This window comes from Lithobates pipiens, unplaced genomic scaffold, assembly GCF_037356315.1.
Source record: "Lithobates pipiens isolate NorthernLeopardFrog02 unplaced genomic scaffold, aLitPip1_a1.2 Scaffold_8, whole genome shotgun sequence".
NCBI classification, from domain to species: domain Eukaryota; kingdom Metazoa; phylum Chordata; class Amphibia; order Anura; family Ranidae; genus Lithobates; species Lithobates pipiens.
In genome coordinates this window covers 507,208,727-507,497,084 of record NW_027507903.1, presented here as the reverse complement: position 1 = coordinate 507,497,084, position 288,358 = coordinate 507,208,727, and the positions used below count along the sequence as shown (strand labels likewise).

Sequence of the window (288,358 nt, the reverse complement as noted above, 5' to 3'; positions counted from 1 at the left end):
GAGTAATGGCAGGGTACTGCACTGCAGAGTAATGGCGGGGTACTGCAGAGTAATGGCGGGGTACTGCAGAGTAATGGCAGGGTACTGCACTGCAGAGTAATGGCGGGGTACTGCACTGCAGAGTAATGGCGGGGTACTGCACTGCAGAGTAATGGCGGGGTACTGCAGAGTAATGGCGGGGTACTGCAGAGTAATGGCAGGGTACTGCACTGCAGAGTAATGGCGGGGTACTGCACTGCAGAGTAATGGCGGGGTACTGCAGAGTAATGGCGGGGTACTGCAGAGTAATGGCAGGGTACTGCAGAGTATGCACTGGTATTGCAGAGTATTGGCAGGGAATTGAGGGGTTAAATTCGGTGAGCAGCGATGTGGGCACTGCAGATGCAGCCCACATCGCTGCTGACACCGATCTCTTTCCCCTCCGCTGTACCGATCGGTACAGAAAGGGGAGGGAGGAACAGGCGTCATAACATGACGCCGGTTTGTTTCCAAGTGATCACTCCGTCATTTGACGGAGCAATCACGTGGTAAACGGCCGCTATGAGCGGCCGTTTACCGTGATGCGCCGGGTCCTATGGACCCGGCGGTCACGGGTGCTCTCGAGTGCGCACACCTCGGGGCACGTGAGAGCAGAATTCTGGGAGGCCGTTAATTAACGGCCTCTCTGAGTTAAACAACCGCCCTGAAACCGTTAATCGGCAATGGGCAGTTGTTAAGTGGTTAAAGCTAGATCACTAGCTATATAGGTGAGGTGAATATAGTGGTGTATACTGCAGTCAGGGCACAGACAACAACCACTACACAGCAGCAAGATAGGAAATCAGCCAAAAACGATTGGTGTGTACTGTGTTGAAGTTACACAGAACACCCACTGCTTCAGATGCAAAGTAACACACTACAGGAGGCCGCCTTAAAGGCGGCCTTATATAGCGTGGGGCGTGCACTACACAGCCTAAGCTATGATTGGCCACAGGCAGGATGCCTGTGGCCAATCATGGCTCTCCTCGCTGCCGGCGCTGCGATTGGCCAAGCATGCGGGGTCACAGTGCATGCTTGGCCAATCATCGGGCAGCAATGCACTGCGCCAACGCAGTGCATTGTGGTCCGCGCGCGCGTCACTCGAATTTTGGCGCGAACGGCCAAAACGTTCGGAATTCGCCGAACGCACGAACAGCCAATGTTCGAGTCGAACGTACGTTCGACTCGAACACGAAGCTCATCCCTAATGCCCACACTGGACCACCAGGGACGCCACCAGACCACCAGGGATGCCCAGCAAAAGGTAATCCTCCCTAGACCACCAGGGATGCCAGTCAGCACAATGGATGCCAATCAGTGCCCATAATGGATGCCAATCAGTGCCCACAATGGGTATCACTGATTGGCATGCATTATTGTTTGGCACTGATTGGCATCCATTAGTACAGTATAACACCAATGCCGCCTATGAGTGCCCACCTGTGCCGCCTATGAGTGCCCACCTGTGCCGCCTATGAGTGCCCACCTGTGCCACCTATCAGTGCCCACCCGTGCCCATCTGTGCCGCCTATCCATGCCCATCTGTGACGCCTATCCATGCCCATCTGTGCCGCCTATCCATGCCCATCTGTGCCACCCATCCATGCCAATCCGTGCCAGCTATCAGTGCCAATTTGTGCCACTTATCAGTGTCCATCCGTGTCGCCCATCCGTGCCGCCTATCAGTGCCACATATCAGTGTCCATCAATGCCACCTCATCAGTGCCACTTCATTGGTGCCACATCATTGGTGCCCATCAGTGTCCATCAGTGTAGCCCCTTCAGTGCCCATCAGTGAAGGAGAAAACGTACTTATTTACAAAGTTTTGAAACTGAAAAAAAAAAAACAATTTTTTTTCAAAATTTTCGGTATTTTTTTATTTGTAGCGCAAAAAATAAAAACCGTAGAGGTGATCAAATACCACCAAAAGAAAGCTCTATTTGTGGGGAAAAAATGATAAAAATGTCATTTGGGTACAGTGTAGCATGACCGCGCAATTGTCATTCAAAGTGCGACAGCGCTGAAAGCTCAAAATTGGTCTGGGCAGGAATGTGTTTAAGTGCCCTGTATTGAAGTGGTTAAAGTGAAAGCATAAAAATGAAAAATTCCTTCCAATATAGTGCCTGGGGGGTCCCCTTAGACTACCTGTAGAGTGGCAGATCTGCACCATATCTAGAATCTGCTGCAGCAATGATTGTATTTATAAAGCCAAAAAAATGAAATTTTTCCTGCAAACTGCCTTTATTTTGCTCAGCAACAGCTGGGTAGCAACTGTGTATGATGAGGCCACAATGTAGCACACTGGGAACAAGATTAGAGATTTTTTGGATACATTCTGGTGTCACTTTGACTTTGGATAGAAGTAACGGGTGCGTAAAAATTGGTCTTTGGGTGTCGGTGGTGCCTTCCTACCGTAACCCTATGGGGGTACTCTTGATGAAAGCAAGAATTGGTCTTGCTGTAAAAAAAATTCAATGATATTCACCTGTCAAACAGGTGCTGAAAAATTACTCTTTGGTTGTCGAGGGTGCTTTCCCACCTTAACCCTATAGAGGTACTCTTGATAAAAGCAAGAATTGGCCTTGCTGTAAAAAAATTGCAATGATATGCACCTGTCAAACAGGTGCTGAAATATTACTCTTTGGTTGTAGGGGGTGCTTTCCCATCTTAACCCTATAGAGGTACTCTTGATGAAAGCAAAAATTGGCCTTGCTGTAAAAAATTGCAATGATATGAAAAATTGGTCTTTGGGTGTTAATTGTGCCCATGAAACCTATACCAAAAACATTCTTCCTGATGAAATGATTGAACACCCTCAAATTTAGGCAGCCTTGAAGTCCTGCATCCCAAAAAGACTTAATCAGTGACATCGGCATCAGGGGCTTCATAGCTGGTAATCCAGGACTGACTCATTTTTATAAAAGTCAAATGGTCCACAGAGTCTGTAGACAGACACGTTCTATGATCAGTAACGAAACCTCCTGCAGCACTAAATGCCCATTCTGAAAGCATGCTGAATGCAGGGCAGCCCAACAACTCAATAGCATACTGGGCAAGTTCTGGCCAGTGGTCTATTCTCATGACCCAGTAAGTCAGTAGATCGTCAGCTGGAAAGCTCTTCATCTGTTTTAGCCCCATGGTAATCCTCCACCATGTGATGCAGATGCTGCCGATGGAATGTGGAAACTGACAGCCCTGGGCGGTGAGGACTATTTCTGAGAATGCCTCACTCAGACGGACGCCTTCTCCAACACTCCCCTCTTGACCAACAGAAGACTCAAAACGACATTTTCCACCACACTGTAACCTACTGGAGTCAGGAAAAATATTCAATAAAATCCTCTTTAACGTGTCCTCAAGAAATGTTATCTTCTGCACTCTCTGTGAGGACAGGATAAGTTCTGAGACCTTCCCCTAATAACGGTGGTCAAGGAGGGTTGCCAACCAGTAATCATCCTTCTCTTTATGCCACGTATTCTTTCGCAGCCTTTGAAGCATGAGGTTGCCCATGCGTCTCAAATTTGCCGAGGCTTGAGACGGAGACTACTCAGAGTCACCCAGGATGACAGCATCTGGAACATCCTCCTCCCATCCACGTACTACTCCCTAGGGTCCGGGGATTGGAAAAGCATTGCTTACACTTTGACGCATGTCTTCCACTTCTTTGAAGCCTATGAAAGTGCCAGAATCCTCCTCCTCCCCTCTCTCCTCCTGTGTGTTCTGTGACATAGGAATGATGGTGTCTGGATAAAGTGGGCCTTGAGAGGAAAGGAAGTCCTCCGCTTCCTCCTGCTGCTCTGCCTCCAGTGCCCTGTCTATAATGCCACGCAGAGTCTTCTCCAGCAGGAACACAACAGGGATTGTGTCACTGAAGCATGCACTGTCACTGCTCACCATCCTTGTGGCCTCCTCAAATGGTGACAATACAGTGCATGCATCCTTAATGATCAGCCATTGATGTGGGAAACAAAGTTGAGGTGGCCTGAGCCTGTCGTTGTGCTGTACTGGCACAGGTATTCGTTGACGGCCCTCTGCTGCATGTATAGCTGCTGCAGCATTCCCAAAGTTGAATTCCACCTGGTGGGTATGTCACAAATCAGGCGCTTTATGGCAGGTGAAATTCCCGCTGAATTTCAGCCCACTGAGCACTGGCTGTGTATGACCGCCTGAAATGGCTACAGACTCTTCTGGCCTGCTTTAGTACATCTTGCAACCCTGGATATGTACTTAGGAAATGCTGCACCAACAAATTGAGGACATATGCCAGGCTTGATGTGCCTGAGACACAGTTTGCAGATAGCAACAGTGCGATCTGTTGTAGATGTGCTGAAAAAGGCCCAGACAGCTGAGCTTTAGGGAGTGGCCCGGGAGATAACAGCTGCAGAATGTGATGGCTGCTCTCTACTCTTTCTTGATGTCGGCCTTCTTGGGGTTGTGCCGCCTCACCTTCAGTTTCCTTCTCTGCTCTATCTGGCACCCAAGTCGCATCAGTGACCTCATCATCATCACCATCATCTCCATTTCCTCCATCTTCATAATTACCACTGGAGACAATTTGGCAATACACTGCGGTTTGGGGAACATGAATGCCAATTTGTCTACCAGTGTTCCTCCCTTTCTCTAGGCTCATGTTCCTGTCATCCTCTACCTCAGAACCAACATCTGAATCCAGTAATGGCTGGGCATCATCAAGGCACAAGTGGCTGACACTGTGGTCAAATAGCCCAGCTGACTCCTAAATAGCTGATGTTGGGGCTATGGCGGGAATAGATGTGGACAAGGAGGCAGGTTTATCCACTCTGGTATCTGCAGGGGACTGCACACTTGTCTCTGCTTGCATGACAGAGGACGAGGAGGCTGAGGAAGGTTTAGTAAGCCAGTCAACCACCTCGTCTGCATGCTGTGGCTGGATAGCACGGGCTAACTCACTAAACAGTGGAAATGATGCCCTGCTTGAGGACTGAACACCTCGTCCACCTTTGCCTGTGGATACATTTGTTGCTGGCCCCCTTAAAGTGCCAAGGGAAAGACTGGCTTTCCTTGTTGTCCTCCCAGATATTATTGGGAGGGAGGGGGCGGTGCTTATAAACAAATGTAAAGAAGAAATTGAAATCTGCACGTAGATGCACTTTAATCAATGTAAAGAGGTGTTTGGTGCACTTTAATTAGAGTACTCCCACTACACAGACACACTCCACGGATACACTACACTGTACAGAGATGCACAGAACTATATGACGTTAAATTGGCAGTAACACACCCAGAAGTAAATGGCGTTAAACTGGCAGTAGCGCACACAAAACTATATGGTGTTAAACTGGCAGCAACACACACAAAACTATATGGCGTTAAACTGGCAGCAATGCATGCAAAACGATATGCCGCTAAACTGGCAGTAATGCACATAGAAGTAAATGGCGTTAAACTGGCAGTAACGCACGCAAAATTATATGGCATTAAACTGGCAGTAACACACGCAAAACTATATGACGTTAAACTGGCAGTAACACACACAGAAGTAAATGGTGTTAAACTGGCAGTAACACATGCAAAACTATATGGCATTAAACTGGCAAATAGCGCACGCAAAACTATATGGCGTTAAACTGGCAGTAATGCACACAGAAGTAAATGGTGTTAAACTGGCAGTTACACGTGCAAAACTATATGGCATTAAACTGGCAGTAACACACACAGAAGCAAATGGCGTTAGACTGGCAGTAATGCACGCAAAACTATATGGTGCTAAATTGGCAGTAATGCACACAGATGTAAATGGCGTTAAACTAACAGTAATGTAATCAAATAGAGGGTGTTCAACCGTCACTACACTGAAACATCTAAACTGTCCCTTCTCTAACTATACACAAATGTAAAGATTACTGACATGGTCTCACTACACTACACTGAAACTATCTGAGCTGTTCCTACTCTAGCTGCACACTATGCAAAACTGAATGATGGTCCTCCTCACTACACTCACACTATCACTAGACTGACACTAAACTAATATTGACACTGACAATTGAAGCAAAATAGCACAGCATAGCACACTAACTAATAGCACTGAACAGTGCCCTGTTATATCTCTCTCCACGCCAAAATCACACTGAAATTGGCTGCCATTGAAAGAATACTTTTATACTGTGGGGTGGGAATGAGCCATGATTGGATAAAGTCATGATGACAGTGTCCAATCATGACTTTGGCAGTGCTCTGTGCTTTCACTGCTTCAGCCAATCAGGGCTTGCAATGCACTGTTCAGCACCGCAATGCATTGGGGTCGTTTGTTCAGCTGTTTGCCGAACGACTGAACAACAAAACAACACCAAACACAAAATTTCGGGCCGAACTTATGCTTGGGCCGAACCATTCACCCATCCCTATTAGTAGACTATACAGAGGATGCTAATATAGTCTCTGACCTTTGTTTATTTTAGATTTGTACAAGATAAGTCTATTGAATTTGGGCTTGGAAAGAACAAAATTATGATCAGGGACCTTAATGGGTAAGAGAACCCAAAGCAACAAAAATAGCGGAGGGCGTGCATGACTGGGGAAACGGGACAGAGTGTAGGGATGTTGGAGTGCACCTGATTGGGGCAGCTGGAGGAGGAGGGGTCATATGCAGTAAATAAAGTAGTTGGCCCCTCCCCAGCATTCAGTTTCAGCGTAAGGAGCGAGCTTGCAGACAGCATGTTGGTGGTGGACACATTGCTGGCCCAGCTGTGGGCAGAGACGGCATCCCGGGGTGAGGCGTGGCTGCAGGAGTGGCTGGCATCGGTGTTGGGCGAAGGATCCCCGGGAGCCAGCAAGCGGGGCAGGAGTCCACACAAGCTCAGTGGTCTCGGTGGCTGGAGCGCTTCTCTCGGACTCCTCCCCCAGAGCTTGACATCACATAGAGAGTCCCATACGGTCCCCTTCAGGGCCTCCTGCTAAGTTCTCAGCTGGGCCTGTAGCGGGGGGTCCTGGGAGGAATCCCCCTCAAGAATGGAGCTCGATGGGCGGGGCCTCCAGGAGTAATGGAGCCCCCACTAGGCCCACCACACAGCGGGAACAGGACCATGCGGGCTCCACCCCTGATGATGAGTCAACAGGGGCGGGGCTTCGGCGGGGGAATAGACCAGCGGTGGCCACTGGGCCTTCCCATGCTGCAGCCGACAGCTCTCCAGTGCATGATCTGCAACAGATGAGGTTGGATGGAAGATGTGAGACTGCAAGGCAGAGAGGGGCATGCAAAAAAGGCCCGGGGAAAGCGACCAGAAAATCGGTGGGCGGATCTGGCGTGAGGAGATGGGGCCAGCAACAGCACGGATCCTGGGCATCCAGGGACGGATCCCCTGGAGGGCTATTGGCAAGGGAGGAAGACAAGACGGTCAATCGATCAGAAGGTGAGCTGTCCTTGTCAGAAGAAGAGAAGCCTCGCAGACGCTCGACATCGATGGAGGCGGGAACTTCAGCTGGTGGGATCCTTCCTAGGCAGCCTGGTAAGTCCACTATTACCTCTGTCTGTGCAATTAGAACTGACAGGGATGTGGGGGTGGTTACATGGGGTGGGCCTAGGTCCTGGTGGAGTCTCCCCTGGGTTGGTCGACGAGCATGCCACGGTGGATATGGGTTTGAAGGGGTTCCTGGCGGGTTTGAAGGAATTGGTCCAGAGGTTTGAACCTGGGATGAGCAGGAAAGACACCCCGGCGGCGGCCTAGGCTACCTGGGGGGTACCCACCGGGGTTGCCCCCACAACCCCTACTGCGGTGGCGGCTCCCACCTTAGTGGACACTGCGGAGGCAGGAGAGGATGCGGCTAGCAAGGTGGCAGCAGGGGACAAGGCAGAGTTGTCTGGGAAGGTAGCTAAAAAACAGGGTGTAGTTAGGCTGGTTGACTCGGCAAAATGTGAAGTCTATGTGTGCTTTGACCTTAAACCGGAGGTTCGGTAGAATATTTGGAAAGGTGAGTATGTGGAGATATTTTTACTACTGCCACTGGAGAAGTTAAATTTAGATAGGGTGAAGCCAGAGGAGCACAAGGAGGAGGATGAGGAGAAGCGGCAATACAGACTCATCCTGCAAACTTTCCCTAACTGGCTGCAAGCTTTCGCCATTATGTTAAGTGTGATCGGCAAGAACCCTGAACACTGTTCAGCACTCTTCTGCTATTTGGACACAGTGGGAGAGGCATACAGAATCTACGGGTGAATGCGACTTATGACATGAGCAAGGGCTCCAAGTCAGATTTTTCAAGGGGGGGGGCTGTGGCTCATCCACCCCCTGACAATTGGGTGCAAAGAAAAGGGGAGTCTGTTGGCAATTTAATGAGGGTTCATGCAAGTTTGGGGGTCTTTCTGATACAAACATGAATGCTCCGGCTGCAGAGGGCACCTCTGTTCCGTTGTTTCAAGCAGGGAAAAGGGAGTGCCAGTATGTTGGCAAAAGGGACGACACCAGTGAGGGAGGAAAGGATGCAGCCTTTCCTCGATAAGTACCTGTACAGAGAGGCGGCGTGTTTGTTAGGCCTGGGGTTCTCGGAGTGATTTCGTATTCCTTCCACACTTGCTGAAGCATTACCTGTATCCAGGAACATTTGCCTTCGGCTTGGGAACATGCGAAAGTGGTTTAAGAGAAACTGCGGAAGGAAGTTGCATTAGGTCGCATGGGAGGCCCCTTCCCTTCTTTGCCTTTAGCAGATTTGGTTATCTCACCCTTGGGGGTTGTGCCTAAGAAGGAGCCCAATAAATTTAGGCTGATTCACCACCAGGGGAAAGAAGTCAGGTCAATGACACAATCTCGTACACTTCCTTAGATGTGGTTGTATTCTGGGTGCGACGTTACGGGCAAGGGGCTCTGATGGCCAAAAATATTGAGTCTGCATTAAGACTGCTTCCCATTCATCCGGATAGTTTCCGTCTGCTAGGTTGTCATTGGCAGGAGGAATTCTTATTCGTTTTGGCATTCCCTTGACCCCAGAAAAAATGGAATTGCCGATGACAGTGATTAGTTTCCTGGGCATTGTCTTGGACTCATACGCCATAGAGTGTCGACTGTCGGAGGATAAGCTGGTGGCGCTCAAGGCTGAGATTTGTATGCTCTTGGGATTACGAACTTTGCGTGTCACATCCTACCAATGGGGAGGGTATTTTGCTGATGGCTGTTGGCTGTCGGCAAGTACGGAGGGGTCAAGTCCCCCACTCCTTTTGTGTGACTGGTACAGAAGCACAGGGAGGATTTACGAGTCTGGCACTTGTTCCTTTAATGGTCCTTTAATAATGATTTTAATGGGAGGGCATTGTGGATGACAGGGCCGTTAAGCAACTTTGATTGGGAACTTTACACAAATGCTGCCGGTTTGAATTGGTTCGGGGCCTTTTTTCGGGGTAGGTGGCATGCAGGTTGTGGAAAGAGGTGGGTTTTCTCCAGAACATGGTATTACTGGAATTGTTTCTGGAGGTGCTGGCCGTGGAGCTGTGGGGAGAGTCCTTCAGGAACCTGAAAGCACACTTTCACAGGGATAACTTGGGGGTGGTGCAAGTCATCAACAACGTATCTGACCCACCCGTGGTACGGCTGCTCCAACACTTAGTGTTGTGCTGTCTACAGTTGACTGATTTTATTTATGCTGTACACCTCCCGGGAGTTGAGAACGTCATTGCTGGCGCTTTGTCTCGCTTTCAGTGGGATTAGTTCCAGGAGTTGGCACCGGCGGTGGAGCAACACGGGGTTCCTTGTCCCGAAGGGCTGTAGAGGATTGCCTTGGGATCATCTCCAGATGGATCAGACAGTCAGTAAGCGCCGCAAAGTGAGTTGCATATAATAGGGTATGGTGAGAATGGTTGTCTTTTTTACAACAGGTCGAGAGTGGGCAGGAGGGACAGGACCTACGGTTTATGGTTCTGTATTTTGTCTCACGAAACATCGAAGAAGGGGTCTCAGTGTCTGGGTTGGAGAAGAAACTGGCAGGGTTGACATTTTTGTTCAAGTTGCAGGGTTGCCAGGACTTCACAAAAGATTCAGATTCACAAAGAAATTTTCGTGTTCCAGAAATGCTTACAGGCTGTCAGAAACCATGAATCAGACTGAGACAGAAGTACAATTAAATCACACTTGTTTATTAATAAAAATAAAAAGGTAAAACATAGCCAGAGTCCAGTAACCGGATAGAGTAGTCAGCCAGGCCAGAGTTCAATAACCAGATTAGGTAGTCAGCCAGGCCAGAAGTCAGGGATCCAAGTAGAACAACAGCAAGCAGGATAAGGAGCCAGATGGGATGTCAGCAAGCCAGTCTTTAAACAGAACCGCAAGAGATGGTTTCTTGTGATATGACCAAGGCGAAGGCAGAGGTGAAGTGAGCTGGATGGCTTTAAGTAGGCAGGTCAGACGAGTATGATCAGGAACAGCTGGTAACTGTGGAGAGAGATGAGAGCTAGCAATTAGCCGAGAGCTGAACAGCCAGCACAGAGAAGGAAGGGCTAAGCCAGCCCTGACACAGGCGTTGGGTTTGGGGGACAAGGAATTTTCCTTGCATCCATTTTGAATCGGGGCGGCTACTGAGGCTGTCAGATGGGGGTTGGACGATGCAGTGGTAAAAAGCATTGGTAGGTGGGAATCACGGCGGTTCAAGGTGTATGTTCGTCCCCACCTGTTGTCAGAGTAATAGGGGTAGGGAAGCTCGGGGCCAGCATGGGGATGCGTGTTAGGGTGCATCTTGGTTGTTATTATTGTTGTTTTCTTCTCTTTCAGATGGGACACAGGGCCTGGTCTGGATATTGGGCCACTCATACTGTATGTTTTGTGGGGGGAAAAAGAGCAGATGTGAGGCCTGAGGGGAGACAGTTGGGCATTTCTAGGCAGGAAGCCTGTATACACTGGTTGGGAGTACCGAGTATGCTCTGGAGCAGGACAGTTCCAGAAGTGCATCGCTTTGCACATCTGGATAGGCCGTCAGATATTTTAGTGTTACATGTCGATGGCAGCGATTTGGACTTAAGGTCCATGTTGGACATTACACGGGATATTAAATTTGATTTCTTGCGGCTCCGCATGGCCTTTCCTGAGATGCTGATTGTATGGTCCAACATCATTGCTCGGACTACCTGGCGATTGGCTAGATCGGTGGAGCGGATTAATAAGCCTCATAAATAGGACCCATAAATAGCAGATTTGTAGTCAGGAACAAGGGGCTGGTTATCAGACATTTGGAGCTGGAAGTGGACATCTGGCGCTATCTCAGGAGTGATGGGGTACACCTCAATGCGGTGAGTATTGACATGTGGGCTTTAGGGCTGCAAAACGATATCCAGAGAGCGTTGGGGGCGTGGAGGTGCACACAAGGGAATGGTTTTCTCCTTGAGTGCTGTGGCGGCTGTTGGTCTTTGCGGGTGAAGGAAGAAACCTCGGATAAGGAAGCGTTTGGGACCCATTGGTGGTATGGGTCCCACTGGTGGTATTCCAGTTAACAGTGGTTTAGCTGGAATTTGGTTAACGGGTGCACTGCGGTCAGTGGTTTTGTCTCCTCGCTAGTATGTCAGCTGGGGGCCTATTTTGGTTTAAACATACCGCAGTGCATTATTAATATCATATGGTAATTTTGGGGTTTCCTGCAAAGACCAACGCCAGTATTGACTGATGGGTGGTGGTTTAACAGATGTTTTATACAGTTATGTTAATTTTAAGTTGAGTTGTTAATAAAGAGGCTGCTACAGCCAATATTTACTCCAACTTGGTGTGGTCTCCATTAATGTTGGTGGGTAAGGGGAATTGGAGTATGGGTTGGTCTGGCAGCTATGTGAGAAATATATCTGTTATACAATGATCAAGACCCGGAGAGGGAGGTTTTCAGTTGTCCAAGTCAGAAGAGAGCAGCCTAGGGGACAATGCTGCTCCCCTATAGATACAATACGGTAAGTGAGCTGTGTCAGCCCTAAGAAAGGAAGGATTTTACTGGCAAATTGCCAAGTAAAAATAAAGGAAAAAATTCTGAAAAAACTGAAAACAAATGCAGCCATCACATCTAAAGTCTTGTATGCTGCAATATATTACATTTTTGTTCTTGAGTTTAGGTACACTTTTGTTCACTACAGCTTTATAAAATTGCTCTTCAAAACATAAAGTAAGGCACAGGTCCCCTTAGTTTTGTTTTTGAGTTTCCTTAAAGCCCACAAAGCCTTATTGTTATACAAATACATTGTCTACATGTGTGAGGCCAGCAATATGGAACCATGCCAGTCGGGCCATAGTTGGAAAAAGTGGCTCATTTCAGAAGATACAGGACTGCCTAGAGAACATTGTGGAGAAAAGGAGGGAGGAAGGAGTTACACGTCAACACTGATTACTACAGAACAGGAGCCAATTATTTCCAGATACCAGGGCCATATGGGATTGCAGCCTTTTTGATGTCAGAGGCAAACACTAACATCAATACTATATTTACAGTTCATCAACCAATGTATACAACCTGACACCCACAATAAAATTCAAAATAATAGTAATACAAACAAAACACCACAGTTTATATATATGACTTTAAGAATTAAACTCAGCAAGATGATTGGGATGTGTCTGACAAGTTTCACCAAAGTACCTCATGGTGTGTTATGTACTGTAAATTAATTGAGAGTAGGCGTTTTCTTCTGTCCTCTCAGTCCTAGTACTGAGACATCTGAGACAACAGAACTTTACTCTCATGTGGTTGGCATGTATAAGGCCATCTACTACTGATCCTCTTTCTCTTTCTACTCATTGGTAACAACCAGCCACCCCTCAATCGCTTAATTTCACCCCAATATATAAACAACAGCCAATCTTTATTTTTCCCTCCACCATGATGATTTTCCCTTCTTCCCAGGCATGATCAACTTGAATTGTTTTCCTATTGTATCAATGGTCCACAATCTGTTTCCATTTAACCTTCTCTTTTCTCTGTCCACAACCAACTCCAGCTATCCCTCCTCTCTCACCCTGTAGTTCATAATCAGCTCCAGCTATTTATTCTCTCTTTTCCCATTGTCCCTGATTACCTGTAGTCCATACCCCCCCCCCCCCCCCCTTCCTCCCTGTTTCACATTCAGCTATGTCTCCTTTCTCTTCTCCTCTATTCTCCTCCTTTCTTTTCCATGCTTTACCCTCTCACTATCCAAGATCATCCACTGTTTTTTCTTAACTTTCTTCCCTGACAGCCCATAATCAGCTCTTGTCCTCTTTTGTTATTCCAACCCACTTGAACCATAGTCATGTCCTCCTGTGTCTCTTCACCCAGTGATGACCTGCTGATCCAAGGTAATCCCTATCAGCATTCAGCTCACATGCTGCCTTCCCAGTACCTCCCAACTTTTTGCGAAGGAGGGACAACTTTTAGCACAAACTACATAGGCAAATATCACACCCCTGTCACAGTCACAAGTTACACACATATAATATGAACAAATGATTAGTTAAACCAACAAGCCAGGGGCCCATGTGGATCCCCTGTACATCTGGACAGAAGGGGTAGTGGCCTATAGAGGAACCGATCCCTTTCATTTTTCTCCACTGAAAATCCTGCTTTGGGGGCTTTAGTGGTAGGGGACAAAAAAGACAGAACCTGAAACCTATGCTGTTCAAGTAGTAGTTCACAACTCATAATGGAGGCACAGTTTGACCTTTTCACCTTGAGTGTTAAAGAAGCTTGTCCTGGCAGTGTATACACACTAACCTTGCTCAAGAGGAAGCCCATATGAACAAGGCCAAAGTGGAAGCTTTAATTGAAAGTGGGTTTGGCTACATCACATGGGCTACTCACTATGATATAGAATTGGAGTGATACCTTTATTTTTATTTTTATTTAGATCTATTTTCATCATTACATATAAGAAAAAATTGCATACACATAAGAGACATTATCAAATCTGTAGGGTTATACAGTGACAACATAGTATACAAAGAAAAAAAAATCAAAAAATCAAAAAATCACATAGAAAAAATCTTGACACTTGTGGAGCAGTAGCAGGAGTTTCTTATTCCTACTCCATAGATCCTGTCTCATCCAAATATGGTTTTAACCTGTCTCTTAATACTTTAAACCTTAATTATTTTCCCTCTGTGTATTATGTGTCTAAGCTGTGCGTTTTCTACTTTTGTCCAACTTCCTCCCCATTCCCTCTTACCAGGTGGCAAAAGGTTGTTATCTTTTAAGTGTATCAGTGGTGAATTATATTCCCATTTTTTGTACTTGTGCATATCGTCCCATATCCTAATTGCATTAATTGTTAATATAAGTGTATTTCGCCCAAGTGCTCGATGTTGTGGTGGTAACCAAATGATTTTCCCCAAATTAATATCTGCCAAGTGATTTTCTATTCCCACCCACCTTTTTTTTACTGTTCTGCCTAGTCCACTCCACCACTCTAGTTAAGAATACAGCTTCATAGTATTTTTTGAAATCTGGCACACTTACTCCTCCCTGATCCTTATCCTTTTGTAACATTTTTAGAGAAATTCTAGATTTCTTATTTTTCCAAATGAACTTTGAAATTAGAGTTCTAATAATTCTGAAGTATACGGGGGGGATATAGACCGGGAGCATCTGGAACTTGTACAATATTCTGGGTAATATTACCATTTTTAGGGCCTTTATTTTACCAAACCAAGACATGGGCTTTATTGTCATCCTCCTTATTTCTTCTTTTAAATCATTTAACAACGGGATATAATTCTCCTTATAAATATCTCTGATAGATGGGGTAAGTTTTATTACTAGGTATTTAATTCCTGTATTCTTCCATAGGAAGGGGAACTCCACTTGAAGTTTCTGCATTTCTTTTTGGGGTATATTAATATTCAATATTTCTGACTTTGTTATATTTATGTTAAAATTAGATAACTCTCCGTATTCTTTTAGGTCTCTCAATAGGTTGGGCATAGAGATTCGGGGTTCTGAGACATAAAGTAATACGTCATCCACAAATGCGGATAACTTATGTATCTCCTCTCCTACCTTGACCCCTCCTATATCGGGGTTATTTCTTATTGTTGTCAATAACGGCTCTAATGTCAAAACAAATAGGAGAGGAGATAACGGGCATCCCTGCCTCGTTCCATTGAACAACTCAAAAGAAGAAGAAATACTCTATTTATTCTCACTGCTGCCGTTGGTCTTCTATACAGTACCTCAATCCATTCCAATACCCTGGAACCGAAACCCGTTGCCTCCAACGTGCCCATCATGAATCCCCAGTCTACTCGGTCGAACACTTTTTCTGTGTCTATCGACAGGAGTAGACTGGGGATTCTGCTCTCCCTCATTCTCTGGAGGAGAAGCAATGTTCTTATTCCATTATCCCTGCTTTCTCTCCCTTCCACAAAGCCGGACTGGTCAGGATGGACTAAGTTCGGCATTAATTTTTTAATTCTCATGGCTACTACTTTGGAAAACAGTTTCGTATCTATATTCATTAATGATATCGGTCTATAGTTAGAACAAATTGTATTCTCTTTACCTTATTTTAGAATTGTTGTAATTGTTGCTCTCGAGGTTTCTTCGCTCAGCCCGTATCCCTTTCCCAACCCATTGAAGTATAAGCAGAGTTTCGGAACTAGGATTTCCCTAATTTTTTTTAAATATTCTATTATAAAGCCATCCGGCCCTGGGCTTTTCTTTCCCACTGACCCCATTACTACTTGATTCACCTCTTGGATTGTAATCGGTTTCTCCAATTCCCCCGCTTCCTCCTCGGTCAAAGCAGGGATCTTAGCCTGCCTAAGATATTCTTTAATTTTCCATTTATTCCATTTTCTATTTAACTCTTTTTGGCCTATTTGTGATCCTTTCACTGAATATAGTTGTTTATAATATTTTCGAAATACTTCAGCTATATCTTTAGTTTTATGTACCAGGGTTCCTGTTCTATCTTGGATTTTCTCTATATAATTTATGGACCTTTTTTTCCTCAGAATTCTAGCTAGATTTTTACTGTTTTTATTCCCCCATTGATATCTTTCCTTCGCTATCTTGAAGTATATTTTCCTTGTTTCTAGTTCTATTAATTCTTTCAACTCTTCTCTTTTAGTAATTTGTTTACGTTGCAATTTACTATCTTGTCCACTACTATTCCTTTTCTTACTTTTGTGGGTTTGCTCTAGTCTAAAGATATCTTCTAATAGTTTGTCTCTTTTTTTTGATCTTTCTTTTTTTCTTCTGGCTCCCATGGAAATACAGATTCCCCGGATATAAGCTTTGTGGGACTCCCAGATTATGTTCTCTGCTACCTCCCCTGTATCATTTATCTGAAAGAAAGTTTCTAATTCCCGCTTTATTAATTCTTCTCCCCTTGAATACAATAGATCTTCATTGAGTTTCCAAGTAAATGGTTGTCTCTGAACTCCAGGAATCCTAATTTTCATTACCACTGGTGCGTGGTTGGATAGAGATCTTATTTCTATATTAGAAGATATCACCAAATCTAATGACCTATGCTCCACCAACCAGTAATCTATCCTTGTGTATGTCCCGTGTACAGGGGAATAATATGAATAGTCCTGTATTCTTGGATGTTGGATTCTCCATATATCCACTAGTTGAAGCTGGTGTAACAAACCTTTTATTGCTTTCATCTGTGTATTTCTTATCCCCTGTACACGGGACGTACTATCTTGTTCAGGGTCCATGCAAAAATTCAAGTCCCAGCTATAATGACAGTCCTCCTCTTAAACTCCCAAAGTTTATTAAGTGTTTCCCTCAAAAAAATTGTGGGTCCTCTATTGGGGCTATATATATATTGGCCAGAGTGTACTCCCCTCCCCATAATTTAATCCTTAAAAAGAGGTATCTTCCCTCCGGGTCACTCAACCTATCCTCCACGATGAAATGAATCTCCTTCCCCAGACCTATAGCTACCCCTTTTGCTTTATTTGACAGAGAGTCGGCATAATACCAATTTGGGTATCGTGGGGAATATAGTCTAATCCTAGACTCCTGACTCAGATGGGTCTCCTGTAAAAAAATAATCTCTGCCCCATACTGATGGATCTCATGTAATACCTTATGTCTCTTTGCTGGAGAATTAAGCCCTCTAACGTTATATGTCAAAAAATTAACAGTAGTCATACGTAACAAATTATTCCTTCCATCATTCTCCCCCTTTTTGTTCTTTCTCTCTTTGGGGTCTCTATTCTCGAGGTTCTGGATAGCAGGTACCCATTTCTCTCCCGCCTCCCCCCCCCCTCCTTCCTCTCCCTCCCTCGGCCGCCTCTCGGCTCCAGTACCGTGGAATGGAATGATTTCCCATCTCGTCCACGAACCTTACCCCTTGGGGTGTTGCTCCTACCGTGGCCCCTCCGTGTCGGTCATCTCCCCCCCTACCGAGGAGGGGTAGATGCCCGAGACAGGTGGTCCAGAGAGGCATCTGCCTCCGCCCACCAACCTTTTTTATTAGTGCAGTCGCAGCTTATCTATTTCTTGTATCTTCCCCCCTCTCCTCCCTCCCACTCCCACCCCCAACATCATTAAATTCTTTGCCATTCCCTCTCCCCAACAGTGACTCTATCTCCATCTTGCTGTCCGAGAGAAGGTGTTACCGGGATCTCTAATTGTTTACAAAAATCTTGCAGTCCATCTAAAAATTTTAGTCTCACTGTTCTTCCGTCTTTATACGCTACCAATTTTGCCGAGAACCCCCAGCTATATTTTATATTCAGCTCTCTTAATTGGACAAGTAGTGGTTTTAATTTTCTTCTCCGTGCTAAAGTTCCCCCCGAAAGGTCTGTAAAAGATTACTCCATATTTTGGCTTTGTCTTCTTATTGATGAAATTTTATAATAACATCCCTTGGGATTTCTTCCCTCAGACCCGGGGGTTTCCTAATCCGATGAACTCGGTCAATTTTTAGCTCCCCCTCCTCTTCTCGGCCCAGGAGGGGATTAAATATAGTTCGCATTATTTCAACTAAGTTTTCTCCATCTTGCTCTGGGAGGGCTTGCACTCTTAAATTCTGGCGCCTATTCTGGTTTTCGTGATTTTATAATTTATATGCAAAGTCTCTCTGATTGGACTGCAATCTTTTTACTTGTGTTTTTAATTCAACTATCTGTTTCGCCTGTTTTTCCATTTTTTCTTCAGCTTCCTCTACTCTCCTCAGCAGGTGACTCATATCCATTCTAACATTAGATATTTCAGTTTTTATTGCGTTTTCCAATTTCTCAAACATTTCAAACATCTCCAATTTAATAGACAATTGGGATAAGCTTCTCTGTTCTTCTCTTGCACTTATTTCCACTCTATCTCTTTCTACTTTCTCACTTTCCTTATCTTCCTGGGTCCCTTTTTGTTTATTTCTTAGTTCTTTCTTAGCTGATTTTGTCCCCTGGGAGTTTTTTTCCATTCCTGGACTTTTAGGGTTTCCCTCCATATTTGTCAGTTATTTCTGAATCGTACTTGGGCCTGCGCTTGTACTTAGGCTCTCCCTTGGGGTTTTTGGTTCAGTTGTTCTTTGGGAGCGCCCTCTCATGTTTTGCTCCTTCCCTCTATCCTCTAAGGGAAAACAGAAAAAAAAAAGGGAGGATTTGAATTTCCTAATCTCTCAACCAATGGTGAGTAATAGAAAGTTCATAAGCAGACCCTGAGCGTTTAATCAGTCCTTATCCCAGATCCCAGATCCAGCCCTTCTAATAAATATATATATCGTTTTCTCATCCGACATCGGTTTATAAACAGGGCTCACACCCTTAGACGGTTTAACAGTTCATATAACACTCAATGCTCTTCACGTGAATAGATTTCTCCTCCTAGTTACTTATAAAGTATAGCTTATGTTGTCCACATTTTGCCTGGGAATAGCCAGAAAGTCTCTCACACCAGAATATTAGCCAAAGTATTAACAGATATTAGCAGATATTAATAGAGGGGGTGTCGGGACTGGGGGTATCAACAACAACAAATCAAGCACTTCACCGCTTAGTCCCCCGTTAATACCGAGTAGATATTTTTTATCAAGCTTCAGTCAAGCTCATTAACTGCGTCCAGCTGCTCAAATATTACACCACTGACTCCTCAGCACCTTTCAGGGCTTCCTCATTCCCGAACCCAGGAGTCAGTCTTTCTCCTCAGCTTGTTGTTTTTTTTTTTTCCTTATCTGCAGCTTTGCTGTTGTGGTATTTTCTAACACTATCCCCCTCAATCCCTCATCACCTCTCGGGTACACCTCTAGGAGAGGGGGGGAGAGGGGGAGCCAAGCAGGAGAGAGAAGAGAGATTGGGAAACTTCCCAGTAGTTCAATCAGTCAATGTGATTGATCTCCGATCAACCAAGGGGATCTCAGGTCACCAAAGAGGTTCAGGTACAGTTCAGATACAGGTACTCTCACCTCCCTGCTTGTCACTTGCTGCTGCTGCTGCTTCAGCCCCTGTCAGCGTGGCGGCCCTTAATCTCTCCCCAGTCATCGGCGGCGGATAGGTGGGATGTGGCCGGGACTCAGGTGATCTTCCAGCGGGTACCGCAGTACCCGCAACGGTCTCTCCGGAAGCCTACATCGGCACATCGGACGCCTGCATTGGTTGGACGGGCATGCCGGCATCTCTCCCCTCTCCGGCTCCTGAACTTCCGGCTTCACTGCTGCTGCAGACACCGCCGATACCTCTCCGTGCGCTCTCACAGGTGCCACCTCAGGCTTCTGCCCCCATCACGTCCGCATCACCAGAAAAAGGATGGTCTTCCTGAAGTGATACCTTTTATACCCATTCTTATTACAAATATGTTACATTTTTACAATGGCGGATTTTAAGCTCTACTTTCTAAAATACTTGGCAGCACAGTGGCTAAGTGATTAACATTGGCAGCACTAGGGTTGTTGGTTCAAATCCCAATCATGGCGCTACCTGCCTGGAGTTTGCATGTTCTCACTGTGCCTGCATGGGTTTCCTCTGAGTACTCTGGTTTCCTCCCATGCTCCAAAGACATGCTAGGGAAGGGAATATCACCGCTACAGGAAGGTCAGCCAAAAAGTAAAACCTCTCCTCCAGTTTAGAAGCCACAGGTGCTGGCAATGCATATAGCAATGAAAATAGGAAGACGTTCTGGACAGCCGCACTCAAAAAATTGCCTTTTATCCAAAAAACAGGATCAAAAATACATGCCACAGGAGAACGGACAGAAGACTGACGCGTTTCACACTATTAAACAGTGCTTAATCATAGCTCATTGAACTGATGTGAATGTAAAATATATACGCGCAAGGCACTGTGTAAATTGACAGTGCTAAAAGTAATGAATAGTACTGATGTACTATAGTCCTGTACTTTTTCCATATTTGAATTTGACCCTTCACAACTTGTGAGAAACAGAAGAATTTAGCAAAATGAGAGGAGAATGTAATTTTAAAATACTGGTGACTCTGCATTCAAGCCCAGATATAATTGTGCAATGTGAATGCACCCTTTGCCAAGTGTGTGGAGTTTAAGTAATTAGAAGTCTTTCTGCAAGTTTAGTAATTAAAGCTTATTTGTCCCCCAGGGTCAATGCTGCAGAACTCTATAAGTAGCTTGTTAATTAAGTCCAGAACAAAGATAGACGTCAGCTGGTACCTGGGGCTTCCGCTTTCATCTTTCCCTACAGTCTGGGCTGAAGACAGACTATAGATGACAGAAGTGTCTCCTGACACCCCAGGGTGACCCAGCAGCTATAGGTAGAAGAGAGGGTCCTGCACAACATATGTGATGATTATGTAACATATACGTCTCAAAACAATGTTTGTGTATTAGCATGTTGATCGCTATGTTTTTAATTATGCCCCTTTCTATAAAGCCTGCGCATTTTGTAGCTTTTTACAAAACATGTTGAACCACTTACATCAATCCCTGAAGAGCTTACAATTTAATTAGCAACCACATTGCACTTTATGTAGAATCACTTAACTTTCCAGTATGTTTTAGGATTCTTTGAGGAAAACTCAAACAGAAATCCAAAAAGAACATAAAACAGTGTCTCACTGCTAAACTTGTCATAACTGCAAGAATTGCAATATTTCTCCATTGTAGGTGGTCTGCACTTTGATTACTGATTGAGCACCTAGGTATGGAATGTGGATTTTTACTCCGTCAGACTGATATAAGTTTTGATAGTGGGTGTAGCCAACTGCATGGCATACTATAGAATTTAAACATTCATTCTTAATGTGGACTGTTCAGCAATTTTACCCAGGATGCAGGAGAGAATTCTTGTGGGGTTTTAAAACCTTTCAGCTTTCCCGGGACACAGCAATAAGTCAGTGTGACATCAATCTTCTGTAGCGCTACTCCTGCAAAAGTCTCTGGTACTTTGCCAGGGTCTTTCCAACTTTTTGCTCCGCAGCCAGTCATAAGATATTTCTCACAGCCAGGTGCACACACACACTTCCGCTCATTACTCCAATAACCAGTGTAGCGGATTTGTTTTGTTGTTTTATTGGAGAACTTGACTAGGGAAAGAATATAGCAGGATACTCCAAATTGAACTATTTACATCAATTGAACTATTCACTTCCTGACACTTCAAAGGCACATGCAGATGTCTTCACAGTAGCACAGAGCAATGTCCCTTAGTAAACTAGTGGACAGGGCTGGCCCATCCATTAGGGGTGCCTGGGCGCCGCTCTCTCCCTCCTCGCCACCTCCCTATATGCAATGGATAGAATCATGCATAGCAGTTATGAGTTGCCGTGGGGGGTGGGAGGTTCGGTTGTCCCCCCCCCCCCCCCCCAAACTAAAAACCACCAACCACCACTGGTAGTGGACAATTCTGGACAAAGCTCTAAGAACATTAGCCAACATTCTTCCTTGTGTGGACTCTCAGCTGACTTGGAGAATAAGAGGATATAACTGTCTAAGTATCCTTAGGGTTTCTGTACTCACAATGCTCCTGAAGCACCACCAGCAGCCTTCTCTCTTTGTGATATCAGACCAGATGCACTGTAGACTCTCCTCTACAAGCTATTGTAGGACCAGGGTTGCCACACAGACTTCAGGCTCTCAGATCCCATCTCACACCTGAGGCCCCATGGAAGCAATTCAGCCTCTCAGGTCCCCCACCTGAGGCCACATGGCCACAAGTGCAGGGGAGACAAAGCCCGCCCTCAGCCTGGCGCAACCACCCTGAGAATGACCCAGAGCCCATGCGTACCTCAAACATAAATACAGGCACTCAGCATGCCTAGGGGAACCCCCCCCCCCCTTACAATTGGCTAGGGCTGTATGCATATTCATGCTGCTTATCTGCCTATTCTCCACCTCTAGCCCATAATCTTCCTAGTTTGTTGAGCACAGGGACTCTCAGACAGCACAAGCAGCACCAGCGCATACTAAGCAGCCTATACTAACCAATCAAAGCTCTCTGTTAGGCAGACAGCACATAAATGTACCTAGCTGTCTCCCTGGTAAGCAGGGAAACCAAAAACTATAATACACTCATATCTTGCACCTACCTAGGAAGGTGCTATACTTCAAAGAAATCTAACAGAGTCCTCTACCTACACTAAACAGCACAGATGGACAAATCTTCCAAACTGGCTATTGTATTCTTATGTTCGGGCAGTGGTTGTAAGAATACTCATACACTGGTTGCATCTGATTGGCTGCAGTTCTGTAGTGGCTGCAACTCAATGGTTGCATCTGTTCAGCTGACAGTTTCCTGCCCGTTTCCCTCAATTTCAGGATGTCAGGCAGAGTTGTACCAACAGGGACAACCACTGAAAACACAGGAAGGTGGCCACTACAAGAAAGCACCTTCTGAAGAGTTATACTCAGTCTGGGCTGAAAGGTCCACTGTTAGAGATGGCTGGTCTTGGCATAAAGGTCCATAACCAAACTGTCAGAAGGCTCAAGATATTTCAAGGTAGCCATCTGTCTGGCCTAAACAGTTTTACATTGACCAATGGCAGAGGCAAAGTATTTACAAACTACTGAATAGAGGACATGTTTGCGGCATGAGGATGCCGGTTATCCAGCTGATGTACACACAGGCCGAATGTCGGCTGGTTTCCATTGAACAACCCAATATTCAGCCCATGCGTACCAGGCTTAACCCTCTCTTCCCAGGACACTGTGCCAAGATATTTTGCAAAAGAGGATTGCTGGAGTGGATGTCTATCAATCAGATGCCACTGCTGCATCAGGGAATGGTTTTGGGCAGCTGCAGAAACACTAGGGGGTGGCTCATAAAATCTAGCAGCAACCAAAGGGGACACAAAGTTTTATCCTTGAGAAAGATGGTGGAAGCATTTCCTGAAGTACTAAGCTGCAACATTTTGTAGGGAACTGTAATTTTTAAAAACTGGGGAACAGCTGGAACCTCATTCCAATTACTTTAGGCTGCAAAAATTGCATGTAATCAAAAAAAAAAAAACATTTAGACTTGCCTGTCCTAAACCTGAGGCGTTTGATTAAGAGCTTAGCTGGAGCAAGGACTAATGTGACGGTCTCAATGTATTTTGAGAAGTGCTATGGGGTGTAGAATTTATTGGCACTGTATAAATTAATTTAAAAATTGAAGTGAAGCTCATTTTTTTTTCAGACAAAAGAATAATCGCATCTCCGTTATGGAATATTGTCACACCTGTCCCCGGTGAAATCACTGTGCTGTCGGACACATTGCCTAACACACAGGATTCCGTGTATTTGAGGCGTGAGGTGAGTGCACAGCCTGTGGTAGGTGTTCCTTGCTGCAGGCGGGTACACACCCAGATCTGTGAGCTCATTAGAAGCACTCATGACATGTCAGGACACAGCTGTATCGCCACTAATGGGCGTGCATGGTATATTTGTATTTTCTGGAGCTGTTCACACACCATGCACAGACATGTTTCCACTTCTGCGTTAAATATCCTGGCACGGGATATCACAATTTATTAGTTTCATTGCTGACTTAAAGGACTCCAGGGAAAATGTAAAAAAGAAGTAATGTTTTGTGAAAACCAATTTATAGGATTTAAAGCAGATATAAGACACAAATTAATGTTACTCTGTATCATGAACTGTATTTTTTAATTCAACCAGTGTAAGTATATAACCATTATACAAACAAAATCCTGAGCTTAGGTTGTGAGACTCTGTTAGTGCAAACTTGGTTATGTAAACAATATCAGCTAGTGTTAGAACCTACATTTGAGCTAGAATCAGCCTCCTGCAGTAGAGTTTAGACTGGAAGAGGTGAGGGAAGGACTGGGAGCCAATGCTGATAGGAAGAGAGATTAGCATAAGTAAGGAGATGACCTCACCAGTCTGCTGCTACTCTTTTACTGTCCAGTCTGCAGACTGGTAGTACAGAGATACCACCTTAATTGGTGGTACCCTCTGCCTGGCTGTGCTATGATGTGGCAGAGGTGTGTAAGGCTCCGTTCACACCTGAGCATACTTGAATCATGGGCAGAATCGTGCGATTCTATCCATGATTCCACAATCACAACAAAGCATGGGACGCGTTATCTCTTAATGGCAACTCAAACAAGGTGCAATTTTGCCTTGATTGTTGAGCGTCAAAACGTGCTACAATTGTGGCAAAAATCGCACCGCCAAATACTCCTGGCTTTCTGCCAAACGTCTTTCAGTTTTTTGTATTTTTTTCTAATTGGCCATTTTCTTTTATAAAACAAAAAAATTTAGGCATTACAAACAAATGACATTGTATATCAAGTGCTGACGAATTTTCAAGAAAAGCAAAGATCTAAGGGTGTTTATGACTTTTATCCACAAGTTAGCAGCAGATAACAGTTGCAGTATATTACATTAACCATTTAAAGAAGAACAGTCTAGCATTATGAATAGTATCCAATGGACCCAATCCCAAAAGGGCCGTTTATGCCGTCAGACATAACAAGGTTCAGGGATAAAGTTCAGTACCCAGAATGATGCCCTTGTATAGGAACCAGAAAACAACAGAGAGAAAGAGAGATGAGGAGAGAGAGAAAGTGGGGAAGGGGAAGACCTGAGCTCATCACTCCAGGAGGGTAGAGAGTGCTGGAACTACAATTATCAAGAGGTAGTAGAGCCTTATCAGGCATCTTCTCGTAAATGCCAGGGCTCCCATATCGCGTTATGACACTCTACCGTATCAGCAAGATGTGGGGGACTCCATAATCTCCACATAGCACATAGTTTGATGGAAATAGGAGGTGTCAAGATATGAGACATCAATTTTTTTAGCCAGGCTGAGTAACCTAGGAGGAAGTAGCCCCAACAAGAAAGTTTTGGGACAAGGGAAAGTCTACATCAAACTGCTGGTGGTGTAGATCATGCACCATCAGCCAATATGGTTGCAGAAGTGGGCAGTGCTAGTGAATATGAAGCAAAGTGCCGCGTGTCTCTATGGCAGCTCCAGCAGCAATGAGAGGCCGAGGGGTGTATGGTACTCAAGCTGGTAAGAGTCATATACCAAAATAATAACACGTGTTTTCCTTATAAAGAGTACAGAATGAGCTTTTAGCCTCTTGGGACCATATAATCTGCATTTTTCTATAGGTAGTTCTCTAATGGCTTGTTCTCATCCACTTATGTACCGGTGTTTACCTTGAGTATCTATCGAATACGAATTCAGTCATTTATTAATAACTGAGAGTAAATCTTTTTGTGGCGGGCCAGTGAGAACTAATCTCTCAATTGGGGTCAATTTAGAAAATTGGAGTTCAGGGGTGACGGATAAAGTATAATGGTGGATCTGAATATAGCCAAAGAAAGCTCTGCGAGGCAAATTGTGTTTTTCACAGAGTTCCTCAAAAGATAGTAAAGTTCTTGTTACATGGTTTACTAAATGACCAAAGTGAAATAGGTTTCTCAACAACCAGGGGGTCATCATTTGAGAGATGAGACTATCCAGCATCTTAGGGTTATAAAGGAAAGCTGTCAATAAAGAAGTCTTAGACAGAAGGGAGTGTGTCCAAATATTACGAAGCCATAGTGTGCAAAAGAGAGGCAGAAGGCATGTCTGCATCAACATTCCATAACAGATTATTCGGGTGAACCAAGGCCAGCCACAATTTGTCTATTTCAGTCCAGCGGTTATATGGCGGTAAGGTAACTCACAGGCAACGGCTCACAACTGGGCTGCGTAATAATAACTAACAATATTGGGGAATGCCAGACCCCTGTTACACTCAGAGGCAAAGAGAACTGAATTAGCCATTTGATGCTGTTTATAATTCCCTGTGAAATTCAGTAGGTCTGTCTGAGGACTTCAAAGATGCGCCATAGGGACAGGGATCGATAAGATTATGAATGCGTACAGAATCTTAAGTAGAATCTAATCTAGTAGTGATCTAATTGATGCCCCCAAGTATTTACTAGCAATAAATTTCCACGCATAAGGAAAAGACCCTGAGAGAAACTGTACTTCAGAGGGTGGACTATTTAGCGGCAAAGCTTCTGATTTAGAAGGTTTAACTTTATAACCAGACAAAGCACCAAATTTGTCAAGAAGCTTATGTAGATAAGAGAGTAATACCGGAGATTGCATCAAGGTAAGAAATTATTTTAAACTCCCGTCCCCTAACTGAGACCCCCATGAACATTTAGGTCATTCTGAATCTGGGCTGCAAGAGGCTCAATACACAGAGCGAACAGCAGAGGAGAAAGTGTGCCTTGTCCTGTTAGATATAGTGAAGCGAGAGAAACTGAAAGTAAAAGGAAATCCCAAATTTTGGGTTGTCCCCAGAAAAGCAATAGAGGGGACACGGGTTCTGGTTAACTTGCAGGGATTTCCTCTGACTCCCTGCTTGGCTATGGGACAGGAAGTGAAGGGAAATCTCCACACTGGAACACAGATGGCAAAAAAAAATTCAGAAAATGTGAATTCAGAAAATGTTTTTTAGTGTAAGAAGTAGACATGTACATGAGTAAAATATTTCGTTTTGGAATTTTGTTTTCGTCCGAAAAATAAATTTATTTAGATACTCCCGAAATTCGTTTTTATTTATTTAGTTTATCGTTCAAAAATTGCATCCACATGAATTACGGTCGAATCTGTCTTTGAAGGCTAAGGCCGCGTACACACAGGCGGATTGTCTGCCCAACTTAGTCCGCTGAACCATGTTTCAGCGGACAATCCGCTCGTGTGTGGGCTTCAGCGGACTTTTTCAGCGGACAGTCTGACGGACTTTGTCTTTCGGAATTTCCGTAATTTTGTCCGTCCAAACTTGGTTTTGTCCGTCCAAACTTGGTTTGAGCGGACAGTCCGCTCGTGTGTAGGCAAGTTGGACGGACTAAGTATGGCGCATGCTCAGAAAGGATTTACACGGCCGAAGGTTGCATTGCAGTGTATTGGACATCGTTTTTCTAGTCCCGTCGTACGTGCTGTACACGTCATCGCGCAAGTTTTCAGCGGACTGTCTGTTCATCGTGTGTGGTCAAGTCCGTCGCTGGATAGCGAGTGGATTACCACCACTGGAATCTTTTTTTTATTTTTTTTTATTTTTAATAAAGGAATTTTTCAAAAGTGTGTTTGTCTTATTTAACTATTTTTTACACTTTCTTTGTGAAATGGTAGGGGTATTTTTGTACCCCCTTACCATTTCAAACAGGGGGGGAGGGATCTGGGGGTCCCCTTGTTAAAGGGGGCTTCCAGATTCTGATAAGCCCCCCGCCCGCAGACCCCCACAACTACTGGCCAGGGTTGTGGGGATGAGGCCCTTCTCCACATCAACATGGGGACAAGGTGCTTTGAGGGGTCACAGACCCCCAAAGCATCCTCCCACTGTTGAGGGCATGTGGCCTGGTACGGTTCAGGAGGAAGGGGGGCCGCTCTCTAGACCCCCCTCTTTTCCTGCAGCCTGCCAGGTTGCGTGCTCGGATAAAGGGTCTGGTATGGATTTTTAGGGGGACCCCCACGTCAATTTTTTTTAAAAATTGATGCGGGGTTCCCCTTAATATCCATACCAGACCTGAAGGGTCTGGTATGGATATTTAGGGGGAACCCAACGTCAATTTTTTTTTTTTATTTGACGCAGGGTTCCCCTTAATATCCATACCAGACCTGAAGGGCCTGGTAATTGAATTTGGGGGACCCCCACGCTTTTTTTTTTATTCATTTTTTTTTTTTATCAATGACTTTCAATGAGTGTGCTCTGTATTACGGAGCCGACAATTCATAATAGCTGCGAGTGATTTTAAAGGACTTTTTTTCCTGCATAAATGACACTTTGTGCAGGGACAGTTCTAAGCACCAGAAACATGTGCCCCTTCACAGGCATACTATAGACACCTCCCAGCTACGAAATTTAAAGGAATATTACACTTTTATTGTTTCACTTTAATCATTATTAAAATCACTGCTCCCGAAAAAATGGCCGTTTTTAAAACTTTTTTTTGCATTGATACATGTCCCCTGGGGCAGGACCCGGGTCCCCAAACACTTTTTAGGACAGTAACTTGCAGAATCTTTTCTCTCTGTCAAACTAATAGAGGTAAGGTTAGGCACATTCGACCACAGGTTCTATAGACACAGATTGTTATTGTCAGAGTCACGTCGAATCTCCTATTCTATATCGAACTGTTTTAACAACGAAAACAAAAATAAAGCATTTATTTATGTCGGATCTTTCGTTTTTCAGATTCTGTGCTTTCGTTATCGTTTGTCAAAATGAAAATAGCTGAAATTCGGACGAAAATGCATTTGGACGAAAACGAATGCACATGTCTAGTAAGAAGTGTTGCTGGTTTGTCTGTATTTGTTTCTATATAAAATTGCAATAAAGTGTTAAGTATTGGACAGCAAAAGGAAATTGCAATTTATGCAATACAGCAAACTAGTGGTTGTAAACCTCATTCATGAAATCTAAGCAAAGCACATATATCTGCAGTGTTTACTTAACTCTCTCCAAAGCTCTAAGTGTCGTTTCTCTCTGGTGCTTTGTTCCACTGTTATTGGCATGTGTGACGTCTGAGACGTTTTCCCAACACATGAGATACATTTGTGGAGGGGGGAGCTCAGAACATTTCTTCTGCTGTGTGGGGGAGGGTATACCTGTCCTCCAATCAGCTCTCACACACTGTTGCTGCATTCTCTCCACCCCCTCCTCTGTGCTCCGGACAGATGAAGAAAGATTTTTAACACAATCTTCCCTTTTGAAGGGGTGTAGGGAGGAGAAGACTGCGGATAAAAAAATAAAACCTATATAGGAGGATTTGTTCAGCTCTGTGTATCACTTGAGGCTGTTCACATCACTGGGTATATATGAGGGTTTATAACAACTTTAAACTGTACTTTCACTTTTAAAGTCAAATGCCACTGCGGCTACTGATCAATGTATTCTGATAACCCGCCTCACTTGTGTGGATAGGGGAACCCCTTTTTTTTTTCTTTCGATCAGTCCACTGGTTAATGAAAAAAAAAAATGAACCATCTATATCCAGCCTTATACTGGCCATACATAGTTCAGAAAAACTGAACCAATTCCCTCATTCACACATTTGAGGTGGATGGGGGAATCCTCTCTGCTCTGCAGCTGTATTCTGATAGCAGGACTCCCCCGCCGTCAGACTACGCAAGCACTGATCCAATGGAAATTTTCCAGCAGGACCATGAGAAGTCAATCGACAGAATGGCCATAGATGGATTGAAATTTGACTGTTTCAGCAATTTCAATTCATGTATGGCTTTACAGTGCCTAGTCCCCACAACAGAGTGAGCTATAACCTTTGTTAGACAGACAGTGTTCAAACCTAGCTTACAGCTGATATCGAAGAACTGCAAACACAGTACAGACAGGGTATTTATATTAAACATTACTTCACACTCCCCTCCTAAACATTTTAAAACAGGGGGAGCATTAAGGATTTTTAAGCAAGTAAACCTTTACCTTAAAAGGGTAACCAGCAATTTTTAATTTTTGTTTTTAAATTCTGTAATGTTAATGGGAACATGTAACAAACATAAGGTAGATGTTATCCCAATTCGGTCGAAAAAGTGGAAACACACTTTAAGGCCCAATTCCCAACTTCGCATTGTGGTAACGTGTAAAATGCTAATCCTACCACACATTACTACAATGCACACTAACATACAAACTGCATTGCACCCTAACACAATACAAAGGACCTGCATGTTAGCACACCACAGATGTGTTTTGTTGGTGTGCTGTGTTGGAAAAATTTCCAGCATGCAGGTCCAACCATTATGCTTTGACTGGCTGCTCGTTGCATCTTGAGGCCTCAGTAGATGCTCCAGAAGTTACTCTGCTATTCTTCCTTAGACCTGTACCATGTGCAAAAATCCACTCTGAAAAATCTCTGTTCCATTCTCCACCATGCACAAATGGAAGTACCCAATAGACTGAGGAAGGCCCAGCTGCCTAAACCATGTTGTGTGGGATCAAGATGAAAATATACTTTACTATGTAGCACCTTCTAGTTTAGGAAGGTACTAGTAGTAGGATTTTTGTCAGTACAGGTACATTTAATCAAGCCCAGCTGTAAGCTAGGCCTGTTTGTTTTGATCTGTGTGGGCTGGGAATGGCCTAGAGTAGCAGCAGGTGACTCACATGCAGCATCACTTCTCCGTTACCTCCCTCTGGCTTTTAGAGGATTCTAGAAGAGGGGTGGAGATGCCTGGGGTGTTCTAAGGAGCCCTGACCAATCCCAACTGAGATTTGCAGTTTGCAGTTTAAATACCTAGAATCAGCCCTGCTGGGGAGGAATTATCGGTTGGAAGAACTGGGAGATGGGGTACAAGCTTTCATGGCCTTTGAGGAAGCTACCCAGTCTGGGGAATGGATGTCCTTGGGCCTAGAGCTCGGGAGTGCAAGGGACCCTCGGACAAACCACACGGGTGCCCTGACCAGGAGCCAGAGAGGACAGTGAAGAGTACTGCCGGGCAAGTCTCTGGGAGGGATCCACCAAGTGTCGTGGGTGATACACCGCCAGGAAAGCATGCCGGAGCAGATTGGGAGGATACACTCTAAGATGGATGTAGAGCCAGTGAGGACTGTGGTGTCATGGGCAGTGGAGACAGGTAGCTGCAGCCAGGAAGCCTGGCAGGGCCTGAAGAGGGCTGACTGAGATCAGTAGTCCACCTAGGACAGCTGGCACCAGAATTTTCCACTCTTTTTGCTACACCAAAAGGGGCCTGTGGTCCCTACCTGCAAAGGGTGGTTGCTAGGGCCTGGCTGAAACCAGTATCAGGTCTAACCACATGTTAGCTGTGCCTAAAGAATTGTGCTGGAGGAAGAGGAAGGAATAGTCTGCAGCAAGAGTTGTGCTGGAGGAAGAGGAGAGTTTATAATTTGTCCCAAGCTATGCAAAAAAATCTTTATGAGCATCCCGTGAATTCATTAACCCCATGCAAGTTATAATCCCTGAATAAAAATGAAAAACAAAGCTAAGGGACTGTTCATTATCTTAGAGTGTCTGGGAATTGAATGCCGGGCTGGGCAGAATGACAGGTGGACCACAATGTCCAGCAGCCCCTACCGGGGTACTGCTACACTATAAAGTGTTGGAAGTTGGGAAGGCTTGTCTTTTACCTAATTGTTGACACTAAAACATGTGATCTTTCTTAGCTCAGAAAGTTGTGAAGTACCGTTAACCATCACTGTGCTTAACAAAATTAAACTCCTGGGATATTGATCTGGTCAGTTAAGTAGCAGTGGGGGTTGTTAATCAGTTTGAGCTGCTTTGGTGTTAATGAATCTAACAACAGGTGAACTAGATGGACAATAATGAGATGACCTCTAAAACAGGAATGGTTTTACAGGTAGAGGCAAATACATTTTTTTTCCCCCTACTAATCTTTTCTGACTGTTTTTCACTAGTTTTGCATTTGGCTAGGGTCAGTGTCACTACTGGTAGCATGAGGCGATACCTGGACCCTATAGAGGTTGCACAGGTAGTCCATCTCCTCCAGGATGACACAGCAATATGTGCCATTAACAGAAGGTTTGCTGTGTCTCCCAGCATAGTCTCAAGAGCCTGGAGGAGATTCCAGGAGATGGGCATTTACTATAGCAGAGCTGGAGAGGGCTGTAGAATGTCCTTAATCCAGCAGCAGGACCTATATCTGCTCCTTTGTGCAAGGAGGAACAGGATAAGCACTACCAGAGACCTACAAAATGACCTTCAGCAGGTCACTGGTGTGAATGTCTCAGACCAAACAATCAGATACAGACTTCATGAGGGTCATCTGAGGGCCCGACATCCTCTAGTGGGCCCTGTGCTTACTGCCTAACACCATGGAAAACAATTGGCATTTGCCAATGGACACCAGAATTGCCAGGTCCGCCACGGGTGCCTTGTGCTTTTCACAGATGTGAGCAGGTTTACCCTGAGCACTTGTGGCAGTCATGAAAGGGTCTGAAGTGCATTGGAGAATGTTAGGGTGCCTGTAACATCGTTTAGCATGACGGGTTTGCTGATGGGTCAGTGATGGTCTGGGGAGGCATATCCATGGAGGGACGCACAGACCTCTACAGGCTAGACAATGGCACCATGACTGCCATTAGGTATCAGGATGAAGTCCTTGGACCCATTGTCAGACCCTATGCTGGTGCAGTGGTTCCTGGGTTCCTCCTGGTGCACAACAATGCCCATCCTCACGTGGCGAGAGTATGCAGGCAGTTCCTGGAGGATGAAGGAATTGATACCATTGAATAGCCTCCACCCTCTCCTGACCTAAATCCAATAGAACACCTCTGGGCAGGGGCGGGCTGGGCCGGGGGGCAGGGTGGCAATTTCCCCCTAGGCTGTCCTAACAATATACGTATAATGGCCGGCGGCCACCAGACACAATTTTTTTTCTTTTTGGGTCAGAGCAGGGGCTGTCAGCTGAGGCAGAGGAAACTCAAGAAGAGGCACTCGCTTATGTAGTGAGAGCCAACCTGTCAGCTCGTGTGAGGGATTCCCCCCCCCCCCCTCCTCCTCTCCTCCGAGACTGAGTCCGAACACTTCAGCATGTGTGAGTGGCCGCCCACTCTGTTCCCTCCCCTGCTTCCTCATTGGTAGAGGGAGGGAGCCCATCAGCCAAGCCTCCAGCAGCTGCAAAGCATCGTGGGACATGTAGTCCCTATTGCCGGTGGCCCAATAGCAATTCCTGGGCGCAAAAAATTCCCTAGCCTGTCCACAGAAAGAGGACAAACGAGGGACTGCGGGGGAGCAGACTGTCACCCCATGAGGCTGATCCTGAGGATAGAGCAGAGATAATGTAAGTTTTTTTGTGAATGTGTTTTTTTTTTTTTTTTATTAAAAGGTCTTACACTATGAAGATTTCTCACTTCTTTCCCATTGTTTCAAGCTGGGAGCTGATATTATTAACCCCTTCATGCCTAAACAACAAAATCTTTTGTTAGAAAATTGGTTAGCACCCCCAAACATTATATATATATATATATATATGTATATATATATATATATATATATATATATATATATATTTATTTTTATTTTTATTTTTTATTCTAGACCCTAGAGAATAAAATGGCAATTGTTGCAATATTTTATGTCACACTGTATTTATGTAGCTGTTTTTCAAATACAATTTTTTTGGAAGAAATGCACTTTCATTAATTTACCACTTCAATACCGGGCATTTTCATCCCTTTCTGCCCAGGTCAATTTTCATTGTGCGGTCATGCAACGTTGCACCCAAATTAATTTTTACCCACAAATAGAGCTTTCTTTTGGTGGTATTTGATCACTTTTGCGGTTTTTATTATTTGCGCTTTAAACAAAAAAAAAGAGTGCCAACTTTAACCACTTCAGCCCCGTCCCATTTTGCTGGCCAAAGACCAGACCACTTTTTGCGATTCGGCACTGCGTCGCTTTAACTGACAATTGCGCGGTCGTGCGACGTGGCTCCTAAACAAAATTGACGTCCTTTTTTTTTACCACAAATAGAGCTTTCTTTTGGTGGTATTTGATCACCCCTGCGGTTTTTATTTTTTGCGCTATAAACAAAAAAAGAGCGACAAGTTTGAAAAAAAACGCATTATTTTTTACTTTTTGTTACAATAAATATCCCCCAAAAATATATAAAAAAACTTTTTTTCCCTCAGTTTAGGCTGATACATATTCTTCTACATATTTTTGGTAAAAAAAAAAATCACAATAAGCGATTATTGATTGGTTTGCGCAAAACTTATAGCGTTTACAAATAGGGGATGGTTTTATGGCATTTTTATTAATAATTATTTTTTTTACTAGTAATGGCGGCGATCAGCAATCTTTATTGTGGCTGCGACATTATGGCGGACACATCGGACATTTTTGGCCAATGTGTAATTTTCGATATATTTTTTGTAAAAAAAATTGCGATAAGCAGCAATAAGTTATAGCGTCTACAAAATAGGTTATTGATTTATGGAATTTTTTTTTTCTTTTTACTAGTAATGCTGCAATTTTTATTGTGACTGTGACATTGCGGTGGACAGATCGGACACTTTTGACACTATTTTGGGACCAGTGAATTTTATACAGCGATCAGTGCTATAAAAATGCACTGATTACTGTATAAATATCACTGGCAGGGAAGGGGTTAATAGTAGGGGGTAATACAGGGGTTAAATGTGTTACCTAGGGAATGATTCTAACTGTGGGGGGGGTGGGACTGACTAGGGAGGAGACCGGTCCTATATACTAGGAACACACGATCTGTCTCCTCTCCCCTGACAGGACGTGGATCTGTGTATTTACACACACAGATCCACATTCCTGCCCTGTCATGAGTGATTGCGGGTGCCCGGCAGACATCGCAGCAACCGGGTACATGCATCGGCTCCTCGGTGACGTGTACCTCAGTGTACCGCCAGGAAGCCAAGGATGTCCTATGATAAAGAGCACACTGGTGACATCTATCATAGAACCTGGTCCAGGAGGCAGGACTTTGTATGACAGAAGCCGCACTGGGTAAGCGGGAGATCTCCGCTCTGTGTTATCCAGCAGCTTTTCTCTCTCTAATCCCCATGCACTGAACAGACTGCATTGATGGGCTATGGTGAGGCTGCATTGATGGGCACTGACAAGGCTGAGCTGATGGGCACTGGTGAGGCTGCATTGATGGGCACTGATGAGGCTGCATTGATAGACACTAGTGAGGCTGCATTGATGGGCATTGGTGAGGCTGCATTGATGGGCACTGGTGATGGTGAGCTGATTCGTGGATTAATGGGCCACTTGACTAGACTTGCCCCCCAGGCCTAAGGCTGCCAGCCCTCCCCTGCCTCTGGGGCATTATGTTTCTGTCCATCCAACGCCACCAGGTTGCACCTCAGTCTGTTCAGGAGCTCAGTGACGCCCTGGTCCAGATCTGGGAGGAAATACCCCACGACACCATCCGTTGTCTCATTAGGAGCATGCCCCGACATCAAGTCAGGTGTGCATACAAGCATGTGGGCGCCATACCAACTACCGAGTACCAATTTGAGTTGCTGCAATGAAATTTCAGCACAATGGACTAGCCTGCATCATTTTTGCACTTTGATTTTCGGGGTGTCTTTGAATTCAGCCCTCTGTAGGTTGATGCTTTTAATTTCCATCAAGCGATGTGGCATCCTTTCATTCCTAACACATTACCCAGTCCATATCGGTATAGATATCCAGCATGATATTTTTCCACATTGAGATCTGATGTATTTTCAAGTAGATTCAAGGTGATATGGGATAGTGGTGGGTACCATCATCCTTAAATATGGATATTAGAAAGAGGAAAAGTGCCTGGAGCTGCTCCAAACATACTCTATAGCAGTAGAGTGTCATGGACTATCTCGGTACCCAAGAATTTAACCAGTTAAAAGAAAAATTATACAATTTATTAGAAAATAGACATTATTAAAAACAGTTGGTACAAAAGTATATACACTGTGCACACAATACCGTGCATGGTAATGAGAACAAGTAATTGACACATAGGTCCTAATAAAGAAAGACTTAGATGTGTATTCTGATGAAATCCTCTACATGTTTCACAATATCCGCCGCTTCTTCAGGAGGGGTCAGTCAAAAACATCTACAAGAGTGAATATAAATTTCATAAATGAGCAGTTATAAACAGATTTCAAAGGTGAGTAAATTTAGGTTTAAGTGCAGTACCAAGAGAGGGCCCCCGCAAAGGGGTAGTTCCCCCGGGGTGGATACGGGAGACACTATAAGCACAGAAAACCATAGCTCATAGTGAGCAAGGTGATGTGTTTTCAAATTGTTCCTTTAATTTTTTTGAGCAGTGTATTTTAAAAGAAAAAATACAGTTCAATTATTATTCCACCAGAGGGCAGCAGAGCACATTTTATCAGTTCGGTATTTGAATGTCATACTTTCAATTTGAATGTCAGCCCAAATGTTCTTCACAAAATAACCAATATTGGAAGCACCGAAAACAGTTTCTGGTAAAATCCCACCTTCTTAGCTACACAGCACAATGAAGGAGATCTTTCCCTGGGGATATTAAAGCAAAATTAAACTGTACCTGAGCACAGGAAACTTTAAACGCTATTTATTTAATTTTTCATTTTCAAAGCAAACTCCCCCATCCATGCCTCCATGATTTATTTTGCTGAGAAATCACATTGAAAAACACTCCATTAGCATTTCTAACATGGACATCTTAAAGTGTTTGTAACCCTAAAAAAATAGACCCCTTAAACCATGTTTTACAGCACAGTGTTTGTGTAGTGTAATACACCTGAAATACCTGGCTGATCCTGCTAGTTTCTGCCCTCCCCTCTGTAAACTGACCACGGTTCATCATGGCTGCTGAGCCCTGACACTGTGGTCAGTTTACATGCCTCCATCATCCACAGTCCTGCTCTCATGTGTCTGTGCCCTCCCTGCCTGTCAGCTCTCACTAGCACCGCTCTGCTGCTCTCCTCGCTGCTACAAAACTATGTGATCTTTATATCTTTCTTATTGTTAGATAATCTGTATCCAAGTGCCCGTGCTTTATTTTAAAAAAAAAAGCAGATTTTTACCTGTTAACAGCATCTCCCAGCGATCGAGTCACTCCCGGCTCTCTTCTCCCCGCTTGACGTCAGCAGCGGAATCTTGGCCCTGCCGCTGGAGCTATCAGGCAGGGAGCTACAGCTTAGCTCCTAGTGCTGCAAGCCAGGTTTTCTCATCCGATGGATACAAATTCTTTTTAAAAGGCTTTTGCAGAAGAGTGGAAACTGTTATAGATACAAATAAGAGCCAATTCCATAATAATAGCCATGGCTTTGGTAATGGATGTTACTAGTGCAAAGTTTGCATTTTCATGTGTATTGGACCAGAAAGCAAAGTGGATGACTTGCTGCTCTGTGCATAGGTTACCCACATAACCATGTGTACATTCATAGTGTATATATTTCTATTACAGTGCGTGTTTTTGTGGATGTAGTTTTTAGCTGGCACAAAAGTGACAAACACTTTAAGTAAGTGTAAGGTAACGTGTAGGCGGTTTTATATTTGGATCCCAATGCTCTACAAATATGACACATGTCATTCAATCATTGAAAGCTGGTGGACCTACAAGTCAGCAATCACATGCAAACAGAAAACTTTTCCATGAACATCTGCAGGATGCATCTGTTATAGACATAGTCAGATGTATCATTTGCCATCTGTGTATCACATTAATTCAGCAATGTTTTTCTCACACAGAGGCACCTGTCATGCAGTTATAGCATATTACCATTGCAAACAGGTAATGCAAATGTTTCAATATTATCTATCTTTGAAGCTATGCAGGGTGTCACCAGCAGAGGGTGCTGCAAATCTTTTGATTATCCTCAGCACCCCGTTCCAGTAGCTGCCCTTTTTTCTCCTTCAAGAAATCAGAGTTTGATTGAAAGGTTATGAAGTTGTTTGGATGTACAGCTATCGGGGAACAACAGTAGCGCTTCATTGATTTGTACAGGTGACTATACAAACACCTGCCACTCCCGGGCACAAAGAAATTGTCCTTTTTCCCAGTGTATGGCTATCTGCGCCTGTGTGAATGAGCCCCAGTTCTTCAAAGCAGGGCTTTTTTTCCCCAAAGAATAGCTACAGGTACTCTCTATTCAAGTCACCCCTTGTCTCCACCCCCTACCCACCTCTGAGCACTTTGCCTTAGTTCCACCCCTTACACACATCTCAGTACCACTCTTTTTAGAGACTACAGAACCAAGTATAATTTTGTGGTGCTAAGTAATTTATTTTGAATGTGTTAATAAAAAAGAACAAAAAGCAGTAACATAGCTCCCCTGCAGCCAGCAACAATAGATGCCCACAACAATAAATCCATGCCAGCAACAATAGATCTCCCAGCAGCCAGCATAAAGAGACCCCATCCTCAACAGAAGATCCTGCCCAGAAACAATTGACCCCCTAGCAAAATAAGAACCCCTCAGCAACAATAGATCCCCCCAGTGACAATAGATCCCGTAGCAGCCAACATAAAAAAAACAGCACAGCCCATCACCTCTTGTCATTACATACATTCAGTGCTGGAGGTGCCAGAACTGCTTTCTCCCACGTTCCCGCTGAAAAAAAAGCCCTGCTTAAAAGTGACCTTGATAGAGGGCCAACAAAATCTCAAAAATTAACTCATAATAAAAAACAGCTTTATAAATACACATCTGCCGATCCATTTACTAAAACTGTACATAACAAAACTCCTGGCACAGATCTGATTCAATCGCTCAGGCTGGTCAAATAGCATGTCTGCCCCCCTCCCCGTTCCTCCTGTCAGGGATGCTTTTAGAGGAGTGTAGGTAGCCCTCATGTACTGGCCCAGGCCCCATCAGGTTAGCAGGGGCTGCTCACGTAGCTTACCCCCCACCCCCTGCTGCATACTGTGGTAGCCCTGTCTTTTGGGCATTTTATTTTACCAAAGACATGTAACAGAATACATTTTGGCCTCAATTTATGAAAAAATTTTTTTTTTTTTTTTTTTTATTGGATATGTTTTATAATAGAAATTATATATATAAAAAAATTTAATTATCAGTCTTTTTTGTTTATATAATAAAAAAAATATAGAAAACCCAGTGTAATTAAATACCACCAAAAGAAAGCTTTATTTGTATGGAAAAATATATAAAAATGTAATTTGTATACAGTGTTACATGACGGCGCAATTGAAAGTAGCACAGCGCTGAAGAACAAAAAAAGGTCTGGGCATGAAGCAGGTAAAACCTTCCGGAAGTCAGGTGGTTAATAACAGTACATACATCCAATGTACAAACAGGTATTATCAGAAAAGGGACTGATAGGAGTTCTGGTAAAATTGTGCACATATACCCGGGTATATATAGTTATTAATAGAGATATCTTTAGATAAATGTTTGCAGCAAAGTCCCATTGCAGAGGCCTCTGAGAATGATGCAGCGTCTGTCTTTGTGTTTGCGACCTGAAGACAAGATCTGCAGTAGTAAGGAGACATAAAAAAAAAAAAACGTCTCTTTTAAGCAATTAGCGGATAGAAATACTTGCATCATTGTCTATTCTGATATAGTATTAGTAGCATGCACAGAACATGTGGCTGAGACCTTCTCTCTCTCTCCTCTTCCTCCTTCCAGAATCTTTTCTCAACTATCCCAGAGTCAGGAAGTGACATAAATAATTTTACATTACAGTGTGCTACTAGCAGCTGACAGTAGAGGGCAGTGGATTCCTACATAGTCTACATAGTCATAGTCTATGCATCTTGTAGCACAGCAAGGGGATCTCTAGCTCACTGTCCCACTTGCTCTCAGTATGCAGTTAGCCACAGTCAGATGTGATCTAGTAGGCACTGGGCTTTGTTTGGGGTGCATGGTCAGTGATGGGTGGAGGGATCATGTGTAATACCGTGCCATATACAGCATTATAGATGGAGGGGGGGGGTTCTATATTATTGCTGGTGGAGGTACAGTAAATCAGGAATATTGGAATTAATGAGAGGCCAACAAGAGTCTTGCAGCACGTGAATTACCCACTCCTGACCCCGAAACTGTGTACATTATTATACTTCTGCTTACTGTACATGAGCAGAATTCCCTTCCACTTTACAATTTTACCACACCCACAATTTGCGGCAGTGCACTGCTCCTTTTCTCCTAGTTGTTGAAATTGAGGAGCTGCCAAATAGACAGTAAGGGGCCCCATGATTTCTAATGGCAGCCCTGCCTCCTGTTGTTCCCCAGTCACTGTTGGACACAATAGAGGTCATCGGGAGGAACCACAGCAGCTAGAGGGAGACACGCTTTTCCATACACCCAGAAGTGTGGAATCAGATCTGTTTTGGGAGCTCTGCTACAGTGAAAAGTTTCCACAAAAGGCTTGATGGACAGATGGAAAGGTATGTATAAAATTGTTTCCTTCACAGTTTAGTTCTTTTGTGATTCTGTCAACTTCCTGACAGGATCACTTTAAGTATATTCTAAAGTACAATATGGGCTGATTCACACCAATATATACATTATTGTATAGGTTGTTCTGTACTTTGGAGGTGCCTGGCATTAAGGCAACCCATGAAGAAATCTTTGGTTAATCAGTACTGTTTTTTGGCCAACATAGCTCAGCATAATGCACAGAGCATTTACATATTGCCATTGATGTGCATCATAGCACAGGTGCATTTGCTAACACCATACAGTATATGTGTTTTATAGTGTAATTCACATGTTAATGTTGTGGCAACACATATTAAGACATGGGTTTTAACATGCATTACTGCAAATGCATAGGTGTAAATCTGACCTTGAAGTTAAACTCTGGGCACAAAAACATTAATAAAATATTTTTTCTGAATAGGCATCAAGGTTATGAATCCACTTTGTGCTGTACATGTGCAGTGAGCAGAGCTGTGGAAGGAACCCAACAAGCCCCACCAACTAGACGCACTCTTCAGACAAATAATAATGGGGGGTGGACAGATACAATACTAGTCACGCTGCAAAAGGACTATAATCTGATACATTTTATACAGTATATTCTTTCCTTCAATCCAGGTTTGAAGGAAAGCAAATTGAAAAAAGGAATGGCCTGCTTAAGGCTAGGCATAGGGGATTATTGTCAAACTAAAAGAAAATCACTAGAATCCCAACACAGCATGGATGGAGGAATCTTCCCTATTGTATTCACACTTCCACAACACCCGCAGCTGTCAAATTACCCAAACAGTGACTGCATCTGTATAGAATTGAAAATCAAAATTTAGATCTAGATTTTAAAAATATCAGTAACTATAGATTTTATATATTTTGGTTTGATCATTTTCTTTTTTTATACACTGCATATTTAGTAAGTGTCTGTGTCATATTTTTAATGATTTACAAATTATATATTTGGCACAAAGCCTGTAGTACGATTAGTGTCTAGGGTACATAAACAGCTTTACTTGGCCACTGTATGGTATAAAATGTCTAACCTTGCAAACACAAAGCCACATACTTTTATATGAAGTGGAAATTTAAGAGCACAACCCGCTCTTTCCACTGTGGCCCCCCAAAAAGCTCTGTACTTGGGCCTCTTCTATTCCCTCTCTACATCTCTTCTCTGGGCCAGCTGATAACCTCCTACAGTTTCCTACTTATATCATCTCTATGCCAATGACACCCAAATCTATCTCTCTACCCCTCAGCTCACCCCTTCAATCTCCTCATGCATTACTAATTTACTGTCTGACATATTAATCTTTCAAAAACAGGGGAACATAATGTTTTCTCCTCCTGATCCCCCTTTCACAAATTTACCATTGAGAACAACTGAAAAACTATCATTCCATCCACTCATGCCAGAGTGCACACCCAATCAGTGACCAAATCTCGATGCCTTAACATTTCCAAAACATATCCATTCTTAACCTATAACATAGCAAAGCTAATTCTCTCCTTGGTTATCTCCTTGACTATTGCAACTCCATTCTTGATGGCATACCTTTACACAGGCTGTCCCCATTCAGTCTATCATGCATGGTGCTGCCAGGATCACTCAACATCTTAACCAATCTATGACTGCCGCCCCTCACTACCAATTCCCCCACTGACTTCCGCTTAGCCAAAAATAAAATTCTAAATACTAACAACATACAAAGCCCTCCCAAATTACATCTTCAACCTCATTTCAAATTGTCACCCAAACCATCCTCCCTGTTTCTCCCAGGACCTCCTACTCTCTAGCTTCCCTACCACCACCTCCCACGTTCACCTCCAAGACTTTTCCAGAGCCTTTCCCATCGTCTAGAAAGCCCCTCTACTCCGTCCGCCTTTAGGTGATCTCTGAAATCTCATCTGATCAGGGAAGCCTATCCTGCCTTCACCTAAAAACCATATTTCTACCTTCTCAATCAACTCACCCCCATTCCAGGTTAATTCATGGCACTCTGCACTCACAGAAAGTCAGTTGAATGCAGCCCAGCCCACAAGAGGACTGACAGATAGCTGTGGAGAAGGACATGGAGGACATCACTGGAGCATGGAGAGTCAATTACCCTTTTGGAAAAAAAGTGGCAATACACTTTAAATCAACTTTTCTAAACCTCTTCAACACAAAGGAACACTTACATTGATTTTGTAGGCCTTGAGACCCCCCTATGGATAATTATTATTTATTCAATCTCAAACACATTGATATAAAATAAAGAATAACAAATGTGGTGTACTTATGGTGATTGCATATGACAAATTATTTTCAGGGATAATTAAAAAAATTAAATAATAATAATAGACAGATATCTCCAATGGGATTTTGTTGCAGCAATAGAAATCACACAATTACAAATTGGTGTATACAAAGTAAAAAAAAAACTTTTATTGAACAATAGGTTTAAAATTGGCTGGTCTACACACTTCGCGTCCTAATCTTATGCCATTCCTACAATATACATATACTGCAGGTATACATGAAATTAGCCAAATAAATTGCATATCCACCAAGTCAACCAAACGCACTTCCACGTATATAAAAGTCTTCATCAGGGGATAAGGAAGTGGAAGCAATCCTACATACATCAAGCAAACAGAAGAGAATGTATAATGAAATTTATACTGAATTTTACCAGATTGTACATGATTTTACAATTTCCATATAACATTCAAAGCAAGCATAATGCACTTACACAGATATGAACGTGACTGGATGTCCAGACCAACAGGTAATGGCTCAGTGGTGCAGACCACACGGGTCTCAGCCCAACCCAGACCTCAAGCTCCACAGAAGATCAATGGGTATCAAGCAGAAGGCAACAGGGGTGGCTGGCTTGCATTCACTGAATTGAATAAAAGCATAGGGACACTCTTTAGCTGATCCATAAAACAGGTGAGAGGGATCAAGCAGGCAGGAAGACAAGAAGGGGGAGAGCTTGTCCATTGGAAAGACAGAAACCCCCCACGTACGCATTGGTGGACCCAAGAGACCAGATGAGCCACCACCGAGCAGCCGCACCAAATGTGCCATAAACCTGAGATCGCATAGATACTAACAATATTACATTTTGCAAGATTTATTGGATATTATTCAAAAAATTCACAATTCGAAAATCTTAAAACTGGCACAAAAGATATTTAAAAATAAAGGTGACAAAAGCAACAAAAAAAACCCACAAATCCAAGGATGATTAATCTGTTTTTACCTGATGCAAAACGCTTCAAAAAGGGCTTAAAGGTAATTGCGTAATTTAACCCCGGAGGGGAAGTGGCCCTTAATTTTTATATCCATCTCTGTTGTGTTTGCAAAAGTATCTTATTAAGTTTTGCAATAGAGGGATAGAGGGTTAAGGGTAGTTCAGGTACTTTGTAATTGCGGGTTAGAGGTATTTTCTTGATCCAGGGGACTAACAGCTTCCACAGGCTGGATCTAGCAATCACCGAATAGGCCTCGCTCCCTGACCTAGCAGCCGGTGGGATGCTTGAACAAAGACTCTGCCACAGACTCGTTAATTCAATGAAATCATTATGCAATCCTCTGCTACAGGAAAGCACAACCAGCAAGTTGTTGAGAAATGAAAGAGTTGTCACACTGTACCAGTTTCTTTCAGCCGATCCGGCGATACTGTGTGGTAGGTGACCTAGGATGCGTCTTGCAACTGAGTCTCCAGGCTCTTCCAGAGATACCAGCCTTGGTGCTTGGTCCTCTCCTAAAAAAGTCCTCCCCTAGATCCTCCAGTCGCTTGGCTTCTCCCTGCAGGCAAGACAGCACAGGTCCGCCCCTGGATCGGTAGGCCCCAAGACTTTTGGGCCCACCTTTTCAGTTACAAAGCCTTGGGCCAGCCAGCCCTGAGACTTAGAGACAGGCAGCACACACCTCAGGCTAGGATGCACAGGAGAACCAGAATGCAAAGCAGGTGAACCTCTCCCACTGGGCTATTTCTGAGTAAAAGGGGTACCCAATGCATTCAGCCTGTGGCATTTCCAACACTTACCGGTGGTGACAGCGACACCCACGGCCAAGTGGAAACTAGCACAACCCAGCTGAACTGGTACAGATACAGAAACCTTTAACCAGTTGCCGACCGCCGCACGCCGATGTACGTCGGTGCAATGGCATGGGCAGGCATAAGGACATACATGTACGTCCCTTGCCTCCCGCGGGTCGGGGGCCCGATCGGGCCCCCGCCCGGTGCCTGCGGCGGTCGGTATTCGTTCGGGAGCGATCCCGGACGAGGGGACGGCCATTCATTCATGGCCACCCCCTCGCGATCGCTCCCGACGAATAGAAATCCCCGGTGACATCACTTCCTCTCCTGTAATGTAAACACAGGAGAGGAAGTGATGTATTCTCTCCTCCGTGTCGGTATTTTTCGTTCCGACACGGAGGAGAGCGGATCAGTAAGTTGCACCAACACTCTACACACACAGTAGAACATGCCAGGCACACTCACACCCCCCCTTTACCCCCCGATCACCCCCCCAATTACCCCTGCCCCCCAGTCACAGTGACACCAATGTCATTTTTTTTTTTTTTTTTTTTTTTTTTTGCATTGGTGTCATTTGTGACTGTAATAACTGTTAGGGCAGTTAGAGTTAGCCCCCTTTAGTTCTAATGTACCCCCCTAACCCCCCCAATAAAGATTTAACCCCGTGATCACCCCCCGTCGCCAGTGTCACTAAGGCTGGGTTCACATTGCAGCGGTTTATGAGAACGAATGTGATTCGCACCGCACTGCAGTGCAAATCACATCCGATCTCTGTGCGATTCGAGTTCAGCCATTCGCCGCACCCGCCACACCCGCCGCACCCGCCGCAAATTCGCACGGGACCCTTTTTTTGGCCCGCAGCAGAATCGGATCGCATGGGTGTTCACACCATGCGATCCGAGTTTGCAGATCGCACTGCGATATGCGAACTGATCTGTGGGTGTCAGTAACATTTCACTGACACTCCCAGCAGTTCGCATAGGGCAGTGTGAACTGCCGCCGGGAGGCATGCGATGCGGGAACCCGCCGCGGATTCGCGGCGTTTCCGCATCGCTCCAGTGTGAACCCAGCCTAATAAGCGATCATTTTTCTGATCGCCGTATTAGTGTCACAGGTGACGCTAGTTAGGCAGGTAGGTATTTAGGTTCGCCGCAGCTTTTTATAGCGCCAGGGACCCCCATATACTACCGCATAAAGCCCCCTGATTGCCCCCTAGTTAACCCTTTCACCAGTGATCACCATATAACTGTTACAGGTGACGCTGGTTGGTTAGTTATTTTTTTATAGTTTCAGGGCACCCGCCATTTATTACCTAATAAAGGTTTAACCCCCTGATCACCCGGCGGGTGTCATTTGTGACTAATAACTGTTAGGGCAGTTAGGGTTAGCCCCCTTTAGTTCTAAGGTACCCCCCTAACCCCCCCAATAAAGGTTTAACCCCGTGATCACCCCCCGTCGCCAGTGTCACTAAGGCTGGGTTCACATTGCAGCGGTTTATGAGAACGGATGTGATTCGCACCGCACTGCAGTGCAAATCACATCCGATCTCTGTGCGATTCGAGTTCAGCCATTCGCCGCACCCGCCGCACCCGCCGCAAATTTGCACGGGACCCTTTTTTGGCCCGCAGCAGAATCGGATCGCATGGGTGTTCACACCATGCGATCTGAGTTTGCAGATCGCACTGCGATATGCGAACTGATCTGGGGGTGTCAGTAACATTTCACTGACACTCCGAGCAGTTCGCATAGGGCAGTGTGAACTGCCGCCGGGAGGCATGCGATGCGGGAACCCGCCGCGCATTCGTGGCGTTCCCGCATCGCTCCAGTGTGAACCCAGCCTAATAAGCGATCGTTTTTCTGATCGCTGTATTAGTGTCACAGGTGACGCTAGTTAGGCAGGTAGGTATTTAGGTTCGCTGCAGCTTTTTATAGCGCCAGGGACCCCCATATACTACCGCATAAAGCCCCCTAATTGCCCCCTAGTTAACCCTTTCACCAGTGATCACCATATAACTGTTACAGGTGACGCTGGTTGGTTAGTTATTTTTTTATAGTTTCAGGGAACCCGCCATTTATTACCTAGTCTCACTAGTGTACCCCTAAATTTAGGGGTGTCTACTTTCCAAAATGGGGTCATTTGGGGGGGGTTTGTGCCATCTTGGCATTTTATGGCCTTCAAACTGTAACGCCCTTAGAAAGCCTGAAGGCGGTGCTTGGTTTTCGGGGCCCCGTACGCGGCTAGGCTCCCAAAAAGTCCCACATATGTGGTATCCCCATACTCAGGAGAAGCAGCAGAATTTATTTTGGGGTGTCATTTCACATATGCCCATGGCATGCGTGAGCAATATATCATTTAGTGACAACTTTGTGAAAAAAAAAAAAAAAAAAAAAAGTTTGTAATTTTCCCGCAACTTGTGGCAAAATATAAAATATTCCATGGACTCAACATGCCTCTCAGCAAATAGCTTGGGGTGTCTAATTTCTAAAATGGGGTCATTTGTGGGGGTTTTGTGCCATCTTGGCATTTTATGGCCTTCAAAACTGTAATAGGTAGTGAGAAGTGAACTCAAAAATTTACGCCCTTAGAAAGCCTGAAGGCGGTGCTTGGTTTTCGGGGCCCCGTACGCGGCTAGGCTCCCAAAAAGTCCCACATATGTGGTATCCCCGTACTCAGGAGAAGCAGCAGAATTTATTTTGGGGTGTCATTTCACATATGCCCATGGCATGCATGAGCAATATATCATTTAGTGACAACTTTGTTAAAAAAAAAAAAAAAAAAGTTTGTAATTTTCCCGCAACTTGTGGCAAAATATAAAATATTCCATGAACTCAACATGCCTCTCAGCAAATAGCTTGGGGTGTCTACTTTCTAAAATGGGGTCATTTGTGGGGGTTTTGTGCCATCTTGGCATTTTATGGCCTTCAAAACTGTAATAGGTAGTGAGACGTGAACTCAAAAATTTACGCCCTTAGAAAGCCTGAAGGCGGTGCTTGGTTTTCGGGGCCCCGTACGCGGCTAGGCTCCCAAAAAGTCCCACATATGTGGTATCCCCATACTCAGGAGAAGCAGCAGAATTTATTTTGGGGTGTCATTTCACATACGCCCATAGCATGTGTGAGCAATATATCATTTAGTGACAACTTTGTGTAAAAAAAAAAAAAAATTTTTTTTTTTGTCATTATTCAATCGCTTGAGGCAAAAAAATAAAATATTCAATGGGCTCAACATGCCTCTTATCAATTTCCTTAGGGGGTCTACTTTCCAAAATGGGGTCATTTGGGGGGGTTTTGTACTGCCCTGCCATTTTAGCACCTCAAGAAATGAGATAGGCAGTCGTAAACTAAAAGCTGCGTAAATTCCAGAAAACGTACCTTAGTTTGTAGATGTGACAACTTTTGCGCAAACCAATAAATATACAATTATTGACTTTTTTTTTACCAAAGACATGTGGCTGAATACATTTTGGCCTAAATGTATGACTAAAATTGAGTTTATTGGATTTTTCTAATAACAAAAAGTAGAAAATATCATTTTTTTTCAAAATTTGCGGTCTTTTTACGTTTATATCGCAAAAAATAAAAATCGCAGAGGCAATCAAATACCATCAAAAGAAAGCTCTATTTGTGGGAAGAAAAGGACGCAAATTTTGTTTGGGTACAACATTGCATGACCGCGCAATTACCAGTTAAAGCAGCGCAGTGCCAAAGTGTAAAAAGACCTCGGGTCATTTACCAGCAAAATGGTCCGGTCTGAAAGTGGTTAATATAATTAGTCTGAGCCAAACTGTAGCTTCAGACAACTTAAATGTACCAAAAAATAGGGTCTGCTCAATAGGAGCAGGGCACTACAACTACATAGGGTTCTATTCCCCAACCCATTCTTGGGGGGGGGGACCTCTCCCCCAGATGGGGGGAAAAAACCCAAAGGTCTGAAAGTGTCAAGAGTGATAGTGCTAGAAGTGTCAGATAGCGAGGAATCAGAGTTACCCACAGGATATGGAAACCTTGCAAAAAGATGTGAACAACTTAATGGGGTGAGCAACTACATGACAAATGAGGTTCAATGTAGAAAAATATAAAATAATGCATTTGGGTGGCAAAAATATGAATGCAATCTATACAATGGGGGGAGAACCTCTGGGGGAATCTAGGATGGAAAAGGACCTGGGGGTCCTAATAGATGATAAGCTCAGCAATGGCATGCAATGCCAAGCTGCTGCTAACAAAGCAAACAGAATATTGGCATGCATTAAAAAGGGGATCAACTCCAGAGATAAAACGATAATTCTCCCGCTCTACAAGACTCTGGTCCAGCCGCACCTGGAATATGCTGTCCAGTTCTGGGCACCGATCCTCAGGAAGGATGTACTGGAAATGGCGCAAGTACAAAGAAGGGCAACAAAGCCAATAAAGGGTCTGGAGGATATTAGTTATGAGTAGTGATGGACGAACTTCCGACGGGACGTTTCGCGAACGCGAAACGCGAACGGGCACAAACGTTCGCGAAAACGACCGTTCGCCGCGGGCTCCATTGACTTCAATGGGAGGCGAATTTCGCAAACCTTTAGGTCGAATTTGCGGCCACGGGGTAATTATTAGGGGGTAGCACGTAGTCCCACCACCTGGACAATAGCATAATACATGTATGAGGTGAATTTGGGATCGATAACTACAAGCATTTTTTTTTTATTTGGGAAATTGTTCTGACAATTCAGGACTATGGAGCTAATGAAGGCAATGGAGGAGAGGGAAGGTCAGGGACCAGGGTAGGCAAACAAGAGGGTGCAGGAGATACAGAGCACTGACAGCAGCACCGTAATACAGAGCACTGACATCAGCACCGTGACATACAGCGCTGACAGCAGCTCCGTGACATACAGCGCTGACAGCAGCTCCGTGACATACAGCGCTGACAGCAGCTCCGTGACATACAGCGCTGACAGCAGCTCCGTGACATACAGCGCTGACAGCAGCTCCGTGACATACAGCGCTGACAGCAGCACCGTGACATACAGCGCTGACAGCAGCTCCGTGACATACAGCGCTGACAGCAGCTCCGTGACATACAGCGCTGACAGCAGCTCCGTGACATACAGCGCTGACAGCAGCTCCGTGACATACAGCGCTGACAGCAGCTCCGTGACATACAGCGCTGACAGCAGCACCGTGACATACAGCGCTGACAGCAGCTCCGTGACATACAGCGCTGACAGCAGCTCCGTGACATACAGCGCTGACAGCAGCTCCGTGACATACAGCGCTGACAGCAGCTCCGTGACATACAGCGCTGACAGCAGCTCCGTGACATACAGCGCTGACAGCAGCTCCGTGACATACAGCGCTGACAGCAGCTCCGTGACATACAGCGCTGACAGCAGCTCCGTGACATACAGCGCTGACAGCAGCTCCGTGACATACAGCGCTGACAGCAGCTCCGTGACATACAGCGCTGACAGCAGCTCCGTGACATACAGCGCTGACAGCAGCACCGTAAGCAGCCCCAGGAGGAAGTCAGCACAGCACAGGGATGGTGTGATCCCCTCATAATAAGAACCCCCAGGAGGAAGTCAGCACAGCACAGGGATGGTGGGAGCCCCTCATAATAAGAACACCCAGGAGGAAGTCAGCACAGCACAGGGATGGTGGGAACCCCTCATAATAAGCAGCCCCAGTAGAAATATGACACCGCTCAACCTCTTCAAAGAGGAGGGTAGGGGCATATAGTACGGTGTGCTTTTTTGGGTCAGGGAAGTGAGCCAAATGAATTAAGAAGGTCTGTGTGCTTGATTCCAAAAATTGTTTATAGACATATACATGGTCTACTGATCACATGTGTTGAATTCCTCCGAGATCCATGCCTCATTCATTTTTAGAAATGTGAGGTAGTTAACACTGTGGTGAGCTAGGCGAGTACGCTTATCGGTCACAATCCCCCCTGCTGCGCTGAACGTCCTTTCGGACAGGACACTGGATGAGGGGCAAGCCAACAGTTCGATTGCAAATTGGGCAAGCTCTGGCCAGAGGTCAAGCCTGCCCACCCAGTAGTCTAGGGGTTCATCACTCCTCAGAGCGTCCACATCGGCCGTTAACCCAATGTAGTCGGACACCTGACGGTCTAGGCGTTCCCTGATGCTGGATCCGGATGACACCTGTCGATGGGTCGGCTGAAAGAATGACCTCATATCCGAAGTCACCAACACATCTTCAAACCGGCCTCTTCTTGCAGGCGCTGTTGGATTGGTACCCGCAAATCCTTCTCTGGGAGTGGGAATTGCTCCTCTGCCAGCGCACGCAAAAGCAGAATGCAGCATTTCTCGAAGCAAGGCCTGGAAGTGCTGCATTCTGACAGCCCTCTGCGACGGCGGTAACATTTCCGCCATTTTGTGTTTGTACCGGGGGTCTAAGTACGTTGCCACCCAGTACTGGTCCTTGACCCTCATGCTTTTTATACGGGGGTCCCTATTAAAACACTGGAGCATGAAGGCCCCCATTTGCACTAAAGTGGAAGCGGTGTGGTGGCCTGGCTCCTGCTCATCATCCAGGATAATGTCGTCCTCTTCATTCTCCTCTCCCCATCCTCGCACAACAGGGATCCCAGAAAGGTTTAAAGCATGCTCTTCTTGCTCCTGCTCATCCGCCCCGGCACCATCCTCCTCTGACTCCTCATCAGACTCCTGTTGTTGACTTGTCTCAGATAGAGTAGCCCCCCCTGGGAATTCATCCAGCATTGCGACTTCCTCATCTTCCCGCTCCTGCTCCTCCACAGCCTGATCAATGACACGACGCAATGCACGCTCCAGAAAGAAGGCATAAGGTACCATGTCACTGATGGCGCCATGGCTGCGACTGACCAGTTTGGTGATCTCCTCAAATGGCCGCAGAAGTCTGCATGTGTCGCGCATGAGCAGCCACTGGCGCGGTGAAAAAAAACCCAGCTCCCCAGAACCGTTTCTTTCGCAGAGTTCATACAGGTAGACGTTAACTGCACGTTTCTGCTGGAGCAGCCTATCAAGCATATAGAAGGTTGAGTTCCATCGCGTCGGGCAATCGCAAATAAGACGTCTGACCGGCAGATGGTGTCGCCGCTGAATGTCAGCAAGGCGAGCCATGGCCGTGTAAGATCTTCTGAAATGGGCCGAGATTTTCCTTGCCTGCCGCAAGATGTCCTGGACCCCAGGGTATTTGACAAGGAATCGCTGCACGACCAAGTTTAAGACGTGTGCCATGCACGGCACGTGCGTGATTTTGCCCTGTTTCAATGCGCTAAGCAGATTGGCACCGTTGTCACACACCACTTTACCAACTGTCAAATTGAGCGGTGTTAGCCACTCATCTGCCTGTGAACGCAAAGCTGAAAGGAGTGCCGGGCCAGTGTGGCTCTTTGCTTCCAGGCACAACAGACGCAGCACGGCATGGCAACGTCTCACCTGGCATGTGGAATAGGTTCTGGGGAGCTTGGGCGGTGCAGTGGAAGAGACGCTAGCAGCGGAAAAGGAGGAGGCAGCTGAGGAGGAGAGGGAGGAGGATGGAGTAGGAGGAGGAGAAGAAGAGTCAGGCCTGCATGCAATCCGTGGCGGTAAAACCAAATCTACACGGGTGCCACGGGTTACATGCTTGACGGCCGTCAGAAGGTTCACCCAGTGGGCAGTAAAACTGATATACCTTCCCTGCCCGTGTTTGCTAGACCACGTGTCTGTGGTCAGATGTATCTTGGCACCGACACTGTGTGCCAGAGATACATTCACTTGCCGCTGAACATGGCCATATAGCTCTGGGATGCCCTTCTCTGAGAAATACTTCCTTCCTGGGACCTTCCATTGTGGTGTTCCAATGGCCACAAATTTGCGAAAGGCCTCCGAGTCCACCAGTTTATATGGCAGTAGTTGGCGGGCTATGAGTTCTGACAAGCCAGCCGCCAACCGTTGGGCAAGAGGGTTATCCGGCGTCATCATTTTTTTACGCTCAAACATTAGGCCCACGGAAGCCTGCCTTTTTGCAGAAAAATGTGAGCTTGGCGTGATGGAAGGTGGAGTGGAGGACAATTGTGAGGAGAGAGGAGAAGGAGAAGTAGAAGACGAGGCTGGACGGTGAGAGCCTGCAGTGTGGCTTTGTGTGTTCCGTTGCTCCCACTGGGCTCGGTGATGGCTGCTCATGTGCCTTCTTAAGGCGGTCGTCCCTAGGTGAGTATTGGGCTTACCGCGACTAACGCGTTGACTGCAAAGATTGCAGATGGCAACGCTATTGTCAGCAGCGGACACGTTAAAAAAAGCCCACACTGCGGAGCCATGTGCCGGTGTCCTGGGAGCGCCAGATGTGACCGTACATGGTCGATGACTCGCTCCTGATACATTTGCAGTCTGCTTTGTCCCTGCTGTGCAATGTAAGTCATTGCTGCTTCTCCTCCCTATCTGCTGGTCCATATCTCCCTCTGAACTCCCCTCCTCTTCCTCTCTTGTGGGCACCCACGTGACATCACTAGACACGTCATCATCAACGTCACCTTCCCCACCGCTATAAGTAGAGTAGGCAGCAACACCGGGGACCAACCTCCTCCTTGGGCTGATCTGGGTACTGGCGTCAGACTGCTGAGTAGCGCTTGTTGCTACCTCCTCTTCCTGATCCAATACCAAGAGTGGCTGCGCATCAGAAATGTCCTCTTGATATGGATCGGAAAATAATTCCAGTGACTCAAGCGGAAGGTATGTGGTGGTGGTGGTGGTGGTCGTGTTGTTGGTGGTAGTGTCTTTGGGGGTGCACATAGCAGAGAGTGAAGAAGAGGGTGCAGATCGAGAGGATGAGGAGGGTGCAGAAGAGTAAGGCTGAGCGAGCCACTCAACCAAGTCTGGTGCATCCTTTAAAGTAATTGAACGCACCTTCTGCAACTTCCCACTTTGGCTCAAGCCTGTTGCTCCTGCCCTACCCCTACCACCCCTGCGGAAGGGCCTGCCTCTTCCTCTGCCTGTCATTTTTTAAATGACCCTGTGACAAAACTCTTAGTCCCTATACCGATGAAGGACTGCTGCAGTATAGGGCAGCGGTCAGCAGTGGTGCACGTCAACCCTATCTATTGTGGACCGATAGCGGTCCTTACAGAACAGCAGACTGTACCGCACTCAAGCCTATGTACCGTAGCACCCTATACCAAGTTACCAGTCCTTATAAGAACTTTTGTGGAACAAGCAGGTTGTGTGTTAGTGATTAGCAGACTGTACGTCAGTCCCTATACCGCTGAAGGACTGCTGCAGTATAGGTGAGCGGTCAGCAGTGGTGCACGTCAACCCTATCTATTGTGGACCTATAGCGGTCCTTACAGAACAGCAGACTGTACCGCACTCAAGCCTATGTACCGTAGCACCCTATACCAAGTTACCAGTCCTTATAAGAACTTTTGTGGACCAAGCAGGTTGTGTATTAGTGTTTAGCAGACTGTACGTCAGTCCCTATACCGCTGAAGGACTGCTGCAGTATAGGGCAGCGGTCAGCAGTGGTGCACGTCAACCCTATCTATTGTGGACCGATAGCGGTCCTTACAGAACAGCAGACTGTACCGCACTCAAGCCTATGTACCGTAGCACCCTATACCAAGTTACCAGTCCTTATAAGAACTTTTGTGGAACAAGCAGGTTGTGTGTTAGTGATTAGCAGACTGTACGTCAGTCCCTATACCAATGAAGGACTGCTGCAGTATAGGGCAGCGGTCAGCAGTAGTGCACGGCAACCCTATGTATTGTGGACCGATAGCGGTCCTTACAGAACAGCAGACTGTAACGCACTCAGGCCTATGTACCGTAGCACCCTATACCAAGTTACCAGTCCTTATAAGAACTTTTGTGGACCAAGCAGGTTGTGTGTTAGTGATTAGCAGACTGTACGTCAGTCCCTATACCAATGAAGGACTGCTGCAGTATAGGGCAGCGGTCAGCAGTAGTGCACGGCAACCCTATGTATTGTGGACCGATAGCGGTCCTTACAGAACAGCAGACTGTACTGCACTCAGGCCTATGTACCGTAGCACCCTATACCAAGTTACCAGTCCTTATAAAAACTTTTGTGGACCAAGCAGGTTGTGTGTTAGTGTTTAGCAGACTGTGCGTCAGTCCCTATACCGCTGAAGGACTGCTGCAGTATAGGGCAGCGGTCAGCAGTAGTGCACGGCAACCCTATGTATTGTGGACCGATAGCGGTCCTTACAGAACAGCAGACTGTAACGCACTCAGGCCTATGTACCGTAGCACCCTATACCAAGTTACCAGTCCTTATAAGAACTTTTGTGGACCAAGCAGGTTGTGTGTTAGTGATTAGCAGACTGTACGTCAGTCCCTATACCAATGAAGGACTGCTGCAGTATAGGGCAGCGGTCAGCAGTAGTGCACGGCAACCCTATGTATTGTGGACCGATAGCGGTCCTTACAGAACAGCAGACTGTAACGCACTCAGGCCTATGTACCGTAGCACCCTATACCAAGTTACCAGTCCTTATAAGAACTTTTGTGGACCAAGCAGGTTGTGTGTTAGTGATTAGCAGACTGTACGTCAGTCCCTATACCAATGAAGGACTGCTGCAGTATAGGGCAGCGGTCAGCAGTAGTGCACGGCAACCCTATGTATTGTGGACCGATAGCGGTCCTTACAGAACAGCAGACTGTAACGCACTCAGGCCTATGTACCGTAGCACCCTATACCAAGTTACCAGTCCTTATAAGAACTTTTGTGGACCAAGCAGGTTGTGTGTTAGTGATTAGCAGACTGTACGTCAGTCCCTATACCAATGAAGGACTGCTGCAGTATAGGGCAGCGGTCAGCAGTAGTGCACGGCAACCCTATGTATTGTGGACCGATAGCGGTCCTTACAGAACAGCAGACTGTACTGCACTCAGGCCTATGTACCGTAGCACCCTATACCAAGTTACCAGTCCTTATAAAAACTTTTGTGGACCAAGCAGGTTGTGTGTTAGTGTTTAGCAGACTGTGCGTCAGTCCCTATACCGCTGAAGGACTGCTGCAGTATAGGGCAGCGGTCAGCAGTAGTGCACGGCAACCCTATGTATTGTGGACCGATAGCGGTCCTTACAGAACAGCAGACTGTAACGCACTCAGGCCTATGTACCGTAGCACCCTATACCAAGTTACCAGTCCTTATAAGAACTTTTGTGGACCAAGCAGGTTGTGTGTTAGTGATTAGCAGACTGTACGTCAGTCCCTATACCAATGAAGGACTGCTGCAGTATAGGGCAGCGGTCAGCAGTAGTGCACGGCAACCCTATGTATTGTGGACCGATAGCGGTCCTTACAGAACAGCAGACTGTAACGCACTCAGGCCTATGTACCGTAGCACCCTATACCAAGTTACCAGTCCTTATAAGAACTTTTGTGGACCAAGCAGGTTGTGTGTTAGTGATTAGCAGACTGTACGTCAGTCCCTATACCAATGAAGGACTGCTGCAGTATAGGGCAGCGGTCAGCAGTAGTGCACGGCAACCCTATGTATTGTGGACCGATAGCGGTCCTTACAGAACAGCAGACTGTAACGCACTCAGGCCTATGTACCGTAGCACCCTATACCAAGTTACCAGTCCTTATAAGAACTTTTGTGGACCAAGCAGGTTGTGTGTTAGTGATTAGCAGACTGTACGTCAGTCCCTATACCAATGAAGGACTGCTGCAGTATAGGGCAGCGGTCAGCAGTAGTGCACGGCAACCCTATGTATTGTGGACCGATAGCGGTCCTTACAGAACAGCAGACTGTACTGCACTCAGGCCTATGTACCGTAGCACCCTATACCAAGTTACCAGTCCTTATAAAAACTTTTGTGGACCAAGCAGGTTGTGTGTTAGTGTTTAGCAGACTGTGCGTCAGTCCCTATACCGCTGAAGGACTGCTGCAGTATAGGGCAGCGGTCAGCAGTAGTGCACGGCAACCCTATGTATTGTGGACCGATAGCGGTCCTTACAGAACAGCAGACTGTAACGCACTCAGGCCTATGTACCGTAGCACCCTATACCAAGTTACCAGTCCTTATAAGAACTTTTGTGGACCAAGCAGGTTGTGTGTTAGTGATTAGCAGACTGTACGTCAGTCCCTATACCAATGAAGGACTGCTGCAGTATAGGGCAGCGGTCAGCAGTAGTGCACGGCAACCCTATGTATTGTGGACCGATAGCGGTCCTTACAGAACAGCAGACTGTACTGCACTCAGGCCTATGTACCGTAGCACCCTATACCAAGTTACCAGTCCTTATAAGAACTTTTGTGGACCAAGCAGGTTGTGTGTTAGTGATTAGCAGACTGTACGTCAGTCCCTATACCAATGAAGGACTGCTGCAGTATAGGGCAGCGGTCAGCAGTAGTGCACGGCAACCCTATGTATTGTGGACCGATAGCGGTCCTTACAGAACAGCAGACTGTACTGCACTCAGGCCTATGTACCGTAGCACCCTATACCAAGTTACCAGTCCTTATAAGAACTTTTGTGGACCAAGCAGGTTGTGTATTAGTGTTTAGCAGACTGTGCGTCAGTCCCTATACCGCTGAAGGACTGCTGCAGTATAGGGCAGCGGTCAGCAGTAGTGCACGGCAACCCTATGTATTGTGGACCGATAGCGGTCCTTACAGAACAGCAGACTGTACCGCACCCAAGCCTATGTACCGTAGCACCCTAGACAGACCAAGTTACCAGTCCTGATAAAGAGCTTTGTGGAACAAGTGAGTTGTGAATGATTAGCAGACTGCAGCAGAAGGGCAGCAGTCAAGTATAATATTCTTTCTATATTTGGAAGAAAGAATATTATACGTGTACAAGCCTATTACCGTACCACTGATACCAGTCCTGAAAAGAACCTTTGTGGAACTAATAGTAACAGCAAGTCTTTAAAATTATCCTCACTGCCTGACACACTGCTTCCTGCCTGTCCCTATACAAATTGGCAAAAAAGAGTAGGCTGGAACGATTAGCTGGAACAGCTCTTTTGTGGACCTGATAGTAACAGCTAATGATGATGATGATGATGATGATGAAGAAAGACTAATCTGGCTGAGCTGTCCCTAAAATAGCAGCATACAGCGCTCTGTCCCTTTATCTAAACTGACAAAAGAAACTCAGGCTGCTGACCTAACACCTATACCAGTCCTGAAAAGAACTTTTGTGTACCAAATAGCTAGCGTTTTCTCTGTCCCTACTCCACACAGGATCCTTTCCCTACAGTGACAGAAGAAAGAATGTAAAATGGCCACCGGATCGGGTGTATTTATAGGTTAGGGGGAATGTCCAAGTGTCCATGAGCTGTCATGTCTCAATTGGTTGTCCTGTAACACATGATAAACGTGTCACGAAAGGTTAAAGTTCTTGTATACATTAAACACGTAAGTCCGCCGGGGCGAACGACGGAAAAAGGCGTTCGAACCCGCGGACGGCGAAAGTCGGAAATTCGCCGCGAAACGACCGCCGGGCGAACCGTTCGGCCATCACTAGTTATGAGGAAAGGTTGCGAGCACTGAACTTATTCTCTCTGGAGAAGAGACGCTTTAGAGGGGATATGATTTCAATATACAAATACCATACTGGTGACCCCACAATAGGCATAAAACTTTTTTGCAGAAGGGAGTATAACAAGACTTGTGGCCACTCATTAAAGTGAGAAGAAAAGAGGTTTAACCTTAGACGGTTCTTTACTGTAAGAGCGGCAAAGATGTGGAAATCCCTTCCACAGGCGGTGGTCTCAGTGGGGAGCATTGATAGTTTCAAGAAACTATTAGATAAGCACCTGAACGACCGAAACATATATACAATGTAATACTGACATATATTCACACACATGGGTTGGACTTAATGGACTTGTGTCATTTTTCAACCTCACCTACTATGTAACCCACCAACTCACCTTGTGTATAACCTGTTGGATAACCAGAAAGAGATTGTGACACTCCACCAGAAGTTTGGGGTATTCAAATTGTATGGAGAAATGATTTGTTTCTTCTGTTGTTGTTCAGGTATTGCATCACCATGATAATTTATTTTTGTGTGCGTGTTATTAGGTCTCACAGGACCTTTAACCTGTGTGAACTGTGGAGGAAAACCAGAAACATAATTGTGATTAGTCATTTGATGATGTGTAGTACATTTGAATCTACCTTGTGTTTTTTGTGAATTAATCCATTTATAAAAACCCTCCAAACCCAACAGGTAGACCTATAGTTTCTGACAATGATGGACTGACTGAGAATCTGAGTCAAGTCATTGATACATATCTTTAGCCACATGCTATTTCCTTAACTTCTTTCACAAAAGACAATTCATTTCCTTCAGGTTATTGATAATCTTTCAAATTCCAGCTAATGCCTACCTCGTCATAATTGACATGGAGGCATTGTTATAGTTCAATGCCACACAATCTTGGCTTAGCAGCTGTAAAAAAGATCCTGTCTCAGATAAGCATGCATGATTGGTCTCTAAATTAGTTCATACTTGCAGGACTGGAATTTATCCTGCATCACAATTTTTTTATGTTTGATGGCTCCCAGGTGCAGGCGTAGCGATGGGGACATGCTGTGCCCCATCATACATCAATCTGTACCTGGGGGAGTGAGAGCAATACTTTCTCTCAGATGAGGGGCTGTCCGTGTACACTTGCCATGTTTCTACATTGCAAAGTTACATAGACAACATATTCCTTGTTTGGGAGGGCCCAGAGGACATCCTATGCCAATGTTTTGATATTAGGGCTAACAATTAATTTACCTTAAAATTTACATTGACTTATGACCTGACCACTGTGACATTTTTGGATACGAGTATCACTAAAATTCCAGATGGACGTCTTGCTGGCGGCCTCTATCGCAAAGAGTACCGTTGGCAATATCATACTCCTTGCTTACAGCTCCCACCCTACCAGTCTTGTCAACGCAATACCTTTCAGTCAGTATCTGCGACTGAAAAGGAATTGTTCTTTGGACTCAACCTTCAAATTAGAAGATGATAAATTAAAGAATAGATTTTTGGAAAGAGGCTAGAGTAAAAGTTGCCTCTGAAAAGCCTAATAATAATTAATAAACTGAGTAGACTCCCTCGCAAGGAGTTACTCTTCAAACATAAAAAAAATTGTGATCTTCCACCTACACGTGTAATTTTGAGACATACTAATTAACAATCAGAAATTTAAAAAAAATTGTATAGACATTGGCCTTTTCTAGCTGAAGATACTGTAATTAAGCAGTTCATCAATGAAAGACCAGCCGTTACTTTTATAAAGGCTGCTTCATTGCGGGACAAGCTTGTAAGTAGCGAATTCTGGAATGGGAAAGGTGATCAATGAGCCCGATGTCCGGGTCGAAAGCAAGTTCGACTCGAACATCGGGTGTTTGCCGATCTATGTGATCTCAGGTTTATGGCCCATTTGGTGCAGCTGCTTGGTGGTGGCTCATCAGGTTTCTTGGATCCCCCAGTGCAGAGGGGGGTTTGTGTCTGTCCAATGGACGAGCTCTCCACCTCCTTGCCTTTCTGCCTGCTTGGAACATGTCCACACTGTTGATGTCCCCATTGTGTTTCCGCCAAGTTCCGCATGCGTGGTTACCATCTATTTTGGCTGCGCTGCTTAGAGCGCATGACATCAGCAGCAGCAGCCATCCACGCTTCCCAGGGGTGGTGGGGAGCTGATTGGGCACCAGGGGAGATCAATGTTAATGGCTTCAGCTGGGGGCAATAGAGCAGACTTGCATCACTATATATATTGAGCTCCCTCCCTTCCCAAATTCAGCCAGTGGAGTCCATGCTGTCAACCCAGTCTGCTGGATGTGAGTATGAAAAAGCCCTTTTTTCTCTCAAAAAATGTAAACTTTGAATGTCCCTCTACAGCTCTTCTCTTTTTCTCGTTTGACTATAGGGCTTCAGGAGATTTCTCTCCTTTTGCAGCGGTTATCTACCAGCCAGCTCTATACAAACAGTATATCTTGTGGCCTCTTACTCTTCCATTAGATATGTTTAATTTGTGCATTGTTAGGCCGCGTACACACAGGCGGATTGTCTGCCCAACTTAGTCCGCTGAACCATGTTTCAGCGGACAATCCGCTCGTGTGTGGGCTTCAGCGGACTTTTTCAGCAGACAGTCTGACGGACTTAGTCTTTCGGAATTTCCGTAATTTTGTCCGTCCAAACTTGGTTTCAGCAGACAATCCGCTCGTGAGTAGGCTAGTTCGACGGACTAAGTATGGCGCATGCTCAGAAAGGATTTACACGGCCGAAGGTTGCATTGCAGTGTATTGGACGTCGAATTTCTAGTCCCGTCGTACGTGCCGTACACGTCATCGCGCAAGCTTTCAGCGGACTGTCTGTTCATCGTGTGTGGTCAAGTCCGTTCATTCAAAAGTTGGACGGACTGTCTGTCGGATTGTCTGACGAACTTAGTTGGGCAGATAATCCGCCCGTGTGTACGCGGCCTTAGACTTGATACACTTTATTGGATGTTTGTTTAAAATTTATACAATACTACATTCATCCTGATTCATATAATTAATGTCTATAAGAATCTATAAATCATAATACCTTTTAAAAAAACATGTTATGGATCAGCTAAAGAGTTTCAATGCTTTGATTCAATTCAGTGAATGCAAGCAAGTGTCAGGGCTGGCTTAGCCCTTCCTTCTCTGGGCTGGCTACTCAGCTGTCAGCTAATCACCAGCTCTCATCTCTCTCCACAGTTACCAGCTGTTCCTGATCCTGCTCGTCTGACCTGCCTACTTAAAGCTGTCCAGCTCACTTCATCGCTACCTTCACCTTGGTCACATCACAAGAAACCATCTCCTGCGGTTCTGTTTAAAGACTGGCTTGCTGACATCCCTTCTGGCTCCTTATTCTGCTTGCTGTTGCTCCACTTGGATCCCTGACTTCTGGCCTGGCTGATTACCCTATCTGGTTATTGAACTCTGGACTGGCTGACTACTCGATCCGGTTACTGGACTGTGGCTATGCTTTGACTACGCTTACTCTATTTACCTTTTTATTTTTTATTAATAAACAAGTGTGATTTAATTGTACTTCTGTCTCGGTCTGGTTCATGGTTTCTGACAGCAAGCCACCTCTGTTGCCTTCTGCTTGATGGCTATTGATCTTCTGTCAGGCTTGTGGTCTGAGTTGGGCTGAGACCCATGTGGTCTGCATCACTTAAGCCATTACCTGTTGGTCTGGACATCAAGTCACCTTCATATCTTTGTAAATGCATTATACTTGCTTTGAATGTCATATGGAAATAGTAAAATCACTGAATATAAAATTCATTATGCATTCTCTTCTGTTTTCTTGACTTGAGTTGACTTGGTAGATATGCAATTTATTTTAATAATTTCATGTATCCCAGCAGTGTATGTATATTGTAGGAATGGTATAAGATAATGACGTGTCTAGACCAGCCAATTTTAAACCTGTTTTTCAATAAAAGTTAATTTTTTTACATTTTATATACCAATTTGTATGATTTCTGTTGCTGCAACAAAGTCCTATGGGAGATATCTTTTGTCTAGTGTATCAGCGATAGAGTGGCCTTCTTTCCATGATATAATTGCTACTCTCTGCATGAAATAATAATAATTGGCAGAGAAGGAACTGAAATTGTGGAAATTGTAGTGTTGCCTCACATTTGTGGTCAGTGGAAAAATGTTCCCTTAAGCTGGTCATAGAATGTGTGAATTTCAGCTGGTTCATGAGGAACAGGTTGAAATTTGCTCTGTGGCCCTGCCTCCAACCCAACGTCCGTCAACTAACAATAGAAGAAGGAGCTGGGTGGAAAGTTGTTGGACAAACACGTGCATCCAATAACAGTAGCTTATTTGGGTATTTTGACAGTTGGCAGTACAGGAGATCTGTCCATCTATGTTGTGAAGCATGGATGGAGGAATCTATATGTGTATGTCCAGCTTTTACATTGGTAGTCAGTGAAGTCCCAACTTACACTAGTGGTCAGCTAAGTGCTTTGTTACATTGGTCCTCAGTAGAGAAATGTCCCATTACGTTGGCGGTCAGTAGGGATGAGCTGAACACCCCCCTGTTCGGTTCACACCAGAACATGCGAACAGGCAAAAAATTTGTTCGAACACCGAACACCATTAAAGTCTATGGGACTCGAACATGAATAATCAAAAGTGCTCATTTTAAAGGCTTATATGTAAGTTATTGTCATAACAAATGTTTGGGGATCTGGGTCCTGCCCCAGGAGACATGTATCAATGCAAAAATAAGTTTTAAAAATGGCAGTTTTTTTCGGGAGCACTGATTTTAATAATGCTTAACGTGAAACAATAAAAGTGTAATATTCCTTTAAATTTCGTACCTGGGGGGTGTCTATAGTCTGCCTGTAAAGGGGTGCATGTTTCCCGTGTTTAGAACAATCTGACAGCAAAATTACATTTCTAAAGGAAAAAAACTAATTTAAAACTACTCGCGGCTACAATGAATTGTCGGGTCTGACAATACACATAAGGCCGCGTACACACGCGGGGACTGTTCGCCCAACTTTGTCCGTCAAACAGTTTCGGCAAACAGTCCGCTCAAAATTAGCATGGACGGACATGGCCACACACGACGGACGAACAGTTTGCTGAAACCGTGCGCGATGACGTGAACGGCACGTACGACGGGACGAAAAATACGACGTCCTATACACTGCATTATAACTTTCGGCGTGTAAATCCTTTCTGAGCATGCGCGGAACTTAGTTTGCCGAACAAGCCTACTCACGAGGGGACTGTTCGCTGAAACAAAGTTTCAGCGGACAGTTTTTCGGAATTTCCGAAAAACCTTGTTCAGCGGACTGTTTGCTGAAACTGTCCGCTGAAAGCCCACACACGGGCGGACTGTCCGCCGAAACACTGTTCAGCGGACAAAGTTGGGCGAACAGTCCCCGCGTGTGTACGCGGCCTAACAGTTCATTGATAAAAACGGCATGGGGATTTCTCTACAGGGGAACCCCCGAACCAAAATTAAGAAAAAAAAATGCGTGGGGGTCCCCCAAAATACCATACCAGGCCCTTCAGGTCTGGTATGGATATTAAAGTGGGAGTAGGAAGGGGAATATCTCCTAAACCATGCAGGTTTAGGAGATATTTTTTTTTACCTGCAGGCAAGCCACTGTTCAGTGCCTACAGTTCTACAAAGAAGGTGTCACTGCCCCGCCTCCTGTTGTTCACCTTTGACCTTTTGTCTACATTGCCACACTGGTGACAACCAACCCCAGCTCTCCATCCTGCATAGTAGGCTTATCTAATTACCACCCCCCCCCCATACACTTAAAGCGGAGGTCCACCCTAAAGTGGACCTTCCGCTCATCGGAACCCTCCCCCCCTCCGGTGCCACAATCGGCACCTTTCAGGGGGGAGGGGGGTGCAGTTACCTGGATAATCCAGGTAACTGCACCCACTTCCGGGATAGCTCTCTGCGGAAAGGGGCGTAACTTACGCCCCTTTCCGCAAGTGCCCGCCCCTTCCCGCAAGTGCCCCGCTGCCTGCTGGGAAACACACAGATCCCAGAGGCAGCGGGGAGCGTCCTTATTGCGCAGCGCGATTCGCGCATGCGCAGTAGGGAACCGGGAAATTAAGCCGAAAGGCTCCATTTCCTGATTCCCATACCCAAGATGGCGGCGGTAGGACCCGACAGACGACCTAGAGATCGGCTTCGGGTGCCGACATCGCGGGCGCGCTGGACAGGTAAGTGTCACTATTTTAAAAGTCAGCAGCTGCAGTATTTGTAGCTGCTGGCTTTAAAAAAAATAAAAAAACGCGGAGTCCTGGTGGACTCCCGCTTTAAGCCTGGTACACACTATGAGGTTTTTTTACGTTCAGGGTGAATGAAAAAAAACCTGTCAACTCCAGTCTGAGTCACTGTGCTAACTATGTGAAGTTAGCGACCCCCACCAGAACACTCCGATCAGCGTTCTCTGCCATTGGCTGAGAGTGCTTATCGGGAGCTGGTCAGCTGCTGGTCTTCCAGCATGCTCGTCTGACAAAAGCTGGCCAGACCGATCGACTTACACACGTGCCAAATATTGCCTGTTTTCTTTCTCCCGACATTCGGCCCGTGTGTACATGACTTAACAGAGCTGATGCTACAACTGCAAGCTTGATCTGAACTTTCAGCTGGTGTGAGACAGGTTAAAAAAATAACTGATTATTGGCTGAATTGAACAATGTTATTATTTTCAAAGAAAAAAAATCTATTATGGTTCTAGAGTAAAAGACAAATCTTTAAAAACAATCTTAAGTTGAAGTGAAGGCAACCAGCTAAATACACAAGACCAAATTCAGGAATGGGAGCGGTTTACCCGGCAAAGCATTTGTATTTCTTTCTCTCCAGTTCTGAGATTTAAACAGCTCTGTTGCAAAGCACAGCACAGCTCTGTCTGACAGGACAGGAGACCTTATTTTTCTTTTTCTGCAGTTCAGTAGCACTTACAGGTCTTGTTCCTTTCCCATCCTGTGACTGTACAGTGAAAGGAGAAGCAGTAGACTGATAAACTTACTCCTCTGTTATTCTGCACTTTCCTCCTATCAGCACGCTCACTGAAATGAAGCACAAGTGATAGGCTCTTTGTTTTGTGTCTCTACCTTCCCAAGTCTGAGCTCTGCTGTACAGAGACTGCAAGAGGCTGATATGAGGTCAAATGAAGGTACTTAATGCTGCTTGTATTTAAAAACAAAATGCATTTAATGATGTACTAATAAATACAGAGCTGCGTTATTTTGTGCCTTGTATATCTGCCTGGATATGCTTTAATTACCATTTATTTCTAATTCTATAAACACAATACATGGCCTCTCCTGAGGAGGTGAACGTGGCATTCTGGCTGGACGCTGAGCTGTTCTAGCAGATTAGGGACAAGCTTCTCTATCCAGAGTCGGGACAAGAATCCCACACGTGACACTTCTCCTCATCGTGTGCCAGGGAATGCAGCTCCTTAGTCTGTGTGGGTGTTCGTTGGGCAACATCCTGAATTTCCAGAACACTGATCATATTTTTCTGTACAGTGTCATCCAAACACACAAAACACTTTATTACATTATAAAACTATAAAAATGACTCACTTTAGAGCTGTCTGTGTTACCCACAGCAACCGGAGTCTTCTGTTCAATAATTCACTGATCGGCTATATCGGAAAGAATCATGTATTTATCAGTTCAGTTCACAAAAGATCCTTATTTTCACAAAAGTGACAGTTAATTTCAGATAAAGGGGAACTATGGGCATAAACAGGGCCGTTTTTTAAGGCAGGGCAAAAGGGGCAGCTGCCCTGGGCCCTGTGATTGTTGTGGGGCCCAAAGCAGCTGCCTCGTACTTGCCAACTATGCTGGTTTAAATTCCCTCGTCCCATGAGGTTATAGTCCTGTGCTGTGTCCTAATATCTCAGTGTGAAATGCTGCTACTAATGCTGCCCAGCTCTGCCCTATTGTTGTGTATAGATGATCCACCTGCAGACCCTGTGTTTACATGTAAATTACCGACATTCATATGTAAATAGCGACGGCTGGCGGCATTGATATGTATATCATGCCCCCTGAGGTCATATCCACAGTAATCTCTAGCAACCAATCAACAAGCAAAAAGCATGTGCTGTAACCTCAGCAACCAGTCCGTGAGCGGTAATGATACACTGTAGCCTCTGGCAACCAATCGCAATAGCTGCCTGATCTGATTCAGTAAACTCTGTGCAGGTGGAGAGCAAAACTGAATGGGGGGGCCCCAAGAAATGTTTTGCCCAGGGTCCAATCAATATTAAAGATGGCTCTGGGCATAAATGACATACTGTATATGAATAGGTCTGTCGGTAGCATTAACACAGCAAGTCCACTCTGCAGCCAAAAAGCAATAAAAATAGGAAGTCAAGCCGTGGTTTTACCAACTCAGAGAGTGACCAGCCCCAAGTGAATAGGCACCCGTCCATCTTAATACACACTGCTGATATCACAGTGAATGAGGCTACAACACAATAGCACACAGTTGAGGCGCAATGCTGTGGGCTTTTAATGGTGGTGAAGAGGCGACATATCACCTCTGGGCCCAGGGCCGCTAATAAGGCAGTACAGCCAGCCCTCCTGTACAGAGCCCAGGCCCCATCAGTTCAAAAGGGGCACCCGGGAACCTGATGAGCAGCAGGGCCAGCTGTACTGTCTTATTGCAGACACCAATCCTCTTCTGCTTCCCCCTGCAGCGCTGCCAGCTTCTTTTCCTCTTTCTCCCTCCAGCTTCACTGCAGGGGGATAGGTTCTAGCACATGTGTCCTTTTCATCTGCTGTCCGGGGTCCTCTGTGTGCCCCTTTCCCCCGCAGGGCTTCCGGCTTTCCTCCTCTCCTGCCAGAAGCTGCTGTGGGCACACACAGGGATGTTTCTGGATGAACACCAGAGCAAGGGGCCAGTAAATATATAATTTATTGGGCCATTTCTTTTCTGAATGCACACAGTGCGTAATCAGTACCAATCACTCTTGTGTCCATTCATCACCGAAGCATAGTAAACTGTGTGTACTATGCTTTCATTTGTTAATGAGCAAAAAGCCTCAGAGCGCTTCAAATTCATTCATCTGTGCAGCCGAGGCTGCAGAGAATGGGACTGATAAATCTATGTCCTCAGTCACTTCTGGCCGGGTGGGGGGCCCTGTCATGTAAGCTGTATGGGGCCCCATGATTTATACCAGCAGCATTGTTGGAGCCACCTGTGTGAAATGCCTGTAAAAAGTGCTTAACTGCAAATCGCTTTTCAAAGGGGTGGTAATAATGATGGCAAGTGTGTAAATGAGCCCCAAATCTGTTATTTTTCAACTTTAACAGGCCTGGTGTGCAGTGTGCAGGAAAAGCATTAGTCAGGGCTTATTAACACAAGCAGTCAGAGGGCAGAAAAATCCAGTGTGAGAGCCCTAGTGCTTTCACACTGGAGCTGTGCGCTTGCAGGACGTTAGAAAAAGTCCTGCAAGCAGCATCTTTCGGAGCGCTTTTCCACCGACCCTGCCATTGAGATAAATGGCCACTGCCGCCAAAGTGTCTGTAAAGCGATTTGGCAGCGGCACTTTGCGGGCGCTATTAACCCTTTATTCGCCCGCTAGCGGGGGTTAAAAGCACCCTGCTAGCCAGGGCTGTCTTTAATACTGATTGGACCCGGGCAAACATTTTCTTGCCCCCCCCCCCCCCCCATGCAATTTCACTCTCCACCTGCTCTGAGACATACAATAAATAGAAGCTATACTTAAAATCAGTTTACTGTATCAGATCAGGCAGCGATTGTGATTGGTTGCCAGCGGTTACCACATATCATTACTGCTTACTGACTGGTTGCTAGAAGTTACAGCACACATTGCAGTGCACTGATTAGTTGCTAGAGGGTACAGATAATTATTTCTGCTTGTTAGCCCCTGTACACACGGTCGGAGATTCTGCCAACCAAATCCGTCGGATTTTGTTCGTCGGATTTAGTCCCACGGATTGTGTCCGATACTGTTGCATACACACGGTCGGACCGAGTTGTCTGATTTAGCGGTTGCCAAGAACGCGGTGACGTAAGCCATGTACGGCGGGACTAGAAAAAGGAAGTTCAGCTCCACGTCCGGCACCCTTTGGGCTCCTTCTGCTGATCTCGTGTCTATCGCGTGTTTTAGTAGAAGTTTGGTGAGAGACGATTCACGCTTTTCAGATTAGTGATTCAGATCGCTACCGCTCTTCAGTTTGTGCTTGTCTTTGCGTATCTGATAATCAGTGCGTGCAGTCATTAAGTATTTGCTTCTCATTGTGGACTATATCTTGGTATAGTACGCTTTGAAAGGCATTTTTTATTGTCTGCTTGCTTCTGCTATTCAGGTCGTCCTTTCAGGCCTTGCTGTTTATCGGTGTTTTCTGGTGTCCGTTCTGACCAGCCGACCGTTTTCAAACCGTGTTTCGTCTACGTACTCGTCGTACAGTTTGTGCTGTGCAGGGGCTTCGTGTTGGGGTTCTTACTTTGACACAAGCCCGGTCCATGAACAGGGAGGGGAGGCGTTTGTGGACCAAGAATTGGTTGCGCCAGCGTCACCAGTTCTCCCACATGCCTTTGCTCCGTGAGATCCGCGAGAATAATCCTGATAATTTCTGGATTTTTCTCAGGGTGACGGACCCCGTTTTTCACCGTCTGCTGGCTTTGCTGAGCCCTTATATCACTAGGCAGGATACCTGCATGTGGCAAGCCATCAATCCGGAGCAGAGGCTCATTGCCACGTTGCGCTACTTGGCGACAGGGAGAAGCCTTCAGGACCTCAAGTTCTCTACAGGCATCTCCCCCCAGGCTCTGGGGATCATTATTCCAGAGACCTGTTCTGCCATCATTCAGCTCCTGCAGAAGGACTATATTATGCTAAGTTTTATCCTTAAACATCACATTCTATGTATTTCATGATTGCTAATATCTTGCATTTCTTTCCTCATTCCCTAATTACCATCATTGCAATATGCTCTAATTCATATACTCTGCCCCTTTGTCCTCAGGCATATTTGCCTCACTAACTTCCCCACCATGCTCTTCTTGGCCCATAAAACTATAGTCTAGTCACTTACCAATGTCTTTTGTCAGCTCCATAGTATTGCTTTCCCCTAAACACCCCCTAAAATCTCGACAAATGTAATGTGTGTGCTTCAATTCATGCAAAGTGACATTTTTTTTATTTTTGGAGTTGTGCCAAACTCATTAGTAACCCCCCTCCCCCCAACTGCTAGCTCAGCTGATAGCAATCCTCTATCTGATGACTTGACCCAACCCAATGCACACTATACCTACCTTTTTCATGATCACATTTATGGACGAATTCACCAAAGCATGTAGTGTAAGGGCCTGCCTCAATACTTTCAAATGCTCTTTTTATTTTTTTAACACATAAATTTTCTTGCTATGTACTAGCAGAATGTCAAAATGTGCTTCCATTTAGTTATTATGACACTTCTTACCTGTCCGGTGGGCTGCCAATAGTGTAACTAAGGAGGGGCTTCCCAAAGTATCACACATTATTTAGGCATTCAGCTCTCAATCAAGTGGAGAGGGTTACCTGTCCTAAACATCCCCCCTCATTTTTTAGCAAGGGCCCATCATATGGGGGGGATGGGGGGGGGGGGTGATGACTCTCATAAGGGGACCTTATACTTTAGGCTTTAAATACTCAGTTAAAAAAATGTTATACTAATTTTGTCAAAAAATGTGGGTGTCTAATCTGCTTGCAATGTTGATTTGTCAAATTACTAGTTTTTGTTCTTGTTTCACTACACAGTGTCCTTCAACGCCACAGGAATGGCAGACTGTGGCCTCCCACTTTGCCAGTTTTATTAAAGTTGTGCCTTTTTCACCAACAGTGCAAACCCAAGTTCAGAGCGAGATGAGGGGACAGTCTCTTCTTCAGATAATCTTATTATGTTGTGGGTCTGCTACACACACACCTTCTTTTTGTTAACGAATGTATGTAGTGCATTACTGACCAAAATCATGCTCATTTTCAGCACCGTGGCAGGAAAATGGCATGATTGTTCAAATTTACACATCACTGTGGGTGCTTTTTACTAAAGGCACATCCACTATGCACTACAAGTGCACTGCAAAAGTACACCTGAAACTGCACTTGGAGTGCAAAGTGGAGTTGCCTTTAGTAAATCACACTCCTTCTCAGCACAAACTCAAATTTGACTAAAAATACATTTTATGCCCAATGAAAAAGGAAGCCACACATTGTTGAGAATTGAACTTTTTAATACAAGCACATTCACATGTGCGTTTATTAAAGGTTTTTACAACAAACCAAGAGATTTTGTGTATCCAAAACAGAGTTTAATCAGATTTTTTTTTCCTTGTTGTTTTGGTGTAAACAGGCATGTATCAAACCGTAAAATACAGAACACAGGAACTTACAAAGTTCAACTTTGAAAAGTGAAGACAATATCAGACCTGAGTATGTACAAACTGGGCTGATATTGCCTTCATTACATGGGGTGTGACCCCTGAAAAAAACACATTTGGAAGATGCACACAGTGTGTCAACATGTGCTATCTTCCATCATGGGGGATCAATGTACATGCTTTGGGGCTGCAACCCCTTCATCTCAGACACTTTCCACAAAACATGTACATTGATCCCCCATGATGGGAGATAGCGCATGTTTACACACTCTGTGCATCTTCCAAATTTTTAATTTTGCAAAATACAACATTTTTTTGTTAAAAAGCAAAAATAAAACCCTATCTAGTTTTTTTGTTTTCACACTCTCCCCAAAACATCAATGATGTTCTTCATTTTATTTTTAACATCATTGATGTTTTGTTGTACAATTTCCAAATCCCGATTTATCTCCCCGATCAAGATCTGGGCACTTTCACTGGTAAAACGGGAATCTTCTTCCACATCACCTACAAAACAAAGCAAACAAACACACCATGTAATCCAAATATGGTGATATACATTGATGAGCTTACCGGAAGCTGTGTTCTCCGACACTCACCTGTTGTGGTGACAATTTGTCCAACCTCCACAATCTCTCCTTCCTCCTCCTGCTCCTGCTCCTGCTCCTCTGTTTCTGCTTTTGGAAGTTGCCCTTCTTTGGGAGGAGTGTGGTCACTGGTGTCCTCATACTTGCAGAGTCTTCTCTCCCCTATGAGAATGTAAACAAAGATTAATTAGCACACAGAGGGCAGAAATAGGAATATGAAACATTGCTTGGAAGTGTTGTACAATTGTGTTTTTGGGCCGAGTTACAAGGTGAGAACATTATTGGGGACACTTTGTTAAGCTGGAATACTTCCCTGCAGAACGATGTTTCATACGAACGAATGAAACCATGACCTTGAAAGTGGCCATTTTAAAATGCACAACATGAAATCAAAGCACATGGAGCATGTATGCAAGCAAGAATAATCATATGAACACACGACAACTACTTACTTTTTTTAAGAAAACATTTGATCCTTAGGTACTGCTCGTGCTCCCTCAGTTTCAGGTCTGACCAGTGTTTTCTCAGTTGATCCTTGTACCCCAAAATTCTTCAGAAGACTCTTCACAACTTTTTTCATGATCTTGGCCTTTCTGATATTTGGGTTTGGGTAAGGTACATACTTCCCATCATAGTCGGTCCTGTTCAATATGTCGATCATCTCCAACATCTCTCCAAAAGACATATTTGAGGCCTTAAATCTTGTCTTCCTGGATCGGGACGTTTCAGGCTCCGGGCTTTCCTCACCCTCCTCCTCGTTAGTGGAACTATTAGTGCGCACCTGCGTTCTCTCCGCCATGTGCTCTCCCCACTGCGTGGGAAGCAAAGGGGCGGGGAATAGTCTGGAAAGAACGTCAGGGGCGGGCAGAGTTTCACGCATGCGCACTGTATATAAAACGCAACACGTGTGTATCGTCCGTATGATCTGGGAGGAGAGTGTAAGGCACGGACGCAACGAACGTGGAAACGAAGGTAACATTTTTAACTTGGTGCTTCACTAGACTAGACTGCTTCTATCTAAGCCGATGTTGGGACAAGATTAGGAGGGATTTTAATTGCATTATTAGTATTTGAGGGTTTGTCTTGTGTTGTGTCTTGCAGACAATATGGATCCATTCACAAATGCAAACTTTATGGGGCTATTCATAGAACTGTACATGGAGATGCCCTGCCTGTGGCAGTTCTACAAAAAGTTTTATACTGACAGATCAAAGAGGAACGCAGCACCGGAGAAACTGCTTGCTTTGTTGCGGATCATGGTCCCCACGGCAGACATGGCCTATCTGAATCGCAAAATTGTGGCCATGAAGATGACATATCTCAGGGAGAGAAAGAAGCACCTGGAGTCCTTGAGAGCAGGAGATACAGATGCTGTTTATTACCCCAGGATGGTTCACTTTGACAGGCTGCATTTTCTGGTAGACCAAGGGGTACCCAGGCCACCACTCAGGCCACCACTCTCCAGGCTTCCTTCAAGGCATCCTTCACCCCCAGCTGAGGCTTCTGATGTACAACCTGGGCCTTCCAGGCAGCACCATGTGGTGGGGCCCAGATTGAGGCAGGTATTGCATTGTTGAATATATTTCTTGTGTTACATTTAATGATGTTAACTAGATGTTCTTATTGATCAGTAAGTTGTGATTTCTCAAAGTGGTTTACATATCAATAGACAGTAGTGACCAAAAATGATTAGGACGGGAAAGAAAAATGCTGGTGTCAGAATGATAGTCTGTTCTATTTGGTAACATTCAATTAGCAAAAGCCAGGAGCACAAAATGGTGTGATTGATGATCAAAAAACTAAAACTATGTCCCCTTTTCATACACAGGATGACCTCAGTCGGGGGCAGGCTGTGGCAAGTGGCAGCCAGGAGGTTGACCAACGCCCTCCTTCTCCTGCCCCAGCTACAGGAGCCCAGCCACAGCCTGGAAGGATGCCTGGTGGGAAGTCCCAAAGGAAGACGAGAGAGTGATGGCCTGGGTTGAGTCTGGTCTGCCAGAAGATGCAGCCTCTTGAAGATCCACATCCTGGGGACAGAAATGGCATCTGAATTTCCTGCTCTCTAGGACTTCGGGACCAGACTTCTCTCCCTGAGATATCTACTCCTCAGGCCACCAATTTTTTAAATTATAATTTAGTCATGTCTGCCCTGGGGGCCAAAGGCTGCACCAAAGTTAAGAAGTTTCTCCAGTGCTGCGTTCCTAGTTTCTAGCAAACAAAATAAAAAAATGTTTTTGTTTGATGAAATACTTGTGTAATGTGTCTTCCTTCCAAAAGTACAGTTTATTTGTGAGCAGGCAGGTACATTTCAAAAATACAAAGTGAACTAAATAACAAGGGCTACCAACACTAAACAACCTCCTGTAGATTTAAAAAGAAAATATAAAAAATACAATAATGTTGTTGTTGTAAGTTTACACACAAAAAAATAAAAAATAAATAAGGAGAAATTAGCAAACTGTCTTTAAAGGAGATTTTTAGGGAATTCCCCCCCCCCCCAAAAACATCCAAAAAAGAAAAAACCTAATCTAAAATTGTGTAGATGTGACGCAAACTAAAATTGTATTGCTGAAATGGTTAAAAAAGAGTAATGAAATCCGTTCGAGAGAAGTGTGTGTGACTATGAGCATCAAAAGAAGTTGGTTCTTGCAGCATTGTAAAGAACAAGAGAATGCGCTTGATGAAAGAATTTTTAACATTGCAGCGTGATGAATGTGCTATATCGCTTACGAGCAGTAGTTTTACCTGAACGAGCGCTTCTGTGTCGGAATTTGAATGTGAGCATGCGTGGCACTTGGTCTGATCAAAATTCTCTACACATGATCGGATTAGGTCCGACCGGCCCAGTTGGTCGGGAAATATTTCCAACATGTTGGAAAATTGGGTCCGACGGATATTCGGATGGAATCAGTCCGATGCATACCACACACAGTCTGATTATCCGACGACACGGTCCGATAGGACACATTCCAACGGATTCCCTGCAGTGAGAAGATGATGTGCTGTAACCTCTAGCAACCAATCAATGAGCAGTATTACTGTACAGTAATTTATAGCAACTAACTAAGCCCTTGTACACACACGCAGGATGCCTGTGGCCAATCATAGCTCAGGATGTGTAGTACACGCCCCACACTATATAAGGCCGCCAGCGCGGCGGCCTTGTGTAGTGTGTTGGCGTCTGAAGCAGTTAGTGGGTGTTCTGTGTGGCACTTCCGGTTTCTTTACAGAAAGATATTTAGCCTGAGGGAGTCTCGTGGCGGCTCTTCTCCTGGTGCTCATGCCGGGCATCATTGGGGGGGCGCCAGGCCACCCGCCCTCTTACTCCTCCCGGTTCTCATGCCGGGCATCAAGGGGGAGGGGTTAGCTGTTTAGTCCTGATAGGTACGGGCGCTTGCAGCACAGCAGAGAATATCTACAGATAATCCGAGTGTATATGGACAAGTCCAGGGCACTCTATGTACCTGAATGGCCAATGATCATAGGTCCGGTATAGCCCAGACACCATGGATCCCAGGACAGTCCCAGAAGTCAGCTGTCCCCCACTATTAGGTGTCCCCTGGCTGGGGCTGCTGATCACACACACCAGGCGATGTAGATATGTCCACTATCACTTCTTCCTGTGTAATGCGAGAGGGGGTTCTGCCACTCCATCCAATCAGCGAGCTGTCTCCGCCCTCTTGTCACGGTAACTCTTTCCTTACTGGTCCCTGTCATGGCAGTAAGAACACTTCCTAGTACAGCACTCCCCACCCAGGAACTCGTCCCCCCTCCTCCATCATCACAGGCTGTGGAGTTTCCACAGAACTGGGGAATGAAGCTTCCTGTTCGTATTGAGCATGCGCAGACACACTCCCAGCTGAGCTTGTTACCTGAGAGGAATGAGCTGCAATGGGGAACTTTCCTGTCAGCTCAATAATGTGATAACAGAGGGGTCACAAATCACAGGGGAGGGGTGCAGACCAGCAGGTTCATCGGTCATTGATTTGTGAGGTCTGTTGCGGTATCTCTCCCTGCAAGCTTCCGGAGGGTCACTGAGGGCAAGTACTGGGAAAGGGGGGCTGTTTGGTGGGGTAGCTCCACTTTCATGATCATTTCATGATTCATGCCTCACATCATTTCTGTCATTAGCGTGTTCTGTCATAGCGGGTGCTATCATACTAGGTACTGTATGTGTGGGTACCCTTCTCTTCTCTATCTACACCTCCTCCCTTGGTCACTTGATAACCGCCCACGGCTTCCAATACCATTTATACGCCGATGACACACAAATCTATCTGTCTACTCCTCACCTCACTCCTTCAGTCTCCTCTCACATTACTAACTTGCTAACTGACATATCAGCATGGATGTCACACCACTTCCTTAAACTAAACCTCTCTAAAACTGAGCTATTAATATTCCCCCCTGCACATGCCCACCTCCATGACTTTTCCATCAAAATCAACAATGCAACTATCAGGCCCTCCCCTCACACCAGGGTACTGGGTGTAATTCTAGACTCTGACTTGTCATTTCAGCCCCAAGTCCAATCGTTGTCAAAAGTTTGTAGAATTCACCTTCGTAACATCTCTAAAATTCGCCCCTTTTTAACAAATGAAACCACCAAGCTCCTCATTCACTCCCTCGTTATCTCTCACCTTGACTATTGCAACTCCCTTCTCATTAGCCTGCCTCTCCATAGGCTATCCCCTCTTCAAACTATCATGAATGCTGCTGCCAGACTTATCCACCTTACCAACCACTCAGTGTCTGCCAACCCTCTCCTCCAATCTCTACACTGGCTCCCAATCACCCAGCGAATTAAATTAAAAATACTAACCACAACATACAAAGCCATTCACAACTCTGCCCTGAGCTACATCACCAATCTTGTCTCCAAATATCACCCAAATCGTCCCCTCCGCTCTTCTCAAGACCTTCTACTCTCAAGCTCTCTCATCTCCTCCTCCCATGCTCATCTCCAGTATTTCTCCAGAGCCTCCCATCCTCTGGAACTTGCTACCTCCACTGGTCCGGCTATCCCCTACTCTTGCTACCTTCAGGCAATCCCATCAGGTTTATTCACACGCTGTGGTCTTCTAATTACTGCTTACGTCCTTAGACTCAGGTAGACACAGGGGGGGGGGGGGGTGTTCTCATGTCTGGTTGTCTGTTGTCACTTTCTCTAGTTTGTGAGTTTGTGTTTCCTTGGGTTGGGCATGCCGCACGTTTTGGAAGCAACTAATTCACGTGCATCCCTTCAACCCCATGTGGGGGTTCAGAGCATGGTAGCACACCGTCATCAAGGAGTTGGTCCTTAAGCACAGCGGAGCTTTATCACAGGGGTTTTCATTGCGTTTCCCCCAAACCTTCATATACTTATACACATCATACATTTTTCATATTCCTACATTCAGGGTATTCTCTCTTTTAGGCATGCTGACCAGCTGGGCCAAGGCACACCTCAGACCTAGCTAGTTATGGTATCGCATTTTTGTTATGTTTAGATACACTTTACTCTCCTGTGAGATTTCAAAATAACAGTCAAATTGAAACTTGAAGAAGGCATCCCAAAAGCTTGTATCTAAATGAAATTAGCCAATACAAAGGGTATTACTTAAACGCCAAATTTTCTGAAGTCAAATAACTGAAAAGAAAGATCCTTATCCTAGTGTTAAAGCTTTGTGAATGAAGCCTCATATGAATGAAGTCATCCTGCCGTGCTATTTACACCTTTAACACTGTCTGGTTTCTTTAATATTGTACCATAAAAAGGTAATGAGGTAAAATAAACAAATTGACTTCACAGCGATCACCTTTCATTGTTTCCAACTTTTATATATCAACTGCTGGGTCCTCCCTCTGTTCTGACAGTGCCCATCTATCAAATGATCTAATGATAAGATTTGAAAACTGAGCTCAAGGAAGGGCCAGCAGAAGGCTAAGATAACTTGTATCTCATTGAGAACTCATAGGTTAGCCTTTTTAAAGTGTAAAAATTAAAGAGACCTTGTCACCAACAAAAAAATGTAGGCAAAAGCACAAAAAAAACTAATATTTTAAATACTAACATACTGAGTTTTCCTTTTCAAAAATATTTTTTTCGCTCATTTATCTCTGAACCTGCTAGCAAATTTGATTACATCAGAGGCATAGGTGTGCGAAACCTATTGCATTTGGGAGTGTACCTCAAAGCTCAAATGCATATATATGTATATATTTATTCTAAAAAAAAATAATAAAAAAAAAACATTCACACACACAAATAAAGGTAAACAAACACGTTAAAATGTATTAAAAGGGTAGTATGTTTTTTTTTTTGCCTAATCATACTTACCTAGGTGGATGCAGCATCAGATCGATGCTACATTTGTCCCCCGCCACCTGTTCACTGAGAACCGAGCCACCAAACACCGCCGATGGCTCGGTTCTCTCAGCAATCTGAGAGGAGAGCTGCTGCCTGTCAGTCATTGGAGCGCTGAGCTGTGGAGGGGCAGGGAGCAGCTGTCTCAGCCTCTCAGCGGCTCAGCGGCTCGCTGAGACTGCCATCAGTCCAGGCAGATGGAGGATGCAGACTTCAAAAAGTCAGGATGACGTGCTGCCTCGACTGATCCTGGTGAAAAGGAGGCGAATCTCCGCTGAAAACGGGTCACAGGAATGCAAAACAAATTTCACTCCTGTGACCCATAAGAGCAGCCCAGACCAAAAAGCTCAGGCTGGACGTCTCCTATAAAACCTGGACAGTGTCAGTTGGGCAGTGGACAGTGTCAGGAGAGCATTGGATAGTGTCAGTCAGTAGGGCAGTGGAAGGTGCCAGTAGTTTATGTATTTTATTTATTTATTTCTTAAGAGCCCCATTGGGAGTCTTTGATGAAATATCAGGGATCTAAACAGATATCTCACTTTTGCGATAGAGAGAGAGCAGAAATTCCCCAGTCCCTTTCTCTGCAGCCTCAGCTGCACTGGACAGCGAATGAATGGGATGTGGCCAGTGCTGAGCAGCTTCCAGTTTATTCACAAACTGATGTGTAGTAAACAGTTTACTACATTTCAGTAATAAATTAACGTGGTGAGTGATTGGTATTGGAAAAAAAGAAGAGGAACAAGGCGCGGTGGGGATGGCATATACTGGTATCGATCCACTGTATTTTCCTCCTCCAGCCGCTGAATGCTGTTCAGATGGAGAGGAGGAGAAGCAGACTTTCATTGGCTGCAGGAGGAAAATACATATCAGATCCAGTAAACGCCTCCCCTCCAGTCCAGGTTCCGGGAGTCGGAGTATGGTCTATCCATTACCTGCCCATGATCGACAGGTAGATCGTGATCGATGGGTTGCCAACCCCTGGATTAGGGTGTGCCTAGACACACCGGGAACATACCCTGCGCACGCCTGTGAAGAGTTAATTCCCAAGCACAGCCCCCTCCCTCCTTGTACATTGTAGCCCTCTCCTCTTCTGGGAGTGTATTAATTGTCTGTGACCCAGCTTCTCCATCTCTCCTCTCACTCCTCTACATAAACTTATATGTAGCAGTCAGGGGAATAGTGAAGGGAAAAACTACACACTGTCATTTGAGTGAAAGCTCTGAGTCTGCATGAATGGAGGAATCTCCACACTGCCAACTGTATTCAGCAGTCAGTACACCTATGGCTAAAAGGATAGTTGTAAAGGGCATTAGCACCCTAAACATATCCAGGCACAAAAAAAGAGAGGTGGGAGCACTGGTGCAAATGCCAAAAAAAACAAACAAAACAAAGCTGCTGCCTGTTCACTTCCTGGATTTACACAGACACAGAGGCACACCTCTAGCTCTGCAGCTCTCATTGGCCCTCTTATGACTCATCCCCCTCCCTTTCTGGGAAACTCTCACAAGAGTGAGAGAGAGAGCTGTGCATGATGTCATAAGCCTAGGCTTTTTACCAGACAAGAAACAGTAAGTGGGCTGTATAAGGTATTTACTGTAAAAAAAAAAAGGTTTTACTATTCAAAGTTAAAACAACAGGGGCAAAAGATATAATAGATGGAAAGATGAAAAATGCAGGTGGTCGATGGTGAGCAAGCCCCTGTACTTGGATGTGATTTAAAGTGCTTGGATCCAGGAAGTTGACCAGGGGAGCACCAGGAAGAGTCAGCAGAAGCAGCAGACTGAGTGTGGAAATCACATAGATAAGAACCATTGTGGATAGCAGGGAAGATACTTCCTGCTGGAGACTTATCGATACGCATTTTTAATGTCTTTTAAATGTGAGTGCATTATTATTGTCTTTCATTTCACCAATATGTAAATGTTACACTTAAGTAGTGGCGTGTTTCTCGCCTTTTTATACATGGCACTGACACCCATGGCTGCCCATTTAGAGTGGCACTGCTTAACAGTGATGGCATTTGATAGGATATAGTCACTGTCTAGCCAATAATTTTCCAAGTCAACTTTTGTTGAGCAGGGTGGTGCTTGCACAGCCATCAGTGGCTTGAATTTTGGCCTACTCAGCAAAAAAGTCGGTCAAAATGTGAGCGTTCTATGGCCAAGCCAGGTTTAGACCTTGGTTATTTTATTACCCGTTTTAGAAAAAAACATTTTTAATTAGACCAGTTTTCTCCTTTAAAAGGCTGACTCAGTTCATTAGACAATACAGGAGGTGAGCTAAGTCTGGTGAAGTTATCTCTCAGTAGGGTGTGATCAGGTATGTCTGTGCCAAACGTGAATTGGGCTGCTACATGCAAGATGAGCTCCACCTCTTCTGTATAAAGTAATTTATTCATATTAATAAAAGCATTTTATATATTTGGCTTAAGGGAAAAGGTTGTCTTTCAGCTGAAAAAAAAAAGTTCCAACGTGACAGATTCCCAATAAATAAAACCTTTTGTTAGGCTAAACTGCTATTATAAATAAAACGTAAGTTTTAAAGGTACACACGATACGAAAATCGGATGGAATTTTTTTTACGACGAGCTGTCTGCCAATTTTTGTATCGTTAATACGGTGCTTTTCACAGTTCATTTTCACTTTTTTGCCAGACAAAACCTGGATGTGCAGGCTATAAAATTTAAATTTCATGAGAATGGTTTTTGTACGAAAAAAATTGTAAGAGCAAGACTACGCATGCTCAGAAACAAAAAGGATACATACAAAACTATTCAACACATTACATCACGTCTGATGTTGTATTCTGTCGTACGAAAATTTTCATATTCAAGTAACCTCTTCCCTTTCGACATAAGACTAGCATGCCACAAAAAACTAACGTTCGGTCGTCCGAAAATCTAAGCGTGTGTACGAGGCTTTAGAGGTTCCTTTCCAGGATCATTTATATTAATGTTGACTTGATCCTGAAAAACCAAGCCCTTGCATGTCTCCCTTGACTTCCTATTAATCAATGAGGGTGCCCATCACATTGGTGGGCCAATATTGAAGGTCAGGGGGCTGAACAAAGTGAGCCAGAAAGTCATTCTCCCTGTTTAGTTAAAACATTTTTTTTTTAAATGAAGGTTTTGATTTCCCAATATGCTTAGGAAGACATTTTAGGGCAAATTCACACTTAAGAGCAATGCTGTATTCTGGCCTAGGGCAGCACTTTGCAGGGGAGGGCAGCATGAAAAAAACAGCCTCCTCCTGACTCCCACATGAAAAGGCTTACGCTACACTTTTAGTGTACTTTTTTCGCTCATGGTTTTTGCAACTTGCTGATTTGTCTTAGGTTTTTCTCTATAGGAACATCTTTATGCCAGTTACTCCTGTTTTATTTAGCAAAATGTATTGCAATTAAACATACACAGGATAAAGATCTTTCAGACTGTGTGTTGACATATTTTGGGGTTATTTTTGGAATGATTGAGTCCTAATTCTTTGAACCGGTTTGTGAATTTAAGATCACCACCATCAAATGGAACATTATTGGGCAGGTCCCCATCCCCAGTGTTCCTCCTGGTATAAGTGGCACCGACAGCCAACAGAGGTACCTGTGTATGGTCAGATCACCATTGTATTTCCAATAATCCACAAATATGGATTTAGCCCAACCCTATCTGCTGGCCCGAAGTGATGTCATTTAGGGGTATTTTAACAGGTGAATATAAGCACTTCCAACACACAGTGCCTTTGTTAACACAGACCTGAGGTGTGCCCTGGTCAGCTTGTCAGTACGCTAGAAAAGGGGGCAAAGAGACCAGAATAGAGAATAAATGTTTTATTGCACATACAGTGCCTTGAAAAAGTACTCACACCCCTTAAAATTTTCCACATTTTTGCCATATTACAACCAAAAGCGTAAAAAAAAATTTGGGGGGGATTTTATGTGATAGACCAACACATAGTGGCACATAATTGTGAAGTGGAAGGAAAATGATACATGTATATAGAAGTATAAAGAGGATCTGTCTTGGCTCTATACATGTATTTAGGGGTAAGAAGAGAACCTATTATGGCTCTATACATGTGTATAGGAGTATAAAGAGGACATTGCGATTTACATGTATAGGTGTATAAAGAGGACCTGTCATGGCACTATACATGTATATAGGAGTATAAAGAGGACCTGTCATGGTTGTTTATATGTATAGGAGTATAAAAGAGGACCTGTCGTGGCTCTATACATGTATATAAGAGAATAAAGTGGACCTGACATGGCACTTTATGTGTATATATAAGTATAATGAGGACATGTCATGGCTCTATACATGTATATAGGGGTAGAAAGAGAACCTGTCATGGCTCTATACATGTAAAGGAATATAAAGGGGACCTGTCATGGCTCTACACACGTTTATAGAAGTATAAAGAGGACCTGTCATGGCTTTAAACAATGTATATAGGAGTATAAAGAGGACCTGTCATGGTTATATACATGTATAGGAGTATAAATAGAACATTTTATCGCTCTATACATGTATGTAGGAGTATGAAGAGGACCTGTCATGGCTCTATACATGTGTATAGGAGTGTAAAAGGACATGTCATGGCTCAATACATGTATGTAGGAATATAAAGAGGACATGTCATGGCTCAATACATGTAGGAGTATACAGAGGACCTGTCATGGCTCTATACATATATGTAGGAGTATAAAGAGGACCAGTTATGGCTCTATACATGTATATAGGAGTATTAAAGGACCTGTGCCTGGCCGGCGGCCTCGATGTCTGCCGGCCACCTGTGATCGCTCCACAGAGAGCCAGAACAGGGATCTGTCAATGTAAACAGACAGATCCCCATTCTGACAGAGGAGGAGAGACAGATCTGGTGTTCCTAGTGATTAGGTACAGTGATCTCTCTCCTCCTCCAGTCAGACCCATCCCCACACAGTTAGAAACACCTCCCAGGGAACACATTTAACCCATTCCCTGCCATTGACATGTATACAGTAATCAGTGCATTGTCAACAAGGGTTTCTCCACCAACTACTAAGTCATGTTTTGCTTGGGGATCAATACTTATTTTACTCACTGAACTGCAACTCAATTTATAACATTTGTATCCTGTTTTTTTCTGGATTTTTGGTTGATATTCTCTCTCTCTCTCATTTAAAGTGTAGGTAAACCCCCCTATCATTTTCAGCCAAGGAAGCTGCCATCTTTGCCTCTGTTTAATCTACAACTGCCATAATCCTGCACATGTGATCAGTTATCACACCAGCCATTGGATGGTTTGACAGTTTGGTTGAGAGCACAACCAATGGGCGTATTATATTTTCTGGCATGCCAGAAATGAAACTGTTTTATGGATGGGGTTACTTCCGCTTTAAAATACACCTATGGTAAAAATTATAGACCCTTCATTTCTTTTTAAGTGGGAAAACTTACAAAATACTACGGGGATCAAATAATTATTTTCCCCATTGTATATATAAAGTATTTCCTGAGAAAATATTTGTGAATTAATACTTGTCTTCTTGTGATCCACCCAATCTGCTGTGTCAAACCATTATACAGCATAAGAAGGGTATGTCTGCAGACTGTGTGTAACCCATCATTGGTGTCATTGAGAGGAACTGTGCCCCATCACTGGTGTTAGTGAGGGTAAACAATGTCCCATCTTTGGTATTAGCGGAGGAATAGTGCCTCATTGTTGGTGTCAGCAGGAGAAAGTGTGCCTCATCGTTGATGTCAGGGGGAGGAATAGTGCCCCATCATGGGTATCATTGGAAGGAATTGTACCCATTGTTTTTGTCAATGGGAGATGGCGTGCCCCATCATTGGTGTCAGTGGAAGGAAATGTGTACTATTGCTGGTTTCAGTGGGAGGAATTGTAATCCACGGTTGGTGACAGTGGGAGGAATTGTAATCCACGGTTAGTGACAGTGGGAGGAATTGTAATCCACTGTTGGTGTCAGTGGGAGAAATTGTAATCCACTGTTGGTGGCAGTGGGAGAAATTGTAATCCACTGTTGGTGACAGTGGGAGGAATTGTAATCCACTGTTGGTGACAGTGGGAGGAATTGTAATCCACTGTTGGTGGCAGTGGGAGAAATAGTGCCTCATTCTTGGTGTCATTGGGAAGAATTATGCCCTATCATTGGCATCAATGGTTGGAATTGTGTCCTATCATTGGTGTCAGAGGCAGAAATTATGCCCCATTGTTGGAGTCAGTGGATGGTATAGTGCCCCAAGGGTCGGATAAAGGCAAGCAAAGGGTCACATTCAGACCCCATGTCACAATTTGGAGACCACTGCTGTAGACTACTAGTGAACCCCACACTGGTGACAACAACCTTGAGCACTCTTTATCTTGTCTCGCCTATGCAGCCACCATAGCTCATCAGATTACAGAGCAGGTACTCCCACTACAAATCTGATTTCAACTTTCAGCTAGTGTCTGGCTGCTCTGCATAATAACATATTTCAGGGACCACTAGTCAGAATGAAGAAGCAGCCTAAAACTATACAAATGGATTTGTTTGAAATTGTTTCTTTAATTGAAGAATATAAAATTATAGTACACTAAAGAAATAAATAGTAATCCCTCGGGCAGATAATCTGTTACATAGATAGGTAATATAATTTCTCTTGGCAGATGCTAGGTTGCAGTGACGGATCACCTTGTGTGACCCATCCTAAACTGGGATTAGTGTATTAGACGCTGGAATATTTTTATATACTACACCTTTCCAAAATAAGACCTTTGCGGTATGTATTGGAACCTAATAGTGAGAACATGTTGTGTCTTAGCTGTCCAGATGATTTACAGGTGATTTGTCATCTGTGAATAACCACCTCGGAGCTGTGCTGACAAAAAAAACAAAAGTCTTATTTAATAAATGGAACTTGAGGCAGGTGATACAGCCTATCACAATACACACACTACACCTCCCAATAGAATAGGAATAGGCAGGGGAAATTGCAAAAATTGTTGATGCAGCAAAATTAACAATTTCAGCAACAAAACATAAGATGCTAAGGTAAAAGGTAAAAAAAATAAGAAATAAAAAAAATAAAAACTTGTATTTTGGGTTTTTGTTTTTCAGGGTGTATTTAGGGTAACTTAGTTTATTTATTCTATTGCTCCTTGTATATGTGTTTTTTTCCTTTAAACATGAGGTTGGGAGTCAGTAAAAAAAAAGTGTGGTTCAACCACATTTTTACCATCCCTCTTTAACTACTTAAAATGGAAGTAAACCCTTCCAAACAACTTTGACCTACAGGTAAGCCTAGATTAAGGCTTACCTGTAGGTCCAAGTAATATCTCCTAAACCTATATGGTTTAGGAGATATTTGCCCGAAAATGGGCACCGCTGTCTACGGCGCATGCGCCGTAGACAGCGGCGCGCATGCGCACTAAATGCGGCAAGTCCAAGAATGGATTTGCCAAATTTGTCGACTCCCGTGCGCATGCGCGGGAGTGACGTCATCGCGGCCTCGCCGTATGACAGCGGCGGAGCTGCGAGGCGCGACTCCCGTGCGCATGCGCGGGAGTGACGTCATCGCGGCTTCGCCGCTGTCATTGGTCGGAGCTGCGAGACGCCACCAGCAAGATGGACGCGGCGGACTACAGGGATCAGCGGCGACTTCGCTGGCTCCTGTGTCAGGTAAGTGACACATAATGAGCTACTATGCGATGCATAGTAGTCCATTATGCTTTACCTTTGCAGGGAAAAAAAGAGGAAGTAAACCCATCAGGGTTTACTTCCTCTTTAAGGACCAGCCACCGCAGTTGTACTGCGGCAATGTGGCTGCTTCCATCATTGTACTATCGGCTTGTACACAACGATTCTTGGGCAGTGCGCGCACCCACTGGCCAGCGTGAGAGCCAATCAGCGGGTGGGGCGGACTCGATGTGACCCGCGATCGTTCCCCACAGTGACAGAGCAGGGATCTGCCTGTGTAAACAAGTCAAATCTCGGTTCTAACAGGGGAGATCACAGAGATCCTGATGCAGGAAGATGGATCTGTGTATTTCCCTAGTCACACAGTCCCCCCATACAGTTAGTAAACACACTGAGGGAACACAATTAACCCCTTGATCGCCCCTGATGTTAACCCCTTCCCTGCCAGTGTCATTAGTAAAATAACAGGGCATATTTTAGCACTGATCACTGTAATAATGTCACTGGTTCCAAAAAAAGTGTCAAAAATGTCAGTTAAGTGTCCAATCTGTCCGTTGCAATGTCGCAGTCCCGCTAAAAATCACTGATCGCTACCATTACTAGTGAAAAATAAATAAATAATAAAAATGCCATAAATCTATCCCCTATTTTGTAAATGTGATAACTTTTGCGCAAACCAATTAATATACGCTTATTAAGATTTTTTTTTTAAACAAAAATATGTAAAAGAATAAATGTTGGCCTAAACTGACGAAGACTCTTTTTTTTTTTGGGGGGGGGGGGATATTTATTATAGCAAAAAGTAAAAAATATTATGTTTTTTTCAAAATTGTTGCTCTTTTTTTGTTTATAGCGCAAAAAATAAAAACCGCAGGAGGTGCTCAAATACCACCAGAAGAAAGTTCTATTTGTGGGAAAAAAATAACAACAATTTTGTTTGGGTACAGCGTTGCACCACCGTGCAATTGTCATTTAAAGCGACTCAGTGATGTATTGCAAAAAATGACCTGGTCATTAAGGGGGGAAATCTTCCAGTCCTTAAGTGGTTAAAGAGGTTCTTAAGTCCTACCTCCCCCAAAAAATGAAATGCCAGCAGCTGCAAATTCTCCCAGATATGGTCCCCGTGGCTACAATATGCCCACCCGTTACTGTCCATGGAGAGCTATAACTCTTTATAGTAGTTCAGAATTGGGATACTGGCTTTGGGCATTCCCAACGCTCACCGACCCCCCCCCCCCCCCCCACACACACACACACCCCACCTCTCTATCCACCTTACTACTGTGGATATCCTTCCCTTATTTTTCCTATTTCCTTGTTGCAGACATTACTGTTGATTCAGACTTGATTTCTTGATTTGCTTATTGTTTCATGGCCTATGGTAATATTAGCTGGCTCATCAATACCTTATATGACTCACAGGCTACAAATTCTGTTTACTATTGTGCAATTTATACCGTTAGATGTTTTTACATTCTCACTAGCTATATTCTAGCTGTCTACAATTTTTTTGCCAATTTCGCATATGCCTTTAAACTTTTTCGATAAAAATTATTGAAAGTGAAAAGTCAGAAGCTGCATATCCTGTAGCTGCTGACTTTTAATAAAAGGACACTTACCTGTCCAGGGATCCAGCGATGTCCTCACCTGAGCCAGGTCCTTGCCAGTCTTTGGGTCCCTGGCACCACCATGCTAACTGTGGGAAGGCAGCTGTGACCCCTTGCAGCTTCACAGCCGGCTCCCCACTGCACATGCACGAGCCGCACTGCATGCTGTTAATGGTCCCGCAGCCTCCTGGCACATGTGAAGTGTGACCCAAGAGGCTGCAAGTAGAGAGGGGGCCCAAACTTTCACTTGGATTGCTTAGGTTTTGACAGGTAACCATCAAAACCTTGTGCTGTGGCCCGGTAGACTTGCGTGGGTCATGTTCAGCGATGGTAACGTCTGCAGAATGCAACATGATGTTTAATCTTTTTTTTTCTAAACATAATGAAATGTTTAATTTTTGCCAGAGCCACAAAGTGTGTCATCATCATTTTATAAATGAATAAATATAATTTAAATTAATATATTTTTTTGGATCTCTTTTGTAATCAGCATGATATGATTCACAAGAAAAGAGAAAGAACCTTAGTAAAACGATGTCCGGTGGGTGTGGAGAAAGCGACTTGGTGTACATGTTGTGGCATGTACACGTTCCTTGATGATCGAGGGAGAATACTGTTGTGAAAAATGTAAGCACATTGTTTCCCTGGAAGCCTAGGTTCTGAATCTAGGGAAGCAACTGTCAAGAGAAGACCCTCCACACTAGAGGAGAGTTGTGATCGTAACCGGCAGGTGCCAGCACAAAGGAGGGTGGATATAAAGAGGGGCAGGCACCAAAGCAGAGTAGATGAGTGACAGTCAGGAAGGGGCGAGGGGAAAGTGCCAGGGGCTGGAACATCCCAATAACTACACCCCGTTGAGTGGCATTGGTGAAACCAGTGAGGAACCATTACTGCTGGAGCCGAGTGGCTCCCTTAGCTGCCAGGGGAATAACTCCTCCAGTGAGGATGGGAGTAAAGTCAAGGGAAAGGATAGACAGATTCTGGTGGTAAGGGACTCAATTCTTAGAAGGACAGATAGGGCAATCTGTCACAAAGACCTGAAGCACCGAACTGTATGTTGTCAACCGGGCGCTCGGGTTCGGCACATCACGGATCTGGTGGACAAATTACTGGGAGGGACCGAGGAAGATGGGGTGTCCTAAAAAACGATTTTAGGGACTTAGAAGCTAAATTAAGGAACAGCACCTCCAAGGTAGTATTCTATGATATACTACTGGCAAAATAGTGTAAAAAATTTCAGTTAGGTGTCCAATCTGTCCGTTGCAATGTCACAGTCCTGCTAAAAATCACTGATCGCCGCCATTACTAGTGAAAAATAAATAAATAATAAAAATGCCATAAATCTATCCCCTATTTTGTAGATGTGATAACTTTTGTTTCCCTGGAAGCCTAGGTTCTGAATCTAGGGAAGCAACTGTGATAACTTTTGTTTCCCTGGAAGCCTAGGTTCTGAATCTAGGGTAGCAACTGTCAACACTGAGAAGACCCTCATAAAAAAATGTGTATTATTTACTTATTTTTCACTAGTAATGGCGGCGATCACTGATTTTTAGCGGGACTGCGACATTGCAACGGACAGATTAGACACCTAACTGACATTTTTGACACTTTTTTTAGCAGTAGTATTTCTGAGAATACTACCTTGGAGGTCGAGCCACATCAGAAAGGCAGAGGGAGATTAGGGAAGTAAACAAGTGGCTGAGAAGCTGGTGTAATAAGGAGGGGTTTAAGTTTCTGGAGAACTGGGTCGGTCACCAGCTCTGTAGAAGGCACCTAAATGAGGAGGGTGCAGATCTGCTGGGAGTGAAGATGGCCGAAAAGTTAGAGGGGCTTTTAAACTAGGTGATGGGGGGGGGGGTCCAGAGGTAGAGATAGTCAGCGAGGAACATATTCCAGAGGGTAGTATTGGGGGCATTAGTGGTAGGTTGACTAAAACACCTAAACCCAAGGTAAGTATAGTAACAAGTCCTATTTGCAACCTCAGAACACCCAATAAGGAGACAGAATGCGACCGGTCTAAACTAAGTGGCATGTTCACCAATGCCAGGAGTCTGGTGGACAAGATGGGAGAACTAGAGCTACTGTTGTTTGAGGAGGATTTACATTTTGTAGGAATTTCAGAGACTTTGTTTAACAGCTTTCATGATTGGCTGGCAACCATTCCAGGGTATTCCCTATGTAGCAGGGATAGAGAGGGTAAAAAAAGAGGGGGGGGATGTATGTCTATATATATAAAAAATTATGTACAAGTGAATGTTAGAGATGACATCACTAAGGGAGCAAGGGAAGAGGTTGAAAGCCTATGCATAGAGCTGCAAAAGGGATGAAACTAATGGGGAAAGTAATACTGGGAGTATGCTATAGGCTCCCCAACCAGAGGGAGGAGGCGAATCTTCTATCACAATTTGGATTAGCAGCAAGGATGGGAAATGTCATCATAATGAGGGATTTTAATTATCCAGACATAGACTGAGTGGAGGGAATCGCGCATTCATCTAAGGCTCGCCAGTTCCAAAATGTCTTGCAGGACAATTTCATGGGTCAGATGGTAAACGCACCAACTAGAAACAAAGCGTTACTAGACCTACTAATTAACCACAATACAGACTTGATCACGGATGTAGAAATACGGGGCAATTTAAGAAATAGCGATCGCAGGCCAATTTGTTTCACTATAAATCAAACTAATAGGAAACATAAGGGAAATACAAAGACACTGAATTTCAAAAGAGCTAACTTCACTAAACTACGAGCGTTGCTAGAAGATACAAATTGGGATAATATCTTAGGAATAAAGAACATGGAGGAGAAATAGGTATGTTTTAAGAGTCAAATTAAATATGAGCATTAGCCAATGCAACCCAATGGGAAATAAATTTAAAAGAGCTAATAAAAGTCCTGGGTGCCTTAACTCCAACGTAAAAATGCATATAAAAGCAAAGGAGAAGGCCTTCAAAAAATACAAGGCTAAGGGATCATCATCAGCATTCCAATATTACAAAGAATGCAACAAAAATATGTAAGGGTGCAATCAAGGCGGCTAAGATAGAACACGAAAAGCACATAGCGGAGGAGAGTAAGAAAAATCTAAAGAAATTCTTTAAGTACATAAATAGTAAGAAAGGGAGGTCAGATTATATTGGTCCCATAAAGAATGATGAAGGGAATCTGGTTACTAAAGTTGGAGGGATGTCAAAGGTATTGAATTTATTCTTCTCCTCAGTCTTCATGAGGGAATTGGAGGGGCTTTAGTAACCAAAACTGCAATGTTTATCCTCATGACACGTCACAGGAAGCACCCTCATGGCTAACAGAGGACAGAATTAGAAATAGACTTGAAAAACGTAACATTAACCACTTAACAACCACCCACTGTATATATACGTCCACAATTTAAAGATGGATATCTTGGGAACAGCAGCAGCTGCTGCCACAACTGAGGTATCCATCTTTTCAGTGGGCGGTTCTGTTTATGATAATAGTGGTATACTTTCAGGTTGGCAGTCAACATGGGGTAGTGGATGCCAGGGCAGAGCTGTGGACAATTGTCTTCCATGGGAGCTAAGGCAGCAAAAACAATGGCAAAGCGATGGGAAATCCTGAAGGGTACTGGGGGAGTGAACCCCACCAAAGTCCATGTGTGTGCATGGGTGGCGTATAAAATCATCTGTGAATAAATGTAAAAAAGTGTATAAATATATAAACGGTGTTAAGATAATAATTAAATTGCTGGTGAAGCTGTGATCCGAATATAATGTGGGAAAGTGGTAGGAAGGGTGAAAAATGGACGTGAATGTGGGATGAAAGAGAGAAAAACCAAAAATAAATAAAAAGTTTGTGAAAGAAAGACCAAGTTTATTGATGTGCCTAAACTTGAATGAAATAGTGAAAACATTATTGCCAGACCATTGTTCCTAATTTTTATGAACTGACTGGAATGGTACCAGATGATTGGAGAAAAGCCAATGTACCACCAATATTTAAAAAAGGGCCAAGATACATCCCTGGGAATTACAGACCAGTTAGCCTAACATCAATTGTATGCAAGCTCTTGGAGGGGGTGATAATGGACTATATACAAGATTTTAGCATTGACAATGGTATCATTAGCAGTAATCAGCATGGATTCGTGAACAATCGTTCTTGACAAACCAATCTATTAACCTTCTATGAGGAGGTGAGTTGCCATTAGATAAAGGAAGGCCCAGTAGACGTAGTGTGTCTGGATTTTGCAAAAGCATTTGATACAGTTCCCCATAATTGTTTACTGTACAAAGTAAGGTCTGTTGGCATGGACCGTAGGGTGAGTACATGGACTGAAAACTGGCTACAAGGGCGAGTTCAGAGGGTGGTGATAAATGGGGAATACTCGGAAAGGTCAGGGGTGGAAAGTGGGGTCCCCCAGGGTTCTGTGCTGGGACCAATCCTATTTAATTTATTTATAAACAACCTGGAGGATGGGGTAAACAGTTCCATCTCTGTATTTGCAGACTATACTAAGCTAAGCAGGGCAATAACTTCTCCGCAGCATGTGGAAACCTTGCAAGAAGATCTGAACAAATTAATGGGGTGAGCAACTACATGGCAAATGAGCTTAAATGTAGACAAATGTAAAATAATGCATTTGGGTGGCAAAAATAGGAATGCAATCTATACACTGGGGGGAGAACCTCTGGGGGAGTCTAGGATGGAAAAGGACCTGGGGGTCCTAGTAGATGATAGGCTCAGCAATGGCATGCAATGCCAAGCTGCTGCCAACACAGCAAACACTATTAGACTACTAGACTATTGGCATGCATTAAAATGGGGATCAACTCCACAGATAAAACGATAATTCTCCTGCTCTACAAGACTCTGGTCCGGCCGCACCTGGAATTTGCTGTCCAGTTCTGGGAACCAGGCCTCAGGAAGGATGTACTGGAACTGGAGAGAGTCCAGAGAAGGGCAACTAAAACTAATAAAGGGACTGGAGTATATTAGTTATGAGTAAAGGTTATGAGCACTGAACTTGTTTTCTCTGGAGAAGAGACACTTGAGAGGGGATATGATTTCAATTTACACATACCATACTTGTGACCCCACAATAGAGATAAAACTTTTTCCGTGTAAGGGAATTTAATAAGACACGTGGTCATTCATTTAAATGAGAAGAAAAGCGGTTTAACCTTAAACTGTGTAGAGGGTTCTTTACTGTAAGAGCGAATAGGATGCGGTGCTTTCAGCGGGGGCAGCGATAATTTAAAAAAAAACTATTAGATAAGCACCTGAATGACCACAACATACAGGGATATACAATGTAAAACTGACATATTATCACACACATAAGTTAGACTTGATGGACTTTTGTCTTTTTTCAGCCTCATCTACTATGTAACTATGTAAAACAAAGCAAATCCCCCATTACATCAGTATCCTCACCAGAATCCCCCATTACATCAGTGTCCTCATCAGAATCCCCCATTACAGAGTTTCTCCTTACATCAGTGTCCTCATCAGAGTCTCTCCTTACATTAGTGTCATCATCCCTTATCAGAGTCTCTCCTTAAATTAGGGTCCTCATCAGAGTCTCTCTTCTTACATCGGTGTCCTCACCAGAATCCCCCATTATTTCAGTGTCCCCATCAGAGTCCCTCCTTACATCAGTGTCTTCAACAGAATCCCCCATTACATCAGAATCTCTCCTTACATCAGTGTCTCTCCAGAGTCCCCAATTACAACAGTGTCCCCATCAGAGTCCGTCCTTACATCAGTGTCCTCATCAAAGTTCCCTCCTTACATCAGTGTCCTTATCAGAATCCCCCCTTACATCAAAGTCCTCATCAGAGTGTCCCCATACATTAGTTACTCTGGTGGGGGCAGGGGAGAAGCAGAAACTGTGCACATCAGCTACAGGCCAGGTAAATTCTTATAGCGGGCTGCACATGAAGCAGCATATCCTGTATTTGCACAAGGTTAGTGAAGGGAAAGGTGAACCCTCTTGTTTGTTTTAGGGCTCATGCACACTGCAGCTCAAACATTTCTGATTTACAGGTGTTTGAGCTTTATTTTTTCCTGCCTCTGAACGCCCCTCCATGTTAGCCTATGTGTCCATGCACACATATATGTTTACAGGAGTTTAGAGGCAGAGGCATTCAGATGGAGAAAAAAAAACTCTCACCAAAGCTGCGTTCAGGAGAGGATAAAAAAAAAAGCTTAAATGCACCCAAACACGTGTAAATGTGTCTAAACGCACGTTAGTGTGTTTAGCCCTTAACTGCTTGCCGACCGCCAGCTGTCAAATGATGGCCAGGCGACGTGGCTCTTGTGGAAGGAGGCCGTCATATGATGACCTCCCATTTAAACAGGGAATGCACGCGATCCTGCATGCGCTTTCCTGTTTCTTCGGTGGCGGCGTGTCACGGAGACACCGATTGCCACTGAGGGGGGCGAACAGCCATTGAGTATGGCTGTTTACCACGTGATCGGCCGTGATGAAGTCACAGCCGATCACAGATGGATACACGCCCACTGTGCACGGCGCGCGCGCTGTGCGTGCACGCCAGTGGCGGCGTGTTCCCGGGAACACTGCTCCTCACCGACGCTGGTAAACAGCCATTGGCCAGCTGTTTACCCACGTGATCACTAAATGTAAACAAACCGTGGTAACGAGATGTTACCGGGTTCTCCTCCTCACACACCGATCACGTGTGAGGAGGAGATTGCGGTAACATCTCGTTACCACTTACAGGGTACACCAATCACACTGATTGCCCCCCCAATAAAGAGGACCTGTCACAGCCCATCCGAGTACCTGAGTACCTGTCACAGCCCATCAGAGTACCCGAGTACCTGTCACAGCCCATCAGAGTACCAGAGTAACTGTCACAGCCCATCAGAGTACCCGAGTACCTGTCTCAGCCCATCAAAGTACCCGAGTACCTGTCACAGCCCATCAGAGTACCCGAGTACCTGTCACAGTCCATCTGAGTAACCGAGTACCTGTCCCAGTCCATCAGAGTACCGAGTACCTGTCACAGCCCATCGGAGTACCCGAGTACCTGCCACAGTCCATCTGAGTACCTGTCACAGTCCATCTGAGCACCCAGGTACCTGTCACAGGCCATCTGAGTACCCAGGTACCTGTCACAGTTCATCTGAGTACCTGTCAAAGTCCATATGAGTACCTGAATACCTGTCACAGTTCATCTGAGTACCTGTCAGTCCATCTGAGTACCTGTCACAGTCCATATGAGTACCTGAGTACCTGTCAGAGTTCATCTAAGTACCTGAGTACCTGTCACAGTCCATATGAGTACCTAAGTACCTATCACCGCCCTTCAGAGTACCCAAATACCAGTCACCAGGCCATCAGAGAACCTGTTACCAGCCCATCAGAGTACCCGAGTACCTATCTGCAGCCCATCAGAATACCCGAGTACCTATTTGCAGCCCATGCCTCATAGAATATATGTTGGGGTGTTTGCTTTCCAAAATGGGGTCATTTTGTGGGTAATTCCACTGTCCTGGTGCTCCAGGACCTTCAAAAATGTGATGGGTAGGAATGAAATAAGATGTGTCATTTATGCTCCTAGAACACCTGAAGGTACTATTTCAATGTTTGGCCTCTCTATGTGACCAGGCGGTGTAAAAGTCCTACACATGTGGTATCACCATACTCGGGAGGAATAGCAGAATGTGTTTTGGGGTGTCATTTTTACTATATATATGCTATGTGTCAGAAATATCTTAGAAATTGACAACTTTGTGTAAAAAAAAAATGTGTTTAATTTTTTTCCACATTTTCCAAAAACTTCTGAAAAAAAACGAACTGTTCAAAAGACTCATTATGCCTCATAGATTATACGTTGGGGTGTTTGCTTTCCAAAATTGGGTCATTTTGTGGGAAATTCCATTGTCCTGGTAGTCCAGGGCCTTCAAAAGTGTAATAGGTGGCTGTGAAATGAGATGTGTCATTTTTGCTCGTAGAACGTCTGAAGTAGTCACTTCAATGTTGGTGCTCTGTATGTGGCCAGGCTGTGTAAAAGTCTCACACATGTGGTATCGCCATACTCAAGAAGAGTAGCAGAATGTATTTTGGGGTGTAATTTGTTGTATGCATATGCTGTGTGTGAGAAATAATCTGATAATATGACAATTTTGTAAAAAAAAAAAAAAAAAAAATCTTCATTTTGCAAAGAATTGTGGGAAAAAATGGCAACTTAAAAAAACTCACCATGCTACCTACTTAATACCTTGGAATGTCTACTTTGTAAAAAGGGGTCATTTGGGGGGGTATTTGTATTTTCCTGACTTGTTAGTGTCTCAAGAAATGAGGTACACCTTATGTACTGAAGGCCTGATTGTAGACTCTATAACTTTCACAAAGACCAAATAATATACACTAAGGTGGGTTATTTTTACCAAAGATATGCAACAGTATAAATTTTGGCCAAAATTTATAAAGAAAAATTACTAATTAGCAAAATTTTATGACAGAAACAAAGAAAAGGGCATTTTTTTCACAAAATGTATGTTTTTTTATTTATAGCACAAAAAATAAAAAACCCACTAGTGATTAAATACCACTAAAAGAAAGCTCTATTTGTGTGAAAAAAAGGACACAAGTTTCATATGGGTACAGTGTTGCATGACTGAGTAATTGTCATTCAAACTGTGAGAGCACCAAAAGCTGAAAATTGGTCTGGTCAGAAAGGGGGTGTAAGTGCACTGTATTGAAGAGGTTAAAGAATTCATTCATTTCAATGGGCAGAATAAATTAATATTCTGCCCAATGAAATGAATGAACACCCAAGTGCTTGATGTGCCTAAATGCATTTGCAAAAATGCAGCTTTAAGCACATATTTGATGCTGATTGATGCAGGGCTGCTGTTAAAAATCACAGGGCCCTATAAAATTTACCTAACAGGGCCCCCTTCCCCCATCCAAAAATTACCGAGGACAGATTCATCAGGTCCTTTCTCTGTAGCCTCAGCTGCACAGATGAATTAATAGTAAGCTCTATGAGGCTTCTTGCTGATTCACAAACTGAAGCATAGTAAACACTGTTTACTATGCTTCAGTGGTGAATGGACACAGGAGTGCTAGGTACCGATCGCTCACTGTGTTCATTCAGGTAAAGAAGGAGGGGAGGGCAGCTGACAGCTGGAAAGGGGCCCACATGGGGGCCTGGACAGCAGATGGCACACTACTTCCTCAAACTCAATCTATCCAAAACCAAACTTATAATTTTTCCTCCCCCTGATCTCTCTATTAAATCAATGGCACAACTATAAGCCCATCCCCACATGCCAAGGTTTTAGGTGTAGTCCTGGACTCTGAACTCTCCTTTAAGCACCACGTCCAAATCCTGCTGCCTCAACCACCGCAACATCTCCAAAATACGCCCCTTTCTAACCAATGACACAACAAAGCTCTTAATTCACTCGCTGGTCATCTCTCGCCTCGACTACTGCAACTCTATTCCCATTGGCTTACCTCTACATAGTCTATCACCTCTTCAATCCATCATGAAAGCTGCTGCCCGACTCATCCACCTTACCAATCGCTCTTTACCAATCCTCTCTGTCAATCCCTCCACTCGCTTCCGCTGGGCCAAAGAATTAAATTCAAAATACTAACAATTATGTACAAAGCCATCCACAACTCTGCCCCCAGCTACATCACTAGCTTAGTCTCTAAATACCAACCCACTCGTCCTCTTCATTCCTCTGAAAACCTTCTGCTCTCTAGTTTCCTCGTCACCTCCTCCCATGCTCGCCTCCAGGACTTTTCCAAAGCCTCTCCAAGCCTATGGAATGACCTACCCCAATCTGTCCGCTTATCTCCTACTCTATTAGCTTTTAGACGATCCCTGAAAACCCTTCTCTTTAGAGAAGTCTATCCTACCCCCACCTAACTGTATTTTCATTTTCTCCATCAGATCACCCCCCAGTTATTACCTTTTGTTTCCACTTGACCCTCCCTTCTAGATTGTAAGCTCTAAAGAGCAGGGCCCTCTGATGCCTCCTGTATTGATTTGTATTGTAAGTGTACTATCTGCCCTCATGTTGTAAAGTGCTGCGCAAAATGTTGGCGCTATATAAATCCTGAATAATAATGAGAGCTGTCTTAACTGGTCCGACTTTGAAAAAGGTTCCTGCACTACTTTGGTCTGACTTGGGCACAATTTCAGCCCATTGATTTGAATATAAGTCGCATCCAAGTCGGATCGTCGTCTTAACTGACCTGATTTGCGGCATGCAACTTGTACTTGGGGGGGGGAACCCCACACCAAAAAAAAAAAAAAAAAACGGCATGGGGTTCCCCCCAAGACAATACCAAACCGAAGGTATGGATTTTGAGGGGAAATCCCATGGCCAAAAAAAAAAAAAACCCGGCATGGGGCCCCCCAAAATCCATACCAGACCCTTATCCGAACACACAGCCCTGCAGGTCAGGAAAGGGGGGGCGAGTGAGTGGCCATACCAGGCCACATGTCCTAAACATGGGGGAGTGGATGCTTTGGGGCAGGGGGCTCTGTGCCCCCCCACCCTAGAGCACCCTGTCCCCATGCTGATGGGGACAAGGGCCTCTTCCCAACAACCCTGGGAAGGGGGATCCCGGCCCCTTACCCTATGTGAATGAATATGGGGTACATTGTACCCTTACTCATTGACCCCCCAAAAAAGTGTAAAAAATAAATAAAAACAGTACACCGGTATTTGACAAAGTCCTTTATTAACCACTTCCCACCCGGCCAATGCATATATACGGCCGGGTGGGAGCCGTCTACTTCTGATAGGACGTTCAGGAACGTCCTTCAGAAGTAGCGGGATCGCGTGCGCGCCCACGCAGCGGTGCGATCCCGATGTGCTCGTGTCACCCGGACACGGCACATCTCAGATCGGCAGGAGGGCTCTGTGATTGGCCCTCCTGATCACATGACGGCCGTGTCCAATCACGGTCGTCATGTGATGTAAACAAACAGCCGGTTGCTAGGCAATCGGCTCCTCCTCTCCTCACACGGAAGTCATCGCTGAGGAGAGGAGAGCAGAACGCTGCAGCCGGCTGATGATCAGTGAGTATGAGCTGTTTTTTACAGCTTTTTACTCACTGATCATCAGTCTAGTGTAAACACAGTCCCCACATATGTCCCCAAAACACACATGTCCCCAAAACATACATGTCCCCAAATAATAAAAACACATGTCCCTAATAATAAAAACATGTCCCCCACATATGTCCCACTAAAATCACATGCCCCAATGATTATCTGCACACATATGTACGTGATCACCTGCACACATATGTACATGATCATTTGCGTACATATGTCCGTGATCACACAAACCAATTATTATACACTTAACGGAATTTTTTTTACCAAAAACATGTAGCAGAATACATTTTGGCTTTAATTTATGACAAAATTTGATTTTATTGGATTTCTTTTAAAATAGAAAAAAGAAAATATTGCTTTTTTTCCAAATTTCCGCTTTTTTTGCGCTTATATCGCAAAAAATAAAAAACGGAGTCGTGAATAAATAACACCAAAATAAAGCTCTATTTGTGCGAACAAAATGATAACAATTTCATTTGGGTACAGTGTAGCATGACCGCGCAATTGTCACTGAAAGTGCGAGAGCGATGAAAGCTGAAAATTGGGCTGGGAAGGAAGGGGGCGAAAGTGCCCTGTATTGTAGTGGTTAAAAATAAAAAATGGCCCCCGGTGTAGCTCCAGTGAGTCTTCTCTCTCCAGAGATGTCTTCTCCCTCTGGTTCTTCTGCGGGTTCTTATCCCTCCTGATGTCTTCTTCCAACGCTAGCTCCCGCTGTTCCGTTAGCTCCAGCAGGTGCCATTACTTATTTAGCGATGGGGCGTGGCCATCAGGTGACGTAATCCAGAGGTCCCGCCCCTTGTGACATCGCCGCCCCATCATGACCTGGTGACGATGCAATAAGGGGGTGGGGTCTCCGGATGACATCACCGGGTGGCCACGCCCCATGACTATATAAGTAATGGCACACACCGGAGCTAACAGAACAGCAGGAGCTAGCATCGGGAGAAGTGATGTCACACAGTGAAGTCAGTGCCCCCCTCATACACACAGTGATATCAGTGCCCCCCCCCATACACACAGTGATATCAGTGTCCCCCCCTCATACACACAGTGATATCAGTGTCCCCCCCCCCCTCATACACACAGTGATGTCAGTGCCCCCCCCACACACACAGTGATGTCAGTGCCCCCCCCACACACACAGTGATGTCAGTGCCCCCCCCCCACACACACAGTGATGTCAGTGCCCCCCCCCCCCACACACAGTGATGTCAGTGCCCCCCCCACACACACAGTGATGTCAGTGCCCCCCCACACACATAGTGATGTCAGTGCCCCCCCACACACAGTGATGTCAGTGCCCCCCTCCACACACACACACAGTGATGTCAGTGCCCCCCCCATATACACATTGATGTCAGTGTCGCCTCATACACAGTGACGTCTGTGCCCTCCCCCCATATACATAGTGATGTCAGTGACCCCCCCCCCATATACACAGTGATGTCAGTGTCCCCCTCATACACACAGTGATGTCAGTGTCCTCCCCCATATACACAGCGATGTCATGCCCCCCTCATACACACAGCGATGTCAGTGTCCTCCCCCATATACACAGCGATGTCAGTGCCCTCCCCCATATACACAGCGGTGTCAGTGCCCCCCCCCATACACACAGTGATGTCAGTGCCCCCCCCACACACAGTGATGTCAGTGTCCCCCCATACACACAGTGATGTCAGTGCCCCCCCATACACACAGTGATGTCAGTGCCCCCCCATACACACAGTGATGTCAGTGTCCCCCCCATACACACAGTGATGTCAGTGCCCCCCCATACACACAGTGATGTCAGTGCCCCCCCATACACACAGTGATGTCAGTGTCCCCCCCATACACACAGTGATGTCAGTGCCCCCCCATACACACAGTGATGTCAGTGCCCCCCCCCATACACACAGTGATGTCAGTGCCCCCCCATACACACAGTGATGTCAGTGCCCCCCCATACACACAGTGATGTCAGTGCCCCCCCATACACACAGTGATGTCAGTGCCCCCCCCATACACACAGTGATGTCAGTGTCCCCCCCATACACACAGTGATGTCAGTGTCCCCCCCATACACACAGTGATGTCAGTGCCCCCCCATACACACAGTGATGTCAGTGCCCCCCCATACACAGTGATGTCAGTGCCCCCCATACACACAGTGATGTCAGTGTCCCCCCCATACACACAGTGATGTCAGTGCCCCCCATACACACAGTGATGTCAGTGTCCCCCCCATACACACAGTGATGTCAGTGCCCCCCCATACACACAGTGATGTCAGTGACCCCCCCATATACACATTGATGTCAGTGCCCCACCATATACACATTGATGTCAGTGTCCCCTCATACACAGTGACGTCTGTGCCCTCCCCCCATATACATAGTGATGTCAGTGACCCCCCCATATACACAGTGATGTCAGTGTCCCCCCACACACACAGTGATGTCAGTGTCCTCCCCCATATACACAGCCGATGTCAGTGCCCCACCCCATATACACAGCGGTGTCAGTGCCCCCCCCATACACACAGTGATGTCAGTGCCCCCCCCCCCACACACCGTGATGTCAGTGTCCCCCCCACACACAGAGATGTCAGTGTCCCCCCCACACACACAGTGATGTCAGTGCCCCCCCCATACACACAGTGATGTCAGTGCCCCCCCCCCATACACACAGTGATGTCAGTGCCCCCCCATACACACAGTGATGTCAGTGCCCCCCCATACACACAGTGATGTCAGTGTCCCCCCCCCATACACACAGTGTTGTCAGTATCCCCCCCATACACAGTGATGTCAGTGCCCCCCCATACACACAGTGATGTCAGTGACCCCCCATATACACATTAATGTCAGTGCCCCTTCATACACAGTGACGTCTGTGCCCTCCCCCCATATACATAGTGATGTCAGTGACCCCCCCCCCATATACACAGTGATGTCAGTGTCCCCCCATACACACAGTGATGTCAGTGTCCTCCCCCATATACACAGCGATGTCAGTGCCCTCCCCCATATACACAGCGGTGTCAGTGCCCCCCCATACACACAGTGATGTCAGTGCCCCCCATATACACAGTGATGTCAGTGCCCTCCCCCATATACACAGTGATGTCAGTGCCCCCCCATACACACAGTGATGTCAGTGCCCTCCCCCCCATATACACAGTGATGTCAGTGCCCCTCCTCCATACACACAGTGATGCCAGTGCCCCTCCCCCATACACACAGTGATGTCAGTGCCCCTCCCCCATACACACAGTGATGCCAGTGCCCCTCCCCCATACACACAGTGATGCCAGTGCCCTCCCCCATACACACAGTGATGTCAGTGCCCTCTCCCATACACACAGTGATGTCAGTGCCCCTCCCCGATACACACAGTGATGTCAGTGTCCCCCCCATACACACAGTGATGTCAGTGACCCCCCCCATATACACAGTGATGTCAGTGACCCCCCCATATACACAGTGATGTCAGTGCCCTCCCCCATAAACAAAGTGATGTCAGTGTCCCCCCATATACACATTGATGTTAGCGCCCTCCCCCATATACACTGTGATGTCAGTGTCCCCCCCCCCATTTACACGGTGATGTTAGTGCCCTCCCCCATAAATACAGTGATGTCAGTGTCCCCCCATATACACAGCAGTGATGTCAGTGTCCCCCCATATACACAGTGATGTCAGTGACCCCCCCATATACACAGTGATGTCAGTGCCCCCCCATACACACAGTGATGTCAGTGCCCTCCCCCCCCATATACACAGTGATGTCAGTGCACCCCATACACACAGTGATGTCAGTGCCCTCCCCCATACACACAGTGATACACACAGTGATCCCCCCATACACACAGTGATCCCCCCATACACACAGTGATGTCAGTGACCCCCCCCATATTCACAGTGATGTCAGTGCCCTCCCACATATACAAAGTGATGTCAGTGACCCCCATATACACAGTGATGTCAGGAACCCCCACCCCCATGTACACAGTGATGTCAGTGTCCCCCCCATACACACAGTGATGTCAGTTCCCTCCCCCCATATACACAGTGATGCCAGTGACCCCCCCCCATATACACAGTGATGTCAGTGGACCCCCCATATACACAGTGATGTCAGTGGACCCCCCATATACACAGTGATGTCAGTAACCCCCCATATACACAGTGATGTCAGTAACCCCCCATATACACAGTGATGTCAGTGCCCCCCCATATACACAGTGATGTCAGTGTCCCCCCATACACACAGTGATGTCAGTGCCCTCCCCCCATACACACAGTGATGTCAGTGCCCTGCCCCCATATACACAGTGATGTCAGTGACCCCCCCTATACAAAGTGATGTCAGTGTCCCCCCCATACACACAGTAATGTCAGTGCCCTCCCCCCATATACACAGTGATGTCAGTGACCCCCCCATATACACAGTGATGTCAGTGCCCCCCCCCATACACATAGTGATGTCAGTGCCCTCCCCCATATACACAGCGATGTCAGTGTCTCCCCCCATACACACAGTGATGTCAGTGACCCCCCCTCCCATATACAGTGATGTTAGTGTCCCCCCATACACACAGTGATGTCAGTACCCTCCCCCATATACACAGTGATGTCAGTGCCCGCCCCCCCATACACACAGTGATGTCAGTGTCCTCCCTCCATATACACAGTGATGTCAGTGACTCCCCCATACACAACGTGATGTCTGCCCCCCCCAAATACACAGTGATGTTAATGCCCTTCCCCATATACACTGTGATGTCAGTGTCCTCCCCATTTACACAGTGATGTTAGTGCCCTCCCCCATATATACAGTGATGTCAGTGTCCCCCCCCCATATACACAGTGATGTCAGTGTCCCCCCATATACACAGTGATGTCAGTGACCCCCCCCCCATATACACATTGATGTCAGTGACCCCACCATATACACAGTGATGTCATTATCCCCCCCCCCATACACACAGTGATGTCAGTTCCCTCCCCCCATACACACAGTGTTGTCAGTGACCCCCCCCCATATACACAGTGATGTCAGTGTCCCCCCCATATACACAGTGATGTCAGTGCACCCCCCCATATACACAGTGATGTCAGTGCCCCCCCCCCCCCATATACACAGTGATGTCAGTGCCCTCCCCCATATACACAGTGATGTCAGTGCCCTCCCCCATATACACAGTGATGTCAGTGCCCTCCCCCATATACACAGTGATGTCAGTGCCCTCCCCCATATACACAGTGATGTCAGTGCCCTCCCCCCATACACACAGTGATGTCAGTGCCCTCCCCCATATACACAGTGATGTCAGTGCCCCCCCCCCCCATACACACAGTGATGTCAGTGACTCCCCCATACACACAGTGATGTCTGCCCCCCCCATATACACAGTGATGTTAATACCCTCCCCCATATACACTGTGATGTCAGTGTCCTCCACATTTACACAGTGATGTTAGTGCCCTCCCCCATATATACAGTGATGTCAGTGTCCCCCCCCCATATACACAGTGATGTCAGTGTCCCCCCATATACACAGTGATGTCAGTGCACTCCCCCCATATACACAGTGATGTCAGTGTCCTCCCCATACACAGTGATGTCAGTGTCCCCCCATATACACAGTGATGTCAGTGCACTCCCCCCCATATACACAGTGATGTCAGTGTCCCCCCCATACACAGTGATGTCAGTGCACTCCCCCCCATATACACAGTGATGCCAGTGACCCCCCCCCATATACACAGTGATGTCAGTGCCCTCCCCCCATATACACAGTGATGTCAGTGCCCTCCCCCCATATACACAGTGATGTCAGTGCCCTCCCCCATATACACAGTGATGTCAGTGCCCTCCCTCCATATACACAGTGATGTCAGTGCCCTCCCCCATATACACAGTGATGTCAGTGACCCCCCCATATACACAGTGATGTCAGTGACCCCCCATACACACAGTGATGTCAGTGACCCCCCCCCCCCCATATACACAGTGATGTCAGTGTCCCCCCATACACACAGTGATGTCAGTGCCCTCCCCCCCATATACACAGTGATGTCAGTGACCCCCCCATACACACAGTGATGTCAGTGACCCCCCATACACACAGTGATGTCAGTGCCCCCCCATACACACAGTGATGTCAGTGCCCTCCCCCCCATACACACAGTGATGTCAGTGCCCTCCCCCCATATACACAGTGATGTCAGTGCCCCCCCCCCCCCCATACACACAGTGATGTTAGTGCCCTCCCCCCCCCCATACACACAGTGATGTCAGTGCCCTTCCCCCATATACAGTGATGTCAGTGACCCCCCCATATACACAGTGATGTCAGTGTCCCCCCCATACACACAGTGATGTCAGTGTCCCCCCCATACACACAGTGATGTCAGTGCCCTCCCCCCCATACACACAGTGATGTCAGTGCCCTCCCCCCCCATATACACAGTGATGTCAGTGACCCCCCCATATACACAGTGATGTCAGTGACCCCCCCCCATATACACAGTGATGTCAGTGTCCCCCCCCATACACATAGTGATGTCAGTGCCCTCCCCCATACACACAGCGATGTCAGTGCCCCCCCCCCCCATACACAGTGATGTGTATACACAGTGATGTCAGTGACCCCCCCATACACACAGTGATGTCAGTGTCTCCCCCCCATACACACAGTGATGTCAGTGACCCCCCCCCCCCCCATACACACAGTGATGTCAGTGCCCTCCCCCATATACACAGTGATGTCAGTACCCTCTCCTCATACACACAGTGATGTCACTGACCCCCACACACAGTGATGTCAGTGCCCTCTCCCCATACACACAGTGATGTCACTGACCCCCCCCCCCATATACACACTGATGTCAGTGTCCCCCCATCATACACAGTGATCTCCCGTTCCCCTCTGCACGCGCACAGTGTACCGCCCCTCGCCCTCTCGGCTCCACCCATTTCCCCGGTTGCAGCCAGTAACAGTGGCCGGTCCGGGAGGTGTGTACGGGGGGGCTCGCCCTCCTCCTCCAGGCGTCACATCCGGCGCTGTCAAAGGACAGCACAAACAAGGACGAGCCGGGAGAGAGCCGGACACCGGGCGGAGGAGAGCACCGATCACCGGGAGGTCAGTGATCACCGATCGGTATAGGAGGGGAGGGGCTGTCACCCCTCATTAACTCCTTCCTCTGCTGACACGCCGTATAATCACTGCCTGATTAACTCTGTATACGCCGGGAGGTGTACATATCCTTCCATATCCTCATAGAGGCACTATGTACCATTAACCCTCTCATAGACCGAGGTGACCATTATATATACAGTGGGATATAGATGAACCCTTCGCAGCCTGAACTCTTTCTCCCTTCCACCTCGGGCATACTGACACCCCACACATGTCAGGGTACAGACACCTCCAGGGTAACATCAGTGACCTTCTAACATAATAACCCCTTCACAGCCGCAGCGCTGACACTTCATTGTAATGAACCTTTCCAGCTGATATAATGGAACCTCATAGGATGGATTCTTCCACAGCCCCAGACAATGTATAACATTAGTGACCTTCCATAACACATGCTATACCGTTAACCCCTTCAGAGCCATAGGATTGTCACCTAAGGCTATTAATCCTTCAAAGGCCTCAGCTGATCTGCTGTAACAGAATAGTAGTATTGATCACCATAGACGCCCATAAACAATCAATAATAGAACACTAGTGTGCGTTCCTAACCCTGCTCTGTAACCTAATGCTGGTAACCCTAGAACTGGCACCTTTGAGCAAGCGGTACAATCCAGCGCCACCTGGGTACTGTGCACTGCCACCTCTTTACTGTCCAGCGCCCCATGGGTACTGTCCACTGCCACCTCTTTACTGTCCAGCGCCACATTGGTACTGTCCACTGCCACCTCTTTACTGTCCAGCGCCACATGGGTACTGTCCACCGCCACCTCTTTACTGTCCAACGCCACATGGGTACTGTCCACTGCCACCTCTTTACTGTCCAGCGCCACATGGGTACTGTCCACCGTCACCTGGGTACTGTCCACCACCACATGGGTACTGTCCACAGCCATGTCAGGACTGTCCACCGCCACCTTGGCACTGTCGATGTGACGCTAGCTACATACATAGCACTATTTCATAAATTTAAACCACTTACGATTGGCATTCGATTTTGTTTTTAAAAGATCAGAGAGGGATGAGAACACCTGTCAGGTTTTATTATTGTCTGTACCCCTGTTGGGGAGATTCACCTCATTTACAGCAGAACTAAACTCTGTTATGTCCCTCATCAGCTGTCATGTTTTTGACCTCTTGATTGGCTGGCGGGGAAATAACATGATCCCAGGCATGCACACAGGGGTCAGTCATTCTGGCAGGGGCGCAGTAAGCGTAAAAATGTTAGCAGGCAGGTAAATGTGTCTTATTACAGAAGGGACTTGGCATATGGGGTCTGCAATAAGGAGCTGCCTATTTTTTTTTTGTAGGTTTAGGTTCACTATAAAGTGATTGTAAACCTTCACATATACCCAGTGAAGTGACCGGCCTCAAGTGATGCACAGAGATAAAACAAATCTCCCTACATAAGTTGTACCTATTTATCTGTAGTCTTCTGTTCTCTACATTAATTCAAAGTACAGAATTGATGAAGCTTGTTTGAACTGTTAGAAGAAAGAGGACAGGGAGCTAAAATGACACACTGCAGAGCTCAGTGAGGAGAGCTCTGAGAGCTTATTGGAGGGGAGGCCACACACACACACACGGACAGAGCTGAGGCTGTCAGTCACAGGCTGTGTGATGGAGATGCCTTCCCTGTCACCTTTTTTTCTCTTGGTGTCAGAAAGGACTCATGCAGGTAGCAGAGGAATGAAGCTGCAGACAGAAATTACACTTGGTGCTCTGGATTGCGATAGGTACACACTATAGAGGTTTACAACCACTTTTTTTCAGTTACCAGTCAGTTTTGGATCCAGTTGGAGAAGACAGATGAAAACATTCTATAAATAACATTGGAGGAACCACACACATTTTAAACCTTAAAGAGAAGTTCCAGTCTGTAAAAGAAAAAAATAATAAACTGTAGCGGATGACTTTTAATATAAGGACAGGGATCCCGCAATGTCGGCACCCCTATCAGTTGGCTTCGGGTGCAGGCGCCGGAGTCTGTAGTAAGGGAAACAGGCTGTGAAGGCCTTGCAGCTTTACAAGCAGTGTCTTACGCATGCACGGGTCGGGCTGTGCTTTCTGAATGGTCCCGTAGTCTTCTGGGAACCTCTGTGTGTAGCAGAAGGCAGTGGGAGGAGGGACCAGAAATGTTGTAGATCGTCGTGCGGTGATCTTACCCGGAAGTTGGAATTGGTACCTGTCTAAACCAGGTGCCCGCTTCCCCCCCAAAAAGTGCCAAATGTAGCAGTGGAGGGTGCGAACAAGCAGAGCTTCCCCTTTTGGATGGAGCTCTGTTTTAACTGAAAACAGAAATGTCTTTTTTTTTTATATATTATTTAACCTGAAAAACAGTTTGAAAAGGGCCTGAAAACTCCAAATGTGTTCTAATTTGGTCCAGCTGAATGGATGGAACAATTGGATTTGTGTGTACAATATGTTACAGTTTAAAAGGAACACTAATCATTAGTAACAATCATGATGATAACTGACACGATGATAACTGACACGATGACTGCGGTAATCTGATAACCATTTGACAACTGACATTCAGTTATTGGCATTCACTGGACTAAACCTACAGACCCTAATAGTAATGCTGTACTGGTCTTCACTGCAGACCATCCGCTGGCCTGACCCTCCCCACCACCCTTCCCTTATCCAAAGCAGGCTTTACTGCTTCCTTTATCACTCTTCAGGCTTGCTGTCTATAAATATAGACAGCTCAGGAGAAAAGTGTAGACCCTCCCATAGACTGTGTGTGTGCAACTGATTGTGCCCATAGCATGTAACTCTCAAGGCTAAGGTATTCATGTTGGCAGCCAGTGCCTATGGTATGTTGCCTCCTTAGTCAATGCATTCATGCCAGCAGCCTTTGCCCCTGCCCCTGGCATGTCACCCCCATAGCTACAGTATTTATGTTGGCAGCTTGTGCCCATAGCAGGTTACTCCCATAGATAGGGTATTCATGCTTGCACCTATAGCATGTAGCTTACTGGGGGGGGGGGGGGGGGATTAATGCTGGCAGCCTGTGCTTATTGCATATAGCTTCCATAGCCAGGGTTTTCATGCTGGCAGCCTGTGCCCGTAGGTAGGCTATTCATGTTGGCAGCCTGTGCCTGTGGGTAGGTTATTCATGTTGGCAGCCTGTGCCCATAGGTAGTGTATTCCTGCTGGCAGCCTGATCCCGTAGGTAGGGTATTCATGCTGACAGCCTCTGCCCCTAGGTAGGCTATTCATGCTGGCAGCCTGTGCACGTAGGTAGGGTATTCATGTTGGCAGCCTGTGCTTGTAGGCAGGGTATTCATGCTGGCAGCCTGTGCCTGTAGGCAGGGTATTCATGCTGGCAGCCTGTGCCAGTAGGCAGGGTATTCATGCTGGCAGCCTGTGCCCGTAGGCAGGGTATTCATGCTGGCAGCCTGTGCCCATAGGTAGGGTAATTATTCTGGCAGCTTGTGCCTGTAGGTAGGGTATTGATGCTAGCAGCCTGTTCCTGTAGTTAGGGTAATTATTCTGGCAGCCTGTGCCCATAGGCAGGGCATTCATGCTGGCAGCCTGTGCCCGTAGGTAGGGTAATTATTCTGGCAGCCGGTGCCTGTAGGTAGGGTATTCATGCTGGCAGCTTGTGCCCATAGGTAGGGTATTCATGCTTGCAGCTTCTGACATGTTAAATCGAATCAATGTAAACTTAATGGAAGAAAGATTTTCTGTAGACGGGTGTCTTTTATACACATAACGAATTGTCGTTAGGAGCACCATTTTAAATTGACAGGACTAATCTGTGTAACAGATGAGCACGTACTGTAGCCAGTCTGTGGGAGCCAGAATTATTGTTGGTTGGTGGGGGATCAAATACTTATTTTACTCGCTGAACTGCAACTCAATTTATAACATTTTTATCAAGTGTTTTTTTTTTTTGGTTGATATTCTGTCTCTATCATTTAAAATACACCTATGATAACAATCAGGTTGGCTAAAAATCGATGATTTAAAAAAAAAAATCCAACAAAATTGTATTTTTAAAATAAAAATGCCATAAACTATCCCCTGTTTTGTAGACGCTATAACTTTTGCGCAACCCAATCAATAAACGCTTATTGCGATTTAAATTTTTTTTTTTCCAAAGAAGAAAACGTATCGGCCTAAACTGTTTTTTTTATATGTTTTTGGGGATATTTATTATAGCAAAAAATAAAAAATATTGCTTTATTTTTTTTTTTTTTAATTGTCACTCTTTTTGTTTATAGTGCAAAAAATAAAAACCGCAGAGGTGATCAAATACCACCAAAAGAACAAAAGAAAGCTCTATTTGTGGGGGAAAAAAGGACGTTGGTTTTGTTTGGGAGCCACGTCGCACAACCGCGCAATTGTCAGTTAAAGCGACACAGTGCCGAATTGCAAAAAGTGCTCTGGTCTTTGGCCAGCCAAATGGCCCGGGCTGAAGTGGTTAAGATACAGTGGTGTGAAAAAGTGTTTGCCCCCTTCCTCATTTCCTGTTCCTTTGCATGTTTGTCACACTTAAGTGTTTCGGAACATCAAACCAATTTAAACAATAGTCAAGGACAACACAAGTAAACACAAAATGCAATTTGTAAATGAAGGTGTTTATTATTAAAGGTGAAAAAAAATCCAAACCATCATGGCCCTGTGTGAAAAAGTGATTGCCCCCTAAACCTAATAACTGGTTGGGCCACCCTTAGCAGCAACAACTGCAACTAAGCGTTTGCGATAACGTGCAATGAGGCTTTTACAGCGTCCTGGAGGAATTTTGGCCCACTCATCTTTGCAGAATTGTCCTAATTCAGTTACATTAGAGGGTTTTCGAGCATGAACGGCCTTTTTAAGGTCATACCACAACATCTCAATAGGATTCAGGTCAGGACTTTGGCTAGGCCACTCCAAAGTCTTAATTTTGTTTTTCTTCAGCCATTCGGTGGTGGACTTGCTGGTGTGTTTAGGATCATTGTCCTGCTGCAGAACCCAAGTTCGTTTCAGCTTGAGTACACGAACAGATGGTCGGACATTCTCCTTCAGGATCTCTTGGTAGACAGCAGAATTCATAGTTCCTTTTATCACGGCAAGTCTTCCAGGTCCTGAAGCAGCAAAACAGCCCCAGACCATCACACTACCACCACCATATTTTACTGTTGGTATAATGTTCTTTTTATGAAATGCAGTGTTCCTTCTACGCCAGATATACTTGGACACACACCTTCCAAAGAGTTCCACTTTTGTCTCATCGGTCCACAGAATGTTGTCCCAAAAGTCTTGGGGATCATCAAGATGTGTTGTGGAGAAATTGAGACGAGCTTTGATGTTCTTTTTGCTCAGCAGTGGTTTTCTCCTTGGAACTCTGCCATGCAGGCCATTTTTGCCCAGTCTTTTCCTGATGGTGGAGGCATGAACGCTGACCTTAACTGAGGCAAGTGAGGCCTGCAGTTCCTTGGACGTTGTTGTGGGGTCTTTTGTGACCTCTTGGATGAGTCATCGCTGCGCTCTTGGGGTAATTTTGGGCGGCCGGCCACTCCTGGGAAGGTTCACCACTGTTCCATGTCTTCGCCATTTGTGGATAATGGCTCTCACTGTGGTTCGCTGGATTCCCAAAGCTTTGGAAATGGCTTTATAACCCTTTCCAGACTGATAGATCTCAATTACTTTCTTTCTCAATTGTTCCTGAATTTCTTTGGGTCTCGGCATGATGTGTAGCTTTTAAGGATCTTCTGGTGGACCTTACTGTGTCAAGCAGCTCTTATTTAAGTGATGCCTTGATTGTGAACAGGTGTGGCAATAATCAGGCCTGGGTGTGGCTATAGAAATTGAACTCAGGTGTGGACAACCACAGTTATAGTATGTTTTAACAAGGGGGGCAATCACTTTTTCACACAGGGCTATGATGGTTTGGATTTTTTTTCACCTTTAATAATAAACACCTTCATTTACAAATTGCATTTTGTGTTTACTTGTGTTGTCCTTGACTATTGTTTAAATTGGTTTGATGTTCCGAAACACTTAAGTGTGACAAACATGCAAAGGAACAGGAAATGAGGAAGGGGGCAAACACTTTTTCACACCACTGTACATTAATAATTTAGTTTAGTCAGCATGAAATGGATCTTAGTTATGTAGCATGAGACTGTATATTCTGCAATATTTCAATTTTTTGGTAAATTCATTCAATGAATCCAAGCTCTACAGACTGAGATAACATGCACTGCATTGATGCATTCACACAATTTCACAGTAACCATGAGATAAAACAAAGTTCTGGAATATTCCTTTATCACATTGTTTTGCAAATCTATGTACACTACAAACTGTATGATTGTTTGAAGGGAAATGCATCTGTACCAGGCTCTAAGTGTGAGGAGGAAGGGCAAGCAGTAAAAATGAAAGTGACACCTTCCAAGCAGCTTCTAAACCTTGTGAAGTGCTTTAATCTTCCCTTGAGGAGAAAAATGTCAGCATGCCAAAAGAGACCCAGTTTGGGAACATTTTAAAGCTCCTCTACCTATGGGTAAAGCAGGTAATATGTTATTGCTTTAATTAATAAAATAATTTTAGTAGTTCTCCAACTATGTGTGATTAACCTAAAATCGGTTCTGATATCGCTGTTTTACTAACCTGACAGCTTATTCTAAATAGGAAATCTTCATTTTGTTTGCACATAATAAAGATTCCAACTGCCAGCAATAAGTCCTTTCATTTAAAGTGTACCTGTCATTTCAGATCCATCATGGCAGCGCCTGTTAGCGGGCATCCACTCACCTGCTGCCGCCACGTCCCTCACCCCCTTTTTGTGTCACTGCCACATCACCAAACGTCTCATTAAAATGAATGGGACTGTCGGTGAGTCAACAGCGGGTCAGAGGAGGAGCCTTTTTACTAGTAATTTAAATCGTGCTTTAAATCAACTTGATTTAAATGAAATCCACCTTAATAACAATTATAGACCCTTCATCTTTCTGTAAGTAGGCAAACTTACAAAATCTGCAGGGGATCAAATAATTATTTTCCCCATTGTATACTTTCAGTCTGTGTCGCTGGCATGCAACTTTCATAGCTGGGGTATTTATATTGGCAGCCTGTGTCCATACATAAGGTATTCATGCTGGCAGCCTGTGTCCATACATAAGGTATTCATGCTGGCAGCCTGTGCCCATACATAAGGTATTCATGCTGGCAGCCTGTGCCCATAACAAGTAGATTACATATACTAGCAGTCTGTGTCTCTATACAACTCTCATAGATAGGGTATTCATGCTGGCAGCCTGTGCCCATACATAGGGTATTCATGCTGGCAGCCTGTGCCCGTAGCAAGTAACTTACTTATACTAGCAGTCTGTGTCTCTATGCAACTCTCATAGATGGGGTATTCATGCTGGCAGCCTGTGCCCATACATAGGGTATTCATGCTGACAGCCTGTGCCCGTAGCAAGTAGCTTACTTATACTAGCAGTCTGTGTCTCTATGCAACTCTCATAGATGGGGTATTCATGCTGGCAGCCTGTGCCCATACATAGGGCATTCATGCTGACAGCCTGTGCCCGTAGCAAGTAGCTTACTTATACTAGCAGGCTGTGTCTCTATGCAACTCTCATAGATGGGGTATTCATGCTGGCAGCCTGTGCCCATACATAGGGTATTCATGCTGGCAGCCTGTGCCCGTAGCAAGTAACTTACTTTTACTAGCAGTCTGTGTCTCTATGCAACTCTCATAGATGGGGTATTCATGCTGGCAGCCTGTGCCCATACATAGGGTATTCATGCTGGCAGTCTGTGCCCGTAGCAAGTAACTTTTACTAGCAGTCTGTGTCTCTATGCAACTCTCATAGATGGGGTATTCATGCTGGTAGCCTGTGCCCATTCATAGGGTATTCATGCTGACAGCCTGTGCCCGTAGCTAGTAGCTTACTTATACTAGCAGTCTGTGTCTCTGTGCAACTCTCATAAATGGGGTATTCATGCTGGCAGCCTGTGCCCATAGCATGTAGCTCTCAGCAGAATGTGCATAGCTGTAGCCTATTTACACATCATGTGTTCTGACTGTTGCTATGTCTAGGACATCCCCCAACGTGCCCTTTGAACCCTGAGACTTGCAGAACAGGAAAACCCCTTAGACACATTATGGCTTGTTGTAATGATGGGGGATGGGAAGGGATGTCTAGAAGGGAGGGCTGTGTGTATATGTGGAGGTCTCTGTTCCTAGGAGTACAGTGTATCCCACCTATGTGTGTGCCTGACATGGTGATAGCAACATAGCAGAGATCTTGTGTTGATCAGCCATGCCCATCACCATATGACTAATGTAATGGGTACATGTGTTGGTATTGGCCATGGGTTGTTTCTGCCATGTTGTGGCCAGCATAAAAACTTCTCAGCGTGACTAAACAAGTGTTGCTTGGCTTTGGTTTACACCTTCTTGTGTGTTACCATGTGTTAACATGCACTACATATGCATTCATAGAAATAGGCCCACAACACATCAGTGCGGTAAACTCTACACCCAACTAATAGATGTGAGTGTGCATGCGTTGTAGTGCTTGTTGTCCAAAAAAACAAGTTTTTTTTTTCCCCCTTGGTTCATTGATCCTTGTTAAGGGTCCATGGGAAATATTCGGATTCGATATACATTAATGTGGATTAACATACACACACATAGACATGAAGAGAATCAAAGAATCGGCATACCCAAAGCATCAACATATACCTCCTACGTTTTCCGTGTAATCGCTACCAATAACGTTCATCTCTGTGTTGCATACTATATAAATGTCTCAGTTTTGCCCCTTTCCCTTCTTTTGCTGCTAAACGTTCTTCAGTTTGTAATTCGAATAACAAGTGAAAATCGATGGAAATCCGATAGATTAAAGCTGAACTCTGGGATAAGCAAATATTGGTTGTTATTTACCAAAGGAAAATCCTCTTTGCACTGAAAGTGCACTTGGAAGTAAAGTCGCTGTAGATCCGAGGGGGACATGCAAGGAAAAGAAAAAACAGTATTTTAGCTTGTAAATGATTGGATGATAAAATCAGCAGAGCTTCCCCTCGTTTCAGATCTACCCCTTAGATTTACAGCTTTCAGTGCAAAGTGGATTTGCCTTTCGTAAATAACCCCCATTGCGTAAGTACAAGATCCCCATGTGTATTCTTACTTGAATCTTGGTGTTCTTTCTGTATTTCTCCCAGATCTGTGCAGTAATCCAATGTAAAACATTGCCTCTATTCAGGAGCTTCCTTTAGGCTCCATTCACACCTAGGTGATTTGAATCGTGGGCGGAATCGGCACCATTCTGCCTGCAATTCCAAAATTGCGTCAAATTGCAGAGCAATTTTGATGCGATTGTCGCACGACAAATTGCGCAAACAAAATTGCGGGACGCCTCACCCAGAAGAAGTTCTGGAACTTCCAGAGCAGGCGTTCCACCAATTTGGGCGATGCCATTACCGGCGATTTGACATGTAAAATCACATGTCAAAATGGCCCGATGTGAACGTGGGCTAACACGTGGAAAAGAGATGTAATTCACAGATGATCGCTTGGAAAGCTAATAACTTTTTTTTTTCTGATTTCAGTTCAGTACAGAGAAAGTTACAAGTTCTGGAACTTCTTTTGGGCGACAGGTTTCCTGCGATTTTGTTGCAATTGTGGAATCGCAGGAAGGGTCGCCGCAATTCTGCCTGCGATTCCACAATTGCAACAAAATCGCAGGAAGCGTGTTCAAAATTGCAATTCAAATCGCCTAGGTGTGAATGAAGCCTTTATAAAGACCAGTCACTGCTGCTCGCTCTCCTTGTGCAGGGTGACTGGTCTTATCTCCGCCCCTCTTGTAGTTTTCTTCAGGCAGTCTGTAGTGGGTGGAGCCTGCTGGGTGCCTCCCACAGCTCTGCTCTCTACACAGGCTATGTATCACACAGTGGTGATTTCACTTCTACTTTTAGAAAGTAATATCTGGGGTTACAAAGACACTTTGTGTGCACCAAATGTATCAATATCCTTTGTGGCTAAGGAGGATTATGTTTTTTTTTTTGCCTGGAGTTTAGATTTAACTCATGGTAAAACTCAAAAACAAAAATGCTGCATTATTTTCTAAGCGTTTTTCTCTTCTTTATATTTACCTGTATGTAGCTAGTACCTATCATGATTGTCGGTGATGGCTGCAATATAAGCTCTACCCCCAAAATAAGCCCTACCGTGTTTCCCTGAAAATAAGATCTACAGGGACTTTAACTAGGGCTTATTTGGGGGGGGGGAGGGGCTTATATTGCAGCCATCTCTGACAATAACGCTAGGTCTTATTTTCGGGGAAACAGTGTAACACACTTCCTGCCTTCTTGTGACAGTGCTCACTCATTGTGCTATAGCTGTAGAAGAGCGCTGTTGTCGCCCTAGGACAGGAAGTGTGTTAGAACTACAAAAAACCTCCCCCTTTTTGTCTCCATTAGCCCAGGTTCACGTTAAGGGCGGGGACACTCGGAACGGTTCGGAGAAGTTCGGAAATACTCTGAAACACTTGGAGATACTCCGTTCCTGGGTGTTTCTGAGGCTTTCCAAGCTGTCCCCGGGTATTTGCAAGGCTCTCCGGCGCCTCCACACCTCTGGCCACATGTATTGCATGTAATAGAAGTCAATGCAGAATGAATTATCTTAGTTTCCATTGACTCCTATGGGGAAACTCGCTTTGATATGCGAGTGCTTTGGATTACAAGCATTCTCCTGGAACAGATTATGCTCGTAATCCAAGGTTCCACTGTATATCATTGTTTGATTTATATTGAATATGCCTTTATTTTCCACCTTATTGGTGGTGATATTATTTTTATCATATTATTATTATTATCATACAGGATTTATATAGCGCCAACAGTTTGTGCAGCCCTTTACAACGTAAGGGCAGGCAGTACAATTGAATACAGGACTTTGTTTGCTTTCATTGTGATTTTTATGGTCCAAGGTTTTGCGCACTCTTTTTGTTTATTATTTTGTAACACATCTTCGGCCAGACACTTTGATAAATTAGGCTAAATATAATTGAGAACAGCATGATGACATCTCACATGAAGGTGTTGTCCCTCATTTGGACTACAATCTTAATGTTCCTTTTTTTTTTGCCCCTCTCCCCAGCAGCACAGACTCCCCTTGTCTCTACTGCCCCGCCACTCAAATACGTGCCAGCGTTGAGGAGAGTACCCGGTAACCAAGCATATGACTCACTTGCCTTTAGTTTTGTTTCACAGCATTGATTCTGGTGCCTGGTGGTTTGAGTTGGGAGTCCTCTGCCTTGTGTAAACTCCAACTAGACGCATATGTGCTCAACCAGTTGGCCCTCCAGCTGTTGCGGAACTATGAAACATTGCGAAACTGACAGTTACAAGCATAACTCCCAAAGGGCAGAGGCATGATGAGATTTGTAGTTCTGCAACAGCTGGAGGGCCACAGGCTGAGCACCCATGATTACTAGAGTAACTTAGAAATATCAAGGAGCATTCTTTCTTCACTCTTGGATGCTATACTTGGTAATGGGGAAGAAAAGGTACAGGCTGCTGGGGAGGACATCGTTGTAGCCCTGGACAGCCCAGGGCAAGGCAACTGGTTAACTTTAGGTTTTCTCTATCCTGGGGTGTTCCTGGGCAACAGTTTCAATGTTCCTTGCTTCGGATTTTATAATCAGCTGGGCTAAAGGCATATTGGAATTTCTGCATTTGCAAAACACAAGCCATTATAAAGTTTTGTAGTAAATACTTTATACATTATGTGGCTGAAAGTCTGTGGGCATCTGACCATCAAGCCTATATGAGTTTGTTGGACATCTTATTCTGATGGCTAATAATATGAAGTTGGCCCTCCCCTGTAGCTACAACAGCCTCCACTCTTCTAGGAAGACAGGCAACACATTTTGGAGTGTGTTTGTGGGACTTTGTGCCCATTTGTGAGATTAGGTACTGATGGTGGATCAGAAGATCTGGCTCACCGTCAGCACTCCAATTCATTCCAATGGTGTTCAGTAGGGTTGAGGTCAGGGCTCTGTGCAAGCCACTTGAGATGCTCTACAACAAAACTGGCCATACCATGTCTTTATGGAGCTGGCTTTGTACACGGGCACAGTCATGCCGGAACTGAAAAGGGCCTTCCCCAAACAGTTACCACGATGTTGGAAGTGCACAATTGCCTAAAATGTCTGTGTATGTTGTAGCATTAACAGTACCCTTTATTGGAAACATTTGTAGGTAGGGGTACCCAAACACTTCTGGTCATTTAATAAGTGTAATAATTAGGGTGTCCAGAAGCGTTTATAAAGGGAAGCTGCAGGACTGCATTAACAAAGGAGCAAATAGGGCATTTTTCTAGACAGGGCAAGACAGGGATCCATCAATATGCTTGCTAGGGATAGAACTTTAATAGAAACCTATGTTGTATTTAGAGCAGCCTTTCTCAACCCTTTCAACGCAGAGGAACCCTTGAAATAACTTTCCATTTACAGGGGACCCCTGCTAAAAATGACTGTACCTACAACTTATGATACATTAGTGTGATGGTCAGTAGAAGGGATGCTCCTTACATGTGTGGTCATTGGGATGCATTCCCACCTTAAAGATAGCTAAACGGATCAATGGTGTCAGTGGGAACTTATCTGAGAGGGAGACATTTCTCATTGCTCAAGGAACCCCTACCAACCTCTGGAGGAACCTTGGGGTTCCACAGAACCCTGGTTGAGAAACCCTAATTTAGAGGATCATCTTTCACTTTTTTATATAGACTGGAGAAGGATTTATAATTAATTAGTAGTTCTTTTGGATGTGCTTTGCAATCTGCTTTGATTGTCGTTTGAAATGGTGAAACATATGTTCTAAACATTTTCCCCTCACTTCCCATCCTGCTGACTGCACAGGAAGTAATGGGAAATTTTGCTATTTGGCGAGTCAATGGCATCAGTTTGAGATACTTCTGAGAATATTATGGGCTCCTGCAAACATGTACTTAAAATGGAAGTAAACCCTTCCAAACAACTTTGACCTACAGGTAAGCCTAGATTAAGGCTTACCTGTAGGTCCAAGTAATATCTCCTAAACCTATATGGTTTAGGAGATATTTGCCCGAAAACGGGCACCGCTGTCTACGGCGCATGCGCCGTAGACAGCGGCGCGCAGGCGCACTAAATGCGGCAAGTCCAAGAATGGATTTGCCTAATTTGTCGACTCCCGTGCGCATGCGCGGGAGTGACGTCATCGCGGCTCCGCCGAATGGCAGCGTCGGAGCTCCGAGACGCGACTCCCGTGCGCATGCGCGGGAGTGACGTCATCGCGGCTTCTCCGCTGTCATTCGTCGGAGCTGCGAGAGACGCCACAACCAAGATGGATGCGGCGGACTACAGGTGACAGCGGCGACTTCGCTGGCTCCTGTGTCAGGTAAGTGACACATAATGAGCTACTATGCGATGCATAGTAGTCCATTATGCTTTACCTTTGCAGGGAAAAAAAGAGGAAGTAAACCCATCAGGGTTTACTTCCTCTTTAAATGTATGCAGTATTGCTGGCAGAAGGCTTAAGAATTATGCATAAAAATTTGTAGACATCTCAAATTATACAGACCTACACGGTATGTCCATATGAGTTGAGAAGTGCATAGTGAGCTGTACTGACTCTTACTTACACTTTAACCACTTCAGCCCCGGATGAATTTACCCCCTTCCTGACCAGAGCACTTTTTGCGATTCGGCACTGCGTCGCTTTAACTGACAATTGCGCGGATATGCAACCTGGCTCCCAAACAAAATTGACATCCTTTTTTCCCCACAAATAGAGCTTTCTTTTGGGGGTATTTGATCACCCCTACGGTTTTTATTTTTTGCGCTATAAACAAAAAAAGAGCGACGTGTGTAGGCGGAAGCTCTGAATGCTTCTGCAGCCTCCTGGAATATCAGTGGCGTGCCCATAGGAAGTCCTAATTTTTAAAAAAAAAAAAAAATCATTATTTTTTACATTTTGCTATAATAAATATCCCCCAGGAATATCAAAAAAACATTTTTTCCTCAGTTTAGGCTGATATGTATTCTACATATTTTTGGTTAAAAAAATCGCAATAAGCGGTTGACTGGTTTGCGCAAATGTTATAGCGTTTACAAAATAGGGGATATTTTTATTAATATATATTTTTTTTTTACTAGTAATGGCGGCGATCAGTGATTTTTATCATGACTGCGACATTATGGCGGATACATCGGACATTTTTGACACGTTTTTGGGACCATTGTCATTTATACAGCAATCGGTGCTATACAAATGCACTGATTTCTGTGTAAATGTCACTGGCAGTGAAGGGTTAACCTCTAGGGGGCAGTGTAGGGGTTAAGTGTGTCCTGGGGAGTGTTTCTAACGGTGGGGGGGTGTGGCTATGTGAGACACATCACTGATCTCTGCTCCCGATCAAAGGGAGCAGAGATCAGGAACCAGAGATCAGTGACACAGTCACTAGGCAGGCTTGTTTACATTAGCATCTCCCCGTTCTTCCTCTCCGTGAGGCGATCGCGGGTATCCCCACTGCGATCGAGTCCGCGGGACCTGCGACCCGACTAACGCAATGCACTTTGTGAGATGCCTTACAGGGGCATTTATTTTAAATGGCATCCCAATGCACATTTTTATTGGGTACTAATTGACCTGTAATGCAGCACAGAAAATCTGTATTTCTTGTATATATATATTTTTTTTTTTGTAGGATGTTTAAAAAAATAAATTAAAAGTACAAGTCTGTTATTTCTTCCGTTGCAGTGTGTTGGCTACCATTCTAAATGATTGAACTGTCCTAACGCATGGTGGTTCCATGACTTAATGTACATTAATCTTGCATGGTAACTCAATTAAGCGTGTAGGTGTGATGGCATCCTTAAAGAAAACCTGTACTGAGAGATCTTTGCAGCCTGTATAATTCTGGGGGGACAGTTGTAGTTTAAAGGGTTCGCTCATCTTTACCAAAAAAAAAATGCCTATGCAGATGATGGGTGTCTGTAAATAAAAACAAATTGTGCAGCCTAACTAAAGTTGAATAGTGCCCTTGCTATAGGCGTGTGCTATTTCAAGACCTCATAAAGTCTGACTGGAAAACTCCCAGGATGTTGCTAAAAAGGCCCAGTTATTAATGTTCACCTTCTTCACCACAGGAGTGAGCTCTCAAACGCTAAGCTCAGAATTACTGCATCAGGGAAGAGAGAGTGCATGTGAGGGGGTTTGAATCTGAGAAAGAGCTCTCTCCTGTGATGGTGAGCAACATCCTGAGAGTTTCCAAGTCAGGCTTCATGAGGTACGTAAATGGCCTACACCAGGAATATGCAATTAGTGGACCTCCATCTGTTGCCAAACTACAGGTCCCATCATGCCTTTGCCTCTGGGTGTTATGCTTGTGCCTGTCCAGAGTCTTGCTATGCCTCATGGGACTTATAGTTCTGCAACAGCCACTAATTGTATATCCCTGGCCTATACCTATACAGTAGTAGCAAGGGCATTTTTACATTTTAGTCAAAGCTGCACAGCTTGTCACAGCTCTACAGATGTCCCTTATCAGCATCAGCGTTTTTTTGGAAAAGATGAACTATGCCTTTAAAGCAGTAGTAAAACCGCTGAGTTTTTATTTTTTTTTCATACCTGCAAGGCAAAAGGCATAATAAGCTAGTATGCACCGCATACTAGCTCATTATGAAATACTTGCCTTATAATGAGGCCCCGACATCTCGCCCGATGCACGCCGAGGGAGCTGACATGTTCCCTTGGCGTGTCTTCCGGGTATCGCGGCTCCGGCACTGTGAGTGGCCAGAGCCACGATATCGTCACTTCCGCGGATGCACATGGGAGATTTCTTCCCGGCAGGGTCCAGCGTCTGCCGGGCTTTCAGCCGAAAATCCCCTGTGCGCATGTGCCGCTGCAGTCACCGGCGTATTGCGAGGGGAATATCTCCTAAACCTTTTTTACCTACAGTCCTGTAGGTAAAAGTTGTAAAAAAGACTATACAACTGCTTTAAATATGAAATGCTGTGGATCCACTTTTCCACAATTTTTTTTTTTTTTTTTTACATCTTAAAGTGACCTCACAACAGCTGTTAGTGGAGGGCAGTTTGGAGTAACTTTCTCCTGCGTGGAAATGCTCAGGAGAGCCCTTGGATGTAAATGGGCCTTGAATCTGATGCCCAGATTTGCTCTTTGAGCTCAGAGTCAGCATAATTTACCTCTGCATTTTCCTATCATGGGAATTAGGTGTTACTTTCCATTGACGTTACATCATTGGCTTTGCATGTCCTGGCTAAACTTGGCACCATGACGCAGGAGAGACCCGTGACTGGGCCGTAGTGAGTCTGCAGGCTTATCTAGCCTGGCAAAGCGATAGTGCTGTGCTAAGTGCATTAAGCCTCAGCATTCAATCAGATCATGGTTATCTGACCCTTGAAGGATACAATCTGATTAGCTGATGTGCCAGTGCCCATTACCTTACTACTGGATATGTCTGGTACTGTCACAAATAGTGATGAGTGAACTGTCCTGTGTTTGGCCTGAAAATTTCAAACCCGAACCACATTGAACTCTATAGGATCCAAATCTTGTAATTTTTTTTTTTTTACTTTTTTTTTAAGGCATGAGTGGCATGTACTAATGCAATATTTTTTTGTATTGGTGTCGTAAAGCAAAAGTGTAATTTTGAAAGAAGAAAAGAAAACGTTTGCCGCTAAACGATAGTTCCTTCCCTATGCCTGCTTCTGTTTGTGAACATAGAGGCTGACAGCTCCTGAGTGACGTCATTCATCACACATCGTTATGATCAGATTGCGCCAGCAGCTTCAGCCAGCATTACTGACCAGTTTACCAAAATTCAGCAGCCAGCCAGGTTGCTGCCATTTGCCATGAGAGTGCAGTGGGAGAGGATCGAGGTGGGTAGTTGGGACGTTGTTCATTATGATTGATTTTGGATTTAAATTGCTGGATGACAACACTGAAAATGAATTTACTCATTCACAAAAAAAATGTAAGTAAAAAAAAAAATAACCTCCGTCCTCCTCCCCCCAAAAAAATGATAAATTTCCCATGGTGTGTAAATCCACCATCAATTTATGTCTTCCAGAGAAGTAGATCCATTGTTAATCAATACCCAGATGACCTATTAAACAGGAACGTGATGACCTGAGCATGGTGATCCACCTTCTGTACTCCTGTCACAGCTAACCGTTCCCTGGCATTGCTGGAGCATAAGCAGCACAGAGGCCGCAGTGCATAGAAATGAATGTAATGTTTTTTTTTTGTAACAAACCAAGGCACCACTCCTCACCGCCGTTACACAGGGTACACCAATCAGCACTTTGTGCTTTTTCCTGCAACTTTAGGATGGTGACAGAGTGTTTTTAAAGAAATGCAGCACAGGGTATACATCACCAGAGCTCACCAAGGCTGTAAGCCATGTTCAGTTCAGCATGGTGGAGTAAGCACTTCCCTTTGCCCATGTGTACCATTCTACCTAATAACCTTGTGCTAAGAAGTGGGGACCTGGCCTGGGATTTGTAATTTAGCAGCCATAGTGCTATCGCTGCTAAATGATAGATCCCTGTCCACTCATGCACACAGGCATATGAAAATACATCAACTAGTATGCAGGATCTTGATGGTAGCAAAATCCTGCATAAAAGGGGTTCTGTTTTAGCAATGTTTACATGCATACATCGTAAATTGCCCTGTTTCTAGGATGCAGGCATTGTCTCAAGGAAGCTGCCTAGTGTCCTTGTTGCTAGGATGCAGGCAACTTTTGCAGTCTAGTGTCCTATGTTGCTAGGATGCTGATGGCTATTATCGCTTGGTGTCCTCCATTGCTAGGATGCTGGTGGCTTCTGAATAAAGCTGCCAAAAGTTTTTCTGTTGCTTGGACAAAGGCTGTTCTTGTACTCAAAGTGTACATTTGCACTGTACGCATGAAAATGTCAGCATGCACACAGTGTAATCTATGAAGCATGCTCAGGATACAGACAACTTTTTAAGGAAGCTGTGTTCTAGTGTCCTATGTTGCTAAGATGCAGGTGACTATTGCCGTCTAGTATCCAATGTTGCTAGGATTCACACATCGTAATCCATGGCACTTTGCTCAGGACTAATATACAGTTGAAAAAAAAATATGTGAACCCTTTTGGAATGATATGGATTTCTGCACAAATTGGTCATAAAATGTGATCTGATCTTCATCTAAGTCACAACTATATAGACCATCACAGTCTGCTTAAACTAATAACACACAAAGAATTAAATGTTACCATGTTTTTTATTGAACACACCATGTGAACCCCCAGACTAATGAGATCTCCAAAAGCTAATTGGAATGAGATGTCAGCCAACTGGAGTCCAATCAATGAGATGAGATTGGAGGTGTTGGTTACAGCTGCCCTGCCCTATAAAAAACACACACCAGTTCTGGGTTTGCTTTTCACAAGAAGCTTTGCCTGATGTGAATGATGCCTTAGACAACAGAGCTCTCAGAAGACCTACGATTAAGAATTATTGACTTGCATAAAGCTGAAAAGGGTTATAAAAGTATCTCCAAAAGCATTACTGTTCATCAGTCCACGGTAAGACAAATTGTCTATAAATGGAGAAAGTTCAGCACTGCTGCTACTCTCCCTAGGAGTGGGCATCCTGTAAAGATGCCTGCAAGAGCACAGCACAGACTGCGCAATGAGGTGAAGAAGAATCCTAGAGTGTCAGCTAAAGACTTTCAAAAGTCTCTGGCATATGCTAACATCCCTGTTAGCGAATCTATGATATGTAAAACACTAAACAAGAATGGATTTCATGGAAAGATACCACAGAGGAAGCCACTGCTGTCCAAAAAAAACATTGTTGCACGTTTACAGTTTGCACAAGAGCACCTGGATGTTCCACAGCAGTACTGGCAAAATATTCTGTGGACAAATGAAACCAAAGTTGAGTTTGGAAGAAACACACAACACTATGTGTGGAGAAAAAGAGGCACAGCACACCAACATCAAAACCTCATCCCAACTGTGAAGTATGGTGGTGGGGGCATCATGGTTTGGGGCTACTTTGCTGCGTCAGGGCCTGGACGGATTGCTATCATCGAAGGAAAAATGAATTCCCATGTTTATCAAGACATTTTGCAGGAGAACTTAAGGCCATCTGTCCACCAGCTGAAGCTCAACAGAAGATGGGTGTTGCCACGGGACAACAACCCAAAGCATAGAAGTAAATCAACAACAGAATGGCTTAAACAGAAGAAAATACACCTTCTGGAGTGGCCCAGTCAGAGTCCTGACCTCAACCCAATTGAGATGCTGTGGCATGACCTCAAGAAAGCGATTCACACCAGACATCCCAAGAATATTGCTGAACTGAAACAATTCTGTAAAGAGGAATGGTCAAGAATTACTCCTGACTGTTGTGCACGTCTGATTTCCAACTACAGGAAACGTTTGGTTGAAGTTATTGCTGCCAAAGGAGCTTCAACCAGTTATTAAATCCAAGGGTTCACATACTTTTTCCATCTGCACTGTGAATGTTTACATGGTGTGTTCAATAAAAACATGGTAACATTTAATTCTTTGTGTGTTATTAGTTTAAGCAGACTGTGATTGTCTATTGTTGTGACATAGATGAAGATCAGATCACATTTTATGACCAATTTGTGCAGAAATCCATATCGTTCCAAAAGGGTTCACATACTTTTTTTTGCAACTGTTTATAATAAGTTCATACAGTTCAGTGTGGTTCAGCACTATGTTCAAGGTTTGTGAGCTTCCTGCCGAGTTCATAAAATTTCCAGTATACCAAACTTTGCTTGGTTCATTCATAAACTAGTATGAATGAATGCAGGCTGCGTTCATTTGTGTCTTTAAAATGTGTCTGGAGTTCACCTTTAAGGAATAATTCTGGGATATGCCAACAACAGATTGTTTGGTGTTAACACACACTGTGCCAAAAAATCGCCACAACAAAGCAGTGACATATTTTTTTGCATAGAATACTTGTGATGGGCACAGCAGCACACGCCTGTAATACAAAGCTCCGGTCTCTGCTGGGTCACACCAGGTCATGAAGTTTGGTTCAGCTGAGTCTTGCACAGTGTGGGTGGTACCTCTCTACCTAATAAGTAGGTGATATTTTTGGTTGTGGCAGCAGAGCAAAAAGTGCTGGAAAACAACAGGTCTTGGGACGACGTGTTTTATTTAAAAAAGGAAAGAAAACCAAACAATAGAATTACTGAAACATATTTTAATTGTGTTGCAGATTTAATGCAGTGGCGTATTGCAGGGCCCTCAGACTCCAGTCTTTTTGTGAAGGTTTGCGTAGCCTGTAATTAAAGGTCATTTCACAGGACATCTTCTCTGATGGTAAATTAAATGGCGCCCTTCTCGTTCCTTATATGAGCTGTAGTAACCATTTGAGGATAAGTGGTGTGCATCTTAAAGTGACAGTTGTATGGTCGTTTATGTGCACAAAATGGCTGTTACAAGAGATGCAAGCCCTAACGAAATGACATTTAGACCCCTTTCACACTGGGGCGTTTTTCAGGCACTTTAGCGTTAAAAAAAGCGCCTGTAAAGTGCTTGAAAGAAGCCTCATCTGCAATCCCAATGTGAAAGCCCGAGTGCTTTAAGAGAACTTTCTCACTGCCAGCGCCTGAAAAACGCGGGTAAATCGCCGCTTAAACTAGCGGAGCTTTACCAGCATTTTCCGGGCACTAACGGGCCGCTTTTATCCTCCGCTAGGGTTAAAAGCGCCCACCAAGCACCACTGCCAAAAGGGCTTTGCAGGCGCTTCCCATTGATTTCAATGGGAAGGGGTGCTTTAGGAGCGGTGTATTCACCACTGCAAAAGCGCTGCAAAGAAGCTGCTTGCATGACTTTTTTTGACGCCCTGCCAGCGCAGCGCCTCAGTATGAAAGCACTCGGGCTTTCACATTGGGACTGCAGATGAGGCTTCTTGCAGTCGTTGTAGAGGTTCTTTTTTTAACACTAAAGCGCCTGAAAAACTCCCCAGTGTGAAGGGGGTCTTAGTTTGTCAAAGCACTGTGCATACTAAACAATTGCCATTTTTTTTTAACCCCTTCCCTCCGTCCCAGGATCCCTTTAAAAGATTCTGAATACTTGGGGTAGGAAGGATTGGCAGCCATGAGACCACAGTGGTCACATGATCAGTAGCTGAACCCGTCGGCTACCTATTGTTGGCAGGGACTGAGAGCTGTATGTGGCAGTCTGGTCTGTGAGACCGCTCTCGGCACAGAAACACTGGCCACCCAGTGATGCATTTATGTGGCATGTGGGCATTAAAGCCCACCCTTTTACCCTCACGGATTTGTTATATGTGCATTCTCTGAATTAAGGTAAAAAAAACTTCCACACCTGACTCCTGTATCGATCCAGCGCTGTACCCAGCTGCCGGCCTTCTCTCCTCTCTCCCTGCCCTCACAAGCTTGGCTAATAGGAGGATCCATTTTCTCCTACTACTGTCAATCATATGAGTGAGCTGTGGGGGTAGGGCTGAGTCACACTATGTGTGTCTATTGACACAGTTTAGCTCAGGAGTGAGCCCACACTTCTGTCTGCCCCCATAGCAAGCAGCTTGCTATGGGGCTGACACAAGAGGAAAAACCAAGATCGCTGGCTGGAGAACCCAGAAAGAGGAGGTTTGTAACCGCTCTGTGCAATACCAGCAGAGGCACGTATATCGTATTTATTATTGGAATTGGGGGGAAAAAAAGGCTTTACGGTCACTTTAAGGCTGAACTTCAGGAATGGGTTATTGCATAATTACTGTGGTCCAGCTTGGGCAACTGTATGCAATAAGAATCATATCTGGATCTCAGTTATGCAAGCTGGACCAGTCTAATTATGCAAAAAAATTAAAAAAAACGAAATTCAAAGTGACTTGCCAGTTATCCTTACCCGCCAAAGAGAATTCATACCCATCCCTGTAATTCATTTTTTTTTAGCTGTTTTTTTCTGCTCCCTTGCAACATCCTCCATGTATTCCGAGCTTATTAAGCTGCGTCTCCTCACTTGCAGTGGGGCAGAAAATTTTAAGTATGAGATGTTGAGAAAAATATGTACAGTGTCTCACAAAAGTGAGTACACCCCTCACATTTTTGTAAATATTTTATCTTTTCATGTGACAACACTGAAGAAATGACACTGCTACAATGTAAAGTAGTGAGTGTACAGCTTGTGTAACAGTGTTAATTTGCTGTCCTCTTAAAATAACTCAACACAGCCATTAATGTATAAACCACTGACAACAAAAGTGAGTACACCCCTAATTGAAAATGTCCAAATTGGGCCCAATTAGCCATTTTCTCTCCCCGGTGTTATGTGACTCGTTAGTGTTACAAGGTCGCAGGTGTGTTAAATTTGGTGTTATGGCTCTCACTCTCTCATATTGGTCACTGGAAGTTCAACATGGCACCTCATGGCAAAGAACAGGATCTGAAAAAAAGAATTGTTGCTCTGCATAAAGATGGCATAGGCTATAAGAAGATTGCCAAGACCCTGAAACTGAACTGCAGCATGGTGGCCAATACCATACAGGGGTTTAACAGGACAGGTGCCACTCAGAACAGGGCTCACCATGGTCAACCAAAGAAGTTGAGTGCACATGCTTGGCATCATATCCAGAGGTTGTCTTTGAGAAATAGACGTATGAGTGCTGTCAGCATTGCTGCAGAGGTTGAAGGGGGGGGGGGGTCAGCCTGTTAGTGCTCAGACCATACGCTGCACACTGCATCAAATTGGTCTGCATGGCTTTCGTCCCAAAAGAAGCCTCTTCTAAAGATGATGCACAAGAAAGCCTGAAAACAGTTTGCTGAAGACAAATAGACTAAGGACATGGATTACTGGAACCATGTTCTGTGGTCTGATGAGCCCAAGAAAAACTTATTTGGTTCAGATGGTGTCAAGTGTGTGTAGCAGCAACCAGGTGAGGAGTACAAAGACAAGTGTGTCTTGCCTACAGTCAAGCATGGTGGTGGGAGGGTCATGGTCTGGGGCTGCATGCCAGCACTGGGGAGCTACCGTTTATTGAGGGAATCATGAATGCCAACATGTACTGAGACATACTGAAGCCGAGCATGATCACCTCCCTTTGGAGACTGGGCCGCAGGGCAGTATTCCAACTTACCGACCCCAAACACGCCTCCAAGACGACCACTGGCTTTCTAAAGAGGCTGAGGGTAAAGCTTATGGACTGGCCAAGCATGTTTGCAGACCTAAACCCTATTGAGCATATGTGGGGCATCCTCAATTGGAAGGTGGAGGAGCACAAGGTCTCTAACATCCACCAGCTCTGTGATGTCGTCATGGAGGAGTGGAAGAGGACTCCAGTGGCAACCTGTGAAGCTTTGGTGAACTCCATTCCCAAGAGATTAAGACAGTGTTGGAAAATAAAGGTGGCTAAACAAAATATTGACACGTTGGGCCCAATTTGGACATTTTGTACTCCCTTTCTTTATCGTACATCAGGGGACACATAGCAGCCAAAATAACTAACTGGGTTATACGCCACCTACTGGTGAATGGACACTGGTAAACCAATCAAGCAAGAAGTCCTCCCCTATATAACACCTCCTACACAGGAAGTACCTCAGTTTTTTCCCCAGTGTCTGTTAGGTGGATAGTCACTGATGTGACATATGCTCTTGGAGCATACTTGGAGATCTGGACGGTTCTATTAAGAATCATGGACGTCAATCGTATCCATTTGAAAAAGCTATCAGCCAAAATGGATGGTACCCGAGCCTCATTGGAAGGAGAGAAGATTCCTTGAGATTTTGCCTGTAATGCAGCCTTATGGCGTTGAACCCTGCGTAATAGAACCCTGTGCAGTGTTTGTTCTGACCAAGGTGCTTTCCAGCAGGGTGCTATACAGGTCCAGGGGAGTGGACCCCAGATTAAGGGGGACCCAGTCTCTGAAGGTATTTTATGACAAAGCTCACCATGATGGGTGAAGATTGGACTCCTGTTATGTTCAGAGTCCTGCAGCAGGAATGGTAAGTCTGCATTTTTGCAGTTTCTCTTTTTTACAAAAAGAAAAAGAGAGAGATCTGATTGTCTGTTCTCCCAGTGGCTACTGGGGGCAGTGGGCTGTTTAATCAGGCTGTATACTTTTTAGTCGTCTGGGCTGCTGTTTCTCCTCCAGCCACTAGAGGGTGCAAGCTTGCTCAGTATGGTCTATTTTCATATAGGCAGGAAGTGGAAGGGTGGCCATGGCCAGTGATAATAACAAATGAGGATAAGCTCCGGTGTGTTCGCAGAGCCCGCCAGACTAATCACAGGCAGTGAGACATTTCCCAATGTCTGCAGGCGCGCATTGGGACAATGTCTCACTGCCTGTGATTAGCGCCAACTTCCTGGCGGGCTCTGCACATGGGCTGTGCGAACACGCCAGAGCTTATCCTTACTAACAAAGTGTGAGTACTTACTATGAGATAACTGTGGGGCAGACAAGTCATGATTATATGCTGCATATTTACTGCTTATCTGGGGGAACTGTACAACTGTATGTCGATACACCCCTGAATGGATAGCAATTTGCTTTAAAGTGTTGTTAACTGCTCGGAAAGCAGGTGCAGCATAGTATACATGCTTGCAAACTTGTTGCTTAAATGTGAAAAATTAGCATGGGTGACCTTGGGCCCCTCCGCCACTGAGAAAGAGTGAGGAGTATCTATATTAGACCTGTGTTTATGGGTGTTTTCTCTGCTACGTGGTCACTGTCGGCAATGTGGGTTACTTTTGGTCTCCCCCCAATCTGGATGTCCTGGATGGCTTTAAGATTCTGAGTTAGTTACGAAGCTAGCAAGCCCTGAAGAAGTGGATACATTGACCGCAAAACACGTTGGCTACTTCAATGTAACATTTGTTTGATATGCTCTGTATATACACTATTGTTTTATACATAGGAATGTGTGTTGGCCCCCAACTGTTTTATGTTTATATGTCTTTTTCTATTATCTAATATTTAATTGCAAATATGTATCTTTAACCACTTCAGCCCCGGAACATTTGGCTGCTGAATGACCAGGCCATTTTATGCAATTCGGCACTGCGTCATTTTAACTGACAATTGTGCGGTCGTGCGACGCTGCACCCAAACAAAATTGATGTCCTTTTTTTTCCCACAAATAGAGCTTTCTTTTGGTGGTATTTGTTCGCCACTGCGTTTTCTTATTTTTTGCAGTATAAGATAAAAATAGAGGGACAATTTTGAAAAGAAACACAATATTTTGTACTTTTTGCTATAATAAATATCTACATTTTTTTTTTAAAAGCAATTTTTTTCTCAGTTTAGGCCGATATGTATTCTTCCACAAATGTTTGGTAAAAAAAAAATCGCAATAAGCTTATATTGATTGGTTTGCGCAAAAGTTATAGCGTCTACAAAATAGCGGATAGATTTATACCATTTTTATTATTATTATTTTTTTTTGTTTACTAGTAATGGCGGTGATCTGCGATTTTTATCATGACTGCGACCTTGTGGCGGACACTTTGGACAATTTTGACAAATTTTTAGGACCATTGGCATTCATACAGCGATCAGTGCTATAAAAATGCATTGATTACTGTAAAAATGTCAGCGGCAGTGAAGGGCTTAACACTAGAGGGCGATTGAGGGGTTAACTGTGTTCCCTGCGAGGTGATTCTAACTGAAGGGGGAGGGGACTGACTAGAGAAAGTGAGGGATCGTGGTTCCTAGCTAATAAGAACACACGATCTGTCACTCCTCTCAGAACAGAACAGGGAAATCTGCAATGAGCGCCGGCACATCTGATGTGCAATGGACGCGAGCACCTACTGTCCTGATCCCACGCGCCGACGTATAGCTACGATGGTTAGTGGGATTGTGCTGACCTGCCACCGTAAAATTACAGCGGCTGATCAGCAAGTGGTTAATTGTCTGGAGGAGACCATTTAACGCCCAGATCCATTACAAATTCCCTTTTCCCATTTTTTTAAACTTCCTGTTGCATATTTCATCCCAATGGCATGTGGACAGCAAAAAATTGTCTGACGGGTTTAACCCTTTCATGTTTCATCCAAATCTCAAAAAAAAAAAATAAAAAAAAAATCTGGCTTGACAAACACTTTAAGTAAACAATATTATCATCAGTGCTGCAGTATGGTAACTTTTCCCTATTGGACACTTTCTGTATCTGGTGATCTTTGAACATACAAGGTGTGACTTATTCTAATCGCTGCATGTCATATCTAGCTGAATCACGAGGCCAGACAGGGCATGATTAACCTATTTTAACTAAGCCAGCTCTCTACTGCGTCTTGCCTCATACATTCATAGGCGTCTTCTGGGGAAACGTTAGCCCGTTTGTTTTTTGGCCAGGAATGACGCTGAAGAATTCCCGTAAAAGATGACAGTGTAACAGACCTAATTTAGCAGTTTTTCCCCACACATGTGATGCTTTAAATGTTGTAACTGTTGAGTCATTAAGAAGATCTCAGCAGTTGTAAGGGAACCTCAACATTTTTAAAGGGAGTATTTCATCATCTTCTTCTCCGTAAAGCACAAAATAAGGAACCCCCCCCAAAAAAAAAAAAAAAAAAAAATAGAAAACAGCAAAGTGATATTTAAGTGAGAAATCGATCAAAATAGATATTGCATGTGACCCGACTAGATACTTCTGCCAAACGGTGCCTCCTGCCCTCCAAACACTTCCAGTAGACCGATGTTGAGGTAAAACCAAAGGAACATGTTTATACTACAGAAATATGGGTTTTATACACTTCAAAAAGCATCATGTCAAAAATAAAAACAAATATTACACATTGGGCTAAACATCCCACAATGGTTGGGTAATGAGGCAAAGTTGACACCAGACTAATCACATCATATAGGAACCTCCAGGAGGCTCAGCAAACAGAGAAGAACAATAGGTGACTCCATTAACAATGGGAATTTACACCTAGGAGGCACACCATGAGAGAGAGAGACACTTAATACCTTAATAAACAGATTACATTTACAGTGGGGAAACATATTATTTGATCCCCTGCAAATTTTGTAAGTTTGCCCACTTACAAAAAAAGAAGGGTCTATCATTTTTATCATAGGTGTATTTTAAATGATAAAGACAGAATATCAACCAAAAAAGAAAACGCATGATACAAATTAGGGGTCAACCAATATTGATTTTTCAGGGCCTATACCGATTTTTCAGCTGCCTTTCAGGCCGATAGCCGATATCAAGTGCTGATATTCTGTAGATTTAAAGTTTTTATTTTTACACTGTCCTTTTAAAAAAATATATATTTTATTGCTGACACAAGGAATGTAAACATCCCTTGTGACAGTAATAGGCAGTGACAGGTACTCTTTATGGAGGGATCTGGGGTCTATAAGACCCCAAAACCCTCCTTTGCACTTTAGGCCCCTTTCACACGGGATGGATCAGTAATGATCCGCCCCGTGATGATCCGCTTGCTCAGCGGGGATCGCTCCGTTTGTCCCCGCTGAGCCGGTGGATGACAGGGCAGTCCCTGCACACTGTGCAGGGACCGCCCTGACAGCTCTCCGTTCTCCTCTATGGGGGATCGGATGAGCACGGACTGTCTGTCCGTGTTCATCCGATTCGCTCTGCAGACGGATAGAAAAATAGGATTTTCCTCCGTCTGCAGAATCGGACATTAGCGGAGGCGGACGATAGCGGGTGTCTGCGGATGTTCATCACCCGCTATCCCATAGGAATGCATGTATGTCCGAATTTCATCTGCAAACGTGTGAAAGGGGCCTTAAAGTATTCAAAACACCAAGATCAGCATTTTTGACTACTTTCTATTTTTTAAAACTAGCGCCTTTAGGGATGTCAGTAACCTGGGAAGTGACATCACTTCTGGGTTACAAGATCCGAGACCCGATAAAAGCCAATTCTCCGGCGAACGTGCCGGCTGGTCGCTCGGGCCTTCCGGTGGAGCGGCGGGGGGTTGGAGGACGTTTTGGGGGGGGGGACCCATTAGGGGTCCCCCGGTTAGTCAGGAGCTGACCTGAGGCTAGTATGTTGCTTGGGTGACCAGATGTGTTGTTAGTTTTATGCTTTATGTTGTGTTCTTTACTCAGGAATTGCGTTACAAAGCCCTCCCTGAACTGAAAATATATTTCTTTGCTGTCTTGATAAATAAAAGTGCCGGACAAACCTGCCTAGACCATTGCTGCGTGTGTCTATCTTGTGCATGGTACCACCACAACTACCAGTGATGTCCCCTTTACAGTTGAGAAATGGCTTTCCGAAATGACAATGGTTTTATGTTATGTTGTCTGTTTAGATGCCAAGTTGAGTTACAAAAGGCACATTTGCTAAATTCAGACATGTTCTAAAACTGTACTAGGGGTTCTTAACGCAGTAGTAAACCGTAGCAGTTTACAAACAAAAAAAAAACACCTGTAAGGCAATTGCATAATTTGAACGAAGAGAGGGCTGACATCTTCCCTGCTTTTTCCTTCGGGTTCCTGGGCTCCCCCAGAGCCGTTCTGACATTGCTCCGTTGGTTCTGACACAAAGCTCTGAAGGTCCGGCACCGTATGCCAAACCTTCAGAGTGCATGCGCCTGAGATATCCCCGCCTGCTTATCTCCTAAATTCTTCTAAGTGGATTATTGTTAGACACTGTGAAACATCTGACTGGAGGAAAGGCACACACCTCCTCCCTACACATGCAGAATTTGCCTCTAAATTGTCTATAATATAATATAATATAATAATCTATTTATAGCAACTTCCCCCAGCACACAGGTCTGTCTCCGGTGTTCTATCGAGAAATGCCCCCCCCCCCCCGTCTAAAAATGTCCCGATGGGTCTGTGCATGCCCAGTACCAAACGTCACTCCAGCTGATATGTTGATTAGCTGGCGTGAAGTCAACACATCGCATGCGCAGATCGTCTGAGGCATTATCCGATGCTGTGCAAACAGCGGGGGAACGTAGTTGTCAGATTGAGCCTCGGTGTTGCAGGGCGGGTTGTGGGTGTGTTAGAACCCACCGTTCAACACACCAAACCCACTCTGCAACACAGACAAGACCTGCCCTTCGGCACACGGAAAACCTGCCCGCAACAGCGAGGCAGCATCTGACAAGTACATTCTCCCTCCGCTGTTTGCATAGCTTTGAATACTGGCCATTGAATACTGGCTCCCATCAAAAAATGGCTCAGATGATCTGTGCATGCACTGTGTTGATGTCACACCAGCTGCTCAACATATAAGCTGGAGTGACGTTTGGTACTGCGCATGTCGGGGGCATTTTTCAACGGAGGTGAATTTCTCAATAGAACACCGGGCCTCGGAGAGCTTGTCAAAAGTTATCAGGCAGATAACAGAGGAACAAAGCAGGACAGAGCTACGAGACTAATGGCCCATACACGCGATCCGTAAATCATACAAAAAATACCGCTTCCGAAGCGATCGTATGATAATCAGATGATTGGTACAGAGCTGTCAATAGCTGATCACGACAGTTCAGCCAATATTATTTGATCGGACAAGCATGAAAATTCTCCTATGATACCAGATCGTACGATTTTCATTTAATCGGTACAGTTGTCGTCTGAAAATACAACGCAAATACACAAGACATCACTTCCGATTTTTTTTTTACAAGAAGTCGTACGAGAATTTTTCGTAAATTTTGTAAACTCTTCAGGTTCGATATACGACTAGCATGGAAAAAAAAAAAGACGATCTGTCGTCTGATTTTCGAATCGTGTATATGGGCCATTAGTGCTTTGAAGAGAGATAACAAAACACTGCAGATAGATGTTCAAATTTCATAAAACGGGTTTACATCCACTTTAATAAAAACCCAAAACTGGAAATAAGTTTACTGATTTTAGCAATAGTTTTTTTCAAAATCTTAAAAAGGATTTTAATCCATCCTCACTTTACCTAAAACAAAAAAAAACAATTATAAATGCTATACATACACTTTAACACGGTTTTTCTAATGTCCTATACACACGGTTGGACATTCCGATGACAAAAAATCAGTCAGATTTTTTCCAACTGACTTTGGCCCCAAATTGTCTCGCATACACGCGGTCGCACAAAGTTGTCGGAAAATCCAGTAATTCAGAACGAAGTGACGGACAACACGTACAACGGGACTATAAGGAGGCCGATATCCAATAGCTTTCGTCTCTTAATTTATTTTGACACACGATCAGTATTTAAACGATCGGATTTTGTTGTTGGAAAATTTTAGATCCAGATCTTAAACTTTGAAGTCAGATGGAGCCCATACACGATCGGAATTTCCGACAATACAGTCCGATTGCACATTTTCTGTCGGAAAGTCCGACTGTGTGTACAGGGCATAACAGTTTGAGAGTCAGAGAACCAAGTGCTGGAGGTATGGGACTAGATTTCTGAAAATGTAAAAAATTTTAAACGGATTCTCTGCATTTTGAACCTGAAAGTGGAAAAGCTGATTTACTGTGGCAGATGAACTGTGAGTAACATCAACAACTCTGTCTTGATTCCATAATTGCAAAAATCTACTGGTTTTAGCTAGTTGACATATTTGTGATTTGGTCCGACTCTTAATTGATGTGATTTGGATCTGAAATTACAGGAAGATTACACAGGCATTCCCTTAAGTCACCTGGCAAAGCCGTGCAACTCTCAAGTCGGAGCTGTGTGAACACGGCCTTAATATGATAAAATACTATTGATAATATGACTAGGTGATGATGATGATTTTTGGGAGTGGATGAAGAGGATTTGGAGGCATATTGGCCAATTTATTCAGGGTTTGTGATCCTAGAGCTTCTGGTTTAAAAGAAAGCTTTAGTGTTGGCAAAACTCAGACTATTCCTGTTAGAGGTACCCTGTTTCCCCGAAAATAAGACCTAGCGTGATTGTCGGTGATGGCTGCAATATTAAACCCTACCCCCCAAATAAGCCCTAGTTAAAGTCCTTGTAGATCTTATTTTCAGAGTAGATCTTATTTTCGGGGAAACAGGGTAGGGCTTATTTGGGGGTAGGGCTTATATTGCAGCCATCACCGACAATCACGCTAGGCCTTAGTTTCGGGGAAACAGGGTATGTTCATTTTGTTAAAGCAACAGTTATCCTTTAAAGCCCAATTTCACCTTTATGGTTGACTTACCTTTGTTCATACTTTTCTTATTTCCTTAGGGGAATAATGATCTTATGGAATACTGCATCTGTATGAACATTCTAGAGACACCTTTAACCACTTTCAGACCGGACCAATTTGCTGGTCAAAGACCAGACCACTTTTTGCAATTCGGCACTGCGTCGCTTTAACTGACAATTGCGCGGTCGTGCGACGTGGCTCCCAAACAAAATTGACGTCCTTTTTTTCCCACAAATAGAGCTTTCTTTTGGTGGTATTTGATCACCCCTGCGGTTTTTATTTTTTGCGCTATAAACAAAAATAGAGCGACAATTTTGAAAAAAACGCATTATTTTTTACTTTTTGTTATAATAAATATCCCCCAAAAATATATAAAAAAACATTTTTTTCCCTCAATTTAGGCCGATACGTATTCTTCTACATATTTTTGGTAAAAAAAATCGCAATAAGCGATTATTGATTGGTTTGCGCAAAAGTTATAGCGTTTACAAAATAGGGATAGTTTTATAGCATTTTTATTAATAATTTTTTATTATTTTTTTTTTACTAGTAATGGCGGCGATCTGCGATTTTTATTGTGACTGCGACATTGTCGGGGACCCATCAGACATTTTTGACACATTTTTGGGACCATTGTCATTTATACAGTAATCACTGCTATATAAATGCAGTGATTCCTGTGTAAATGACACTGGCAGTGAAGGGGTTAACCAGTGGGTGGCAGTGTAGGGGTTAAGTGTTCCTAGGGGTGTGTTACTAACTGTGGGGGGGTTGGGCTTTCATTTAGTGTACACTGATCTCTGCTCCAATCACATGGAGCAGAGATCAGCGTCACTAGTTGCTAGGCAGAATGGGAAAATGTTGTTTATACAGCATTTCCTCCATTCGGCCGCTCCGTGAGACGATCGCGGGGATGCCCGCGGCGATCGAGTCCGCGGGTCCCGCGACCGGACTCACGGGGGTCCCGACCAGCGCGGGAGCGCGCCGCCGGCGGCGCGCTCCCGATGGCACGGCGGCAACGAATATTGGACGTACATGTACGCCAATATGCCTGCCCGTGCCATGCTGTCGACGTACATTGTCGTGCGCTGGTCGGGAAGTGGTTAAATATATACAGGTGTATTCAGGGTCCTTCCTCTTCTCTGTGTCAACCAGTTACACTATGGCATTCTCTTTTCATATACCTTGAATACATTAGTAGCCTACATAGGCATAATAAACAAGTTATAAAATAAAGTCCCGATAGATCACTTCAGGCTGGCCCCTTTTGCAGATATACAGTTGTGCTCATAAGTTTACATACCCTGGCAGAATTTATGATTTCTTGGCCATTTTTCAGAGAATATGAATGATAACACAAACACTTTTCTTTCGCTCATGGTTAGTGTTTGGCTGAAGCCATTTATTATCAATCCACTTTGTTTACTCTTTTTTTAATCATAATGAGTACAGAAACCGAATGACCCTGATCAAAAGTTTACATACCCTTATGATTTTGGCCTGATAACATGCACACAAGTTGGCACAAAGGGGTTTGAATGGCTATTAAAGGTAACCATCCTCACCTGTGATCTGTTTGCTTGTAATTAGTGCGTGTGTGTATAAAAGGTCAATGTGTTTCTGGACTCCTGACAGACCCTTGCATCTTTCATCCAGTGCTGCACTGACATTTCTGGATTCTGAGTCATGGGGAAAGCAAAAGAATTTTCAGCGGATCTTCACTGCATCTGAGCACCACAAACCAAAAACACTATTTGATTAATTTATATTATTCAAAGCAAACTCCCCCATCCGTCCATGTCTCCGTGCTTTATTTTGTTGAAAAATCGCTTTGAAAATCACCCCCCTAGCATTTTTGGCCGTGGCCATCTTGAGTAAGGGCAAATGAATAATGTAGCATTTACTTCCTGCTCTTAGCTCAAGTATGCATACAGGAGAATGCGCTTAGCTGAGAAAACCCCTCCGTCTCTTCTCCCCTCCTGTAGACTCCTGGGATTCATGACATCATTTGCCTAGGCAAGAAACCAAGAAGTAACTGAAGAAATGTAAAAAATAAGTAAATATAATATACTTTCTTATCTATGAGGATTACAAACAAGCAATATTGATTGGGAGAGTGGCGTTCCACTTTAAAGAGCTTTTACTCAAGAATAGCTAAAACCACAAAAATAGCTAAATCAATGTGCACAGCCTTAACCGAAGGAATAACAGTAGCCTCTAATACAATGATACTGATTGATTGGCAGTGGTAAATGATTTACTACAATTATGGCAAGTGAACTTCAGTCAATTAACCAGGTGAAAATGAAGGGGTAGAGGAGACTTATTAGTCAATCAGCTCCCTCTGAGCCCCCAGCGTTAAATAGGAAAAGAAACCCAACTGGGAAATTCTGGTTTGCGGGGTTAAGACCCTAAATAAAGAAGGGTTCCTATTAACTGAAACAGTAACTAGAGTTCTGCGTTGCAGGAGTCTCTGATGAAAAGGGTATCTGCTGTCTTCTGCTTGCAATGGTGGGGCCCAAATAAATTGGTGAATACTGGTAATTCAATGAAGTTGGACAGATAGGCTGTGGTACTGCTCAAAACAAAGGTCTCCTGGTGCTGAGGTGTAAAGGTCTCTGCATGCAGTGTCCTTGGAGTTGGACATCCACCAGCTCACCAATCCTATGAATAGCATGGCCTCCTAGGAACTGGAGTCTCACCCAGGTTCTTTGCTGTTTGCAGGGATGTGCAGAATTGCCACCTGACCTCCTGTCAGTACGGTGAACAGATATTTGTGTGAAGACCCGACAGTAACAGTCCTGATGCAGAGAAGCTGATGCCAGTGTGGTGATCATCGCTGCTGTGCTGAACTGTTGTGCAGTCATGCAGCAGTAGGCCAACAATCTGTCTATGGAGGAGAATAGCAGTCCCCCTGTGTCCAGCTCTGGTTCAAGCTCCAAGAGAGTGAGCCAGTTCCTTGCTGTAGAATGTATGTCTTCTTTCCCAGCATGCTTTTCGTTCGCCAGCTCTCAGGCAGTTGTAGTTAGATCAGCCCTCAGGAGGATTATAGTATGCATTGGCCATAGGACTACAAGTCCCAAGATCCTCTGCTGACCAGGTGAAAGGACTTTGCTCTGCAAACAGGATGTACATGTTCCAATGCTGGGCACTGGCGATAAAAGGTTCACTCATAGTCCCACTAGAAAGTGTCTGTCGTATGGAGTGATAACATAGCCAGCACTTGGCTACATCAGTAATAATGCTTTTATTTTTCAAATGTGCTGTAGAGCAATTGTGTTTAGCCCCATCCTCTCTGAAATTCCATCTTTTTCATCTTTCTTTTCTGGTCTCCATTCATGGCCTCATTTCACAGTTTAATATTTCTCTCCTTTCTCATTTTGTGGCATCCTTTATACTTATATATTTTTACTTTCCTAGCCTCTGTCTGCGCTAATCTGACTTTCTTTTCTGGTCTACCTATGCTCTTGCCTGCCTTTCTGGCCTTCCTCTGTTCTTACCTACCTTCCTGACCTGCCCCCTCACATTCTCTACCTTCCTGTCTTCTCTGTGTTCTTGTCTACCTTCATGCCTTCCCTTTGCTCTTGTCCATCTTCCTGGACTCCCTTTGCTCTTGTCCATCTTCCTGGCCTCCTTTTTGCTCCTGTCCATCTTCCTGGCCTCCTTTTTGCTCCTGTCCATCTTCCTGGCCTCCTTTTTGCTCCTGTCCATCTTCCTGGCCTCCCTTGGCTCTTGTCTACCTTCATGGCTTCCCTTTGCACTTGTCTACCATCCTGCCCTCCCTTTGCTCTCGTCTACTTTCTGGCTTCCTTTTGCTTTTGTCTTCCTTCCTGGCCTCTCTTTGCTCACTTCTACCCTCCTGGCCTCCATTTGCTGATTTTGTCCCCGTCAAGTAAAGTATATAAGAGTGACACAGCATTTAATAAGTCCTAAAGACCTTGAACCCTGGTTACTATGAGAAATAGTCTTCTTCCTTACTTATGAGCTGAATTTGTTTTGGACACAGACTGCCAAACCTCCAGCCAAACTAGATTTGCACATACGTTCCACGTGAACTGACTGGGCAATTTGCTGCATGCAGTGTTTTCAGGATGGTGTTTATCAATGGGTTAAACATTAAGGAATTGTCAGTCTGTTAAAGAGAGACCTTGGGACCTGGCCTATGACAACACTCACCTTTCCTGGGTTCATCTACCCTCACATCCAGTTATTCTCACATCAAAGATTTACTACAGTAAACACAAAATACACTTTACAGGGCACCTTCAACCAGTGCATTGCACGTAACGACACTACATATGGAGTTATGTGCCCTAATGTATGTAGCCTGTCCTGGGGGATAACATGGCAATGCCAAAGGCAGCTACGGCACACGGCACAAAGGCTGATGTGTGTGTGAGATATGTTGTAGTGTCTACAGGTTTATAGCGTCTGTCAAATGATATTAAATCCACCACTGGAAACTGTAGCTCTTCTATTTACTTCACATCGATTTTTAAAGAGGTATTAAACCCAAAAGCAAACATTTTATTATTTTGCAGCTTACCTATTCATGTGATGGCTGCATTCATTTTCTTTTTTAAGATTTCTTTCCTGTATTTTTACCTGGTGATCTAGCCAGTAAGTTGTTTTTCAAAAGAACAAGCTCTCTTGCAAATGTATCAGTTGGAGGGGTGAGACAGACCTTTTACCACTGGCAGGGGTGCTTGCAATGATCAGATTTTGTTTATTTATTTAAAAACCTTTGTCCCAAAAGAAAGAAAAACTGTTTGCTGCAACTGCATGTGTAATTGCAGTGTTATCTGGAGATTGGCTTCAATTTGTTAGTGTATCTAAATCTACTAGTCCATATTACACTTCCCTCCTCTTGGGCTGCCATGGGTAGAATGGGCTTTATCTAAAAGTCCCGAGTCCTCTAGGAGCATGTTCATAAGGTAAACCAGGAGCCTGGGCACCAGGAGTGGAAGCAAACTCTAGGTGAAATGCAAGAGAAGGCACCTCCTAAGTGCAGTAAGGCTGAATTTATTAATAAATAGTGGTTAAAAACATTCAAAAACATCCACACTCACCAGCAGAAGTAAGGTGAACTGAATCACTGGCAAGATGGCCGTCACTCTTCTGGAACCAGCGCGGAATGCACGCAACAAAGTGACTTCACAAGGGGCGGTAATGCTTTTCAAAACATGCGCAGCACTCCTTTGTCTGGAACCTTATGGGGATGGAGCCTAAATTATAGTGAGGCAGCGTAGGACTATAAAGCCCAGCTGAACCCAAAAGTTAAAAATGTACATTAAAACAGTTTTCTTTTCTGCCTCTACACCTATAAATGCCTATGCGCATGGACACATAGGCTAACGTAGGGCATTACACACACACATGCGATTTGGGAACCAGTGTGATTCTTGTGCAGGTTCCCGCATTGCATGTCACAGGCAGTTCACACTGCCCTCTGTAAACCGCTGCGGTTATCAATAGAAAGTTAATGACACCCCCACATCGGTTCGCAGATTACAGTGGGAACTGTCAAATGGTACAGGAATCGGATTGCATGGGTGGTCACACATTCCAGTGCGGACCAAAAAGGGTCCTGCACCATTTTGGTGCGAATGTGATGCGATTTCAGCCATACAGTTTGTATGGCTGAATTTACATCCCACAGACATTGCATGTGATCTGCACAGTGATCTGCGGTGTGAATCACATCAACACCAGTGAAAACCCAGCCTAAGAGACAAAAAAAAAAAAGTCAAATGCCTATAAATGTGACGTGTCCAGTGTGCATGAGGCCTTAGAGCAGCCAGATGCCGAAGTGTTTCTAGAGATAACCTGCAATTTTGTAAAACATCAGTGCCTTAGGAACCAAAGCAGTTTGGTTCCTAAGGCAGAAAAGCAACCCCAGCCCCTGATTGTGCAAAAGGTGATTAACTACTTCAGCCCTGGAGGATTTGGCTGCTCAATGACCAGGCCATATTTTGCGATTCGCCACTGCGTCGTTTTAACTGACAATTGCACAGTCGTGTGATGTTGTACCCAAACAAAATTGACGTCCTTTTTTCCCCACAAATAGAGCTTTCTTTTGGTGGTAAAAAAAAAATATATATTTTTTACTTTTTGCTATAATAAATATCCCCCAAAAATAAATGAAAAATTAAATTTTTAGGTTTAGGCCGATACGTATTCTTCTACATATTTTTGGTAAAGAAAATTGCGATTGGTTTGTACAAAATTTATAGCGTCTACAAAATAGGGGATAGTTTTATGGCATTTTTTTATTTATTTTTTATTAGTAATGGCATTGATCTGCGATTTTTATCAGGACTGCGACACTATTGCAGACACATCCGACATTTTTGACACTATTTTGGGACCATTGTCATTTATACTGCGATCAGTGCTATGAAAATGCATTGATTACTGTGTAAATGGCACAGGCAGTGAAGTGGTTAACAACTAGGGGGCGGTAATGGGGTTAAGTGTGTCCTAGCGAGTGATTCTAACTATGAGGGGGCTTGGCTTGAACACACAGGACAGTGATTGCTGCTCTCGATGACAGAGAGCAGTAGATCACTGTCCTGTCACTGGGCAGAACGGGGGATGCTTTGTTTACAAAAGCATTTCCCTGTTCTACCTCTCCATGACACGATCGCCAGGAGACCTGCAGACATCGAGTCCAGCAGGACCCACGGGCATGACCACGGAGCATGTGACAGGGGCGCGCATATGCCGGCACGGCGGGAAATACAAAGGCATGTACAGGTACGCCCATTTGCCCAGCCGCGCCATTCTGCCGGCGTAAATGTACATGTGGCGGGCGGCAAGCAGTTAAAAAATAGAGCTAGATTCTGTGTAATAATTACACTTTCACGTTAGACAGTACAAAGAGCAATGCAGATCATGCTTGTCAATAAAATGTAAAAATAGCTTAACGCTGGTTAAAATCTAGCCACGCTCCGACAAGACCTCTGTGTACAGAAGTCCAGTGGGTAGAAATATTTGAAAAGCCCTGCTGCTAACAACCAAGGACCCATCAATACCTGTATGTAAACCCTAAGTTTATTTTTATGTGTGGTATCATTCCTTACTGTATGAAGCAAATATTTTTTCAATCTGGTTCTGTTTTCTGCCTGGAGATTTGACTCATTAACAGCACTTCCTGTTGCAGGCTGACCACACCAAACCACTGCCTTGTAATTAGCAATGTTGTTAGCCTGCTGTGTACACTTCTTTAGTTGGTCTTTGGACTGCCTGGCAGATCTATCAGATAAGTAGCTTAGTGACCAACCAAAGGAGCACACATGGCAGCCTGACTACACTGCTGTGAATTGCAAGGCAGCAGCTTAGCATTGTCAGCCGGCAACAGGAAGTGCTGTTAACGGTAAGATGCAACAGACTGAAACATATTAGCGAAAAACAATTTGCTTAACCACTTGTTGTGGCCGGTTAGCAGCTCCAGGCTAAACAATGTACAGGATTGTTGCAGCTTACTTTCTAGTTTTCAGGCAAGCTGTGCACGCCCCCTGCTGTTCTCTGGTGCGATTTGGACACAGCATGAATCTCTCAGTAGGTTACAGCTAATGATATTGGCTGTATTCCTGCTGAACGGCTGTGGTCAATCACAGCACAGAACTCTGAGCCCTTGTACACACGGTCGGAGATTCCGACAACCAAATCCGTCAGAGTAATTCCGACGGATTAATTCCGGAAGAGGTCCGGAAGTGATGTTGCATACACACGGTCGGACTAAGTTGTCGAAAAATCCGATTGTACATAACGTGATTACGTTATTTCGTTACGACGGGACTACATTCAGGCTAGTAGCCAATAGCTTTGGTCTAGGAATTTGATCTGAGCATGCGTGGCACTTTGTCCGTCGGAGTAGGCTACACATGATCGGAGTATGTCCGATCGGAGCATTTTGTCGGAAAATTTTTCCTGCAAGTTGGAAAAGTTGGTCCGTCGGATATTCCGTCGGAAACAGTCCGATGGAGACCACACACAGTCGGAATATCTGTCAAAATGGTCCGATAGGACACATTCCGTCGTAATCTCCGAACGCGTGTACAAGGGCTGAGTGTTTCTAAACAGAACACATGGGATCTGGCCGGTTTCTTCCTCCCTGAGATCTTTTCGATCAGGAAAGCCAGCCAGATTCTGTGTGAGTACAACCAGCACATATACACTTTTTAGGCCCATTTAAGCCCTTGATTGCCTTCCACAGCCACCATGTCATTAGTACAGTGTTATCACTGTATTAGTGTCACTAGAGAGGTCAGTGCTTGTTTGTCAGTTAAGCTGGCCATACACCATACAATTTTCTTTTTCAATTTCCTTTAGATTTACCTTCAACTGTGTAGTACAAGGGCCTGCCTGATTGCACACAAACTGAAAGTATTTAGATTTGACCTCATATTATATGGTTTTGGTAAATCTAAAGGAAATCTATAGAAGAAAATTGTATAATATATGGCCAGCCTTAGTGTCCCTCCCAGGCAGTGTCAGTTAGCACCAGATTGTCCGCTACACTATCACAGTCACACTATTAGTCGCTGATCACCACCATTACTAGTATAATGTCTGTACAGATCAGTATCTTGATCACGATCGGAACTATACTATACTAGAGTCTCCAATAGTATAGTGTCCCCAAAAACGCAGTTTGGTTTTTACCAAAGACATGTAGCAGAATACATTTTGGCCTAAATTCATGAAGAAATTCGATTTTATTGGATATGTTTTATAATCGAAATTAGAAAATATTATTTATTTATTTTTCCAAATTTTCGTTATTTTTACATTTATATAATAAACCCAGTGGTGATCAAACACCACCAAAAGAAACCTCTATTTGTGGGGGAAAAAATGATAAAAATTTCATATGGGTGCAGTGTTGCATGACCGCACAATTGTCATTGTCAAAATGCTCTGAAAAATGGATGTAGAGTTTACAAACACTATTTAAATTAAATCTGTTACTTTGCCCATTAAGGTCAAAATAAACTTCACCCGCTGATGCTCACTTGTTCTACAACCCTCACTGCTCCATTTTAAGGCATTATTAAATGCTTTCCGTCTGCGCTATAGCCGAATGACAGCTACTTTGCTGAGCGGGTGTCTAGTGACGTCTTCCCGTGATTGCACCCCCCTGTGGCGCTCAGGCTGCGCACTCTGTGAACGCTGAGTCTGAAGCACTCAGCTGATCACAGAATGGGGTGCCAATCACAGGCCCTTTACCATGTGATCAGTTGTCAGCCAATGACAGCTGATCACAGGATGTAAACACAAGCCGCTTCCCGGTTTTTTCTTTCCTCATGTGACAGCGTGAGGAGAGATGAAGAGAACCGATAACTGGCTTGTGTTACAGGGACATCGGCACTGATTATTAGTGTCCTGATTATCAGTGCAGGGCCATCAGTGCTGCCCATCAGTGCCGCCTATTAGTGCCATTCATTGCTAACTATCAGTGCCACCCATCAATGCCTGTCAGTGCAGCCTTATTAGTCCACATCTGTGCAGCCTTTTGTGCACATCAGTGAAGGAAAAAAATTACTAACAATCTATGAAATTTATTAGTTAATTGTTTTTCAAAATGTTCGATCTTTTTTTCGTTTGTTTAGCAAAAATTAAAAACCCAGTGGTGATCAAATACCACCAAAAAAAAAGCTCTATTTGTGGGGAAATGTAACAGCGCTAAAAGCTGAAAAATTGGCCTGGGCAGGAAGGGGGTGAAAGTGCCCAGTAGGTAAGTGGTTAATGTGTATTTAAAACATTTTTTAATAGAGGCCCAAACATCAGACTAAGCACCGGTTCACACCATAACTGGTACGTCTGAGAGCGTGCAGTTTTGCAAGTTCCCACATTGCACATTTTCAGCAGCCCGTTAATTCCAACAGGCTGTCAAGCTTGCAAGAACAAGCAAAAAGTACGGCAGGAGCGACGTTTACATTTGTGTCACACCAAACCACGTGGTACTGTGGTACAATGCGATTTAGTGGCTGTGAATGATCCCAGGAAATGCGTGACAGTGCCATTAAGAATTAATGGTGTGCACACACATCCGCAAGAGGCAGCGTGTTCCCCTGCAGTGCAGGAAATATGCGCAGAAACGCACATTTGCCACACTGCAAGTGGTGTAAACCAGCCCTCAAAGAAAGACAACTGAGGAAGAAAGAGACAGTCATTTTAAAATGAAGAACAATCCTAAGCTGTCAGTGGGGGGAATGGGGCAGACACAGCATATCTCTATCTAACATGGCCATACACTGAGTGAATTTTGCCCAGTTGCTGATGAACCGGTTGAAGTTTAATCGGTGAGTAGCCCTGTTGGCACCACTCCTCCCAATATCCTATGAGTTGACACCACTCCTCCCAATATCCTGAGTTGGCACCACTCCTCCCAATATCCTATGAGTTGACACCACTCCTCCCAATATCCTATGAGTTGACACCACTCCTCCCAATATCCTATGAGTTGACACCACTCCTCCCAATATCCTATGAGTTGGCACCACTCCTCCCAATATCCTATGAGTTGACACCACTCCTCCCAATATCCTATGAGTTGACACCACTCCTCCCAATATCCTATGAGTTGGCACCACTCCTCCCAATATCCTATGAGTTGGCACCACTCCTCCCAATATCCTATGAGTTGACACCACTCCTCCCAATATCCTATGAGTTGACACCACTCCTCCCAATATCCTATGAGTTGGCACCACTCCTCCCAATATCCTATGAGTTGGCACCACTCCTCCCAATATCCTATGAGTTGGCACCACTCCTCCCAATATCCTATGAGTTGGCACCACTCCTCCCAATATCCTATGAGTTGGCACCACTCCTCCCAATATCCTATGAGTTGACACCACTCCTCCCAATATCCTATGAGTTGGCACCACTCCTCCCAATATCCTATGAGTTGGCACCACTCCTCCCAATATCCTATGAGTTGGCACCACTCCTCCCAATATCCTATGAGTTGGCACCACTCCTCCCAATATCCTATGAGTTGGCACCACTCCTCCCAATATCCTATGAGTTTGCACCACTTCTCCCAATATCCTATGAGTTGGCACCATTCCTCCCAATATCCTTTGAGTAAAACATCAAAGGAGACAGGGTAAACTTCTTTCCAATCAGCCACAGTCACTATTTAGGTATTCTGACATCTGCAGGTGCTGGCTGCACTGGGAAATGTATCCATCTGCATTATTTATCATGGATGGACACATCTATTTCTTTTGTTACACCCACAGTCTGAACAGATGAAATCTTTGTATGTGTGGCCAACATCACTCTGATCCTAAAGCCAACGTGCAGGGAAGGAGCAGACAACTGATGATTCTGGGTCTCTGGTTTCCATCAGCTATTTTGCATATCAATAGCCGCCCCAGCTTCCAAACCAAGACAGGTTTATGAAGAGATTATTCAGGGATCTAAAAGGCACTTCCATTACAAAAGCTTTTTTGTGTAATCTTCGACAGATTTCTACAACATGACATTAAACCACCATTTACTAGAAAGGCTGTGCCAATCCTGAATAGCAGGAAAAGTGACTTCTCAGTGGCGGCATTCTAGGTTTCTCCTCTGGGGGCCCCGGGCTGAGTAAGCTATTATTTATACAGGTGAGAGGGCAGCGGGCTTTCTCTGCAGCCTCATACAGCCGTCCTGTCACGTAGTGCGCTGTTTAGAAAATCCTATCCTGTATAAATAACACATAGGGCTGCATTATTTAGAATGGAACTTGCTGCCCGCTGCAGCACTGTACCCACATGAAATTTTAAACTTTAAATAGAGCTTTCTTTGGTGGTATTTAATCACCGCCTGTTTTTTTATTTTATTTTTTGCTAAACAAATGAAAAAAGACAGAAAATTAAAAACAAAATAAAAAAAACATTTTTCTTAGTTTAATTTATACAATTTTGCAAACGGGTACATTTTTCCACTTTAACGATGGGCACTCATAGGCAACACTGTTGGGCACGGTTGGGGCTGCACTGATAATAAGGGACACTGATGATTATGCCCTGTTATCACTGTAGATGTCCCCTTTCACACTTGTCGGTTACCAGCGATCCTCGCGCTGTGACAGCACAGGGAAAGGAACGCCGATAACCAGCAAGTGTGTTTAAATCATGATCAGCTGTGATTGGACACAGCTAATCACGTGGTAAAGGGCTGCTTTTATTGGCCCCGATCTGTGATTAACTGTGTCCGAACGACAAAGTGATCGCAGTGAGCGCTGGGTGCACGCCGCAGCAGGGGGGCAGTTCTGGGAGGACGGCAATTTGGCTATAGTGCGGTCGGCAAGTGGTTTTAGACACCGAGTACAATAAAATAAACATTCCCCAAGTAACAATTTCTTAAAATTTTTACCCAAGCACTTGCAGTTTACAATTTTTAATGCTGCTGACTACTGCTAAGACATGTGCGTTTTTTTTATTTTAGGAAATTTGGATGTATCTGAATTTCCGAATTACAATAGCACTGAATTTAAACAAATCCCAAAATAACGATAAAAAATCTGGACAAAATTCGAATAGTTTTTCGAATACTTTTTGAATTCGAATCATTTTCAAATTTCCAAAGTGAATAAAATAGAATAGAAAATGAAGGAATATAACAGAAAATAAAAGAATAGACTAGAATATAATAGAAACCAATAGAATAGAATAACAGAATATAAACATCTTCTGCAATTCGAATTTCAAATAGAATAAATTTGAATACATAAGAATAGAATAGAAAAAAATAGAATAGAATAGACTATAGTAGAATAGAAAAGAAATAAATAAAAAAAAAAACAATAGAATAGAAAAGAATATAACTGTTTCCCAAAATTCAATTCAAATAAAATAGAAAATAACAGAATAGTATAGAAAAAAAAATAGACTTGAATATAACTGTCTTTCGAAATTTGAATAAAATAAACATAAAAAGAATACAATTTAAAAAACAACCATTTTCCAAAATTCGAATAGAATTAATTTGAATAGAATAGGAAGGTGGGTATATTCATTCTATTATATTCTATTGTGTTTTTTCTATACTATTGTGTTATTTTCTCTTCTACTCTATTCTTTTCTGTTCAATTCAAATTCACATTGATTCTATTTTGATTTTGGAAAATGCTTATATTATTTCTATTCTATTCTATTCTATTTTTAATTCTATTCTTTTCTATTCGACTTTCAGAAGATGGTTATAATCTATTTAATTCTATTCTGTTCTATTCCATTCTATTGGAATAGATTATTTTCTTTCCTGTTTTGTTCTGTTTTACTCTATTATGTTCTATTCTTTTATTTTCTGTTATGTTCTTTAATATTCTATTATATTTTTTCTATTCTATTCCTTTATTTTAAATTGATTCGAAAATGTTTTGAATCGTTTCGAATATGAATAAATGAAACCCAAAAACAACTGAAACGGAATTAAACAAATTTAACAAAAGGAATTTATGTAAATAACGTTTTGAAACGAAACTAAACACATTTTTTTTTCGTTCTGCACATGTCTACTACTGCTCTCTCAAATAATAAATAAAGCTACTTTTCTCTCGGTGCTGCTTCCCTGAACTTCCAGCCTTCACATGAAAGAGTTAGCTTGGAGAAGGAAGAGGGAGGAGCAGGGTGCCTTGCCATGCTAGGCTAGGGGGCTGTGTGTTTCTACTGATGCACACCGTGTAGGGAGACACAATTTTAGTCCCTGCTTGCAAGGGTGGCTCCAAAGGATGCTGCAAAAAAAAAAAAGGGGGGCCACCCCAAACCACTAGGGCAGCAGTCATGGCACTAACTTAACAGGAACACGGGCAAGGATTAAAGCATAAAGAAGCTGCAAACTCAGTAAGTGATTAAATAAGCTGATGAAAGGGTTCAGGATCACTTTAACAGTTCCCTTGTTCCCCCTCAGTTGTCCATCTTTTTGGTTTGATGTATAGATGTAAAAGTGTCATGCTGTCTGTCAAAGGGCAACTTCCTTTACCCTAGAAAGAAAAAAATTAAATAAGCCAGCATCTTCAAATACTGTAATTTGACAAATGACTTTAAAAGGACACTTACCTGTCCAGGGATCCAGGGCCATCCTCAACTGAGTTAGTTCTTGCACGGTCTTCGGTTCCCCGGCACCAGCATGTTTACTAAGGGAATCTGCCTGTGCCTCCCAGCAGCTTCACAGCTGTCTTCTCACTGCACATGCAGGAACCGCGCTGCGCTTTGTGAATGGTCCCGCAGCCTTCTGGGACCTGTATTGTGTCCCACAGGTAAGGGGAGGGGGGATGCTGAACTTCTGCTGGAAGTGGAAGCAGGTACCTACCAAAAATAGGTACCCACTCCCCAAAAACATTTTTTAATGTGGTAGAGGATGGATGGGGGAAGACATAAAGCAGAACTTCCCCTTTAGCAATGCAAGCTGCTTGTTCTGGGGGCAGTTGGCAGGAGGGAGAGGCCAGGAGCGCCAACGAGCGATTCAAGAAGTGGATAAGGACTGCTCTGTGCAAAACCACTGCAATAGAGCGACTAAGTATAACGTTTATTTTTATTTTTTAATAATTACCTTTTTAATATCATTTTAACCGCTTTAAGTCCACCTTATAGCAGTTCTACTGCTGTGCCGGATATGTCCGTGACCCGTCACTTTCGGTTAGGGGGGCGCACTTCCACTGTGATTACACACAGGGGAAGCTGATCAGTGGGTGCAGGGTGCTCGATGTCCTCTGGCACCTGCTGATCGTCAGGCACAAACACAGAATTACGATCTGCCTATGTAAACAAGGCAGATTGCCGTTCTGACAGGAGGGAAGGGAAAACAAATCCTTCTCTATTCCTAGTAAAAGCATCCCACACAGTATAGTAAAACACTGGCTAGGCACACCGTTAACCCTTTGATTGCCCCTGATGTTAACCCCTTCCCAGCCAGTGTCATTAGTACAGTAACAATGCATATTTTTAGCACTGACCACTGGATTAGTGTCACCAGTCCCCAAAAAGTGTCAAAATTGTCAGTGTCAGAATGTCCACTGCAATATTAAAGTCTCGCTATAAGTCATTGATTACCATCATTAAAAAAAAATCTCATAGTTTGTAGGCACAATAACTTTTGTGCAAACCAATCAATATATGCATATTGGGATTTTTCCTTTTACCAAAAATATGAATCAGAATACATACTTTCCTAGTCTGATAATTTGATAGAAAGAAATGTGATTATTTAAAAAAAAAAAAATTATTGGACATGTTTTATGGCAGAAAGTAAAAAGAAATAAAAACTATATATATATATATATATATATATATATATATATATATATATATATATATATATATATATATAATATAGAGAAAGAGGTCTATAGATATATCTTTAGATCTCTCTCTCTCTCTTTATTTATTTTACTTTCTATATATATATATTTATGTATTTATTTTACTTTATATATATATATATATATATATATATATATATATATATATATATATATATATATATATATATATATATATATATATAATATAGTTTTTTCAAAATAGTTTTTTTTTTTTTTAGCGCAAAGGGTGATCAAATACTACCAAAAGAAAGCTCTATTTGTAGGAAATACGGACATAAATTGTATTTGGGTACAGCATCGCACAACTGACCAAGCAATTGTCAGTAAGACCCCTTTCACACTGCCATGCCCATAGCGTCGGCGGTAAAATGCTGCTATTTTTAGCGGCGTTTTACCGTTGGATTTGCAGCGCATTTCAGCCGCTAGCGGGGCGCTTTTACCCCCCACTAGCGGACAAGAAAGGGTTAAAACCGCCCACAATACACCGCAATAGCGGTGTCTTGCCGGCGGTATTGCAGCGCTGCCCCATTGATTTCAATGGGGAGCAGCAGTGGAGGAGCGGTAAACACACCGCTCCTTCACCGCTCCAAAGAAGCTGCTGGCAGGACTTTTCCTAACGTCCTGCCAGCGCACCGCTCCAGTATGAAAGCCCTCGGACTTTCAAACTGGAGACAATGGTGCAGCAGTTTGAGGGAGGATTGCAGGCGCTATTTCTAATGCTATAGCGCCTGCAAAATGCCCTTGGTTAGAAAGGGGGCTTAAAGTAACGCAGTGCAATATCGCAAAAAATGGCCTGGTCATGAAGGGTGGTAAATTTTCCGGAGGGCAAATGGTTAATCTAACCTCCAAGTAATTGAATTCTTTTATGTTTTCTTAACCAATGAATTTTAATGCGTGTAAATACAACACTTGATTACATGGGCAGCAGCTTTGTCTCCTGACCTGCATACTGGTTCCAGGTGACTGCGGCAGAAAATATTGGAGTCATTGGAACAGCATGCCAGCTGGGCAGCTAGCATTTTAGGATAGGTCATCAATAGCAGTCTCCATTGTCCTTCAATTCATTTGATTTTTTTGTATTTATTTCCGGTAAATCGCTGGTGTGTGGTTTGCATTGGGAAGAAATAGGATGTGGATTAGTGAAAAGGCTTTTGGTGGAGCAGAGTCAGCATGTGTGAGATTATTGTGGAATTAGAGGACGTTCAGCTTTATGTCCCTTGAGATTGTATACTCGGCTGGAATACAGGTAGCTGTTCTTTCTAGTCATTTTCTATATCTGCTTGTCATGCCCGATATACAGAAACAGTATTTGTTCTTTTATTATTAAAAAGCCATCTTTATCCAGTTGAGCTGCCACACCTGTATCCCCCCCATGGACCGCAGCAATATCTGTTTCTTCTATGGACCCGTTTATAACACGAATAACTTTGTCACTATTTAACAATGCTTTCTTTTGGGGCTCATCCAAAATTGCGGCAGGCAATCCACACTCAAGACGCTTTTCAGAGGTGTTAGGTGGCGATATGTCTCAAACCCTATAATTGCTGTATTACCTTGCTTTGCATGCAAGTGTGGTGTAGTGTTGGCATGGCCCCATACAGCTGCCTTAGTCATGCTTGGTGGTGGCACCACCCAGCAAAAGCAGCATGCTGTTCCAATTTTGCTGAGGTAGCAAAGAGCACAGCATTGGCTGATTTGGGTAAAATAAGGGTTAATAATAAAGGCGCAAACTACTGACATCATATGCAGGTGAATGCTTATGACATTGATATGCAGATGAATGAAGCAGAGTAGATAAAAATATTTTTTTTCAGTCAAGGCACCCTTTAAAATTTTGCACAATCTTGAGGTACCCCATTCTACAATATAAAAAAATGAAAGTAACCCTGGTGGTTACTCAGGTATTTCATATGTTCTGTATTCCTCTGCTTCCGGCTCACGTGGTCATTGAGTGCACCACGGGCTGTTTTCCTTTCTAATTAGGCCGGTGTTCTATCAAGAAATGTCCTCCGTCGAAAAATGCTTCTGATGGGTCTGCGCGTGTGCGCAGTACACAACGTCACTCCAGCCGAACAGCTGGTGCAACGTCAACACGGTGCGTGCGCAGATCGTCTGTGCCAGTAATCCGATCTGCTAAGCACCGAGGGAGAATTGCCGTGCAACAAACGGAAAACAATGCCGTTCAATACAGTCAAAACCCGCCTTGCAACAGTGCGGCAGAATCTGCCAATTTCAGTCTCTCTTGGCGCTTAGTAGATCGTCAGATACTGCCTCTGACGATCTGCGCCTGCATCGCGTTGAAGCCGTGCCAGCTGATTGACGTTTGGTACTGCGCAGGCGCAGACCCATCAGAGGCATTTTTCGTCTGCGGACACTTCTCGATAGATCACAGACCATACACAGAGAAAATTCTTTTCCTGCTACCACGGGTGGCAGGAAAGTAATTAGCTTGATTCCTCCATCTGAGCCGAACTGGCCAACATTCAAACCATGTATAGCCGGCCTTAGGCTCTTCTAAACACTTTTCTCCTGACAGGAGAACAGCAACATTTAAAATAAGTTTTGGGCACGTTCAAGTGCATCAAGCATTTCGCGTTCATTCATTTCACCAATATTAATTTATTCTGTTCACTGAAATAAATGAACGCTCAATCGCTAAAAGCACCTAATGTTCAGGCATGTTGGGAGGTTTTTCTATCCAACTGCTCCTCCCCTATTTGCGATTTTGGTGCATACAGATTTCCGCCTCTAAACGCCCCTCCCTATAGGAGTCTGTAAACGTCTATGTGTGCATGGACACATAGGCTAACATAGAGGGATGTTTAGGGGCAGAATAAAAGTCAAACGCCTCTAAAATGGGAATTTAGCAGCTGCAGTGCATCTAAGGCTTTATACTAATAAAGGTTCTTGGCAACGCAGCGTATCATATAAAACCCATCCAACAATTGAGGCTAGATAAAACAGTCTCTACCCGCATCTGCTGTCACATTTTTAAGATTGCATAGCCTTGCGTGGCTCCGCCCACACGGCTGCATCATTCATTAATTCACAGTGATCTGTGGACTGCAAGGGTGCTGATGAGTGCACTTGAAGTTCATTCAAAAGCCCTACAGCATTTAAACAGTCAGCTAGTATCAGAAGTACAGGCTGAAACCTTCAGGATTCTGGCATTGCATCCCTGATCCATTGATTTACGGGTACAATGCTTTTTTTAGGCTCCTGTGGGGAAAAAAAATTATAAAAGCACATTTTTTCCCCCTGCAAAATAGAATGCATTAAGGTAAGAAAAAAAAAAGGTAAAAGCTTAAAGAGGAGGTCCAAAAAAAAAAAAAAAAAAAGCACATTAGCAGTTTCCTTTAAATATCTAAAAAAAAGAAATTTTTTTTACTTACCAGAAAACCCTGTTGCTAGGCTGTCTTCCTAATCTGCCTCTTCCTATTCCGCGGAGCTGCTAGTTCACTTCCTCGTTCGCCTGTGCATCCCAGGAGTCTGTGGGCACATTACCGTGGCTCTAAAATCGCGTTATTTCCTGACGGGAAATGATGCGGGGGATCTGCAGAGTTTTGTTATCTAAGTTGTCATAGCAACAGAGCGGGACCTTGCTCCGTCGCCGCCTGTTGTTATTGCAACTATACAAACAATCGGCGCTACGACCGTGGTTTAACAGCGCATGCGCGAGATCGAGAGGTGCATGCTGGTTACCCAGCATACACACCTCTCAGGAAAACCAGGAACAGATAATCTAATGGGCTTCACATGCCCTTAATTAAAATGGAAACAGCCACATCAGGGAGAAGATAGCACATTTGTATTACTCCTAAATAGATTGGGAACTATTGCTATAGGTTATTGTTTATAGGTTGTACTAATATTAGGATTGTAAAAAAAAAAAAAAAAGGCCGGAACACCACTTTAAGTCTTTAGAACCAAGTGGTTTATGAGAACAGCAGGGTCAATGGTCAGGGTTTTGGTATAGGCAACTATTGTCTAAATACAAGAGGAATGTGTATTTTTACTTGAATCTTGGTGTGCTTTGTCTATCTTTTCCAGACTTGTGCAGTAAATAAAGACCAGTCACTGCTTTCTCTCCTTGTGCAGGGTGACTGGTCTTGTATCCGCCCCTTCCTGTCGTTTTCTGCAGGAATCTTGTAGTGGGCAGAGCTGGCTGAGGGTCTACCACAGCTCTGCACTGGCCAGTGATGTGCCTACTGTATTGAAGAATACATTTAAAGGCTAAGTTCACCAATTTTTTTACAAAAAATGAAAAAATAAAAAAAAATAAACAAATGCACATGATTTTACATGTATAAAAAAAAAAGTGCATTTAGTATTTTTTACAATGGAGCTTGAAAGGCATTATTCGCATGATCAGTGGATTCTAGGTACAAAGTCAGGCTCCTGCAGACACTCCAGACAGCTTTCTGGATGTACCTCCTTACAGGCAATAAGTGCAAGAAATGTCAGTGAACTACGAGGGTGCTGATAAGCGCCCTGATAGTTCATTGAGAACTACAAGCTGGTTCATTAATTCACAGATTGCTCTGAGTGAATGACGTGGCTATTTGAGCAGAGCACTGTATTTATATTGTGACAGCAGGTGCGGGGGGGGGGGGGGGTCTCAGTTTTTGTGCCCAGAGTTCAGCTTTAAAACCCAGCATTTGCTACAATACTCCTGTACCCTCTAGTGACATCCCCTGCACACAGAACACTCTGTGGTCTAGTAATAGTGCTCTTCTGAAATAACACCCAATAATTCCCATCGCTCTCTTCACCTCTGACAATGATCGGACAATGGAGGATTGAACCTCCCAGTGGGGAACAGACAGCAATATAAACTTGACAGAGGGTCTAACCCTTCTCTACCCACAAGCCGAAAAATGCCAAAAACACCTATTATTTTTCTGCATTGCAGTGCGATTTCTGTCTAAATATGTTGGAAAGTGACATTAGCACCAAGGCATGGTCATGCATTACCTTTATTCTGCATATATATATCTGTGTGTCAAGTTTAGTGACCTGCAATGTGTTTATAAACCTGGACAGCAATGCACCTAGGACACAGTCATTGTGTAACAACTCTACACACAGCATACTAATGTCATGATATGCTTATGTTTCCTAAATGTATTACAATTTTGTAACAATTAGTCTGCTATACATAGTAATAAATCTGTTTATAGGTTGTTAACCACATCACATTCCTTAGGCTGTTTATAAACGGTGAGAGAAACTGATGTTGCTCCTTCCACTGTGACATCATAAATCGGAAGCAACAAGGATTTCATTGCTTCTGGTTTCGGACACATGTAAATCAATCTTGGTTTGATCTCAGATGCTTTAGAGGCCAGAGGAGAGAAATGACTTGTCACAGCCCATGCTATCACAAGGGACATTGTTCAGCCCTTGTGATAGCAATAAGGTTGATAAAAAAAAATAAAAAAATGAAAGGTTTAGTGTTTAAAATAAAAAAAAAAAAAAATCTCCCCCCCCCCCCTCTGTGCTCAGGCGCACGTAAACAGCGATTGCACCACACGTGAGATATTGTTGCAAATGTCAGAGCGAGAGTAATGAATTCTAGCATCAGACCTTCTGTGTAAAGCCTGGTACACGCTGGGTTGCCCCCCCGAGCCGTTGTGTTCTGACAATGCTCTGCAAATATTATGTGACATAAAAATATGCAACACCCACCATTTTATTCTCTAGGGCCTCTGCTTTTAGCTTAAAAATGCAGATATTTAGCAGCAGAATGTCAGAATAGGCCTGGATTTGAACTGCTTAATAATGCAAAACTTAAAAATGACAGCAAATGACAAAAAACCACTAAACAAATATTTTAAAAACTTGTAATTGCTTTCAATGCTTCATAGACCATTTATATACCCCAAATGGGCCCATGATCCAATCCAATACACCACTAGCATTGTTGTTAGCCAAAGTAGAATTGGAATTTGACCTATATGTTGTTAGATTTGAACCAGATGACCCCTCCGCTTGACCCCCAACTTGATCAAACATAGCATGAAATTTAATATCAGGCTTTTTTAATTTCCTCACATATGCTCATTATGAGATCCATAGTAGAAGCACAGAAATTGAGGTAGTTACAAGTACACTGCTGCTCTACTCACTCTGAATTCCCAGAATGGCTGAATTATTTAAATAATACAGTTTGTTCTTTGGGAGGGTCGTATGATGTTGTCTTAAAGCGGTTCTGCACCTAAAATAAAAATATTAAAAGCCAGCAGCTACTAATATTGCAGCTGCTGACTTTTAATAAAATCACACTTACCTGTCCCAGGGTCCAGCGATGTCGGCGTATAATCTGGATATATCTGGATATAATCACTCCCACAGTCTTTCATCCAGAGGTGTACCTTGTAGTGCTGCACGATTAATCGTTGCAAAATCGCGATCTCGATTCACCCCCCCCTGACAATCTCTCCTGCTGAGAGTAGGCGATTCTTTCATATAAACATGTGGAGAGATTATCTGCTCACTCAGCTGTCAAAAGAAAGCATCCTGGGCAGTCTGCCAAGTTTAGAACTTGAAACATTGTAACTAAAGTTTACTTCTTAGATCAAAGGGAACTTTTGTGTAAACAAATAATCTGGGCAGTCTGCCAAGCTTTCAACAAGTGTAAATGCAGGAAATTTAACCACTTAAAGTCTAAATGTTTTTCTGACACTTCTTTCTTAAGTTAAAATCAATATTGTTTTCTAGAAAATTACTTGGAACCCCCAAACATTTCATATATATATATATATATATATATATATATATATATATATATATATATATATATATATAAATTTTTTTAGCAGAGACCCTAGGGAATAAAATGGCAATTGCTGCAATATTTTATGTCGCACTGTATTTGCCCAGCGGTCTTTCAAATGCAATTTTTTGGGAAAAAATACACTTCAATAAATAAAAAAATAAAAAAATTTAAAATGAAACAGTAAAGTTAGCACAATTTTTGTTTTAATGTGAAAGATGATGTTACGCCGCGAGAATTGTGAGAGAATCGTGATCTATCTTCTAAGCAAAAAAATTGTGATTCTCATTTTAGCTAGAATCCTGCAGCTCTAGTACCTAGGCTACCTATATCGGCCAGAGGTGGACCTAGGCTACAAACCCTGCACATTATACCTCCTCTGGACCAATCTTTATCTCCGCTAACTCACTATATTTTACCATCTACCAACCTGTTTTTAAATCTGCTTTTCATAATGGACTGAGAGATTATCTGTTCATATTTGCCATTATATATACTATACTGTGGAGTGACTATATCCAGATATTAGGATTGTCCCAATACCACTTTTTTCAAGACCGGGTACAAGTACCGATATCTTTTTTTCAAGTACTCGCCAATATTGATACTTTTTTTTTAATGTGACATGTGACAGTGACACTAATATGCAGCACTAATGAGGCGTGGACTGTGTCAGTAGTTTTTTTATTTTTATTACAATGCTTTTTTCTTTTTTTTTGGGGGGGGGGGGGGGCACACAGTCAGTGTTTTTTTTAATAAGAAATTTATTATTCTTAGTATTACTTTTAAATATTTTTTTACAATGTTTCTTTTTTTTTTTCAACAATGTTAGGGGCTTTGGTAAGATGTCAGGGGTGTAAACAGACCCCTGACCTCTCACCTTTGAGACATGGCAAGGGACTGAGGACAGAGATTCCCCAGTCCCTTTCTCAACATCCTCAACTGCACTGAGCATGAAAAGGACAGGAGACCGTGGCTCCTCTCCATAAACTGAGACATCATAAACACAGTTTACGATGCTCTGTTATGAATGGACAGTCAGTAATCATTGACTCTGTGCATTCAGAAAAGGAAGGAGCCGGTAAATGACATATTTACTGGCTCCTTCCTCTGCTCTTCATCCTGAAAGATCTGGGATGGGGGGCAGAGGAGGGGGTTGGACCAGAGGAGGGGGAACGGAGGAGGACAGGGGAGGACTGGAGGAGCCCATGGAGGAGCACAGGTGAGGACACAGAGGGTAACTGGAGGATACAGGGGACACTCAGGAACGATTGTGCAGCGGCAGGGGGAGTTATAATCACCAATCTCTCTGTGTGGCTTTAATGAAAGTGTCCAGGTATCAGACTAGGCATAGGGAGCATTTTTGCAGGAGTACAAGTAAATACTTGGTATCGGCACCAATACTAGTATCGGTATCAGGACAACCCTACTAGATATCTCACCATTGACACAATAGCCAAACCGAGTTTTTACTAGGTCATTCACACTCCTCTCTGATAGGCCATTGTAGCCTGTGGATGAAACCATGACACAACAAATTGTCCCCATCTACTCTTTTTCTTGGGTGGTCATACCACAGCCATCCAGAGGTGGACTATATGTTTTTACTGCTCTGTATGATTGATGTTTTTATCAGTGTCGTTTTCCACTACTTTTTGAAATGAATAAACTGTATTTTTTGCAATGGCGGGTGTATGGTGAGTGGAGTCATAAACCCTTACCATTTGGGTTGGTTGAGCTACATTGGGTTTTTATTTTTGAGTTTCAATCCTACATTCACCGTGAGCTCCCATCCCCTTCCTTCTCCTTATTTCTTTTTTGAGGGTCTATTATCTATATATATATATTCTATTATATTACAAATATTCTATTAGGCAGCACCTTCAGGGTCCTGTAACCTTCGGTGTATTATCTTGTGGTTATCAGACTTCCTGTGGCCACATTCGCTCCTTCACTGTATCTATAGAGGCAGCTTCTGCTGCCACCCAGGCTGGATTTGTTCATCTCCATCACTTTAGGACTGATAGGATTACCAGTTTACACAAGAAAGATACCATTGTTCTGCTTTGATTTCAGTTGAGCTGCAATATACAAAAGTTTTATTATTGGGTTTAAATACCCTTTAATAAAGAGTAAAAATGAATGGCAATAACAAGCTTATGATATTTCTCCTGCACCACAGAGCTGTGTAACCTTTAGTTTGCTGAAACAGAAACTGATTTATATTCCGTTACAAAACAGGAAGCCCAAAGAAAGTTAATGAGTTTATGGGGAGAGAAAAAGACTAGAGCAATCAGCTGATGTTACTCAGAACTATTTCCAGACAGTGGTTTGAAATGGTGGGTAAGGATTTTAATGGGGGTTTCCGACTATTATTAAAAGCTATATTAGGTCATGAGGATGTTTCCAACGTATACTATATCTCTCTGCTTGGCCTGTTACATACACACTACAATAAATATACAGTTGTCTCACAACCTGGAATTAACATGGATTGTTTGAGGATTTGCATCATTTAATTTTCAGAACATGCCCACAACTTTGAAGATTGTTTTTTTTTTTTATTGTGAAGCAATATAACATAATAATAAAATGACTAAATAACATAAAACAATGTGCATAACTGTTCACCCCCCTAAAGTCAATACTCTGTAGAGCCGCCTTTTGCGGCTATCACAGCTCCAAGTCGCTTTTGATAAGTCTCTATGAGCTTACCACATCTTAGCACTGGGATTGTTGCCCATTCCTCTTTGCAAAACTGCTCCAGCTCATTCAAGTTGGATGGTTTGCGCTTGTGAACAGCAATCTTTAAGTCTGACCACAGATTTTCTATTGGATTGAGGTCTGGGCTTTGACTCGGCCATTCCAACACATTTACATGTTTCCCCTTAAACCACTCAAGTGTTGCTTTAGCAGAGTGTTTTGGGTCATTGTCCTGCTGGAAGGTGAACCTCCGTCCTAGCCTCAAATCACACACAGAGTGGTACAGGTTTTTCTCAAGAATATCCCTGTATTTACCACCATCCATCTTTCCCTCAACTCTGACCAGTTTCCCAGTCCCGACTGCTGAGAAACATCCCCACAGCATGATGCTGCCACCACCATGTTTCACTGTGGGGATGGTGTTCTTTGGGTGATGTGATGTGTTGGGTTTGACGCCAGACATAGCGTTTTCTTTGATGGCCAAAAAGTTCAATTTTAGTCTCATCGGACCAGAGCACCTTACATTTTGGAGTCTCCCAAAACGTGCCAGTTTGTTTTTTGCTGAAAATAAAGGTTTACTTCTGGCCACTCTGCCATAAAGCCCAACTCTGTGGAGCGTACAGCTTATTGTCGTCCTATATACAGATATTCCAGTCTCTGCTGTGGAACTTTTGGTGTGCGGCCGTCTCTTGGCAGGTTTGCTGTTGTGCCATGTTCTTTCCATTTGGTTATGATAGATTTGATGGTGCTCCTAGGGATCATCAAAGATTGCGATATTTTTTATAACCTAACCCTGATTTTTACTTCTCAACATCATTGTCCCTTACTTGTTTGGAGAGTTCCTTGGTCTTCCTGGCAGTGTTTGGTTAGTGGGGCCTCTTTCTTAGGTGTTGCAGCCTCTGGGGCCTTTTAAAAAGGTGTGTGTATATGTAATCACAGATCATGTGACACTTATATTGCACACAGGTGGACATTATTTCACTAATTATGTGACATCTGAAGGTAATAGGTTGCACCAGAGCTTTTTATGGGCTTCATAACAAAAGGGGTGAATACATACGCACATGGCAATTATCATTTTTTTTATTTCTGAAAAATTGTTTTATATATATAACACAATAGTCTAAGTTGGTGAAGTAAAATTAGAAATATATATATATATATATTTCTAATTTTACTTCACCAACTTAGACTATTGTGTTCTGATCCATCACATATAATTCAGATAAAAAAAAATTGAACTAAAGGCTGTAATATAACAAAATAGGTAAAAAGCCACAGTGCCTTTTTTGCAAGGTACGCACGCGCGCGCACACACACGCACACGCACGCACACACACGTGTGTATATGTGTGTATATATATATATATAATGTGTGTGTGTGTATATTTTACCATAAGGCCTCATTCACACAGGCCCTTATACCCATAGTGAATGGGCCATGTCTTTAAACGCTTGGAGCCACCAGGTGCTGTGCGCAGGCAGCCCATTCATGTCTATGAGAATGCAGCGTCCGCACAGACACCTGCTCATGGACAGCCACGCAGGCTGTCTACTTTGGTGCCGCTCACCTGCATCGCTGTCAGATTAGGAAAACTGTGTCCGTGCAGCCACTGTGCTCCCATAGACAAAGAAATAAGACCTATAAGGCTGATATGCAGTGTGCTTGCCATACACTGATCATTGTTCAGCCGCTAAACGGAAGAGGTACAGATCCTCATCCATCTATTTTTAGCAGATCAAGTCAAATTGGATGTCGGCGGGTGTAAACAGACACATGTCCATTTACATTTGCCGCTCCATAGAGGACAATGGAGGGTTCAATTGGGTCTGCTTGAAAAACTGACAGGCGGACCCGATAGATCTGCTTGCGTGAAAGAGGCCTTAATTTGCAGGATTTCTTCTAACTTCTATGGGACAGGAAGTGGAGGTAAATCTCTCTAATGGGACACAGATGGAAAAAAAGAAAAAACTGACAGAGATTATAACCCTCCCTTACTCTTGTCTGAAAAAACAAAAAAATTGTTTTGCCTATATTTCTACTTTAAAATAATAATAAAAAAATAATAGTTAATCTATTTGAAATACTTATTACTTGTCATGAGACATTCCATGTGTTTTTCTGTAACAAAAGTGGATTAAGTACAACTGTCCAGAATATGGAAATGAATCCAGTAAACTTTCCCAGACTCTCGGCACTTCCAAGCAATAAATGAACTCCTAGGGTTGTATGTTCTGTACAATGTAACTTGTTCTGTTGTCCCAGCCATTGGTCACACAAAGCAGTGTCATGTGAGACGCTTGAAAACTCCATTATAGTTGTTTAAACTGGGACGTGGGAGATAACAGTGCTCAAGGTCACACACCACGCAACGCCAAACCGGACTTACTACATACTCTTCTGTGCTGGCAGCCATCAGCAGTTCCCCAGGTCAGCTGAGACATCTATCCCAGCTTCTGAAAGGATATCTGTCCCAAACTTAGTGTTTCTAAAGCCTTAACGTTTTTCACCTTTATACATTTTATGCAGTAAGGTGAATGAATGAATTAAATATTTGTATAGCGCACAACGCGAACTGAACCGCCTCAAGGCGCTGGTGAAAAACCTTCTGTGCTGTAGCTTCCCCTAGACCCCCCCCCTTTTTCTTAACTGAGTCCTATCCGATCCAGCGATGTCCACGAGCGCAGTGCCTCCAGCTGCTGTCTCTCTCCTCATTGGACAGATTGATAGCAGCAGGAGACATTGGCTCCCGCTGCTGTCAATCAAATCATGTGACACGGGAGCAAGGGGTGGGGCCAAGTCCTGTTGTCTGTTTTAATGGACACACCAGCGGGACTTGGGAGTGGGCCCGCACGGGTGCCCCCAGGGAAAGCGGCTTTCCGTGGGGGCATCCGATGAAGAGGAGGGGCCTGATGCACTGGAGGGGGACCCCAGAAGAGGAGGCTTGGGCTGCTCTGTGCAATGGTTTTGTATAGGCATGTATTGTAAGTATAGGCATGTTTGTTATTAAAAACTTTAACTCCAGGCAAAAAGCTAAATTCACACTTGAAATATGTTTGCTGTTTTATCAGCCAAAGGATTTGAATTTCTGTCAACCTAGTCCTGAGATTTACACAGCCTTAGGCAGGCCATACATGGGTCGAATTTCGAAAGAATTTTCTTTCGAAAATCTTATCTAAGAATTTTTGTTCGTATTTCGCACCATTAGTGGGCTGAAACACCCGATATTCGTGCGGCAATCAAATTTGAGTGATCGGACATGTTGGAATTTTGTTTTAAAAACAAACGATTTTCTAATCAATGATGGGAGAATCGTGCGGGAAAAGTAATCGAATGCGCATGTGGAAGAAAAGAAAATTCCCAGCCACGAAAATTATTTTCTGTAGCAACATGAGGTGAAATTGAAGGCTGGGTTGGCCGAATTTCAAAATCAATGATGGCACCATCGGATCACAAAACGCACACATTTTCTGATTTTCAAAAGAAAATTCTTTCGAAATTTGACCATGTATGGCCAGCCTTACTCGACTGTACAGTTAGACCTGGCTTTTCTCTGCTGCAGTTAAGCAACACAGCTAGGTCACTTCCCCGCCCCCCCAACCTGTGATTGGACAGTGAAGGAGCAGCAGCACACTCAGGTCATCTCTCTGCTCCTCCTGTCGGCATGTTCCTGGTTATGTGTATAGGACATGTTGGAGGCTGAGTACTGTAGTACAGAGGATCATAAGATGCTGATATCAAGTTACATTTAGATGTTTGCATTAGTTGTTTGTTTAGTTGTTTAGTTTTTGATAAATACATAGCTGTACTTACCTGTGTTTTACTCTATATCTACCTGGGGTACTTTAAATGTTCCTTCTCCTTCACAGTATTGTATTACTATAAAACAAGTGCTCTTTAGTTATTAAGAAATTGCCATTTTAGGTGTTTAGTAATTGTACTACTATGCAGTTATAAATATATTCCAACATAGACCTAAATCACACTGCGCAGTGCATAGCAATAAGCCTGTGCTGCAATGCATTAGCCAGGGTGTTCTGTAAACGCGTTAGCAGGTTAATGATTTGACATGTAGTTGTAATGATTAATCCATTACCTCCTGCTAATCACACTGAGAAGGATAGAGATAGAGGGGAGCCCAGGGAGCCTTTCCATCATGAGCCGCCCTCGGCGTGCTGCTGACACTGCTGAGCCCTGACTTCTCTGCTGTCACACGCCAATGTCCTGGAACTTTAGATTTTGTTGCATTGCTTACGTTTTTTTTTCTACTTTGCAGAGGAATATCTTCTTTTTTTTTTTATCGCCTGGACAGAAATGGAATGTTTGTGAAACAGTGCCTCAAAACCCCTGGTTTTCCATGGTCAGCAGAATATAGGAGGGTAAGCATATTTAGATTTACTTAGGCTGTTGCCATAAATTGTAGATAAAAATGATATTGTGTTTTCCATCAGCACATGTTGTGAGCTAATGGATATCCAAACCCAAGTAACCTATTGGGCTACAGGCCATGTAAAAAAAAAAGAAAAAAAAAAACTGTGCTTGCTGGCAATTTTTTCATTCAGCTCTGCTTTCATACATCACCGATCTAGTACAAGTGATAATAAATACACACTGTTTAAATTGACATAATCCTTTCTCTTTCTGTATGTGGATGATTACATTGTAATTATTTTAATAAAAAAAGAAAAAAAATCGAAGTACCTTTTTCCTAATGGATATACAGCTGTCACATGACCCAGCTCTTTCCCAGCCTGTCTGCAGGGAAACATAAGCAGGAGGAGCTTGTATTCCTCCGCTGCTGGTCACATGTTCAAAATAAAACAGTCTTTGGAATACAGAGTAAAGATACAAAATCATATCAATAAACTGTTTTAAATCATCATACAAATATATATTTGGAATCAAATCTTTATTATTTTTTTTTAACAATAACATGGTGTTGGCGGATTTCCGCTAGTCACGGGCTGTGTCACGCCCCTCCAGCCTGTGTCTTAGCCCTTGTACACACGGTCGGACATTCTGACAACCAAATCCGTTGGATTTTGTCCGAAACTGTTGCATACACACGGTCGGACAAAGTTGTCAGAAAGTCCGATTGTACATAACGTGATGACGTTATTTCATTACGACGGGACTACATTCAGGCTAGTAGCCAATAGCTTTGGTCTAGGAATTTGATCTGAGCATGCGTGGCACTTTGTCCGTCGGAGTAGGCTACACATGATCGGAGTATGTCCGATCGGAGCATTTTGTTGGAAAATTTTACGGACAAGTTGGAAAACAGTCCGATGGAGACCACACACAGTCAGATTATCCGACAAAACGGTCCGATAGGACACATTCCGTCGGAATCTCCGACCGTGTGTACAAGGGCTTAGAATAAGAGGGAGGTGAAGCCTCCATTATTCTGCTTGTAATATTCCCCCATTGTGTTTAGCTGGTTAGTAACCATGGAGGAGGAGGGAGGGAGTAGGCTGCCATTTACCAATGTGTATACACCCACATGTATGACACTATAGTCACATGGGCTGCTCAGATGTTATAAGGAGAAAATGCTCAGCATAGAAACTCACTGAAAACTGAGCATGTGCAGAGCTGCCAACGGAATGCAGAAAATGAATCTGATAATGACGGAGTATGAACAGCATGTAATACACCGTTTATTGATAGTTTATTATGATGTGGGTTTAGTGACAGCAGTCACCAGTTTTCTCTTTTACAGTGTAATGTGTAAGCTATATTATGACAGGGTTGAGCTACTTGTGTTTTGCCAGATGAATCATTTATGTCTGTTTTTTTCAGTTTCCTAACTCCTAACTTGTTCTATAGCCCAGCATACAGGATGCAGCACTTTGAAACACAAAAAAAATGTTGCGTGACCACAGCACCTACAGAAAGTCAGCACCTGGACCGCTAGTAAAATGAGAAGCAGCAGTCTGATGATCTCTCCTCTCTCACTCTGCTCTCTCCTCCTAACTGCATGCCCCATGTTAAAACCTGAACATTGCAGTACAACTGACTGGGACCTTGTGCTGCTTCTCCCACTGCTATTCCGAGCTTTTCTGTATAGGGACTTGCAAAAGGCTTATGTTATCTTAAATTCAGATACTTATACCACTTGCATTTAAAAAAATAAACTTAGTAATGTAATCATGAATACAGAGCAGATTTATTTTAGTCTTTCATATCTGTGTTAAATTGGACCTTCACCTCCTTAAAAGGCTTTAGGTCTCTGTATTCTCCTCCCTCCTTTGAAATATAAATGGGAGATTTAAAAAAAAAAAAAAAAAAGTTTACTTTTTTCTGTAAAGTGGTTGTAAACCTCGGACATGCAATATGAATAAAACATATCCCTCTACAATGTATACTTGTCATTTCTGTCTGCTGGGTCGTTCCTCTGCTATCAGCATGAGTCCCTTCTGACAAGTTTTCCTGACACCAATAGAAAAATGGTGACAGGAGAGGGAGCTCCAGCTGATTGACAACCTTAACTCTGTTCCAGTGTGCTGTGTGAAGGAGGATGTGCCCCCCTTCCCTCCAATAAGGGCTCTCCAGAGTGTGACTAAAGCTTTCCGCCTTATGCTTTCTGACAGCCCAGATAAGAGAATAGAAGACTGCAGAAATTCAGGTACAACTTATGTAGAAGGATTTGTTTTATCTCTGTATCACCTGAGGCCAGTTACTTGACTGGGTATATTATAAGGGTTTACAACCACTTTCATTTATCTGGCCTGCCCCCCACTGCAATTTACAGCTAGACGAGAATGATTTGTCTCTTCTCCCACAGCCTTCTAGGATATTCCCATCACATATTCCAGCAGCCATGGGAAGAGCCGACACACATCATCAGGAGTTTGCGCCTGAACCTGGAAAAGGCAGCTGGCTCAAGATCACTGTGGAGGACCACAATGGCAGCGTGGGACTCTGGCTAATGACCCCATAACAGCAGAATCGCAGCAGGACAGCGCTGGATCCTCTGGGCAAGATTAGAACAGCCTCCACTTTTCTAGAAAGGCTTTCCACAAAATTTTGGAGAGTGTCTGTGGGCATTTGTGAGGTCAACACTGATGTTGGATGAGAAGACCTGTCTCACAGTTGGCGTTCCAGTGCATCTCAAAGGTTTTGAGTAGGGTTGAGGTCGGTGATCAGCGCAGGACACTCAAGTTCCTCCACACCAAACTGGTCAATCCATGGGCTTGATTTAATAAAACTGGAGAGTGTACAATCTGGTGCAGCTGTGCATGGTAGCCAACCAGCTTCTAACTTCAGCTTGTTCAATTAAGCTTTGACTAAAAAAAAAATGGAAGCTATTTGGCTTCTATGCAGAGCTGCACCAGATTGTGCACTCTCCAGTTTTAGTAAATCAACCCCCATGACACAGTAATGCTGGAACAGAAAAGAGCCTTCCCTGAACTGTTACCACAAGACTGGAAGCACATTTTTACTGGAAACACTTGAACTGTGTAATTTGGAAGATACAGTAGATAGGTGTCAAGTGCCCATAAACTTTTGCCCATATAGTGTAGGTCCTTGTATGTTGATTTGGAATATTTAACTGATCTTGAATCACTGTTTTTGTAAAAGTAACTATATGTTTATTTCTCCACAGTGTAATGGTTACAGACACAATCTACCATGTCCACCATCAAGGTAGACCCAGATGTGGAGTTTTGCTCCATTGCTCCCTTGGAGGATGATGATCTTGGGAGCCCGCTGCCTAAGGAGTTCTTCACAGACTTGGGGGACATCCAGGATATCTCTCAGAATATCGGAGATGACGGTTCCAACTCATTCGGTGTGGCAGAGTACCAGTATCTGGGAAACAGCCCCGGCTCCAATGGGTCTATTAGCACAGACCAGACGGGTAAGTGTGCGGGAGAAGGTGTGTCTGGGAACTAGTGCAACTACATCCTCATCTGGCTACTCATGATTTCTCATGATACATCCTAGTGTGAGAGATTTGGATACAGTGGCAAGGGCAGGCTTTGGGGCTGCACAGGTGCATTTGTGCCCTCTAGGACTTAAGGGCCCACTTATGCTGGATGTGGGTTGCGGAGGTTTTCCTCATGTCACATACACCACAAGGAAAGTTCATTGAATTATATCTGTCTATCGCTCTTGTCCGTCACTGTCTAATGCCCCGTACGCATGAAAAATCGACAGATCGTCTGACTTTTTCACTTACTAATATGTTACTAAAGTCACAAAAATTCTCGTATGACAGAAAAGAAAAGAAAAAGTAATGTCATCTGTTGTAGTGTATTTGTATTGTATTTTCGGATGACAACTGCACTGACTAAGTGAAAATCGTACGATTTGGTATCGTACGAGGAAAATTTTTGTGCTTGTCTGATCTAATAATATCTGATGAAATGTTGTAATCGGCTCTCAAAAGCTCTGTACTAATGATCCAATTATTGTATGATCGCTTTGAAAGCGTTTTTTTTCGTCCGATTTTCGGATCGTGTGTACGGGCCATAATGGTCAGGATATCTTCTCATCAGAGTAAATTATGGAGCCAAGACTGGCTGCTGCTAGAAGGGCTAAAATACATCCCTTTCCTGGAAAAAAAAATCAGGATCAGAGTTCCTTTCTTTTAAGTTCTTGCCACATGTCTGAAGGCCTCGGCACTTGGTCATGTGATCTCTGATGAAGGGATTCAAGTTTAGAATAGTTGACTTCAGCAGAGGTAATGTGACCTAAAATTTAGCCCCCCTTTTACGTGTCACTGAAGGGAGCCTGAAACAGTGTTTTCCTAAGGAAGGATACATATTTCAGGAAAATTCTTAATATGGATTTGTGTGAACATTTGATAGTAGGTTTACGTTAAAGGTAACCAGAGGTACAGGTAAGTCAAAACCACAGTGCTAACAGGACACAAATAAAAGGGGTAAAAACAAAAGGGGAAATACCACCCTGATATAAAAAAAAAATAATCTATGCAAATCAAAAGGTGTAATTCTGCCCCTCTTATAGTTAAAGTGGAGCTTCACCCAAAAGGGGAAGTTCTTCTTTAAGGCCTCCTCCCCACTCCTCATCAAAAAAATTGCATTTCTGGGGGGAGGGGTCAGGTACCTGGTTTTGACAGAGATCGATCTAAGCGGAAGTTTTCCTACACCCCCCCCTACATACACAGGTCCCGGTAGACTGCAGGACCATTCACACCACGCAGTGCACTTGCACATTGGGCATTCAGCTGTGAAGCCACAAGTTGTCACCGCCGGGTGCCCACAGTTAAGATGGGGACTGAAGATCAGTAGCACAAAGGGCTCGGGTGAGCACAGCTTTGGATCCTGGGACAGGTCAGTATATGTCAGTCAGCAACTACAGTTTTTGTTGCTGCTGACTTTTCATTTTTAAATCAGACTGGAGCTCCCAGCTGTTAACAAAAATGAAGAGTGGAAGAGAAGGGAAATGATCAAATATAAAGCATTATGGAGAGTAAAGTCAAGCAGAAGGAAAAATAAGAGGTGGTTTTGTAGGAGGACAGTGACATGAGCCAGAACTTATTTTTGTCAGGACCAGTGAAGATGATTCTCTAAGACGTCTGGTGGGTTAGGGTTAGACCCTTTCATAAAGAGATTCTAAGTAATCGTGGAGTAGAATGAGCTGTAACAAACTGAGCAGATTTATTAGGATTTCTGCAAATTTTATATGATTGTGATGCCATTAAGGTGACCTATCTGGGTGCATTGGAGGCTCATTTGGGTCTTTACTGCTAACAGACCCAGAGGTAGGATCACTCCCAAACCTCTAATACAGTATCAAGAGGTTGAGCAGAATGAATTCTCTACACAATGCTTGAGAGAATCAGCCAAGAGGTGCAGAACACAGTAATGGATCATGAATATGTAAAAACCTTGTGAGCTGCTATGCTAATCCACAGCCGCCGGCTCTACCCACACCTTCTAATAATGTGACTAAACAAGATATATTAAAATTAGTGCAGCGCTAAAATAAATCATAATAGTATCCACTATGGTTATAAGGTGCAAAGGTATATACAATTCTAAATTAATACTTTGAAGTGCAACGTTCAAAAAGTTCCCCACACAAGTGTCAAGCCACTGAGACTCACTAGTGCAAGATCTGATTGCTTTGTATGTGGCCGATGAGACTGGAGTTCACGGGCAGCAATAAGGAGGCATTATACTAAAAGTTGATCGATCTTACCTGATCTTGTGGGCAGTTTATAATGAGGAGGAATATCAGAAAGAGAACCCCAGAGGATTGTTTACAAAGATGCATTTATATAGCCTATAAGGTGGAGGGAGCATTAGGATTTTGAGTATATACACAGAGGTGGATGCGTGTGGATAGACCGTTTATTTAACTGTTTCCTATATTCAACAAAATGGACTGACACACTCTTTTCATCAATTTAATTTATATAAGGACACTGCGTGAATTATCTGTGCACTTTATTGCATATCAGACAGTTTGATTTATATAAGGACAGTTGGGTTAATTTACTAAAACTGGTGCACACACATTCTGGTGCAGCCATGCATAGTAACTATCAGCTTCGAACTTCAGCTTGTTCAATTAGAGCCGGTTCAAACAGGGGCAACACGACTTTCATCACGACTTTTGGAGGCAACTTGGACACGACTTCAACACAACTTGGGGTGACTTACAACACGACTTTAAGTCGCCCCTGGCCAGGCGACTTTTGCCGTGGCCAATCAGAGAATGAGCTCTCAAGGGGGAACTCCACACCAAATTTATTTAAAAAATGTGGCGTGGGTTCCCCTCCGAGAGCATAAAAGGCCCTAAGGTCTGGTATGGATTTTAAGGGGAACCCCCTACGCCAAAAAAACGGCGTGGGGGTCCCCCCAGATCCATACCAGACCCTTATCCGAGCACGCTACCCGGATGGCCAGGAAAGGGGGTGGGGACGAGCGAGAGCCCCCCTCCTGTGCTGTACCAGGCCGTGTGCCCTCAACATGGGGGGGTGCCTTGTTCCGTCTTCGGGGGTCTTCTTGCCGGACTCCTCCGCTATCTTCTGCTAGCTCTTTTACTAGCGGAGGAGCCCGGCTTTCTTCTTCGCCGCCGCCCTCTTCTTCCGACTTCAGGGGTCTTGTCCCCCTCTTCGGGGGTCTTGTCCCCCTCTTCGGTTCTTCTTGCCGGGCCACCGCGCCTTCTTCTAGCTCTTTTACAAGCGGTGGCCCGGTCTTCTGTCACCGCTGTTGCCGTCTTCTGTTCTTCTATTCTCTTCTGGAGATGTTGCCTCATCGCTGTCTGCGGTCACAATGACAGGACACGCGGCGTGCGGTGACTTATATAGGGACATCACCGGACATCCTCTGGGACTGTGACATCATAATGGGCGGGGACATTATCCGGTGATGTCCCTATATAAGTCGCCGCACGCCGCGTGTCCTGTCATTGTGACCGGAGACAGCGATAAGGCAACATCTCCAGAAGAGAAGAAGAGAATAGAAGAACAGAAAACAGCGGCAGCGGCAACAGAAGACCGGGCCACCGCTTGTAAAAGAGCTAGAAGAAGGCGCGGTGGCCCGACAAGAAGAACCGAAGAGGGGGACAAGACCCCCGAAGTCGGAAGAAAAGGGCGGCGGCAAAGAAGAAAGCCGGGCTCCTCCGCTAGTAAAAGAGCAAGCAGAAGATAGCAGAGGAGTCCGACGAGAAGACCCCGAAGACGGAAGAAGACCCCCGGAGCTGTGCAATAAACTATTTTAACCCTTGTGTGTTGTGTTTTTTTTTTTTACATTTTTTTCACAGGTGAATGGGTAGGGGTAAATTGTACCCCATACTCATTCACATAGGGTGGGGGGGCGGGATCTGGGGCCCCCTTATTAAAGGGGGTTCACGGATTCCGATAAGCCCCCCGCCCACAGACCCCGACAACCAACGGCCAGGGTTGTCGGGAAGAGGCCCTTGTCCTCATCAACATGGGGACAAGGTGCTTTGGGGTGGGGGGGTGCGGAGCCCCCCCTTCCTCAAGGCACCCCCCCATGTTGAGGGCACGCGGCCTGGTACAGCTCAGGAGGGGGGGCCGCTCGCTCATCCCCACCCCCTTTCCTGGCCGGCCAGGTAGCGTGCTCGGATAAGGGTCTGGTATGGATCTGGGGGCACCACCACGCCGTTTTTTCGGTGTAGGGGGTTCCCCTTGTAATCCATACCAGACCTTAGGGCCTTTTATGCTCTCTGAGGGGAACCCACGCCAAATTTTTTTAATAAATTCGGAGCGACTTCAGTAGTGTGCATTAAGACGGCTCTCATTCACTTACATTGATTTTTACATGTAGCGTGACTTAAGGCGACTAGGGGCGACCTGAAGTCTGATCTGAGTCGCCCCTGTGTGAACCGGCTCTTAAGCTTTCACAATAAAACCTGGAAGCTGATTGGTTACTATGCACAGCTGCACCAGCTGCACCAGCTGCACCAGATTCTGTGCGCACCAGCTTTGGCAAATCTCACCCATTGTGTGGAGAACTTTTTACACATTGCACTTCAAAGTATTAATTTATAATTGTATATACCTTTTGCACCTTATATGCTTAGTGGACACTATTATGATTTATTTTATCACTGCGCTAATTTTGATATATACAGTAATGGATCATGTAGTGGATACTCTCTAGGTGAACTATGACTGGCAATGTCACAACCACCTACATGGCCAAAGGAGATCTTCCTAGAGATGTAAAATTTCTGGAAAATTTGAAGCTCAGAAAAAAAAACATTTTTTTGGGGAAAAATGGGAATTTTCTGAAAAACTGAAAAAAATGCTACATTAGCACTTTTTTGTCTTTTTAGGATTGAAAGTCATTCTGTTACGAGAAGGTGGAGAAAAACGATGTGCATTGTCATCATTGTTTTCCTCTTCACTTCGATCCATGAAGGATTTTTTTAATATCTACAGGACACTTGTTACATACAAGAATGTGTTTTGTCATCCTGGTAGCATTTGGAAATGCATATTTCATCTGACAATATTTGCAAATCACATTTTTCTTTTCAGAAGAACTTGTAATGTGAAAATGCCTCTATATGCTAGATGTTGATCTCACCATTTTTCTGAGGAGAGTAGGAAATAAAAACAAGAAAAAATGACTACTTTGCAAGAAGACACTAATCTATGGTTGTGTGTGGGGGTGGGGGAAGAACCAGATTACTGGTAATTAAATTATTATTTACACAAAAGTTTAGAAAGATAAACTAATGTAGCTAAATGATTCAGTTTTCTGGATTCAGAATCAGATAAATGTAAACGCTTACCCTTTTTAAATTAAGTATATACTTTCAGGTCCTTTTTGTTGCTCTGTATTTTCTTCCAATGCTTTTGTGGCCTAGTGAAGAGGACAGAACAAACTAAACACACCCACTAACATGCAAAAGCTAAACTGGAGCCTTTTTCTTGTTACAATAGCAGCACAGCACCTCCTAAAGGAAGAAATGCATACTGTTCTTGCATTGGAGGGTTCAGTTTGTTACCTAGTACGTACTTGTCCTCACTCAGTGCACAGAAATTAGAATAATCTGATATCATGCAATTTTTTTTAGAAATGATTTGGAAAATATTTGAACACCCTGTCTTAAAATATTCCTCATGTTAAAATAAAATATTCCACAATTTTTGTTTTCTTTTTAAAAAATTTCAAATTTTTGGGGAAAAAACAAAAAAGCCTTCAGGAAAAATCAGAAAAAAGTGATTTTTTTTCCCAAATTGTTCCGTTTTTTTTTCCGGGCCTTCACATCTCTAGATCTTCCTACTGGGCTCCTGGGAACCATCTGACAGCAGGAAAAGCCTCAGTTAAGAATCAAACTGTGACCTGCTTCACCTTTGCATAGAGTTGGTGTTTCTATTTTTCCAACGTATTGCATGCATCATTTGTTTTACTTAGCGCTGACTTATATAGTTAACAGCAACATACATACTGACCACCGTGAGTCAACTCTGAATTGGCCATAAGTCAGGGCAGAATCTGGTGACTATTCGGAAATTGAGAGAGTTCTCTAGAATAACAAGGAGGCTTAGGAATTTGTGGGAATAATTCTTCATGTGTTATTGGTAGGGGAAAATGGCCATTGGAATAAACTGTGGAATGGATTACAGAATTGCCATTGAGTACATCTGTGCAGTGACTCAGAACTAGTAAACTGTTTGTACACCTCCAATCTGAGTACACACTTTTTTTTTTTTTACAGTTTAGTGTTTAATAACTAAAATGTACTGGGCTGTTAAAAAAAACTTGTCCATCTCTTGATTTTTTGGATCGGAGTTCATGAAATCACTAAAATTTTCAGACCGAATACTTCCTAAAGCGGCCGAATTCTCTATTTTACACAATAGCTTGATAACAAAAAAAAGTAAAAAAATAGACACAAAAAAAAAAGTACAAAAAATAGTGCAATATCTGGTGAATGCAGGACAATCATGTATCTCAGCATTATGGGAATCTTCACAACCACTGACGATCCAACAATGGATCAGGAAGGTGGAGGATATCGGGGTGATGGAAAGTTTTACAAGCACAATATAAGATACAAATGAGAAATTTGTAAACATGTAGTTCTACTGGATTGAATTCTCATGTATGGACAACTTCAAACAATTCCGGTATTAGCTGGACAAGCGGGTGATGCCACTGCTATGCTGAATGAGAGTCTTTGGTGTCTGCGTGTTCTTATGTGTCTGCAAGCTCCTATTGGTCGGGATTAAATCCTCTTTTGCGACTAGGTCAAGTCATACCCACATTTTATATTTTTCCCCCTTCCCGAATATCTCTTCAAATTGATGACTATATGGGCATCATTTGGCCCCTCAGAAACCATGCGATGAGGTTTATGACAGGTCCACGGTGTAATTTTTCAGACCGGCTTCTGAACTACTTAAACTCCTGCTGTGCTCTCTGGCCTGTAAGGTTATGCTAATCATACTTAGTTTGACTTTAGTTATAGTTCATGAGGTTTTGTTCTATCTAAGCAATCTTTTTTTATGCCTTCATTGCTCCCTCTGTGTTTCTTTCTTTTTGTATCTATTGAAAAAGTACAAATAGAGAATGCAACAAAAATAAATAAATGACTGACTCGCCTGAGAGCGTGCTTTGACCAGTGCATTTTACAGAGTACTGTGACCGCTTCATAGTCCCCAGGAGAGTGCTGGCAACTGTCTTTATCCGCAGTGTCTTGGCCTAATCTTTATGCTTGGCCTGTTTACTGCCACCACCATCCCTGGTGTTTGTAGCACTGCCTACGTACTCTTCTTTGGGATGGCACAGGCCAATCCTTGCAGAGGTTCCATTTATTAAAGGTTTCTCCTCGTAACCTTTTATCGGCTTTTGTACCTGAACTTCTGGCCTAAATGGCATGGGCACTTTGAATCTCTTGCTGTTGAAAAATGTAACCTTGTTTGCAATTCTCCAGTTTGTAACACACTGAGACATATATGCTGAATTATTTGAGCGTTTATTTTTTTCCGATTCAGAACTGCTTAAATCGTATTTTTCTAAAGAGCAGTGATAGAATCACACAGGTCAGATAATTTGCATATAAGCAGCTCTCCCTGTGTCCGAATCTAAGAAAAAGCAGAACTGCACTACATCTGAGCACCACAAACCAAAAACGTGATTTAATTTTCAAAGAAAAAGATATCCATCCATGTCTCCATGCTTTATTTTGCTAGAGAGAAGTTACTGTACAAAACGTCACCTAGCATATCTGGCCATGGCCATCTTGATTAAGTGCAGATGATTCATGTAGCATTTACTTCCTGGTATCCATCTGCCCTAATATCAGGCAGGTGGGTGTGCTTAGCTGAGAAAACCACTCCTGTAGACTCCAAAGATGTATAACATCCTTTGCCTTGGACACAAACCAGAAAGTAACTGAACAAATGTGAAAAAAAAATTAAAACAAGTAAATATTATATAGTTTCCCTATCTATTTATTAATGCTAGCAGCTTAAAGTAATAATAAAGTCTTGTTTTTCAAACATGTCATGCTCTGTGCATTAGTTTTGCACAGCGGAACCTCGATCCTCCTCTTGGGTCCCTTGCTGGCGCTCCTGGCCCCTCCCTCCTGCCCCCATAGCAAGCAGCTTGCAATGGGGGCACCTGAGCTGAGCCACACCACCGTGTGTCCATTCAAACAAGGAGCTGCGGCTTGACCCTGCTCCTCTATCTCCTCATTGGCTCACTAACTTTGACAGGAGCGGAAGCCAATGTCGCCCGCTGTCTGTCTCAGCCAATCAAGAGGGAGAGTCCCTGGCAGCCGAGTCTCTTGTGCAATATCCCTGTATCGAGATGGGGCTCAGGTATTGGGGGGGCTGCTGAATTAAAATCCCAAATTCTGAGTTGTTACCAGAAGTAGAATAGGGGTGAAATCTTCCAATGTGAGTGAGTATGTGTTCTGGTGACAGAGAGGGAATTTCTCTCAGTTTGGACATATTTCCTCACTTCCTGTTGTGCTTGCAGGATAGGGAGTGAAGGAAATCTTCCCAACAAGACCCAGATGGCAAAAAAAAGGGTTTTAATTAATCTCTACTTAAATCAAAATTGACATACTTCAATCTGAACTCCAGCCTCCCCTTTAGTCTTGCACAGTTGTACAGGCTTCTCTCCTGTACTGGAACTGTTTACTCTGATGTCACTGCACACTGTGAGCTTCTCAGTTTGCAGCAAGTCAAATAGAGCCTGCCTCATTTCCTGGTTGGAGGACATCCAGTGTCATCTTGCTCTTTTCTGCCAGGCTGACTGTCCCTGGCCCACTCCTAATAAATAATTAAATTATGAATACCGTATATACTCGAGTATAAGCCGAGATTTTCAGCCCTTTTTTTTTAGGCTGAAAGTGCCCCCCTCGGCTTATACTCGAGTCACCGCTGTCTGCCTACCTGATCAGGCATGTCATGTAGACAGACGGTGGCCAGCGTGTCATAAAAACATACAGCGGCCATTCCAGTATTTAAAAGCCGCGCCTCCTCCTCGTCTGATAGGCAGAACACTCAATTTCCCAGCAGTCAGTTTTCAGCCTATCACGGACATCCCCTCATCCTCATACCTCAGACGAGGATGAGGGGATGTCCGTGATAGGCTGAAAACTGACTGCTGGGAAATTGAGTGTTCTGCCTATCACAGACGAAGAGGAGGCGCGGATTTTGAATACTGGAATGGCCGCCGTATGTTTTTATAACACGCTGATCGGTGGCTGCAGATGGGCACACGGAGGCATGCACAGGACACAAAGGATGAAGATTAGCACAGGTAGGCTGCAATGGACACAGGGAGGTAGGCAGATCTGCACAGGACACAGGGAGGCATACACAGGACACAGTGAGGTAGGCAGATCTGCACAGGACACAGTGAGGTAGGCAGATCTGCACAGGACACAGGGAGGCATGCAATAGACACAGTGAGACATGCAGCTGCAGATGGGCATTGTTGACCCTCTTTGCCACTTACAGTAGCTGCTGCATTTCCCACCCCCGGCTTATACATGAGTCAATAAGTTTTCCCAGTTTTTTGTGGTAAATTAGGGGCCTCGGCTTATATTCAGATCGACCTATACTCGAGTATATACGGTATGTAGGGATTATCTACAAGCGCTAAAGGCACCTAGAGTTATAGAGTTATGCAATAAAAGATTATCAAAGGTTTTTTCATACAATGCATTAAATTCTCCCTTACCCCTTCGTTTTGCTGCAGATACCCTCTCACCAGCATCCAGCCCATCTTCTATCACCTTCCCAGCAGCACAAAGTGGCACAGAAGACCCAAGCAAATCTCTAAACATCGAATGCCGGGTGTGTGGAGATAAGGCTTCAGGATTTCACTATGGAGTACACGCCTGCGAGGGCTGCAAGGTATGGAAAAGAAAAGTGTGTGTGTGTTTTGGATAAGCAATACACTGGGCATCATTTAGCCTGCAAGACTGAGGACATCTAAAAGAAAAAAAGAATTACTGCGGGGGACAACTCCTGAGAGGACAGGGTTATTGCAGCACCCTTGTGTGTTTCTTTTTTTTTAAAGGGATCCTCTTTAACCACTTCAGCCCTGGAAGAATTTACCCCCTTCCTGACCAGAGCACTTTTTGCGATTCGGCACTGCGTCGATTTAACCGACAATTGCGCGGTTTGTACAACGTGGCTCCCAAACAAAATTGACGTCCTTTTTTCCCACAAATAGAGCTTTCTTTTGGTGGTATTCGATCACCTCTGCGGTTTTTATTTTTTGCGCTATAAACAAAAAAATTGTGACAATTTTGAGAAAAACGCATTATTTTTTACTTTTTACTATAATATCCTCCAAATATATATATATATATATATATATATATATATATATATATATATATATATATATATATATATATATATATAATTTTCCTCACTTTAGGCCGATACGTATTCTTCTACATATTTTTGGTAAAAAAAAAAAAAAATCGCAACAAGCGTTTATTGATTGGTTTGTTCAAAAGTTATAGCGTTTACAAAATAGGGGATAGTTGTATGGCATTTTTATTGATAATTTTTTTATTTTTTTACTAGTAATGGTGCCAAACAGCAATTTTTATCGTACCTGCCACATTATGGCAGACACATCGGACAATTTTGACACATTTTTGGGACCATTTATACAGCGCTGAAAAATTGCCTTGATTACTGTAAAAATGTCACTGGCAGTGAAGGGGTTAACCACTAGGTGGCACTGTAGGGGTTAAGTGTGTCCTAGGGAGTGAATCTAACTGGGGGGGAGGGGCTGTGTGTGACACTTCACTGATCAGAGCTCCCAATTACAGGGAGCGCTGATCAGTGACAGTGTCATTAGGCAGAACGGGCTTGTTTACATTAGCATCTCCCCGTTCCTCCTCACCGCGAGACGCTCACTGGTATCCCCGCAGGCATCGGGTCCACGGGACCCGTGATCACAGTCACGGAGCTCTTGGTGACGAGCCCGCCTCTTAAAGGGCCACGTACAGGTATGTGCCCTTCTGCCGCAGTATATCTGTGTGAGGTGGTCAGGGGAAGCGGTTAAAAGAAAAAAAATGTCAGCTTGGATTTTAAAGTGGTACTAAAGGATTTTTTCTTTTAAATAACAAACATGTCATGTTTATCTGCTCCATACAATGATTTAGCACCGAGCAGCCTCAATCCTCCTCTTCTTAGTTCCCCCGCTGACACTCTGGGGTCCTCCTCTCCTGCTGAGGGCCCCATAGCAAGGCACTTGCTATGGGGGCACACATGCATGCTCACTCCTAAACCCCGCTCTGTGTCCATTGACACACAGAACAGGGCTCAGCCCTTCCTCCTCACTGGCTGAAATTGACAGCACAGGGAGCCAATGTCTGTGTCTGAACCAATGAGGAGAGAAAGCTGGGCGAGCAGCTGCTCTTGTGCACATCGCTGGATCGGGCTCAGGTGAGTATAAGGGGGGCTACGGCCCCCCAGTTGGTGATGCATAGAGAAAGTGTTTTATGTTCATGCATAAAATGTATGAACGTAAAAAACTTCAGCCTTTAGAACCAACTTGAGGCTTATTCGGTTAGGCTTTGTGCCTTCTTCTTGATTATCTAAGGTTTCTAAAGATATAAGATTTTGGTAATTTTATCAAGGCTTACCTTGATGGACATGTCTTTTGTCAGGTTACAAAACTATATGACCTTAGTTTGATTTTTGTCAGTTTTAATTAAATGGCAATAAAGCAATGAGGATAGTATGGAGGTATAAAGTGCAAGAGCTCTGTGACTATTGTTTAATTGAGGGCTATGTACACAGAACTCTTTCCTTTACAAAATTACCCACGACATGTCACATATCATGCTCTTTCATATTTACAAATGTGCAACAGCCATTTTATGTGAAGTACTTGTTGTGCTGTATATGTTATGTAATATTTAACTGCGCATTGTAAATGGTCACTATCAGATGAGGTTGCCAGGTACAATACAATGCCAGGTACAATACAATGTGTACCAAGGTATGTATTCCAGGAATCCACATGCACTTATTACCCTTGAATCTCAGTGATAATACAGAAATACATCCTTATCAAAGGAATTGAATTTATTGAAAATATTGGGAATCTGTCTGTTCTCCTAACTAGTACATTTGAATAGCTGATGGTCTGTGATTATTTCATTGTAATGGGTCAGTCCACCAAAAACTGAACACCAACCTCACATATATCTAGTGGACTCCAGTGGTGGGAAGTAAGAATCCCGGTTTCAGGATCTGCCCCCTCATTTATTCATTACAAGTGGGTTTCACTCTCTTCCTTTTGCATTCATTATTTATTTGGAGAACCCAAGGGTTATACGAAGTTGGTGGTTTATTTAGCTCTCTGGCTTCCAGGTATAACTGGAATAAAGAACAGACAGATGTATATATTCTTCTTTTAGGGCTTTTTCCGAAGAACAATACGCCTGAAACTGGTTTATGACAGGTGTGAGCGGCTCTGTAAAATCCAGAAGAAAAATCGGAACAAGTGCCAATATTGCCGGTTCGAAAAGTGCCTTAGTGTGGGAATGTCCCATAATGGTAAGCTTTCCAGCACCTGTTTCTTACATTGACCTCTATATATGAAATTGTCAGGTTCTTCTGCATGACCGTTCTTTACAATGGACTGTGTCTTTGAACCCTTCTTTTCAAGATCCTATATAGCAACCACGGGTCAATGCAGAGCTGTCAATCACCCCGGGTCTACTGAGTCCAGCCATTTTCTCATGGTTGTCACAGTTTTTAATAATTTTAAAGTTTAAATATTTTAGTCCCAGAGCCATTTTTGCATTTGTGGCACATGTTAAAATGCAAATTGTAGGCTTGAAGATTAGTTAAACCCGCCAAACACATTTTCTGAAAACAGAGACCCTGCAGAATAAAATGGGGTGGTTGCCTTTTTTCCCATGTCACAAGACATTAACACAATGATTAACAACCCCACATTTTTTGTAAAGAAAAATAAATAAATTGAAGGTAATTCTAGTGTACACAGATGTAATCTATTACCCAATTTTTTTGTGAAATACAAAAAATTAGGTTGTGCTGCATAAATCGATACCAACATGTCAAGCCTTAACCATGTCCCATCCGGGCCAATTTTGGCACTTCGCTCCTACATGTAAAAAAATCATTTTTTTTTCTACAAAATTACTCAGAATCCCCAAACATTATGTTTTCTTAGCAAAGACCCTAGGGAACAAAATGGTGGCCGTTGCAACTTTTTAGGTCACACAGTATTTGTGCAGCGTTTTTTGCTTGGAATAAAGATCACGATTCTCTCACTATTCTCGCAGTGTTAAATCATCTTTCACATTATACAAAAAAATTGGGCTAACTTTATTGTTTCTTTTTTTAAATTAATTAAAGTGTTTTTTTTTGTATTTTTTCCCCATAAAATTGCATTTGAAAGACTGCTGCGCAAATACAGTATGACACAAAATATTGCAACAACCACCATTTTATTCTCTAGGGTCTCTGCTAAAAAAAATGATTATAATGTTTGGGGGTTCTAAGTAATTTTCTAGCAAAAAATACAGATTTTTAACTTGTAAGCACCAAGTTTTAAAAAAAGGTTTAGTCTTTAAGTGATTAAATTGACCTCATTTATAGACAGACGTTAATTCCTTTGATCTAAAAGTACCAAATTATACAATGGGGGTTATTTACTAAAGGCAAACCCACTTTGCACTACAAGTGCACTTGGAAGTGCAGTTGCTGTAGATCTGAGGGGAAGATCTGAAATGAGGGGAAGCACTGCTGATTTTATCATCCAATCATGTGCAAGCTAAAATGCTGTTTTTTTATTTTCCTTGCAATTCCCCCCTCAGATCTACAGTAATTGCAATTCCAAGTGCACTTGTAGTGCAAAGTGGATTTGTCTTCAGTAAATAATCACCAATGTTTCTCTTTAGCAATGTTGTGAGAGGAAATGCTTTTTTAAGATCGGGAGGGGGTAGAATTGCGATCTTGATTCTTTAACCATTAATCCTGCAGCCCTAGCACTCTGTATGGATTACAGTGCCTTGCGAAAGTATTCGGCCCCCTTGAACTTTTCAACCTTTTGCCACATTTCAGGCTTCAAACATAAAGATATAAAATTTTAATTTTTTGTGAAGAATCACCAACAAGTGGGACACAATTGTGAAGTGGAACGAAATCTATTGGATAATTTAAACTTTTTTAGCAAATAAAAAACTGAAAAGTGGTGCGTGCAAAATTATTCGGCCCCTTTACTTTCAGTGCAGCAAACTCACTCCAGAAGTTCAGCGAGGATCTCTGAATGATCCAATGTTGTCCTAAATGACTGATGGTGATAAATAGAATCCACCTGTGTGTAATCAAGTCTCTGTATAAATGCACCTGCTCTGTGATAGTCTCAGGGTTCTGTTGAAAGCGCAGAGAGCATCATGAAGACCAAGGAACACACCAGGCAGGTCCGTAATACTGTTATGGAGAAGTTTAAAGCCGGATTTGGATACAAAAAGGTTTCCCAAGCTTTAAACATCCCAAGGAGCACTGTGCAAGTGATCATTTTGAAATGGAAGGAGTATCAGACCACTGCAAATCTACCACAACCTGGCCGTCCCTCTAAACTTTCAGCTTAGACAAGGAGAAGACTGATCAGAGATGCAGCCAAGAGGCCCATGATCACTCTGGATGAACTGCAGAGAACTACAGCTGAGGTGGGAGAGTCTGTCCATAGGACAACAATCAGTCATACACTGCACAAATCTGGCCTTTATGGAAGAGTGGCAAGAAGAAAGCCATTTCTCAAAGATATCCATAAAAAGTCTCGTCTAAAGTTTGCCACAAGCCAACTGGGAGACACACCAAACATGTGGAAGAAGGTGCTCTGGTCAGATGAAACCAAAATCAAACTTTTTGCCCACAATGCAAAACGATATGTTTGGCGTAAAAGCAACACAGCTCATCACCCTCAACACACCATCCCCACTGTCAAACATGGTGGTGGCAGCATCATGGTTTGGGCCTGCTTTTCTTCAGCAGGGACAGGGAAGATGGTTAAAATTGAGGGGAAGATGGATGCAGCCAAATACAGGACCATTCTGGAAGAAAACCTGTTGGAGTCTGCAAAAGACCTGAAACTGGGACGGAGATTTATCTTCCAACAAGACAATGATCCCAAACATACAGCAAAATCTACAAAGGAATGGTTCACAAATAAACGTATCCAGGTGTTAGAATGGCCAAGTCAAAGTCCAGACCTGAATCCAATCGAGAATCTGTGGAAAGAGCTGAAAACTGCTGTTCACAAATGCTCTCAATCCAACCTCACTGAGCTCGAGCTGTTTTGCAAGGAAGAATGGGCAAGAATTTCAGTCTCGATGTGCAAAACTGATAGAGACATACCCCAAGCGACTTGCAGCTGTAATCGCAGAAAAAGGTGGCTCTAATTTTGCACGCCCCACTTTTCATTTTTTTATTAGTTAAAAAAGTTTCAAAGATCCAATAGATTTTGTTCCACTTCACAATCGTGTCCCACTTGGTGGTGATTCTTCACAAAAAATAAAAATTTTATATCTTTATGTTTGAAGCCTGAAATGTGGCAAAAGGTTGAAAAGTTCAAGGGGGCTGAATACTTTCGCAAGGCACTGTAATTATTTACACACTTTTATAGCGCTGCAGGATGAATCTGTGAATACTGTGTTTCATAAGATGTACTGTATTTATTATTATATTTAACTGCAGCGTGGTGGAACTTTTTTTTTTTCATCAAAGTAACATTTCAAGATAATATGAATGGGTTTTCCACAAGAAATGTTTAGGAAATATCTACAGTACCTACAGGTAAGCCTTAGTATAGGCTTACCTGTGGGTACATTTAAAAAGGAAGATTTCCACTTTAGCACTGCAGCAGGCTTGTCAAAAGGGAGACCTTCCTTAGTTTGTGAATTTGCAAGACTTGCCACCAAAAAAGCTGAATATTGGGACAGTCACAAAAGATATGGAATATTGTATCGACCTGGGCTCCGCATTGCTAACAAGAAGGGCTATGTTCAGGAAACATGAATGCTAGAACAGAGGTAGTGTGGTACCATTGTGACAGGATTTTATATGTAGTCTCTTGGCATTGGCTACACAAGGAAGATTTGTGGGCAAAGAAGAGTATACATTTCTTCTGATCATCAGTAAATTTGGTAAATCGGGTCACTTTCTCATTTGGATGGGTATGGTGAATCCTGTTGGGAAGAGAATTTAAGAAAGATACAATATGAGAAAGAGAGTGATTTATGAATGGGACCTTCACCAAAGCAGAGGTCTTCAAATGGAGTAAAGAGCCTGATAAAGCACATAGGATCTGCAAGGGAATGTAGAAAACAAGACAGTTGCAGTAGTTTCCATATGCCCAGTGCGGGGGCACTGAGGGAGGGAACCAAAGAGATCCACAAGTTGGGCCCAGCCTGAGGGGCACAAGAATGTAGATACCATGACGATGCCCGACTCTTGGATTCAAGTTTGGATTTGAAACACCCTGTCCGTATAATATTTTAAAAATTGCATACATCGGTGAAATGGCAACAAGCTGTGGTACCCAAAATTGTCCATAGGTGACGCTTTAAAAGCCCCTACAGGTCATCCGTTTAGGCTTAACTGTGAACGATGGGCCTAAAATTATTTCTCTCACTTCAATATGCGCAATGATATATACCATGTGTAGTGTGATCACCTTTTTCTTAGGTAACATGCATTTATGCATGGATGTATTTGTGTGTATGTAGGAGTGCTTTCAAACATTTTGGTTTTTATTTTAAACATTTAAAGCCTAGGTGAAGTCAAAATCACAAACAGGAAAAAAAGCACAAGGGTACCGATTCCTCTTCTGTTAGTGAAAATATTCCTCTGACCTGTCCCCTCATCCACTCTGCCATAATCTTTCAGCGTGGTAGGGGTTAATACAGTTGACGGGCTGTCATTCATAGAAGCCGTGTTACAGCTTCTATGAATTAACCCCCCCTCTCATATTCATATATTTTGTGTAATTTATTGACTTCTATGAATGGAGCAACTGGGCGGAAAGGACGGGCATGGCCAGGCTCTCTTGATTGGGCCTGTGACAGTCTGTTAGTTGTATTAACACCCGCTGCACTGGAAGATTATGACAGGGAGAGGCAGGAATCAGCACAAGGGACACATTCTACTGACTGCAAGTTATGTCTCTTGTGCTGACTTTTCTGTTTGTGATTTTGGCTGCACTTAGGCTTTATAACTTTTTTTTTTACATAACATACCAGTATCTGTGCAACCCTAGTTAGTATCTAACACCCCCCCCCCCCCCCCCCAGATAACAATGCTGCTTTCCAAAGGTGCCCTGTGCTCCTTCATCCAGAGTGGTCTCACTAATACAAGAGGTATGTTACTGGCCAGATCACCAGGTGAAAACAAAGGGGGGGAAGCCTTAGGAAAGAAAACGGATGCAGTCACCACATCTAATGATTGGTAAGCTGCAATATATTACATTTTTGGTTTTGGGTTCAATACTGCTTTCATTTCAAAAAGCTGCAAACAAATACCACAGACGTTTAAAATCACTTCAAAATGGTAATCCTGTTAGGCATGCGTGTAAATTCACAAGCAAGACATATAATGGTAACTAAGAAGTTTTTCAAGATATCCTATTCTTAAATTGTAGCAGCACCTAGAAACGTAAATGGCACAATAGCTGAAAGATCACTAGCAACTAGGTACACAAACATGCTCATAAATCCATAAGAGTACTTTTGTCCTAGATCCACATCCTGTTACAAATCTATAGTTTTATTATGGCTCAAAGTGTGCTAGATAGCCAGATTGTCCAGTTAAGCATCTATATAAAGGTGTGCGAACCTGGGGGGGGTTGTTGCATCCACTATATCAGGTAAGCTCTTCAGTTGCAAGGCACATATATGGCATCACCACAATATGCAGAAATACTATAATGCAATCACTGCACCTGGTCAGAATAATAGATGGTAGCTATACACATGTGCAGATAAAGTCCATAGAAGTCTCCTTCTTATATACACTGAATAAATTGTGTTTCAGCAAGTCATGAGTGTGTAATATAATATCACCTGGGCAGTTTCTGGCATGAGTGATGTTAGACGCACATAAAAAATTCCTATCGCACATGTTCCTGGGCAAGGTCTGCAGAAGGGGTCCTACAACAACTGCCAGTAGGTTGACTGGTATCAGCATGGATAAGAATATATATATTGCCAGAACACCATGGATCTGCATGAGCTTTTTGCTCCTATAATATTCTTGCAGTGTCTGTAGGGATCCATTGTGTGCTGAAAACATGATGTCATATCTATATCTTCTGCCATGAGAGTCCCATATCTTCCAAATATGATACCATGCAATTTGAATTCTTCACATTAGCACACTATACTGTATAATTCTGTACCTATATACAAATAAAGGTGAAACACAGTCTTATGTCCATAGGTGTCTGCGGCCTATTGCATTAGGGTGTGAACCCAAAGCTCAAACACATTTTAAAATGTATTAAAACATGTACAGTCAGCAGGGCAGTGGACGGTGTCAGTAGTTTTTTTTTATTTTTATTTACATTTTTTTTTTCTATTGTTTATACACAACATCATTATTATGCCCCCAATACATTTATAGAAAAAAAAATAGTTTGACCTCTGTGCAACACTAATATGAACCTTCATAAATGCATGTGTATCATCCAGCTTGTAATTATCAATATTGATAACTGTATCGGTGGCTGAGTGCCATACAGGAATGCTGATGTCATGCCATTATTTTCCCTAACACGTATCCTCCTCACCGGGACTTACTCAGTGGGTGTGATTATCATCCCTGATATCTATTCTATCTCCATTTAGGAATGTGTATTTGTTGCATAAATTTATATGTATGTAAACCCATATGTAAATCTGTTTTTCAGTATGTTTGATATTATATCTTCATACAGATAATTGTTTGTAAATCAATTGCAAAGTTTTTATTTTTCCTGAAGATCCTGCCAGTAACATCACTTCTTGTTGCAGGCTGACCACACTAAACCACTGCCTTATATTTAGCAGAAGCAGCGTCGGCCTGCCATGTGCTTGTTTCATTGGCTGTTGGGCGGTCTATCCATTCTGATAGGCAATCAGTAGCCAACTGGAGGAACACATGGCATGTTGACCATGCTGCTGCTACTTTCTAGGCAGTGGCTTAGCATGGTCAGCCTGCAAGAAGAAGTGCTGTGTCTGAAAGGATCTCTAGATAACAAATTTTGAAAATGATTTGTTTAGGAAAACTACAGTATGTACAGAGAAACATGACTTCGGATATATTGAAATACAGATTTTGGCAGAGGGAATCCCCTTTGAACCTGCACTGGACAGTTGAAGAACAAATGTCTGGATCTTGTTGCATTTGTGGCACAACACAGGCAATAGGGTTAATTTACTAAAGCTCAAGAGTGCAAACTCTGGTGCAGCTCTGCATGGTAGCCAATCAGCTTCTAAACTGGAAGCTGATTGGTTGCTATGCAGAACTGCACTAGGTCTTGCACTCTCCAGTTTTAGTAAATCAACCTCTGTTTTTGTTTAAAGCTCTTGGAAAAGCGAGGTCCATTCTTTATGCTAATTACAAGGCCCCTTGTGTCTTTTCAGCAATTCGATTTGGGAGAATGCCTCGTTCAGAGAAAGCAAAGCTGACGGCAGAAATTTTGACCAGTGAGCAGGATATCAAGGACTCTCAGATGGCCGACCTTCTGTCCCTAGCCAAACTCCTCTATGACGCCTATCAGAAAAACTTCAACATGAACAAATTAAAAGCTCGGGCCATTCTCACGGGGAAAGGCAGCAACCCAGTAAGTCATCTAATTGCTGTTCTCCCTCCAGAGACCAAAAGGTTCTCTTTGATCGTGGCAGCCCTCAAGGTTGCTCTGACCTTCCCTGAACTTGTGTGTAGACTGTGCAGTGCAGGTGTGTCCTCTACTGCTCGCCTTTCTGATAAAAACTCTACACTCCCCTCCAACAAATACACAAAGCTTCATTACATAGAAGACTTGTTGTTACAAAGAAAATGGCAATGTGGCTTACATAAAAGAACAATCAGTTACTTGTGCAAATTTTTATGGAAACATTTCAGTGCTGTATCAAAATTGAATGTAGTTTTGATAAACCTTTGTAGTTAAAGTGACCCTGTCGCATTTAAAAACAATCCCCAGCAGTTATGTAAAGAACAGAGGAAATAACAAGGGAGGACGGAGATGCATTTGCCTCCTGGGCCAGTATATATAATAGCTTGTTAGTTTTACCAGGGCATTTTTGTCCTCTCTGTTCATTGTAGGTATTACACTGATCCTAGCAGGTAAATTCATAAGTAAAAAGTTACTTTATCCTGGCTCAACCTTGTAGCCGCTCTTTATGCAGGGCAGTATCTGGTTAATAGATACAGAATAAACATACAAAGTTCAGGCACTCAGAGTTTGTGAATGAACCAGTTCACCTTGCAGTGTACCTGTATGGAGTCACTCACAAGTATTTATACCTAAACTCTATGCTACTTTCTGATCAACAGCCTCTGGGGCAAATGTTTCAGTGCAAACATGATCGGGATTATTCTGTTAGGCTGTACAAAGATCAGTGGCATGTGCAGAGGGCAATGACCCTCAGCAGCCAATCAGGCTGCAAAGTATTGAAGTCAGGTATGCCGAAAAGGAGAGTTATGATTTGTTCCTATGGGTTACTGCACTTTGCTTCTGGTCCTAAAAAGTCAAACATGGGGGCTGCCATTGTGGATTTGTTTTTTAAATTGTATAATAAAATAATAATATAGTACAGCCATGGCCAAAAGTTTTGAGAATTTCACAAATTCTGCTGCTTCAGTGTTTTAAGATCTTTTTGTCAGATGTTACTATGGTATACTGAAGTAAAATTACAAGCATTTCAGAAGTGTCAAAGGCTTTTATTGACAATTACATTAAGTTTCTATATTCAATATTTACAGTGTTGACCCTTCTTTTTCAAGACCTCTGCAATTTGCCCTGGCATGCTGTCAATAAACTTCTGGGCCACATCCTGACTGATGGCGGCCCATTCTTGCATATTCAATGCTTGTCAGTGTGTGTGTGTGGGTGTGTGGGTGGGTGGGGATGTTTGTTCATCCATCTCCTTGAGCATTGACCGCAAGTTCTCAATGTGATTAAGTTTCCTGGCCATGGACCCAAAATTTCCATGTTTTAGTCCCCAAGCCACTTGGTTATCAAGGTGCTGGGAAATGCATTGTTCCTCACCAAACTGTTCTTGGATGGTTGGGAGAAGTTGCACTCGGAGGATGTTTTTGTACCATTCTTGATTCATGGTTATGTCCTGGCAAAATTGTGTCAGCCCACTCTCTTGGCTGAGAAGCAACCCCACACATGAATGGTCTCAGGATGCTTTACTATTGGCATGACACAGGACTGACGATAGTCCTCACCTTTTCTTCTCCAGAGGTTTTTTCCCGATGCCCCAAACAATACAGAAAGAGGGGATTAATCAGAGAAAATGACTTTACCCCAGTCCTCAGCAGTCCAATCCCTGTACCTTTTGCAGAATATCAGTCTGTCCCTGATGTTTTTCCTGGGCAGAAGTTTTGTACTCTACTTACTGTTCCTTTTATTTAATAAATGCAGAGTTACACTGAATGATGTGCCCTGCTGTATATGCTTTTTTTTTTAAAATATGTCACTTCATACTGCATTTCACACTAAATACATCCCGATCATGTGCCGCGCCGAGCCCTGACGTCAGGTGGGAATTCTCAACCCCACCCGCCTCTCTTCTGATATGATAGCTATAGTCAGTGGGTGGGGCTGAGAATTCCCTGCTGACGTCAGGACTCGAGAGATGTGAGAGGAGAGAGGCGGGCCGGGCTCAGTGCGGCACATGATCGGGATGTATTTACTGTGAAATGCGGTATGAAGTGACAATTTTTTTTAAAAAGCACATACAGAGGGGCACATCATTCAATGTAACTCGGCATTTATTAAATAAAAAGTAATTTTAAAAATACACTTGGAGCGCTTTCCCGGGAGGAGCGAGGCAAGTGGGTATGATGTCACCTGCAATCGATTTTCCGGTCCGTATGCATCTATGCCGCATTGGGGACACCCGAATCGCGATGCATCGATTAATTTCAGCACCCCTACTAGGCAGTAGGCAGTGACGAGTTATCCTTGCTTCCTGATTTGAACCTCCTCCTCCAGTCCTCTGTAACTGCTGCGCACCACTTCAGTCAGTGCCAGTCCTCAGTCCACACGAGGGGGCGGCGCCAGGTCTATAGTGACAGTCTGCACTGCACATGACTCACTGGAGGCTGGAGCCATCACACCGGATTACAGCAGCAGCCATGTCAGCAGCGTTAGAAAAAAAAAAAGTCAGCGGCGGGCCCTCCCCGCCGATTTCCAGGGGGGTGGATGCCCATTCCACAGTATCACTGTCCCGCTATAAGTGGCTGATCACTGCCATTACCAGTATAAAAAATAATTAAAATTCCATTATATATCCCATAGTTTGTAGATGCTATAACTTTTGCGCAAACCAATCAATTTATTGAAAAAAAAGCACAGAAAAACGCCTCTGAGTGCAATGTTTAATATGTAATACAATAAAAGTATCCAACACTTACATGTGAGAGTAAGTACAGATGTGCTCGTTGGAGATTAGTACCTCACGATGGTATTGCTGGTGTCAGGAGCGTGTCCAGAGGAGTACCAAGTCCAGGCTGTGAAAGCTGCAAGGAGCCAGAGAGGAAGCCGGCTGTTTCCTACGGAAGAGATGGTGACAGTCTGCTTCTGGAACAGCGTGTGAGGTCAGCAGGATCAGTGTTTGCCCTGATCCCGCTGACGTCATACGCTGTTCCACGAGAGGCGCTTTTTTTTCATGTCGTTATCCTGAGTTGGCTTCACTGTTGAGAAGAGCTGCCCTTAGTGCTTGTTATCTAATAGACTCTGTCATCTTCATCAAGCTCTCAAGATCCACTATCTTCCATAATTGATTGGACTTTTTATAATTGATTTTATATCCATCTCCAGCCCTGCTTTTATTCATTTACTTTTATTGAATCTAACAGGTTTCGGGTCACTATGCCGGTATCCTGAGCACTAGCATTTGCTGTTTTTGTTTAACATACGCTTATTGGGGTTTTCTTTTTTTTTTTTTGATATAATAAAAAAAAAAAAATGTATGTACATCGCTGCATGACCACAGAAAAAGTAACACAGGTACTCGGGTAAAGTAACAGTGCTGTACTGCAGAAAATGGTCTGGTCGTGTAGGGGGAGTAAATCTTCCAGAGGTCAAGTGCTTATTTACCGGACCTAAAGGAAGCAAATAAGAGAATTTGTTAGGGTGTATATGTAATTGAATCTCATGAATTTTCTTGAATCTTCTCTATCTACATTTGTCTTCCTTGCAGCCATTTGTGATACATGACATGGAGACGTTGTGTATGGCAGAGAAAACACTAGTAGCTAAACTAGTGGCCAACGGTATTCAGAACAAAGAAGCTGAGGTACGCATCTTCCACTGCTGTCAGTGCACTTCTGTGGAAACTGTCACAGAACTTACAGAGTTTGCCAAATCCATCCCTGGTTTTACTGACTTGGACCTGAACGATCAGGTGACTCTATTAAAATACGGAGTGTATGAAGCCATGTTTGCCATGCTGGCTTCAGTGATGAACAAAGATGGGATGTTGGTGGCCTATGGAAATGGTTTTATTACCCGAGAGTTCTTGAAGAGTTTGAGGAAGCCAGTTGGAGACATGATGGAACCGAAGTTTGAGTTTGCCATGAAGTTCAATGCCCTGGAACTGGATGACAGCGACATTGCATTGTTTGTTGCTGCTCTTATTTGTTGTGGAGGTAAGACTTTCGTTATATGAAAAGCTATCATCAAAGTACATCTGCCACTGTCCCAAGAGCAATAACTTCTTACCCTCTTCCTGGCCATACATGCAGTCATAGTTTTATTGTTAAATTAGCCAATGTGTGGAGCTACATTAACCACTTACAGACCGGACCATTTTGCTGGTCAAAGACCAGACCACTTTTTGCGATTCGGCACTGCGTCGCTTTAACTGACAATTGCGCGGTCGTGCGACATGGCTCCCAAACAAAATTAACGTCCTTTTTTTCCCACAAATAGAGCTTTCTTTTGGTGGTATTTGATCACCCCTGCGGTTTTAATTTTTTGCGCTATAAACATAAATAGAGGGACAATTTTGAAAAAAAACGCATTATTTTTTACTTTTTGTTATAATAAATATCCCCCAAAAAATATATAAAAAAACATTTTTTTCCCTCAGTTTAGGCCGATACGTATTCTTCTACATATTTTTGGTAAAAAAAAAAATCGCAATAAGCGATTATTGATTGGTTTGCGCAAAAGTTATAGCGTTTACAAAATAGGAATAGTTTTATAGCATTTTTAATAATAATTTTTTATTATTTTTTTTTTTTTTACTAGTAATGGCGGCGATTTTTATTGCGTGTGCGACATTGTGGGGGACCCATCGGACATTTTTGACATATTTTTGGGACCATTGTCATTTATACAGTAATCGCTGCTATATAAATGCAGTGATTCCTGTGTAAATGACACTGGCAGGGAAGGAGTTAACCAGTGGGTGGCAGTGTAGGGGTTAAGTGTTCCTAGGGGTGTGTTACTAACTGTGGGGGGTTGGGCTTTCATTTAGTGAACACTGATCTCTGCTCCAATCACATGGAGCAGAGATCAGTGTCACTAGTTGCTAGGCAGAATGGAGAAATGCTGTTTACACAGCATTTCCTCCATTCAGCCGTCCCGTGAGACGATCGTGGGGATGCCCGCGGCGATCGAGTCAGCAGGTCCCGCGACCGGACTCACGGGGGTCCCGACCGGCGCGCTCCCGATGGCAGGGCGGCATTGAAGATTGGACGTACCTGTACGCCAATATGCCTGCCCGTGCCATTCTGTCGACGTACATCGTCGTGCGCTGGTCGGGAACCGGTTAAATTAGTAGACTCGTAATGAAAAACTGTGTCCACAAATCACAAAATTATTCACTCCCTCATCTAGGTACTCTGTCCCAATGATGCTGTGTCCCAGGCTGCGTCCTGAGATCACAATATCAACCTTATTTTCATCAAAGAATGCAAGGTAATGCAAAAGGTGAACTTGTCTAGATTGCCTTTACTGGCAGCAGATCCCAAGGGTGCTAACACAGCCCGTCTGGATAGATGTGAAGAAAGAAATCCTTGCACTCCTCAATGTATTTTATTTAATATATCACATACACATCACACACAGTATGGTGACAATAAGTGTTAATGCGTTTCACACTATAAACGACGCTTACTCATAACCACCTGGTAATGAGCAAGTGCTGTTTATTGCCAAAAATGCATTAACGTTTAATGTCCCCATACTGTGTTTGATGTGCATGTGATATATTAAATAAAAGACATTAAGGAGGGCAACACATTCCAGATTTCTTTCTTCACAACTCAGAGCAAGGTATTACAGAGTAGACTGAGAGGGTAGGACTGCACAGTAAGTGGGCGTGATCTGGAATGGATTGCCAGAAAGGAGGGCATGTTATGTGTGGGCCATGGGTGCCACTGCTTCAAAGAGTGGTATGAAGATGCTGGCAAGTATGATGCAGTTATCAAAATATAATTTGTCACCGAGAGAAAGGGGACCTGTTTGTCCTTTAAAATGTTGGTGGAACGCTGTACGGTTGCATATGCGGTGTCAGAAAAAATTAGAAGATCTACCATATGGCGTGCTGGCCATTTCCTGTATTTTGTTTTTTTTCCCCGACTGTATCTCTTTTGGGGTAGATTTTCTTTCACATCCTGTCCTAGAGATGCAACAAAAGTGAGCGAAAAACTCTCCAAAGTGAGGAGACATCCGGTTAGACAGGTTTCATTGAAATAGGCATCCCAATTTTCCTAAACTGGCGACAACTTGAACATAAATCACCTTAACAGAGAGGGTGAATGTCCTTGCACCGGGATATAGCAAGAAAAACCTGATAGTTCATACCTACTTTAGCTAAAAACAAAGTCGTCTTGTCTGTAGATTTATTACTAAACTATTTTTGAAGACAACAAAAGAAGCAAGTTATGTTAAAACACTTCAGCCCCGGAAGAATTTACCCCCTTCCCGACCAGAGCACTTTTTACGATTCGGCACTGCGTCGCTTTAACTGACAACTATGCGGTAGTGCAACGTTGCACTCAAACAAAATTGACATCCTTTTTTCCCAACAAATAGAGCTTTCTTTTGGTGGTATTTGATTACCTCTGCGGTTTTTATTTTTTGTGCTATAAACAAAAAAAAAAAAAAAAAAAAAAGGTGACAATTTTGAAAACAATATTTATTGTTAGAATAAATATCCTCCAAAAATATATAAAAAAAAGTTTAGGCCGATATGTATTCTTCTACATATTTTCGATGAAAAAATAAAAATCACATTCACAATCATGTCTACAAAATAGGGGATCGTTTTATGGCATTTTTATTATAATTTTTTTTTTGTAGTAATGGCAGCGATCTGCGATTTTTATCATGACTGCGACATTACGGTACACACTTTTGACACTATTTTGGGACCATTGTCATTGATACACTGGCAGGGAAGGGATTAAACACTAGGGGGTGATCAAAGGGTTATGTGTGTCCTAGGGGGTGATTCTAACTGTGTGGGGGGTGGGCTACCACTGACATGACAGCGATCACTTTTTCCGATGACAGGGAGCAGTAGCTCCCTGTTGTGTCACTAGGCAGAATGGGGAAATGCCTTGTTTACATAGGCATCTCCCTGTTCTGCAGCTCCGTGACACGATCGCGGGCCCCCATCGGACTTAAAGTATGTGGGATCTGTGGGCACGGACACACTGTACACGGCAGGTAGGTGCCTGCTAGCCCCGCCAATTAAAGGATGTACAGGTACACCCATTTGCCGACCGCTGCCATTGTGCCAATGTATATCGGCGTGCAGCTGTCAGCAAGTTGGTAATGAAATAATATTGGTTGACACCTGATGTTTATCCTATACAAGAGCTTTGTGGAATTAGATGGCATGTTTTTCCTAAATCAGTAGTGAGTCCATGTTTTAGATAAAGAGAGAAAACCACCGCCCCAGGATAGCCCTCCAGGGCGGATGTCCTTCTTCTTAACGAGGAGCCCCAGCTGCTGGCTTATACATATGCAAGGCAGGCAATAGCAGAAAAACTCTGGATAGCTGCACACCGGAAAAAGGCTTAAAATCTTGTGTTTTTATTAAAAAGCAGGGTTCACATCAAATAATCCACAGCTATGAAAAGGGTACAAAAATGCTGACACGTTTCGCACTGGATTCAATGCTTACTCATAGCTGGCTATCTCTAAAACAAACATCAAATACATAGCCCAAAAAGTGTATATCACATGATGAAGTGATTGGTAAAACAATTGCAGACAGCTGGAGAACAATAATAATTGGATCCCAACAAGTGTTGTCAAGCAATCAATTTAGACAAAGAAGCCGATTGAAAAAAGTAGGGATGCACCGAATGGGTTTTTTGGTGCCGAAACAGATACCGAAAATGAAAAATACACTAGGCCGAAAACCGAAACCGAAAATTACTGTTTTTAAAAAAATATTTTTATACAGGAGGTGGTCAGGGACTGGCGACATGGTACAGGAGGTGGTCAGGGACTGGCGACATGGTACAGGAGGTGGTCAGGGACTGGCGACATGGTACAGGAGGTGGTCAGGGACTGGCGACATGGTACAGGAGGTGGTCAGGGACTGGCGACATGGTACAGGAGGTGGTCAGGGACTGGCGACATGGTACAGGCGACATGGTACAGGAGGTGGTCAGGGACTGGCGACATGGTACAGGAGATGGTCAGGGACTGGCGACATGGTACAGGAGATGGTCAGGGACTGGCGACATGGTACAGGAGATGGTCAGGGACTGGCGACATGGTACAGGAGGTGGTCAGGGACTGGCGACATGGTACAGGAGGTGGTCAGGGACTGGCGACATGGTACAGGAGGTGGTCAGGGACTGGCGACATGGTACAGGAGGTGGTCAGGGACTGGCGACATGGTACAGGAGGTGGTCAGGGACTGGCGACATGATAAAAGATAAGTGCAGCCAGTGTTATCCCCAGCGATGCAGCCAGCAATTGTCCCCAGCTATGCCCCTGTGCAGTGAAGAGAGCCGTCTGGTTGAATAGAGCGCCGGGGATATCACAGCTTTAATTTCAATAGCTGTGTGTTCCCCGTCGTGCGCCATCACACACAGCCCCTCGCCCTTGTCCAGGCACTTTGATAGACAGATCACCCGTCCAATCTGGACAGGTGATCTGTCTATCAAAGTTCCCTGGACAAGGGGGAGGGGCTGTGTGTGACGGCGCGCGACGGGGAACACACAGCTATTGAAATTAAAGCTGTGATGTCCCCGGCGCTCTATTCAACCAGACGGCGGCGGCTCTCCTGTGCTATACACCCCCATCATGGGCGGGGCGGGGACGGAGTTCTGCCCCCAGGCCCCGCCCCATTTTCGGCTCAATTATCGGCTTTTTTTTCCTTTCGGCAAATTGCCGAAAAGGGCATTTTCGGCCGATATGTTTCGGCGGCCGAAATTTCGGTGCATCCCTAGAAAAAAGCAAACCAAAACTATATGAAAGTGCAGAATAACCACATCAATACATTGCACTTACACCCCCTTCCTGACCAGACCAATTTTCAGCTTTCAGCGCTCTCACAGTTTGAATGACAATTACTCAGTCATCCAACACTGTATCCATATGAAACTTGCGTCCTTTTTTCCACACAAATAGAGCTTTCTTTTAGTGGTATTTAATCACTAGTGGGTTTTTTATTTTTTGTGCTATAAATAAAATAAAACGTAAATTTTGTGAAAAAAAATGCCTTTTTCTTTGTTTCTGTCAAAAAATTTTTGCTAATTAGTCATTTTTCTTCATAAATTTTGGCCAAAATTTATACTGTTACCTATCTTTGGTAAAAATAACCCACATTAGTGTATATTATTTGGTCTTTGTGAAAGTTATAGAGTCTACAAACTATGGTGCCAATCACTGAAAATTGATCACTTCTGATCAGGCCTTCAGTATATCAGGTGTATCTCATTTCTTGAGACACTAACAAGTCAGGAAAGTACAAATACCCCCCAAATGACCCCTTTTTACAAAATAGACATTCCAAGGTATTAACTAAGTAGCATGGTGAGTTTTTTTAAGTTGTCATTTTTTCCCACAATTCTTTGCAAAATGAAGATTTTTTTTTTATTATTATTATTATTTTTTTTTTACAAAATTGTCATATTATCAGGTTATTTCTCACACACAGCATATGCATACAACAAATTACACCCCAAAATACATTCTGCTACTCTTCCCGAGTACGGCGATACCACATGTGAGACTTTTACACAGCCTGGCCACATACAGAGCACCAACATTGAAGTAGTACCTTCAGACGTTCTACGAGCAAAAATGACGCATCTCATTTCTCAACCACCTATTACATTTTTGAAGGCCCTGGAGTACCAGGACAATGGAATTTCCCATAAAATTACCCCATTTTGGAAAGCAAACACCCCAACGTCTAATCTGTGAGGCATAATGAGTCTTTTGAACGGTAAATTTTTTTTCCAGAAGTTTTTGGAATATGTGGAAAAAAAATAAAACGCATTATTTTTTTTTTTACACAAAATTGTCAATTTATAAGATATTTCTAACACATAGCATGTATATAGCAAAAATTACACCCCAAAATACATTCTACTTTTCCCGAGTATGGCGATACCACATGTGTAGGACTTTTATACAGTGTGGTCACATAGAGAGGCTGAACATTGAAGTAGTACGTTCAGGCATTCTAGGAGCATAAATGACACATCTCATTTCATTCCTACCCATCAACTTTTGAAGGTCCTGGACCACCAGGACAGTGAACTTACCCACAAAATGACCCCATTTTGGAAAGCAAACACCCCAATGTATATTCTATGAGACATGGGCTGCAAATAGGTACTCGGGTACTCTGATGGGCTGGAGATAGGTACTCGGGTACTCTGATGGCCTGGTGACAGGTACTCATATGGACTGTGACAGGTACTCGGATGAACCATGACAGGTACTCGGGTACTTTGATGGGCTGTGACGGGTACTCGGATGAACCGTGACAGGTACTCGGGTACCCTGATGGGCCGTGACAGGTACTCGGGTACCCTGATGGGCCGTGACAGGTACTCGGGTACCCTGATGGGCCGTGACAGGTACTCGGGTACCCTGATGGGCCGTGACAGGTACTCGGGTACCCTGATGGGCCGTGACAGGTACTCGGGTACCCTGATGGGCCGTGACAGGTACTCGGGTACCCTGATGGGCCGTGACAGGTACTCTGATGGACTGTGATTGACAGGTCCTCTTTATTGGGGGGGGGGGGCAATCAGTATGATTGGTGTACACTGTAGGCGGTAACGAGATGTTACCGCAATCTCCTCCTCACACACGATCGGTGTGTGAGGAGGAGAACCCGGTAACATCTCGTTACCGCGGTTTGTTTACATTTTAGTGATCGGCTGTGAAAGGATCACAGCCAATCACGTGGGTAAACAGCCGGCCAATGGCTGTTTACCAGCATCGGTGACTAGCAGTGTTCCCGGGGAACACGCCGCCACCGACGTGCACGTGCAGCGTGCTCACAATCGCGCGCATGCGCCGTGCACAGATGGGGTGTGACCATCTGTGATCGGCCGTGACTTCATCACGGCCGATCACGTGGTAAACAGCCATAACCAATGGCTGTTCACCCCCTTCGGTGGCGAGCGGTGTCTCCGTGACACGCCGCCACCAAAGAAACAGGGGTGCGCCCGCACGATCGCGCGCATTCCCTGTTTAAACGGGAGGCCGTCATATGACGGCCTCCCGCCACAATAGGTGCGCCGCCTGGCCGTCATTGGACGGCCGGCAGTCAGCAACTAGTTAAGTATACACACTTTGTGCACGTGGAGCTGTATAATTACATGCATATATGCACACATATATACTGATAACTGTGTGAAAAGGAAGAAAAAGGGTTGACACTGCAAATGACAATGTGAAAAAAAAAATATATATATATATATATATATATATATATATATATATATCTATTGAAAAGAATATGACCAGTGAAATATGTGTGAAAAAGACATACAATGTGTATATAAATACACACTGTATAGTGTATTAAAATGTGTCAAACAGTATGAGTGAGACCTAAATGGGTATTAGAAATAAAAAGAATAACAACGTGTGTGATTTTGTGTATAACCATGTGTGTGTGCCAAATATAGAAAATGCACACACATATGTGCGCCACTAATATATAATGATAATAGTAAAATATAATGTGTAATGTATAGTGTATCCAATAAAACGACTTAATTATTCATAAGGGAACTATCTTCCCAAGATGCATGTGTGTGTCCAGCACAACACACTCGTATGCGGTGTATGGGCCATATAAGATCTTTAATCAAGAATTACTATATATTTAATATCCTCCACAACAGGTGTACAGTAAAACCACATATATAGACAAACATTCAAAAAGGATGTGTGTGTGATAGATATATATATATATATATATATCTATATCAATAGCCTGTCCTGTATGTCTTATATGTAATGATGTTAAACAATCAACAGATCGAAAAAATGAAAAGTCAAAAAACATCCGCTGGACAACACACACCAAGATCCAATTTATATACAATCAGAACTAATTGTTCTATATAATAATAATAAAAACCTTGAATGTACCATATTTATCGGCGTATAACACACACTTTTTTTCCCCTTAAAATCAGGGGAAAATCGTGGGTGCATGTTATACGCTGATACTCCGCGAATTACGCGCGATTCTTTGGGCTCTTGGCGGCTTCTCGCGGATTTCGGCGGCTTTTGGCCGCTCTCGGATCTTCCGAGAAGGTCCGAGAGCGGCCAAGAACTTCCGGGCGCGGCCGAGATACACAGGACATCTTGGCGGCGCCATTTTAAAAAAAATAAGCGGACATCACTAAGGCTACAGACAAGCTGCATGACAAGGCTGCAAATTACGCTGATAAGGCTGCATTGATAGGCATTTAAATGTACGTTTTTTTTCCTTAAATTTCCCTCCTAAAAGTTTTTCCCACAAAATTCCCTCCTAAACTTGGGGTGCGTGTTATACGCCGATAAATACAGTACATAAAAGATATAATGTGGATCATTGTTATAATTATTTTGTTGGACACCGTAAAGCACACATACATGATGTTCAAAACTATTCTAATGCAAAAGAAAAATTAAAAATGAAAATGAATAGTTAATATAAGCCCGTTGACATAATTTTACCTTTATTATATTATCTGCACAGCACATCAAGGTTGTGCTTATTTCATGGTCATTGTCCCTATTTTATAGCTATCCGGCATGATATAATTTAATCAATGGAAACACAAAACGGAATGAAGTAAGTAACTAATTACGTGTAAATACAATGAGATGAACAAACCAACATTTTCCATATATAACTAACGTCTATGTTCCCAATGTCAAGGTCAGAAGCTAAACATAAAAAGGGGAAAAAGAACAATGACCTTTGAAACAAAAACCCATTACATAGGCTATATAAAGAAACAAAAATGAAGCATAATAGTACCTTTCATAAATTAATAATAGAATGAACAGCTTCATAAAACATTCCTAATAGTTACATAAAACATTAAAATTACGTAAACATTAATAAATGTAAATAATTAAAAAATAACCTATAATAGCGGCTCATTCTCTCAAGGCTAAGTAACCTCAATTTAAAGATTGGAGATAATTTTAGGCAAGGGAATAAGGGGGAGGGGGGGGGAGGGGGAAGGACAGTGGTAGAGTGTTTTATCCACATTTGGTTATTAGTCATTGTGTCGATTTCTTGTTTTTTAACTATTCAAATATATAATATAAATGTATACTCCCATGTTTCATATTCATAATGAGAATCCATAAACAGACTATGTCCAATTTATGGCAGCAATGAACAAACCAAATATGTAAATGAACATCGCTGATTGATGCTTCCTTCCCCTCATCATGTTCCTAAAAAACATGATGGTGCTGCATAAATGGCTTCATAAGTGTACACGTGCCTTTAAGCATAACCAATATAGGGCACCAGTATACGGCTAATACACGTTATCTAGTGGCGCATAACTACATTGACAGCAGTTGACGATTTTCTTCAACACAGCAGCCGATATCGGCGTGTGACCCCCGATTTTTAATAAAAACACTGGTTTTTAAGCCTTTTTCCAGTGTGCGGCTATCCAGAGTTTTTCTGCTATTGCCTGCAGTGAGTCCATGTTTGTTAGAACATTTTCAGTTTGTCTTTTTGGAGCTCAGTAAGCTTTGCAAAGAACATAGTTAGAGAAACTCTATTTTTAAATTTTGCATAGTACAATGTAAAGGTTTTTCATCCTTTTGCAATAATTGAATTAGCTGCTGCAAAGATGTACTGTAGGGTTTTAGCTGGAACTGGCTATTGCAACATAAATCAAGTTTTTACACAGGAGAGCTTCTAATGGGTCCATTTGAAGTCAGAAACACAGGGGTTTTTCGTATTTTTTGGTACACTCGGGACCAAAACGTTTGCAGTTTGGCACTCCTGCCAAATATGTCCAAAGGTGCCCTGCAAGGAGCATCCTCTGAAACAAGTTGCAGTATATGAGGGGATTGCTTTAGATATTTGGGAAGAGATGAAGTACCAGTAGTTTCTAGTTTGTGTCAACTGACAGTTTGGACATCTGAAATTTATCAAGGCTAGCTGTCACTTGGTGGAGGGCTTCTCTTGCATCTCTTGCCCAGCACCACTTGAAGTGGTGACAGCAAATGTTAGGACACAGAGTGGCCCAAGAGCCGATATTGCAGGTTGTACCAGCTGTCAGATGTGTGGGTCAAACCACTGGCTCGGACCAAATGCAGGAACACAGCAGTACCCAAGTAGGATGCAGGAGCATAGCCAACACAAGTTGAGGGTTGCTAATAGCCAGACAGCAAGGTAATGAATCAAGTTGCAGAGACCATGTCAGAATACAAGCTGAGATTGTGGGGTACAGCATCATGGCAGAAAGCGGAGTCCAAAAAACAGGCTGGGAAGGACCAGATCCAAAGACAGGTCAGAGGGCAAGCTGGGTTGTATACAAGAAGGTGGAAGCAGCTTAATGTGAACTAGCTGAAGACCACTTGGCAATCTCTCCATGTCTGTCTCTAGTTTATGTAGGCCATTTGGTTCCAACACTCACACACAGCTTAAAGTCCACAGTTTGAAGTGACCCTATGTATAGGTTCATGTGTCACAGTATGCACACCAAATATGCTGGTCATGTGATGTGCAGGTCCTCTTCAATGCTGATCTTTAGTGATCTTCACTGAAGTGCTAACATCAGCACAATTCTCTGCATCGTTTTACTGTACATGCAAACCACCATGTTAACCCTGGGGGTGGGCCTACGACGCTCTGCACTCACAGATAGACAGAGGTGAGCACTGCGGCAAGATCGTTAGAAGTGCCTGGCTTCCTATTTTGTTTTTTTTGTAACTGGAATTGGGTTTCAACTCCTCATTAATACACCTACTCTTTTGTCATTTAACAGACCGTCCTGGACTTCTCAATGTCCCTAGCATAGAGAGAATGCAAGAAAACATTGTCCATGTACTGAAGCTTCATCTCCAGTCCAACCACCCAGATGATGGGTTCCTCTTCCCAAAACTCTTACAGAAAATGGCCGACCTGAGGCAGCTTGTAACGGAACACGCCCTCCTCGTCCAGACCATCAAAAAGACTGAAACCGATGCAGCTCTTCACCCATTACTGCAAGAAATCTACAGGGACATGTACTAGGGGCTGGAGGAATTGTTTCAAGGATTATTTTTTTTTATTCACCGTTCTGATGGGAGCAACAGATTTTCCTCCTCTCGTGGGTTTGGTTAAAACGCATCCGTGCCTTTCACTTTGCCAGTACTAAAAGACAGCGGTTTTCCATTTGTTTTAATGTATCACAAAGACAATATCCTGAAAACAAACTTCCTTGTCATATTTGTCTTCCTAAAAAAAAAAATCCAAGAAAAGGACTATATTTTAATTTTGTCACAGGATGTCTCTGGTTTTACAAGCAGTCTAGATTTAGAAGATAATCTAGCAATATTTAAATCAGGTTTAACTCAGGTCAATCCAAGGAGAGGGATGTCCTTGGTATCATGGTACTCCACTGTCCTTACACTTTCTGACCTACCATTTCATAGACAGTCTAAATCGGGAGCCTTTATGTCTTTAAAAGCAGACTTGCCACCATCTTGGTTAGATCAAGGTTCAGAGTATCACACAAACATTTATACTTCTCAGAAACGATTGTTGCTCACTGCCGTCCTTATTGAAACTTTCCAGCACATCGGACGTTAATGGCACTAAATGTGTTCTAGCAGAACACATTAGAGTTTGGGGAATGAAGTTGCCATTGGCATCTTTGTTTTTTTACTAAGCGCAAATTTATGAAACTTTGGTACACGGGTAAAGTTGGCTGCTTCTACACAGACAAAAAGTTCATTTTTAATGGTGAACAAGAAGGCACTATAAGATGCATCTCTACCATGGGCCTAGAGATGTGCTTTCAGGCTCCCAAAACTGAGAAATAGAGAATTTTATTACAGAATTTTATGTTCAATACTTAGAAATGTTTATGGAATATATTTGTAAGGTACTTTGATATAAAAGAAAAAATAAAAAAGTTATTTTGCAAAGCCTGCACACTACAAAACCTACAGCACATGATCGCAAGTAGTGCAAAAGGGGATCTTTACTACCAGAGGATATGTTGGCATATTTTTGAAAAAAGAACCAGATGATCAGCTGGAATCCTTTAAGGGGGAAAAAAATACAAAAGGTCACACTAAAATGTACTGAAGATGGATTGCAATGTATTTTTCTATCCTTTTAATATTCAGAAACTCATTGGGGGCATTTATCAATTCTGCATAGCATGTCAAAACAGAAGCAGTGAGAAAAATTCACTGTAATTATACATAAATTCCTCTCTCAACTACTCAATTAGAAATACAATTGAGAGCATCGTGTTATCTCTTTCGTAAGTGCAGACAAATATCTATTGATCCTGCCAGAAATCTTGGGAGCTGATAACTTCCTGTGCTCTTGACCTGTGACTGTTTCTTATTTATGCTGTTATGCTATTGAATAGTGATTAAAAGTCATCAGCTTAGGGCAGTATTACCAGGTAAAAATAAAAGAAAACCGTAAAAAAAATTTTTTATATATATAATGCCACATCTAAAAAGGACTGATAAACTGCAATATAGTCCATTTTTGTTTTACTTACAGTAGATACGCTTCAGGCTGGGTTCACACTAGTGGGATCATAGACATTCCATGTGATTCACACTACATTGCTGTGCAGATCACATGCGGTGTCTGTGCAATGCAAATTCAGGCATAAAAACTGTATGGCTGAAATGGCATTTGCACCAAAATGGTGCAGGACTCTTTTTTTTTTTTCGTCCGCACTGGAATTGGATCGCATGGGTGTTGCTCCTGTAGTATTCAAGGCTATGGGATATTTGTACAACGCATCTCAGTGCTAGATTTTTACCAAGGTTGGGCTTCAGACAGTGTGCTGAAGCTGTAGGAGGAGGTAGGTACAGATCAAACAGGGACACAGATGATTTTATTGAGGAGACGGGGTGGAGGAGTGGGGGTTATTGAGCAAATGTGAACTTATTTTGTGCATCTGTTTGAAGTGATGCTCTGCCTCATCTCTTCTTTGCTAAATCTGTTGCAGACCTGTATACACACACACTATACAATTTTCTTTAGATTTACCAAAACCATATAATACGGGGTCAAACCTAAACACATTCAATTTTTATACAATCAGGCAGGTCCTTGCACTATACAGTTAATGTAAGTCTAGAGGAAATTGAACAAAAGTTGTATAGTGTGTATCCAGCTTAAAGCTGGATGCACAGTATACAATTTTATGTAGATTTTTTCTTCTTCAGATTTACCATAACCATATAATATGAGGTCAAACCTTAGGAGTTTCAATTTGTATGCAATCAGGCAGGCCCTTGCACTACATGGTTTTGGTAAATCGGAAGACAAAAATCAGCAGAAAATCTGATAGTGTGTGTATATGGGGCTTTACTCTGTCTTTGTTGGCAGCCCAGAATTTCTGGCACGGGTCAAAACAGAAAAAAAATGTTGAATAGACTTTGCTAAATGAAAGGCAGCCTGATTTGCATCTAATGGTGTCCCCCATTATATAATTTGTTAAAGGCTAAGTTCTCCTTTAAGACAAAAATAATAAATCCACATATTTTTGCAGGGAAAAAAAACTTGCACTTTTTTTTTTTTTTCCCCATAGAACCCTGCAAAGCATTGCAGGTGCAATGTCAGGTTTCTGCAGACACTTCCTCCAGCTCTCTGTCCCTACACCTGTACGGTTTTCAGTTAAAATCTGGACTAAGTGTCTATTAGGAATTATGAGTCCACCTGCTGCGGTAGAGGATGGAACTTGTAGTTTATTCATTCATAGATCTCTGTGAGTGAATGCCGCGCTGATCATAAATGTGAAGCAGGTGCTTAAGAACATGGTACACCCCAAATACAGATGTAACATATTCTTAAAGGTGAGCTTAGTTTTAACAAAAAAGGAGGAAGATCCCTTTTCTGATGTATTTGTTTTTAACACAATATATAACAAATTCTGTCCTGACAAAATTTAGAACCTGTTTTAAGAGAAGGCACTGCTTTGTGTTTTTGGTTGTTGAATGTTTTTTCTCAGGGATAATTTTTTCACTTTTTTTTTCCTTTGTTTTTTATATCCTTACAAATAAGTTGGGAAAGCACCTTCTGAAAATAAATCTATATAGTTGTAGACTGCCTGATCTGTATATAGCTAGCTAAATAACAAATATGCAAAAATTGAAAAAAAGATTCTGAGATTACTAGACAGAACCCTTTTTTTAAACATAGATTAAAAGTCACTAGGGGAAAGTTCTCACTCTTGGGAAGAAGTTTTTTTTTTTTCTTCAGGTTTTATAAATGAGAAAGTTTATCATTTGTTCAGCAATGAACTTGGTTGGATTCTAAATTTGTCCATGAGCCATAAATGTTGAAACATTAATATGAGCCTTAAGAATAGTACACAGATTGAACTGGGATACAGGTGGGTTAGACCAGTGGTTCTCAACCACAGTCCTCAAGTACCACCCAACGGCGGTCGGGTTTTGGGAACTTCCCATAGATACCAATGATGATTTCAGCTGACTGTAACAGTGGCGTGGTAACCACCACTGTGGTCTTAAAGGGGTTGTAAAGGTAAATGTTTTTTCACCTTAATGCATTCTATGCATTAAGGTGAAAAAACATCTGACAGTACCTGAGCCCCCAGCCCCCCCGTTTTACTTACCTTACCCCTCGAAAGTCCCATGCTCGTCCCCGACTTCCTCTTCACCACTCAGCCTGGCCGCTGATTGGCTGGAGTGGATGGATGGAAAGCAGCGCAGCCATTGGCTCACGCTGCTGTCAATCACATCCACTGACGCGGAGCGCTGGGGGGCGGGGCCATGTGATACAGCGAGCGGCTATAGCCGCCGACTGTATCACGGGAGCGTGCCCGCAGATGCTTCTCACCATGCCAGGGAGCTCGCATGAACGTGAGAAGCACCTGCGGGAGGAAGCAGAGACAGCCGCCGAGGGACCCCAGAAGAGCAGGTTCGGGGCCACTCTGTGCAAAACGAGCTGCACAGTGGAGGTAAGTATAACATGTTTGTTATTTTTTTTTATTTCAACTTTACAATCCCTTTAAGGTTCTCTTAAAGTTTTTGTTAAAAAAAAAAAATATATATATATATATATATAATGAAAATATATATTATATATATACGCGCGCAAGATCCTGGTCTCGTAAAGCATATTACACAGCACAGTGCTTGTGCTGTTAGTCTGCCCCCCTCTAAATTGTAAAAAAAAAAAATAAAAGGGCGAATCTGCCACTTCCTGTATAACCTCTCTAAACAGACCACGATAACCAGGGCTGCTCCGCCCTGATCACAGTGCGTCCCTCTGTCATACGCTACCTACTCTCCTCTCTCCCCCCTCCCTCCTCCTTCCTGCCTGTCATCTCCCTCTCTCTGTCTCTGGCCCGGCCCCACCCCCCCCTAAAAATAAATACTTAAAATTTGTCACTGTGCCAGCCCCTCTATTAGAGGCTGGCATAGCACACTGTGTGAGTCGTTTTTAAAAAAAGGAGGGTTCTAACTACCGAATTTCAGCTGTCTTCAGGCCGGTCACGTGACTCACAGCCGCTTTACAGCTCGGATGGATGGCTTCTGCGGAAGAGACAAGCCGCCATGTGATCTCCCCTGCTGATGTCAGAGGGAAGATCACGGCCCCTCCCGCAGAAGACATCCATCGGAGCTGGAAAGTGGCTGTGAGTCACGTGACCGGCCTGAATACAGCTGAAATTTGGTATTTAGAACCCTCTCTTTTAAATACAACTTACACGGTGTGCTATGCCAGCTTCTAGTAGAGGGGCTGGCATAGTCTTTTATATAAGTGCCATAACAAACACTTTAATTCCTGAAATCTATTTTAAGAGTCAGGGGTAAAAAGGTTAAAGGCAGCTACTGAAGACTCGTCTGGCTATAGTTAGGTGGATTTTTAATGTGTTTTTTTTATTTATTTTTAGGGCTTGTTCACGCTGTGTGGTGACCTGCATTTATCCTCACAAGTTCACTGCAAAAGACAATTGCGCAGACATGCCGATTTCCGCAATGCTCACCTGAAGTAAGCACTGGCTACTACAGTGGAGTGCATTGGAATACATAATGTCATGTTTTATTGTGTGGACTGGTGTGAACGGGCCCTTAAGCTCAGTTCACACTTGTGCGATTTGATCGCTCCAAAGTCTCACTGGAAATTGTGTGACTTAGGAGCTGCTGGTAGCAGTTTGGCATGTTTGGAAGCAAAATACTTTCTTAAAACTTAACACCAACTTTTTTCCACTGTTTTGAAATTTGAAAATTACTTTTTAAATAATAAATTACCTGTCTTGTTGGATTATGCCTGTACAGCGTTTGCCCAGTGGGACAATCTCAAATTTTGCTAGCAGACATGCAGTATATAGAAGTCTACACCATACAATGTTATCTTCCAAAGAAATCCCCCTGAATATATATAACCTTTTACAAATGGCTATATAAAAATAAGGCAGTTATGCTTTTCGTTTGTGGCTGATAGATCAAATGTAACTCAGATGTTCACAGCTGTATATTATTGATTTTTTGTTACTCCACCTATTTTTCAGGGCAGGGCTTTATGAATGGAGTGTGTTTACTTCGCAGGTACCTATGATAAAGGCCATTCAGGCTGAAACATTAACTGCCTTGGTTTTATGAAGCAGTTTGTATAATAATAATAATAAATCAAGACTTGTTTTTATTATTTGTACCTTTCCTTGGAGGATTGTTTTGTATATGGGTAATCAAAAACAGGAGCCTTGAACCTAGCGCTGGAGTTTCCCGGCAGCCTGAATGGGAAGCAGAGGTAGAGGGTTACTAAGGAATGTTGTGCCAACCGTCCCAAGCCATAACTAGCCTTTTGAACTAAGGTGCACATGGAAGAGCAACCCACATCACAAACAAAAATTTCCTAGCACACTTACGAGCTAGTCTGCAAAAAAAAAAAAGAATTGACCCTGTCTAACAATTTAAGTTAAAGACAGGTTAGTTATACACATATATGTGGAAGCCGCAATGTCTACGTCAAGGCTCCTCTGTATACTGCAGTCCTAACTCTATAGTTTTGATAGTCTCCAAATTGGAGCATATATAGCAGTGGATAAATTAAGGGCAGGTTTGCCTGGAGAGAGCCCACTCCTCCTTTAGGCTCGGTTCACACTTAAACGGACCACGGATCACACAGGAACACTGTGCGACCTTGTTCTCCATATCGGGGCGAATCTTCGCCTGAAACTGAGCCAAAGACGCCCCAGAGATATGTGAAGTGGCTCCATAGAGAGCTGGTCACATTCTCGTGCTATGCGAATTGGATGCTGGGAAACCCACATCCAATTCACATTGGTGTGAACACAGCCTTAAGGTACAGGGACTTGCTGGATGCCTAGCAAGCGCACAATGGCAGCTGAAGGCATTCAGTGTGTTCCCTCTCCAATTATGATGACTAGCTGTGTGAACAAGCAACAACCACCTAAATCCATAACTATTCTTTGCAGTAAGGTGCACATGGAAGGGCATAAAGAAGGTTTCACAGGACTGTGCTGAATCTTTACAAATTTAAAATTGTCCACTCTAGGTCACTGCAGACTAGGACAGATAAATGACTTCCTTCCAGCAAAATGTAAACATTATCCCATTTAGGACAACTGATGTTTCAAAAGGCCTAACAGGCAATAGGGGCTTATTTATAATGGATAGAGGATATCACTTTCTGTTCTGTTACACTATGCTTCACTACACAGGCCACGGCCCATCCCATTTGTTGGTGGAATCTCATGGAGTTCTCTCTGGAGCAGAAAAGGCTGTTAAGTGGAGGAGATTCTCCTTCCAATTTTTTTTTTTTTTTACAGAACTTTCATTTATTTCTGGATCACAGAGAACATTTGTAAAGCACTATCAGGCAGCACAGTGGTGTAGTGGTTAGCACTGTCACCTAGCAGTAAGAAGGGTCGCTGGTTCGAATCCCAACCACGACACTACCTGCCTGGAGTTTGCATGTTCTCCCTGTGCCTGCGTGGGTTTCCTCCGGGTACTCCGGTTTCCTCCCACACTCCAAAGACATGCAGGTAGGTTAATTGGCTTCTGTCAAAAATTGGCCCTAGTATATGAATGGGGACCTTGGATCGTGGGCTCATTGAGGGTAGGGACTGACATGAGTGTGCAATGTACAGGCATAGGGACAATTGTAGACACTCACTCAGGTTGAACTGGATGGACTGGTGTCTTTATTCAACCTTACTAACTATGAAACTATGAAACTATGATTTATAACCACTTCTGGACTGGCTAACACCTATATATGTTGACACTTTGAAGAGGGATATCGTTGTTATGGCAACAGCTAGCGGCTATAACCCCGGTATCCTCTTCTTCAGTGAGCGGTCCGGTTTCCAATAAAAGTGGTCTCTATGACAGATGCCGCAAGATCACTTTTAAATCGGCATCGGGAGAGGGCCCCCATCCAATGCCCTCCGCCGCGTAACCGAAGCCGTTGGTAGGGGCGGAAGCATTCAGGTCTGCTCCCTGGCTTGGTATGGAGACGTGTGAGGAGAAGATGGCCCCCACACATCTCCATACCATTGCAGGGTGGAAGCGACGTCAAAACGTTACTTCCGCCCATAGCTCTTAAAAGGGACATTTTTTTTTTAAATGACAATTTCTTTTTATTGCATTTTAGTGTAAATATGAGATCTGAGGTCTTTTTGACCCCAGTTCTCATATTTAAGAGGTCCTGTCATGCTTTTTTTTTCTATTACAAGGGATGTTTACATTAGAAGAATGGTGTAAAAATAATAATAATAAAAAAAAAAAAAAAAAGAAGAGCGAGAGCGATAATTCTAGCCCCAGACCTCCTCCAACTCAAAATATGCAACCTGTAGAATTATTTTAAACCTCGCCTATGGAGATTTTTAAGGGTAAAAGTTTGTCACCATTTCACGGGCAGGCCCATTTTTGAAGCATGACATGTTGGGTATCAATTTACTCGGCGTAACATTATCTTTCACAATATATATATTTTTTCCAAAAGAAGTGCGCTTGTAAGACTGCTGTGCAAATACGGTGTGATAGAAAGAATCACAATGACCGCCGTTTTATTCTCTAGGGCGTTAGAGCCCCCAAACAATTATATATATTTTTCTAAGTAATTTTCTAGCAAAAAAAAAAAAAAAAGTTTTTAACTCGTAAACACCAAATCTCAGAAAGAGGTTCATTCCTTCAGACTCCTTTCACACTGAGGGCGTCAGAAAAAGTCCTGCCAGCAGCTTCTTTGGAGCGGTGAACTCACTTCTCCTCCATCGCTGCTCCCCACTGAAATCAATGGGGCAGCGCTGCGAAAACGCCGCCGGGCAGATTTAACCCCTTTTTGGCTGCTAGCGGGGAGTTAAAACCGCCCCGCTAGTGGCTGAATAGCGCTGCTAAAACGACGGTAAAGGGGTGTAAAAGGTCTCTTAGTGGATAATGTGATTTTTATTTTTTTGCATTGGAGGTTTATTGCTTTTTAATAGCCAAAATTTAGGCGCTGCTCAAGTAGAGGTAAAGTTAAAAACTAGACCGCTGTGAGTACAGGAAGCTCATCCTAGCTCCAAGCAATGTCAAAGGAGAAGATCCATAAGCCGCACAGACCCAAATGCATGAAGGGAGATGAATGGCAGCCTCAGCCTGGACTCCAGCCAGGCCAGCACATTTTGCTCTGCCCCTTAAAGCTTAATCATGGGGATGGCTGTGGCCTGGCTGGAGTCTGGGCTGAGGCTACCATTCCAGTCACTTCATGCAAATGGGTCTGCTTCATGATGTGCAGCTTATGGAACTTTTCCTTTGACATTGCTTTTTGAATAGCCCCATACCTTATAGGCTAATGCAATAATCTGAACATACAGTCTTGAATAAGTACTGTTAGGGAGAGGTATAAAGTTATTACATTTGACCCCTTATTTAGCTTAGATCTGACACCTCACTTGGCCTGAGCTTTAGATACGTTTCATGCTTTTAGTGTCATACCTGTAAGCCATTTGGTCCCCCGGAAGCCTAGATGAAAAACTCCCAGTTAGCAATCCCCAAATATTGCTTTACTGGTAGAACATGAGAACTGTTGGATGTGCAAACCAATGGTTTATCTATACAAGTCTATGGTTATGCAAAACCCACTTGAAGCAGGTCAAATGCAGATCAGTTGTCAATCTTATAAGCATGTCAAATCAATGGCATCAACTGAAACTCAAAGGCCCCAAGTAAAGCTAAATAAGAGGACAAATTTTAAATATTCTAAGACTGAAATCTAGGCTAAACAAATATTGTATAAATACAAGAGGCATAATTATTCCTACTTGAACAAGATCTATGCAGTAATCCAGTATTAAACAACGTCTACAATTTGTCATAGTGCAGGAGCTTCCTGTAATAAAGACCGGTCACTGTGACTGGTCTTGTCTCCACCCCTTTCTGTAATTTCCTGCAGGCAGTCTGTAGCGGGTGGAACCTGTTGGGCCCCTTGCACAGCTCTTCTCTCTGCACCGGCCAGTGATGATGTCACTACTACTTTCACAAGGATAATAACTGGGTTTACAAAGACTTTTGGTGCACACAAAGTGAATTTATATACATTTGAGATTGAAGAATATATTGAAAGCAAATTTTTCATACCCAGAGTTCAAATTTTGGCCTTATTCACGCGACTATGTAGGAGGTATACAGCCCCTAGAATGAGTGTATTTGTACAGCGGGTAGCACGGGTAAATGGGATCAGCTACAGCCAGCAAGCCTATACCAATCAATGGCAGGCGGCCAACTGTTATGCATGTAAATCACATATTAAAAGGTTACATGCAGTTAGGGATAAATCCCTGGCCACTAATTTTTCACTGGTGGTGGCATGTAGCTGCTCAATGTTTTGACATGTGAACAGTCTTGGCTGCTTATCATTGATTTTGTACAGGTTTGCTGCCCTCAGCTGATTGTGTCCACCACCATATAAATACTCTCCCTGGTGGTGTACACATAACTAATGAGAATAATTCTCAAGATTCTTGCAAAAACCCAATTGTTTTGAAATCGTGCAACTTCACTTGAAAAACACAAGATTTCTAAGCCATGTGTCAGTGCAACTTCAGGTGCAAATTGGAAGACATCTGTGCGACTTGTCTATGCAAATTGCACCTGAACTTGCAAAAACTAGTGCAACTACTTTCAAAATCGACTGTTTCCATTGCCGACAATGGGGTACGACTTGTCATTTGATATGATAGTTTCAAATCAGATGACAAGTCGCACTTGTGTGACAATGGGCTAAGAGAATGAGACCTGAAACAATATAGTGACATTGCTGTGTTGATCAGGGCTACGCCATCTCTGTGGCAATATAAGCTCTAACAAGCAGGGCCCTCTAGTCCCTCCTGTATTGATTTGTATTGTAAGTGTACTGTCTGCCCTCATGTTGTAAAGCGCTGCGCAAACTGTTGGCGCTATATAAATCCTGAAGAATAATAATAATAATATGGCTCCTTTTGTATGTAGTAAAAGGGAATTTCTATTAGTCTTCCATTGAAAAAAAAGTTCTGTTTTTTTCTTATTTTCATTAACAATACAAATTTCTATTTCAGACTTGTATTGGTAAAAATAACACTTTATTGAATTGCTGCTTTTATTTCCCATGTGCAAAAAGATGAAAAATCGTGTGTATGATGGCAAATGTGTAGTTGATGAGGCATTGTAAAAAAAAAAAAAAAAATTAAAACTAACTTTAACAAATTGTTTAAACTTGTTAATTTACATGAGGGGAGGACATATCTAAAAGTGGGTATGATGGTGCAACGTTTTATTTTTTTTAATTTCACATTTGCAGTAGTAAAAACAATGATTTTTAAGAATCTGTCGTTTGACTTTTTTTTTTTTTTTTTTTTTTAAAGTGTTGCCAGGTTTTTCTCTGTCCAACCCGTCTTGTCCTATTAATAGTAGGGTTGCACCAATACTTTGCGGTGCAATTTGCATCAATACACAGAAAAATTGTCATAAATTGCAATGTAAAGAATTCCTTTCCAAATTGCATGCAATTTCCCCTACTGCGTGTGTAAAAAGGGAAAAGCGCCACCTAGTGGGCAGTTTAGAAAATGTTAGAACTCACAGTACATATCTGGTCACATACAAAATAATCTACATGGGTGTCCCAGTCCCGCCAATTGTAGTAAATCAGGGATGCTGGAGAAGTTTCGGGATCCCCTAGGTATAGGATGGAAGTGGTGTCAGCTTGGCACTGTGAGCACTTTCAGTGGTCTGTGGGTGCATGCTATATGTACTGTGCGTTAACATTTTTTAAACTGTCCACTCACTGTCGCTTTAATCCCTTTCTATACAAACAGGAGTCATGTTCAAATCGCATGTGATTCTTTGCAGTGCGATTTACGCCCATTAATTTTGTGTTGACACAAATCGCACTGCAAAGTATCAGTATCATTTGGACGAGTACGGATACTCGCACAAATGCTTGGTATTGGCACTGGTATCAGTGCATCTCTAGTTCATAGCTCAACAAAAATAAAATGTGCTTAATACATTAGAAGTGCATCAAAACAAAAGGTGTGCAGACACGCAAGTCTTACAGTTAATTTTTTCTACAAGACACTCAAATCCCAAGTAAAAAAAAGCCTGTCCCATGCCAGCATGCTACAGAGTCCTGCTCTTGTTGCGGAAACAGTGGTCTCTCTGCAGAGGTCTGACATGTCCCCTACTGAGTAAGATCAGCAGGGTGCTTTACTGATTAGAAAGCTATTGATCTGACTCAGCAGGCAGTGTGTCAAGCCTCGGTAGAGAAACCACTGTTTCAACACATGTAGCAAGGGTCCTTCTCTACAGTATTCTGGCAGGGGCTGGTTTGTAAACAAAAAAAACTGCAAGACTTTCCACTTTTGTTTTAATGCACTTAGAATGTATTTAGCCAATTTAAACTAAAAAGTTAAATTGGGCACTTACTAAAACTGGAGAGTGCAAAATCTGGTGCAGCTGTGCATGGTAGCCAATCAGCTTCTAATTTTGTCCAACTAAGCTTTGACAATAAAACCTGGACCCCGATTGGGTTCTATGCAGAGCTGCACCAGATTTTGTATGGTCAAGATTTAGTAAATCAGGTGTACTTCTTATTATCCAAGTGGTACTTTTAAACCTAGATATTTGAAAACAGTGTTATTACCTGTTAGCTACTTTTCCCAGGAATCTTCCAGGACGGCTTACAGAGATAGGCTCCTCCCACAGGAAACACATGATCCACATCATAAAAGCAACACACATGTATTAGCCCCTCAGTATTAACAAATAACTGAAGGCTTCAGAATAAGCAATCATTAACCTTCATTAGCGTAGATTTATCTTTATTCTGTTTTACATTGCTGACATCTCTATTATTAAATCCTACCTCCTTGTCGTTTTTAGGATTTCCGCAAAATGATGGTATCACGATCTATTCCAACCTATGGAAGTTAGACAGTACTTTGGGTAGAAATTCCGGATCCAGCGAGAGGATAATCTTGTCTTGCAAGATGATGCATAAGGGCCCAATTGTTGAAAGCGCCTGTATCTCACAAACTCTCCTAGCGGAGACTAGGGCCATCAAAATCACTGTTTTCAAGGTTAAGAGCTTTACGGGCAGTTTGTCTATTGGCTCAAACTGTGTTTTTCAAAGACTTTGCTACACAGTGGATAAGTCCCAGGGAGGAAACCTCCTTGACTTGGGGACCCGCTTACGGCTGATGGATGCAAGAAATCTCTTGACCAGTGGCTCTGATAGTCTTTGATTTAAAAAGCTAGATCTAGCCGATACCTGCATCTTAAGGGTGCTGACTGCCAGATTTAGATCTGCTTCAGCTTGTAGGAAATCTAGGACCACCGGGATCATGGCTCCTGACGCTCTGTTATTGAGCAGGCACCAGGCCCCAAATTTTTTCCAGATTTTATTGTACATAGCGTTAGGGGACGTCTTCCAGCTGCTAAAAATGATATTGATTACTTTTGCCAATAACCCTCTCAGAAGCCAGGCCGCCATGGATGATCATAACAGCATGAGGACACAGGCTTCAGTGTTGCCAACCGCCCATAGATTTACGGGCAGCCCGTAAAAACAGGGCATTTTTCTCCCACCAATCTGTAGCAGCAGATATGTGCCAGTAAAAAAAACGGTGGTGATGGCGGGTCAGAACTAGGCATACACAGTTCGCGGAAATCGAAAAGATCCGATCCACGAGCGCTGCCGGCGCCGCGCGATAATGATGATGTCAGCCGCGCCGCCCGACTTATAAAAAAAAAAAGAAGAAGCAGGAGCTGAGGGCGGATGGACAGAGGAGCCTTGTGTTTGAGTCACTGAACAGAGCAGTAGACAGCAGCTCTGTGTAGAGTCGGACTGCTAACATGAGCCTGTAACCTGCACAAGCCAGTACACTACAGAGACACAGAGTGCCCTGGTCGGTGTCGGCTGGCGAGTGGCTGTGCACTGCAGATTGCAGAAAGAGGTCTGACGTCGGGGAGACTCAGGAGGACTCGGGCGTTCTGAGCCTAAAGATTTTTCCTTTTCCTAGCCTCCCACAACAAGCTCATATGTCAGGGCTGGGAGTGTGCTGGCTTGTATATTATTACTCCCTCTCTTTGGCAGCATCCTACCCCACTGCTGGCTCTGTACACTAGAGAGAGAGAAGGTAGCATGAATGAAAGGCAAAGTCCAGCAATGCAGACAAAAGCACAGCTTCACCACAGCTTCCAGAATTGTGGCATTTCTCTCCCTCGGATAGTCACAGTGCTCTCCCCTGCTGCTCAGTGTGCTCACTCGGGGCGGGGGGATAGACAGAGTGACTCTGAGTCAGTCAGGGGCTAGGGCCTGACCTGGGGGAGCATATGAGAGTGATTCAGTCTCAGAGACAGTCAGTCAGGAGCGCCCCGAGACAACAATCCCTTCCCAGAGCAGGCTGAAGGTGGAGCTGGTTGACTGCAGCAGCATAGTGAAAGGGGCACAGAAGGAAGGACACTGATGTAGTATGGTAATATGAAGGGGGGCAGAGGAGGAAACTACCATGTCCACAGCCTCTGACCATCTCCTGTATCAAGTCCGCAGCCTCTGACCATCTCCTGTATCATGTTTACAGTCTCTGAGGGGGGGAGTCTGGAGAGGAGTCAAGAGTGGGAGCGCTGTCAGCATAGGGATCATGGGAGAAGTCAGATGTGTAGACTATGGAGGGGAGACTATAGGTATAGGATAAAACCAGAGCCACCAAGCTGGAGCCATCTGACTGAGCCCTGCACAGTGCACTTGAGAGGAGGTCAGTGACAGCATCGCCAGGCCAGTCTGGGGGGGGGGGGTCGAGTTGCTGATGTAAGGGGGGATTGAATACAATAATGTAAGGGGTACTGATATAAAGGTCCCCCCCCCCCTATATTAGTGATCTCCAGTCACCAGAGTGCCCCCCACATCAGAGTTTCTGGAGCTCCCCTTTACATCAGAGTCTGCAGGATTCCCCTTACAGTGCAAGGGGGAACTCAGTCTGCAGTCCCTGATGTAAGTGGGAACTCTGGTGTAAAGATAAAGCAGTGGACTCTGATATAAGGTGGTCTATGGTCACCAGAGCCCCCCCTGTACATCAGAGTTCCCCCTTAAATCATGATCTGTAGCGTTCCCCTTTACATAAGGGTTTCCTTTCACTGTAAGGGGGATGCCTGCAGACTCTGATGTAAGAGGGAACTCTGTGCTGGCTGGGTTATAGTAACCTGACCTTCATGTCAATGAAGAAATGTTTTTTTACTTTTGTTTAACTTAAACACATTGCTAATAGCACTAGCTATAGGTTTATAGTTTAAATATTGATATTTGCACTGTTTGGCACTGAAAACTATAATTTAGGTACTTTTTTGCAGTGCCAGTAAGAAATTGGTGCCGTTTGTAAATTTCGGCATCCTGCCAGTAAATTTCAGTTCGGGGGGTTGGCTACACTGACAGGCTATAGTGGAAATTAACTACCTGAACACTCAGGCGTACCCTGCAGTTTATCATGTGACCATACCGATCAGCCAAAAAGGTATATAGCAGCAGTATTTTAATGTAAAAATAGGATTTTTTGTACTCACTGTAAAATCCTTTTCTCTGTTATTCACCGACCGACACAGCTCCCCTCTTGGGGTTGTTATGCCCATTACTAGGAGAATACTAGGCATTAGTTGTAATACAACACTCAGAACTCTTTAGTTCCGCCCAGGGGGGTGGTCCCTTGGGCAACAACCCTCCAGCCTGCCATGCAGTCCTCAGTACGTCAACAAGCAGTATAACAAAGAAAAAAAAAAGGGAGGGGCGGGTACTATGAATTACAGATAAAAGGATTTTACAGCGAGTACAAACAATCCTATTTTCTCGCTTATATTCACCAACTGACACAGCTCCTCTCTTAGCCATTGGGATGTCCCCAAGCAGTGCCAAATGAGGGGTGGGAAAACGGCATAGAAAACTTCATCCACCATGGCAAGTGAGAGCTAGTGAAAATTTACCCACAAAAAACAACAGTGCATGGAGAAATCCACCACAAAACTAGGGTACCCTCAACAGGAGTGACTACCCCCAATTGCACCAAAACTGCGGAATGTAATACAACAGAGCATTAACTTAACGGTACTGCATTTTTATCGAAAAAACAGGAAAAAATAAAATATATTGCATATTCAATTGCAACTACACGGCTGTCTGCAAAACTGACGTGTACGTTTTAGAACTTGGTAAACGTGTGGACAGACGACCAGGTCGCCGCTTTACACACCTGAGCAACAGACGCTTGGTGTCGGAAGGCCCAAGATGTTACGATTGCCCTTGTGGAGTGGGTTGTGACCGCAAAGGGGGGCACCTGTCCCTTCAAAGCTTAGGCTTGTACTACAATCTGCCTGATCCACCTAGAAATGCTGCCCGACAAGACCGCCATGCCTTTCTTTGGACCGAAACAAACAGTGAGTCCGACTTCCGAAAGGGAGCAGTGGCAGACAAATACACCTTTAGAGCCCGAACCACGTCCAGAGCACGAAGGGCCACTTCCTTAGAGTGTTTCGGCTTAGGACACAGAGATGGTAATGAAAAGCCGAGACCACTTTTGGTAGAAAAGACGGTTGCGGACGCAACACCACCTTATCCTTGTGGATAACCAGATAAGGCGACTTGCATGACAAAGCTGCCAGTTCCGAAACCCTCCTAGCCGATGTGATGGCCACTAGAATGACCACTTTCTGGGAAGGTCAGCAGGGGAATCTCTCTGATATTTTCAAATGGCGGTTTCTGAAGCGCCGATAACACCAGGTTCAGATCCCACGGGGGGTAACGGTGGACGCACCGGAGGGACTACATGTTGCACCCCCTGAACAAAGGTACTCACTAATGAGTGAGACGCCAGGAGTCTCTGAAAAAAAAAAAAAAAAAAAAAAAGACAGCCAGGGCTGATATTTGCCCCTTAATGGTGCTTAACGCCAATGTCTACTCGTTGCTGAAGAAACAGCAGGATCCTGGATATAGAAAAGGAGCGCGGATACCATCCTTTCTCCTCACACATGGAGATGTAAGCCTTCCAGGTACGATGATATATCTTCCGAGAAGAAGATTTCCATGTCCTCAACATAGTTTGGATCACTGAGTCCGACAGCCCCCCGTTCAACACCTGTCTCTCACTAGCCATGCCGTTAAAGCCAGCGATGGTAAAGCAGGATGGAGAATCGAACCTTGAGACAGAAGGTCCTCTCGTAACGGCAGTTGCCATGGGGTGTCTGCGTACCAAGGCCAATCTGGGGCGACCAGAATCACTGGGATCCCCTCGACTTCCACTCTGCGGAGCAGACATGGTAACAGTTTCAGTGGAGGAAAGGCGTAGATCAGCTGGTACTGATGCCACGGAGCCACCAGCGTGTCTGACGCGTCTGCCCACGGATCTCTTGTCCTGGACACAAATCTTGGCACTTTCCAATTGAGACGGGAGGCCAGAAGATCCACGTCTGGTGTGCCCCACCTCAGGCACAGTAGCCTGAATGCCTCTGGATGCAACGCCCATTCTCCGGGGTCCAGCATCTCATTGTCCGCCTGCTAGTTCTCCACTCCCGGGATGTAAATGGCAGACAGGGCCGGTACATGTCGCTCTGCCCCCCGAAGTATGTGAGCGACCTTCCGTGCGGTGGCTGAGCTTCTTGTTCCTCCTTGGTGATTGAAGTATGCCACAGCCGTGGCATTGTCTGACTGGATCCTGATCGAACGCCCCTGTAGTCTCATCGACCATGTGGAGAGGCACAGCCTGAGCGCTCTTAGCTAGAGCAGATTGATCGGAAACTTGGATTCTTCCGCCGACCAGAGGCCCTGAGCCACTGTCCACTTCAGAGGCAGGAACGACTTCCCGGACTGAATCACCGGGGACTTCAGCCACCAGTTCAGGAAATCTGACTGACTGGCTCACCTGGATTTGTCCCACTTTGTCGAAATCTCCTTCTGCAGGACTCTGGTGTGGAACTGGGCATATGTTACTGCCTCGAAGGAGGCTACCATGAGTCCCAAGATTCACATGCAGAAGCGGAGCGACGACCACTTGCGGTTCATCAGCAGTTTTACTGAGGATCCGAGTCTGCAGGGAGAAAAACCCTTGCTTCCCTGGAGTCCAGAAGCAAGCCCAGGTACTCTAGATGCTGGGTCGGTACAATCACTGACTTTAGGTTCAACAGCCACCCAAATTCTTGCAGGGTCTGCATGGTGATCGCCACATCTTCCTCTAATTCTAAGGTGGAAGATGCCCTCAGGAGGAGATCGTCTAGGTATCCCACAATCGCAATCCCACGTTGCTGCAGCAACGCCAAAACTGGAGCCAATACCTTGGTAAAGACTCGGGGGGCTGATGCCAGACCAAAAGGAAGAGCCACAAACTGGTAGTGGGCTTTCCCGACTGCAAATCGCAGAAACTTTTGATGCTGAAGGCATATGGGTATGTGCAGGTAAGCATCCTGGATGTCTAAGGATGCCAGGAAGTCCCCTTGATGGAGTGCAGCGACTACTGAACGAACTGATTCCATTCTGAACCGCTGGAATAAAGGTGTAAAAAAAAATACTGCGCTGTGAAAAGATGTGTTCTACCCAGCTGCCAACACTACTGAAGACTACACAGTAACATGCAAAAATTAAAACAAAAAAGTGTGGCGCTTAGGTGGCAACAAACCACATGAACCAGTAAGGCACTAATTCAAGCAAAGAAAATTACATACACTTCAAAAAAGAAAATGTGTAAATTCCGTTATATATCAAGAGATCTTACTCCCAGGTGGAAGAGTGCATGAACCTCATGCACACAAAAGGTTAAAGTAAATAAAATTAATTTAACATATACAGTCCATCAAGTGAACGTCTAACAGTCCTTGAAATGTGTAATATCAATCACAATTCCAAACTTGAGGTGACGTAAAAAAAAGGTGAAATTCAACTTCTGATGTGTAGAATACCACCACCGTGATAAAGAAGGGGAGAGGAGGCTTACCAAATGGATTAAGAGGAAGGCTTACACCTCTCGAGTCATATGGGCCTGTAGGTTAGCAAACCAGATAATCATACATCTAGTGTGTAATCTCCCGCAAGTCTTCAGGTCATGAAATCATCCGTAGCAATCCTCCTATAGTGCTCATCCCACTAAAATAGGGGGCTCAGGTATCAAAGACCATGGAAATTGAAAACTAGCATAGCGTGATACCGTTTTAACATCCAATTTATTAAAAAATAATAAAATTACACTCACCCTTCTGTAAAAAAAAAAAAAAAAAAAGCACTGACCGATGGGCCCGCAGGGTTCCTAGGTCCTTCTCCTTCACTAGGCAAAATAAAACTGAGGACTGCATGGCAGGCTGGAGGATTGTTGACCAAGGGACCACCCTCTGTGTGGAACTAAAGAGTTCTGAGTGTTGTATTACAACTAATGCCTAGTATTCTCCTAGTAATGGGCACAACAACCCAATGGCTAAGAGAGGAACTGTGTCGGTCGGTGAATATAAGAGAAAAGATGATCTATAAGCTGTGTGCACTACGGGGGACAGGGAGATTAATCATTCTCATATTACTGAGTTAAGAAACACTTTAAGACCCGCTATGGCAGACGGGGGCACCGGGTGTATTGAAATCTGAATGGAAAGTCCAGGAAGTTTTATATACGAGTTTGCTTGCTAGTTGTACCAAAATGCAATCAGGCAATTCATTAGAAACTAGTAAACTCTGCAGTAGCAGACATAACAAATCACTTACATAATCCTATAGCAGCAGGTACATTAAAAAGGTAGTGAATGATGTCAGATATGAAATGCATTTAGACTTCTAGGTGTTAGATCCAACTGTTCTGTAAGACCACACGAGGCAATTTTTTTTGCCTTAGCATTACAAAAATAAAATTAATTTTGGCAACCTGTTTCTTGTCTGCCAAGTTATTGTACAGAAAAGGTTATGACTCTTCATGACTTGTTTTTCAGCACTTAATACATTGAACTGAAAATTTGCCATGCTCCATAAGCTATTGTAACACCAAGTTATGTGGAACTGTAATAGTCCAATATAAAATCATGTAATTTTTGATAACCACTTCCCGACCGGCCACTCCGATGTACGTCGGCAGAATGGCACCGGTAGGCATATTGGCGTACAGGTACGTCCATTTCTATATGCCGCCCTGCCATCGTGTGCGGGACCCCCATGAGTCCGGTCGCGGGTCCCACGGACTCGATCGCCGTGGGGATGCCCGCGATCGTCTCACGGGGAGGCTGAACGGGGAGATGCTGTTGTAAACAGCATCTCCCCGTTCTGCCTAGCAACAAGTGACACTGATCTCTGCTCCATATGATTGGAGCAGAGATCAGTGTTCACTAACACAAAGCCCAGCCCCCCACAGTTAGCAACACGCCCCTAGGAACACTTAACCTCTTCACTGCCAGTGTCATTTACACAGGAATCAGCGCATTTGTATAGCACTGATTGCTGTATAAATGACAATGGTCCCAAAAATGTCCGATGTGTCCGCTATAATGCAGCAGTCACAATAAAAAAAATTTTTTTTTTTTAAATTCGCTGATCACCGCCATTACTAGCAAAAAAAGAATTATTAATAAAAATGCCATAAAACTATCCCCTATTTTGTAAATGCTATAACTTTTGCGCAAACCAATCAATAATCAATCAATATGTAGAAGAATACGTATCGACCTAAACTGAGGGAAAAAATGTTTTTTTTTATATATTTTTGAGGGATATTTATTATAACAAAAAGTAAAAAAAATTATGCGTTTTTTTCAAAATTGTCGCTCTATTTTTGTTTATAGCGCAAAAACACAGGGGTGATCAAATACCAAAGCTCTATTAGAATAGAATAGAAAGCTCTATTTTTGGGAAAAAAAGGACGCCAATTTTGTTTGGGAGTCACGTCGCACGACCACGCAATTGTCAGTTAAAGCGACGCAGTGCCGAATTGCAAAAAGTGGTCTGGTCTTCAGCCAGCAAAATGGTCCGGTCTGAAAGTGGTTAAAGTTACGTAAAGTAAAACGATGGCCTAAAAAAAAAAAAAGAAAAGAAGGAAATTGCTCCTGCAATTATTTATAGGCATATCTACACTTACATATAGCCTGCCTGCCCACAACAAAAAAAAAAAAAAAATAAAAAAAATAAAATGGCAATCCCACCAGTAAAGTCCTAATACAGCTTCTTGTGATGGGGTGGAAACGATGCTGTACTACATGATGGTGACCACTTCGCTCTGAATTCAGGAGCAGTGCAGCATCGTTGTAGACTGTACCTGCTGGCAATACAGTTGAAGGAGCAGATGTGGAACAGGAAGCATGTGACACACAAATGAAGTGGAAGCTAAATTAAGTTATTTATTTTATAAGGCTTGTGCATCACATATACATTCATGGCTGGAATTGTTGGCGCCCAAGAAATTTTTGCAGAAAATCAAATTTTCTCACAGAAAACTATTGCAGTAACATGTTTTGCTATACACGTTTATTCCATTTGTGTGTATTGGAACAAAACAAAAAAAGGAAGGAAAAAAAGCAAATTGGACATAATGTCACACAAAATTCCAAAATTTGGCTGGTCAAAATTTTTTGGCATCCTTTCAAAATTGTGCATAAATAAGATTGTTTCAAGCATGTGATGCTTCTTTAGCCACTTTAACCCTGGAAGGATTTACCCCCTTCCTGAACCGAGCCTTTTTTTTTTACGATTCGGCACTGCAGAGCCCAGTGTCAGAAAGCTTGGTTTGCGTCAGATCTTGGGTCTTCCAGCAGGACAATGACCCCAAAAACTTACATTAAAAAAGCACCCAGAAATGGATGGCAACAAAGCGCTGGAGAGTTCTAAAGTAGCCAGCAATGAGTCCAGATCTAAATCCCATTGAACACCTGTGGAGAGATCTTAAAATTGCCGTTGGGAAAAGGCGACCTTCCAATAAGAGAGAGCTTGGAGCAGTTTGCAAAGGAAGAGTGGTCCAAAATTTTGGGTGAGAGGTATAAGAAGCTTATTGATGGTTATAGTAAGTTAAGGGTGCCAAGAAGTTTGACCAGCCCATTTTTGGAGTGTGTGACATTATGTTCAATTTGCTTTTTTTCCTCCCTTTTTTTGTTTCGTTCCAATACACACAAAGGGAATAAATGTGTATAGCAAAACATGTGTTACTGCAATACTTTTCTGTGAGAAATACTTGATTTTCTGGAAAAAATTTATGGGGTGCCAACAATTTCGGCCATGACTGTAGGTCTACTCTATTTATAAAAAAATTTATTGGACAAATGGCATTTGCCCAGCCTGCACACGTTTTCGTGTATTTTCTATATTACGATTTACGGTGATGTTCAGCTCCATCTAGTGGCCAAAATGTGTATTTTTTTACTGAAATACCTCAATCAGGAACACAGTACAACACAGGAGATAACTAATTATCAAAACTACAGGGAACATTTGTGCAAACTGGGCAAATGCTTCTGACCTTCATCCAACAAATGTTTTATAAATAGACAGTATAGTACACGTGTCAAACACCAGGCCATTTCATGTTTTAATATTTTTTAGCTGGAACTCTGCACACTGAGCATAGCCCACCTACACCCTGCACTCTGTATGTAGCACACGCCTCAACCCTGCACCCTATACACATCATACCACTGAACTGCCTTCTGTGTAGTGCAGTTTAGCCACACCCATCGTTTGATGCGGTTTGATGGGAACGGGGGTGTGGTTGAGTTCTTGCACCTATCCTGGATAACTTTATATAGTCTTATACATAGAACAGGCACTTTGAGGGCGATCAAAATGCTGATGCAGCCCTCAATCAAATTGAATTTGACACACCTGCTATAGTAACTGGATTTGGTTGGATCTGTTCAGACTGTCATACAGGAGCCTTTAGTTTTACTCTAAAGCGGGAGTCTGCAACTCCTCGATCGCAATATACCCGTTGACGGCAGGCAGGTGATGGGTAGATTGTGAACACGTCCCTGCCTTTCCAACCCATTGCTTTCCTCAAAGCTGCAGAGTGGCCCATGTGCACGATTACCCAATCCGAGGCTGCAGAGGCTATCCCCACCCCTTGCATACTTGCTGTGGGGCAGGTAGAACCTCCATAATAGCTCAAGGTCTTGTCTCAAGTGTAGTGCACTTATCCACACAGGCCCTCCCCTCTCTGATTTTTTCAAAGGCATTTATTTTTAGGTGATATCATCTGGGTTGGATGAGGGAGGAGGGCCACCGGGGATCAGCAGTGAGAAAACATGTTGATTGCCCAAGACAGCTTCCCTGCAGCACTCTGCAACAGGAAACACCTTTTGTGGCTTCCCGACACCCCAGCTCCACTGATCCCTCAGTACCATACCCTTCCGATCCCCCCCCCCCCCCCCAATACCATACCATTCGGACTCCCCTGTACTGTGCTCTCCTGATCCCCAGTACCATTGCCTCCAGGCCCTCCCAACACCATACTCTTGACCCGACCCCCCACCCCCATACCATATCCTCCTGATGCCCCTGTACTCTGCCCTCCTTATCCCCCTGCACTGTACTCTCCTGACACCCCCCCCCAGTACCATGCCCTCCTGACCTGTTCACCCCTGTCCTCTCCTCTACTGATTCCTATACACTTCTCCTCATACTGCTGACCTCTGTACTATTCTCTTCATCCAACTGACCTCTGCACACTGCCCTGCCTACTACTACTGACCTCTGGACACTGCCTTACCTACTACTGACCTCTGGACACTGCCCTACCTACTACTTACACGGGCCAGAAATCACAGCAGATAGCCAGGCCTGAATCTATTTCAGCAAATCAGCCTGATGATGGACTCAGTCTTGTGGGGGTGCCCAATTACTTCCCAGACATGAAAACAATGACTGCAGAGTTTCTCACTAAAGCTAAATTTTTAAAAGGTAAGTTAAAGTGGTTGTAAACCCCCCCCCCCCCCCAAAAAAAAAAAAAACCCTGCAAGACAAAGGGTATAATGAGCTAGAATGCATAGCATACTAGCTCATTATGTATTACTTAACGTAGATCGAAGCCCCCGCAGCGGTCCTTATTCACTGCTCCAGCCAGCGACATCGTGCCCGGAGTTACTTCAGGGTATCACATGCTCCGGCGCTGTGATTGGCTGCAGCCGCAATAATGCGCGTGAGAGCCACCGGTAACGGCGCGGTCTAACTGAAGCAACGGCATGGACATGCCGTTGCTTCAGTGCACATATGTCGATGACGTTGGCACATGCAAATACAGGGCATAGCGCATAAACAGTTCAGGTTTAGGAGATATCTAGGGTAGCTACAGGTAAGCCTTATTGCACAAATACGGCCCAACAGCACCACTCAGCGCTAGGGATGAATAATCCTCCAAGGTAATAAATGTCAAAACTATCATTTATAATCTAAAGTCATTGGTATTATAGGCTTACCTGTAGCAAAACGTGTGTTATAAGGGTTTACAACCACTTTAAGTTTATATTTTTACAGTGACATTAGTTTTATTAGAAGTTTTGTTCATGACGTCTTTTTATTGGGAGCTTGCTAGTTAATTTATTTAAATACAGCTGCTGCTGGAACAAGTGCATTTGAACTGGACATTGTTTAACCTATCCTGAACAATTTAACTTGACAGCTAAAACCATCCGCTTAGCCACGTTTGCGTCTAGAAGTGTGTTAAAATGAAAAACGTATGTAAACAAAACGTTTACAAGCTGTTACAGGCATTTAGCCTTTCAAATGCCTCTGAACATCCGTCATGAACGCATTTTTTTGCGTTCCAAAATGACTTTAAACGACCCTGTATACATATACTGATAGGATAACAGAGGAGAGTTCAGGGGCAGCTGAAAAAAAACAAAAACGCCCAACTGCTCCTAAACGTCCGTTTACCAGCAGCAGTGTACTTGAGGCCTTACATGGTAACGGTTTATAAAACAGTATTTAAGCAATCTATATGTCATCCAGTAGGTTTTACATCTACTTGGAGGCATCATTTTAAAACAAATAAAACCTGAAATTCTACTAACATATTTATTAATGTGACAATGTTTTCAATCAAAGCAAAACACAGCTTCTCAAACGAAGCAGTTCATTCCTGTCACCTTGACTGGGCCTTTCTCTTCTCCAAATCTTGACGGATTTCAGGAGGAAATTCACTTTTGTTCTTTGTAACGCAAGGCAGACAAAATCGTTTGGAGTAAAAGAGACTACATTCCTAAAAAATAAAATAAAAAAAAGAGCAAACAAAGTTACAAGATCGACTTCTGATCCAATCTGTCAGAAACGCCTATATGTGCTTGGCGTACATCCCACTCAAAACCATGACCATCAATATGGAATTATAACAGCCATCCCTTCTTGGGAAGGCTTTCCAGAAGATTTGGATTGTGTCTGCCCACATTCGGGCAATTTACCCTTACTTCCTATGTAATCACAAAAAGTTAAGGAAACCTCTCCAACAAAGAAACACACTTATTTTATGAGCTCCTATAATTTCTTTACTGCTGTCTGTGCCCTCTCTGAGGCACTGAACTGCAGCACTGAGGATGATGTATATGCATCACCTAGCTTTTTAATCTATACATAGTGAGGGGTGCCAACGTTTGCCATGTTATTTGGGAAATTGTGCCGTTTTGCCAGATCCTAATAAATGATGTTCTAGGTCCTGGAGTCAGGAGGCTGTGTAGAGTTCTGGGTGGGATAAAGCTTGCAGTCCTTTGTCCATATTTGACGTTCTCCAAACTTTACTAGTTAATCAGTTGTTCGCAGGCCTTTATTAGTGTGAGCTGACTGAGGTTCAGTGGCTCTCCCTGCTATGTTGGAGCTACTGGGTGAAAAGGCTGACTGCTAAAAGAATTTTGATGACTTGCTCCCCGCTCTGCGCTTTCAGGCAGAAATTACACCATGCGCTCACTCCTAGGATGCCGCCCCACTTCCGGGTACCTCACTTCCAGTGGATGCAGTGCTCTGACTGCTCATCCCAAGATGGCGGTAGTGTTCAGAGAAGTGGCTGAACTTAAAACAAAAAAATTATTTCTGCCGTCACCTTGAAGCGGCAACCTTTTGAGCAGTTCTGGCCCCCCCAGCACTGATGAGGGAGAAGGAGCCCATCCAACAGCTTGTGCATCACCTGTGGAAATGGGAGGAACTGGCTCTCTGGAGGTAAGGAAAGAAAGAAATGGTGGAGGAGGGAGCCTGGCCTCTCAGGACAGCACCTTGAGAGCTCCTGACTCCCCACTAAGTGTTCCCTGCCGGAGGAAACACAAAAACTGGCAACATGCGGGAAGAAGCCTCCATTTAAAGTCTGTGTTTTGGTGGGCGGGAAGTGGTTAATAATTTGTTCTTACCGTGCCAATACAGACCACTTGTTTACATAAGCTGCACACAGAACCGAGAACCAGAAATTTTTCTTTCTCTGGAGTGAAGGGATCCATCATAACATAACATTCTTCCAGTAGTCTATCAAAAACATGCAAAAACAATATTACGGTAATCACTTCGCATCCAGGCCAATTCTGACATTTCTCTCCTACATGTAAAATTCATAATTTTTTTGCTAGAAAATTACATAGAACCCCCAAACATTATATATGTTTTTTAGAAAAGACCCTAGAGAAAAAAAATGGCGGTCGTTGCAACTTTTTATCTCGCACGGTATTTGCGCAGCATTTTTTCTAACACGTTTTTTTCAGAAAAAAAAAAAAATCAGTAAATTTAGCCCAATTTTTTTGCATAATGTGAAAGAGGAGGATATGCCGAGTAAATAGATACCCAACATGTCACGCTTCAAAATTGCACGCGCTCGTGGAATGGCGCCAAACGTGGTATTTAAAAATCCCCATAGGCGACGCTTAACATTTTTTTTACTGGTTACATGTTTTGGGTTACAGAGGAGGTCTAGGGCTAGAATTATTGCTCTCGCTCTAACGTTCGTGGCGATACCTCACGTGTGGTTTGAACACCATTTTCATATGTGGGCGGGACTTATGTATGCGTTCGCTTCTGCGTACAAGCTCACGGGGACAGGGGCACGTTACATTTTTTTTATTATTATTAATTTTATTTTTAATTTTTTTAGTTTGACACTTTAAAAAAATAAAATAAAATTTGATTACTTTTATTCCTAGTACAAGGAATGTAAACATCCCATGTAATAGGAATATGGCATGATCGGACCTATTTACAGTGAGATATGGGGTCAATAAGATCCCACATCTCACCTCTAGGCTAGGAAGCCTAAAATGGAAAAAAAAAAAAAAAAAAGATCCTGGCTTCCCAGCCAAGGCGGTGCCGTTAATTTGAATGCAGAGGCCGGGTGTGACGTCATAACATCGCGCCCGGCCTCCGAACGATCATAGAGACTCCGGGGACCATCTGGTCTGCCGGAAATCTCTATGATATCATCCGGGGGCCGGCGGATCCTGTGACCGACTCACCGATGGAAGCGGTGAGTCGGTAGAAGCACCGGAGGGCGGCGGGAGCATCCCCTCCCGCCGCCCGTAAGAACGATCAAGCAGCGGAACAGCCGCTATGATCGTTCGTATGGTGCAGGGAATCGCCGGCTGAAAATGCAGATATATGAGCGATGTCTGTAACCTCAGGCATCATTCAGATATACCCCCACAAAGCCCACAACGTCATATGACGTAGCTTGGGCACCAAGTGGTTAAAAATAAAACACAATATGGCTGACAAATTATTTAACCAATAAAATTATTTCTTATTTTCTAAACAAGATAACGGTAACATCTGTAGCATCTTGGTTTAGGATAGAGTTGTATTTACAGGACACTACCGTTATGAGCAACAAACACAGCTCCACTTATTGTTACTTACATTACAGAGTGTGTATGTGGCGGCTTTTGTCCAAAGTAGGTGTACGGAACCGATAGTCCACACAGGTGGCATACAAATATTCCTTTTGGAGGATGGGATTCGCCCAGATCCATCTGAAACCAAATACACATTTACAAGCAAGATCACGTGCAGTCAGCTATGGATTCTTTTACCCAGACTTGCACTGATTACAAAAAAAAAAAAAAAAATACAAACAAAAAAAATACATAAACGTTTTGCGGATGATTCTAAGCTAAGCAGGGCAATAACTTCTCCACAGGATGTGGAAACCTTGCAAAAAAAAACTGAACAAATGAATGGGGTGGGCAACTACATGGCAAAATGAGGTTCAATGTAGAAAAATGTAAAATAATGCATTTGGGTGGCAAAAATATGAATGCAATCTATACACTGGGGGGGGCGGGGGGAGGACCTCTGGGGGAATCTAAGATGGAAAAGGACCTGGGGGTCATAGTAGATGATAGGCTCAGCAATGACATGCAATGTCAAGCTGCTGCTAACAAAGCAAACAGAATATTGGCATGCATTAAAAAGGGGATCAACTCCAGAGATAAAACGATAATTCTCCCGCTTTACAAGACTCTGGTCCAGCCGCACCTAGAGTATGCTTTCCAGTTCTGGGCACCAGTCCTCAGGAAGGATGTAATGGAAATGGAGCGAGTACAAAAAAGGGCAACAAAGCTAAGGGTCTGGAGGATATTAGTTATGAGGAAAGGTTGTGAGCACTGAACTTATTCTCTCTGGAGAAGAGACGCTTGAGAGGGGATATGATTTCAATATACAAATACCATACTGGTGACCCCACAATAGGGATAAAACATTTTCGCAAAAGGGAGTTTAACAAGACTCATGGCTACTCATTAAAATAAGAAAAGAGGTTTAACCTTAAACTACATAGAGGGATCTTTACTGTAAGAGCAGCAAGGATGTGGAATTCCCTCCCACAGGCGGTGGTCTCAGTGAGGGGCATTGATAGTTTCAAGTAACTATTAGATAAGCACCTGAACGACCACAACATACAGGGAAATACAATGCAATACTGACATATAATCACTAGAGGTCGACCGATATATCGGCCGATATTTGGCATTCTTTAATTAATCAGCATTGGCGATTGTTGTTAAAAAAGGTCGATGATATCTTCAGGGTGACTTGCAAATGATTTCAGTAATAGAAGTCAATGCAAATTGCCTGAAGACATCATTGAAGACTTGTCTCCTCTCTGGGCAGTCTGCCAAGAAAAGAGCAAAGAGATACAATGTTTACACTTCTGAATGTATTCATCTCTGTGTGTAGAAGTTCAGTTTAACCATTTAAAGACTAAATCTTTTCTGACACTTGATGCTTACAAATAAAAATCCTGTATTTTCTGCTAGAAAATCACTTAGAACCCCCAAAATGTATATATATATTTTTTTTAGCAGAGATCCCACAGAATAAAATAGCAGTTGTGGCAATACTTTATGTCACACGGTATTTGCGCAGCGGTCTTTCAAACGCAATTTTTTTGGGGAAAAAATACACAAAAAAAGTTTTAATCTAAATTATACATCAAGTGAACTGATTGGATGTTTGTTTTGTTTAATAAATGTTTAAAATGTAAGAAATTTTCTGTATTACTTGTTTATCCTAATGCATTTGATGCATTAAGGTAAAAATGCTCCAGTGTGCAGCAACCCCCCCCCCCCCCGCCATTGGCTCTCGGTGCCGTTAAGGACAGATAGTCAATGGGGCAGGAGGGGGTTGATCCGTTGATTCATGTTTGAATGGACACACAGAGCTGTGGGCACTCAACAGGAGGGAGGGGCCAAGAGCGCTGGCGAGGGACCCAAGAAGGGGAGGATTGGGCCTGCTCTGTTTAAAAAACCATTTCACAGAGCAGGTAATCACTATTTTAAAGAAAGAGAGAGGAAAAAAAAAAAAAAGATTTTAATATCCCTTTAAGGCTTTAGAACCACTTTAAGGAGGAACACTGAGAATTCTGATGTACGGAGGGGACTCTGATGTAAGGGGGTCTCTGGTAACAATCATAGTTCCCAACATTCCCCTTTAACCCCTTCACAACGACGTAATGCAAATATGTGGCATTCTGCTTCAAAGGGTTGTACTGGCGTTTCGTCACATATGGCGACCTATCACATTTAGCTAACCACTGGATTGAGCATGCGTGCCGCCGCCATATGCGTTCCAACACTATTGTAAGACCACTTTGCCACAGGGCCACGGCCTCGCTTAACTCGGCATACTTATAATCTAGCTCTATGTCCACTTGGATGGTGGGGCTTGAACCTGGACAAGGGGTGTGGCCACAAAATTCTGCGCAGGCGCAGATCGCCACAGTTTTTTTTAGAGCCAACAGTCAGCTTTCTTGTAAGAACAACTGATGCGGCTAATCAGCAGCTCAGCTGTTATGACAAGCAGTGGGAGGGGCCAAGTGCCACTGGGAGGACCGAGCGATCAGCCAGCCCGTCCGCCACCTGGCCAGAGACCCGTACAAAGCCAGAATGGCTTTGATTGGGTCTCGGATCTAGTAACCCAGAAGTGAGGTCATGAAATCACTTCCGGTTTACCAAAGCCTTAAAAGTCTTCTAGACCCCCGATCCCGCCATAAAGAGTACCTGTCACTGACTATTACTGTCACAAGGAATGCTTACATTCCTTGTGACTGCAATAAAAGTGATTAAAAAAAAATTAAAGGGACAGTGAAAAAGGGAACGCAGAAGGGAACGCATACGCAAGTCGCGCCGCAAAACGTAAACAGTGTTCAAGCCACACACGTGAGGTATCGTCGAGGTCGTTAGAGACCTCCTCTGTAACTCTAAAATGGTAAACGGTGAAAAATGTTAAAGCATCACCTATGGAGATTTTTAAGTAACGTAGTTTGTGTGCACAATTTTAAACCTTAACATGTTAGGCATCTATTTTCTCGGCATAACATCATCTTTCACATTATACAAATTTGAGGTAACTTTACATTTTTATTTATTTTTTTATTCATGAAAGTGTATTTCTTCCCCAAAAATTGCATGTGAAAGACCGCTGTGCAAATAGTGTGTGACATAAAATATTGCAAAGATCACCATTTTACTCTTAGGGTCTCTGGTACAAAAAAATATATATAATATTTTGGGGTTCTAAGTAATTTTCTAGATAAAAATACAGATTTTAACTTGTAAGCAATAAGTGTCAGAAACGGGCCTAGGCTTGAAGGGGTTTAATCGGGGTTCCCAGAGCGCTCAGATATTGCCATCTTTTAGGGCAGTTCACACCGCATGCAATCCAAGGCATTGTTTTATGCATCAAAAACGCATGGAAAGTAGGTTATATGGTTTTCAATGGCATAGTTCACACCAGCGTGTTCCAGGAAAAAAAAAAAAAAGTAGAAAGTTGCATTTTTCCTGCACTGAAATGCTGTAAAACTAAAAATCAAAAACGCACTGGAACACACGTCCTTATTTAGGCTGCATTCACACTACAGCATTTAGAATCGCGGGCAGATTTGTCGCAGATCTGCCCACGTTTTGACAGCGCCGAGGTGTGAATGACAAAATGCGGGACTCGCATTCGAGATGCCTTTCATTTGAATAACACCTCAAATCGTGATGCAGGTCTGCCGCGACTGTCGTGCGATAAACTGTGCTGCAATCCACATCGCAGGCCACGCATCTACCAAAAACAGTTCAGGGGCTACTTTTGGGCGACATGCGTCCCGCGATCGCAGCAGGATTTATCGCTGTACAATCACGGCAAACTCACACTGCAATTTGAGGTGTCATTTAAATGAATGGCATCTCCAATGCGAGCCTCGAGTTTTGTCATTCACACCTCATTGCTGTCAAATCGCGGGCAGATCCACAACAAATCTACCCACGATTCAAAACGCTGTAGTGTGAATGCAGCCTAAGCCTGGGTTCACATTATAGCAAACACAGACGTTGCATGTGATTCGCACCTGTACCGACGATCACATGCAAAGTCTGTGCAATGAGAGCTCAGCCATACAGTTTATATGGCTGAACTTGCATTGGGTTCGCACAAAAAAAGTGCAAGGACTTTTTTCCCCGCACTGGAATTGGATCGAATGTGATCCAATTCCGGTCCGAATCCACAGTTCACACTGCGATCTGATCTGGAGGTGTCATTAACCACTTAAGGACTGAGCCTCTGAGATTTGTTGTTTACAAGTTAAAAATATTTTTTTTGGTAGAAAATTACTTAGAAGCCCCAAACATTATAAAAAAATTTTTCCTAACACCCTTTAGAATAAAATGGTGGTCGTTGCAATACTTTCTGTCACACTGTATTTGCACAACATTCTTACAATCTCACTTTTTTGGGGAAAAAATTCACTTTTTTTGAATTAAAAATAAGACAACAGTAAAGATAGCCCAATTTTTTTTTATATTGTAAAAGATAATGTTACGCAGAGTAAATTTATACCGAACATATCACGCTTCAAATTTGCGCCCGCTCGTGGATTGGTGACACACTTTTACCCTTAAAAATCTCCATAGGTGACATTTAAAAAAAATTCTACAGGTTGCATGTTTTAAGTTACAGAGGAGGTCTAGGGCTATAATTATCGATTGCAGCGATACCTCACATGTGGGGTTTGAACACCGTTTTCATATGCGGGCACTACCCACAAAATGTGTTCGCTTCTGCATGCGAGCTCGGCATTTTTTAACACTGTTGTACAAGGTGAAAAAACATCTGACAATACCGCCCCCCTCGTTGGCAGAATGGCATGGCTGGGCAAAGTAACGTACCCTTACGTTACTCTGAATTTCAAGCCGTGCACGTGCCTGCCGCGAGCTCTGTGAACGTGCCTGCGGGGCCCGACTTATGTCACGGAGCTCAAGAACCCGTTCCCCTAATGACAGCACACTGATCATCTGCTCCCTGTCATCGGGAGCAGCGATCAGTGTCACGTCAGTGATGTCATACAAGCCCACAACCCAGTCAGTTAGAATCGCTCCCCTAGGACACACGCCCTAGTGGTTAACCCCTTCACTGCCAGTGACATTTTTTACAGTAATCAATGCAATTTTATAGCATTGATCGCTGTATTAATGCCAATGGTCCCAAAAACGTGTCAAAATTATCTGGACTAAGACAAAAGTGGTGTCTGCGGCGGATTCGCCACAAGACCCTTCACCGCGATCAGGATCTGTCGGCAGTGGAGGCGATCGCGTCTGTCCCCTGCCTGGCCATGGAGCTGAGTGAGGGGAAGATGGCCTCCATATCACTGTAGTGCGGAAGCGACATCAAAATGTTACTTCCGCCCATAGCTCTTAACTACTTCAGCCCCGGAAGGATTTACCCCCTTCCTGACCAGAGCACTTTGTGCGATTCGACACTGCCTCGCTTTAACTGACAATTGCGCAGTCCTGCGACGTGGCTCCCAAACAAAATTGGCGTCCTTTTTTTTCCCCACAAATAGAACTTTCTTTTGGTGGCAATTGCAGTTTTTATTTTTTGCGCTATAAACAAAAAAAAAGTGTCAATTTTGAAAAAAAAAAAATGCATTTTTTTTTACTATAATATCCCCCAAAAATATAAAACCATTTTTTTCCCCCTTACTTTAGACCGATATGTATTCTTCTACATAATGTTGCAGTCACAGAAAAAAAAAAAAAAATGTATAAAAATGCCATAAAACTATCCCCTATTTTGTAGACGCTATAACTTTTGCGCAAACCAATTAATAAACGCTTATTGCGACTTTTTTTTTTTTTACCAAAAATATGTAGAGGGAAAAAAAAGTTTTTTTATATATATTTTTGGGGGATATTTACGATAACAAAAAGTAAAAAAATAATGCTTTTTTTTCAAAATTGTCACACTTTTTTGTTTATAGCGCAAGAATAAAAACCACAGATCGAATACCATCAAACGAAAGCTCTATTTGTGGGGGGGAAAAGAAATAAGGACGTCAGTTTTTTTTCAGCGCCACGTCGCACGACCACGCAATTGTCAGTTAAAGCGACGCAGTACCGAATCGTAAAAAGTGGTCTGGTCAGGAAGGGTGTAAATCCTTCCGGGGCTGAAGTGGTGAGGTTTTGACGTGGCTTCTGCCCTACAGTGATATGGAGACGGGTGGAGGCCATCTACCCCTCACTCGTCTCCATGCCCAGGCAGGGGACAGATGCGATCGCCTCCGCCGACGGATCTGGATCACGACGGAGGGCACCGGATCGTGGCGGGGCCCCTCTCCCCGCCATCGATAAAAGTGATCTTGCGGTGAACCGTCACAGAGGCCACTTTTATCTTAAACCGGGCTATGAAGCTAGCTGCTGCCATAACGATATCCTCCTTCAAAGTACTGAAATAACAATGATGGGAGGTCCGGAAGTAGTTAACGATGTATTGACACCCGCAGCAGTTCACAGAAGGCCGTAAGAACTGCCTGCAGGGGAGATTCGGGAAATGGCGCTGGAATCGCACTGGTTCCCACACCGCTACATTGTGAGCACAGGTTAAGGAAAATGAGCGAGGGGAATGCATTGGACTGTGTCAAAAACACTCATACAGAAAAGCATCCGGACTGCGTTTCTATGGTGTGAAGTGGTCCTTATGCAGGGTGTTGCTGAGGCCGCTGGACTGGGAATTTCCCGCCCACAGCAGCTTGAGGGGGAAGGAAGGGAACTCTTCACTTACAGCTGCGGCGAGCAACCTTACGTAGGAGCCACAGACTGGGCAGAATAATGTGCCCTGGTCTCTTCCAGGAAGCCTGAAAACCCCATAACCCTCCTATCACGTCCTCACCTCTCTGTTATTGAACGCACGCAGTAACGCACACAACGCCCACCTTCCTTCACACCAATACTGTCACGTAGCAAGGCAAACCACGCCCACCAATCCTATCACGAGGCACACGCATGGAAGTAAGCCACACCCCTCTTCCTCAACTTTGGGATGTGGTTAGCCTGCCATACGTAGCTGACTGAAACAGTGTCCTTAGAGTCTCACGTCATACCACAAACCTGTCAAACCTTCCAATAACACAACCCTCAACGCTCCACAAAAAAAAAATCTGCCAGCAACCAGAATGGCTCCCTATTATTTTATATATGGAAGAAGCACTATTGACCATATTGGTTTCTGGCAAAAGTAACCGCTTCTCCGCAGGGTAGACGATGCACAGAAGGGAAAACATATCTTTCCTGATTAAACAGAACGTCTGTGGTGTTTCCCAGTACTCCCACCTCCTAAAAGAAGATATATTTTTGCAATTGAAAATAAAGTAAAAATAATGCAGAGCACATGATTGGTAGCTGTGTACAGACTCCGCCCCAGGGTGAGAGCCCTTCTCCCCCGGGCTGGGGAATGATCCTGTCACAAGGTGTTTGGTACTTGGAGCCAGAGTGTCAATAAGAATGGCACAGGTCTGCCTGAGAGACTGCAAGGTGAGTCACTAATGGAGGCAGCAAAAGTGCAAAACATTTCTGGAAGACTTCTGCTTCTTCTCCTTGCCTAGCAGACAGGACACTGAACAACTCAGGGATTCTTCAGTGCAGCAATGGAGAGTTACAAGCTGCATCACACCAACTGTGCCTGGGGCTCATACAAAACCTAATCAAGGAGAAGGATTAAAAAAATGTTATAGCCTTTTTTTTTTTTTTTGTCGTTTGTGTCTCATTAGAGAGATTCCCCTTCACTTCCTGTCTAGTAGACCGAACAGGAAGTGAGGGGGTATCTTTGCGTTGAGAGGAAAGCCCTTCACACTGTGCCCCTGACCCAGGCCCCTGGAACGCGTGCTGGTGTGTTGTGGCCTTATGTTACGTGTTCTCTCAGTGCAACACAGTTTACTTTTCTTTGTACTTTATTACCCTTTTGCTGTCTGGGGCAATTTTGACACTTCTCATGAACGTTAAGTGTATTTTTTTTCCTTAAAATTTACATTTGACAAACAGCTGCACCAATATTGTGTGTCATAAAAAAAATGACAGTCGCTGTTTTATTCTCCAGGTTCTCTGCAATTCAGAAAATATATAATGTGTGGGGGTTCTAAGTAATTAAAATACTGATGGGTATGCTTTGTAGAAGCAAATGTAAATGAAACATTTCTATATTGTGCTGTAGTGATGTCATAGAGACCAGGACGCCCATCTCCTGACAGCTATAGATCACTGCTATTGCAGTTTGATTGCAGCCAGTACCCTTTGTACACACGGTCGGAGATTCCGACAACCAAATCCGTCAGATTTTGTCCGAAACTAATGCATACACACTGCCGGACAAAGTTGTCGGAAAATCCGATCTTTCAGAACGTGATGAAGTAATTTCGTTACGATGGGACTACGGTCAGGCTAGTAGCCAATAGCTTTGATGTAGGAATTTTGATCTGAGCATGCGTGGCACTTTTTCCGATCGGAATTTTCTACACATGAGAGTACGTCCGATCGGAGCATTTTGTCGTAAAATATTTCCGGCAAGTTGGAAAATTTGGTCCGACGGATATTCCAACAGGAAACAGTCCGATGCAGACCACACACAGTCGGAATATCCGACAAAACGCTCCGATTGGACACTTTCCATCGGAATCATCGATCATGTGTACAAGGGCTTAGAAATTATCTGTTGTTGCACTGCTTACCAGATCCAAACCTCCCATGAAGTGCATGTATGTTGGTGATTAGATGATGTCCTTTCCTACTTGTTCCCTTTAAAGTGGTTGTAAACCCTTACAATCATTTTTGACTTACAGGTAAGCCTAGATTAAGGCTTACCTGTAGGTCCAAGAAATATCTCCTAAACCTACACGGTTTAGGAGATATTTGCCGAAAGACAGGCACCGCTGTCTACGGCGCATGCGCCGTAGACAGCGGTGCGCAGGCGCACTGAGCGTGCCGCGATATGCCGTGAGTGGTGGCTCCCGTGCGCATGCGCGGGAGTGACGTCATCGCGGCTTCGCCGAATGGGAGCGGCAAGACCCACCGAGAAGATGGATGCGCCGGACTACAGGGGACGGCGGTGACTTCGCTGGCTCCTGTGTCAGGTAAGTGACACATAATGGACTACTATGCGATGCATAGTAGTCCATTATGCTTAACCTTTGCAGGGAATGAAAGAGGAAGTAAACTCATCAGGGTTTACTTCTTCTTTAAGGCTACTTTCACACTGGGGCAGTTCAGGCGTTCGCAGCAAAGCAGCATTTTACGGCTGTTATAGCGGCACTTTTCAGCCACTAGCGAGGTGCTTTTGACCCCCACTAGTGGGCAATTAAAGGGTTAAAAGCGCCACTGTCGAAGCACTTTGCAGGCACTTTGGCAGTTCTGCCCATTGATTTCAATGGCAAGGGTGGTTTAGGAGTGTTGTATACATTGCTCCTGCGCTGCCCCAAAGATGCTGCTTGCAGGACTTTTTTTTTTTTTCTCCTCCTGCAAGCACACCGCCCCAGTGTGAAAGCCCTTTGACTTTCACGCTGGGGGAGGCTTGAGAAGCACTTTTCAGGTGTTTTTTTCTTTTTTTCAGGTGCTGCAACTGTCTGCCTTGGCACCTATATAAACATACACTATATTGTCAAAAGTATTGGAACGCCTGCCTGTGCGAACACAGATATCGCATGTGATTCACACCCGCACTGCAGTGCCGATCACATGCGATATCTATGCAATGCGAGTTCAGCCATACAGTTAACATCACATGGGGGTGTGATCTAGGGTGATCTGATGGCCCCTCTCCGCAGCCATGACCTGTCTGGATTGCATAGAAAAGCACAGAAACCCATTAATGATATCACTGGCTCTAAAATAAGGCATGCAATGAAGACAAAGGGTTTTATTTAATATGTCGTTAACATTTTAGTGGGGGGGGGGGGAGGCATGAAAGGCAAAATATATGTACATACTGTAATTCTGTGTTCTTTACTGCCCAGGCTTGGCAGGATGCTGGAATGACCTTTTCAACTACAAGCAATGAAGCTTGCAAGCTGTTTGATGCCACATTGCATCAGGTAACAAGTAATCCTTTTTCCCTTTCCTTTTGCCAGAATTTGCTGCACTTTGCCCTTCTGTATTATTGTTTTTTTTTTTTTTCTTTTTTAAACGGCTAGTAAATAAAAAATGGGAACAGTTTATATAAAGGATAAACTGATCTCCAGGCACTGGGGTCTCTGCATGTGAAACTATATCATAGAAGGTCCTCAGCAAATTTACTTTTCTACATGTTTCTGGATACCTTTAGCCTAATTGCAGGATAAGTAAATAATATGTAGCACTAACCCCCAAAGGAGCTGCTGGTTTTATTTGGGCTTACTGTTACCTTCTCCTCCTCGATTTGTGTCTAGGGGTGTCCCGTGGTAGATGACCCAGTAACTTTAGAGACTGACGACAGATCCGCATAAAGGGAATTTTATTTTCAAAAACCGTGGTCAACGAACAGCCTCTTAAAATAGGATCAGAGGGTTAGGAATAAAGTTCAGGTACTCTTAATGTCAAAGTCAATAAAGAAGGACTTGCTTACTTTGACTTAATCCAGAGAATAGCCATTCACAACTGGATGTTCACTCAGGTTGGACAGTCCCTCTCTCACAAGGCTTAGCAGCCAACAAGAACATGCAGGAAACTAAAACTGGTGGAACACTCGTGTGATAGCTGGATCTTTCAGCCAGTTTGGCGATAGCCACGAGACTGCATTCACTTAGGTACTTCAGCCCCACCAGGCTCTTGCTAAGAAGCCAACCCATACGTGGCCTTCTTCTGAAGAATCCTCCCCTGGATAGCTACAAAGTTACTGGGCCTCTCCAATTACCAGAGATGGCACTGGACCACCTCGGAATCCTTTAGTTTTCCTTGCCTCGGGCTAGCCAACACTGAGACAATAAGTGGGGGGAGGGGGAATCCGCACCCCAGGCCATAGCCTTCCTGGGGGCTGGTCAGGAGGACCAGGACCATGGAGTCAGAACCTACTTCTGGTCCGGAACCCCGAACCACGTGACATCCGCATCTTAAGTACCCTCTCCCAGAAAGCATAGCAAGAGTGACACTCTCACCGGGCGGGCTAACAACCTTAAAGCACCCAACCAGACTGTGGTTCCATGCCTGCCAGAAGAGACAGTGCCCCCTATGGCCAGGCTGAACATCCTATAGTCCAGTCAGACTGATGCTGAGGTCCAAATTTAGAACAATTGTACCCAAATCAAACTGCAGTTCAGGTGTAACATTAACTTTCAAAACATATAGCGCATGCTCTTCAGGAGCCGGCGCTACAAATATCTAATTACAAGAGTCGTGTATTCTCCCTTGACTCTTGGCATGCATGTATTTCTTCCAGATTTAGGCAGAAATTCAGTGTGAAACCTAACCTCTGTGCAGGAGCTTGCTGTAATAAAGACTGTTCACTTCTGCTCTCTCCCCTTGTGCAGGATGACTGGTCTTGTCTACGTCCCCTCCTGTGTTTTCTGAGCGCAGTCTGTAGTGGGTGGAGCTGCTAGGTAACAAAACATCTATTTAGCTGAATTCACAGTTTTGCCCCAAAATGCATGCAGGGTAATGCGCACATTGATGCTTGTCAGTGCACACGTTGAAGCATTGATACGCTTGGAGGTGTATTTTATTCATTTTGCATTTTAACACACTTCAGCCCATTAGAGCATGCTTTACAATGCAAAAGGTGTGACTCCAGCCTTAAATCTTAACCACTTCAGCCCCGGACCAATTGTCAGAGGTCTTATTACAATTTCGCACTGCACTGCTTTAACTGGTAATTACGTGGTCATGCAATGTTGTACCCAAACGAAATTTGCGTATTTTTCTTCCCACAAATAGAGCTTTCTTTTGATGGTATTTGATTGCCTCTGCGATTTTTATTTTTTGCGATATAAATGGAAAAAGACCGAAGATTTCGAGGGAAAAAAATATGTTTTCTACTTTTTGTTATAAGAAAAATCAAATAAACTCAATTTTAGTCATACATTTAGGGCAAAATTTATTCAGCCACATGTCTTTAGTAAAAAATGTCAATAAGCGTATATTTATTGGTTTGCGCAAAAGTTATAGCGTCTACAAACTAGAGTACATTTTCTGGAATTTACACAGCTTTTAATTTATGACTGCCTATCTCATTTCTTGAGGTGCTAAAATGGCAGGGCAGTACAACCCCCCCCCCCCCCCCCCAAATGACCCCATTTTTGATTTCACTCCTCACTACCTATCACAGTTTCGAAGGCCATAAAATGCCAAAATAACACAACCCCCCCCCCCCCCCCCAAATGACCCCATTTTGGAAAGTGGACACCCCAAGGAAATTGCTGAGGGGCATGTTGAGCCCATTGAATTTTTTATTTTTTTTTGTCCCAAGTGATTGAATAATGACACAAAAAAAAAAAAAAAGTTTACAAAAAGTTGTCACTAAATGATATATTGCTCACACATGTCATAGTTATATGTGGAATTGCACCCCAAAATATATTCTGCTGCTTCTCCTGAGTACGGGGATACCACATATGTGGAGCTTTTTGGGAGTCTAGCTGCGTACGGCACCCCGAAATCCAATCACTGCCTTCAGGATTTCTAAGGGTGCAAATTTTTGATTTCACTCCTCGCTACCTATCACAGTTTCGAAGGCCATAAAATGCTAAAATAGCACAACCCCCCCCAATGACCCCATTTTGGAAAGTAGACACCCCAAGCTATTTACTGAGATGCATCTTGAGTCCATGAAATATTTTATATTTTGCCAGGAATATTACAATTTTTTTTTTTTTGCACAAAGTTGTCACTAAATGATATATTGCTCACACATGCTATGGGCATAAGTGAAATTACACCCCAAAATAAATTTTGCTGCTTCTCCAGAGTACGGGGATACCACATGTGGGGGACTTTTTGGGAGCCTAGCCACGTACGGAACCCTGAAAACCAAGCACTGCCTTCCAGATTTAAATATAAAACGCTACCAAAAAAAACTGTTAGTGATCGCAGGGATCAGGCCTGACTCTGCAAACGCTGCAGTTATGTGTTTAGTGTTTTGTAAGTGACAGTGATCGATCGATGCTGCACTTGGGTGGGCTGGGCGGAGGGGCAAAACGCAGGTGCTGGCAGGTATCTGGGCTGATCCCGCTAACAATGCGTTTTTTTTTTTTTTTGGAACCCTAAACTGCTAGGGACGCTAGTATAGATCTGATCAGTCAGATATTGATCTGTTCAGATTCTATACCACTACGGGAGGTGTATGCTTTGCGCGTGGGTGTTAGCCGTACTGGCACTAACCTAGCGCTGCCTGAGGCGACGCAGACCCTGACCCTAAAACCTAATTGATATCACCCGCCGGGTGATCAGGGGGTTAAACCTTTATTGGTTAATAAATGGTGGGTGCCCTGATGCTATAAAAAGCAAACTAACCAGAGTCACCCGTAACACTTATACGGTGATCACTGGTGAAAGGGTTAACCAGGGGCAATCAGGGGGTTAAAATCTTTATTAGGTAGTATATGGGGGTCCCTGGCGCTATATAAAAACCTGACGGGGAACCTAAAAAAATAACTAGCTACCTAGCGGCACCAGTGACACTAATGCAGCGATCAGAAAAATGATCGCTTAGTGACACTGGCAAAAGGGGGTGAAAGACTTATCTAGGGGCAATCAGGGGGTTAAAACCGTTATTGGGTAGTATATCGGGGGTACCTAGCGCTATAAAAACCTGGCGGTGAACCTAAAACAATAACTAGCTACTTAGAGGCACCAGTGACACAAATTCAGCGATCAGAAAAACGATTGCTTAGTGACACTGGCAAAAGGGGGTGAAAGGGTTAACTCTAGGGGCAATCAGGGGGTTAAACCTTTATGGGGGGGGGGGGGTAGGGGGCTACCCTGGACCTAACATTAACTGCCCTGACAGTTTTTACTGTCACAACTGACACTAAATGCAGTGATCAATAAATAAATGATCACTGCAATCAGTGACACTGTGACTGGGGGGGGGGGGGGGGGTTTGTGTGCCTATGTGTGCCTACATGTCAGTGTAGTGTTGGTGCACACTTACTTTCACTGTTCTCCTCGTAGTCCGGTCGATAAGACCATCGCGAGGAGAATGACATCACTTCCTCCTGCCTGTGTTTACTATACACAGCGGGGGAAGCTTCTCATTCGCCAGTTGCGATCGAGAAGGGATGGCCAGAAACCAACGGCCATCCCCTCATCCCGGATCGCTCCTGCAGCGAAACGGACCACTGCATCCAGCAGGAGGGGGTCCGATCGGACCCCCCACCCACTGGAAGGCAATGTACGTGCTTGTGCCTGTCGGTGCCATTGCACCGACGTACATTGCCATGCGGCGGTCCTTAAGTGGTTAATGGAGGTCAAATTTAAAATTTTAATTTAAAATTAAATTTAAAATTAAATTAAGCTCTGTATTCATTAATACAACATTAAAGTGGAACTTTAAGTTTATGATGTTACACTTGACCCTATACTGTGCCTGCTAGGAATTTGATGGATACCAGCTGTCGGACGCCTCCAAAGCAGCTATCATTAGGGCAATGTTTCAAACTAGTGTAGCACTACCCCCATAGGAGGTGCTAAGTTCCTTTTCCCAGTTGTTTCTCGCATCCAAGTACACAGTTCCGATCACTATTCAGGCTCATTAACCAAGTGTGTGTGTGTGTGTGTGTGTGTGTGTGTGTGTGTGTGTGTGTGTGTGTGGTATTTTTTATTTTTTTTTGTGATGCTTTAATAAGAACTTGGATAGGTAGTGGGTATTAGTAGGATACTCCCAGGGACGATTTGAGGACACTGAACTTTCTTGCAGAGCTATGAGCTAGGCCCTTGCATAAGAAAACAAACTGAGCTTTGTAGTAGCAACTTGAGGAGACTAATCTTCCTTTCCGTCCCAGCAAAGTCCTTTCAGACAGTCCAAGCAAAATCCTTTCACTAAGCATTATAGACTGAGCACTTTAGGACACCAGACACAATGTTCCCTTTAAACACACTTACTCTAGCACAAGAAAGATGGAAACAGTACACAGACTCTAGGATCTCCCTCACCAGTCTGTACTCACTAATGTCCTTGGAAAATTGTTTTCCTGCTTCCAATATCTTTTGGACACTTTCACCCCATGGTACCAGGCTAGATCCTCACATTGGAACTCTCAACAAAGTAGACCTCCAGCTTGCCCAGCTGAGGACTTGACAACTTGCAGTCACATGGCAGAATGTCCTAGGGGGCTAACAGCCCCCCTAGTCTGTGATCGCCTCTTCAGGAAAAAGAGCAGGCTGCTCTCAGTCTGAGAGTATATACAGACTCCCATCAGTCACCATCTAGTCACCCCCCCCCCCCCCCCCCAGGGATTGGCCAGGACTGCATAAATATGGGTCATAATACACATATTTTCCAACACAGAGGGTACCTTGCAATTTTTTATAAAGTGTGGGATAGCTGGTTAGCAACACTTGGTTTATCACCTGGACCTTGTGATGGATAAATTCATATAATTTGTTTGTTGTGTTGGCTACATACTTGAAGGGTAGGTGTACTTTATATAACAGTAAAAAAGAACACACTGCCCGAAGGGGCTTGGAGAGTGCTGCTCACCCCGAACAAACATGATGAGGTCCAACTTCGTCTCTTGGCACTTGGCGACATTGTGGACCTGGGGACACTCTATATGTGTGGAGGGAAATTGAGGCGGTCGTTTTAAGGGGGAACTCCACTGAAATTACCCTTTTTATCTCTTTGGACGTGCATCATCGGTAACCATATTAGAATATTAGGTACCCCTATTATAAACAAGCAATACTTGATGTGTATATATTATATTTTTGTTTTATAACAGACCATTTCTCTGAAGAAGACCCTTTGAGTGGGTTGAAACGCGTTAGAACTATACCTTCACTGTTGTATTTGTACAGTGTTAGCAATAGTCGTGTCTGTTTTTGCACATCCATTGTTGTTCTTGTATTTTCCATACAGCCTTTGTGCTATTGTTTTGAGTTTTTCAACTGCTCAGTGGAGCTCATGCTTTTACCCATGTGCTATATTGTTTTTTTATGCTAATAAATATTGGAAATCTTTTATACTATATTGTCATACATTTATTGTTTTGCTGCCTAAAAACCCCTTTGTGGGGGAATTTGTTCAATTTTTCAGGTGTACTTTATATATCCTTGCTTGTTTTGAATAAAATACATATTTTTTTTTTTTCATTCAAGATTTTATTGAAAGTTAAAGAGAAAAAGAACATGGTGCACAATTTGCAACAAGTAGATGCAACTGCATAAGTATTTTGTCATTGCGTCATGTATATGCATATTACATATAAGTCATTTATTTTGGCTATGTTCCTTGCAATCCATATACATGTAAATCAAGCTTAGTATGATTTGAATAAAGAATTTTCCGCATGAAAGTGTGATTGGAGCGAAATTGTTAAATTTTGGTCTGAAACAAAACTATTGACATAAACATATAATCAACGGTATCCACTGTCACGGTTAATGCTGCGATCTGTTAGAAGGAAAGAAAGAGGGTGAGGTAAAGATGTATAAGGAAAGGTAAAGTGAAGACGTCAGGTAATTTGCTTCTAGAGTGTTACGACAAGAATCTGTAAGCCAAGAAACCCTTAGAGGAAGGAGTCAAGGGGAGAGTCTAGCGGCTTCAAAGTCTTAAGAGTATTTAAAGATCAGCCAAGGCTGCCAAGTTTTGTGGAATCTCTCCACAGTGCCCTTATCTTGTGCCAGAGTGTCTTCCATTTTGTAAATGTCCCCCACTCTGTTCAACCACTCAGGGATGGAAGGGACCTGGGATGAGATCCAGTGCAGGGGGATCAGTGACTTGGCAGCATTAAGAAGATGTTTTGTCAAGGAATGCTTGTATTTCTTAAAGGAGAAGTTGGCTACGTGCAATAAGCAATCTAAATCTAAGTTGGTGACAGTGATTTTTTTTTTTTTTTGTATTAACCCCTGTACTTCTATCCAGAAGGGGGTAATCAAGGGACAGTGCCACCAAATGTGGATCGGGGTGCCCCGTGCAGAATTGCATCTCCAGCAAACCTCTTTAAGTACATTCCATTTGTGAAGTTTATTAGGGGTGTTATACCAGTGTGTCAACAGCTTGTAATTCATTTCCTGCATGTTCATGCTAGTCGAGCATTTATGTGCTATAATACAGGCATACCTCTAGTTTTTCTCCGAGATCTCCTCCCCCAGATCTGCCGACCACCTCCTGAGTTCACCGGTCCCCACAGGTCTAGAATGCTGTAGCCACGCATAAGTGACTGACGTGGCCTTTTCTAAAGAAGTTTTGTCATGGCATATCGTCTCTAGATCAGTCAGAGGTCTGTGTAGATTTTGGGAGTCATCGAGTTTAGAGAGGAAGCTACGGATCTGAAAGTAGGTCTAGAGCTGTAGGTGTGGCAGGTTCTTTTCAGATTTGAGAGATGACCACTCTCTGAATTTGTCACCTGCCAGTAGCGGGGTATTCTGTCCAGTCGATTGTAGTGTTATGTTATGTATGCCTGGGATAAAGGCAGGGTTGTCCTTCAGTGGGGTCAGTGGGCTCGGCGAAGTGGTGATCTTATTTCATTTAGCTAACGTGTGTATTATCCCCAGTGTGGTACCCGTGAGGGGGTGTTTGCGTGCTTCGGGTGGGTGGTTCCTCCAGGGGATCCACGGTGAATACCTGAGAGGGATTGAGCATGTGTCTGCTTCCAGAGAGACCCAGTCCTTCATGTGGTCATGACAATGCCAGTCAATCACTCTTGCTATGTGTGATGCATAGTAGTAGTGCTTGAAGTTCGGCAGTCCTATACCTCTTATTTCTTTAGGTGTGGTCAGGGTAGTCAATTTGATTCTGGGTTTCTTCTGGTGCCAGAGGAATTTTGAAATAGTGGAGTTTAGGGATTTAAAAAATGTCTGGGGGATCCTGACCGGCAGTGTATGCAGCAAGTAAAGGAATTTGGGCAATATAACCATCTTAATGATCGCTGCTCGACCAAATCAGGAGAAAAACCTCACATTCCATTTATCAAGATCCCTCTCACAGCTCTTAAGGAGTGGCGGAAAAGTTTTCTCGAAAATGGACTGCAATCGTGGGGTAAGCCAAGTCCCCAGGTATTTGCGTGTAACTGAATCCCACCGAAATGGGGAATTAGTCTTTGTTAGTGTGAGTAACCCCTCGGGAGCGAGGCGTTTAGGGCCTCCGATTTCAAATAGTTTATCTTTAGGTTGGAGATGTATCCATAATGCGCAAATTCCTTTAAGAGATTGGGGAGAGTTACTATTGGGCTCGTCAAGAAAAATAGAAGGTCGTCGGCATATGCCGCCACCTTGAACTCACTGTCCCTCACCTGAAAGCCATGGATCGCGGAGTTGTTTTGAAGTGTCCTGATAAAGGGCTCTTGGGAGAGTATAAATAGTAGAGGAGAGAGGGTGCAGCCCTGTCTGGTCCCATTTCTAATGTGTACTTTATTTATTTGATAAAATACCATTTATTTTCAATTTTGCCGACTGGTTCTGATAGAGGGCGGATATCCACGACATCATGCGCAGGCCCAGGCCCACTCGATTGCAGACCGCCAGCATAAAGTCCCATGCCACCCGGTTGAAGGCCTTCTCCGCGTCTGTGGAGAGGAGAAAGCCCTCGACCCTTCGCAGTTTTGCCGCATGGATCAATAGTAGCGCCTTAGGGACGTTGTCCTTGGCTTCTCTTCCTGGCATGAAGCCTACCTGCTCCAAGCCTATCAGTTTTGGGAGCAGCGGCCCTAGTCTCAGAGCGAGAATTTTTGCAAACAACTTAACATCAAGATTTAGGAGAGAGATGGGCCTGTAGCTGACACACTCCGCCGGGTCTTTGCCCTCTTTCGGTATAGCCACAATGTGTGCTGTGAGAAAGTCTGGAGTCACTGCTCTGGGTGTGGACAGGGAGTTCAGGGCACCCGCATGGGGGTCAGTTAGTATGTCAGTGAAGGTTTTATAATATGTAGCCGAGAACCCGTCCGGGCCTGGGCTTTTACCGTTTTTTTTTTTTTTTTTGCAAATATAAGTTTATTCAAGAATTTTCACACAAATAGGGTAGAGCCCCCAAACAAGAAGGTACAACATAGACAGTGGAGGTCGCAGCCTCCAGGATGTGCAGCACATTAACAGAAATACGACTCCCAGCTGATATATTACATCGTGAATAGTAAATCGATTGTACCAGAAACACCCCCTTTGTCAGCTCCGGCAGAGGGGGCCAAAGATATACCAAATCCAGGCAATGTTTCAACTGCTAGACCCATAGGCCCAGATCACGACCGCTGTGAGCAGTCAGCAGGTCGCATTTATACAAAAAGAAAGAGAGGGTCGACAATTAGCGCACTAACAAGAGAAAAAAGAGGGGGGGGGTGAAAAATACAGAAAAGAAAGAAAAAGGGGGGGGGGCGGAATGAGGGAGAAAAGCAGTGATAAGAGAGGGGAAGGATTAAGGGGGAGGGGGAGAAGGGAAGGAGGGGCAAGGGAGAGATTAGGGAAGGGGAGTGGAAGTGATTCGAAGTACCCCACAGGAATGTCCCTTATCGCCCAAGAAGGGCTCTGCCTTCTGTCGAGTACACAAACGTATTCCAGAGGGACCAGGTCTTTCGGTAAATTTCCTGCCTATCCTGGGCTGTCAACATCAGATCTTCCATTTTGTTAATTTCTTCCACCCGCCGTAGCCACATCGCCACGGAAGGGGGAGTTTGTTGCTTCCAGAGCAAAGGGATGCAAGATTTGGCCGCATTGGTGAGATGGCGCAGTATTGACCGCGCGTATCTCTTAGGGGGTATGTCCGACACATGTAAGAGGAAGAAGGCTGGGTCATTCGGGATCTGCCACTCCGTAAACTTTTGGGCAATGTTTCGGACTGCCGTCCAAAAGTCCAAGAGCTTGGGGCAGGACCAAAAGACATGTATGATCGTACCTCCATCTTCCCCGCAGCGCCAACAACATGCAGATGCGTCCGGGAAGATAAGGTGGAGGCGACTAGGGGTCAGGTACCATCTCGTGAGGATTTTATAATTCAACTCCTGTGTTTTGGTGCATATAGAGGATTTCAGGGTGAACCGCAGAGTCTGTGCAATCTGCGCAGGTGTGAAGGTGCGACCCAGGTCCCCCTCCCATTTCGCGAGACTGGAGATACGGTGCGCTGGTGTTGGCGTATTTAGCAATACATACATCTTAGAGAGAAGTCGGGAGATAGGTTCCGTGTCAGAAAAGTGCTCCTCAAACTCGGTCAACGGTCTAGAATAGGCCACTGGGTTCGGGATGGACTGAAGAAAGTGATGTAAACGCGCGGCGTCCCAAAAATCCAAACCATAAGGACCTCTGAGGTCCATAAGGTCACTGATAGAAACCCAGCCGTCACGCGTTACAAACTGAGAGGCCCTAGTAAGGTCGGAGTCCCGTAATTGATGAAACTGCATAGTCGGGAGACCCGGCGGGAATCTAGGGTTGCCGAGAATTGGTGTCTGCGGTGACGACCCGTCCGTTAGGGATTGTTGGAACGCCGCCTTCTCACTCTGGTAGAGGGTGTTGCCTACGAGCGGGTGGGCTTTCACTTCCCTTGGTAGTTCGGTCCTGCACCAAAGGGCAGACTTCAACGGGACCGGGCACTGGTGTTGCTCTATCTGGGCCCACAATTTGGTGGGGAGGTTGCGAGCCCAATCAATCACCCTACTCAGATGGGAGGCGCTATAATACTGCTTAATGTCTGGTAACGCCACACCTCTGTGTCGTTTTGGAAGGGACAGTTGGGAACGTGGTATCCGAGGCTGCTTTTGTGCCCAGACAAAGCGAGTAAACAGTGCTTGTACCTGTTTAAAGTAAACAGGGGGAATCCTGATCGGTAGAGTTTGAAATAAATACAGATATTTCGGCAAGATGCACATTTTTAGTAAATTACATCTACCGAACCAGGAATGCGTCCCTTTGTGCCATGAGTCCAAGAGCAGCCGCGTCTTATTAAGTAAGGGGGGGAAGTTGCATGCGTACAGGTCTGCAAGGTCTGGAGGAATGTAAGTGCCTAGGTATGTCAGGGCGGTCGTCGTCCACTTGAATTTGAAACTGGATTGCAGAGCAGGGAGCAACCGTGGCGGTATCAGTATCCCCATGGCTTCCGATTTGGTGAAGTTGATCCTAAGGTTAGACAACTTCCCATAGATCTCAAACTCCTTGAGTAGGTTAGGTAAGGAAATGCCAGGGTTAGTCAACGTGAAGAGCATATCGTCGGCATAGGCCGATAGTTTGTGTTGCACACCCCCCACGGCTACTCCCTGTATATCTGGGTTCAGTCTCACCGTAGCTAGAAAGGGTTCAAGAGTCAATGCGAACAGAAGAGGAGATAGCGGGCAACCCTGGCGCGTCCCATTAGTTATCGGGAAAGGGGTGGACAGCGTCCCATTAACCTTAACCTGCGCAGATGGCCTGGAATACACCCCAGATATACGTGCTATCATCCGGTCCCCTAATCCCACGTGTCTATGTACAGCAAACATAAAGGGCCAGTTTACACGGTCAAACGCCTTTTCGGCATCCGTGTTCAGCAGTACACATGGTAGTCCCGCTTTTCTCACCACATGAATCAGATTAAGCACCTTCGTGGTACCATCTCTGGCCTCACGAGAGGGAATAAATCCGACCTGGTCTAAATGAATCAGTCGCTGAAGATGGCCTGCTAGCCTAGTAGCTAGAATCTTGGTGTAAATTTTTAGATCAACATTTAGGAGAGAGATAGGTCGGTAACTACCGCAGGCTGTCGGGTCTTTTCCCCTCCTTATGGATCACCGAGATGTGAGCGGTCAAGGAATCTTTAGTGAACTCCCCACCCTCCCCTATTGCATTAAATAGTGCAAGCATAGGCTGCCCTAGCAGGTCTAGCAGGCGTTTATAGTATTGCAACGTATACCCGTCTGGTCCCGGGACCTTCCCTGGCTTCATCGTCCCTATAGCTTTTTGAATTTCCGGCAAAGTAATGGGGGATTCTAGTTCCTCCTTCACCGTAGGGGATAAGGAGGGGATTTGGGATTTTGCTAAGTAGTCGGTCAGGGCGGTCGGGGGTGGGGGGTGCGCCTGTAGATTGTAAAGGTCTGAATAGAAATTCCTGAACTCACGGGTTATATGCATGGGTAATTGGGCTTTCCGTCCCTTGGGCACCACGACAAGGGGAACATATGTCTGAAGCTTACGTTCCCTGACCAGTCTTGCCAGTAGCTTCCCACATTTGTCGCCGGATTCGTAAGTCATCCCGCGGCAAAATTGAATGGCAGCTTTAGCCCTATAATGAAGAAGGTCCGTAATCTGTTTCCTGACTGCCAGCAGGTCAGTTTCTGAGGAATGCGAGGGAGCATGTTTATGTCTGGCCTCTATGACTCGTAGCTGTTCCAAAAGCTGGTTCAGCTGTTCGGTGCGTTCCCGTTTTATCCGGGCGCCGTGCTGTATGAGGACCCCCCGCACTACAGTCTTGTGGGCCTCCCACAGAACACCCGGAGGACAGTCTGGGAGGTCATTTTCCTGCAAATAACAACGCAGGGTCTTAGTGACAGCATCCAGGACCTCCGGGGTCTGGAGGAGACTCTCGTTCAAGCGCCAAAACCTATGCGTCAGGGAGGAAGCGTCTGACAGTCTATATGTAAGGACGATCGGCGCATGATCCGACCATGTCCTGTCTCCTATGGAAGAGCTTTCAACTGCGTGCAATTGGGAGTGGGGAATCAGAAAGTAATCAATTCTGGTATAAAGTTTGTGCATGGGGGAATAAAACGTGTAATCGCGTTCTCCCGAATGCTGGAGCCTCCAGACATCTATCAGTTGTGAGTCATGCAGTGTCTTCGCGATGCGTTTAATCTGAGCTATCGGCATGGAGGTCCGGCCAGATGACGTGTCTACAGAAGGGATCAGCGGGGTATTAAAGTCTCCTCCTAGCAATAATTGCCCAACTTTAAATTCCTGTAGTTTTTCCATGGTCCTCTCTATAAAAGTGGCTTGGAGTTCGTTAGGGGCATATATGGCCGCCAGGGTCACCTGTACCTGACCAATAAGCCCCTTCAGGAACACATATCTGCCCGAAGGATCTAACAGGGATCCCTGGCAACGCCACGGAAGTTTACTAGAGAGGAGTATGGAGACCCCTTTGGATTTAGCTAGTGGGTTGGTTGAATGATACGTCCATTGGTAGTGTCTATTGCGTAGGTATGGCAGTGCATTTGGCTTAAAATGTGTCTCTTGTATAAAGGCAATATCAGCATGTAATCTTTTCAGATCAGCTAGAAGCATGCGGCGCTTTTCAGGCGTGTTGAGGCCCTTCGCGTTTAGTGACAGCACGTTTACCCGTGGTATCGACATATGCAAATCTAGGGGACCTCCGAATCAGAGAAAGGGGGGAGGACTGGATAAGGAAAAAGAGGTGGGGGGGGGAACACTGGGCCGGGGAGACGGGGACGGTAAGAAGGGAGGCAGGAAGGGTGCAGGAGGGGGTCAGAGCGGGGTGAGGGGGGGGGTGGGGAGGGGGGGGGGGGTGAAGGGAGGGATGGGTTGAGGACCTAGAAAGAGGGGTGTAGCGAGGGAAAGCAGAAAGAGAGAGAGGAAAGAGAAAGACAAGAAACCGACAACCGGTACTGTTATGGGAAAAGAGGGGTCAGAAGAGGGGAGAAATAGAGCGGAGAAGAGGAAAGAAAGAGAACACGAAAAACTTTGAACACGGGAGTGGGCCTAATGCCCTTGCCTCCCTATAACACAGGTAAGAGCATATAATCACCCAGGGGAAACTAACCGTCACCCCTAGGACAATATGCCGGCCTATTGGTGGGGACGAGGCTGACAAGGAAACCGGTTAGCCAGCTCCACTGGCCCGCCTCCCACCTCTCGCAGGTCATAGATGTACCATGCGTAACACCTCAAAACCATCTAACAAAAATCTAGAAAATAATCAATAATCAAACCACAAAGTAGCATTCTGGGTAAATCAGATAAGTAAAGCAGGTAGCTATACTAATGAGCAGCAACCCAGGTAATATAACGAACAGGTTACACCGCGTCCGGGTAGTGCAACCAGAAGCCCCCCCCCCCCCCCCCCGGGCACATACAACTATCCTCATCCCCCAGCCCCCCCATCCCCCCCCACCCCTCCCCCAGCAACAAGCGCCATCCCCATACAGCCAGAAATACAGTGCCAAAAATAACCTAAAACAAAACGTAATAACAGGAGAATAGAAAACAAGGGCATAAAAGTAATGAAAATAAAAAACATCCCACCTCCCCCCTCCTGGAGAACATGGCAGGCAGGATCCATAGTTCTGCAGCAGATGCAAGGGCTTGCATACGCCTGAGCACCCGAGCCAAGAGTACCTTCATGTGTAGAGAAATTCCTTGTTCGGAACTGTCAACCGGGCTATCCGGTTGAAGAGGTACTCCGGTAATGCCTGCCGGCAGGGCTTAAACGCCCCCGCCACATGTGGTGAAGGAACCGTCTGGTACCACAATGGTGAGCCAGTCCGCTCGGAAAAGAAGCACCGGTACATCAGCGGAGTCCAGCAGGTAAGCTGAGTTGTTAACAAACCAGAGTCCACGAGAGATAATACCCACCAGCAAGGGTTCCATGACACGCGGGGATATTCTGCCGCGTGTGTCACTGAAGCAGTAATCTGTGGCTCATTCAGTGATCCGCCAACAGGAGATGAGTCGCCACAAGAGGTACAGACTCCCGGACATGTAGGTAGTAGAGGGGCTCCATGGACGGCATTACGGCGAGGAGGGGAAGGCAGGATAGCAGCAAAGAGTCAGCGAGGAGGGGAGAGGGGGGGTACCAACCGCCCAGGCCGTATTCCTAGTGCCAAACATCAGCTCATCGTATATGACAGCGATGGCGGTGACAAATACAATGGTGGGGGCGAGAGGGGGGGGGGGGGGGGAACAGCGGGCAAGGGACCAAAAGAGAAAAAAGTTACCTCAGAGCTCGCGGGAGTCCTCTCCTGAAGGCGCCCTGGGTCTGCGGCGTTGCCGCTGCTGCCTGGGCTGCAAGTCACCTCTCCTGCCACGGTTCAGGTCCTGTCCCTGCGGACGGGGTAGAGACGCCAGCCAGTTCGGGATAGCGATAGGCTCCACATCTAGGAAGCTAAACAGAGCAGGCAGGGAGTCCATGGCACGGAGAGTGAAGACTCGTTGGTCCCTTCGAAACGTGACCGACAACGGGTAGCCCCATCGGTATGTAGCTCCACAGCGCCGTGCCAGGTCCAGCAAGGGCTTCAGTAAGGCAGTAAATCCACCCCCGGGATGCTGCGGAAAATCGCAGTGACGGTGTCCGCCAGGTCCTCCGATCCCGTCGCCTCGGGCAGCCCCCGCAACCGCAGGTTGTTTCTGCGGCTGCGGTCTTCCATCTCCTCCAGTCGCAACTGTTGAGTGAGGAGCATGTCCACGTGTGCTGCCTGTGAGGACTCCATGGCCTCCACCCGTTGCTCCGGGGCCGATAGGGAATGTTCCCCGCCAGTGACCCTGTTTGCTAAGTCCTTCACTTCTCCCCGGACAAGCGCCAACTCTTTACGGTGAGTCTCTTCCACCTTATCAATCAAGGCGGTGATGTCCGCTCTCGTGGGTAGAGCTTGTAATAGCAGGCGGAGGTCCGTATCCACCGGTTGTGCCGGTCGGGGGGTCTCCATGACGGCCAGGGTAACACTATGGGACGTCTGAGGTGTTCCCAGGTGTGGGGCAGGTAGGGAAGCCTGAGAAGTCTCCGAGTCCAGGTCTGGTGAGGAGCAGGTAGCCCGGTCAGTGTCCACGTGGGCGCGCTCCGGCGCCATATTGGGTCCCGAGGAGCGGTGCTGAGGGATATGAAAAAGCCTCCCAATATCACCCGAGTGGGATGCAGGAGTCGGTGGTCGGGTAGGCTTGCCGTTCCTGTGTGTGGTCTTCTTCTTTGAGGTGGGCATAGTGCGGTCTAACTGCACAAATTATCCGTCGAGGTGAGAGACGGCCGGGAGCTCAAGCAATGCACGTCTCTATCCTTCCATGTCCAGGCCACGCCCCCCCGCTTTTACCGTTTTTGAGTAGTTTGATGGCTTGCCTAAGTTCCGAGGATGTGATTGGGGCTTCTAGTGGGGCAGAATCTAGGCCGTCTAGGGATGGAATGCCACTATTGGCTAGATATTCCTGGATAACCAGCTGTCTATCTTCTGCCATATGCGGTTGCCTATGCTGTGGGGGTAGATTGTACAGCTTTGCGTAGACACTGCAGAAGTGATCGGCTTTCGCTTCCGATGATACATCAAGATGCCCTTTAGCACTCCTAATGCCAGCAATATTGCCGGCAGAAGAATGTTCCCTTAACACTTTCGCCAGGAACCTACCCGCCTTGTTTCCTGACTCATAGTAGATGCGCTTTTTGAAAAACAGCATTCGTTTAGCTCTGGAATCCAGTAAATGCTGTAAGTCTTTCCTAGCCTCTAGTAGTTTTTTAGCAGAGTCTATCAAGAGCGATTGTTTATGCAACGATTCTAAGGAGTTGATCCGTGAGATCAAATTCTTTATTTGAGCTTCTCTTTCTTTTTTACGTCTGGATCCCATTGCGATCAATGACCCTCGAATAGTACATTTATGTGCCTCCCACACTGCCAGCGGATCTGAGTCTGGGTTAATATTACATCTAAAAAATTCCGTCAGATTTTCGGTTATAGTGGGTAAAAATGTCGGGTCAGTCAGTAATGATGTGTTGAGTCTCCATGTTGGCTGTCGGCACGCGGGCTCCGTAGGTCCAGAGAAATGGAGACTGGGGAGTGGTCCGAGATCGTCTGGGTGCCTATATGTGCCCCAGTCATCCTCGGGAGGTCCCTTTTGTGAAATAAACACGTAATCCAGCCTAGCATACCTAGCATGTGGCGTGGAGAAGTGTGTGTAGTCCCTTTCTTCTGGACTGAGGAAACGCCACGCATCAACTAGTTGTAAAGATTGTAAGAGGGACTTTAGTTTCTTAAGCGTCCTTTAGGTAATGCAAGTTTTCCCATTTGGAGGTGTCCACGAGGGGATTCAGTGGGACATTAAAGTCTCCCCCCAGTATCAGACAGCCAGCTGCAAAACCCCTCCGGGTCACATAATTGTTCAGATAACTCAAAGGGTGCCTCTTTGCTGATCAATATTGAGGTCCCCTTAGATCTTGAGTCATTGGTCGTGGCGTGGAATGCCCTAGGAAAGTAGGCGTTTGTGAGTTTCGGTATGTGGTGCGTCTTAAAATGGGTCTCCTGAAGGAATACAAAATGGGGTTTACCTTTCTTGAGCTCCCTCAGCAGGGTGGAGCGATGCTACGGAATGTTTAGACCTCTGACGTTGTGGGAAATCAGTATGGGGGACTGTCCCAAAGATGAGTAGACCATGGTAGCCAATCAGGAGGAGGCGGTCGAAGATCAAACCTGCAGGAGTTAAACTGAGAGAATTGCGTTAGCGGCTAGATCAGAGACCCCGGCCTGCACTGCTAGAACAGTGTTAACAACTACCTTGTAGAAAATAAGATAAAGGAGGAGAGAAGAAATGAGAGAGAGGAAGAGTAGGTGCAAGCAATTAACACTCTGGGAGTCCCCACTCCGGATCAGCCAATCACCGCTCCGGCATGAGGGACTCTCCAACTCAGTGCAGCGGGCCCTCCGTCACAGTTAAGAAATGGGGAGCACTTTGTGGGGTCACCGGGAGGCAACGGCAAGTAGGCAGCAGCCCACCTGTTAATCTATGTAGGTGTGAGTCAAACAACTAAACCCAAAAGGAACAAACCTGTCTAAGCCCCTGTACACACAGTCGGAGATTCTGCCAACCAAATCCGTCGGATTTTGTCCGTCAGATTTAGTCTGACGGATTGTGTCCGAAACTGTTGCATACACACGGTCGGACTAAGTTGTCAAAAAATCTGATCTTTCAGAACGTGATGATGTAATTTCGTTACGATGGGACTAGATTCAGGCTAGTAGCCAATAGCTTTGATGTAGGAATTTGATCTGAGCATGCGTGGCACTTGGTCCGATCAAAATTCTCTACACATGATCGGATTACGTCCGACCGGCCCAGTTGGGAAATATTTCCAACATGTTGGAAAATTGGGTTCGACAGAGATTCGGACGGAATCAGTCCGATGCATACCACACACAGTCGGATTATCTGACGACACGGTCCGATAAGATGCATTCCGACGGATTCTCTGACCGTGTGTACGCAGCATAACACACACGCAGCCGTAAAGGCAATAGCTGAAATTACAGAACTGTTATACACCCGACCATGGTGTATATGGTAAAACTAAATAGACAGACAACGGAACCTGCCGAGGGGATTACATAGACTTCTCTTTCTGGCATGGAGCAAATGAGACCTCTAGGGAAGTAACCCAAATTGGTCACACAATGATTGGCCCCATGAGTATCCGTCAGAGAAGCAGGTTATGAATCCTCTGAAAACATAAAAAACAACACCCAAGCCCGAGAATGAACCTAATGGTTCAGAAAGCAAGATTACACCAAACCCACATCAGTTTCTACAATGGACTTCAGGAGTGCATTTCAAGTCGGGATGGGGCCCCTCAAACCTGTTTGGGGCAGTGTCCGCCCTGTGTCCGGCTCAGGGTATCTGGGCCACAGGAAGTTCACAATAAGACCAAGGTCCCATACACGGGCTCAGGGTGTGAGAGGTGCCTGTAGAAAGGCATTACCTGGGTGTAGTTCCCTTAAAAGCAAAAAAGAAAAAAGGGAAAAGCAAAGAGATCCAAAAATGGAGACAGCACAGCGGTGCTTTCAAACGCACAATCAATCCTCATCAGGCTGTTCTATAGCAGATCCGGCGTGTCTTCTCGGAGTGCCTGTTCTGGAACCTCCTCCACGGCCATGTTTTAGGTTTCTTCGCCTGTCTTTTGTCCGGTGAAGGGAAAGGGGAAGCTGGAGGGCTCCTTTCCTGAGGGGGCTGCAGAAAGTCAGCATACCAGTCTGGGAGGTCCACTTTACCCAGTTCCAGGGCCTCACAAAATTCCAGAAGATCTTCTGGAGTGTGCAAAGCATGTTGGTGTCCATTGTAGGTGACTGTCAGGGCAAACGGGAAGCGCCACGTGTACCGGAGCTCCCTTTCTCTCAATTTCTCCAGCAGGGGGAGCAAGGCCCGCCGGTTCCTCAGGGTAATCTGTGACAAGTCCTGAAACAGCATTATTGTTGCGCCATTAAAAATAACACAATCATTACTCCTCGCCTTGCGCATAATGTCCTCTTTAAATACAAAGCTTTGTAAACAGCAGATGATGTCTCTTGGAGGAGCTGAATCAGATCCCCTGGGCCTGAGTGCTCTGTGCGCTCTGACAAAGTCAATCTCAGTGTCCTCCTGCCTTTCCAACAAGCTATTGAAGACTCTCCTTAGAGCCGAGACAATCTGGTCGCATTCCACAGATTCAGGGATCCCCCTCACTCTTATGTTGCACCTTCTCCCTCTATTATCGAGGTCTTCAATGTGTCTGTTCATGTCTATAAAGTGGTGCGATTGAGTAGTCGTGGTCAGCCCCAGTCTGTGTATTGCTTTGTCCCTGAGTCTGCCTGCGTTTTCCTCTGCAGCCATTTTCTCATTAAGTAAAATCATGCTGGTTTTCAGGTCAGTGATGGCAGCCGAAAAGGTAGCTTTAATGTCTGCAGCAAACACTGACATGTCAGCAGGTGATCCGGTCTGGACTTACCCCGGCTGGAGTCTTCCGTGGCTGATAGGGAGTCCTCACTGCCTTCTTCCTCCTGGTACGACGGCACCATCTTGGGCCTCATGGCGCTGCCGCTGGCCGCAGGTTTTCGATTTAAAGATGTCCGCTATATTTTTCCCCGGAGTGGGAGCAGAGATACGGCGTGGACGAGTTTGTGAGCTCGAGTGGTGATTTTTGCCCGGCATCTGATGGCTGGTGGTCGGGTGTAGGGCTGTTAACGGCCGTGTGTGCTGAGGAGCTCCTTCAGTGTGCTACTACCTCCATTGCGCGCCAAGCCACGCCCCCTGAAGTACTTTTTTTTATTTTTTATTCCTGCCTCTATATATGGTACCCTGTTCTACAATCTCTTCTACAGTCTGTAATTGAACTGTCATAATAGTACATTCAATGACTGTTCATTTTCTCTGGACAGCTCAAACTTTAATACACTTTGCCTGATTTAAAAAAACAAAACAAATGTGGAGGTAAACTCATCTGTCCACCAGCAAAAAATTAAAACCCCATAGAAAAAGTTGTCCATATGTTGAATACATCATGATTAATATCCTTACCATGCACAGTGTTTTAGGGCACACCCACCCCCCTTTGCTAAAGCCAAAAACTAGGCCTTACTTTCAATTCACTGTTGCATTGGTAATGCACATGGGGGAGCTGCGAGCACCTATGTCATCCTGCCAAGGCACTCGGCCTGGCCTGGATGCCACCAATAAGTGCTATGGGTGTATATCAAGTATATACTATAAATGTTCTGATGGGGATGTTGTAAAGCTATGTTTAATTCCAATTTAATTGTATTTTTTCAGATATGAGCTGTGTAAGTAGTTTTTAAATGGAAGCACTAAGTGTGTTGGTAGGCACTGTATCTATAAAGGGCACAAGAATACTCAAGCTCCTGGTTTCATGGCTTGCATTATTATGGATCTTTTGTATGCATAAATGGGTTACTCTTCAACCTTGAAGTGGAAAAGTATCTGTGAGTTAACATTTTCATCTTCCAGTATGCCACTTGGACAAATGACGCAACCTTTGGAGGAATTGAAGGATGTCTATCTAACATGAAAGCTGCAGATCCTAATTTTGGTAAGTGCATTTGGAAACCACAATATATATTAAAGCAAAACCCCAGTAATAAAATAAAAATTATGGTCTATTAGAATATAAAATAAAAAAAAGTTTATTCTGCAGTCCTCGTCCTATAATATAAAGCATTAATCCTTTTCACCAATAGATATCCTCAGTCTACAAGGTTAAATAACGGCCAGTCTATACACCATGCTGGACCCCCACCTGTAGCCTAGACTTGGGATTAAGGTACTGCCGCATTTAATACCATGGGATTCAACATGATCTCGGCCAGGGATAAGTTTATCTAACTCCAAATCTGTCCACTGTGTTTAGTGCACCCCCAAAAACTATCAATTATTTACTCCTACCTCTCCAGTGTCTGCCGAAGATGGGGTACTGACATGGGCACCTTCTTTCATGCTGTTTGGTAATGCCCCAAACTGCAGCAATACTGGATGGAGGTTGTGGATGCAATCAATGCAGTGGGTGACCAGACACTGCCGATCGATCTTGAAACTTTTTTACTAGGTATTGTTGACACAGTTGATACTACTTAAAGCGGGGTTCCACCCTAAAGTGGAACCTCCGCTGATCGGATCCCTCCCCCCCTCCGGTGTCACAATTGGCACCTTTCAGGGGGGAGGGGGGGGTGGAGATACCTGTCAAAGACAGGTATTTACACCCACTTCCGGGCATAGACTCCCGTGGGAGTCTACGCCATTTCCTGTCCTGCCGCGCTGTCTGCTGGGACACACACGGGTCTCAGAGACAGCGCGGAGAATTCCTATTGCGCTGCGCGACTCGCGCATGCGCAGTAGGGAACCGGGAAGTGAAGCCGATTCGCTTCACTTCCTGATTTCCCTCAGCTAGAATGGTGGCGGCAGCAGCTGAGGGCCGAGCGATCGATCGGCCTCGGCTGCCGGCATCGCTGGAACCCGGGACAGGTGAGTGTCCATTTATTAAAAGTCAGCAGCTGTAGTATTTATAGCTGCTGGCTTTTAATATATATATATTTTTTTTGGTGGAATCCCTCTTTAACATATGAAACTCTGTATTTTCGACTCTATTTACTATGCAAGAAGAGAAATTCTGCTCAAATGGAACATGGTTGGATAATGACGATCAATGGGATCTTTCCTTTCCACAAACTCGCATACGCTAGTAGAAATTTGATAAAGTCTGGGTCAATTGGATTGATGAACAGGGCTTGACTGTTTTTGAAGCTGTTTCACTTTTGCCTTTTCCTACTGGTTGGTCTTCTTGTAACAGGGTGTGACACTATCTCACTGTGTGCAGTGAAATCAAACTACGGTAAGCAATTTCAATTTCAGAGGAGCTTGTACAACTGGAAAGACTGATGGAAAGGCTGGAATTTAGCTTCATTAGTACTCTATACCCAAAGGATATGCAGTAATCTATTGCATACGTGTTGCAGATTCTATTTCGATTTTATATAGCTGACCATTCTCATGTCTATCTCCTGTTTTTCTAGTGATGGGATATGTGCTTTCCAATGGTTTGGAACTAATCGGCACAGGGCGTCCACCTCTATTAGATAAGGAGCTGCAAAATGATCTGAAGACCATGTCCGATCTGGCCAAGGCACAATCCTTGACAGAACGAGAACAGTCACATGTAGCCGCAGTTGAAACCTTCGCTAAAGGGTATGTAGTGAGCTTTCGTTTTGCAGCTGTGTAGTTGCTGACATTAGTAACACTAAATTGTATCTATACCAGGGATAGGCTAACTAAGGTACCGGTACCATGGTGGGCACCTCATGTCTTTTTCAGTGGCATCTGGAAGACAGCCATGTGACACGTGCAGGCTCAGACTGGCCAATTGGAGGACCTGAGGATCTTTCAGTGGGCCCCTGCTCCCTACAAATACAGCACTGCTGCCATAGGCTGTAAATGACTACTCAATCGGCTCTCAGTTAAAAAAACATGACCTGCCCCTCTGCAGAAGCAGCTCGTCCACTTGCTGGCCCTCCTTCCAGTCATAGGCCACCTGTGACTGCAGATTACATCATGTGAAGATGCCTGTCTGCCTGCCTATTCTCTTCCTTCTCCTAGTGAAAATGTCACCTGCAGCATGTATGAAGTTTATTATACTGTGTAGGAAATAGGGCTGATCTGAGGTGTAAAGGTGCATGAATTGTGGTTGATCGTAGGTCTGAGGCTGCAGGAATGGGGGCCGATTTGAGATCTGAACATGCAGGAATTGGGGAAAAGGTTGCTGACCCCTGACCTAAACCCAAGAACAAAAACAAAATGTATTACTGCTTACCAGTCCTTAGATGTGGTGGGTGCATTCGTTTTTTTTTTTTTTTTTTAACAGGCTAGCTGGTTTCAGTATCTTACATTTTTTTGTAATTGATTAAATAAAAGCAGTTTTAATTGATTATTGTTTTTTTTTTTTCCCCAATAGAAACCTTGTGAAGGCTGCTGCATTTTGGGAAGAGATCCTACAGAACCATCCCCTGGATCTGCTAGCACTGAAATTGGCCCATGACACATACTTTTACCTTGGACAACAGATGCAAATTAGAGATTCTATTGCCCGGGTTCTTCCGCACTGGACTCTAAAAACCCCTCTAAGTAGGTGAGCACACATACTGTAAGTCGGGGCAAAATAATGAAGGAAAAAAAAAACATACTCCGTAGATCTCTGCAATGCATGCACATTTCCTTTTAAAAACCATGTACGTAAATAAAAATGACTGATCTCAAAGAGTTCTAGTGTGTTCCTAGCTTCCTACTTGAGCTAACCCAGTACCTCTGCTGCACTGAAAGTATTTATCTATATAACACACACACACACACACTCTGACAAGCATTGAATATGCTTGTATGTCACAAAAGTGAGTACACCTCTCACATTATTAATATTTTATTCTGTCTTTTCATGTGACAACACTGAAGAAATGACACTTTGCTACAATGTAAAGTAGTGAGTGTACAGCTTGTATAACAGTGTAAATTTTCTATCCCCTCAAAATAACTCAACACATAGCGATTAATGTCTAAACCGCTGGCAATAAAAGTGAGTACACCCCTAAGTGAAAATTTCCAAATTGAGTCCAAAGTGTCAATATTTTGTGTGGCCACCATTATTTTCCAGCACTACCTTAACCCTCTTGGGCATGGAGTTCACCAGAGCTTCACAGGTTGTCACCTGGAGTTCTATTCCACTCCTCCATGATGACATCACGGAGTTGGTGGATGTTAGAGACCTTGCGCTCCTCTACCTTCTGTTTTGAGGGGATCATGCTCTGCTTCAGTATATCACAGTACATGTTGACATTCATGGTTCCCTCAATGAACTGTAGCTCCCCAGTGCCGGCAGCGCTCATGCAGATCCAGACCATGACACTCCCACCACCATGCTTGACTGTAGGCAAGACACACTTGTCTTTCTACTGCTCACCTGGTTGCCACCACACGCGCTTGACACCATCTGAACCAAATACATTTATCTTGGTCTCATCAGACTACAGGACATGGTTACAGTATTTCATGTCCTTAGTCTGCTTGTCTTCAGCAAACTGTTTGCAGGCTTTCAGCATCAGCTTTAGAAGAGACTTCCTTCTGGGACGACAGCCATGCAGACCAATTTGATGCAGTGTGTGTGTGGCGTATGGTCTGAGCACTGACAGGCTGACCCCCCACCCTTTAAACCTCTGCAGCATTGCTGGCAGCACTTATATGTCTATTTCCCAAAGACAACCTTTGGATATGACGCTGAGCATGGCACTCAACTTCTTTGGTTGACCATGGCGAGGCCTGTTCTGAGTGGAACCTGTCCTGTTAAACAGCTGTATGGTCATGGCCGCCATGCTGCAGCTCAGTTTCAGGATCTTGGCAATCTTCTTATAGCCTAGGCAATCTTTTATGTAGAGCAACACTTATTTTTTTTCAGATCCTCAGAGTTCTTTGCCATGGGGTGCCACGTTGAACTTCCAGTGACCAGTAAGAGAGTGATAAGACCAAATTTAACACACCTGCTCCTCATTCACACCTGAGACCTTGTAACACTAATGGGTCACATGACACCAGGGAGGGTAAATTGGCTAATTGGATCCAATTTGGACATTTTCACTTAGGAGTGTACTCACTCTTGTTGAGGGGACAGCAAATTTACACTGTTATACAAGCTGTACACTCACCACTTTACATTCAAGCAAAGTGTCATTTCTGCAGTGTTGTCACATGAAAAGATATAATAAATTATTTATGAAATGTCAAGGGTGAACTCACTTTTGTGAGATCGTGTGTGTTTGTGTGTGTGTGTGTGTGTGTGTGTGTATAGATATAGATATATATATATATATAATATATATATATAGGTAGGTATGTGTGTGTGGGTACACTGTGGGGCTGGACACTGTACCTGTCCGTTCTGGGTGCATTAAAATACCAGGAGGGATGCACAGCAGCTAGGTAGCCCCTTGTGCCAGGCACAATAGGTTGGCATTTCTAGCCTAGCTTCATTGTGCTTTAGACTTTATGCAGACTGTCAGTGAATTTACAGGCCGCGATGTGTATGTAAAACATTTATGGCCTAGATGGCAGGACATACTGAGTGTAGTATTCTGGCCCTGGAAACTTGCAGCACTCGGCTTCTTTCTATATCCACACATGCGTAGTTCTCTCCCTTTTTACTCTTGCAGAACGCTAAGCTTTGGGAGAGTGCAAACTAAGCAGTTGCTGGAGCAATGCATCCAACACTTGGTACATCCTTCCATCTAGACAGAACAGAGAAGGGAGGACAATGGAAAAAGCAGCTTGAAAAGTAATCATTCTTTTACAGAATGAAGAACTGCATATTAATGTCATTTTAAATGTCATTAAGGGTGAACTAACCCTTTAACAGAAGTAGTCAAGTGAATTGAAATGTATTCTTGTTCTCTCTCTTTCAACCAGTTATATCAGAGGCATGTACTCTTTTGGACTACTTGAAACAAACTTTTATGACCAAGCTTTTAAAGTGGCCAGTGAGGTAAAGATTTTTAATGATTTTACTGTTACTTTTACTTAAATCTGAACTTTAAGAAGGCAGATGTAATGGACACAAATTATTGCAGGTATGTCATTTTTAATGCACCAATAAAGTAGTATTCTGGGTTATATTCAACTTCTCTTAAAACTGCTCCCTCCCCCCTCTTAACACCTATACTAACTACCCCTAATCGGAATCTATTTTCAGGCCACTCCATTCCGCTCACACAATTGACTCCCCAGTGCCAGCAGTGATTTCACAGGAGAGAAGGGAGCTCTAAAAAAGGATTGGCCATTGTAAGCCTATGGGTAACATCACCGATCTGGCATTCCAACTGTTGTCGAGCGCTCTCTTTGCCCCTGCAGCTGGTACTGCCTGATACAGGGGAGTATATATGATCAGGCAGGAGTGACCTGAAAATAGGTAAGTACAGATATGTCTTCCATGAGTTAGTGTTAGTATAGGTGTTAGAAGAGTAAAGGAGTATTTTTAGGGGTAGTTAGATATATCCTGGATTTTTACTTCAAATGTATTTTTAAATTTAAAGTTGAATTCCAGTTTTCCTTAAATAGTTTGAGCCAAGTTTGTTCGGACTAATTATTTCCATTACACAATGATGCAGGTGTCATGTGTGCTATCATACTGTTGTGGCATTGTGACTGTATCCTACTGCTGGAAAAAATAGTCAGTTTGAATGCTTCTCCCCCCCTTTTGTTTATTTTTTATCAATGAATACAAGGACTCCTCGGATTGGCCAATCAGAGGAAGCGTTGTATTCACTGATTAAAGTGGAAGTAAACCCATCGATTTAAACAGTTTAAAAAAAATGGCATGCCGAAAATGCTAACTGCACATTGGCTGTGCTCTAAACCAAACTGTCAAACCACCCAATGGCTGGTGTCATAACGGATCACATGTGCAGCACCATAGCAGCTGAAGATTAAACAGAGGCAAAGATGGCAGCTTCCGTGGATGAAAACGGTAGGGGAGTTTACTTCCACTTTAAAATACAAGGCTTCTCCTGAATGGGGAAGAAGCTTTCAGGCTGATTCTATTTTGTTCCAGCAGCAGATTATTATTGTTATTGTCCAGGATTTATATAGCACCAACAGTTTGCGCAGCTCTTTACAATGTAGTAGGGGGACAGTGCAATTACAATACAGCTATTATTAATATGGTAAAGGATTTATTTAGCGCTGACAGTGTGCACCGTGCTTTACCACATGAGGGCAGACAGTACAGCTAAAATTCAATATAGGAGGAATCGGAGGGCTTGCTTGTTCAATACAGTAGGAATAGGAGGGCTCTGCTCATGGAGCTTACAATCTAAAGGTTGATGGGACGGTAGGTCACTCATACTGCTGCAGGAACACAGAGCCACAAGAACACAGCAGGTCTGTATTCCCACTTTGGTTTGTATTACTGAAAATGTAAATGAGTCACGGGCACAATACAAGTATGCAGATGGGTAGACCAGACTCCACTTGCTGCATACTTGTTATAAGTCAATGAATTTTCAGGCTGTATACACAAGCACATTTAAAAAATAAAATAAAAATTGGTAGCTAATTCTCTTTACAGGAAACTGTCCCCATTGTATTTGTGTTTCCTGTTTTATGCATTGCTTTTAATTTTGAAGTTAGTGCTGTCTGTCTTGTGTATGTCTAGGCATTGGCCATAGAACCGAAGGATGCCTGGTCTGTCCACACCATTGCTCACGTCCATGAAATGAAGGCAGATATAGAAAACGGCCTTGCTTTCTTGCAGAAAACTGAGAAGAACTGGAAAGTAAGAAATTTGTCTCCAGCACATCTGCCAAAAATATTTAAAAGATAACGTGAAGTTGAATTGAAGCCACAGAAATAGCTTTGCAGTTAGATGGACCTTAGACAAATCTCCATTTTTATAATCTTAACTCCACTTTCCTGTTAAAGCAGTTGTGTTATTTAGTTGTACAGTCCAATAAGCACCGGAATTGGACCTAGTGCTTTTAATAATTAGCACTCCGCAACAGAACTGGTCAAACATTCCCCTCTCTCTTAATTTCTTTACAAAGAAACTTGTGCCGAGGGGTGTGGTTGTTACTCAGCTCTGCCAGCACAGAACACTGCAGTGTGAATCTAGAAAAGCAGCATTTGTGCTGAGAGAAGCAGGTTTTAGGCATTTCTGAGTAAAAATCTTTTACAAGTCTTATTTGGGTACAGAATTGTAATGAGATAAGGTGGCAGACTTATTTTAGGTTTTAAAGTGTCAATAGGAAGCAGCAGAAGCACCTGGATGGTCATCTATAGGAGAATAATTGATTGAGCTGGAAAGGGCTGTATTTGGCAGTATCTGACCATTCTCCCACCATCTTCCATCATCTACACCAATATGCATGTTCAGGTTGTACAATTGTGCTTATTCGTGTTATAGAGATAAGAAAATAAAAATCCACACTGTCAGTTGCTCAACCCACTCCTGTGATCCAGTTGGCAGTGTTCTAACTGGCCGATCTGTGTTATTTAAAACTGACAGATGGTATCATTGGAGCTCAAAGGCTTCAGACAGACAGGCCATATGCTAGACTGGTACCAGCTCTCATGCTCTTTATAAGGGTTGAACTGAGATGTGTTTGAATCGTAGCCCAAACCCATGGGAACTAACCCACCAGGAGGCTGCTGCTACACAAAGCCAATCCTAAGCAGCTGAGGTAGGGGTGTCAAACTCAAATTCATCGGGGGCCACATCGGCAGGATGGTTGCCCTCAAAGGGCCGGTTGTATCTGTAGGGCAGGGGTCAGGGTTGCGCTGCGCACAGAGTGCAGGGGTCAGGAGTGTACTATGCAGTGTGCAACATCTCATTTCCACCCCTGCACCTTGGTTCTGACCTCTTCACCCATCACTCTCCTCCCATCCCCTCACCTCTGCACACATCTGCCTCCACATGGCCCCCCCCCCCCCCCCAAGTTTCCTCAAATCTGCACTCTTTCCTACCTGGCCCAGCTCTGGTACCTCTTTGTATTGGGCTATACGTTAGTACCTCCCTCTAGGGCGGATCTCTGTGTTCAGTATCGATACTAAATAAGCAGCACAACACTGTCTCTCCAACAACACAAGTGCTTAAAAAGGCCGCCCTCAGGACGCAGCCTGCTGGATGAAAAAAAAAAAAACAGCTGTCAGCAATCACTCGCTGGAGGGACTGGAGAGGCGACAGAGTGGTGGTGGCGGAGACAGAGTGACGGCGGAACCAAAGCTGAGGCAGGGGTGGAGGCGGAGACGGAGGGGAGATGTTTACTCTTGTTGTCATGGAGACCACCCGCGCATGCGCTAATACAAAGCCGCACCGCTCGCGAGACTGAGGATGTTTTTCCCTTGCTTCCTTGGATACCTGCAGAGAAAAAGAGGTAGTGGCCAGAGGCTTCTGTGTGGGCCACATGACAAGGCCTGGCGGGCCGGATTTGGCCCACGGGCCTTGTGTTTGCCCTCTGTGAGCTGAGGTGTTCCATGCCCCGCAGCTGCAAGTATGGAAGGGGAAATATGAGGAATGCCTCGTCCACTAAGTTCTGGCCTTATGCAATGACAGCTTCTTTATGGGATAGCTCAGGTGGGTTTGGACTAGGATTTGAATGCTCCTGTTCTCATCCCTGCTGTTTTAGTACTGTGCTTGGTGCTTTAGGAGGAGAGTCTGACAAAAGAGAACCCCAGAAAGTGGTGAATGATTTTAGGAGGATTATGTACAACACATCTTCCCCAATCCTTGTTTAATTGGTAAAGGGGTTCCTCCTTTGGGTTCTTTAACTGTTTACCATAATACATGAATAGTTGAAAAAACTGAAACGAGGTAAAAGACAACAGAATACACACACTCCTATGTTCTTGAATAACAGAATCAGTTGGTTGAACCTCAAGCTTGACTTGTTTGTTGCTGCTGTCACGTTGAGTTAGATCACTCTGTGGTTGGACGGTTTACAGTCTTCAGCAATCTTTAGAGAAACACCAACCGTGTTAGAACTTAGAAGATTAGATGGCACTAATGAGCCTGCTGTCCGCTTACAGAGTGAGAACAGTAAGTGAATGGATTATAAAGATCTTTTAAGTCAAAGGGGAAAATTAGGTAGACAACTGAGAAAAGGAAAATTCACTCAATCCTTAGCAGAAGGATTAAAGTACAACTAAACACAAAACTTTTTTGTTTAGTTTTGGATAGAGTGGAGAGGGATTATAACACATTGCTGTCTGTGCCCCTATTTGTCCTGTTTACTATTATCCTTGAAAGTAAAAGTAAACGAAAATACCAAATTGGGTTGTCCCCAGAAAATAAGAGGGGAAATCTTCCAATGGGGACGTTAGTTCTAGTGACCTGGGGGTCCCCAAGAAATTCTCTTAATTTGCAGGGATTTCCCCACACTTCCTGTTTGGCTATGGGACAGGAAGTGGAGGTAAATCTCCACAATGGAACATAAATGGCGAACAAAATCTGATAGGGGTTATCCAAAATGAAAATTATTATTTTCCTATAGTTCTACTTTAAAGTGGTTGTAAAGGTTCGTTTTTTATTTTCTAAATAGGTTCCTATAAGCTAGTGCATTGTTGGTTCACTTACCTTTTCCTTCGATTTCCTTTATAAATGTTTTTTTTTCTTTGTTTTCTTTGTCTGAATTTCTCACTTCCTGTTCCTCCTCAGTAAGCTGTTCTGGCTGACTAACCACCACTCGGATGATGGTGAGAAGTTTACTGAGGAGAAACAGGAAGTGAGATATTCAGACAAAGAAAAAAAACATTTAGAAAGGAAATGGAAGGAAAAGGTAAGTGAACCAACAATGCACTAGCTTAGAGGAACCTATGTAGAAAATAAAAAACGAACCTTTACAACCCCTTTAAGACTAAAGCACAACTTATGCTTTTCTATCTGAAATACTAACTGAAGAAATTAACTAAACTTTTTAGTTTATAATCCTTGAGATTAAAGCTGAACTCCAGGCACAAAAACGTTTTATTAAAATATATTCTTAAATACCCACAAAGGATATAAATCCATTTTCTGTGCATCTAATACCTATTCAGTTCTAGCTATTGCCTTGTAAATGTAGCAGTGACCTCATCACTCTGCCGTACATAGCTTGGAGGAACACAGCAGCTCCTCCTACTACAGACTGCCTGCCTGCAGGACAGGAGGGAACAGACACAAGATCAATCACCCTACACAAGGAGAGAGAGAGAGAGAGAGAAAAAAGCAGTTACCAGTCTTTACTATAGAGAGCCCCTGCACAGAGGCAAACTTTCATGCTTGAATACTGCACAGATCAAGAAAAACACAAAGCACACCAAGATTCAAGTTAGAGTACACAGGCCTCTTGCATTTAACAATATTGATTATCCCAGAGTTATCTGCAACCAATATATCTGTACCTTAGCTTTCATAGGCAGATTCGATTTGTCAGCTCCTAAAGCTGCATTTACACTTTTTGCATTTTGGGAACAAGCTTTCCCGCTCGCTAGTTTGTTTGAGCAATATGTAGGCAATTTTATGTGTCCTATAGGGTCAGCCAATTCACTTGAATTGGCTGCCCTATGCACTTTTGTTGTCTGAAAAGAAGCTCCTGCTCCTTTTTGGGCGACGAGCTTCATGGAATTTTGAAAGGTGCAGTTTGCAACTGCTACGCAAACTTTACAGCAGGATCACATCGCATTTGTGCCATTAAGGGATAATGGCACCGAAACTTGCGTTGTGCAGTGATCGCCACGTGTTTTGTAATTGATTCACACTTTGTGATTTGGAACCATGCGATTCTGTTCGCTATTCCAAATCAGAAGTGTGAATGTAGCCTAAAGTGTGTCTACAGGCAAAACCTTTTATTCTAGTTTTAAGCCCTATACACACTATCCGTTTTTCTGCTGGTTTTTGTCTTCAGATTTACCAAAACCATGTAGTGCAAGGGCCTGCCTGATTGCATACAAATTGAAACCCCTAAGGGTTGACCTCATATTTATATGGTTTTGGTAAATCTGAAGACAAAAATCAGCAGAAAATCTGATAGTGTGTATGGGGCTTTAGAGTAGGGAAGGACTAAAAACCGTGTTGGGGTTTCTTTTCTGTCTGTGTCCTGTTTGATAGAGTAGAGAGAGATTAGAACCCTTGACGTGTTTTTTCTTACTGTCGGTGTACCCTCAATGTTTGTCCTGGTGTCCAAGCATGAAAGTAAAAGAAAACCCCAAATTCTGAGTTGTCACCAAAATAGAAAGGCAGATGAAATCTTCCAGAGGAGACATCGGCTCTGGTGACCCTGGCGACAGCCAGGAATTTTGTCACTTTGGTTATGGCTATGGGACATGACGTGAAGGGAGAGGTCCTCAATGGGACCCAATGGCAAAATAATTACATTTACAGGGGTTATAACCCTCCCATGGTCTATCAACAGTTATAATTTAATTCTTGTGCCAGAGACAAGAACAGAAAGGAGATCTGGTCAATGTGAAGTTGCAGTTGAGAATGGCCAAGGAAGAATTAAAATAACTACAGGATTGATTCTAAACTAACCCCAGCCTGTAAAACAAAATCGTCTATACTGGGGTTTATTTGACAGGCAATGTCAATAAATGCAGCTGCTTTTTCGGCTGCTGCAGGTATTTGATACTTCCTGGTGTGGTAATACTTGCTCTTTGCTACTCGCTGTGTTCCTCCCCCTGGCTTATACAGTTAGGGCCATATATATTTGGACACCAGCACAATTTTAGATTTTTTATTTTTTTTGGTATTTACCAAAACATATTCATGCTATAGTTATATAATGAATATGGTTGGAAAGTGCACACACTCAGGTTTAATTTGAGGGTATGTACATCCAAATCGGAGGAAGGGTTACAGCTCTTAAGAATAGCCACCTCCCTTTTTTTCAAGGGACCAAAAGTAATTGGACAATCGAATCAAAAGCTGTTTCATGGCCAGGTTAGCTTAGCGCTGCTTTGAAAGCGCCACCCATTCATTTCAATGGACAGGGGCGGTGGAGAAATGGTGTTTGCACCGCCCCAAAAGATGCTGCTTGCAGGACTTTTTTCCCGTCCTGCAAGTGCACTGCCCCGTTGTGAAAGCACTTGAGATTTCGCACTGGGGCTGCAGAAGAGGCAGTTTACAGGCGCTATTTTTAACGCAAAAACACTTGTAAAGCGCCCCAGTGTGAAACTGGTCTTAAGCTGAATTTTAAAAACAGGCTGTGCTTTCCCTTGATATGACGTTATAAGTATATTTCAAGAACTTAGAGATTGTTTTCCTTGCAGGATGTTGATATGCTTGCCTGCCATAATTACTGGCACTGGACTTTGTATTTCATCGAGAAGGTAAGATTACTTGTATGACTTGGCAAACTTGGACAGTTCATTTACACACGTTGTGATGCGCATTAACTTACAATGTGTTAAGGCACTCCATTCATCTTGAATGGGCTACCAACACGCCTCAGTAGACCAATAAATTGACACAAACCTTTTTCACTGACACCACACAGAACACTCAGAGTATGTGTGTTGTGGTTCACTTGCATTGGCGACTACTCTACAGTGCATTGATAACGACTGCCACAGTATGTGTGTTGCAGTAAAACATGTTTTGTATTGTGCTGCCCTCAGGACATGGTTGTATTGTGCAGTCCACGGATGTGTCAAGGGCTGCACTTGAGGCCCACTATATTTACTAGGTTAACTACCCTGACTACATTGTCATAACAGTGTATTAAACCCAAGAAACCTGATTGTTGGCTCTGTTATTTATGACTTTAAATTAAGCTGCATATGTCGCTATTTGCACCAGCTGTGTTGGTAGTTAAATAATGACAATACTTGGTATCAACGAGATAATGCACCTCTGATTGGCATTAAATGACACAAAAGTCCACAATGTGATTTAATATAAAGCATGTGTGTTTTCATGTCATACAGAGTTTTGTGACTCGCACACCATCAAAAAATATCTCTGAGTACCATACAATCCTTAGAATCCCATCGTTTTAAATTAGAGCCCCCAAGAAGATGGATTTTGTTTAACCCCCAAATGCATTGTGCTTCTTTATTTTTTTTTTGCACTTTCCCTTACTGTGAACCAATGTAATATTTAAAAGATTTTGGAATCTTGGACATTTGCTTTTGTGCTCTTGCTAGATTCTTTACATTGAATCTCAACTCCGTTTTGTGGAGTGTTGCTGCACTAGACCCATTGGGGTTGGTTTATTAAAACTGGAGTGCAAAATCTGGTGCAGCTGTGTATGGTAGCCAATCCGCCAAAGCTTGTTCAATTAAGTTTTTACAAAAAAAAACCTGGAAGCTGATTGGTTTCTCTGCAGAGCTGCACCAGTGTTTGCACTCCCCAGTTTTAGTAAATCAACCCATTGTGCCCAGTGATAATTTTAACTTGCCTCCCAAAAACTTGTATCCAGCACCTCATTTTTATCTATCTTTGAACAATGTGATCTAATAGCAGTGTGCATTATCTCTTTTCCAGGGTGAATATGAGGCTGCCTTAACTATGTTTGACAATCATGTGAGTACCTGATATGTACAGTAGAAGAAGTCCATCCTTCTTCAATTTTAACTACAGGCGAAATCAAAAATGGGTCCTTTTTTAGAAGTAAGCACACTTCGTGTGAATAGTGTCAAGCCTCCTGCTGGATGCTTAATTTTCAGTGCATCTTCCTGGTAGTTAAACTTCTGTTTAGCAGCAAGCACCATAGTCCTATTTTTTATTTTTTTCTCTCTAAAGCGGTAGTAACGTTTCTGAATAAAAGAAAAAAAATCTCCCTGCAAGGTAATATCATAATTTGCTAGTATGCATCGCACCCGGTCTTCCTTCTGGGTTTGTGGGCTGCGGCCGCTTGAATGGCCGAGCTGCGATGACTTCCCTCCTGCACAGGAGTCACAATTTGCAACACAGCTCTGAAGGAACGGCACGGGTACGCCATTTCTTCAGAGCACATGCGCAGGTGATGTCACCGGCTGCTGCTCACTGGAATATTTCCTAATAGGTGCACTTTTAGGAGATATTCATTTTACCTACAAGTAAGTTTTATTATAAACGTACCTGTAGGTAAAAATAGGCGAAAAGAGTTTACTACCACTTTAACCAGTGAAGATCCAGGAGCAGGCGGGTGCATCCTCACTGTGAAATTTGAAAGCTGGTTTGCCTTGGCAGATATTTCTAAGATATATGTCAAAAATGTCCTACTGCATTAATACAGCAGTTTTAATTTTTTGTTCAGTTTTCCCTGTGATATTGCTTTATGGATGCCAGTAGTATCTCTGCTTTTCCACATATTAAAGGGCTCTGTAATGAAATTGCACAGCAGTGTTGTCACCCTGTGGACAGTATAGTCTTTTATATGGACATGTAGTTTTTGAATGGACTTTAGGTATGCAGAAAATGAAAGCCCAACTCCAGCCAACAATTTTAAGTAGTTATAGAAGCTGCTTTTCTTTCTTTTGGAGAAAAGGTTTAAATTTTGTATGAATAAAAGGTGACAGTTGTAAGCACCCTGCCAGCGTTAGTTTGTCCCAACCCCTGTAATTGTAATTTTTGCAGGTTAGTTTGATGTGCATTAAAATGTGGAGAAAAATATAATTAAAAGCATGTGAAATACAAAAGGAATTAATATAAATTACAGTTTTTATCCATATACACTTACCAGAATACAATATTTTTTCACTATAGTGGGCCTTTAGAGAAGAACAGAAAGATGTGAATAGAGCCTTAGTATGACTGATATCCTTCTCCACAGATCGCCCCCTCCTGTATCTCAAGTGGAAGCATGCTGGATATTGTTGATAATTCATCGCTGCTGTATAGACTTCAGATGGAAGGTATGATTCTGTACGTTTGTCTGTCCATATCTAGCCATACGTTAAAGACACCAGGAGCCTGTTATGCAATCTTGCTTTTTCAGCATATTTAGTAATTGTATAGCCAGCTTCTCTAAAAGACATGTCAGAAGATTTAGAATTTTCAGATAAGTGCTAAGGCACAATGACCATTTCTAGATGTTCCCTATACATAGCAAGTCTTCAACTTTTAATGTTAAGGTCCACTTTAATCCATCTTTACATTTATACAGTGCAAATACACCAAGGGAAACATTCTCCAGGATTTGGTGGTCCTGGTTAGACCATCCTATCATTGCTGCCATTCTGAATTAGTGGCATACTTTTATCCAGTATGATTTACATGATTTTTTTGGACTTCCATTACCTTCTTTCCATTGATCCTTCTGATACACTATGATTTATCTTCTACCAACGAGTCTGTTTGCTTCAAATTCCAAAACTATTTTTTTGCATTACCAATATTTTTGTGTGCGTGCGTATATATGTGTGCGCATTAGTTATTTAGACAAGTGAATAAACCAGATTGGACCCCATTAAATGCATCCTATGTTTTAGTGTATACTGTTTGCACTGATAGTCCACTGTACATGCTATGTCGTCTCAAGATGTTCCATGACAAAGCCTTCTTTGCCTTTTTATCACAATTTACATTCAATGCAGATTGCAGATATGTTGTGAAAATTAGGGCAAAATACCCAGATGAAATATACAGTGGGAAAAATAAGTATTGAACACGTCACCATTTTTCTAGGTAAATTTATTTCTAAAGGTGCTATTGATGTGAAATTTTCACCACATATCAGTAACAACCCATGCAATCCATACATATAAAGAAACCAAAACTAGTAAGTTCAGAAATGTAAGTTATGTGTAATAAAGTGAAATGACACAGGGAAAAAGTACTGAACACAGGAAGAAAGGGAGATGCAAAAAGGCATGGAAAGCCAAGATACCAGCTGAAATCTATCATCAAGTAGAAAGCAATCCTGCCCCTTGTCAGTGCAAATTAATATCAGCTGGTTCAGTCTCAATAGATGGCCTACAAAAAGGTGTCTCATTACTAAGGGGGTCACACAAGAAACCTCTCATGATAGGTAAAAGCAAAAAGCTCTCTCAAGACCTTCGCCGTAACCTTATTTCTCAATGCATTTGTTTTGGTGTCTTTGTATGGGTTGCATGGATTGTTACCAACGTGGTGAAAATCTCATGTCAATAGCACCTTTTAGAAAAATATTTACCTAGCAAAATGGTGACGTGTTCAATACTTATTATACCCGCTGTATATAAGGCAGACGTTTCAGTTACAAAATGATTTGTATTTTTGTCCATCCAGCTCTGAGATTTACACAACCTGCTGCACAGCACAACCAGGCATTTGCAAGACAAATATAAAATGTTTTTTTTTTTCATGTTTGGTGTGTCCAGGTGTGGATGTGGGAGACCGATGGAAAAAACTTGTCCAAATTACGAAGAAGCATACCAACGATCACTTGCTGATCTTCAATGATCTTCACTTCCTGATGTCATCATTGGGTGCAAAGGATGTTGGGATGACAACGCAGTTTCTGGAAGCATTGAAAGAACTTTCTAAGTATGTTACAAAAACAGAAAAACAATATACTGCACTTAGGTGCAAATACCAAAGACCAAAGGTGCTTAAGAGGTGCAACAGTACCATGAGCTATACATCACATATATTTGATCAATGTTACAAAACTGCACATAGAAAAATAAAGAATACTAAAAATAAGGAACATTTTCCCCACATTACTCCAGCTGAATATTTTGTTGCATTCAAACGAATGTAACATAAATTAAAATGGAGCACTCTCTAGATATGTTCACACCGCAACCTGCTTATTACTGCCCATTCATAACATGTGTGACGCTTGCAACCGGAAATCCAGTCAATGGATTTTGACAAGCCCTCCTGAATTGTTTTTTTTTTTTTTTTTGTGGCCCTACAACTGTCTTTTTAAAAATGTTCCCCTTGTGATGGCTGTGGTAGGTAGACCACTGAAAGACTATGTATCGTAAATCATCATAAGACATTTTTTTTAAATATTACAAGTACTTGTTTTTTACCTTCATTTTATCCTATGTTGCATCTCAGTGATGCTGATCTTCTGCAGCCTCTTTGTAGAAACTTTCTGTCTATATGCACTCCAGTGATGGCTGCATGGCATTAGATAGATATAGTTAGACTTTTCTTCCGCTTTAAAGCTGATTTCCAGCTTTTAGTGAAGTTTAAATAACTAATTTTGACCAAGCAATGCTAACAGATGAAGTAACTGGGAGCGCTGTATAACCTGTATGTTGTCTCAGCTGCATATAATATACACTGTGTTCCAGCTGTGGGATGCAAATTTCCTATCCTTATCCAAGACAAAATGGACTTGGACAGAGCACTGCTCAGCTATTCACAGGGAACCTTATATTCTATGAATGAATACAACAATTCCCCTTGTTGGCTGAGGCAGGCAGATGACATCCCAGTCACCAATCAGAGGAAGCTTTGTATTCATTCATGCTTGTAATTAGTTCACCCCACCCCAAAATACAACATGCCTCTCTTGTTTGCTGTTTGAGCTTGTGCTGATATTCTCAGGTTTACAAACAATAAAAAAAGAGGACCGACCAATGATTTTTGTATATTTGAAAGCCACCAGAGCCCCATGACTTATTAGCCTGAGTTGATAGGCAAATTCTTTATTTTAGGTGCATTGCTTTGCATTTGGGATCAGTTTATGATGCGTCTGACATCATGCACAGTTCATTGACATGTGCATTTGGCCTACTTCTGACCTGCTTCTAAGTTATGTCAACCTGCTTTGTCGAGCTGCTTTGCATTCCCATTGACATTTATAGGGAGAGACATGTGGATCTGACATGAACAAAAGCCTGTCAACACTGAGGGGGTCATTTACTAAAGGAAAATCCACTTTGCACTGCAAGTGCACTTGACAGTGCAATAAAAGTGCATTTGGAAATAAAGTCGCTGTAGATCCAAGGGGGACATGCAATGAAAATAAAAAACAGCATTTTAGCTTGTACATGATTGGATGATAAAATCAGCAGAGCTTCCACTCATTTCAGATCTACCCCTTAGATTTACAGCGACTGCACTTCCAAGTGCACTTTCAGTGCAAAGTGGATTTGCCTTTCGTAAATAACCCCTGAGTCTTTGTCACATATCTGCTATCATCAGATTGACATACAACATTGTGTGGTGTTTTTTTTTTTAGATCACCAGGTGAAAGCTGTCAACATGCTCTTATCGGTCATCTCGGCCTGCCCCTGTGTCAGGCACTTGTGGAATTTGACACCGGCAATTACGACAAGGTGATAGAGCTCATGTACCCGATTCGCTACCAGATTTTAGGAATAGGGGGCAGCAACGCTCAGGTAAGAAATTTTTCGCTTTTTACATTTTTATTATCAATGTACATAATAAATTGGCACGTGCATCATCGCAAGTCTACCTTCTATCCAATATTTCAAAGGCCCCACATACAGTGGATATAAAAAGTCATCCCTGTTAAAATGTCAGTTTTTCTGTGATGTAAAAAAAGATACACAGATAAATAATAAAGAACTTTTTGCACCTTTTTAATGTGACCTATAAACTGTACAAACAAACTGAAATTTTTAAGGGGGGCTAAAAATAAAATAATGTGGTTGCATAAGTGTGCACACCCTCTTATAACTGGCGATGTAGCCGTGTTCAAAATTAAACAATCAGAGAGCTTCCAAAGCATCAGAGGGATCTCATTGTTAAAAGATGTCAGTCAGGAGAAGGGTACAAAAAATTTCCAAGGCATTAGATATACCATGAAACACAGTGAAGACAGTCATCATCAAGTGGAGAAAATGTGGCACAACAGTGACATTGCCAAGAGCTGGATATACTTCCAAAATGGATGAAGACGAGAAGAAAACTGGTCAGGGAGGCTGCCAAGAGCCTACAGCAATGTTAAAGGAGCTGCAGGAATATCTGGAAAGTACTGGCTGTGTGGTACATGTGACATCTCCCATATTCTTCATATGTCTGGGCTATGGGGTAGAGTGGCAAGACAAAAGCATTTTCTTATGAAGAAAAACACTCAGGCCTGGCTAAATTTTGCAAAAACACATCTGAAGTCTCCCAAAAGCATATGGGAAAATGTGTTCTGGTCTGATGAAACATGGGTTGAACTTTTTGGCCATAATTCCAAAACCTATGTTTTGTGCAAAAACACTGCACATGACCAAAAGAACACCATACCCACCATGAAGCATGGTGGTGGCAGCATCATGCTTTGGGGCTGTTTTTCTTCAGCTGGAACAGGGGCCTTAGTCAAAGTAGAGGGAATTACGAACAGTTCCAAATACCAGTTAATATTGGCAAAAAACCTTCAGGCTTCTGCTAGAAAGCTAAACATGAAGAGGAACTTCATCTTTCAGCGTGACAACGACCCAAAGCATATGGGTATGAATGGCTTCACCAGAAAAAATAAAGTTTTGGAATGGTCCAGCCAGAGCCCAGACCTTAATCTGATTGAAAATCTGTGGGGTGATCTTAAGAGGGCTGTGCACAGGAGATGCCCTCGCAATCTGACAGATGTGGAGTGTTTTTGCAAAGAAGAGTGGGCAAATATTGCCAAGTCAACATGTGCCATGCTGATAGACTCATACCCAAAAAGACTGAGTGCTGTAATAAAATCAAATGTTGCCTCAACAAAATATTAGTTTAAGGGTGTGAACCCTTATGCAACCATATTATTTTACTTTAAATCACATTTAAAGGTTGAAAAAGTTCTGAAATGATTTATCTTTATCTCCCTTTTTTATTTTATTTTTTACATCACAGAAACCTGACTTTTTACCAGGTGTGTAAACTTTTAATATCCACTGTATATGTAGCTGTGGTATTGCTCCTTGCTTCCATTTGGTATGAAAGTGAAAGGGTTGAGCTTTTATGGGAGGGGTGGGGGCTTCATGGCCCCACAACTTTGGCATCTGTTAAATTTTGTACTGATGTCTGTTGTCCCCTTTTATGTAGCATAGTCCTTGCTATTTGTCCTGGTTGCCATTGTCACAAGACAGAAAGTAATAGTAAGTCCATAGTTTTAGGCCCTACTCTCGATCCATTGTTTCATATAAACATGTTGTGCCAATACCAAGAATGGGCTGCCAATGCATGCAATAGACTTAAAGATCAAATAAACACACAACTGTTTTTCTTTGCAAACCAGCACACTACAGCCCATGGTATGTGCACTGTGGTGCACTACATTGTGTATTGCCCTCTATTATGTAGTGCATTGGAGTGCTATTCAAAATCATTGATGCCACAAAGCACCGTACATAGAGCAGGTGCATTGCGATAATGTGCACGTTTTAATTTGCGTCACTACAATGCACAAGTGTGAATAGGACTTACAGTTGTCACCAGAACAAGAAGGGAGGTATTATGGGGTAGACGCTGTGGTATTTCCCAAGTGTGATATTCCCCTCCATGGTTGGTTGGACATTTTAAGGTTTCATGTTTCACTGTAATTGGTTTACCTATCTAATATTTATTTTGTGTGTGTTTGTTCTAATCTTCAGAGAGACCTCTTTAGTCAAGTTCTTATACGTGCAGCAATGAACAGCAGATCCAGGTCACATCAGAATTTAGCACGGTATGTGGATTTGTTTAATTGCAGAACTGGACTATCTTAACCACTCGAGTACCAGCCTGACACTTTTCATGTTTTGTCATACAACATTCAACCCACATTCATTTTTTATTTTTTTTATTTTTTAAGATAGAGCTACATTTTATGATATTTAACCACTTCAATACTGGGCACTTTTACCCCTTCCTGTCCAGGCCAGTTTTCAGCTTTCAGCACTGTCACATTTTGATTGACAATTGCCCGCTCATGCAACACTGTATCCAAACTACATTTTTATCAACTTGTTCACACATTTTCTTTATTTCTGTTATAAAATGTTGCTAATAAATAATTGTTCTTCACAAATTTCAGCCAAAATGTATTCCACTACATTTCTTTTGCGAAAATAACCCAAATCAGTGTATATTTATTCTGTAGGAAGGTTATAGCATCCGCAAACTATAGTATATAACTGAAAATTGATCATTCCTGATGTACTGATGGCCTATCTCATTTCTTGAAGCCCAAAAATGCCAGGACAGTACAAATACCCCCCCAAAAAAAGTTTGTCACGGTCATCAGTGCAGTACGGCATTGTCATATAACTAATGTGGCAGTGATCAGGGACACTGACTGGTGACACTACGAAAATAAAATGTATTTATTCGATTTTTTTTTTTTTTTTTTTTAAACACACTTTGACCAGAGCAATATAATATTAACATTGTAAGTGATCAGGTGTTTGTTTGTTTTTTGTTTTTTTCACATTAAGTTTGCATGTAGCAGTGAATTTAATTGAAATATACAAGCATTTTAATGAATGAAATAACTTCACACTGCTGTCACTACTGCAAAGAACATTAGTGGGGAACCTCACTGTTCAGAACTGTGGCTTCAACCTTGTCCACGTACACACGGTCCAGCCCAGAGGCACTGTATTCACATGACAGTGATACAAGTGGGGTGTTAAAGAAACTTTTTTTGCTATAATACTGGTGTTTTTGTATGCTATTAGAGCCTGTTTTTTATGCTTCCTTTGTTGCAAAGTCATGATTAATAAAGGGTTAAACTTTATTACTTCCAAGTTCTTATGTTTAACCTTTCAGATTTGTGGATATAGTGCAATCATTTCAGACAACTCAGAAGTATTTTAATAAAAGGAATTTACTTAACTTGGTTTAAAGATGTATTACAGATGATAAAATCTAGATAAATACAGCATGTTCAATCCGAGGGGAGTCCGCAGCTTGATTGGAAGTTCCTGGAGGCAATAGTCTTGTCTGCCCTTGTTTCAGGCATATTTCTTAATATCCAGAAAGAACTCCAATAGCCCTTTGTCATTCAGACATATACTGTATATAGCAGCCCAAAAATTTGTCAAAACTGGTTTGAGCGACACCACATAATAGAGAGACCAGATGTTCACAACTTCCCACAGAACAATGAAATCAGATATCTCATTATACATTAAAACTAATTGTGTATCGATAGAAGTGATCACTTATACACCAACCTAATTGATAACCTAAAACAGTTACGAAGTTTCTTGTAAATCAATAATTATTAAAAACCTACAGGCAAGCATTCACATACGCTTTAACTTTCCAGCACCTCTGAGAAGCTGAAATATGTATTGGGTTGAATGATCCTTTGGTAAGGCATGGCGCTGTAATCCATAATGACTGGCTCTGACAGCAGTAAGCTGGATCTTTATTGGTTCCTACACATTGCAGTTCTTCTTTGCACCTCTTTATATAATGGGTCTAAAAATTTCTCTCCTTTTTTTTTTTTTTTTTTTTTTTTGTATCTTCCTAATCAGATTATTCTTATTATATAGATGCCTTTTACTTGAAAGAGACGCCCTGAGACCGAATTCCCCTATGACAGAGCGACTTATAAGGAAGACAGCTGCAGTCCACAACATGGCATAGAACCTGTCTACCTGGACTTTTCATACATCAGGAGCTATTTCTATGAACCAGAACATAAATCAAATGATGTAATTGGTCAGTTATAAAAATCAAAACCCAAAATGAAATGTAAATATGTTTTGTTTTGTAATTTTGTATGATCCAAAAAGGCACGATTTGCACTATTCCAGTTTTTGTGTTGACTTTTTTTAAATTTGATTCTACCAAAAACTAAAGGAACGTCACCTTGCCTTTACATTAAATGAGAAAAGGATTTTACAGGATTTAGCTGGGAGAACAATGTTACCACCCCTAGTGGATTATTTGTAGGAATAAATAAATATAGCATGCACACCAGAGTCCTGGGTGCCACCAGAAAATGAATGGCACAATTGGGCCATGTACTTATTGCAGCCTAAAGTGATCTCTTGCTTTACCTGGACATACAGTGGGGAAAAAAATTATTTGATCCTCTGCAGACTTAGTAAGTTTGCCCACTTACAAAGAAATTAAGGGTCTATCATTTTTATCATAGATGTATTTTAACCACTTGCCAACCAGCCGTCGTCATTATATTGCGGCAGGTTGGCTCATTCCCGCAAGTCGCCGTAGCTGTATTGCCCTGTACACGCGGTCGGAAATTCCAACGGAAACGGTCCGGATTATGTTGTCGGAAAATCCGTGTGTGAGCTCTACCGGACTTTTTCTGTCGGAAATTGAGACGGAAAAAGTTTGAGAACAAAATCCAATTGTGTTTTTTTTTTTTTCTGATCGCTTGAAGAGAATTCCGAGGGACAAAGTGCCACGCATGCTCAGAATAAATTACAAGACGAAAGCTATTGGCCACTGGCCTCTACGTAGTCCTGTCGTACACAACCAGCGCCACCGCATTCAGAACGATCAGATTTTCCGACAACTTTGTCTGACCGTGTGTATGCAACACAAGTTTCGGCCAAAATCCATCTGAAAAAATCTGATGGATTTTGTGGTCGGAATGTCCGAACCGTGTGTACAGGGCATATGTCGGCCCTTTAAGCAGCTATAGCAGGCGCGTGCGCTGCCGATCGCTTCACAGAGAGCCAGAAGGGGGATCTGTTAATGTAAACAGACAGATCCCCATTCTGATGGGAGTAGAGATTGATCGCTTGTTCCTAGTGATTAGAAACAGCGATCTCTCGCCTCCTCCAGCCAGTACACTGCCCCCACAGTTTGAAAAAACTCCCAGGGAACACATTTAACCCCTTGATCATCACTAGTGTTAACCCCTTCCCTGCCAGTGACATTTATACAGTAATCTGTGCTTTTTTTTTATATCGCTGTATGAATGTCAATGGTCCCAAAAAATGTGTCCAATCTGTCCGCCGTCCAGCTAAAAATGTCTGATCACCGCCATTACTAGTAAAAAAAATAAAAGATAATAATAAAAATGCCATAAACATTTTGTAGGCACTATAACTTTTGAGCAAACCAATCAATATAAAAGCTTATTGCGATTATTTTTTTTTATTTTAAATATGTGATAAGAATACATATTTGCCTAAACTGATGAAATTTGTTTTTTTGGGGGGATATTTATTATAGAAAGAAGTTAAAAAAAAAAGTTTTTGTTTTGTTTTTCAAAATTGTCTGTCTTTTTTTTTTTTTTTTTTTGTTCATATCGCAAAAATAAAAACTGCAGAGGTGATCAAATACCACCAAAAGAAAGTTATATTTGTGGGGAATAAAGGACCTTCATTTTGTTTGGGTACAGTGCACAGGACCATGCAATTGTCCGTTAAAGCGATGCAGTGCTGTATCGTAAAAAATGGTCTGGTCATTAAGGGGGAAAATATTCCGGTCCTTAAGGGGTTAAAGGATAGAGACAGAATATTAAAAAAAAAAAAATCCATAAAAAACATGATACAAATGTTATGAATTGAGTTGCAGTTCAGTGAGTAAAATAAGTATTTGATCCCCAAGCAAAACATAGTTACATAGTAGGACACAAATCCATCAAGTCCAACATATGTGTGTGATTATATGTCCGTATTACCTTGTATATCCCTGTATGTTGTGGTCGTTCGTGATTTAGTCCTTGGTGGAGAAACCCTTGTCGGCAAGCACAGAAGTAAGAAGTTATTTTGGGCCACTATTCTTTACAGATCTTTTCTAAATCCATAGGCGTGCGCAGCCTATTGCATTAGCATGTGCACCTCAAACCAAAGCTCAAACACATGTGCATCCGTGTGTATGTATGTATGTGTGTGTGTGTGTGTGTGTATATGTGTGTGTGTGTGTGTGTGTGTGTGTGTGTGTGTGTATATATATATATATATATATATATATATATATATATATATATATATATATATATATATATATATATATATATATATATATATATATATATATATATATATATATATATAAAAATTTTTAATGTAATTAAACAATTATCAATGTAAACAAACATAATTTAATTAATACAATTTAAAAAAATAATAATCTTTTAACGTAAACAAGCCTTTTAAATACATCTCTAAATCAAATAAGCACTTTTTACACAAACTGCACAGTGAGTAGGATTTTTTTTTTTTTTTTGTCAGGTTTTAATATCCTGAATTGTATTTACCGCTTTAAATAAATTTTGTCTTGGTGCACCAATAATTCCAAAGTTATGTTTAAGGAAAGTAAAGCGACAGCAACATTTCCCTCTGCTATGCTTTTTGTTGAATTATACACTATACAAAGAGAAACAGAAATATGTATTTAGACATCAAATTGACATCAGTAAAGTGGTTAGCACACTACAGATTATTATGGCTTACTTCTCTACATGTTATAGAGAAGAAGACGTCGCACAGAAGGTGTTTTAGACATAAATTCTTCAATAACTTCATTATAATTAGCCAACCAAGCCAATTCTTGCTCGGTGTACAACATCATGAGTGAATCGGGGATGGGCTTATGGTTGTGCCATTGATTTTGACAGAGAGATCATGGGGAAGAGGCACATGGGGGAGGAAAAATACATTTTTGGTTTTGGATAGATTTAGTTTTGAGGAAGTGGTGTGTAATCCAGACTGATATATCTTATAGTAAATTAGTGATATGTGAGGAAACTGAAGGAGTGAGCTGAGGGTTAGAGAAATAGATTTGGGTGTCATCAGCGTAGAGATGGTATTAGAAGCCTCTGGAGGCTATAAGCTGACCCAGGGAGGAGGTGTAAATTGAAAATAAGAGGTCCAAGAACAGAACCTTGGGGGACCCCAACAGAGAAAGGGAGAGGAGGAAGTAGAATTGTAAGCTAAAGGTGCGGTTGGATAAGTAGGATGAGAATCGGCGAAGATTACAGTCACGGAGACCAAAGGTGTGGAGTTTTTTGAGGGGGAGGTCAACCGTATCAAAGGCAGCAGAGAGGTCCAGGAGTAGGAGTACAGAATAGTGTCCATTGGTTTTGGCTGTTAGTAGATCATTTGTTAGTTTTAGGATAGCAGTTTCTGTGGAGTGTTGAGGACGAAATCCAGACTGGAGAGGATCAAGAAGGCTATTATCAACAAGGTGGTCGCTCAGTCTGTTGTAAACCAGACGTTCAAGGAGTCTGGATAAGATGGGGAGCAAGGAGATGGGGTGTAGGTTGTTAAGATTGGATGGGTCCAGTGAGGGCTTTTTCAGTATGGGACTGGCAAGTGCATGTTTTAGAGAGTTGGGGAAGATGCCAGAAAAGAGTGATTTGAAGATGTGGGTTAGAGAGTGTAGAATAGAGTCAGAGGGTGAACGTAGCATTTGCAAAGGTAACAGGATTCAGAGGGCAGGTGGTAAGATGGACGTTGGCTAGGAGTTTAGCAACCTCGTCTATAGTTGGTGGGGTTGAAAGAGGGAAGTAATGATTGTACCTGTGGGCATGAAGTATAAGGCGTGGAACTGCAGCCGTCGCCCACTGTCCCAACCCCCCCCCTCCTCCCTCCTCCCTCTCTGTGGTAGCAGTATAGGGAGAAGCTCCCTGTACTAGCTGCCACTGTTTGAAAACCAGCGTGGCTCTGCCCCCACAGCTCTGTGTGTCTGAATGAATTACAAACCCCATCCTTGGCTTGACATCCTTAGCAGCTGTCAGCTTGTTGTTCTCAATGAATTACCACGGAGCTGTGGAGCGCTGTGGTAGAACATTGAGTGTTTTACAGGATGTATAGGTAAGCTGATACACCAACAGTGTGCATTAGACCTACATGGCATCAGTAATCTGCTACTAGCTGGTGCAATGCTTTCCAGGCTTCTGCAACAAAAAATAAATGCACATTTTTTTTTAACCTGCAAAAAAAATGAGCATTTTTCATTTTAAAAAGAAAAAAGTAAATTTATTCTTTCATTTCTTCATTTTCACAAAAATTGTGACAAAAAATTACAACTTCAAAAATATTGCCGTGCCTCTTCCTACATGCCTCAGACTATCTACTTTCCAAAAAATGCAGATGCTTTCACCCCCCTTTCTGCCCAGGCCAATTTTTATCTTTCTGCGCTGTTACAGTTTGACAATTACTC

General features: G+C 43.7%; 3 protein-coding genes and 1 long non-coding RNA gene across 11 annotated transcripts; 3 read left to right on the top strand and 1 right to left on the bottom strand.

Annotated features, from left to right (window-relative positions):
* The first annotated feature begins 104,474 nt into the window (after positions 1-104,474).
* Positions 104,475-209,068, top strand: PPARA (peroxisome proliferator activated receptor alpha). 4 transcript variants are annotated; one of them, XM_077469334.1, is made up of 9 exons: positions 104,538-104,594; positions 115,756-115,824; positions 164,844-164,946; positions 168,177-168,431; positions 178,237-178,394; positions 180,929-181,067; positions 188,162-188,361; positions 191,954-192,401; positions 203,208-209,068. In XM_077469334.1, exons 4-9 carry the CDS (start codon positions 168,203-168,205, stop codon positions 203,453-203,455), a joined length of 1,422 nt encoding a protein of 473 aa, XP_077325460.1. In that variant the 5' UTR covers positions 104,538-104,594; positions 115,756-115,824; positions 164,844-164,946; positions 168,177-168,202; the 3' UTR covers positions 203,456-209,068. The 4 variants fall into 4 exon arrangements, with proteins under 4 accessions (XP_077325459.1, XP_077325460.1, XP_077325461.1 ...); XM_077469335.1 differs by having other exon boundaries at positions 104,540-104,594; positions 115,759-115,824; XM_077469333.1 differs by lacking the exon at positions 115,756-115,824 and having other exon boundaries at positions 104,475-104,594.
* Positions 191,644-237,657, bottom strand: CDPF1 (cysteine rich DPF motif domain containing 1). 4 transcript variants are annotated; one of them, XM_077469337.1, is made up of 6 exons: positions 237,500-237,657; positions 230,711-230,823; positions 229,222-229,333; positions 227,977-228,089; positions 209,079-209,156; positions 191,644-191,855 (listed from the first exon to the last, which is right to left on the bottom strand). In XM_077469337.1, the coding sequence occupies exons 2-6, from the start codon at positions 230,821-230,823 to the stop codon at positions 191,843-191,845; spliced, it is 429 nt and encodes a 142-aa protein (XP_077325463.1). In that variant the 5' UTR covers positions 237,500-237,657; the 3' UTR covers positions 191,644-191,842. The 4 variants fall into 4 exon arrangements, with proteins under 4 accessions (XP_077325463.1, XP_077325464.1, XP_077325466.1 ...); XM_077469338.1 differs by having other exon boundaries at positions 237,392-237,505; XM_077469339.1 differs by lacking the exon at positions 191,644-191,855 and adding an exon at positions 200,438-201,132.
* A 316-nt stretch (positions 237,658-237,973) lies between these two features.
* On the top strand, positions 237,974-284,025 carry TTC38 (tetratricopeptide repeat domain 38). 2 transcript variants are annotated; one of them, XM_077469331.1, is made up of 14 exons: positions 237,974-238,140; positions 240,612-240,689; positions 261,382-261,463; positions 262,941-263,112; positions 263,876-264,049; positions 266,371-266,446; positions 268,115-268,234; positions 273,703-273,762; positions 274,919-274,957; positions 276,189-276,270; positions 277,717-277,882; positions 279,537-279,696; positions 281,881-281,954; positions 283,768-284,025. In XM_077469331.1, the coding sequence occupies exons 1-14, from the start codon at positions 238,111-238,113 to the stop codon at positions 283,859-283,861; spliced, it is 1,407 nt and encodes a 468-aa protein (XP_077325457.1). In that variant the 5' UTR covers positions 237,974-238,110; the 3' UTR covers positions 283,862-284,025. The 2 variants fall into 2 exon arrangements, with proteins under 2 accessions (XP_077325457.1, XP_077325456.1); XM_077469330.1 differs by having other exon boundaries at positions 283,750-284,025.
* Positions 268,247-271,649, top strand: LOC143960586 (uncharacterized). Its single transcript, XR_013270346.1, has 2 exons — positions 268,247-270,959; positions 271,310-271,649. It is a non-coding gene; the product is annotated as an uncharacterized LOC143960586 (long non-coding RNA).
* Positions 284,026-288,358: the final 4,333 nt, after the last annotated feature.

Bases quoted from the DNA above. Each gene is read 5' to 3' on its own strand.
- PPARA (XM_077469333.1), top strand. From the start codon at position 168,203: ATGTCCACCATCAAGGTAGACCCAGATGTGGAGTTTTGCTCCATTGCT. The intron at 178,395-180,928 runs GTATGGAAAAGA...TTCTTCTTTTAG, and splicing joins ACGCCTGCGAGGGCTGCAAG to GGCTTTTTCCGAAGAACAAT. The intron at 188,362-191,953 runs GTAAGTCATCTA...TCTTCCTTGCAG, and splicing joins CGGGGAAAGGCAGCAACCCA to CCATTTGTGATACATGACAT.
- CDPF1 (XM_077469337.1), bottom strand. From the start codon at position 230,823: ATGGATCTGGGCGAATCCCATCCTCCAAAAGGAATATTTGTATGCCAC. The intron at 229,334-230,710 runs GTAAGTAACAAT...TGTTTTTGATAG, and splicing joins CCACATACACACTCTGTAAT to ACTACTGGAAGAATGTTATG. The intron at 209,157-227,976 runs GTGACAGGAATG...CTTCCCATTCAG, and splicing joins AAGAGAAAGGCCCAGTCAAG to GCTGCCGGGAAACTCCAGCG.
- TTC38 (XM_077469330.1), top strand. From the start codon at position 238,111: ATGGCACAGGTCTGCCTGAGAGACTGCAAG. The intron at 266,447-268,114 runs GTAAAGATTTTT...GTGTATGTCTAG, and splicing joins CTTTTAAAGTGGCCAGTGAG to GCATTGGCCATAGAACCGAA. The intron at 281,955-283,749 runs GTATGTGGATTT...CTTCCTAATCAG, and splicing joins TCACATCAGAATTTAGCACG to ATTATTCTTATTATATAGAT.